Source organism: Mytilus galloprovincialis, chromosome 4, assembly GCF_965363235.1.
Source record: "Mytilus galloprovincialis chromosome 4, xbMytGall1.hap1.1, whole genome shotgun sequence".
Taxonomy (NCBI): Eukaryota; Metazoa; Mollusca; class Bivalvia; order Mytilida; family Mytilidae; genus Mytilus; species Mytilus galloprovincialis.
Genome location: NC_134841.1, coordinates 34,193,831 through 34,478,972, shown reverse-complemented (window position 1 = coordinate 34,478,972; position 285,142 = coordinate 34,193,831). Strand labels below are relative to the sequence as shown.

The window sequence follows — 285,142 nt, the reverse complement described above, 5'->3', positions numbered from 1 at the left end:
ATCAACCTCCCTGTCGATTTGTTTCCAACTAGTTCAAACCAGTTTAATTTCGCAAAGTTGTTTTTTCTAAAATTCAAAATTGAAACAGAAATTAACAAATTTATTAACTAAAACGATATTTGTGTCACAATATAACAGAAAAGTTATAATTCAACCGTCTTTTCGTATGAAGTCAATTTCTGACACGCACATTTTCAAGTCAGTTGTCAATAGCGGTGGACGCACAAGGAGAATCGGTAGGTCTATAGTTACTAAATTAATCGTAAATGTTCCGCCGGTTATGGTAGCATTGGTAAATATGTTCATATCTGATAGAGGATTCCTTGATAAAGTTGTGCTGACATTCGAGACTTGGCAGGAGGGGCCCTTTGACAGAGATTCATTTATACTTGCGGTAGTCCAAATAATTACGACGTCTGGCAAGGCTATCTTAATTTTTTTTCTGGGACGCCTTCCTAAGACGGCGTCCCAGAAAAAAAATTAAAATAGCATTGTTGAGTTCAAGAAAAAAATTAAAATAGCCTTGTGGCGTCCCCGAAAAAAAATTAAAATAGCCTTGCCAGACGTCATAATTATTTGGACTATACTTGCGATAGCTACACCCTGTACAGTTGATGAAAGTGCATGCCTTTGTGCATCTGACGATTTAAAATGCTGTATTACATGATGATTAAAATTAAAACTGAGTGACAATCTTGTTGTATTTGTAAAATGCATTGGAAACTTCGGTGGTATATTGGTAATTTCGCCTATTTTTTTAAATAGGAGAACGGGGTTCGATTCCCTGCTAGGGTCAATCCATTTTATCATAAATATGAAACAATTTTGTCATTTCTGTACAACAGTTATAATAACCTATACTTTATTTTATATTTAGTGTCAGATCATATGTTTCAATGAAATTATTATATACATGCCTTTTTAACAGGATAGATGAAACGTGTTTTTCAGAGGGAGGGGATTTGAAGTTAGAACAGCCAACATGAACGTTGCGGTATCTAGGTCAAATATATCAATTTCGAATTGTAACACATTGTTGTCATTGTAAAAATATTAGTAACAAAATGTGTATCATTTTAGTGTTTGAAAGTGTTTTAAGTTAATGAAATACATTAAATGCATACCAATTTGATAAAATTCATTTTTCTGCCGTAGTCAATATACGCATGTGAAAACTAATTTTATTGGATAATAGAGCATGGTTTTTTTTTACCAAGCTAAAAAATACTTATTTGTACATGTTGTCTTGCTTATTATTTTTTCAGTGGGTAATCTAGTGACAAAAACATTACCTCCCTTGAAAACTGAAAACTGGATCTCGTCAATGAGAAAAGCAGGCTATAGAACTTTTATGTAAATTTGATTTTAATATTGATATGCGAATAAATTGCTCGCGTATCAACCTAGATTTATTTTTTTACTGGCTGAATGCTATATATGTTTTGAGCACGAACGACGCACAATTTCCTTGTAGTTTACTTGCAATTCAGTGTTTTATATTTTCCGTCGTTTTTTTTTTCGAGAGCAACATTTAACATGTTTATAATATCCGGGTTTTTCAACCAAATGCTCCGGTTTCTTTTTTTTTTTATGAAAATGTGATAAGAAAGAAGACATTCTTGGGCTTAAAAACCTACTTATTCTAGAGTTTGTAAATGTATATAAAATTCCAAAGGACAACGTTATATATTCTTAATAAGTTACAAAAGCATATTACTATGTTGATCAAATTTAACTCATTTCAATTTAATGATAATCCCTATTCTGAACTATTCTGAAAACATTTTGCCATAACCTTGCAGTATTAAGATATATAAGAAATCACTGTGTCCTTTTTAACACGGTCTATAGAACCGAGTACAGGGACTCATAATCTTTTCCACTTCATTTCATGCTATCTTTGTTTTTACAGTCAAGAATATTTTATGAATGATATATATTACCGTGACATAGGAGCAAGAAAACTAAGAAAAAACAGTAAAAAATTTTAAAAACTAAATGTTAACCCAAATATTCTATTAAAAGAGCACCCCCCTCCCCAAACAAAATAATAAATTGAAAAATAAAAGAACATTATTTGAATTGAATGGAATATTTAATGAAAAATGAAAACAACACTTCATTCGTCCGAAGCGCTTTTCTGGATTACCTTCACCCGTAACGCTCAAAGTCAAATATTTGAAAACCAAGGATGTGTAAGAACCGAAATATTTGCAGACATATGACCAAAAGCACCTAATAAATAGCCAAATTAATCTAAGTTCAACTTTGCTTGATAGAGTTGAAACCTTAGGCTCTTTATAATTTTTAAATTTGTAAACCGACAATGTTGAATTATTGATTGTTGGTTTCTTGAAAGTGCAGTGAAAAATATTTCATGCATTTTCAAGACGAGAACAAATCAACAATAAATCCAATGGGTAGGTCCCGTAACAGAGGACGTTCGGGATGAAGGTTGGGAAATTTAGACTGTCACTGAAAACGAGGGTATATGGGATATTGACAGAAATGTTGCCTTGCAACAGGCCCCCTTACGGAACCCTCAAAGTACTGTTGCAAGGGTTCTTAACGTGTAGTGGTGTAGTGAGCGTGACATTCTATCTACACGCCCCATTCTGATCAGAGGTGGCTGCGTACTTGAAGCAAGAGTTTTACTACCGGTCGGAAGAGGACCTAAATGACCATATTTCTATTCCCCAGTCCCCATTGGAGGTAAACAATTTTGAAAAGGTTTTTAATAAATCATGCCAGCACTAAATTACTGACTACTGAGCTGATGTTAAACGCGGGGACTTATCCAATGTATTTAAAAAAACAACGAAATATACAATCTGTAAGCTTTAAAACGATCTTTTAGAAATGATAAAAAAAAAAAATGTGTATATAATATGAGTACACCTATTAAATACATGAAATATACATTGTAAATTTTTATTCTTTGTGTTTATGATGAAAATGAAGTACGGTGGTGCTTTATTTCTGTGTAACCTCTTCGCGTAGGAGCATTTGAACATTATTCTAGATTTCAATTTCTAGAACGATTAAACATGTTACCATCAAGATAAATAGTAAATGAAACACTTATGATGTACTTTCTGTTAAAAAAACACATATTTACCCGCGTTACACACTATGTGTACGTACGTCTCAATCCAACATGTCTTAACTCACACAAAGTTTAAAATTGAGAATTGAAGTGTTTGTTTTACATCACGAAATATTTACTGTATGAATCCATATCTGTACGCTAACATGAAGATCTCTGACTACAAATAAACGATGCCTTTTAACGAAATGAACGTGTTAATATAGCATTATCAAACTGATTTAATGCATTTTTTGTGCTTTGCAAAGAACTTTATTTTAACCTTTTTCATTGTTTTTTAAACGTGAATGCAGTGATATATTAAAGTTTTAGCCATAGGAGTTTTGTTTTTCACTCGATAAAACACGGACGCACTAGAAAAAACACGGACATATAAAAATAAATTTACTATGCAAAATGTCTTTTTCTATGAAAAAACAAGATATTTTTGTAAAGTGTCTGTAATCTTAGTATGTAAAGATTCAGTGTAAGCATTTCCGTTGACATTTGCATTGGTATGTGAGTAAAAATGGCTGTAATCTATATTTTGGAATAAAGCATACTAGACTAAATTAAACGTTTATAAAATAAAATAATTGAGGGTTGATAATATATTTTTATCACAAATACTATGTTATCTTCTATGCTCATGTATATAAGGTTCTAATTTTGTGTCGTTGTTCTCCTCTTATATTTAATGCGTTTCCATCAGTTTTTAGTTTGTTACCCCGATTTTGTTTTTTGTCCATGGATTTATGAGTTTTGAACAGCGGTATACTATTGTTGCCTTTATTTCTAACATCTTTTTTAACGTTTTACTAGAAAGGAAGTCTGTTTGTTTACATTTTTGATCATACTCACTCGAAAAAAATAGAAAATGACTGAAAATAAAAACCACCCCAACCGGAGACTAAACCTACTGTGAAATACATGTACAAAAAACGAGATCACTTATTCTCAATATTGTCAAATGAAGTAAAATTACACAGATAACCTATTTTGTAAAGATATTTTCTTTTTTTATCTTAATCTGCACAGACACATCTTTAAATCTTGTATTTACGAAAAGACAATATTACTATATTGAAAGTTCACGCGGCAACAATGAGCGGATTGGCGTATTCTAAAACTTAGATGTGTAAAATGGGTATATTTTGGGAAATTGTTACATGCTAAAGATTATGTGGAGCACTCCGAAAATTGTTGACTTGAAAGAACTTTAGATTTTGTAAGTACATGATTTTTTCCATTTTTTTTTTTTTTATTAATATGCTGCAAAGGTTAACAGTTAAAAAAACAAGCTTCTAATGCATATATCAAGATAAATAATGAAATTAAAACATTGTGCATTTGTATGTCTATTTCAAATATCACAGTTTAACAAATACTTTCTTTAAAATGTATACGTACGATTGTTGTTTAGAAATAACTTTTAAGCAGTATGGTCATCGGCATTGATGTGCTATTGCTTTTGTCAACTTGTTTTTATACGAGACTATAGAACACACCCACGGGTCCCTGACTGAATTAAAGTACCCATGCCTTATTTTTGGCCTTGATTTTTAGTATTGTCATCTGATAAAGGTGGAAGAAAACAGACTTGTTAAATAGTGTCCTAGAGTTTAATATAAATTCAAACAACTGCTAGAAGAATTCCAGGTTCTCCTGATAGAAAGGGTTTACAGAAGACAACAGGTAACGGAAACTACATGCGACATATACTAATGGTATCGGTATCAGATTCGACCCGGAACTTGTTAATTATTGGTATTATTGATTATGTAGAAAACAAAAAGGCCTGGAATGGTGTAATTTTTAACAACACCATTGTCCTATATAAGTTATATATAAAGTTGAATTATTTGATTCGTCGTTTTAACGTTATACCGGCTAACAAATTGGGCCTCGTTATTTTAGAAGTGTAGATACTTTTCAATTGCTCTTGCGTCATCAGTTTTCCCACAGTAAACGCCTAAATAGAGCTCTATTTTGGCCAGGTTTGGGAAATCTATTTATATCTCACCCAAAATGTATGAGAAGGACATCGTTTACCGAACCAAAATTCTTTTGGAAAGTTAGAAACGTCCATTGATGTAAAATTTGACAAAACATGTGTGATTTACAAATGTGTATCCATATGCCTTCCACATTAATATGTAGCACTGGATACGTGTAAATTTTTCAAACCATATTTTAATCGTATGATATATACTTTTCAATACTCATTTTCAAACAGGATTTGACAACTTTATAATTCTGATTATTTGTTCAAAACAAATACAGACAAAATTGTCCCTACCTCTTTGATCTATTTATTTTTGCGTAAATAACTATTTCTTACATTTTCAGAAAACATTTCGTTGTAATGCAACCACCTTTCACACAGCTGACTATTTTACAAGCGATAGTTGAATATCTGAACCTCATTTTTTGCCCGGTCGTAAAAATATCGTGCGGGGCAATTTTTGTAAAAATTATATCAGAGTTAAGAAATATTTTCAAACTGAAAATTTACAACATGTGTTTCAACATATATTATTAGCAGGTAGCTTCCGTTTCTTTTGATACAATGGATTGATTATGTGCGTATTACATATTGAAGTACAACCAAATAATTCTGACGAGTAATATTGTGTGTTTTTTTTTTTTTTTTTAGAGAAAACAACATTTTTGTAACAGTTTTATCCTTACTTCAAAACATGACTCATTTTTTTGCAACATCTTTTAGATGTTTTTGAGTATCTGATTTGATGTTTTTTTTCAAATGAACATCATATCTAGTACTTTTTCCAAGTTCATAACGCATTCAAAACATATTGTTATTACTGAATTATTCTGGATTTTTTGCATTTTTACGCACTCATGAATATTCCAACGCAATTACGGAATTCATTTTCGCTGTAATCACTTCTTTACCTGTTTATGATAATGTCAATTTATCATAAATATGCATGATTCACGTGCACAGTTGAACTATACTTTCGCTAAAATTGTTTCGAAGATTGATATTGCCTTACTGTTTGCATTCAATAAAAAATATAGCATTTTATAATGATATTTTAAGAAGTATTTTTTTGAAAAATAAATGGGATCCATAGATAGAAAACTCTTTACGGGAATGACTCAAGGATTTTTCCGGACAAAGTCTAACTGGATATATTGTTCTGTCAAACTACCCTCTCCCACCCCTGCCACTTAAAAGGATAGAAACTCTAACGTTATATCGTTATTCAAGTATTTATAGAAGATCGGTTAAGTTTTAAAGCTGTAAAGGGAAAAGCAACTTCTCTTTGAACTTTGACTCAGCGAAAGAATGAAGTTTATATAAGGCGTATTCATGAATATATAAAAAGATCGAGGAAGCATCAATTGATAGGATCCAATTGACGAAACAAGTCAGAACTGATGATCTGAGCACTGTGTCAACACCTGATTGTGATGAAGATCTCGTACTACATAAATCTGTCGGTATTTTACATAATTAAACTAGCGATCTCGTCATACTATTAGTTACATAGTGTGCTTGTGATTTAATACGATATATATGGGGTCAGTTAATTCAATATGGAGTGATAACGAAGCTAGAATCCCCATATGGAATTGAATGACCCCATGTAGATTGTATTAGGTCAGTAGCACACTATGTAACGAATTTATATTTCCGACTATCTTAACATGTGGTAATAAGACTAGTGGCCTTTCAAAGATTCCAAGTCTTTAATACTTAGTATTTAGAACCTACATGCATTGGTCTACACATAAACAAATGCCAACAATAACAATTTGTTAGCTTTACATGTGTTTTGAGAATTTATTTCAATCTTTCATCATCAATTATTCGTTTGTTGAAACCTTTCAGATGTTTCCTCAACACCGTGTTGTTTGAACAAAGGCGCGTACCGCCACTACTACCGTGTATTGAAATAAACCACGGCTACGACCCCCTTATGACATATACATGGTCTCCACGTGGTTGGTTTTAACCAATCATATTCCTAGAAATGTATAGGAGGTAAGATAAAATGTGATACATACGTCACCTGTAGATGCTTCATTTAGTCTCTGAAACTTACGGCCCCTATTTTGGAAACATTCTGATGCTGGCTTCTAAGTGGTGAAACAAACTGTAAATAAAGACAATGAACTATCCACGGAAAATGACGAAAATACCTGGCCTTTGCGGAAACAATAGTGTCAATAAATAGAAATTCGTTTATGCCTTTTAATCTTTGTTTGGTCTTGCAACTGCATCATATATGTTATTATATTATCATATATGAGATTTGGTTGAAAGTTTTCATTGTCATGAGCTCTATGCTACTAACAACGAGCTGAGATGATTTCTTACTAGCGTAACAGCTCATGATATTGACAAGATGGAACATATGCTCCTCAATGTATTATCTCGTGTCCTGGGGAAGTTAGCCTCATTCAAGGCAGAGCAGGCAATGTTTAAATTCATACGGAAACAACAGGAGTCGATTTCACAAAAAAACTTACGATTAAGATTGATCGTAAGTATACTGAATTGTTCATGACTTACGATCAATCTTAGTCTTAAGTATTTTTGTGAAACTGTCTCCAGATGGTAAAGATACGTTCCATGTAATGGCTATGGCGGTGTTTCAGGTTCAGTCTTTGTATCCTACCAATTACAATGAAGGATATTGAATAATATGAAGATCATACGTAGCCAAGTACGTTCCCTTCCAGTGACAGAGGGCGCGTCTGCTCTGGTCAGTTGTCTAATTAACGCCAAAAATCAGACACACAGTAGGCCAGTTCAGTGCAGCAATGCAAATGAGATGAAGCTTGGTTACTGTTGATAAAAACACACACGATGAAAGTAGACCTGCAACTATCAATCGGGATGAACATCATGTCAACAACTTAATCAGTCATTTGCAAGAGTCAATCCAACTTAGATCGTGTTTTATTTTAGTGAATCGGTCAACTTTTTCCGAGTTAAGATAAGACTACAGTAGTATACCGCTGTTCGAAAGTCATTAATCAATTGAGAGAAAACAAATCCGGGTAACAAACTAAAACTCAGGTGAACACATCAACTATTAGAGGAATACAACGAAACAACAGGAACACTGAAGTGCAACGAATAACCAAAACGACAATCACAATGCAACACACACAGAAACGAACTATAAGATAACAACTGCCATTTTCCTGACTTGGTACAGGACATTTTAAGAAACCACGGTGGGTTGAACCTGGTTTTGCGGCTAGCAAAACCACGCCTGTATGGCAATGTTTCCAAAATGATATCATATGCGATCAGATCGATTTACGTCTATTTCGACAATACAATACTAGTAGGAGCATTAGAACGATGTTTTGTTTTGATTTCCATTTCTAGAACGATAATATATGTTTTCATTACAACAAACCGTAAACGAAACATTTAGAGTGTATTTTCTGTAAAAAAAACCACACACACCTTTATCCGTTTTAATGTCTATGTGTACGTACGTCTCAATCAAAATGTCTGACCTCACATAAAGATTGTTTACACCACGAAATATTTACTGCATGCAGTCCATATCGGTACATTAACATATATATTATTTGAATAGCCTTTGTATGAAATCTACGTTTTAATACAGCATCATCAAACTGGTCTATTGCATTGTTTCGTGTATGAAAAGTATTTTTGATTTATTTAAAAGTTAGTTAAAGCATTGTTTCATGCACTGACATAATACATTTTCATCAATAGGGATTTATTTTCTCATTCGGAAACAAGGGTGCACTCCAAAAAAAACCAGGACTGCTCTCGAAAAAACACGGACATATAAATTGGATTAAAAACGTTTATATTGCGTCTGTATATCTAATTGAATTGGGAATGGAAATGGGGAATGAGCCAAAGAGACAAAAACCCTACCTAAGTGAAGAAAACAGCCGATGGCAACCAATGTGTCTTCAACACAACGAGAATATATAAGTATGCATATTCCATGTTAGCATTTCCGTTGACATTTGCATTGTTATGATTATGAAAATGGCTTTAATCTATATTCTGGAATAAAGCATTTTAAGATTAGATTATACGCTTCTAAAACAAATTCATGCTGGATGGATAATTCATTTTATCATAAATACTAATTTAACTCCTATGATATTGAGTATTAGGTTCTGGCATCATGTATGTGTCTTACCAGAAAAGAAGTGGGGAACGTGGCTTCACGATTAAATAAAGAGGAATTTTCATTGAACATTGTATTTCAAAAGACAATATATAGGCAATTTTACACTATTTTGCATCTGTACCTGTTTATACATGTATAAAGGTGATCAGCATACAATATAATGTAAAATAATTTTACACTTGTTACTAAAATAACTAATAAACCGTGACAGATAGTGGATGGACATGAAGTGAAACACTTTGCGCTTCGGTCACTATATTAAAGGTTGATTTAGTATGAATGTAGTAGTATAAAAAGGAAAAAAAGTGTTAGAAAACAGAATCACTATTTGTGTACCTACTGTTTTGTTAGCTTGTCATTAAATTACGTGTGCCGAATTTGTTATTAAACAAACACAGGGGCAAATAGAACAAGGTAACAAATGTAGGTAATGCATATATTCAAAGCGTAGTCAATTATTAAGGGGGTCTATGCAAAATAATAAGAAGTGATTTGAGGAGCTAACATATAAACATGTACATTCGAGAGAAATGTCACCCGATTCCAATATATTTCGAACTACGAAGGTATCCTGTTTTGCTTAACAAATATATGCTAGATAGCAAGCTTTTGCTTCGAATCGATCTAGAACTGCATTCGGTCATCTTGGTCCAAATGGAAAAGGGGGCAGTGAAAATAATCGACATAGACTTTCAAGTTACATTTGTTACATTTGGTTTTAAAAAAAAACATGTAGGTTATTTGTCGTATATCAATAAACAAGTGTCCTTTCCATCGTTACGACTGATAATTTAACTTTACCTGCTGTATTGAATTAACGAAACCTACACCTTTTGTTAATAAATATTTACTTTCAGACGCAGTATGTATATTAGAGATGTATTGATTACAGCAGAAATAGTTTTAACCGATTAAAGAAAATGAAGCTGTAAAAAAAATAATAAAATAAACCGAGAAACGTTTTTATTAATATGTTTACAATGAAATAATACCAGTACGAAAAATAAGCTCGAATTCGTTTATAAGCTGTAATAAAACGTGACCCGCTGAGAGAAAAACGCCTTATTTATACTTAACAATTAAGAGTAAACATGCATGGTACGACACGTTTTGATATCAGTTGACTAGTGTAAGAGTATTATAAAACCGTTTCACAATGTGTGATGAAATTCCTATTATTCATGTCGTTTGGTAAATCTGAATGTAAATATGTTTTTTGCAACTCATTTAAAAAGTAAAAATCACAAAAATACTGAGCGCCGAGGAAAATTCAAAACTGAAAGCCCCTAAACAAATGGAAAAATCGAATCATAAAATGATATCAAACGAATGGATAACTGTCATATTCCTGACTTTGGACAGACATTTTCAAGTGTAGAAAATGGTGGATTGAACCTGGTTCTTCTATAATGAGAAGGTAAATATGCTAGATATACTTATTGGAGGTATGATGAGATATTTGAAGCTGTTAATTTTCTCCTTGATACTATATACGTATTTATGCACGTTTCGGCAACAAAGTTTATCTAAAGGTTGTAGGTATTCCTATCAATTGCAGACTTGTTCTTGCACTGTTATGAATCACAGTTTTTGACCAAACTCAGTAAAGACCCGTCTGAATTGCATTTAATTGACAAATTCAACAACACTTCCCGTTATCTTGATGATATTTTTCATTAATTAATCAAGAATAAAATATAGACAGTAATAACTGTCTTTTCAATGATATCGGTATTTCAGTTTTACAACTATAACTGTAAAATAAATTTTACGACAAAAGGGACGATTGTTTGTTCCCTATTGTTTATTTCCATTTTTTTGGATAGTGATGTTCCTTTGGCACCATTTTACGGGGTTTCGAAATCACAACTCATTCGATATGCCCGTGTATGTTGTGACATTTTGGATTTTGATGAACGTAATCTATGTATTAAAGTTAAATTATTAAGTCAGGCATTTTTTCACCACAAATTACTCAAAACCTTTCGTAGATTATTCCAATGATATAAAGATTTGGTTTTGAGGTTTGGTTTCACCTGTAAAATAATCAAGTTAGGGAAAACACATCTTCATTTTTACGGAAATGTTGTTTAACGAGCCTGGAAATATCAAAACGATCCAAGTAAACTTATTGATCCTTAAAATAAACTTATTCTAAAAGGTAACCAACTCAACGCTGTAATTAGATCTTTTTGGTTTTATTGGTATTAATATTGTTTTTCTATCAGTAAATTAATAAAGCAAAGTAATTATTAATACAAATGCACATTCAGGGCTCTACAATTTGTCGATACCTGTATCTTAGCATTGCACAAGGTCATGTTTTTCTCTTGACTGTTTATGACGTCTTTATCCTATGAGTTGAGCCCTTTTCAACTGATTTGTATGCTTTGTTCTTATTTTGTATTGTTACACCACTTTCCTTATGTTAGGGGAGGGATCGACGCCCGCTGATATGTGTAACACCACAACACCCTATATGTGCCTGTGCGAAGTCAACAGCCTGTAATTGAGTGTTTGTTGTTTGCTTCTGTTCTTCATATGCGATGTTAATTGATTAATGTGAATAGTTCTTGTATTGTTCTCTTGGACCACTGTCCCAGGACTAATAGAAAGACTGGGAAATATATTTAACCCCGCCACATTATGTATGTACCTGTCCCAAGTCAAGGCTTGGCTTGTAATTGAGCGGTTGTCGTTGATTGCTGTGTTACTTATTTGCTTTTTGTTAATAAGTTTGTAAATAAATGTCTCGGTGACATATAGTTGTAAATTTCTGTGTCATTTTGGTCTCTTGTGGAGATTTGCCTTATTGGCAATATTTCAACATATTTTTGTTTATATGCATTATGTTCTTGTCACTGTTGTTTCGTTGTTTTCTTCTTATAGTATATGTGTTTCCCGCGGTTTTATTTGTAGCACGGATATGTTTTTTCTTTCTCAATCGATTTATGACTTTCGAACAGCGATATACTACTGTTGTCTTTATTTATCGAGCGGTATTACATTCGATCAGATCGATTTACTGTTATTTCGCGATTTTATTTTAGTTGTATTAGTTTCTATTCGTTTTATTCTGATTGGTATACATGTTTTGAACAAAAAAGACGCACGAGTTCCGTTATTGACGTTGACAGGAAGATTATCAAAGTTTAAGTCTTGTCTTGTTAAAAAAAAACATAATAAAAACTACATGTTTAATGTTACATCTTTTTGTTTATATGCATTATCTTCATGTTACTAGATAAAATTAATAATCTGAATGGCTGCATAAAGTAAACTGCATACACTCAATTAAATTATATTTGTTGGTTATAAAATGAAGTCTGGAGTTGGAGAAGACGGAAAAATTAAATACAAGTTTTAGAGAAATTGAAATTATTTTCTATTTCTGCCAATATAATAGAACAACTATTTTATTCCAGTTAAAAATTTAATAAACGGTCCAACATAATTATATATGACATGCAATACTATTTTTTAAAGTGCAACATAATAATCATGTTAATAGAAATTAGTGATGTTCCATTGTTAAGATGAATTTGCTAAAACTTTCACATTTAGATACAAAAGAAACCATTATTTAAATAAATAAATACATGCATTAAAAAAAGATAATACCATCGAAAATTTGAGATAAATATGAGACGCCATTTTTAAAAATATCAATAAAGTCCGAAAGATAATAATCAAACTGATTTTCGTCTCGTCATACTGTATACAAACACAAGTCGGTTTTCAAATAAGAAAGGAGCAAACAGTGAAAAATTTATTCAACAGTTACCACATCATCTTGCTGATTGCGTATTGTTTTCTTATCAGGGGATATAATTTAGGTAAAATGAATAGTAATGATTTGTTAGTCAGGTAAATTAGATGATAGATATTTGAACGATGCGTGAGTATACGATTTTTTTCATACCAAAACAAAAATATTATATAACTTTATTTTCCTTGACATGATTTAAACACTGACAAACATAATTATATTATATAACAAACTTTGTATAAGTATACGGAGGCCTGTTCTATACTGTGCTAAGAAACTGCTTGAGTAAAAACGAATAATTTGTTTGGACAAACTGACGATAGTTGTAGCGTCCGGCGGAGATTCACTTTTTTCGAGTGAATCGGTCACCTTTTTTCGAATGAAGATCAGATGATATAGTTACGAACCTGATCTTGAACAGTATCAAAAAGTTGTAGAAAGTTTACTGTGATGTCACTTTTGTGGCGTTGACCCAGTCGTGTGAAAGACAGTTCGTGGTTCTTTTGTGCTGTTTTGTGTGCGGTCCTATGTTGTTTTACGTGTTCGTTGTTATTAAGTATTTAGCATGTCGAAATGGGCTATTGTATTGTTTATTTGTGTTTTACTCTGTCCTTAATGTTCTGCATTTGTTTGTTCTGTATTCCTGTCATGTAATGGTAACATTTTAGTGTTATTTAACATTGCCATAAAAGGTTTGGCTAGCCACAAAACCAGGTCAACCCACAAGATTTTCATTAAATGTACCAAGTCAGGAAAATGGCAATTGTTATCTTATAGTGCGTTTATGTGTGTGTTGCATTGTCGTTGTTTTTAGTTTACTTCAGTGTTTCTGTTGTTTCGTTGTTTTCTTCTTATAGGTGATGTGTTTCCAGCAGTTTTATTTGTAGCACTGATATGATTTTTCGCAATCGATTTATGACTTTCGAACAGCGATATACTACTGTTGTCTTTATTTATCGAGCGGTATTACATCCGATCATATGGATTTACTGCTAATTCGCGATTTTATTTTAGTTGTATTAGTTTCTACTCGTCTTATTCTGATTGGTATACAAGTTTTGAACAAAAAAGACGCACGAGTTCCGTTATTGACGTTGACAGGAAGATTATCAAATTTTAAGTCTTAGCCTTGTTAAAAAAAACATAATGTAAATTACAGGTTTAAGGTTACATACAATAGTTCTATAATTATTTATTTAATGTTCACTGCATTATAAACAGAACTTATCTGACATCATTAATTTATACCAGGCTGAAGTTAGTTGTGAACATTGACAAGTTTCCTTACAATATATCTGAAAAATTCAAAACAATTGAACAACATATAAGATAATTGAATAATGGTAGAAAGTTCCAGTATTTTTTATGTACATATAGCGGTGTTGTTAACTGGAATTAAGTTATATTGTTATTGGACTTCTGTGTCTGTCATATCAGATTTTTAAATGTATTACAATACGAAGTGGAGAAACAAAACTTAAGTCGAAGACAAATAAAATCATTTTTTTTTTTATATTTGAGCATATGGATTCCTTTTTTTCTCTTTACTTTTTTCAGTTTTTACGTAAAAGGTGCTTGACAGTGTGGAAAGGTTGATAAAATTAATGAGGATCTTGTTTGCAGAATAGAGAAAAAGGCAAGAGAATAATGAAACATAGGAAAAAGATAAAGAATGGATAATAATCGGGTGTAAAAGTATAAAGAATTGTAACTGTTGAAAAATTAAGTAAAACAAAACTGATTATTAAAATTTGTGGTGTACAGAATAAGGAAATAATTGTCTTACAGAAAATGTTGATAGTATTGTAATAAAACATTTACAGAACAAGCAGTAAAAATGTCCTTTAATTGAAAATATGCAGATATTGAGAAACCCACATCTAGACCCTACCTATTGTCATGTAAACGACCGAACGGACACAAACTACTCTTGATCGCTTTCTTCACTTTTGAAATTGTTGTATTGAGTTGCAAATGAGTAAAAAAGTGCACAATCTTAAGGTGGTACCTAATACTACAGGGAGATAACTCTGTAAAATCAGCAGAACGTTTTAATGACGTTGTGTTCATAAGGGAATATTAAGCTTCTCAATGATCAAAATAAGTGTTTGTCAAACTGCTATATAACCGGTGTAATTTTTCTGATTAAACGGTTGGTTCAAATTTTTGAAATTCATATATTTTTGTCAAATTTACTTTGACAAAATTTTAAGAAAATTAAACGAGCCAAATTAATTTTAGTTAGAGTGTTAGGTACCACCTTAAATAACATAACAAAATTTCAATGGGAATTTTTAATATGATTTATGAGTTGAGTGGTATTTCTCTTATCTGCTATATTGGAGGGTAGTCTAGGATTATATTTTCTAAAGACAAACAAAATGTAGTCATGTTTTACAGTAAGTCTGATTATTAAAGATATTTATAAGATTGTGGCTTAAAGAAATAAATATTTTCTAGAAAACCAAGTGGTCAGTATAACATCATGAGCATATGAAATCTGGTTGATCTATGAAAATATTTTTTTTTCCATTGTTTATAACATGATCAAAACGGAAAATAACTCTAGCTCAGACTACACCAATGGAAATTAATCTTAAAACCATAAAAACAGCAAAAACAAAAACTAACAACATTTATAATTTTCATTCAGCGAACAATATAAATATTCAATCGGATATATACAAAGATATTTATGTGAACAATTTACAAATAAAAATATGTATTGTATGTCTCATTTAATGGTTTATATCTTATCACTAACCACCTCTTTCATCTATGGGATATAAAATAGCCAAAGAGAAGAAAAAAAACTTGTGATGAATAATTTACATCGGATGAAATGACATACTCAACATATCAATCGTCATCTGTGAAACAGATTTTCAATAACGGTCAGCAAACTCATGATGGTGTCAGTAATATTTTCAATGGGATGACTTCAAAATCGTGAAATTAAAACCCTAAAACGATGTGAGAATAACTGAATTAGTAGATACGCTTAGAGCAACATATAGCTAAAAAGAATATAAAGGAATAGCCAAATTATCATTAGGTCAACTCTGAGGGAGAAGAATCATCATATTTTCTAAACGATGTCTTTCTTTATCAACCGGAAATATGAAAATTTATATTTTAAATCATGACATTATCGAATCATGAAGAATTGGGTTAATGATTCCCTCGGGGAGGACTAATATTCCAACAGAAGCGGTATCGATATAGTGGTATAGAACGTTAACAAGAAGTATCGAAGAAATAAATTCATCATAGATACCAGGATTTAAATTTCAAATTTTCAACAGACGCACGTGTCGTCTACAAAAGACGCATCAGTGACGGTCGAATCCAAAAAAGTTAAAAAGGCCAAATAAAGTACGAGGTTGAACAGCATAGAAGACCAAAATTCCTTAAAGTGCTAGTTAACACTAAATAAATTTAGTGAATCTAAAGCGATTTTACGGATTCATCTTCAGAATGTAAATGATAAAGAATACTAAGATATTTGATGTTCTGTTGTGATCTAATGAGCTTTCTGTATTGAAACTGGTCATTTATAATCAGAGATTAACCTCAGATCTTTGCATAATAAAAACATATTAGTCTAAAGGGGGTTTAGCCCTCCGAATTTATTCAAACTATTCCATTTGATTTAATAAAAATTAAAATCGTATATTAGAATTACAGAACTTCTACAGAAATCAACACACAATGTCGTGGTATTAACTATTTCGTGTATTCTTGGCCATTTAGTATATATATTTTGAATTGTCCTTGCAGTCCGGTATTTTTCTATTTTACTTTGTGTTAAAATATCAACTGCAAAAGCTCTCCTGGTTGACTTTTCGTGCCTTTCCGACTACGGGTACCACTTTTTAGCTCACTTGGCGTCCGTCGTCTGTCGTCCGTCGTCCGTCGTCCGTCGTCGTCGTCGTTAACTTTTTACATTTTGAACTTCTTCTAGAGAACCACTGAATGGAATGAAACCAAAAAGGGCATGCATGTTCCTTATGAGGTGCTGACCAAGTGTTGTTACTTTGTAGCCGATCCATCATCCAAGATGGCCGCCAGCGGGGGACTTAGTTTAACATAGGACCCTATTGGAAATGCATACAAATGACTTATTTTAGAGAACCACTGAATTGAATGAAATCAAACATGGCATGAATGTTCCTTATGAGGTGCTGACCAAGTGTTGTTACTTTGTAGCCGATCCATCATCCAAGATTTCCGCCAGTGGGGGACTTAGTTTACCATAGGACCCTATGGGAAATATATACAAATGTGTTCTTTTGGAGAACCACTGAATGGAATGAAACCAAACATGGCATGAATGTTTTTTATGAAGTGCTGACCACGTGTTGTTACTTTGTAGCCAATCCAACATCAAAGATGGCCGCCAGCAGGGGGACTTAGTTTAACATAGGACCCTATTGGAAATACATACACATGTCTTCTTTTAGTGAACCACTGAATGGAATGAAACCAAACATAGCATGAATCTTCCGAATGAGATGCTGACCATTTGTTGTTACTTTGTTGTCATTGCAACATCCAAGATGGCCGCCAGTAGGGGACTTAGTTGAACATAGGACCCTATGGGCAATGCATATAACAGTCTTCTGAAGAACCACTGAATTGAATGAAATCAAACATAGCATGAATGTTCCTTTCCTTATGAGGTGCTGGCCAAGTGTTGTTACTTTTAGCCAAATTTTTTAATTTTTTTTATATGATTTCAAAAACCAAAGTAGAATCAGGTGAGCGATACAGGTTGAAAGCCTCTAGTATACTCTTAAGAAGGCTCGCGGGTATAAATCATTTTTTTTTAAATATAGGATTTCCCTTCTTTTTTCTATAGATAAACTTTTTCCTATACTTAATAAAAAAAAATGGGGTCACCGTTCATTTAAGCTCGCAATCTGCCTTCGAAAGAAGTATGCATTTTTGTTAAGGTACTTTTTTCTGTTGAACTTATAGGAGAAAAAAATGTAATATCGAAATAAAAAAAGAAAGATATTACAGAAATTGTTTAAATTTTACAATAGTTTAGTTAAAGTACACCTTAGGTGAAAAAAATAATAAAAATATAGGTCACCGATGGGTTAAAAAAGATAATTCAACTTTTTTGCAAAAAATTGTAATTGTTTCATCAAAGTGAAATAATTTAGAGCTTTTTCAATGATATAAACATTTTTAAAAGTCATCTTGGGCCATAACGAATTGATTTTTTGGTTGCTTTTGTTCCATATCATAAAGTAGCATTTAATAGTGTAATAAATAAAATTTGTACTGAAAAAAAAAAATGTCGTAACTACAATCCCGTTTCCTTTTCACGAATGTGATTTACTGTATTAGACTAGTAATCCGGTTTGCGATAACATGAGCAACACGACGGCTGTAACATGTGGAGCAGGATCTGTTTACCCTTCTGGAGCACTTCAGATCACCCCCAGTTTTTGTTGGGTTCGTATTGCTTAGTACTTTGTTTTGTTTTGTGTACTATTATTTGTCCGTTTGTATTTTTTCTTTTTTAACAATTGCGTTGTCAGTTTATTTTCGATCTATGAGTTTGACTGTCTCTCTGGTATCTGTCGCATCTCATTTATAGGAACGATTTTGTCGGGTGAAATCACTCAACGAAATCAGCTGCCTGTAACTGACTATCCTAGTTTCATTTTTTTTCCGCTGACATTCGTAGTACAAATGTAATCCTTGAACATGTTGAGCGTATGCGCAATCCATTTGCAACAAAGGTAAGATTGTATGTCACATTAATACGGATTTAAGTGAGATTGAATTATTGACTTGGGGTAAATTATGCAACAGCGATGTCCTTGAGTTTAGTTTGAAAGCATTGAACCAAAGTAAGTGGTAAAAGAGAAATATCATTCTATTTTTATGTTGGAAACAAATAGAAAACACAGGTGCATGCTTGTCTAAATTGCAGCTAACAACATTCAAGTTAAATGCTTTCATTACCATTTTTAACCATGTATAAATGTTTCATGCCGTATTCTTTAAGAATTGTCTTCCATCGTTCATGCAGTTCAGCTTTTGATGTGTTCCAGTATTTCCAAAGAAGAGGTTTATACCTTTCGATGAAAGATAATATGTATTTGTTACCAGGGTCCATTGTGAGAGTATACTCTGACACAACTACAACATGTGATATTCTACAACAGATTAATATCCTCAGAATATCGATTTCTGAAGCTGTAAGTTTTCTTTCTGTAAGATATCCTGCTATGATGTGCCCTCCTGAATCTAGTGGGTCCATACATTTACACTCCGTAGACATGTGTGCTATCAAAATTGCTAAGTCAGTTATTGTGTAACTGTTATGCATGTCCAAGAAGTCAATTATACCTATAACATCGCAATGTCGTGTTTCCTGTGGAACGCTGGATTGACCCTCCTTGAGCAGAATGTTACTTTCATTAAGGTCACCGTGAATAAGTACTGAAAAACGACAAAATATATTTTAATTCAATGCAAAAAGTCAGTCCTTTGAGTTTTATTTATTCGTTCTTTCATTAATGTAACCTATAATGTCCATTTGTTTTGCTCACACATTGCTATCAGTATAATGGACTTTATGCGATTGACATACAAGTGAGAGTTTAGCTACCTTTAAAAACCAGGTTTAATCCATCATTGTTTTACATATAGAAAAGCCTGTGCCATATGTCAAGATTATAACAGTTCTCTATTCTTTAAATGTGTTTGAACTTTTGATATTATCTTTTTTACGATAATTTCCGTTTCGAATTTTCCTTGGAGATCAGTATTTTTTGTTATTTTTCTTTTTTCTAAATCTATAGACTTCTACATGATCAGACAATTTCGACGTCAGGTGGCATATATCACTACAAACCATTAAAAGTCTGAAATGGCCTATATCTGTACTCGACTGTACTGATTTTTACTCGACCAGTCTGAATTCGTCTGAGATTTACTTGATAATACTCGACTGTAGTCTGAACCATACTTAACAGTCTGAATGTGTACTTGACCAGTACTTAACCATTTTATACTAGTCTGAACCGTACTTGACCTAGTCTGAACCGTACTCGACCTAGTCTGAACCGTACTGGACCTAGTCTGAACCATACTCGACCTAGTCTGAACCATACTCGACCAAGTCTTAACCATACTCGACCTAGTCTGAACCATACTCGACCAAGTCTTAACCAATCTAGACCTATTCTTTGTATCTATCAACTGAATTTTATCAATTTAGGATTTTTTTTAAATAAAAATGAAATTTGAACAACAAATTGAAATTAAAAATGTATTCAATATAGTATTGAAATTAAAATTTCACAATAATCAATCATAATATAACGTCAACACAATATTAATCAACACTTACGTAAAAATATATATCAACTTTTAAAATATACATAAAACAAGCTGATCACATAATCTAAAAAAATGAATTGTGACTAACAAATGACTAATATTTTCAATATTTATTCAAAATTTTATGAATACTTCGGAAGTATTTTATGGTAACTGGACTATTTTCACCATTAACTTAAACCTAGTAAAGATTTAGTTGAGTTGAATTAATAATGCAGTGAATGTTTTTTTTTTTATTAATATATATATAAAATAGTATATAAAACAACTTAATAAATTTAAAAAAATGAGAGCTTAATTGTTTTGTTTTATTAAACCAAGAATTTAATGTAATCATGATAATAGAATTTCCATAGCAATCATTGATAACCTTTTTAAAAAAAGAAATGTATTCCAAAGTAACAGTAAAAATTTATTTCAAATAATTTAGTAATTTTTTTTGTCAAATTAACATGGCATACAGAAAGCACTTTAATATGTTCTAATTACCTCAATACATGTGTGTTTTACAGGTAAAAAGAAAGCCCTATTTTCTTAAATTCGTGTATTACTTATCTAGTACATACATGTATATTTGAAAGGCCTTGTTATTTAACTTAAACGGGATGTTGCAATTTTGAATCAATGTTATTTAGAATTTAATACCTCTGACCAGGTGTGATCTTATTTATGAGTTTGCCACAAGTAGAGGTTATTCTTTATATTTCACCACTAATCAGAAAAACAATTTTATTTATTTATTTAATATTATCCCTTTTTGATATAAGTTTTATATAATATATTTTTTTTCATCCTAAATATAATCATAGATATATTTCTAATATAAGGTTAAATTTTTTAATAAATTTTGTTGGCTGTTGTTATATATGTCATTAAATAGAAATTTATTTTAACAGTTAAAAAAGTAGAGTTTTTTGGTCTAGTATGGTTCAGACTGGTCGAGTACTGTTCAGACCTTTGGTTAAGTATGGTTCAGACTGAAAAAATAGGTCGAGTACAAGTCGAGAATGGGTTAAGACTGTTTCAGACTGGTCGAGTAATAGTTCAGACTATTTTCAACGGCAAAGATAAGAGTCAAGTACGATTCAGTACAGTCAAGTATGGTTCAGACTGGGGTCGAGTAATGTCAAGTAAAAGTCAGACCAATTCAGACTGGTCGAGTAAAAATCAGTACAGTCGAGTACAGATATAGGCCATTTCAGACTTTAATGGTTTGTAGTGTATGGTTAACTGACACATATGAATAGTTAAAACAGGAACTCCTTGTTAATTTTTGGCTTCCGCATAATTTTGTGAGCACGTTTTTATAGTAATTATACGCGATTATTTCGTGCAGACCTGTTTTTATAAATGTAAGATAAAAACCCATTTCGTTGTATTCTATAATGGTCATAAATAAACTGTTCACAAAACTTGAATATAAAAAATACTTTTTTCTGTCTCAGATATAGATGTATTTGGAAAAACCTTTCAAAATGTTGAATCATCAATGTTGCTCAACTTCAAATTTTATTAAGCTTTTTTATCGTGTGTGATTCAACTGCATTTTTTTGTAGACGAAACGAGGGTCAAAATGGTAAGTCTGGTATTTATAATGAGTTCATCTAATATTAAGAGCTTTTGTAGGAAAAATGATATTTTACTGAAGTATATACGATATACGCCAAATAATTAGAAATAATACAGTTGATTAAGTATATTGTAACGTTTAGAGATAACCATGAAAACATTGGAATGCTATGCAATGGGCGTTAAGAAGATAAATTGATTTAAATATTTTTAAAGTTAACTGATTCTGGTCTATTTTTTTGATTTTCGATTGTTTTTTATCAGAATGGAGAAGTAATAAAGTCTAGGGACGTTACAATGCATTAAAAAGGTTCTTTTCCTTTTTGGGTACATTAATATCATAATCGTAAATGTTACGTGTCAATGTATGAAAGAAAAAACTCTGATGGAGTTAATAAATGTTGTTTTTGAATTTTTGCCAGATATTCGGAATCCTCTGTTTTTATCTATGCTGTGCCTTAAAAACAACCTGGTAACCACTACTATCTTTCCATAATTTCATATTTTTAAACATAGTAGCGAATACTTAAAATCATTTTACCTTTCCTTAACTGACACAACACTGGTTTCACTTCTTCGATAAATTCTTTTATGATAACATTTACAATTTGTGCATCTTCCTTGCTTTTCATAGCAAACACGAAATCTAAAATTCGGGGACATTCTGCTAAATTCCATCGGAAATTCCTTTCTGTTAGAAAAGCATCATCAAAATCCTGAAAAATAAATAATTAAATTTACTTAAATAGCTTTAAATATGTTCATACATTATTTTTCTGTTATATGTCCATCCATTTCCCATTCTTTCCTGAAGTGCACTTTTCAGTTTAATGAAGCATAAAAATAGATGCCATCTTCTTAACAAAGTAATATATATCAAATGAGGAGTTTTGTTTTTGTTAAATCACATTGACGAAATCATCAACAGCAATTGTAAAAGCAAAATTGTTAAGCAACAGAAGATCTACAAATAAGCCATCATGGTAAAATAATCAGTTTAACTCGTAAAAAAATTATTTCTCTTGACAATGTTTTACAATTTTTACAAAAACATAATAGATAGAAACAGAAATAACTAGTTCAGTGATAATGAACGCCATACTAATTTCCAAATTGTACACAAGAAACTAAAATCAAAATAATACAAGACTAACAAAGGCCAGAGGCTCCTGACTTGGGACAAGCGCAAAAATGCGGCGGGGTTAAACATGTTTGTGAGATCTCAACCCTCCCCCTATACCTCTAGCCAATGTAGAAAAGTAAACGCATAACAATACGCACATTAAAATTCAGTCCAAGAGAAGTCCGAGTCTGATGTCAGAAGATGTAACCAAAGAAAATAAACAAAATGACAATAATACATAAATAACAACAGACTACTAGCAGTTAACTGACATGCCAGCTCCAGACTTCAATTAAACTGACTGAAAGATTATGATTTCATCATATGAACATCAGGCACATCCTTCCCGTTAGGGGTTTAGTATCATACCATCATAACATATATGAGAAGAACATAACCCGTGTTATGCCAACAACTGGTTTTTGAATAAATGTGTTTAGTTCCGATGCAAAGACCCTATAAGTGAATCAATATTAACGCCAAAATATGCAATCTTTAATGACCTGACAACAGTATCGTAACTATATCCCTTCTTAATAAGTCTATTCAAAGGTTTTGTTAGTTTTTGAGGTGAATACTGACACCTTTGTGCTTTATAAAGAATATTTCCATAAAAAATACCTGAAATAACTGAACGTATAAGAAGTCTGCATGTTGAGCTATATTTACGAATGATGTTTTTCAGTAATACATAAATTTCTCTCGTTAAAATCTAAAACATTGTTACATACACGAGCGAATCGTACAAGTTGAGATATATAAACACCGTAAGATGGTGACAAGGGAACGTCACCATCTAAAAATGGATAATTAACGATAGGAAATGAAAAATCATCTCTTTTATCATAAATTTTAGTATTCAGCTTTCTGTTAGTGATATAGATATCAAGATCATGTTTGATTGCTTTTTGGCCTTGAATGTGTGTCCCTAATATTTTATTAACTGTGCATTTGCAGACAGATATCGCAGATCAAATTTATTCGTTTATAGTGTATTAATGTACGTTTTTTGATTGAGTTAAGCCTGCTAATTGATATTTTACCGTGCGTTTTTCTATGTTGTTATGTTATGCTATTGTTTCGGAAATAGGGAGAAGGTTTTGATCCATTAAAACGTTTAATCCCGCTGCAAAGGTTTGCACCTGTCCTAAGTCAGGAATCTCATGTACAGTAGTTTATGTAATTTATACGTGTTTCTCGTTTCTCGCTTTTTTTTAATTTTATATAGATTAGACCGTTGGTTTTCCCGTTTGAATGGTTTTACACTAGTAATTTTGGGGCCCTTTATAGCTTGTTGTTCGAGTGAGCCAAGGCTCCGTGTTGAAGGCCGTACATTGACTTGTAATGGTTTACTTTTTTTTAAATTGTTATTTGGATGGAGAGTTGTCTCATTGGCACTCACACCACATCTTCCTTTATCTATGTAGTTATATTTAGTATCGTATTTGTAGTTATATTTAGTATCGGACATGTAGTTATATTTAGTATCGTACACGTAGTTATATTTAGTATCATTCATACCTCTAGAGCAACTTGTAATCTACCAACAAACTTCCCTATGTTGAATAATGTTGCTGGAACATAGGGCTTAGAAATAGCTATATCTCCTTCCATGTACTTCAACATATAGAAAATGTATGGGCCGTCAACTTCTATAAAACAATGTGGTTGTGAGAAATAAAAATATTTGTTGGTCCTTTTTGTAAGTCAATTCATAATGTATATATTTGGTTTTGAAAACATGGGGTTTTGCTTTTCGGATGAAGGTAGATCCGGAAAAGCGCATCGGATGCACCAACATTATTTAGTGTTCTATACATTTTAACGCGATACTAATACAAGAAAACGGATGTTTGAATAAAAATAATAAACGGGTCTTGTAGTAGTTCTTTGTTCTTTAAGGGGACGTTTGAGCGCTCACAAACATGTTTAACATTGCAAAAAAGGGTGTGTAGATATCACATATTTCATATGTATCAACGTTCGGCCTTCAACAATAAGCAAAGCCCATATCATATAGTCAACTGTAAAAGCCCCCGAAATGACAATGTCAAACAATTCAGACGAGAAAACAAACGGCCTAATTTATGTACAAAAAAATTAACGAAAAACAAGTACATAACACATAAACAAACGACAACCACTGAATTGCAGACTCCTGACTTGGGACAGACACACACGTTCAGAATGTGTTAGCGGGAAACGGACCCTCCCCTAACCTGGGACAGTGGTATAACATTACAACATCAGAACGAACTATAAAAATCAGTTGATAAAGGCTTAACTCAGTGGATGGATAAAAATACAAATACTGTCAACATTTGAAGTAAAACAAGAGTAAACCATTTGATCGACTGGTTCGATTTACACAAACTCAATCTTATAAGGTAAAAACGATTATAAACATATTTTCAAATATTTTTGTAAACCATATAATATCAAACAGACATAGAAAAATTAAATTGCACGAGTTCGCTTTTTATTTACATTTTTATGTATGTTTATGTCGGGATATATGACCGTCGGTAGTCTTCGGAGGTCTCCTCGATAATTAATAAGATGACATCTCGACCTAAGTAAATACACACGAAATGGTGATACATGTTCATGAAATTTGAAAATTAATTGTTTTAGGTTCTTTATAGATAAGTTTTATGTTTTAGTATGCTTTAAATCAAATATGAGAATTTAAGTCAAATCAATGAACAAGACAGTTATTGCTCCTTTTAAATAAAATAAAACATTGTGTTACAATTTTTTATTACTTACTGTCTTTTATAAGATTATATCTAAGGTTACCTTTAGAATCCTGAGTTACTCCTTGTAGTGACCACATTTTTCCTTCAACATTCTGTACAAATTCCTGCCCAGGGAATTTCTTCATCCGCAGATGTTTTAAGACTGCATGCTGTGCTTCTGTAATAATGAGAATTATTATACATCATATTTCGTATTGTTCAACTTTTATATCGTGTTTATTTGTCCCATGCAAAATATAATGACGTGGGGGTGGGGTGGGGGTGGGGGGGGTTTATGACCTTTATTTCCCATGAAGGTCTTGCACTGTCGGTGAATTGTGTTGTTCTATTTTCTCTGTTTTTTTTTTTTTTTTTTGTTAAGGACGTCTTGTTCATCTACAATGATCGAGGCTATTATCAACACTGAGATTGTGGTAGGAAAACAAAATACGAATAACTATAATGATCATACAGATATATGGGAATAAATAATTTGATAAACTAAAAAACGATTACAAAATTAATATGAAATCCTCTTATTTAGGAATGATAATTCCCGAAAAGATACATTAACGAGTGTACAAAACGCTCAAATTTATTTAAATATACAGACATGAATCGTTTTTCATTTGTCATTTCGGTGTCTTTATAGCTGACTATGCGGTATGGGTTTTGCTCATCGTTGAAGGCCAGTTAGTGTCTGTGTCGTGTTAGTCTCTTGTGGAGAGTTGTCTCATTAGCAATCATACCAAATCTTTTTAATATGTGTACTGAAAAGTAAAAGATTTATCAATTACCATTTAAAAATGTACAGTCCAATTAAAATAATTGACTTGCATCATATCTTGACTTACATCCAGGAATTGATGTTTGAAGGTGGTTGGTACAAAATTAAGACTATGTCAGCTTCCAAATTGTGAACTTTCCCTTTTTATGTAACAACATTCAAGCAGCATCTCGTATGGAATATTTAGCTCACAGTTGAAACTTTATGCCAGACCTTGCATTTCCTTTAATGACTTCTTGACAGATGGTTGTTTCTTAAAAGTGAGCTATTCAAACAAATGGTTTGAATGCAAGTGGTATAATTGAAGTCATCCTTTCCTTAAAGACACCATTACGATTTTTTTCCGTTGTAGAATTTTTGTTTCAATTGTGACGACGGGTAAGTCACAATTGTCGTAACCACAACCCCCTCCTCTTTTCCTCACTTAAGAAGACTAAAACGAGTTTTTTACTTAATACTAGCAACACGATGGGTGCCACATGTGGAACAGGATCTGTATACACTTCAGGAGCACCTGTGATCATCTTCAATTTTGGTGTAGTTCGTGTTGCACAGTTTTCAGTTTTCTTTGCTGTGTAGTGTAAATAGTTATTTGTCTTTTTGTTGTTTTTTTCTTTTTTTTACCATGGCATTGTAAGTTGTTCTTATTAGTTCGAATATCTTGTTGGTACCTTTTGCCTCATTTGGCAAAAAAATACTGAATATCTGCAATTAGTCATACATTATATCTTTTTAATGTATGGATCTTCTTCTTTTTCTAGTACTTAAATGTTATATATTGTACAGTGTAGACCAGCAAGATGATAAAATATTAATGTACACACCTTTAATGTAAATGTTAATATTTTTATTACCTATCAAACCTGGTATCTTGGAATCTTCCAAGTTCAGAACCTTCAGAACATAGCCTGTTTTGTTGAAATGTTTGATATAGGCATTTTTTATAACAGGGTCTACGGTGATGTGATAGTTCCTGTCATCGAAACTATTTAATTCCTCAAATTTCAAAACATTCATACCATAAAACTTCAACGCAAAATCACTGATAAAATTGTTTGGAATTAATGGCTTATTTTGTTGGTTTGGTTTAAACAGTGGTTTGGATTTATCAGCGTCTAATTCATTAAGTTGGTCTTCAATGCTACTTTTGTTTTGACTTTGGCTTGGTGCTCCGTCCAACATTTTTGACTGAGAGTCTGCAAATCAATTGTAAGTATATGGCAATGAATTATAAATAAATTCACAATACAAAAGGAAAATAGATGTGGAATATTTCTGTGTATGTAAAAATGAATTATATAAAAATAGTAGAACTGTGAGATTTTGCTAACTTAAATGATACACCCACATTTAGTTTTAGTTATCAGAAAATTGAAGAGATATAAATTTAAAAACCCATTACTCGGAAAAGGATGTTCACGTAGAACTAGATAAAAAAAAATCAGGAAGCTAATGTTTGTAGTTTTTATGAAAAGCGTGTCAAAAATTTCATAAATGGATTGTATGAGTTGGAATAATATTTAAGTATTTGATTAACGGGAAGTAAATCAGTAATGAATCTGAACCTACATCACATGGTATTGTATAATGCTATGAAGCCCGATGACAACTTTCAGAACTGTTCTATTCGTATTTTCTTGGAAAAACTAGGATGAAAAAATTCATACGAGTCAATAATATTTAGAAAATTCAAGTATCCGGTAAAGATGGGATTCACTAGATTTAAAAAAAAAATACATTTTGCTATTTGCCAGTGTTTCAAGATTTTGCTCGTAACATATAAACAAAGTTAAGGTGCAAGTGCGGATAACTTATTCTAACCGTAGCTGTAGTTAGGAAAACCTGTCCAATTTTTGGGTTCTTTGATGCTCTTTATCTTCGTACTTTACAAGGCGATTTTACTTTTTTATTTGAGCGTCATTTATCATAAATGATGAGTCTGTTGTAGATAAAACACGGGACTGACGTGTAAAATTTTAAGCCGGGTTTCTTTTATGAATTTATCTTATTAGATATTTTTTTGTGTTTGTTTTTGTGTTTGTTTTTATTATTTCTAACTTCGGTGTTCACATTAAAAAAGGCTTTACATTTTTTGATAATTTCTTAGAAATGAACAATACTTTGTTTTTATTAGATCCTGCATGTTATTGTAAAAAAATGTGTTTTTATTTATTTCATCAAAACACATGTTCGTCCCGATAATAATAAACAATCTCACACAAATGTTGGATGGTCGTAAGAAAGGAAAAATAGAAAAAGATTGAAAGAAACTAAATGTATTTTTGAAACACAACAAAAGTTAACGAAAACATTTGAAACGTGTCAGTCCATTCATCCCTATAAAGTACGTTTGCTTTTCTCAATACACTATTATATCGTGTGTGAATTCAGCCTTTATATCACCTTTGCAAGACGCTTACATGCAATCATACATGTTTTTCTTATCATTGCTGAAAGTTCACATTATAATCATGTGGATAGATAAATACGAAACGTGTAGACACATAAAATGTATAATCTGATATATAAGTAACCTGTGAAAATGTTCTACAAAATACCAATTGCTTTTGAGCATTTCCATATGCTCAAGTCAATGGGTGTTTCGGATAAGCGAGATTTCTGAAATAAGAATGTTGGAAGGCAGCATTTATTAAAATGAACTGAATGCAATAATGTATTTAGACATATTTCTTTTTTTTTAGAATTACAATAGTTATTTAATCATCTTGGTTTGGACAAGAAGAATAAATAATTGAGTTATCATCGTGTAACATAAGGAGAGAAACTAAATTATGTTATCCGAATTTGGATAGAATACATAATACACATTACCAAGGAATAATTACTGTTCTTATCCAAATTCGCATAAGAAGAATACATGACCTACCGCACAGAGTTAAGTATGCAATGGGACGATCCTTATCCAGATTAGGATAAGAAGAACACATGAACTACCACAGAGTTAAGTATGCAGTGTGACTAGTACTAGTATATCTATATTCAATATAAAGTCGTCTTGATCGTTATCCGAATTCGGATAAGAAAAAATACAAATTGTACATAGGAGAAGTTTTTATGATTTTCTTTTCCGATTTAAAGGTACCAAAAAAAATGTGTATATCAAGCAGCCTTATTATGAAAGACTTAGAGTATACATTGATTTTCTTATCCTAATTCGTAAATAATGTGCTTGATGATTTATTGTTGTTCAAGTTGTTTTACGTCCAGTGGGAAATATTTCATGTACATGCAAATTTGAAAGCAAATTATTAACGGCCCATTGTGTTCTACAAGTATTTCATTTGTCATTGGTAAAGGCGAGTATGTTAGACTGCAGTAGAAAAAATACCCTCTATAAACATGCCATCAAAAGGAACAAAAAGGACCTCTACACTGATTGTTGCGTTTTTTAATAAAAGTTTTGGCAGTGCTATTATTCTCATTATACATCAGAATTTATTGTTACACCAAATCGATGCGACTAGTTCGTATATGGTTAGCCACGTATGATTCTTTAGCCATGAATCTGCTTCATTTGGCAGTTAGTGTTTTGTCAGTAAACAAATTAGATATTTTTGAAAGTTTTAATATGTTACCAAATAGATAATTAAAGCCGTAACGTAAAGTAAGAGATGCAGATCCAGGATTTGAAAAGGAGGGGGGTTGTCGTTTCCCCTACCTAGAAAAAGTTTGGAGTTGAATAGGTAAAAAATGTAGATGATGCAACAGTATATGAAGTATCTTAATAAGGTGGAGGTGATGCCCCCTCCCTGAAATCCCCCTCGAAGTGAAAAGAGTTCTTAAAGTAGATATGAGCACACTTTTTTTTTTTTATTGAGTTTTGAATTTGCTTGTCTTAATTTCTGCGTGTTTTCAAACATCACGATTCGACCGAATCTAGTATTGTTAAGATGATCAGTACATTCTTTATTTCTATGATTATATGTAAAAGCTGAAAAAAAAATCTGTAAAAAATGAAAATATTTGTGACCAAATCAAAACCTGAAAAATTTGTTTATAAAAGATAATTCTGTAACCTGACTGTTAACTCGTTGTTATATACATTTAGCATCTGATTACTTAATGACGTTGTATGTTGCTATTTAAATCTTGTTTACATATTTTATTTACGCTTTACTTGTGTATAAAAATTATACATGTTATATATATAAACATATTCTTTACCTTTTGTAAACGAAAACACAATATGTTTAATTAATTTCCAAGTTAGACAAGAACAAGACTCGATCACAAACTTTTTCCTGATTCATATACACATGTACAGATAAAGTACTCTGACGTAACTTTCCTTGTATTTTGGTGACCTAAGGTTGAATGACTTCTTATATTTTTGTTTTCGTAACAGCCTCATCTGTTTAGTATTAATGACAATCATTACGCTCTTGATTACGCTGCACCTTTAGTGAAAAGCGGGAAAGAGTATAACAGGCATGTACTAAAAGGTGGAGTGGAATGGAGTGGTGGAGCGGAGTGCTGGAGTGGAGTGCTGGAGTGTTGGAGTGCTGCCTGGAGTGTTGGGAGTGCTGGAGTTTTCGACAAGTCACGGAGTAAAAACATGGATTTAGGAAATTAAATCAAATTATAAGATATTTTACCTATAAATATCATAGAATAAATGTTTCAACAGCATACAAAAAAAAAATAAGATTAATGTCATATGATAGATTTCTATAATTTAGGGGTAAGTTTCAGCAATTTTACCTTAGTTAACAACATTCTGATGAAATTATTTTAAAGACAAGACACTGAAGTTCAAAAACATGATTTAACTAAACAACCATTCCATCTTACTTTCATAGCTGGAATAATAAGAAAATGATTCGGCTGTTGACAATCATTTTCAGATTAACAATGAAATGTTCCAAATGATCTTGTGTTAAAAAGATATGATCACAGAATGTATTTAAGTCCAAGATCTAAAATCTTGAAACAATCTTTCTTCGCAAAACACATATTTTCATTTAAATGTTGACCGTGCAATAAAAAGGGATCCTCAGTTTGAATTCAAAGATGTTTGAATCCATAATGAAATAAAGCAAGGATGTCAGATGAGCATTTGCTTTTACTAGAATCGCTTTGAATGCAACATTAAATGTTCAGGACACTAGATAAAGTCTTCGTTTTACAATCAAATGTGTTGAAAATGTTTTTTTCATTGTATACTTCTATCTGTCTTGTTTTCATAATATGCAGAACATATAATGTGTGGTTTTTACTGATTTAATATCTGTTTATTTTATCAAATTGCTAAAAAAAACATTTCTCATTTATTAAAGCTATTTGGTTTCAGAGGATATAGTAATGACAGTTTTATGGGTTCTCTGGACAGGCGATGGTGGCTAGATCTAATTTTAATTGGAAGAAACACACTATTTTAAATAGTACATTCATTAAATTAACATGCAAGATAAAATCAAAGTGAAAATGTTGATTGACAATTTTATTTTATTATATCATAGTCAATTGATAACAAAAAATATTAATAATTTTAAATTTTAGAACTAACAAACTAGCCCAAAAGTTCCAACGGAACTTATCAACCAGTCACAAAGTTCCATTTGGAGATTTAATAAAAAGTAAAAGCGTAACATATTATCTTTGAAAGTTTTCAAAGGGGAAAAAAGATACTAGCCACAAAAGTCAAACGGAACTTATCAACTAGTCACAAAGTTCCTCTTTGTCAAATAAGTTTATAAAGGAACTAACAAACTAGTCAAAATTACCAACAGAACTTATTAAAGAGTCAGACAGCTACATTCAGAGAGTTGGCTAAAAAAATGGAAGAACATATCAACAATGAATTTTTAAAAAACGCAGCGCAGAGACTAAAAGACCCTAGCCACAAATGCCTAACGGGACCTATCAAATAGCTACAAAGTTCCTCCTTCATCGGCGAATTAGCCCAAATTGGAAATAGCAAACTAGCTTAAAATGTTCATGAAACTTAAACGCAATGTTTATTTCCACCAATCAATAATCAAGTGTGAATTTGGATGGCGTCACTTTTACCGCTCTATAGAGTTATGCATAAACAGCACAAATCAAACAGCGATTTCGGGTTTAAATTAGTTGTGTTGCATCATTTCAATGCTTCAAATGTCTAAACACAAGGTTGTGTCTTTTTTGTGTTAGACATGTAGAGAAATTTTGTTAGGTTTGAGCTGACAAAAGTGCTAACAGTTCGAAGTATCACTATATCCGGATGTTGACTTGGAGTTTGATTATAATATACTCGAGAAAAGGAGGGGCACTTCCTATGTAATGAGTGGTAGGGATGAGCCGCTGGAATAGGTCACTATTTCATGCTCCATGATGTATGAAAAGGGTGATAAATTCAGATTAAATTTATCACTAGGTTGATGATATCACTTGCTTGATTAAATCATAAGTATCTGAAACTATGATCGTAAATGTATCAGCTATTTGTCAAACCAATTAATCTCTGTGTATTCCAATGTAGTATTTTTACTGATGCTAGTTATAGATGCTATAAATATTGTTTGTTGAAATTTCTTCACAATGTAAGATATATAAAAGGGGCAAATAGAGGAAAGTGTTTAAGAATTTATTGAAAAAAGCAATGCATTGCAAGCCCCTACCAAAGACAATTTATCTCAATACTAATGTACCAGAGGTCTGTTTTTGTTACTTGATATATGACAAGGTACATTTTTGAACATATGTGACTAGCCACGACATATCCAGGCTTATGGAGGTAGAACGTCATTGTGAGAAAAACGCCGGTAACTATATGTGACTAGCCACTTCCAGGCTTAGGAGGGTACATTGTCTAAAATTTGCTTTTTTTTTTATATTTATATAATCTAGAATATTCCGAAACAAAACTCTCTGTCATGTTATTATGACATATTTGTTTTAATAGCAATGAAACGAGTCATTTCGGATACCGGTATGAAAATGAGACTGTTCTATGACGACTTTTATTTATTGAAGGCACGAATTTATAAAATACAAAATTATTGTATTTATTGGCTCTTAGTAATGTTCAATAACGTATTTGAATAAAACTTCAAAGACTTTTTACTACAATACAAACAATTCTTAGCTCTATTTTAGAACATGTAATTTAAACTTGTTGAAATGAAGTTAGTTTAAAATTTGTCTATGTAAGCTTTAATTTTAAATAGCATGTTTCTCTATTTTCATACAAATTCATAATATCTAATAAAATTAATAGATTTAGCTAACAAAGACCTTATATTTCAATAAGGTAACTTTATTTGTTACTGGAAAATTGTTTTAATGTTAATTAGGCTTAAATTAAAAATTGTTTGCTTTCCCCTCTCTGTGATTAAAGTAAGATAACTCTGGTCAATTTTCCTAACATTCAATCATTATGGGAAGATGATATAGTACATATTTGTTTTAATAGCAATGAAACGAGTCATTTCGGATACCGGTATGAAAATGAGACTGTTCTATGACGACTTTTATTTATTGAAGGCACGAATTTATAAAATACAAAATTATTGTATTTATTGGCTCCTAGTAATGTTCAATAACGTATTTGAATAAAACTTCAAAGACTTTTTACTACAATACAAACAATTCTTAGCTCTATTTTAGAACATGTAATTTAAACTTTTTGAAATGAAGTTAGTTTAAAATTTGTCTATGTAAGCTTTAATTTTAGTTTAAATTTAAATTCATCATGCATGACTTGTCTCTAAACATAGTATGCGACGCGTAACCGTTTATAAGTAGGTGTTCTCATATATGCATTTGATACGTTGCATTTATTATGAATATATTTCTCACTCCATTTATGAAAGAAAATTTATAAAGCAGAGCATTGTTTTTTTTTGTCGCTCAATTTTAGAACATGTAATTAGACAATATACGTATAGTGTCTTGAAATATGAAATTTATTTGTATGAGGCTTAGAAACGGGAAAATGCGAGGTTCTACCGAGCATTTTCCCGTTTCGTGCCGAATACAAATAAATTTCATATTTCAAGACACTATACGTATATTGTTTTTATACTGAAATCGATAGAAAAATAAAAAAATAATAAAAATATGAAACAAATATTATTAAAAAAAAAGTGTTTGGAATTTCCCCCCTGGGGTACCATTTTGGGGTATTTCCCTATGAGCGTAGTCTAGGCGGTAAGCATTGACAATTTAAGGAATTAGAAATGGAAAATGAATTTAATTAATAACATTTGATAAACATGGTATATAAATTACCAATTTGAAGACATAACAGGTTTAAATTCATAAAAGTTTGACCATTGTTACTACACGTTGTCATGGTTGTGACGTGACGTTGTAAGTAGGCGGGGCTTATAGGTGAGTTGAGGTCATTGACGTATAAAGCTAACGTTTATACGTATAGCTTTATCTGTATAGTAAAATAGCTGATTGCAGTATAATTTAAACTTGTTGAAATGAAGTAAGGTTTAAAATTTGTCAAAGTAAGCTTTAAGAATTCCTTTTTTTAATTTAGATTTATTATGCATGTCTCTATACTTAGTATGCGACGCGTAACAGTTTATAAGTAGCTGTGTTCTCTTATATGCATTTTATACGGTGCATTTGTTATGGATATATTTAAGATTTCATTTATGAAAGGAAAATTATAGAGCAGAAATTTGATTATTTTTTTTGTATCAATTTAAAATGTAGATTCAAATATTTTTCACTTCAAACGATAGAGTAAAACATCTTCAAAACTTATATAGATGATGTATAGTTCGGCGTCCGCAAAAAAGAAGCCAAGGAAAGTGTTTATCTCTTCTTCACAAATACGTATTTCATTGAATCTCGATATTTATCATGTTTATAATTTTTCTAACAATGACGTTCTACCTCCATAATCCTGAAAATGTCATGGCGGGTCACATATATGAAAAGGGGGAATCTGATGTCTCAGCTGCTCACCCCTACAGATAAGGTTAAGTCTGCATTATATTTTGACTTACATCTAGAGATAAAAAAAGAAAAAAAAAGAGGGACGAAAGATACCAAAGGGACAGTCAAAATCAGAAATCAAAAACAAACTGACAACGCCATGGCTAAAAATGAAAAAGACAAACAGACAAACGATAGTACACATTAGTAAAATTGCGGGTGGGTTTGCAACAATACTTTACAACAAAAGAAATGGTTTCAGGCTCCCAATGTGGACTTTCCATTTCTTTGTATCAAATTCCATCAGCGGATATATTTCTAGTCGTCGTAACCACAGGCCCGTTCTCCTGTTCCCCGAATGTGACCTACCGATCTAGATTTATCACCGGTTGTGTACTTACATGAGCAATACGACTGATGCCTTATAGTAGCATGATCTACTAACCTTTCCGGGGCACCTGAGATCACCCCTGTTTTTTTGGTAGGGTTTGTCTTGCTTAATGTTAAGTTTTCTATGTCGTGTTTTTATACGACCGCAAAAATTGAAAATGTGTTGGTCGTATATTGGTATGACGTTGGCGTCGTCCGAAGATATTTGGTTTTCGCACTATTACTTTAGTAAAAGTTAATAGAAATCTATGAAATTTAAACACAAGGTTTATGACCATAAAAGGAAGGTCGGATTGATTTTTGGGAGTTTTGGTTCCAACAGTTTAGGAATAAGGGGCAAAAAAGGTCCCAAATAAGCATTTTTCTTGGTTTTTGCCCAATAACTTTATTATAAGTAAACAGAAATTTATGAAATTTTAACATAAGGTTTATGCTCACAAAAGAAAGGTTGGGATTGATTTTGGGCAACAGTTTAGGAATTAGGTGCAAAAAAAGGTCCCAAATAAGCATTTTTCTTGGTTTTTGCACAATAACTTTAGTAAAAGTGAATAGAACTCTATGAAATTTTTACACAAGGTTTATGACCACAAAAAGAGGGTTGGGGTTGAATTTTGGAGTATTGAACCCAACAGTTTAGGAATTAGGGGCCGAAAGTGTCCAAAATTAAACTTTGTTTGATTTCATCAAAAAATGAATTATTGGGTTTTTTTTTGATATGCCAAATCTAACCGTGTATTAAGCATCCTAATGTTTGGTCCGTACCTATTATCAGGTTATCTGCATGTTGATATCGTAAAATATCAGCTGAGAGACATAATATGAAGCTTTTTGTCGAGTGAGCGTAGCGAACGAGATCAAAAAGCCTTCATATAATGTCAAGCAGCTGATATTTTACAATATCAATATGCAGATAATCTGATAATCGATTTATCGGGCTATATTTGCGTGTTTCAGAAGTGTTTTCTTTGTTTCACCAGCACACAAAAGATGACTTGATCGGGTCAAAGTTATTAACGTCGGTTCAAACATTATGACGTCGCTGATATGTCCGGGTCAAAGTTATTAATTGTCAACGTATTTGATGTCACAAAGACATGATACGGAATAATATTAAGAGCTGAACAGAGTGATATAGACAGTGGGACGACCGATAATGTTTTCAAATTGGTCTACATTAAGGTCCAAAGGGTCCAAAATTAAACTTAGTTTGATTTTAACAAAAATTGAATTTTTGGGGTTCTTTGATATGCTAAATCAAAACATGTACTTAGATTTTTTGATTATGGTCCCAGTTTTCAAGTTGGTCTAAATCGGGGTCCAAAATTAAACTTTGTTTGATTTCAACAACAATTGAATATATTGGGTTCTTCAATATGCTGAATTTAACCATGTGTTTAGATTTTTAATAATTAGGCCATGTTATCAAATTGGTCGACATTGAGGTTTAAAGGGTCTAAAATTGAACATTACTTGATTTCATCAAAAATTGAATTTTTGGGGTTCTATGATATGCTGAATCTAACCATGTATTTAGATTTTGGATATTGGACCATAATAGGTAAATGTCCAATTTAAAATTTTTAAGTTTTTAAGTTTAAGTTCTTAGACCACATGCATTCTTTGTCAGAAACCTATGTTGTGTCAACTATTTAATCACAATCCAAATTCAGAGCTGTATCAAGCTTAAATGTTGCGTCCATACTTGCGGAGCATCTGGATTTTTTATATTATAACTGTTGTTTGTCTTTGTCTTTTTTTGCCATGGCTTTGTTGACACTTATGAGTTTCTATGTCTCTTTGGTATTCTCTGCTTCTCCTTTACAAGGCATGCGTGTTTAAGGCTATGATTTAGAGCTTATAAAGATATAAAGATTTTTAGAAGTCATCTTGGGCCATAACGAATTGATTTTTTTGTTGCTTTTGTTCCATATCATAAAGTAGCATCTAATAGTGTAATAAATAAAATTTGTAACGGAAAAAAAATGTCGTAACTACAATCCCGTTTCCTTTTCACGAATGTGATTAACTGTACTAGACTATTATTAAATCGGGATTGCGATCACATGAGCAACACGACGGCTGTAACATATGGAGCAGGATTTGTTTACCCTTCCGGAGCACTTGAGATCACCCCAGTTTTTTGTTGGGTTCGTATTGCTTAGTCCTTTGTTTTCTATGTTGTATTTTGTGTACTATTATTTGTCCGTTTGTATTTTTTCTTTTTTAACCATTGCGTTGTCAGTTTATTTTCGATCTATGAGTTTGGCTGTCTCTTTGGTATCTGTCGCATCTCATTTATAGGAACGATTTTATCGGGTAAAATCGCTCAACGAAATCAGCTGCCTGTAACTGACTATCCTAGTTTCACTTTTTTCCGCTGACATTCGTAGTACAAATGTAATCCTTGAACATGTTGAGCGCATGCGCAATCCATTTGCAACAAAGGTAAGATTGTAGGTCACATTAATACGGATTCAAGTGAGATTGAATTATTGACTTGGGGCAAATTATGCAACAGCGATGTCCTTGAGTTTAGTTTGATAGCATTGAACCAAAGTAAGTGGTAAAAGAGAAATATCATTCTATTTTTATGTTGGAAACAAATAGAAAACACAGGTTCATGCTTGTCTAAATTGCAGCTAACAACATTCAAGTTAAATGCTTTCATTATCATTTTTAACCATGTATAAATGTTTCATGCCGTATTCTTTAAGAATTGTCTTCCATCGTTCATGCAGTTCAGCTTTTGATGTGTTCCAGTATTTCCAAAGAAGAGGTTTATACCTTTCGATGAAAGATAATATGTATTTGTTACCAGGGTCCATTGTGAGAGTATACTCTGACACAACTACAACATGTGATATTCTACAACAGATTAATATCCTCAGAATATCGATTTCTGAAGCTGTAAGTTTTCTTTCTGTAAGATATCCTGCTATGATGTGCCCTCCTGAATCTAGTGGGTCCATACATTTACACTCCGTAGACATGTGTGCTATCAAAATTGCTAAGTCAGTTATTGTGTAACTGTTATGCATGTCCAAGAAGTCAATTATACCTATAACATCGCAATGTCGTGTTTCCTGTGGAACGCTGGATTGACCCTCCTTGAGCAGAATGTTACTTTCATTAAGGTCACCGTGAATAAGTACTGAAAAACGACAAAATATATTTTAATTCAATGCAAAAAGTCAGTCCTTTGAGTTTTATTTATTCGTTCTTTCATTAATGTAACGTATGATGTCCGTTTGTTTTGCTCACACATTGCTATCAGTATAATGGACTTTAATACGATTGACATACAAGTGAGAGTTTAGCTACTTTTAAAAACCAGGTTTAATCCATCATTGTTTTACATATAGAAAAGCCTGTGCCATATGTCAAGATTATAACAGTTCTCTATTCATTAAATGTGTTTGAACTTTTGATATTATCTTTTTTACGATAATTTCCGTTTCGAATTTTCCTTGGAGATCAGTATTTTTTGTTATTTTTCTTTTTTCTAAATCTATAGACTTCTACATGATCAGACAATTTCGACGTCAGGTGGCATATATGGTTAACTGACACATTTGAATAGTTAAAACAGGAACTCCTTGTTAATTTTTGGCTTCCGCATAATTTTGTGAGCACGTTTTTATAGTAATTATACGCGATTATTTCGTGCAGACCTGTTTTTATAAATGTAAGATAAAAACCCATTTCGTTGTATTCTATAATGGTCATAAATAAACTGTTCACAAAACTTGAATATCAAAAATACTTTTTTCTGTCTCAGATATAGATGTATTTGGAAAAACCTTTCAAAATGTTGAATCATCAATGTTGCTCAACTTCAAATTTTATTAAGCTTTTTTATCGTGTTTGATTCAACTGCATTTTTTTGTAGACGAAACGAGGGTCAAAATGGTTAGTCTGGTATTTATAATGAGTTCATCTAATATTTAGAGCTTTTGTAGGAAAAATGATATTTTACTGAAGTATATATGATATACGCCAAATAATTAGAAATAATACAGTTGATTAAGTATATTGTAACGTTTAGAGATAACCATGAAAACATTGGAATGCTATGCAATGGGCGTTAAGAAGATAAATTGATTTAAATATTTTTAAAGTTAACTGATTCTGGTCTATTTTTTTTTATTTTCGATTGTTTTTTATCAGAATGGAGAAGTAATAAAGTCTAGGGACGTTACAATGCATTAAAAAGGTTCTTTTCCTTTTTTGGGTACATTAATATCATAATCGTAAATGTTACGTGTCAATGTATGAAAGAAAAAACTCTGATGGAGTTAATAAATGTTGTTTTTGAATTTTTGCCAGATATTCGGAATCCTCTGTTTTTATCTATGCTGTGCCTTAAAAACAACCTGGTAACCACTACTATCTTTCCATAATTTCATATTTTGAAACAGAGTAGCGAATACTTAAAATCATTTTACCTTTCCTTAACTGACACAACACTGGTTTCACTTCTTCGATAAATTCTTTTATGATAACATTTACAATTTGTGCATCTTCCTTGCTTTTCATAGCAAACACGAAATCTAAAATTCGGGGACATTCTGCTAAATTCCATCGGAAATTCCTTTCTGTTAGAAAAGCATCATCAAAATCCTGAAAAATAAATAATTAAATTTACTTAAATAGCTTTAAATATGTTCATACATTATTTTTCTGTTATATGTCCATCCATTTCCCATTCTTTCCTGAAGTGCACTTTTCAGTTTAATGAAGCATAAAAATAGATGCCATCTTCTTAACAAAGTAATATATATCAAATGAGGAGTTTTGTTTTTGTTAAATCACATTGACGAAATCATCAACAGCAATTGTAAAAGCAAAATTGTTAAGCAACAGAAGACCTACAAATAAGCCATCATGGTAAAATAATCAGTTTAACTCGTAAAAAAATTATTTCTCTTGACAATGTTTTACAATTTTTACAAAAACATAATAGATAGAAACAGAAATAACAAAAATGTTAAGCAAAGAAGATTTACAAGTAAACATCATGACCTAAATTGTAAATTGACATCATAATTACAGGAGCTATTGTCTTTGAACGATGTTTTTTTTTCCATTTTATTTTGCAGAAACCATAAAAGATAGCGAAATTGTAAATGTGGATGATGTCCATAAATAAGATTTACCAACAAATCAGCATACCCCAAATTGTCAACCGACTCATACATTAAGTTTATGTTTAAAGCTGTGTTTTACTATGATATATTTCTGCTTTCTTTCTGGTAACACATCGTACATGTAGTTATATTTAGTATCGTACTTGTAGTTATATTTAGTATCGTACATGTAGTTATATTTAGTATCGTACATGCAGTTATATTTTGTTTCTTCTTACTACATTTGTATAAACTTCAAGATTTACCTGTATTTTTTTTAAATCGTTTTTTTTTCTAAGTGAATATTTTCGAAGGGTTGAATATTTTGCAGTGGTGACTTGCCATGGCATTGTTTGAACTTAAAATTGAGAATGGAAATGGGGAATGTGCCAAAGAGACAACAACCCGACCATAGAAAAAAAACAACAGCAGAAGGTCACCAACAGGTCTTCAATGTAGCGAGAAATTCCCGTTCCCGGAGGCGTCCTTCAGCTGGCCCCTAAACAAATATATACTAGTTCAGTGATAATGAACGCCATACTAATTTCCAAATTGTACACAAGAAACTAAAATTAAAATAATACAAGACTAACAAAGGCCAGAGGCTCCTGACTTGGGACAGGCGCAAAAATGCGGTGGGGTTAAACATGTTTGTGAGATCTCAACCCTCCCCCTATACCTCTAGCCAATGTAGAAAAGTAAACGCATAACAATACGCACATTAAAATTCAGTCCAAGAGAAGTCCGAGTCTGATGTCAGAAGATGTAACCAAAGAAAATAAACAAAATGACAATAATACATAAATAACAACAGACTACTAGCAGTTAACTGACATGCCAGCTCCAGACTTCAATTAAACTGACTGAAAGATTATGATTTCATTATATGAACATCAGGCACATCCTTCCCGTTAGGGGTTTAGTATCATACCATCATAACATATATGAGAAGAACATAACCCGTGTCATGCCAACAACTGGTTTTTGAATAAATGTGTTTAGTTCCGATGCAAAGACCCTATAAGTGAATCAATATTAACGCCAAAATATGCAATCTTTAATGACCTGACAACAGTATCGTAACTATATCCCTTCTTAATAAGTCTATTCAAAGGTTTTGTTAGTTTTTGAGGTGAATACTGACACCTTTGTGCTTTATAAAGAATATTTCCATAAAAAATTGGATGTGAAATACCTGAACGTATAAGAAGTCTGCATGTTGAGCTATATTTACGAATGATGTTCTTATACCAATGATAAAATTTAGTAAATGTTTTGACTAGTTTGTGATATCGAAAACCCTGGTGTAATAATTTTTCAGTAATACATAAATTTCTCTCGTTAAAATCTACAACATTGTTACATACACGAGCGAATCGTACAAGTTGAGATATATAAACACCGTAAGATGGTGACAAGGGAACGTCACCATTTAAAAATGGATAATTAACGATAGGAAATGAAAAATCAACTCTTTTATCATAAATTTTAGTATTCAGCTTTCTGTTAGTGATATAGATATCAAGATCATTTTTGTTTGCTTTTTGGCCTTGAATGTGTGTCCCTAATATTTTATTAACTGTGCATTTGCAGACAGATATCGCAGATCAAATTTATTCGTTTATAGTGTATTAATGTACGTTTTTTGATTGAGTTAAGCCTGCTAATTGATATTTTACCGTGCGTTTTTCTATGTTGTTATGTTATGCTATTGTTTCGGAAATAGGGAGAAGGTTTTGATCCATTAAAACGTTTAATCCCGCTGCAAAGGTTTGCACCTGTCCTAAGTCAGGAATCTCATGTACAGTAGTTTATGTAATTTATACGTGTTTCTCGTTTCTCGCTTTTTTCTAATTTTATATAGATTAGACCGTTGGTTTTCCCGTTTGAATGGTTTTACACTAGTAATTTTGGGGCCCTTTAGGTAGCAATAAACAGTTAGGAAAAAATATTAAAATTTGCCCTCATAAATTTTACCATCCCCTTTTCATTGCTTTTTTGCAATACTAAGCTTACTGTTTGTGTCATATATGTGCATATGTATGTAATCAGAATCTTCCATAGATTTTATATCCAGTATATAAAATGGTAAAATATAATTTCTTTGGGGTGTATCCATGGCAACAATCTGCACTTATTTGCTGTAAAATATTGCAAAAAGGGGGGAAAAGATGTCACATATTTCCCCAAAATTTGGCTAAAAGTAGAATTTCAATCGCTTGCAGTAATACCTTTTCTGAAACTGTGTACATATAGCATTCAGTAGATCCAATGAAAATCATATGTCTTTCGTCTCATTTTTTTGTAAAATTGTGTCAAAAACTTCGTGTAGAAAAAAAGTGTTTGTAAACATTACATTAATTTCTGGACCGATGGCCGGTCAAGCTATGAAAATACGGATTGTCAAACAGAAAATAGCCCATAAAACATGTTAAAAACAATCTTGATGCTCTTATAAACCATCTTTGAAGGCTAAATTAGTACTCAGCTGTCTAAAAATGAATTTTATTACACACTAACTTTCCTGTTTGAAAAATCCACAGGGGCCATAATGCGAAACTAAACTCCTAACTGTGTATTGCTACCTTAATAGTAAATATTTTTTTCGAATTATCCCTTTTTACTAATTTTCTGTGTTCTGCTAGCTTAAACGAGTAAAATGGCCTTTTATTTTTGAAAATTGGTTGAGTAATGAATATTTTATGAAGGTTAGCAGTTGACACTGAAACGCGACAAAAATTGATTTAAAGAAAAATGCCAAGTCAAAGTGTAAAATCTTGTTTCTACCTTAATTTTTGGCCAAATCTTTAAAACTATACCTTTTTTGTCAGTTTTTTTAGTTGAAAATCTTAATAAGATATCTGATGATGCAAAATTGTACAAAATTTAGCAATTTCAAGCATGAAAATGTTAATCTTTATGTTTATTGCATACCTAAGCCTTGATTAAAAAACTTGGTAGTAGGGAATTAATTTCCTACATCTGATTCAACTATACATTTAATATATGCCAAAATGTAACATGAAATCTTGATAAAAATAATAATTTGATATATTCGCAAGAAAAAAACAAACGCGTTCAATTCTTAGGCTACTACATGCACCCCAATCCTTCAGAAGCAACGGTTAAGCCATTAGAGTACATATATAAGCCTTGTGTCAAAATGTCTAATTTTGGTTGCTAAGGACTGTAAACAATAAAATTGACATGTATTGTCATTCTTAAAGACTTAATTCCCTCAGAAGTTGATTTAGAATCTAAATATCAATAGATTTGTGGTATGAAAAGTCTTAAATTATACAATTCTGAGCTTGGTAAGTATGCCATAAGGTAGCAATAAACAGTTAGGAAAAAATATTAAAATTTGCCCTCATAAATTTTACCATCCCCTTTTCATTGCTTTTTTTGCAATACTAAGCTTACTGTTTGTGTCATATATGTGCATATGTATGTAATCAGAATCTTCCATAGATTTTATATCCAGTATATAAAATGGTAAAATATAATTTCTTTGGGGTGTATCCATGGCAACAATCTGCACTTATTTGCTGTAAAATATTGCAAAAAGGGGGGAAAAGATGTCACATATTTCCCCAAAATTTGGCTAAAAGTAGAATTTCAATCGCTTGCAGTAATACCTTTTCTGAAACTGTGTACATATAGCATTCAGTAGATCCAATGAAAATCATATGTCTTTCGTCTCATTTTTTTGTAAAATTGTGTCAAAAACTTCGTGTAGAAAAAAAGTGTTCGTAAACATTACATTAATTTCTGGACCGATGGCCGGTCAAGCTATGAAAATACGGATTGTCAAACAGAAAATAGCCCATAAAACATGTTAAAAACAATCTTGATGCTCTTATAAACCATCTTTGAAGGCTAAATTAGTACTCAGCTGTCTAAAAATGAATTTTATTACACACTAACTTTCCTGTTTGAAAAATCCACAGGGGCCATAATGCGAAACTAAACTCCTAACTGTGTATTGCTACCTTATAGCTTGTTGTTCGAGTGAGCCAAGGCTCCGTGTTGAAGGCCGTACATTGACTTATAATGGTTTACTTTTTTTTTAAATTGTTATTTGGATGGAGAGTTGTCTCATTGGCACTCACACCACATCTTCCTTTATCTATGTAGTTATATTTAGTATCGTATTTGTAGTTATATTTAGTATCGGACATGTAGTTATATTTAGTATCGTACATGTAGTTATATTTAGTATCATTCATACCTCTAGAGCAACTTGTAATCTACCAACAAACTTCCCTATGTTGAATAATGTTGCTGGAACATAGGGCTTAGAAATAGCTATATCTCCTTCCATGTACTTCAACATATAGAAAATGTATGGGCCGTCAACTTCTATAAAACAATGTGGTTGTGAGAAATAGAAATATTTGTTGATCCTTTTTGTAAGTCAATTCATAATGTATATATTTGGTTTTGAAAACATGGGGTTTTGCTTTTCGGATGAAGGTAGATCCGGAAAAGCGCATCGGATGCACCAATATTATTTAGTGTTCTATACATTTTAACGCGATACTAATACAAGAAAACGGATGTTTGAATAAAAATAATAAACGGGTCTTGTAGTAGTTCTTTGTTCTTTAAGGGGACGTTTGAGCGCTCACAAACATGTTTAACATTGCAAAAAAGGGTGTGTAGATATCACATATTTCATATGTATCAACGTTCGGCCTTCAACAATAAGCAAAGCCCATATCATATAGTCAACTGTAAAAGGCCCCGAAATGACAATGTCAAATAATTCAGACGAGAAAACAAACGGCCTAATTTATGTACAAATAAATTAACGAAAAACAAGTACATAACACATAAACAAACGACAACCACTGAATTGCAGGCTCCTGACTTGGGACAGACACACACGTTCAGAATGTGTTAGCGGGAAACAGACCCTCCCCTAACCTGGGACAGTGGTATAACATTACAACATCAGAACGAACTATAAAAATCAGTTGATAAAGGCTTAACTCAGTGGATGGATAAAAATACAAATACTGTCAACATTTGAAGTAAAACAAGAGTAAACCATTTGATTGACTGGTTCGATTTACACAAACTCAATCTTATAAGGTAAAAACGATTATAAACATATTTTCAAATATTTTTGTAAACAATATAATATCAAACAGACATAGAAAAATTAAATTGCACGAGTTCGCTTTTTATTTACATTTTTATGTATGTTTATGTCGGGATATATGACCGTCGGTAGTCTTCGGAGGTCTCCTCGATAATTAATAAGATGACATCTCGACCTAAGTAAATACACACGAAATGGTGATACATGTTCATGAAATTTGAAAATTAATTGTTTTAGGTTCTTTATAGATAAGTTTTATGTTTTAGTATGCTTTAAATCAAATATGAGAATTTTAGTCAAATCAATGAACAAGACAGTTATTGCTCCTTTTAAATAAAATAAAACATTGTGTTACAATTTTTTATTACTTACTGTCTTTTATAAGATTATATCTAAGGTTACCTTTAGAATCCTTAGTTACTCCTTGTAGTGACCACATTTTTCCTTCAACATTCTGTACAAATTCCTGCCCAGGGAATTTCTTCATCCGCAGATGTTTTAAGACTGCATGCTGTGCTTCTGTAATAATGAGAATTATTATACATCATATTTCGTATTGTTCAACTTTTATATCGTGTTTATTTGTCCCATGCAAAATATAATGACGTGGGGGTGGGGTGGGGGTGGGGGGTTTATGACCTTTATTTCCCATGAAGGTCTTGCACTGTCGGTGAATTGTGTTGTTCTATTTTCTCTGTTTTTTTTTTTTTTTTGTTGTTGTTAAGGACGTCTTGTTCATCTACAATGATCGAGGCTATTATCAACACTGAGATTGTGGTAGGAAAACAAAATACGAATAACTATAATGATCATACAGATATATGGGAATAAATAATTTGATAAACTAAGAAACGATTACAAAATTAATATGAAATCCTCTTATTTAGGAATGATAATTCCCGAAAAGATACATTAACGAGTGTACAAAACGCTCATATTTATTTAAATATACAGACATGAATCGTTTTTCATTTGTCATTTCGGTGTCTTTATAGCTGACTATGCGGTATGGGTTTTGCTCATCGTTGAAGGCCAGTTAGTGTCTGTGTCGTGTTAGTCTCTTGTGGAGAGTTGTCTCATTAGCAATCATACCAAATCTTTTTAATATGTGTACTGAAAAGTAAAAGATTTATCAATTACCATTTAAAAATGTACAGTCCAATTAAAATAATTGACTTGCATCATATCTTGACTTACATCCAGGAATTGATGTTTGAAGGTGGTTGGTACAAAATTAAGACTATGTCAGCTTCCAAATTGTGAACTTTCCCTTTTTATGTAACAACATTCAAGCAGCATCTCGTATGGAATATTTAGCTCACAGTTGAAACTTTATGCCAGACCTTGCATTTCCTTTAATGACTTCTTGACAGATGGTTGTTTCTTAAAAGTGAGCTATTCAAACAAATGGTTTGAATGCAAGTGGTATAATTGAAGTCATCCTTTCCTTAAAGACACCATTACGATTTTTTTTCCGTTGTAGAATTTTTGTTTCAATTGTGACGACGGGTAAGTCACAATTGTCGTAACCACAACCCCCTCCTCTTTTCCTCACTTAATAAGACTTAAACGAGTTTTTTACTTAATACTAGCAACACGATGGGTGCCACATGTGGAACAGGATCTGTATACACTTCAGGAGCACCTGTGATCATCTTCAATTTTGGTGTAGTTCGTGTTGCACAGTTTTCAGTTTTCTTTGCTGTGTAGTGTAAATTGTTATTTGTCTTTTTGTTGTTTTTTTCTTTTTTTTACCATGGCATTGTAAGTTGTTCTTATTAGTTCGAATATCTTGTTGGTACCTTTTGCCTCATTTGGCAAAAAAATACTGAATATCTGCAATTAGTCATACATTATATCTTTTTAATCTATTGATCTTCTTCTTTTTCTAGTACTTAAATGTTATATATTGTACAGTGTAGACCAGCAAGATGATAAAATATTAATGTACACACCTTAAATGTAAATGTTAATATTTTTATTACCTATCAAACCTGGTATCTTGGAATCTTCCAAGTTCAGAACCTTCAGAACATAGCCTGTTTTGTTGAAATCTTTAATATAGGCATTTTTTATAACAGAGTCTACGGTGATGTGATAGTTCCTGTCATCAAAACTATTTAATTCCTCAAATTTCAAAACATTCATACCATAAAACTTCAACGCAAAATCACTGATAAAATTGTTTGGAATTAATGGCTTATTTTCTTGGTTTGGTTTAAACAGTGATTTGGATTTATCAGCGTCTAATTCATTAAGTTGGTCTTCAATGCTACTTTTGTTTTGACTTTGGCTTGGTGCTCCGTCCAACATTTTTGACTGAGAGTCTGCAAATCAATTGTAAGTATATGGCAATGAATTCTAAATAAATTCACAATACAAAAGGAAAATAGATGTGGAATATTTCTGTGTATGTAAAAATGAATTATATAAAAATAGTAGAACTGTGAGATTTTGCTAACTTAAATGATACACCCACATTTAGTTTTAGTTATCAGAAAATTGAAGAGATATAAATTTAAAAACCCATTACTCGGAAAAGGATGTTCACGTAGAACTAGATAAAAAAAATCAGGAAGCTAATGTTTGTAGTTTTTATGAAAAGCGTGTCAAAAATTTCATAAATGGATTGTATGAGTTGGAATAATATTTAAGTATTTGATTAACGGGAAGTAAATCAGTAATGAATCTGAACCTACATCACATGGTATTGTATAATGCTATGAAGCCCGATGACAACTTTCAGAACTGTTCTATTCGTATTTTCTTGGAAAAAATAGGATGAAAAAATTCATACGAGTCAATAATATTTAGAAAATTCAAGTATCCGGTAAAGATGGGATTCACTAGATTTAAAAAAAAAATACATTTTGCTATTTGCCAGTGTTTCAAGATTTTGCTCGTAACATATAAACAAAGTTAAGGTGCAAGTGCGGATAACTTATTCTAACCGTAGCTGTAGTTAGGAAAACCTGTCCAATTTTTGGGTTCTTTGATGCTCTTTATCTTCGTACTTTACAAGGCGATTTTACTTTTTTATTTGAGCGTCATTTATCATAAATGATGAGTCTGTTGTAGATAAAACACGGGACTGACGTGTAAAATTTTAAGCCGGTTTACATTTTTTGATAATTTCTTAGAAATGAACAATACTTTTTTATTAGATCCTGCATGTTATTGTAAAAAAATGTGTTTTTATTTATTTCATCAAAACACATGTTCGTCCCGATAATAATAAACAATCTCACACAAATGTTGGATGGTCGTAAGAAAGGAAAAAGAGAAAAAGATTGAAAGAAACTAAATGTATTTTTGAAGCACAACAAAAGTTAACGAAAACATTTGAAACGTGTCAGTCCATTCATCCCTATAAAGTACGTTTGCTTTTCTCAATACACTATTATATCGTGTGTGAATTCAGCCTTTATATCACCTCTGCAAGACGCTTACATGCAATCATACATTTTTTTCTTATCATTGCTGAAAGTTCACATTATAATCATGTGGATAGATAAATGCGAAACGTGTAGACACATAAAATGTATAATCTGATATATAAGTAACCTGTGAAAATGTTCTACAAAATACCAATTGCTTTTGAGCATTTCCATATGCTCAAGTCAATGGGTGTTTCGGATAAGCGAGATTTCTGAAATAAGAATGTTGGAAGGCAGCATTTATTAAAATGAACTGAATGCAATAATGTATTTAGACATATTTCTTTTTTTTAGAATTACAATAGTTATTTAATCATCTTGGTTTGGACAAGAAGAATAAATAATTGAGTTATCATCGTGTAACATAAGGAGAGAAACTAAATTATGTTATCCGAATTTGGATAGAATACATAATACACATTACCAAGGAATAATTACTGTTCTTATCCAAATTCGCATAAGAAGAATACATGACCTACCGCACAGAGTTAAGTATGCAATGGGACGATCCTTATCCAGATTAGGATAAGAAGAACACATGAACTACCACAGAGTTAAGTATGCAATGTGACTAGTACTAGTATATCTATATTCAATATAAAGTCGTCTTGATCGTTATCCGAATTCGGATAAGAAAAAATACAAATTGTACATAGAAGTTTTTATGATTTTCTTTTCCGATTTAAAGGTACCAAAAAAAATGTGTATATCAAGCAGCCTTATTATGAAAGACTTAGAGTATACATTGATTTTCTTATCCTAATTCGTAAATAATGTGCTTGATGATTTATTGTTGTTCAAGTTGTTTTACGTCCAGTGGGAAATATTTCATGTACATGCAAATTTGAAAGCAAATTATTAACGGCCCATTGTGTTCTACAAGTATTTCATTTGTCTTTGGTAAAGGCGAGTATGTTAGACTGCAGTAGAAAAAATACCCTCTATAAACATGCCATCAAAAGGAACAAAAAGGACCTCTACACTGATTGTTGCGTTTTTTAATAAAAGTTTTGGCAGTGCTATTATTCTCATTATACATCAGAATTTATTGTTACACCAAATCGATGCGACTAGTTCGTATATGGTTAGCCACGTATGATTCTTTAGCCATGAATCTGCTTCATTTGGAAGTTAGTGTTTTGCCAGTAAACAAATTAGATATTTTTGAAAGTTTTAATATGTCACCAAATAGATAATTAAAGCCGTAACGTAAAGTAAGAGATGCAGATCCAGGATTTGAAAAGGAGGGGGGTTGTCGTTTCCCCTACCTAGAAAAAGTTTGGAGTTGAATAGGTAAAAAAAATGTAGATGATGCAACAGTATATGAAGTATCTTAATAAGGTGGAGGTGATGCCCCTCCCTGAAATCCCCCTCGAAGTGAAAAGAGTTCTTAAAGTAGATATGAGCACACTTTTTTTTTTTATTGAGTTTTGAATTTGCTTGTCTTTCTGCGTGTTTTCAAACATCACGATTCGACCGAATCTAGTATTGTTAAGATGATCAGTACATTCTTTATTTCTATGATTATATGTAAAAGCTGAAAAAAAAATCTGTAAAAAATGAAAATATTTGTGACCAAATCAAAACCTGAAAAATTTGTTTATAAAAGATAATTCTGTAACCTGACTGTCAACTCGTTGTTATATACATTTAGCATCTGATTACTTAATGACGTTGTATGTTGCTATTTAAATCTTGTTTACATATTTTATTTACGCTTTACTTGTGTATAAAAATTATACATGTTATATATATAAACATATTCTTTACCTTTTGTAAACGAAAACACAATATGTTTAATTAATTTCCAAGTTAGACAAGAACAAGACTCGATCACAAACTTTTTCCTGATTCATATACACATGTACAGATAAAGTACTCTGACGTAACTTTCCTTGTATTTTGGTGACCTAAGGTTGAATGACTTCTTATATTTTTGTTTTCGTAACAGCCTCATCTGTTTAGTATTAATGACAATCATTACGCTCTTGATTACGCTGCACCTTTAGTGAAAAGCGGGAAAGAGTATAACAGGCATGTACTAAAAGGTGGAGTGGAATGGAGTGGTGGAGCGGAGTGCTGGAGTGGAGTGCTGGAGTGGAGTGCTGGAGTGTTGGAGTGCTGCCTGGAGTGTTGGGAGTGCTGGAGTTTTTGACAAGTCACGGAGTAAAAACATGGATTTAGGAAATTAAATCAAATTATAAGATATTTTACCTATAAATATCATAGAATAAATGTTTCAACAGCATACAAAAAAAAAATAAGATTAATGTCACATGATAGATTTCTATAATTTAGGGGTAAGTTTCAGCAATTTTACCTTAGTTAACAACATTCTGATGAAATTATTTTAAAGACAAGACACTGAAGTTCAAAAACATGATTTAACTAAACAACCATTCCATCTTACTTTCATAGCTGGAATAATAAGAAAATGATTCGGCTGTTGACAATCATTTTCAGATTAACAATGAAATGTTTCAAATGATCTTGTGTTAAAAAGATATGATCACAGAATGTATTTAAGTCCAAGATCTAAAATCTTGAAACAATCTTTCTTCGCAAAACACATATTTTCATTTAAATGTTGACCGTGCAAGAAAAAAGGATCCTCAGTTTGAATTCAAAGATGTTTGAATCCATAATGAAATAAAGCAAGGTTTGTCAGATGAGCATTTGCTTTTACTAGAATCGCTTTGAATGCAACATTAAATGTTCAGGACACTAGATAAAGTCTTCATTTTACAATCAAATGTGTTGAAAATGTTTTTTTCATTGTATACTTCTATCTGTCTTGTTTTCATAATATGCAGAACATATAATGTGTGGTTTTTACTGATTTAATATCTGTTTATTTTATCAAATTGCTAAAAAAACATTTCTCATTTATTAAAGCTATTTGGTTTCAGAGGATATAGTAATGACAGTTTTATGGGTTCTCTGGACAGGCGATGGTGGCTAGATCTAATTTTAATTGGAAGAAACACACTATTTTAAATAGTACATTCATTAAATTAACATGCAAGATAAAATCAAAGTGAAAATGTTGATTGACAATTTTATTTTATTATATCATAGTCAATTGATAACAAAAAATATCATTAATTTTAAATTTTAGAACTAACAAACTAGCCCAAAAGTTCCAACGGAACTTATCAACCAGTCACAAAGTTCCATTTGGAGATTTGATAAAAAGTAAAAGCGTAACATATTATCTTTGAAAGTTTTCAAAGGGGAAAAAAGATACTAGCCACAAAAGTCAAACGGAACTTATCAACTAGTCACAAAGTTCCTCTTTGTCAAATAAGTTTATAAAGGAACTAACAAACTAGTCAAAATTACCAACAGAACTTATTAAAGAGTCAGACAGCTACATTCAGAGAGTTGGCTAAAAAAATGGAAGAACATATCAACAATGAATTTTTAAAAAAACGGAGCGCAGAGACTAAAAGACCCTAGCCACAAATGCCTAACGGGACCTATCAAATAGCTACAAAGTTCCTCCGTCATCGGCGAATTAGCCCAAATTGGAAATAGCAAACTAGCTTAAAATGTTCAAACGGAACTTATAAACTAGTCACAAAGTTCCTCTTTGTCAAACAAGTCTATAAAAGAACTAACATATTTCCATTGTATTTATTCAATATCTTTTTAAATACAATGAGTTATTATTAAAGCATGGTCGGCACACGTTCACTTTTCAGTAACACATTTTAATTTTCATTTGATATACACAACTATGATGTACATATTGTCCAACTAGTTGTTTGTTACGGTGGAACTTTCCAACTAGTTGGTTTTATACCAAGTGTAATAAATAGTTATTATGATATGCTGGAATAAATTGACTATCTGATTTGTTCCGGAACGATGTAACTAGTTGTTTTGTTCCGGCCAGAATTTTTCAATTAGCTACATTGTTCCGGGAATTTTCAACTAGCTACTTTTTTCCGGAACTTTTCAACTGCACTCGGAATAAAACAACTAGTTGGAAAGTTCCATCGGAACGAAATAACTAGTTGAAAAGTTCCGCCGGAACAAAGTAACTGGCTGTTACACGTACGCGTGCCCTAGAATTAGTTACCATTCTCTAACTGAAATTAAGTTTGCCTCATCCAAATGTTATGAAACTTAAACGCAATGTTTATTTCCACCAATCAATAATCAAGTGTGAATTTGGATGGCGTCACTTTTACCGCTCTATAGAGTTATGCATAAACAGCACAAATCAAACAGCGATTTCTGGTTTAAATTAGTTGTGTTGCATCATTTCAATGCTTCAAATGTCTTAACTCAAGGCTGTGTCTTTTTTGTGTTAGACATGTAGAGAAATTTTGTTAGGTTTGAGCTGACAAAAGTGCTAACAGTTCGAAGTATCACTATATCCGGATGTTGACTTGGAGTTTGATTATAATATACTCGAGAAAAGGAGGGGCACTTCCTATGTAATGAGTGGTAGGGATGAGCCGCTGGAATAGGTCACTATTTCAATCTCCATGATGTATGAAAAGGGTGATAAATTCAGATTAAATTTATCACTAGGTTGATGATATCACTTGCTTGATTAAATCATAAGTATCTGAAATTATGATCGTAAATGTATCAGCTATTTGTCAAACCAATTAATCTCTGTGTATTCCAATGTAGTATTTTTACTGATGCTAGTTATAGATGCTATAAATATTGTTTGTTGAAATTTCTTCACAATGTAAGATATATAAAAGGGGCAAATAGAGGAAAGTGTTTAAGAATTCATTGAAAAAAGCAATGCATTGCAAGCCCCTACCAAAGACAATTTATCTCAATACTAATGTACCAGAGGTCTGTTTTTGTTACTTGATATATGACAAGGTACATTTTTGAACATATGTGACCAGCCACGACATATCCAGGCTTATGGAGGTAGAACGTCATTGTGAGAAAAACGCCGGTAACTATATGTGACTAGCCACTTCCAGGCTTAGGAGGGTACATTGTCTAAAATTTGCTTTTTTTTTATATTTATATAATCTAGAATATTCCGAAACAAAACTCTCTGTCATGTTATTATGACATATTTGTTTTAATAGCAATGAAACGAGTCATTTCGGATACCGGTATGAAAATGAGACTGTTCTATGACGACTTTTATTTATTGAAGGCACGAATTTATAAAATACAAAATTATTGTATTTATTGGCTCTTAGTAATGTTCAATAACGTATTTGAATAAAACTTCAAAGACTTAAATTTACTACAATACAAACAATTCTTAGCTCTATTTTAGAACATGTAATTTAAACTTGTTGAAATGAAGTTAGTTTAAAATTTGTCTATGTAAGCTTTAATTTTAAATAGCATGTTTCTCTATTTTCATACAAATTCATAATATCTAATAAAATTAATAGATTTAGCTAACAAAGACCTTATATTTCAATAAGGTAACTTTATTTGTTACTGGAAAATTGTTTTAATGTTAATTAGGCTTAAATTAAAAATTGTTTGCTTTCCCCTCTCTGTGATTAAAGTAAGATAACTCTGGTCAATTTTCCTAACATTCAATCATTATGGGAAGATGATATAGTTCTGTTTTCATTTATAGTCTTTTTCAGAAAAGTTCTAATTGTTTTGGGTAGGTCTCAATTACAATTTTACATTCTAGCATTCGGCATCAGTTAGAAGCTTCTGGAATAAAGTGGTGGCTATGGTGTACTGTTTTGTATTTGTTCGTATGTGTGTTTGTGTTAGGCGTTATTACACTTCTTTCATGTATTTGTCTTAAGGGATCGAGTAAAGCAGATAAGTTACATCAGCTTTCTGCTTCATTCTAGTTCTGGCATAATGGTATACACCATATCGATCTTAGAAACAAATGCCTTTACCAGTAGAAGGCAAATGCTGTTGGGTCTTTTTTTATGCATACCAAAACTCAAAACAGTGTATTCTTGACAGCACAATTAATGTTTTTCACCGGCATATTGTACCTCAAATTTAAAGTAGGAAAAAGGTGGGTTTTTTTTATAATTTCCAGGATATGGCTTTAATAGAGAGCAATTTCATGAATACTTGGCAGATGCTTTTTCTGTGACATAGTCACTTGTTTCAGAATATTTCCACTATTTACCTTAATGGTATATTAAGGTATAATAATTACATTAGATGTATGTTTCATTATAATACTTTATTCTGATTGGCTAACTGCACATCACGTGTTATTCCTTAAGCAATTGCATTACTCAATAAAACTTACCATTCATGATAACACGTGATCCCACAATAAAGTGCACAGTTGAATTAAACAAAAATAATATAAAATTCGTGTTTTCATGATCATAGCTAAAAAAGTATAAGTAATTACACGTATCGAATGCTTAATTGTTTAAATTCATAGGGTTATAAAAGCGTTGACCGTGCGCACATTATTAGAATGAAGCGCTTCCGCGCTTTAAACAAAATATACTTTGGTCAACGCTCTCAGAGAGTTAGTGATGATGAAGGCAAATTTGACCTTGCTTAATTTGACGTATACAATCGGTCTAAATGCATTCAGATAACAAAAATATATTTATAAGATAACAAAATAATTCTTTATATTGGTATATATTAATTTTAAACATTTCAAAACAAATTAAAGAAATTATAGATATACATAAATGTCTTTGACAAACTTATGAAAAATGCGAGTATCTAGTACATTACAGATTTTGTAATGATTTTAAATTCAATAAAAAAAAAACTATATGTATAAGCAAGGATTTGTATAGTAAGACTTACTATACAAATCCTTGGTATAAGATAAATTTATAACCCTGTTCAAGGTAGACAATCAACATACTGACTTTATGAAATTGAACATAGACTCATAGTTCAAAGGAATATAACTCTTGTATACAAATGACACATCAATCGAATTATTTAGCTGCGAATTTGTCCGCTACCTTCAAGGACGATTCTAGATTATCAATATAACCACAAGTTGTTCATCTATAGATACTGACGACTATTGAATGCTAACCACAGTAAAGAATATTTGTTTGAAATTTTTTAACACTTACTCAGAAAAATGCTCGAACTGCTTGATTTTCAAAGCTCATAATTAACGTGTTTACATACTGATATAATATGGTTGTTAAACATTACAAACCTGTAATCGTATAAGACGCTATACACCTCGTGTGCTTGCATTAACTTATCCAAAAATATATTTATTTCATGCCTAAATATTTCGACATGTTGTTTACGTTTTATAAATTTTAGAATTCTAATTGTGTCACAAATTCCGGTTAAGATTTGACTAAATACCAATATCCTGATATCGTCAGGTAAATATACTACTTTAAATTTAGATTCATCATGCATGACTTGTCTCTAAACATAGTATGCGACGCGTAACCGTTTATAAGTAGGTGTTCTCATATATGCATTTGATACGTTGCATTTATTATGAATATATTTCTCACTCCATTTATGAAAGAAAATTTATAAAGCAGAGCATTGTTTTTTTTTTTTTTTTTTTTTGTCGCTCAATTTTAGAACATGTAATTTAAACTTGTTGAAATGAAGTAAGGTTTAAAATTTGTCAAAGTAAGCTTTAAGAATTCCTTTTTTTAATTTAGATTTATTATGCATGTCTCTATACTTAGTATGCGACGCGTAACAGTTTATAAGTAGCTGTGTTCTCTTATATGCATTTTATACGGTGCATTTGTTATGGATATATTTAAGATTTCATTTATGAAAGGAAAATTATAGAGCAGAAATTTGATTATTTTTTTTGTATCAATTTAAAATGTAGATTCAAATATTTTTCACTTCAAACGATAGAGTAAAACATCTTCAAAACTTATATAGATGATGTATAGTTCGGCGTCCGCAAAAAAGAAGCCAAGGAAAGTGTTTATCTCTTCTTCACAAATACGTATTTCATTGAATCTCGATATTTATCATGTTTATAATTTTTCTAACAATGACGTTCTACCTCCATAATCCTGAAAATGTCATGGCGGGTCACATATATGAAAAGGGGGAATCTGATGTCTCAGCTGCTCACCCCTACAGATAAGGTTAAGTCTGCATTATATTTTGACTTACATCTAGAGATAAAAAAAAAAAAAAAAGAGGGACGAAAGATACCAAAGGGACAGTCAAAATCAGAAATCTAAAACAAACTGACAACGCCATGGCTAAAAATGAAAAAGACAAACAGACAAACGATAGTACACATTAGTAAAATTGCGGTTGGGTTTGCAACAATACTTTACAACAAAAGAAATGGTTTCAGGCTCCCAATGTGGACTTTCCATTTCTTTGTATCAAATTCCATCAGCGGATATATTTCTAGTCGTCGTAACCACAGGCCCGTTCTCCTGTTCCCCGAATGTGACCTACCGATCTAGATTTATCACCGGTTGTGTACTTACATGAGCAATACGACTGATGCCTTATAGTAGCATGATCTACTAACCTTTCCGGGGCACCTGAGATCACCCCTGTTTTTTTGGTAGGGTTTGTCTTGCTTAATGTTAAGTTTTCTATGTCGTGTTTTTATACGACCGCAAAAATTGAAAATGTGTTGGTCGTATATTGGTATGACGTTGGCGTCGTCCGAAGACATTTGGTTTTCGCACTATTACTTTAGTAAAAGTTAATAGAAATCTATGAAATTTAAACACAAGGTTTATGACCATAAAAGGAAGGTCGGATTGATTTTTGGGAGTTTTGGTTCTAACAGTTTAGGAATAAGGGGCAAAAAAGGTCCCAAATAAGCATTTTTCTTGGTTTTTGCCCAATAACTTTATTATAAGTAAACAGAAATTTATGAAATTTTAACATAAGGTTTATGCTCACAAAAGAAAGGTTGGGATTGATTTTGGGAGTTTTGGTCCCAACAGTTTAGGAATTAGGTGCAAAAAAAGGTCCCAAATAAGCATTTTTCTTGGTTTTTGCACAATAACTTTAGTAAAAGTGAATAGAACTCTATGAAATTTTTACACAAGGTTTATGACCACAAAAAAGAGGGTTGGGGTTGAATTTGGGAATATTGAACCCAACAGTTTAGGAATTAGGGGCCAAAAGTGTCCAAAATTAAACTTTGTTTGATTTCATCAAAAAATGAATTATTGGGGTTTTTTTTTTATATGCCAAATCTAACCGTGTATTAAGCATCCTAATGTTTGGTTCGTACCTATTATCAGGTTATCTGCATGTTGATATCGTAAAATATCAGCTGAGAGACATAATATGAAGCTTTTTGTCGAGTGAGCGTAGCGAACGAGATCAAAAAGCCTTCATATAATGTGAAGCAGCTGATATTTTACAATATCAATATGCAGATAATCTGATAATCGATTTATCGGGCTATATTTGCGTGTTTCAGAAGTGTTTTCTTTGTTTCACCAGCACACAAAAGATGACTTGATAAGTTCGGGTCAAAGTTATTAACGTCGGTTCAAACATTATGACGTCGCTGATATGTCCGGGTCAAAGTTATTAATTGTCAACGTATTTGACGTCACAAAGACATGATACGGAATAATATTAAGAGCTGAACAGAGTGATATAGACAGTGGGACGACCGATAATGTTTTCAAATTGGTCTACATTAAGGTCCAAAGGGTCCAAAATTAAACTTAGTTTGATTTTAACAAAAATTGAATTTTTGGGGTTCTTTGATATGCTAAATCAAAACATGTACTTAGATTTTTGATTATGGTCCCAGTTTTCAAGTTGGTCCAAATCGGGGTCCAAAATTAAACTTTGTTTGATTTCAACAACAATTGAATATATTGGGTTCTTCAATATGCTGAATTTAACCATGTATTTAGATTTTTAATAATTAGGCCATGTTATCAAATTGGTCGACATTGAGGTTTAAAGGGTCTAAAATTGAACATTACTTGATTTCATCAAAAATTGAAATTTTGGGGTTCTATGATATGCTGAATCTAACCATGTATTTAGATTTTGGATATTGGACCATAATAGGTAAATGTCCAATTTAAAAATTTTAAGTTTTTAAGTTTAAGTTCTTAGACCACATGCATTGTTTGTCAGAAACCTATGTTGTGTCAACTATTTAATCACAATCCAAATTCAGAGCTGTATCAAGCTTAAATGTTGCGTCCATACTTGCGGAGCATCTGGATTTTTTATATTATAACTGTTGTTTGTCTTTGTCTTTTTTTGCCATGGCTTTGTTGACACTTATGAGTTTTTATGTCTCTTTGGTATTCTCTGCTTCTCCTTTACAAGGCATGCGTGTTTAAGGCTATGATTTAGAGCTTTTTCAATGATATAAAGATTTTTAAAAGTCATCTTGGGCCATAACGAATTGATTTTTTTTGTTGCTTTTGTTCCATATCATAAAGTAGCATCTAATAGTGTAATAAATAAAATTTGTAACGGAAAAAAAATGTCGTAACTACAATCCCGTTTCCTTTTCACGAATGTGACCAACTGTACTAGACTATTATTAAATCGGGATTGCGATCACATGAGCAACACGACGGCTGTAACATATGGAGCAGGATTTGTTTACCCTTCCGGAGCACTTGAGATCACCCCAGTTTTTTGTTGGGTTCGTATTGCTTAGTCCTTTGTTTTCTATGTTGTATTTTGTGAACTATTATTTGTCCGTTTGTATTTTTTCTTTTTTAACCATTGCGTTGTCAGTTTATTTTCGATCTATGTGTTTGGCTGTCTCTTTGGTATCTGTCGCATCTCATTTATAAGAACGATTTTATCGGGTAAAATCGCTCAACGAAATCAGCTGCCTGTAACTGACTATCCTAGTTTCACTTTTTTCCGCTGACATTCGTAGTACAAATGTAATCCTTGAACATGTTGAGCGCATGCGCAATCCATTTGCAACAAAGGTAAAATTGTAGGTCACATTAATACGGATTCAAGTGAGATTGAATTAATGACTTGAAGCAAATTATGCAACAGCGATGTCATTGAGTTTAGTTTGATACCATTGAACCAAAGTAAGTGGTAAAAGAGAAATATCATTCTATTTTTATGTTGGAAACAAATAGAAAACACAGGTTCATGCTTGTCTAAATCGCAGCTAACCAAATTCAAGTTGAATGCTTTCATTACTATTTTTTAACCTTGTATAAATGATTCATGCCGTATTCTTTAAGAATTGTCTTCCATCGTTCATGCAGTTCAGCTTTTGATGTGTTCCAGTATTTCCAAAGAAGAGGTTTATACCTTTCCATGTAAGATAATATGTATTTGTTACCAGGGTCCATTGTGAGAGTATACCCTGACATAACTACAACATTTGATATTCTACAACAGATTAATGTCCTCAGGATATCTATTTCTGAAGCTGTAAGTTTTCTTTCTGTTAGATATCCTGCTATGATGTGCCCTCCTGAATCTAGTGGGTCCATACATTTACACTCCGTAGACATGTGTGCTATCAAAATTGCTAAGTCAGCTATTGTGTAACTGTTATTCATGTCCAAGAAGTCAATTATACCAATAACATCGCAATGTCGTGTTTCCTGTGGAACGCTGGATTGATCACAGCCCTCTTTGAGCAGAATGTTATTTTCATTAAGGTCACCGTGAATAAGTACTAAAAAACGACAAAATATATTTTAATTCAATGCAAAAAGTAAGTCCTTTGAGTTTTATTTATTCGTTCTTTCATTAATGTAACCTATATTGTCCGTTCTTTTTGCTCGCACATTGCTATCAGTATAATGGACTTTTAATGCGATTGGCATACAAGTGAGAGTTAAGCTACCTTTAAAAACCAGGTTTAATACATATAGAAATGCCTGTGCCATATGTCAAGATTATAACAGTTCTCTATGCTTTTAATGTGTTTGAACTTTTGATATTATCTTTTTTACGATAATTTCCGTTTCGAATTTTCCTTGGCTATCAGTATTTTTTGTTATTTTTCTTTTTTCTAAATCTATACACTTCTGCAAGATCTGACAATTTCGACGTCAGGTGACATAGATGGTTAAATGACACATTTGGATAGTTAAAACAGGAAATCCCTGTTCATTTTTGGCTTCCGCATAACTTTGTGCGAACGTCTTTATAGTAATTATACGCGATTATTTCGTGCATGTACCTGTTTTTATAAATGTAAGATAAAAACCCATTTCGTTGTATTCTATAATGGTCATAAATAAACTGTTCACAAAACTTGAATATAAAAAAATACTTTTTTCTGTATCAGATATAGATAATTATAGATGTATTTGGCAAAACCTTTCAAAATGTTGAATAATCAATGTTGCTCAACTTCAAATTGTATTAAGCTTTTTTATCGTGTTTGATTCAACTGCATTTTTTTGTAGACGAAATGAGGGTCAAAATGGTAAGTCTGGTATTTATAATGAATGTGAGTTCATCTAACATTTAGAGCTTTTATAGGAAAAATGATATTTTACTGAAGTATATATGATATACGCCAAATAATTAGAAATAATACAGTTGATTAAGTATATTGTAACGTTTAGAGATAACCATAAAAACATGGAAATGCTATGCAATGGGCGGTAAGAAGATAAATTGATTTAAATATTTTTAAAGTTAACTGATTCTGGTCTATTTCTTTGATTTTCGATTGGTTTTTTTTTTTTTTTTTTTTTTTTTTTTCAGAATGGAGAAGCAATAAAGTCTAGGGACGTTACACTACATTAAAAAGGTTCTTTTCCCTTTTTTTGGGGTACATTAATATCATCATCGTTACTGTTACGTGTCAATGTATGAAAGAAAAACTCTGATGGAGTTAATAGATGTTGGTTTTGAATTTTTGCCAGATATTCGGAATCCTCTGTTTTTATCTATGTTGTGCCTTAAAAAAAACCCTGGTAACCACTACTATCTTTCCATAATTTCATATTTTGAAACAGAGTAGCGAATACTTAAAATCATTTTCGATTGTTTCTTTATCAGAACGGAGAAGTTATAAAGTCTAGGGACGTTACAGTTCTTTTCCTATTTTTCGGGTACATTAATATCATCATCGTAACTGTTACGTGTCAATGTATGAAAGAAAAACTCTGATGGAGTTAATAGATGTTGGTTTTGAATTTTTGCCAGATATTCGGAATCCTCTGTTTTTATCTATGTTGTGCCTTAAAAAAAACCCTGGTAACCACTACTATCTTTCCATAATTTCATATTTTGAAACAGAGTAGCGAATACTTAAAATCATTTTCGATTGTTTCTTTATCAGAACGGAGAAGTTATAAAGTCTAGGGACGTTACAGTTCTTTTCCTATTTTTCGGGTACATTAATATCATCATCGTAACTGTTACGTGTCAATGTATGAAAGAAAAACTCTGATGGAGTTAATAGATGTTGGTTTTGAATTTTTGCCAGATATTCGGAATCCTCTGTTTTTATCTATGTTGTGCCTTAAAAAACCTGGTAACCACTACTATCTTTCCATAATTTCATATTTTGAAACAGAGTAGCGAATACTTAAAATCATTTTACCTTTCCTTAACTGACACAACACTGGTTTCACTTGTTCGATAAATTCTTTTATGATAACATTTACAAGTTGTGCATCTTCCTTGCTTTTCAAAGCAAACACGAAATCTAAAATTCGGGGACATTCTGCTAAATTCCATTGGAAATTTCTTTCTCTTAGAAAAGCATCATCAAAATCCTGAAAAATAAATAATTAAATTTACTTAAATAGCTTTAAATATGTTCATACATTATTTTTCTGTTATATATCCATCCATTTCCCATTCTTTCCTGAAGTGCACTTTTCAGTTTAATGAAGCATATAAATAGATGCCATCTTCTTAACAAAGTAATATATATCAAATGAGGAGTTTTGTTTTTGTTAAATCACATTGACGAAATCATCAACAGCAATTGTAAAAGCAAAATTGTTAAGCAACAGAAGATCTACAAATAAGCCAACATGGTAAAATAATCAGTTTAACCCGTAAAAAACTTATTACTCTTGGCAATGTTTTACAATTTTTACAAAAACACATAATAGATAGAAACAGAAATAACAAAAATGTTAAGCAAAGAAGATTTACAAGTAAACATCATGACCTAACTTGTAAATTGACATCATAATTACAGGAGCTATTGTCTTTGAAAGATGCTTTTTCCATTTTATTTTGCAGAAACCATAAAAGATAGCGAAATTGTAAATGTGGATGATGTCCATAAATCAGATTTACCAGCAAATCAGCATACCCCAAATTGTCAACCGACTCATACATTAAGTTTATGTTTAGAGCTGTGTTTGACTATGCTATATTTCTGCTTTTTTTCTGGAAACACATCGTACATGTAGTTATATCTAGTATCGTACTTGTAGTTATATTTAGTATCGTACATGTACCGATAGTTATATTTAGTATCGTACATGTAGTCATATTTAGTATCGTACATGTAGTTATATTTAGTATCGTACATGTAGTTATATTTGGTATCGTACTTGTAGTTATATTTAGTATCGTACATGTAGTTATATTTAGTATCGTTCATACCTCTAGAGCAACTTGTAATCTACCAACAAACTTCCCTATGTTGAATAATGTTGCTGGAACATATGGCTTAGAAATAGCTATATCTCCTTCCATGTACTTCAACATATAGAAAATGTATGGGCCGTCAACTTCTATAAAACAATGTGGTTGTGAGAAATAAAAATATTTGTTGATCCTTTTTGTAATTTAATTCATAATGTATATCTTTGGTTTTGAAAACTTGGGGTTTTGCTTTTCGGATGAAGGTAGATCCGGAAAAGCGCATCGGATGCACCAACATTATTAAGTGTTCTATACCTTTTAACACGATACTAATATAAGAAAACGAATGTTTGAATACAAATAATGAACGGGTCTTGTAGCAGTACTTTGTTCTTATGTTGTGCTGAATCATCACTATCCTAGATAAGGGGACGTTTGAGCGCTCACAGACATGTTTAATATTGCACAAAAGGGTGTGTAGATAACACATATTCCCCCCCCCCCCCCCAAAAAAAAATAAAAAGGGCATTAGCTGCGAGATTAAAAATATTATTTGTTTTTGTTCAATCATTGATGAAAAGAAAGTAGTGATTTAATAAGTCGCTTTTAGCAGTCAGTTTGGTTCAGTTTTATTAGAATGAAAAGATACATCGCTGATAAATTATTCACTTACAAGTGAATAATTCGACCTCATTAAATCGGTATTTTTGTGAGCTTAAATTAAATCCCTAGGCAAGAGATGGGTTACGTATGAAAAAGACGTTTTCATCTATTATTGAGAAAAGAATATTAAAAAGGAAGATGCGGTTTGATTGCCAATGAGACAACTCTCCACAAGAGACCACATGACACAGAAATGAACAGCTATAGATCAACGTACGGCTTTCAACAATAAGCAAAGCCCATACCACATAGTAAGCTATAAAAGGCCCCGAAATGACAATGTAAAACAATTCAGACAAGAAAACTAACGGCCTAATTTATGTACAAAAAAAATTAACGAAAAACAAATACATAACACATAAACAAACGACAACCACTGAATTACAGGCTCCTGACTTCGGACAGACACATACATTCAGAATGTCACAGTGTTAGCGGAATACGAACCCTCCCCTAACCTGGGACAGTGGTATAACAGTACAACATCAGAACGAACTATAAAAATTAGTTGATAAAGGCTTAACTCATCAGATGGATAAAAATACAAATACTGTCAACATTTGAGGTAAAACAAGAGTAAACCATTTGATATGACTGGTTCGATTTACACAAACTCAATCTTATACAGGTAAAAACGATTATAAACATATTTTCAAATATTTTTGTTAACAATATAATATCAAACAGACATAGAAAAATTAAATTGCACGAGTTCGCTTTTTATTTACATTTTTATGTATGTTTATGTCGGGACATATGACCGTCGGTAGTCTTCGGAGGTCTCCTCGATAATTGATAAGATGACATCTCAACCTAAGTAAATACACACGAAATGGTGATACATGTTCATGTAAATTGAATATTAATTGTGTTATGTTCTTTATAGATTAGATTTATGTTTTAGTATGCTTTAAATCAATTATGAGAATTTAAGTCAAATCGGTGAACAAGCTAAGACAGTTATTGCTCCTTTTAAACAAATACAATATTCTGTTACGATTTTTTATTACTTATTGCCTTTTATAAGGTTATATCTAAGGTTACCTTTAGATTCCTTAGTTACTCCTTGTAGTGACCACATTTTCCCTTCAACATTCTGTACAAATTCCTGCCCAGGAAATTTCTTCATCCGCAGATGTTTTAAGATTGCATGCTGTGCTTCTGTAATAATGAGAATTATTATACATCATATTTCGTATTGTTCAACTTTTATATCGTGTTTATTTGTCCCATGCAAAATATAATGACGTGGGGTGGGTTGGGTGGTTATGACCTTTATTTCCCATGAAGGTCTTGCACAGTCGGTGAATTGTGTTGTTCCTTTTTCTCTGTATTTTTGATAAGGACGTCTTGTTCATCTACAATGATCGAGGCTATTATCAACACTGAGGTTGTGGTAATAAAACAAAATACGCATAACTATAATGATCATACAGATATATTGGAATAAATAATTTAATAAAGTAGAAAACGATTACAAAATCAATATGAAACCCTGTTATTTTGGAATGATAATTCCCGAAATGATACATTAACGAGTGTACAAAACGCTCATATTTATTTTAATACACAGACATGAATCGTTTTACATTTGTCATTTCGGTGTCTTTATAGCTGAAAGTAAAAGATTTATCAATTACCATTTAAAAATGTACAGTCCAATTAAAATAATGTTCTTGCATCATATCTTGACTTACATCCAGGAATTGATGTTTGAAGGCGGTTGGTACAAAATTAAGATTATGTATTGTACAGCGTAGACCAGCAAGATGATAAAATATTAATGTATACACCTTAAATGTAAATGTTAATATTTTTATTACCTATCAAACCTGGTGTCTTGGAATCTTCCAAGTTCAGAACCTTCAGAACATAGCCTGTTTTGTTGAAATCTTTAATATAGGCATTTGTTATAACAGGGTCTACGGTGATATGATAGTTCCTGTCATTGAAACTATTTAATTCCTCAAATTTCAAAACATTCATACCATAAAACTTCAACGCAAAATCACTGATAAAATTGTTTGGAATTAATGGCCTATTTTGTTGGTTTGGTTTTAACAGTGTTTTGGATTTATCAGCGTCTAATTCATTAAGTTGGTCTTCAATGCTACTTTTGTTTTGACTTTGGCTTGGTGCTCCGTCCAACATTTTTGACTGAGAGTCTGCAAATCAATTGTAAGTATATGGCAATGAATTCTAAATAAATTCACAAGACAAAAGGAAAAATAGATGTGGAATATTTCTGTGTATGTAAAAATGAATTATATAAAAAATAGTAGAACTGTGAGATTTTGCCAACTAATGATACACCCACATTTAGTTTTAGTTATCAGAAAATTGAAGAGATATAAATCTAAAAACCCATTACTCGGAAAAGGATGTTCACGTAGAGCTAGATACAAAAAAATCAGGAAGCTAATGTTTGTATTTTATATGAAAAGCGTGTCAAAAATTTCATAAATGGGTTGTATGAGTTGGAATAATATTTAAGTATTCGATTAACGGGAAGTAAATCAGTTATGAATCTGAACCTACATCACATGGTATTGTATAATGCTATTAAGTCCGATGACAACTTTCAGAACTGTTCTATTTGTATTTTCTTGGAAAAAAATAGGATGAAAAAATTCATACGAGACCATAATATTTAGAAAATTCAAGTATCCGGTAAAGATGTTAAATGCTATTTGCCAGTGTTTCAAGATAATGCTCGTAACATATAAACAAAAATAAGGTAAAAGTGCGGATAACTTATTCTTACCGTAGATTTATAGTTAGCAAAACCTGTCCAATTTTTTGGGTCTTTGATGCTCTTTATCTTCGTACTTTATAAGGCGATTTTACCTTTTTATTCGAGCGTCATTTAACATAAATGATGAGTCTGTTGTAGACAAAACACGGGACTGACGTTTAAGTTTTTAAGCCGGGTTTCTATTATGAATTTATCTTATTAGATATGTGTTTGTGTTTGTTTTTATTTTGTTTTTATTATTTCTAACTTCGGTGTTCACATTAAAAAAGGCTTTACCTTTTTTAATAATTTCTTAGAAGTGAACAATACTTTGTTTTTATAAGCTCCTGCATGTTATTTAAAAAAAAATGTTTTTTTATTTGTTTCATCAAAACACATGTTTGGCCCGATAATAATTATAAACAATATCACAAATGTTGGATGGTCGTAGAAACGAAAAAGTAGAAGAAAGAAGAAGATAGAATGAAATTAAATGTATTTTTAAAAACACAACAAAAGTTAACGAAAACTTGTCAGTCCATTCATCCCTATAAAGTATGTTTACTTTTCTCAATATACCGTATATCGTGTGTGAATTCAGCCTTTATATGATATATTATTATTATATTCAATCAATTAAATTCATTTCAATAAAAGTAATCATGTAAAGTTGTGTATCTTTGCTAAAAAATCACTTTATTCGTGTTGATGAAAAAATTTGGAAAGTTTAGAAATATAATATATATTGTAAATTTAAAGTGATATGAAATTCTAAAAAATACACACTCTTACCTGTACTATTAAGATACTATTAAGATACTATTAAGATACTATTTTATTTTTTTCCACTGTCAGACCTGTTCTTTGTTGATTAGTAGGACGGAACCGTTTTACGTCATAATTTTATGACTTGTAGTAAATGACTTTTAAAATGGAATATCGTTTCACTTTAAAACCAAATAAACTAACGACCAGCATGCATACATACACCGAAATGAGGAAAAAAACATTAAAAATATTGACCTGTAGTTGTTTATTCTTCGTAATTGAGGCTCTGGTGGCGAGTTGTTACACAAGCAACCATACCACATCTTCTTATCTTTATATAAAAGGATATCATTGAAAATCTAATTATGCTCAAGTCACACAGTATCTCTTAACAGCAAGGTATTATGATATCTCAAAATGAAATATCCAACCTTGTTATAAGTGTGTGTTGGTAGAAACTAATAGACATTTGTAGTTCACTATAATGATACATAGTGGTTTAAGTATGAATTTATTTCCCTATTTCATTTACGTTAAAACATAACATTTTATTTTAACTTTCTATAAAATTGAAGCATACAATTGTGTAATGGGTGCGAAAAATCATTATATTTCCATCCCACTGAGAGTAGGCTTTAGGGCTATGTACAGTGTCCCCGTCTCAGCGCGCATTATCCGTTGCCTAGTATTAATTCAAAACATTGCCGGTCTTTGTGAACTTTTAACATAAATATCGTATGGATTCAATATCATCGGACACCTTTGACAAAAACAAAAACAAAAAACTGTTTCTAGTTTTATTAACTATCATGGTTATTTCTTGGGGAACTTTGTCAGTTAATTATTCAAAATCGTGCATTTTTCTCTGTCCCTTTTCCAATAAAATAAATTAGATTACAATATATAAATAAAAACACATCAACAATAAAGCCTTCTCGAATGGACTGATTATGCTTTGTGCTTTTTTTATTCCATGTTTTATTAACAAATTCAGCAGTTTACTAATTTCGCGAACTTTTTATGACCGAACATTAACCGAAGCATTAAAACTTTTGATCTTGATAGTGCCAAATCAAAATTTATATTTTAAAACATTTTTTTACTCTGTATATGGGTCATTTTCAAAAAATGTCGAATTTTGAAATTGAAAATTTATTAAAAGTTACTTATTCAAACAACCCTCTACATAAGCAAATCAAAACAAACAGTACTTTAAGAACAACATATTAAAAGATGCAATCTTAATGATGTCATACAAGAATATCTTGAAACATTTTTTGATCGGTGGTACAATATTTTGTCTATCCTGTTACCATTTTCAAAAGAAATTTTGGGTTATTAAGAAAAGGTTTAGATAAAATGTTAAGCTTGTTTTACGTTACCAATTAGATGGTTTTCAAGAGAATAAACTTCTATATATATTCATTCTGTAAAATAATAGATTATATGCCAATTTTCTAGGTTGTACTGAAAAATGGCTCTAAAAATTGGTTTTCAAAGGTTGTAAAAATTACCACCAGTAATGCAAGTCTAAGATAGCAATTTATATTGTTCGGCCTTTTTTCACCCTTTCAAATAAACCCAACATCAAGTAAATCCCTCATAAGTTAATTTACTTTTCTCTTTATTTCGTTGGTAACAGGAACGTACGTTTCTGATATATCACTATATAAAAGTCTATCCTGTTACCTTTTTGTCTATCCTGTTACCGATATCAGTATTGCACCTGCATATGCTTAATTGGGAAGATTAAGACGTTATAACCTTAAGATGAGTTCAAACAATGAAATATTTCATTCGTTTTCCACCTACATGTTAAGATGAAAAATTTAACGACGTTTTTGTCTATAATTGTCTATCTTGTTACTGTAACCATAGCAACCATAGTAACAGGATAGACATAACAGGATAGACAAATTTCTTCGTTTTTGATTGCTGTTGTGAAATAACTACTCCCTTTGGTGAAGTGATTATGGTTTTCTATTGTGAATTTGGTTTCCAACACGTTATTGCTCTTTTTACAACCATACTGTTAGTGTAATTAATCAAAATGGTTGGTAACAGCATAGACATGAAAAAAAGTACGCTCTATTTTTTTCACTAAATGTCTTGAAATTTCTTTTCTCTACACTGTCGTTCAAGAGGCGTTTTAAATGTAAAGATTACTTTGCATTTTTGAAATCAACGCAGACTGATTCAATATTCATAGGGAGAATAATTTAACGACTGATTTAAGTAGCGGTAACAGGATAGACATGAACCTCCTGTACGCTGATTGAATTTAGTTTGTAGATAATCTGTTATATACAATGATAAAGAAGCTACGATTTTTCGTTAGAATTATAATTAACGTTCTTAAAAAGTCCCTTTTGCAGATATCAAGGCGATCAGAAAATCGGAAAAAAATCATTTGAAATGTGTTTTTCTGACAATGTACGCACACAAATACCCCCAAAATCGGACTTAAATACAGTTTCATCTTATCAAAATAGATGTAAGATGTGTTTATTATTAATGTTCTGAATCACAAATCCGACAAGCTTTCATTTAAACCATTACAACTGAAATTTTCATTAGAAATAAAAATTTTAGCATGGGTGTACTGAAAATTCGACATTTTTTGAAAATGACCCATCTAACAAAAAAAAAAAAAATCCGAAAGAGATAAGAAAAAAAAGAGACACAAGTTAAGGTAAACAAATGGAGTTATTCCTCTTTGTACTGTTTCTCTTCCCTGATGTTTTAAAGTTTTCTTCTTTTTTTTTAATTATTAACAGGTACGTAAATAAACAACACCAATACCAGTATTCAATCAATTCTGTGTAATTGTGTGTGTTATTCAAGAAATAGAGTTAATTAATCGTCTATACAGGTTTCTAGACTTTTCTCACGAAGATATATCAGAGAAAATGTATCTGGATACTATACACCGGCCAGCCTTTTCATTAGATCATTTTTAATATCAAGAAATGCATACCTTATTACCACAAGCACTTCTAGTGCTTCTGTTTATATGGATAGTCGACCTTTCCGTAGATAGAAACAAGTGCCTACAGGTGCTAATCATCCATCATTTGACATTAAAAAAAAAAGGCCTCGCTTAAAATATGCCGCTACTTATGATAGAGAACAAACACTTTATAATGTAATTTGGCCTTTTATAGATATTAAACGTTTGTTTCCGGATAATTTTGATATAATCAACAACCTTTTCAGATCGTATAATACATTTAATATAAAATTAGCATAGAATATGAAATAATGATCATGTTCTATGATTTTAAATTACGGTCTGTAACGGTTCATAGTCTTTTCGGTATATTAGTGTAATCTCCAGTACAGGGGCGGATTTAGGCGGGGGCTTGGCGGGCGTGCGCCCCCCCCCCCCTCCCCCTAAAATTGCAAAGCATGGGTTGTCTTCAACTTATTTAAGTATCAGAAGAGACCATTCCATCTTTTTTAACATTCAAAGTATATAAAACAGTCAGTTTAACAGAATAAACGTGATTACTTATCAACTGACTACGATTCATTAAAGTTCTATACATTATTTCAAAGGAAGGTGTCAAACGCGGAGCTGCGTTTGATGACAAATATAATAGGTTTTTAGCAATTCTATATAGATTTTTTTTGCAACAGGTGCTGGTGTCTTGATTGTAGATTGGTTTGCAGAGAAACACAGAATCAATATAAATGTTCGCATGACTACGGCTGCAGCTTTATAACTGTAGCTTTATAAACTCACTCATATATGCAATATAAATCCCTTAGTGCGTAAGTTAGGAGATTGTTGTATATTTTTTTGGGAGATCTTGCCATCATAGCACGGTGGTTATCCGAAGAATAGGGACATATTATTTTACCTCTGTCCGTCCATCCGTCAGTCAGTCACTTGATATTTGGTCCGGAGGATCCACTAGGAAGCATACAAATCTATTACTAGTATGTTATTATTGCATTTCCCCCCTGAAGATATTCGATTGACTAATATGAATGTAACACCAGTTTTCCAAGCAACCATTGACATAACATTCGCTAGATTTTTTTATATGAAGGGTCAGCTTGTGTACTCCTCATTGAGGTCTGCCTCTATCCTTATTGTCTTCTGTCCCGTTTTCTGGGAAATATATAGGGGTAGTCTCAATGAATAGAAGCTCACATATTTCTTGTTAATTGCGGTGATTGTAGATTCTTGTCAAGTGTGAATTAAGGCGGTTTCAGCTTGAAACTTTAATTTCTCGCTAATTTTACCACACAATAGTTCGAGATATCTACATATAACCCCTATAGAAGAAAATTTCAATAATTTTACCTCAAAAATTATTTTCGCCTCGCTCCGCTCGGCGAAAATAAATCTTTGCGCCAGCCCTAACCGGCAATCCTGGATCCGCCCCTGCAGTATACTCACATATTTATTTATTGTCATATAAACTCTGAACAATAAGTTTGTGACAAATAATATAAACATACACAAAATACATTTAACAAACAAAACTATAAAAACAAAAAAAGCAAAAAAAGCAAAACAATCTATATCTATATGATATATAAATATATTTTATAAATAAATCAGGCAAGAGTCCCCTGTCCTCAGTTCTAATGCCTGTTTAAAATATGACCCTAAGCTTTATACTTCTTTTGCGGTTGATGGGCAAAGAAGATATTTATTTTTTTCATTTCCTTGCTAGGACATAAAATCTGGCATATGTTTTACATTACATTTCCTATAAACTTATCTCTTAGTTTAGGCAGAAAGTAAATTTTCGGAACCATTTTTAATATGACAATGCTTAGCAAAATATGTTAGAAGCTAAAAATCACCCAAACGTTACATAAAAACAATCACTTTTCTAAATATAGGATATATCAGGAGAATTTTTGTTCTGTTTATCTCTGTTATACATTTTCTGAAATTTGAGTATTCTAGCTGTGCAATTATTTGTTATAGCTGTCTTTACTCGATGATCAGTTGTAGTTATGGAGGTTGTTGTTTGTTGTTTTTGAAAGTTAGAAAAGTACATACTGATATCATAGATGTTTCGTTAAGGAAGTTTTCTCACGAAGACATTTAAGGCAGCTTTTCTTGTTAATATCAGAGACATATATATAATACTCTTGTATTATATGTCTCTGTTAATATAAATAATCTCAAGAAATTCATACCTAACATTGGGTGCAAAATATCTCTTAAGTTAAGGTATTTAATCGCAATACTGATGTATCGTAGGATCTTAATACACGGTGGCGGATCCAGAACTTTTCCAAAGGGGGGGCCGCTGACTGACCTAAGGGGGGCCCACTCCAGTCATGCATCAGTGATTCCCTATATAATCAACCAAATTTTTCCCACGAAAGGGGGGGTGGGCCCCCCAGGGCCCCCTGGATCCGCCTATGTAATATCTGAAGTAGCTAAGCCTTTATGAATTTTGATCGCACATCGGAAATTAAACATAGTCACACCGATCATGAGTAAACTGTTTTGCGTTTAAATGTATTTCCGGTAGAATTTTTGTTGAACTTGAAAATATAAAAAATGTCTAAAAAGTCTATGCCAAGCACGTTTGTGAAAAATGTAGTGCAGAATGGAATAGGTCGATATGTTTGTCAGCTTCAACGAGTGAAACTAACATTTTGCAAAACAGCTGGCACCAGTAGGGGCGTCAGGTATATATAAAATTATATCCTACATCAGAGACATATAATACAATTGTATTATATGTCTCTGCCTACATCAACATAACAGTTAATGATCATGATAAAATGGATGAAACCAAGCTTTTTTCAATATTTGAGAATTCTACAGTCTACAATTTCTCTACAGTCACTTCGGCACCTGGTTAAATCGTCCAGTTATTTGACAACAAAAAAATTATGAATTGCATGCACAGGCACTTCTTTCATTTTAAATTAATATGAGGCAGGCATTACCTGTAAATGGGGACGAAGTCTGTATGAATTATTTTTTTGTAACTTAAATATTTGTTAAAAAAAAGAAACGGAAATACTGTAACGTTTCCGATTTTGGTTTTGTTGTTAGGGATTTTAGTTGTGACGTTATTTAAGTTATGACGTCATATGCAATGTAAACAAAGAAACGCTATCATCAGGTAGCGTTTTTTCATATCAGGGAATTATTAAAAATGAAATTGGTATTGCGTTCCTTCCTGTTTTATACTAGACTGATAAATATATATAATTTACTCAAAGTTTCATACAAACTAGACCGGAAAAAGGAAGTACATTGTAGATTTCTGCGCAGATGCGGGAATTCAAAACATGACATCCAAAAAAATTTCCAGATTTTGAGTTCATTAGTACAATGAAAATTTCGGGAAAATTTTCCTGATTTTTTTTTTTTTTTTTTATTGATTTTTCTACTGTTATTGGGGACTTCGTCCCCATATTATTGAGGTATGTACATGGGTGACAGGAGCGCTTCCCTTGGAGAAATGTAGTAGATACTTAGTCAGCCATAAGCGGTTGAGCTACATGTAAGGAAGTACTTCTTTAGCTCAGTCGGTTAATGTGCTGCACTGTAACACAGAGGTCCTGGTCATGCTGGCGGAGACAAGCAATTTTGTAATAAATTCATGCTCTCTGGTTAGATTGGCACCCAATTTTCATGACAGCTGTACTGTACATGTAAATTTACAAGTTAGTCATTTAGTAAACCTGGGTAACAATATTCATGATGTTATTAATTTCATACAAGTATAATACATGTATACACATGTACATGTATATATGATAACAGAGATGCAGATAAAAAACCTACTGAGTTGAAGAAAATGATGTATTCAGTTTGTCAAAGTGTCATCCAGTAATGTGGACAGTCCTGCCTAATAAAGAAACAAAATGTATTAACAATGTTATCAGAAATCCCTAGAGTACAAGCATAAAAAATATTTATCATGTATTTAAGAATATGTGTGATATCTCAGTAAAAATGGTAAAAAACGTAAGGGAACGGTCAACCATGTTATGGTTCCTTGAGTTATTATGTAAATCATGTGACGATGTACATTCATACTGTCACTGTCAATGACCATGATGACTGTATTTTATTCATGACTCATTGACTGTATACTTTGAATGCTCTTGTCCAAAAAAAACCAAATACATGTATGATAGACAACAAACTTATCATTGTATCTCAGGATTGGATCACATGTAAAAACTCAGGTAATCACCAGATAATTTTTGTTTACATAATTTTGACATGACATATTGCTGCGCAGACATATAATGTCATACTAAAAAAATCACACAAATGTAAGTCAATTGGACTTGTTTGTGTTATTAAACTGAACATGCTTAATTATAATTCAAATTCAAACCATTGCATTGATATTGATCATGTTGATATTTTCATATCTTTATCATCTTTATAGGGACTTTGTTGAAAACCATCTGCTAGATTTCACCAACAATAATCCTGGAGTTGTTGTATACCTTCAACCTAAGAGACGGCAACCTGCCTACATGTATGCAGAATACTGTAAGTTTGTTTAACATGTACATGGTGTAGGTTAAGGTACCTGTAAAGTGGGAAACAAAATTGATTTATGCATATCTTTTTATGTAAATTTCTGTACTATTAAACATAAAATGTGACTGATACATATCGTAAATGTATTTCTCAATGAACTTCCAATAAACCACAAAGTGGAATGATGAAAGGATATTTAAATGACACCTTACATTTTACCTATTAAACCTAAATATTAATTATCTGTTCATCAGTCTAATGCACAAGTTGTATTTTGTATTAGTCATTAATAACTGCAGTAAACTTTAAAAATGAAATAGCAGTTTAACAAAATGTTTAATGCCTGAATACTAGCATGACTAGTAAAATCAGCAGAATACATGTTACCTTGTCATAATCTTAAATAAAATATGTCTTCAAGTTCTCAACATGAATAAATTTGCTGATGCAATTACAATAATATTCAACAAAAACAGCTTAACATAGACAAAAATTCACTTACCTTAATTTTGTTGGGTGAAACATCAACCAAACATTTTGATAAGAAATTTCTTGTTTGTCTTTTTTAACTTGTGCTGGTCGTATTGTAAATTTCATTGAATACCCCGGCGTATATCTTGTTTACAACAAGAAATCTGTGAAGTTATGATAACTTAACTTACAACAAAACAGCGAGAATTTTCCATGTCTATTTTCTATTGACAAGTCCTACATCAAATTTATCAGTTCATAGTTTTGGATCCATACTATCATTTTATGATAGGCAATTAATAGAGAGAAAACAGCATCGAAAATATCCAACCCTTACACTTTACAGCAACTACAAAATATATGCCCCACGCCAGTAACCGTTTGAAAAGTGCATATTATAATTATTTTATGTTTTTAGCCACAAAAAGGTCCGAAAATTTTTTTGCATCGCTCCGCTCGGCTATCTTTCAAAACTTCGCCCCCCTTTCCAAAATCCTGGATCCGCTCCTGAAAAATGTCTAATGTAAAGCAATTCAAACAGTAAACCAATGGTTTAATCTATATAAAAAAATAGAAACACTTATGAACCACATCACCAAATGACCAATTATTCAGCAGATCCTTAAACATGTTAAACAGATTATTTGTTTTTAATTAAGATTTTTATACGACCGCAAAATTTGAAAAATTTTTCGTCGTATATTGCTATCACGTTGGCGTCGTCGTCTGCGTCGTCGTCGTCGTCGTCCGAATACTTTTAGTTTTCGCACTCTAACTTTAGTAAAAGTGAATGGAAATCTATGAAATTTTAACACAAGGTTTATGACCACAAAAGGAAGGTTGGTATTGATTTTGGGAGTTTTGGTCCCAACATTTTAGGAATTAAGGGCCAAAAAGGGCCCAAATAAGCATTTTCTTGGTTTTCGCACTATAACTTTAGTTTAAGTTAATAGAAATCTATGAAATTTTGACACAAGGTTTATGACCACAAAAGAACGGTTGGGATTGATTTTGGGAGTTTTGGTTTCAACAGTTTAGGAATTAGGGGCCAAAAAAGGGCCCAAATAAGCATTATTCTTGGTTTTCGCACAATAACTTTAGTTTAAGTAAATAGAAATCAATGAAATTTAAACACAATGTTAATGACTACAAAAGGAAGGTTGGTATTGATTTTGGGAGTTTAGGTCCCAACAGTTTAGGAATTAGGGGCCAAAAAGGGACCCAAATAAGCATTTTTCTTGGTTTTCGCACCATAACGTTAGTATAAGTAAATAGAAATCTATGAAATTTAAACACAAGGTTTATGACCATAAAAGGAAGGTTGGTATTGATTTTGGGAGTTTTGGTCCCAACAGAATAAGGGGCCCAAAGGGTCCAAAATTAAACTTTGTTTGATTTCATCAAAATTGAATAATTGGGGTTCTTTGATATGCCGAATCTAACTGTCATGACTGTGTATGTAGATTCTTAACTTTTGGTCCCGTTTTCAAATTGGTCTACATTAAGGTCCAAAGGGTCCAAAATTAAACTTAGTTTGATTTTGACAAAAAATGAATCAGTTAGGTTCTTTGATATGCTGAATCTAAAAATGTACTTAGATTCTTGATTATTGGCCCAGTTTTCAAGTTGGTCCAAATCCGGGTCCAAAATTAAACTTTGTTTGATTTCATCAAAAATTGAATAAATGGGGTTCTTTGATATACCAAATCTAACTGTGTATGTAGATTCTTCATTTTTGGTCCTGTTTTCAAATTGGTCTACACTAAAGTCCAAAGGGTCCAAAATTAAACTTAGTCTGATTTTAACAAAAATTGAAATCTTGGGGTTCTTTGATATGCTGAATCCAAAAATGTACTTAGATTTTTTATTATGGGCCCAGTTTTCAAGTTGGTCCAAATCAGGATCTAAAATTATTATATTAAGTATTGTGCAATAGCAAGTCTTTTCAATTGCACAGTATTGCGCAATGGCAAGAAATATCTAATTGCACAATATTGTGAAATAGCAAATTTTTTTTTAATTAGAGTTATCTTTCTTTGTCCAGAATAGTAAGCAAGAAATATCTAATTGCAAAATATTGTGCAATAGCAAGATTTTTTTTTAATTGGAGTTATCTTTCTTTGTCCAGAATCAACTTAAATCTTTGTTATATACAATATACAATGTATATTCACTTTTTACTACCAACTGATAAATTAAAATAATCTTTACCATTCAGTGATAACAAGCAGTTTTTTTACATCTTAATATTTTATGATGTATTTAAATGAGTAGTTATTGTTGCAAACTCCATTAGAAATTTTAATTGAGATTAGTTTTGGAATAAGGGAAAGGGGGATGTGATTAAAAAAATTGGGTTCAATTTTTCTCATTTGAAATTTCATAAATAAAAAAGAAAATTTCTTCAAACATTTTTTTGAGAGGATTAATATTCAACAGCATAGTGAATTGCTCTAAGAGAAAACAAACATTTTAAGTTCATTAGAACACATTCATTCTGTGTCAGAAACCTATGCTGTGTCAACTATTTAATCACAATCCAAATTTAGAGCTGAATCCAGCTTGAATGTTGTGTCCATACTTGCCCCAACCGTTCAGGGTTCAACCTCTGCGGTCGTATAAAGCTACGCCCTGCGGAGCATCTGGTTCATCTTGATATAAAAACATTTTATGTTTAGTTTTTTTCTTCTTTTTTTCAAAAAACATTTTGCACTCTACAGTTGCCCTATAGACATGATAGATAAAGCTCTGTCATATCTCTATCATAATCATGATAATCAATAAATCATTTTTTAAAAAGATAAAATTGTTTGTTGTTAAAATGCAGCTTTTTAATATTAATGAATATATATGACATGTAACATGCAGTCTGCACAGTTTGCCACTAGTCTGATGCCCCAGACTATTAAAATTTCATTCGAACTAGTAAGTTCAAAACTTTGTATGAACCAATAAGAAAAATGTCAGAATATTGGTCTTCAGACTTGTAGTTGAAAAAGTTTTTGGTGCAGACTGTCATGTATGAACACACCCGCGAAATTGCGGGAATTTAGAGCTTGGTTGAACATGTTGAACATGTTGAAAGTATGTAAACTGTTGTAAAAAAAAATTTTTAAAAGATTTTATGCCTGGAGTATTTCAGAAAAGGTATCAAAAGTCATAGGTAATTGTAGACAGGACAATTATTTTGAGCTATCTCCCTTTTTTCCGTTATTTTTTTGTTTTCTGTTAAATTTCATGATTTCTGCTAACAGTTTCTGTATACTATGAGCATACCTATATTATAAATAAAGTGTATTTGCTATAAACTATCAATTCTAAGTTCTTCTTCACGGTGATCACTGCTATATTACAATGTATTATCCAGAGAGGCTCTATATATTATAGGAGTATAATCATAGCTACATGTATATAGATAGTATACTTGCAGAATAACGTGAAAAATAATTGTTCTGTCCCTGAGTAATGAAATATATGTTTAAAAGTTAAAAAACAAGAAGTCTTGTCTATGACTTAAAAGTCGGTCTAATGACGCAAACAATATTGGGACGCCTTTTTTTCCGTTTTTTCTCCCCAAATAACCCAAACTGAATAATCATAAGAATTGATGACTAATGCGACTATAAATGGTACCTATAGGACACAGAGGCATGATGATAAATTTATTGCGGAAGGAAGAGAAGCGACACACAAAATGAGGTCTTCCCATTAAATAGAATAGATATATGACATGTATGATGACAAATAGAAAAAAGTTCTGTATTATAAGTACTACTATAAGGAACAACATAAGTGAACTCAGATAATATAAGAATAAGAAGATGTGGTATGATTGCTAATTAGACAACTCTCCACCAGAGACTAAGTGATGTAGAAGTTTACAAATACATTGTATATATCACAGTACAGTCTTCAACAATGAGCAAAGTAAACTATAAAAGGCCCCCTAATGACAGATGTAAAACAATTATATTAATTCAACTGAGAAAACACGCTGCCTGATATGCACAAAACAATAAACTAAAAACAAATTTAAGTTCTAATAAGAAAATATCGTTTTTTCTTCTTCTAGTAAATGGGTACAAAGAGAAATTCTGTATTGACAATATGAACAAAGATCAGATATGTAAATGGATAGAAACCTATAGATCAAGATCAGGAGTACCAATTATGAGGATGCGTAAACAGTGGCACACGGACACACCTAGCGTTCAAGGTGTATGGCATCCATTTATGTTCAAAGATCCACAGATTAATAGAAAGACATTCCCTAATGAAGAACTATCTAGATTCTTACCAGCAGAACCTTCAGCTACAGAACAAGTGTTAAAAATGTTTGAAGAGCAGAAAAAAGAAATTCCATCTCAGGGACCTACTAAAAAACTGCATTCAAAAGATGATGTACTTCAATCAAAATAAAAACTCGTTATCAGTTATACTTTGCATATACTTATCTTAAAACATTTGTACTAATAATAAGTTGAAACAAGAAATAGGATATACAAGTAAAAGGTTTTTTTTCTAAACCATTAAGGATCGTGCATTACCTATTTTCATCTATGAATTTCCCTTTTAAGCTTACTTGCCAAAAGGACAATTGTATGATCTAGTGCCATCACTTGGACTTCTCTCTATACTATTTACAAAAGAATTCTCTACTGAAACTACTTGGCCAATTTCCACAGAAATTAGCCACCATATTTCTTCGAGTATCTAGTTTTAAAAAGTGTTAAATGATCCTGTCTGTCAACAAACCTGGGTGCTATATGGCGTAAAAAAAAAGAACATTATATTGGTGCAAATGAAAGAAATTGTCTTATATAATTGAAGAATGTTCTAAGTAAAGAAAGAATGATCAGACAAAAACATTGAGAATGTTGAAATCTATCTACCATATATGATCTCCATTTTGACCAAATATGTTGGAATACTTTTAAAGTAAAGAGGTCAATGCCCTTAAATAACAGTTTCCACCCAACTTTCACTTTTTATTTGCCATTCATCTTTAAAAACATACACAGAAAAAAAATTACCTCTAGAGACAGAAAAGAAAAAACATGTAAGTTTCATGGCAGAAAGATGTAATTGCCTAACAATTTTTACCATTTTTAGCTCACCTGGCCTGAAAGAGCTTTTCTCATCACTTGGAAACCATTGTCATTCTTAACACTTACAAAAATCTTCTGTTGTCCAACTACTGGCCCAAATTTAACCCAACTTGGCCACAATCATCATTTGGGGTATCTAGTTTTAAAAATGTGTCCAATGACCCTACGAAGCAAGATTGCCGACAAGGCTTAAAATAGAACATGGGGGGAAATGCAAGTTTTCTCTATAATGATTTTTGATAACGTTATAAATAGAGGAAATCTGACGGTCAAAAATGTTCAGAATGATAAACTCTACCTATTGTTTTTATTCGTCAAAACTATTAGAAAACTTCTTGTAGGAGTTATTTTGCCTTAAATGACAAATTTTACCATGTTTGCCTGTTATCTAGAAAACTATAAAAGATAGAGAAAATCTTTATTTTGCAAAAATGATCAGCATGAAAAGTTATGCAAATAAGGAATTGTCACAGTCAGTCAACTTCTCATTAGAGTAATTACCCTTTGGTGACAATTTTTATCAAATTATTGTGTTTTTATACTACCGCAAAAAGTTTTGCAATGCATAATGGTATCACGTCGTTGTCAGCTTCGTCCAAAGATGTATGGTTTCCAGATAATAACTTTAGTATAAGTTAATAGAAATGAATTAAATTTTAAAACAATGTTTATAACCAAAAAATGAAGCTTGGGATTGATTTTGGGGGTTATTGACCCTAAGATTTAGAAATATGGGGCCCAAAGGGGCCCAAAATAAGCATTTATGTTTTTCTTTGTTGTGATGTTATGCTATTGTTTCAGAAAAAGGGAGAAGGTTTGGATCCATTAAAACGTTTAATCCCGCTGCAAATGTTTGCACCTGTCCTAAGTCAGGAATCTGATGTACAGTAGTTGTCGTTTGTTTATGTAATATATACGTGTTTCTCGTTTCTCGTTTTGTTTATATAGATTAGACCGTTGGTTTTCCCGTTTGAATGGTTTTACACTAGTAATTTTGGGGCCCTTTATAGCTTGTTGTTCGGTGTGAGCTAAGGCTCCGTGTTGAAGGCCGTACTTTAACCTATAATGGTTTACTTTTTAAATTGTTATTTGTATGGAGAGTTGTCTCATTGGCACTCACACCACATCTTCCTATATCTATTTATCTAGTTTCAGGACAATAAGTTGTTTATAAGTATTTCAATTGCTCTGAAATTGTACAACAATGTTTGATATTATAAGTGGAAGGTTGGGATTTATTTTAAGGCTTATGGGGCAAACAGTCAAGGAATAAAGGGCCAAAAAGGGGCCAAAAACAAGCATTTTTGTAGTTTGAAGACAATAACGTGTAAAAGTAAATGAATCTTTCTGAAATTATACAAGATTCAATACTACTAAGGGATGGTTAGGATTGACTTTTGGGGTTATGGCTCAAACCATTTATAAATTTGGGGCTAAATAGGGGAAACACAAGGGTTTTTTTTTTTTTTGGTCAAAGGACAGTTAAGAGAATTTGAAAGCAGTGTAAGGGAGTAATCCAAAAGTAATATGTGAACTACTTCACACTACTTTTAAATATGTGTATTTGAAATTTGCCAATATGTATAACTACAGTATTAATAAACTCCATTGGAAATTTGCCAATAACTTCAGCGATATTAACTTCATCTGAAATTTGCCAATAACTTAAGTATAATTGGAAATTTGCCAATAACTTAAGTATAATTGGAAATTTGCCAGTAACTTTTAAGTATAAGTTTATATAAATCTTTGAAATTTAAACACAATGTTTGAGACCACAAAAGGAAGTTTTTGATTGATTTTGGGGTTATGGTCCCTTTTGATTAGGAATAAGGGGGTATAAAAGGGTCCAAATAAGCATTTTTCTAGTGTTCAGACAATTACTTGTGGAACAGTGTATAGAAGTGCCTGAAATTGTTTCCACACCACAAAAGGATTGTTAGGATTGGAGTTGTGAAGTTACAATGTATGACTCAAATCTGTTTAGGAATTAAGGGCAAAAAGGGGGAAAACAAGGGTTTCCTGGTTAATGGACAATTACTTTAGCTTTGTTACTTTATGTTGGTACTCTTTGCTATTTGTTTTCTAGTTCTAGTATGAAATTTTCTAATCTGTTTCTAGAAGCATCAAATATTATTATTAAGAAATTATTATTGTCTTGAGATCATTAGCTTTAAATTTATTTTTTAGAAGTTACAATTAATTGATATCAATTTTAACCATGACTGTACAATGTAAGTCGATCATTTTATATTTTAATATCTTATGATGAATTTGAATAAATAGTTATTGTTGCAAACTCCATTAGAATTTTAAATTAAGATTATTTTTGAAATAAGAGAAAAGGGTAGATGAAAAAAAATTGGGGGTGAGGGTACAATTTTTCTCATTTCAGATTTCAGAAATTAAAAAGAAAATTTCTTTAACTATTTGTTTTGAGGCGATTAATATTCAACAGCATAATGCATAGCTCAAAAGCAAAAAAAAACATGTTAAGTTTATTAGACCACATTCATTCTGTGTCAGAAACCTATGATTTGTTAACTATTTACACAATTCATTACTAGTGTAGATCTATGTATATTTTTTTGTGTTTTGCCTTATATGTTAAAAAGTATTACAGATACAAACAAAAATCACAAAAATGATCAACTAGGCATGTTCTACTCAAAACAAGTAAAATTTTGTCTATATAGTTAGTAGACTGTCACACTTTGTAGGAATTATTGCTCTTAAATTAAATTGAGCACAAACTAATTTTAAGAAGAAAAGTGACACTTCTAGTAAATAGACCAAACGATCAGCATTACAAGATCAACAAAACAGAGGTTTTTGTCATGAATTCTGTTTTCGAATACAGTTGGAGTCTCTTTTGTTAAATATGCACACATATCAACGTGAGCGTAGAGCCTTTAGTTTTTATGCATCCGTTTTAAGGGAGTATAATGGTATGCCGTTGTCTGTCCGTCGTCTACATGTCGGACATTGACTCAAAAACGCTTAAACCAGTGTGCATGAAACTTTGGTTAATGTTTATATCTATTGACGTGAGCTCCCTTTCATTTAAAAAAAATATAGATTTGACGTTTCCGAGTTTTGGTGTTATATTCATTTAAAAAACGGTGATTTTCAAGTTTTCGGACAATTACAACTCAAAATCACTTTCACCGATTTGCAAGAAACTGTGGTGAATTGTTTATATATATTGACATGAGCTCCCTTAGGGACGACATCAAAAGTTCAATGAAGGATAAAAAAAACTTAATTCACATAGTTTTTTCAATGATCCGTCTCAGATCAGATCACCCCTGTTGGAACAATGGAGCTGGGATGTAATAATACTTTCAGCAGTTTTACTTAAATTTTGGTGAATTGTTTCTATCTATTGACTGTTCTCGTCCTGAAAATGCACCAAAATAATTGCGACCGGACGGTTATAGAGCAACAATCAATAAATTAAAGATTGTCAGTGATAATCACTAATGCAGGAGTATTTCGTAAACATTGTAAATGAATATCCTGGGCTGGAAAGAGCCGAATAAGATAACTATAATGCATATGACATGATGAAAATTATTATTCTGCAACACAAAATGTCGAAACAAAATTTCTGCCCATATCACACATGCCATGCTTTGCCGGTGTCAATCCACCCAAATTTCCAGCCCATCAAACCAGTCGCATGACTGAAGAACATTCCAATTGGAATTATTGTCAGGTTGATCTCGTCCAAAATATGCACAAAATAGTTTGACCTCAAACAGATGACCAAGGATATGCTACGCTAGTCACAGTCACTATGTCGTCTTCTTTTCTTCGTTTCTTATATTACAGGAAGCCACATATCACATATTGCCACAAGCACTACGCCAGATGATACTGAAGCAGAAACTACTAACCCTTCTGGAATACCCATGTTCGCCCTGGTTTTCGGCGTCATTGGCATTGTCAGATTCTGTTTACAGAGTGACAGAAGTGTGTTTTTCTACGTCTTTTCTTTTTATAAAAGTATTATATCTGTTTTTCCTCCTTTCCCCGACTTATGGCTTTTGTATTCTCTTTGTATAATTTACCCTTTGTGCAATAAGACATAGCGATCGCAGATTTTGTCGACATCATTTAGATTCATTCTGTGCATCAATTTTCTAGATCTCAATAAATTTGTGAAATATCCATCGATAGAGTTTCACGAAACTTGATCAGAAGATTCTATATGAACCAATAAAAAATAAGTAATAATAGGTATAGTATATTATATATATATAAACGAAGATGTGGTATGATTGACAATGAGACAACCCTTCATGAGAGACAAAATGACACAGAAATTAACAACTGTAGGTCCCTATACGGCCTTCAACAACGAGCAAAGCCCATACCGCATTCATATACAGTCGGCTATAAGATGCCCCGAAATGAGAAATGTAAAACAATTCAAACGAAAGAACTAACGGCCTAATTTTTATATAAAAAAAATGAAAGAAAAATAATATGCAACAACAAACAACAATTAACCACTGAATTACAGGTTCCTGACTTTTATCGAAAAAAAATCTTGTTCATATAGCTTACATATATAATAATTAGTTTCACTTTTGAGTCCTATTTATCTCATGTTTTCCTATTTATACATTATTATACACGTTTCTATAAATAGTTACTAGTATATTTTTTTTTCTCACAAACGGAACTTTAATCTGAGTAAACAATAATGGAGTTAGCCTTTAAAACAGAAAGTAAGTCCTTTTGGTATGGTTTGAAATGCATCCATAGTGATTTATGTAATCAATTATTGTAAAATGCCTTATTAAACGATTTGTTTTATCCATTTTCAAATAGATCATAAATTGAATAACCATTACTCCACTTTTAAACATCATTGTTCTTATGATGTTATGTTGAGTGTCAAAAGTACACCTGAAATCTCGCCGTTTCTATTTGAAGTAGTAATGATGTTTTTTTTTTAAATAGAAAAGTTTGAGAACTATATACTTTGGAAGAGGTTACATTGTAAATGTAAATATTTTCATAGACATTACATCAAATGTTGAGAGATTCGGAATTTCCTATAGCGTACTACATCATGTACATGTAGTTAATAATTTTGTTTTTTTATTTCCTTTTTTTGTAGCGGACATATAAATAGCGATATTGCTTTTTGCGTTCAGAGTTACTGATCATGGCGTTAACTATATCCGATATGGTAAGTATAAATCTTATCTAAAATTGAGAATAGTAATTGGGAAGGAGGTAAAGAGATAACAACCCGACTAGAGAGCAGAAAAAGACCAAAACTACCAATAGATCTTTAACACAGCGAGAAAATCCCCTACACGGAGGCAGGTTTCAGCCCAAAACTAATTTTTTACTAGTTTAGTAAAATTGGACGTCACCGACTGCCTGGTTTAGAAAAAAAGCTAGGCAGCTTATGTAATTTTGCTCATATACAAACCGCCCTTTCTATTTAATTAAATTGCAAATTTTATTTAGTGGATATTACACTAATGGGAAAGTGAGAAAATATTCCAAAATGATATATTACAGTTACAAAAAGGTGAACATTTTTTGACGTGTCGATGTTTAACTTGTCAGTTTCTACCGAAGACAATATACCAGACAAAAAACAAAAACAAAATTAATAACCATTACCATATACTAGTAAACTACAATTGAAAAAATAAGAAAAAACAAGAATGTGTCCCCAGTACACGAATGCCCCACTCGCACTATCATTTTCTATGTTCAGTGGACCGTGAAATTGGGGTAAACCCTCTAATTTGGCATTAAAATTAAAAAGATCATATTATAGGGAACATGTATACTAAGTTTGAAGTCGATTGGACTTCAACTTCATCAAAAACTACCTTGACCAAAAACTTTAACCTGAAGCGGGACAGACGGACGAACGAACGGACGCACAGACCAGAAAACATAATGCCCCTCTACTATCGTAGGTGGGGCATAAAAAAACAATTACAGTACAGAATTAAGGAAGTACATATTGTAATACTAATTTGGCATACAACATAAATGCATGTTATTTTTTTTTAATTTCCCAGTTGTAGATTTAGTAATATAGATATGTAGATAATTCTAAAAATAGATAATGAAAGGTAGAACCATCATTCATAAATAATTTTTTTAAACGTGCCTATTTTCGTTTGTCTTTCTGCACGTTCTAAAAGTGTGCGCACGCTGTAATAACTTATATGGCGTTTCAGCATAAAATATGAACACTATCAACATTTTGAAATCCCCATGATAAATGATTTCATTAACCAGTTAAATTTCACATTTCTAATGATTGTTATAATAATTTCTACGCATTGCTGTAGGTTGAATACACAAAACGTAAAGTCATTGGTGTTGGTTTTTTTTTTTTTTTTTTTTGCATTTGGACAAACTCATACTTTTAAACAACGCCTTGCAGTCAGGATCCTACTTCGTCAAAATTATCTCCCCATTACGCCAGTTCATTTTCACAATCGTAAAAATGGAAGCCATTGTAGCGATGACGCGCTACCAATTTTGCTCTTGGAAACCGATAAATTTATCCACATTGCACCAATACGATCCTTATATGTCAGTTATATTTTAAAAGACAAATGTATCAACTAGCTAATGAGCATCAGTTAATGATCTTGTCTGCATTGATTCAACTTAAAACTATTGTCTGATCGGTTGTTAGGTGGAATTTTCGAAAAATCATAAACATTTAAAAAAAAAATCTAATTAAATATTTCGTGGAAGGGCAGACTAGATTTTTTTAGTGGTTGAAGACTATAAACCCTAGTTATCACACACAAAAAATTAGAATTTTTCGAAGATATGCATTTTCATCATCCAACTTGTAAGACTGTCGTCAAGTACTTTCAGTAAAAAAATAGCTATTTGAACACACCTTCCCTGTTTGTGTGACTCATTAGATAGGTATTTCACTTGACCCATATATTTCATCTTTTAGTACTGTTATTTTTTTGTGTTATAAAGTCAACCTGTACCTTTAATTTATAAAAATGATAGAATCTGAAGCGAGACGATGTATGAAATATTCTTTCTTTGAACGATATCAAGACAAAATACTCAACTCAAACACGCCCTAACATAAAAAGGTGCACTCGATTTTCTCTTTTCGATACAATTGTTACCTATTTTTTGGAATTTTTTCTTCAGTCACATAATGGAAGGGCAGACACGAAAATTACTGAACTAATAGATTGATATCTTTTCCGTCCGTGGTAATTTTTTCAAAAAAATCGGAGGTTATGCATTTTTGTCATCCAACTTGAAAGATACACATGTCGTCGACTTGATATCTAATTGTTCTGCTTAACTATGTACTAGATAAATTGAAAACTTATGCAAATGGTGTTTTTGAAATAAAACACCTCGTAATTGAGAAGAAAATTGCAGTTTTGTTTGTTTCTATTAACTTTTTAAAAATTTGTCACTATAGTAAACAATACAGTAAACATTTATCGCCTTCTCTAATAGAGAGCTTCGATTCTTTTGTTCTATTTCAACCTGGTTTCCGACTGCTTGTTGTTGTGAACAAAAGGAAATGACTATACGTAGAAAATGAAGGCTAAGGGGAAACCCAACGACATGAATATCAAAAATACAACAAAAGAGGTTTCATCAACAGAAGATTTGCAACAGGCACATCCAAGGGTTGTGAGATTAGCCTAGTTTTGTAGATCTCAAAAAAGATTGTACTAAGTAATGTTCTAGTGTTTTGTGTTACTGGAGTGCGTTACTTGGATATAAAACATCACACTTCATGATTGCTATTTGTCAATCAATTTGATTGAACCCTTTTAAAACTTAAAGGTATAGGCACATACAGTTTTTATACATCTGATTCAAATGAAATCAAACTTTTCGGTTGTGTTTTTTTCGTATGTTTTGTGATTTTTCCTTTTAATATATTTTTTCTACACAATATTCAGTTTCACTTTTCCTAGATAACACTGCCATGGCAGTCATTGTTGTTTCGTTATATTGGAACAAATGTACATTTGAATGTTGTCTTCTATCTATATTACTGAATCCTGTGTGGCTCATTAACAACCTATGCTTTGTAAAATGCAGTAAACTCTTTTGCTTTATACATGCTTCGTTCTTTAACTAAAAATGTTCTTCTCAATTTAACTACCGACCAATCGACGTGGATGTAAACGTCATCTTCAAAGTATGCATGCTATTTTGTTGTGCACTATTGACATATTTCTATCAATGCTACTGGTTGAACATGAGTATCTTTTTAGTTGGAGACTATACAGAATGATATGCAAGATCTAAAACAGACTCAGAACCGTGTCAAAGACAGAACAAAAGTCAGACACATGTAAGTTTATAGAAATTTGTAACTTCGCAAATGTTAAAAACATATTAGGCTGATAATGTTGCACGTCAGAAGTACGTTTCTGATTGTCGGGCACATACGTGGTGCTTCTCAAACTGACATTTAACAAGCAACATCAACGACCATTATAGCGCGTGATTAAACTAATACATATTTATGCGCGCGTTTATTTCTCATTGTATAAAATTAAAGCAAATTCATAATTAATTTTGTTATTTTACAGAAAAGGTGAACTGAGTAATGAGATAAAACGACTTGCAGGTAGATCATCTCTATTAGATTGTTTTTCTATAACATATGTGGAAATAATGCAGTATGAAATTTGTTAAAAATAATGAGTTAATATGTAATTTTCTTGTAGACTGTCATGTACACTAAATGTTGAAATATTTTACACAAAAAGATAAATGCTGCCACATCGACATGCTTGACGATACAAAAAACGTTTAATTTTATGAACCATTTGACAGCGAAAATTTGAGGTCCAATTATGATCGTTTTTAACGTAGTATTCTTTCACCGTTGTTTTTGATTTTTATCTGACTCATTGAAATATTCAGTTCAAACCAAACAGTTTTGTTTTTGACATAACAATGACTATTTTTATTTAAGGCATCGAGAATCGTTTAGTCAAAGTTGAAAACAACTCATGCCGAAATTCTTCTCAGCTGAAAGCAATACTTGGAACAGTTGAAAAGTTATCAGAGAAATTAGATATATTTTCTATCGCCTCTAAGAACCGAACAAAAGCTATAAAGCCTACAGAATTAAATGGACATACATTGAAATCAGAAACACATTCAGATCAGACGGGACGAAATCAAGCAAAAGAGGATAATATCATATCACGCAAAACAAGTGCTATAAAAGAATCATACGAAGAAGGACAGGGAAGTTGTTCAAAAATCAAGAAAGATAACGTAGTACCAGTCAAAGATCCAAATGATCACCGATTAAACAGTGGACATCCCAATAGTTCGGGAACTAAACCTTCGGAAAATTCCAATCCACGGATAACAGCAATAAATCGCGGACGTCAGATAGAAAATGATACAAGGAAAGTAGATCCAGCCATTTCGAAACAAGAAATAAAAGAGAAACCAAAGATAATAAAATGTAAAAGTGGTTTCAAACAATGCAGAACCAATGTCGACTTTGACAACAGAATGTGTCGTAATAGAAAGAAAAGATGTTTTCAAGGAGAACTGTTACACCCACTGATGACAACAGAGGAACACCAGGATCATAAAGAACCTACTCCTAATATAATTATCAATACTTTGAAAGAAAGGTATAAAATTATTTAATGATATATGTTTCGTAAAAACAAACATGTAATCAAAAATATTTCGTTGTTTGACACAAATTTTTAAAGAAAAAAGAAAAAATGGAGAACATCAAGATATATATTCAGTAATTCTTAAAGTATCATAAACCCTTAAAAATTATACCATTGAATATCAATGCATATCAAAACTTTCTTCGTGGCTTTGCTGAAATAATATAATACCGCTATATGATCATAAGTGGTATAAAAGTATCTAGCTAAAAATTCTGAGGTCAGATTTATATTATCTGAGGGAGTTCGAACCGTAGTTTCTTATATTTCACAGTATGCAATGAATGTTAGTGCTTAAGTCTGTGTATCTATTTGTCAGGAATGAACAAAAGGAAACAAACGTTGGAGCATCTGGAAAACAGATGAGAATGATGACAATGGCTCAGATGGCCGAAAGAGGTAACTGTTTAGTATGATAAGCAAACCATAGGTTTTATGACCAAGAAAACTAAACCTTGTAAGAAGGGAAGTTATTACTAATGAGCTGATAAAATGCTTGGGGGTTAGCAATCAGCATTAGGTGATATTGACACAGTGTTGGTGAAAGGGAATAACCGTTAAGGAATGTCGTATTTCTGGAACTCTTTTGTGGATGAACAGACTTCAGGAACGGTCAAATCACAAACAGTTAAAACCAGGGAGGATAAATACTCAACAAATATATTTTTTTAATATCTTTAAAGAGACAGAAAAGAAATATTGTTTGATGGAGTTGAGAAATAATTTGTTTTATTTGTTTTAAGGAAGTATGAATCATAGAAAAATATTTTATGGTCTTAAAAATACGTTAGAGGTTTTCAATGGCGAATAAAAATTGGAACATTACATAGTTGAGAATAATTTGAGTTCAAAGTGTCAGTTATTTTACATTTCAAAGGTGTTAACAAATAAGAGAATATATTTAGCGAACTCAGTCATTCTGCTATCAATAGTCGAAAGCTGATTACAAAACAGAAATAAGGCAATTAAAAACAACAAGTAGCAGACTAGGAAAGGTAGACACATACATATAGATACAAATTGAATCTTAAGTGCGAGGATGTTATCATGTTCTCCTGAAAGAAAAGTAATGTATAAATGTTTAACACAACTAGTACTATCTAATATATGTAAGTGTGATTCGTATGCTTCTATTGTTTTACCAATTACATATCTTTATCTTCTAGATTTTGACAGTGTACAGAAAGTTCATTCATACGAAGAATGGTTGCAAATTGCAACACAGTCGCAAATGGAAGGTAAAATAAAAGAATAGAATATGTTTATTATTGAACATATTGCTTGAAGGTATTAAATCAAATTAAAATCAACCTTAATACCAATGGCCAATATTCTATACCTGCTTTTATATATTCATATTGTCAGAATAGAACTTTATGAAGGGTGAAAAGCATTAAATAGTTATCAAAGGTACCAGGATTATAATTTAGTAAACGACACTCCCTAAAAGTTGTGCCAAATACAACCAATACATTATATGCATCAGGTTTCGAAAAATGAAACATTTCATAAAAAGAATACTTTGAAGAAAACATAGAATTTATAACGTCTACCAGCAAATGCAACGACTCGGTTGTTGTAAACTCTCCAGAACACCGGGCGTCTAATCGGGTAGGCTACTTGCACGTTTAGATACTATAATTATAACTAAATAGCTAAACATAGTAGTGCTCAAATAAAAACAGTTGGAAGGACAAATCCGTGAAAGAAGTTGAAGATCATTCAAAACCCATTAAAATTCCGAAAGTTCTGCAAAATACAACATTGGTTATCTATTCCTGGGTAAGAAATACCACTGCAATTATAAACCTGTATTGTAAGTAAGTATATCGTTTATTTTAATGACATGTGTAGCATATAGATCACTGGTATTAAAGAGATAATCGTAACTGGAATTACGATTATCCCAATATTGCGACGGCAGATATAGGTAAAATCTTTACAGTCATTTTTCTCAAATGCAGCATGTTTTTGTCAATAGTTACTCAGCTGTAAGGCTTTTCTATACCATTACATCATATTTGAATCGTAACGATGACTGGAATTGTCTAAGCGCTTTGAAAATTGCCGTTGAAAAATTCGGGATGATAATCGTAACTCGGAAAAAAGATAATCGTAATTATAGTATTAAAAAATGAGAAGATAATCGTAACTGGATAGTGTTTTATTGATATTGACACTAAAAAAGTATATATGATAGCACATGATGAAATTATGGTGATGAATTAATCACGTTTCAACATCTTATGATATTTCTTTTTGTGCATATATTATTGATAGTTCTAATGAAAACACTAAATACTATCATATCATAAAATTGGAAGGTTGAACAAGCTTCGAGAAATTTGGAAATGGGAAACACACGAACTATGTTAGAAACAGAAAACTCCAAGAACTAGGAATGTCACGCGCGACGATGGTACAGCGACCTTTGCGATCTTACCACGACCTTACAGCGCTCTCACTACGCTTCTACTACCACCTGATTTCGCCACGACCGCATCAGGATTGTTTTGAACATGTTCAAAGTTGGCCACGCTCATCACGATTTGAAGTCCTTGTCGAGGCTAACTTCTAATATCGTATACAGAAAACAATACAACCATACAGTTTGACGTTTACTTCATTATAACAGAACTGCTAAGGCGACGTCGCACACTGACGTCAACCCTAGATACATAACGGTAAAACGCGACGTCTTGACTCCCGCGGTATTCTCGACAGTCCTCACCATGACTGTGATACGACCTGACTGCGATCTACACGATCGCACTAATCAAAATTTGCATTTTTGCACAGATCGCAGTGCGATCGTGGCCTAGTGGGACTGCGGTATGATGTGGCTGGTGATTTATATGGATGAAATACAATTCTTATATTTAAGTGGAACGGGATCTGCTTACCCTTCAGGAACACATGAAATCCCACCAGCTGTTTATGTCGCTCTGTTTGCTCCGTCGTTAGTTTTCTCTGTATTATTTTACTTGGCGTTATCAGTTTGACATCTTCTTATGGATTTTTCATGTATCCTGGTATCTTCCGCTTTTATTTTTTTTGTTTATCTACTATGCAAACAAAATGTATAAGGTAATTGTTGCAAACCTTTCAAATGGTGTACTTTTCATCTTGCAGTTGCCATGAAATTGGTTTTAAGTCATGGAAAAATAAGTTCCCGTGGTCATAAGTATATGTTACTGTTGGACACATCAGAGAGTATGAAAGGAGAAAAATTTGACACAATGATAAAAGCTGCTACCAGCTTCGTCGATGGTAAAATTAAATCATTATGCCTATACAGTGTATCATAATTATTATAATGCATGTTTCAAATCTCATTTTACATCTTTATACAGACACGAACAACAATAAAGATCAGCATGACATAACAAGACAATGTTCTTTACATAAAAAAACCAAAAGGTTTATCTTTAAGTGACAAACAGGTAAATCAGGAATCACCATTTTCTTATTTCATACGTTTAAAAGGAGCATAGGCTTATACAAATAACCAAAAAATATATGATACAAACTTCCATTTTTAAACATATAGCAGTTGAATAAGTTTAAGCAGAAATGGTCTGGACCCTGGACAGTTTGAAAAAAAGCAAACTTATATAACATAAAGGACCACACAAAACTAAAGAAACAGCTCAGCAAAAACTAATTTTAACTTTTGATTAGGCAGTTTCAATCATAGTATTAGGTGTATTTAAAAATAATAACATTTTGAATAATTTGATATTCAACTCGGCATTGTATTTATTATTAACAGTTCCTTTAGATATTTTCACATTGACTATTGTTGACATTACGATTTGCACAGGTCTACATACGATCAGTTTAAGATATGGAATACGAGATAATGTTGGACTAGCTCATTTTGGAAAAGAAACTGAATTGATCATGCATCCTCTGGCTGATTACGATGGTATCAAGACTGAAATAGGTAAGAAAGATACAACATACACTGTTAAGACTGTCACATATATGGACATGCACCTAGAAATTTAAAATGAAGGTCGATTGAAATTAAAAGATATGATTTTTGCCTCCGAATTCTGATTTTTCCATTTCTATGTAGCGACATTCCATGGCCAACATCATCTGCATATGGAGTGTATATCTTACAATTTATACGATGTTACTGAGCATGCATTTTCTATCATGATTCCTTTGATAGAGTGTTATTGCTTACAAAGAAGTTGTTTAACAAAAAGTGGTGAAAATAATCCCTTCGCAAATCTACTGACGCCATCGCGATTTGGTTGACTGTTATGGAATGCCTGTTTTAGAATTGACGACGGATGTTTATAGGATATCGTTACCACAGTCCCGTCTTCTTTTCCCCGAATGACACTTATCGAATGGGTCTGATAACCGGATTTGTACTTTCATGAGAAATACGACGAGTGTCCCATCTAAACCAGGATCTGCTTACCCTTTCGGAGCACCTGAGATAAGCCCAGGTTTTTAGTGGAGTTCGTGTTGCTCTGTCTTAAGTTTTATTTGATGTGTTTTGTGTACTGTTTGTCTTTCCGTCGATTTTTCCCATGGCATTGTCATTTTTTTAAATTCTGGGTTTGAATATACTTTTGATATCATTCGCCTCTCTTATGCATATACTATAATATTTATATACGTTATAAAGGAAAACAATACATATATGTATCAAGTTCTAAAGCATTCAATATGTTTAAGTGCTCAATATTATAAAAAAAAATATTGTAGACATAACATAAGTTTTATAATAATGGTAAATCAAATTCCAACACGATGTCATTCAAAATTAATCGTATGGATACATCAATATGGCTTAAACATTTATATCTATTTTCTAGTTTGGGTCCTATAATACATGATTTTTTTTCATTACAAAATGTGAAATACATTTCAGCCAATTTGAGACCTGGTGGTCCGTCACCGCTAGCAGCTGGTCTGTTGATGGCATTGTCTGGAATTACTCACTGTAAGTTTATTTGAAGACATTTATATACGCATTATCCTTAAACTTACTATTTTCTATATATAAAAAGTAGAGTTGCAGTGTTGTCCTCTTTTTGTTTTGGGTCTAACTAATATGATATTGACAGTACAAATTGAATTTTAACGAATGCATGTTAATGTTTAGGTTTTTTTTTTATGAATTTCTGTAAAGAAAGTGAGTTATAAAACAAAGCTATACTCGGGTTCAGAAGAAACTGTATTTATATCTATACATTTATCATGTTATTCTTAAATGGATTCAATGATGAATTTTCTTCAGTGGGTCCCACCACCATCGAACACCATGATTTCCTTCCGTATATTATTGTGATAACGGATGGAATGCCAACTCGAGTAGATGCCCCTGGTGAGGAAGACAGGGACGGTATTGGTGCGCTATCAGTATCGTCTTTACTGGTAAGTATTGGTTTTAAAGCAGGTAGACAACTCATTTAGACAATAAATTACTGGTATTACATCAATATGTTGATGTTTGTAATGATCATACGCCAAACTATACTTTCGTAAAGAGTACTTACAGTCAAAAATGAATTAAATGAATTACATAACAATGATACAGCCCAATACAGGATACACATGAATATGCTGTTCCCAATCTAATGCAAAAAATATGTTTGTACACAATTTAAATCAAATAAGTTTAAGGAGTTTCGGAAACATTTGAAATGTTCCGCCCGAAAAATGTTTCCTGCAGACAGTTAATAACATTAACCGTACCAGTTTTAATGTTACAGTACCAGATGTGCATTTGAACAATAAATGCCATTTCAATATTATAATGGTCAAGGCCAAATTTTGTGTCTAAAAGCCCTAATACACACGTTGAAGAAGCTTTTATTACAGCAATTGTGTCCAATCATGCTTCTTGAAAACGTAATGAATGATTGAATGAAAATGACATTTCATGCATGTCAGGCGTCCGAAGCTCTTTTCTTGATTAACTTCATCAAAATGGCCATAACAGGGTTATTCCTGAAACTCGATTCGTGATCATTGCAATTGTTGCTAGGTATATATCTTTCCTAAAGTGGTAGAATATTAAAATAAAAGATTTACTTTAAAAAAAATTAATGATTAGAAACCCAAAAAATAGTTTTGATATACATTTTGAAACGTTTATTAGGCCAAAATTAATTTCAAACTATCTGCAAGTTCTTCTAAGAGTAAACTGATAACAGAAAAGTAGGATATCTTAAAGAGTCATGTTTTTGTAGGTCACCCTTTCCATGTTTTAATTCTACTAAAAATCGTAGGCATTGTACTGCCGGTATTAGACTTTCACATTACTTTTTAGGAGTATAAATGGTTATGGGGTTGTTCCTTATAATTAACACAACCAAAGTCATCTAAATGTATCTTGTTATAAAACATCCAGATGTAACTGATAGACATGATAAGTTACGAACCAATCATATCTTGATCGGTATACCAGCTTTGATTGGTATACAGAAAACCCTTGGCATTATTATTTTTTTTTTTGTGGCTTAAAAACTATGGTTGTATGGTATTCCTTATTCGATGATGTTATTGACCAAGAGTGTTCTTATGATACCAAAAATGTAAAATAAAAAAATATCAAATTCCGTGGAAAATTCAATACGGAAAGTCCCTTAGCAAATGGCAAAATCGAAAGCTCAAACAAATCAAACGAAGGGATAACAACTGTCATATAACTGATCTGGTACAGCCATTTTCTTATGATTAAAATATTTTTTATAGATCAAAAAGTCACGAAGTAACCGATATGATAATGTTATTTGAAAAGTGTTTTATTGATACTGACACTAAAAACGTATATCTGATAACGTGAGGAAATTATGGCGATGAATTAATCACGAAACGTTCCAACATCTTATGATGTATAGACAATTCACTTGGAAACTCAACTTATACCCTCACGACACTTACCAAAGAGGAAATCCTGGATAATCATAGGTCTGTTCTTTGTTCCTTTGGTATTTCAACCAAAGATGAAGAACTGGATCTTCCATCACTGTATTGGATACCTAAACTACATAAGTGTCCTTACAAACAACGGTATATTGCTGGGTCTTCCATGTGCTCCACGAAACCTCTTTCTAAATTATTAACATCTATTTTATCAGCAATCAAACACGGGCTTCAAAGTTATTGTGAAACTGCCTATTCTAGAGGTGGCGTGAATCAGATGTGGATACTTAAAAATTCCAAAGATCTTTTAGAGTACATACAATCTAACTCTCTTTCATCTTGTAACAGTATTAAAATATTTGACTTTTCTACTCTTTACACAAGTATTCCACATTCCAAACTAAAAGACAAATTGAAAGAGTTGGTATTACTTTGCTTCATAAAAAAGAATGGCCAACGTAGATACAAGTATCTTGTCTTAGGGAGGGATAAATCATACTTTGTTAAGAATCACTCTGATTCAAACAAAAAATTCTCTGAAACCGATATTATCAAGATGCTTGATTTCTTGATTGACAACATATTTGTAACGTTCGGAGGACGTGTTTTTCAACAGACTGTCGGCATCCCAATGGGAACAAATTGTGCCCCTCTACTTGCCGACTTGTTTCTTTATTATTATGACGCTGACTTCATGCAGGAACTTCTTAGGAAGAAAGATAAGAAGTTAGCAATATCCTTTAACTCTAAATTTGGTGACTATGTGTATCCTTTAACTCTAAATTTGGTGACTATGTGGAACGCATCTATCCCATCGAATTGGAGATAAAGGATAGTACAGATACAGTTAAGTCGGCTTCATATCTTGACTTACATCTAGAAATTGACAATGAGGGTCGGTTGAAAACAAAACTTTACGACAAAAGAGATGATTTCAGCTTTCCAATTGTGAACTTTCCATTTCTAAGTAGCAACATTCCAGCAGTACCTGCATACGGGGTTTATATCTCATAATTGATACGATATTCCCGTGCTTGCATTTCCTATCATGATTTTCTTGATAGAGGATTACTGCTCACAAGGAAGCTATTAAACCAAGAGTTCCAAATGGTGAAGTTGAAATCATCTCTTCGTAAATTTTACGGACGCCATCACGAGTTGGTTGACCGTTATGGAATAACCGTTTCACAAATGATATCGGATATGTTCCTTACGTCGTAACTACAATCCCCTTCCCTTTCATGAATGTGACCTACCGAATTAGACTATTTACCGGATTTGTAATCACATAAGCAACACGACGGGTGCCACATGTGGAGCAGGATTTGCTTACCCCTTCCGGAGCACCTGAGATCACCCCTAGTTTTTGGTGGGGTTCGTGTTGTTTATTCTTTAGTTTTCTATGTTGTGTCATGTGTACTATTGTTTTTCTGTTTGTCTTTTTCATGTTTAGCCATGGCGTTGTCAGTTTGTTTTAGATTTATGAGTTTGACTGTCCCTTTGGTATCTTTCGTCCCTCTTTTATGACAAAATTTCTTTTTATGCATACATTATTAATATTTCTAATGAAAACAGCTACATACTAGTATATCATAAAATTGGAAGGATGAGTAAGCTTCAAGAAATTGAGAAACGGGGAAAACACAAACTATGTTAATATACAGAAATTTCCAAGAACTAGGAATGTCACAAAATATGGGAATGAGCGAAGAGACACTTTTAAAGGAAGTTATGATATATGTCAATAATTGTCAGGCAAAACGCATGTGCCGTCCCACATCAGATTTCTGATGAAGACGGTAAAAAAACATTAATTTATCCTGAATAAAAACATGGCAATATAGTAAATATTGTTTTAATTCATGTATTGCAGGTGGCTATATGTGCTATTTCTGCCCCCGGGAAGCACATTCTAACGTGGAGTTCATTGACAAACATGGATTTGTGTTCTTTTATAGTTTGGCCAAAAGCCCGAAAATCAAGAAATAAAATTGATGTGGCTTTAATATTAATTACAAGAAACTACTTATTCAAATAATGCAACGTTGAGAAAAAATAACGCATATTCCGCCATATTAGAAACAAACTAATTAAAAAATTCATAAATACTTGGTATATGAAAAGTATGCTGCATACAAATGCATGGAAGATATTGTAGAGAAAAATATTTAAGGTACTAAACAAGAAACATTTTTGTACTTGCACACTTGCCATATAGTTAGTACCTTTCTATTAAATGAAAACACAAATTATCCTTACCTAATAATAATAAACAATAGTAACAATAAATTGGTAACTATTATAGATCCCCATCCACACTGTTTAAAGAAACATCATAAAGTACATGTGTATTTGATCAAAACATTTGAATTTAATTTTTAAAATCAAATATTATATCAGTATAAAAAAGAAAAAAGTGAATCCAAGGGAAAAAATTGGACGGCTATATTTATTGAAATATAAGAGAAAAAAACATGAACACTCATATCTACCGATAAAAGTAACAACTGTTAAATCCGATAATGCATTTAAAAAGTTATTGATGGAAACTTAAAATGGTTCATTTCACGCAGAATTTTAGTACAACGTGATATTGGAGGCAAAACATATGACGTATGAAAATGTAATATACGCGACTTTCATTTTGAAAAATGAATTGAAAGGATTGCACTTTTGGGATATGGAATATAGCTAATCAATCCTTTTTCCTCCCTTAAATTAGCACACAACATTGAAACTGTGAAGAAAATAAAAATATATCTACTTACCCCAACAACTTACTCGACAGCTGCTTCATTTTACATATCTTTAACAGGTACATGTATATATTAAAAGGTTATGCATATAGTTGTCAGTTATAAATAGAAATATATAAGTAAATTTGTTCTAGATATTAACCTGTTAGTTTCTTCATTTATTTTTATATGCGTTAATGTCGTCGTTAAACTAGACATTTGCATTTTTTACACAAAAAACCATTGAAATGCCGAAAGACACATTTGTTATGTTTCAGTTACTATTATCCGATAAAGGAATTACGATTATCAAAGAAGAAAAATGCCATAGAGTTACGATTATCATCCCGAATTTTTCAACGTCAATTTTCAAAGCGCTTAGACAATTCCATTGCACTGTTACGATTCAAATATGATGTAATGGTATATAAAAACCTTGCAGCTGAGTAACTATTGACAAAAAACATGCTTCATTTGAGAAAAATGACTGAAAAGATTTTACCTATATCTACCGTCGCCATATTGGGATAGTCGTAATTCCAGTTACGATTATCCCTTTAATATCAGTGTTTATGGCCATGTTGGAATTTTATTCACATTTTTTTCTTCTTCTCAGAGACGACAAATAAGAGCTTTCAGAATTACAAAAAAGTATACAGATTAGCATGTTGTACGGGTATATCGTTTTTGATTCCGTTGTACATCAATTTCATGTTTACCTACTACTTATAGCGGTGCTCGTAAAAGTCCCCCAAAGTCAATATATTGTTTTTAACGTTTTATTTTACTTCCAGACTATGCTAAATTTAGTGAGGGATAGTGAAATAGATAAAACTGTAACAAATATTGCTCTTAGAGGAATAAAAGTATGTTGTGTTCCAGTAGGTGGCGCAAACACTGATGTAAGTTCTCTTATGTTATTGTTATAACGATTTGTTTTCATTAGATGTTTGAAAAGTTTTAAAAAAGTATGAATATTTCAGACTTATTATTTGTTAAGCAAGAGGATATTCGTGTACATGATACTGATCAGATTCAAATCATAAGCCTGCTTCCTTTATTAAAGTTTTACAAACGCGGGTAAAATAATCTGTTATACTAAATTTACAATTTTCAAATGTAAACTAGCAACATTGATTTCTTTCTCTCAAATATTTGAATCATGCTGTATAATTCAGAGAAATGTATGTACTAAACAAAAGATGTCATTTATGTTTGATTTTTAGATTATGAGTAAGGTTGTGAAAAAAACTTTTGGCAAGTTGATTCCACCAGATCAGATTCATCGACTCGCACAAAATACACAGATTTTGGTAAATATATGAAATTCATTTTTCCAAGGTTTCGAAAATTAATACCGCTTTTATTGAATATTATTTTCATCTTAAAAATAACGAACTTTATCTTTTTTCTATCTATGATTCGTCACAAGATCACAGTTTAAAAATATAATGGATGTTAAAAAGTGTGTGTTAATAACACAGCAATCAAACACCTTTAAAATAATCTGGATGTGTAATATAAATCGAGTTATGACAGAGAATGAATAATGTTCAAATATGCTGACTAACCTTAAAAAACCTTCACATCGCCGCAATTTTGTTTGGACAATTGAGCTTGCGTATCAATTATTTTAAATGAATTTCAGATCCATGCATCAAAAATAGCACACAAATTAGAGAAAAACACTGAGTTTACTAGAACCTCAGTGAAAACAGCTGTTCATTCTGTCAGTCTGCAGGAACTAGATGCATATGTAAGTTGAGTTTTTTTCTAACGTGAATTAAACCTTTTTTTACTGATCATACTCTTCATTAAGAGATAAATTTCATATCAGTCTTACATATTATTTGAATCCATTAAATATTACAAGTCTGAATAGACAAATAGTATCTTATTTGGGTTGAATGTTAAAACGAAAAAATGATTCAAAATGATTCAAAATAAACAAAAATGTCATTTTGTTTTTGGGTTTTAATTTTCACTATATTTTTAATGTATGTATGTAAACGTAAAATGACATCAAATACACCTTGCAATGCTCTCCATAATTGGGTATAACAAGTATAACAATTCCTTACTAACCACACAATTTTGGTGTCAGAAATGCAACCCTATTTTCTTTAAATAAAGGCAACAGTTGTTTACCGCTGTTCGAAACTCATAAATTGATAGAAAAAAACAAATCCGGTTTACAAACTAAAACTGAGGAAAACGCATTAAATATAAGAGGAGAACAACGACACATCAGAAACACAACGTTAAAATGTAACACACACAGAAACGAACCATAATATAACAATGGCTTCTTTAAAATTTTAATAAAATAGAAGAAGAAATCAATAAAAAAAGAAGAAGCTCCTTTTATCTTAATTGTTGGTTCCAATGCACATTCTTTATCTAAAATTACGCACAGCATAGAATTAAAATTGATCTTAAATTTCTGAATTCGCTTACTGCTTACTGAATATTAAACACCATTAAGGAGGCAAAACATTTATTATAATTTATTATCTAATATTTGTTTACTACAAATTCAGGATGATATAACGGACAATGTTATGCTGTTATTGGATCCCGTAACCCAATATCACGGTCGGTTCAAACAACCGAGATGTAAAGCTGTCCAGCTAGGAACGCGTGTTCGACGAGGACCAAATTGGCAATGGAAAAATCAAGATTCAAACATGGCTGGTACCGTTATTGGTGAAGATAAAGATGGTATTTGATTAATGGCTCTTCATCAAATGCAAACACATTTAATCAATATCATGTATTAAGTTAACACAACAGAACAATAAAAACATCTGTGAGAAATACTCGTGATATAGTAATTTGTTCATGCAGGACTTTGTCAGAAGAAAAAAAATATTTTCGCTAAATGCTTAAAGTTGTACATTTAAAAAAGATATAAAAACTGAAATAACCAAAAAATACTGTACGAGGATAATTCAAAACGAAAAATTCCTTATCAAATTGCAAAATCAAACGTTCAAATGCATCGAACGTCTGGAAAACAATGTCATATTTTTGACATGTTTCATGCATTTCCTTGTACAGCACACGACGTACTGAAAATACAAAGCTTGTTTTATACCCGGGCTTCTAAAATAAATGAAATATTTCTGATATATTAACATGATTAATTGTTAATTACTTTGTAAGAACAACGAAACGTTAAAGAAAATTTCAACACTATTAAAAAAAAAGTATACAGAATGCAAATACATCTATACCACTTCAAAAACTTGAAATTGAAATATGCGTACAAAAGTAAAGTCACGAAACATTCGTTTCAGGAATGATATGGGTTGAATGGGACAGTGGTGTCAAGAATTGTTATCATTATGATGAAAGCCAAAGACTTTATGATATAAAACCTGTTAATGAACCTAGACGATTAGTAGATGAAATGATTGCTGTAGGATGCAAAGTTAAAAGAGGTATTGTATAAAATTAATGATAAAAGGAAAATAGTTAAAATTAAAAACAAATTATTTAAAGAACAATTGAAGGTCTTTCCATCCATATTATTTTCATACAGAACTATGAAAATTCAGTTTGAAATATCATATCCAGCGTCAAATGATAGCTTATTGTACACTGATTCCAAAAATATATGGTTTCTATACATTTTTTTCTAAATAAGGGAGATAAATTGTTATTTCCGGTTTGAAATATGTGTTTTTCCAGTTTTATTTGATAGTTTACTTGATACTGATTCAAAAAATATATTGTTCAATATACTTTTACATTAGATAAATACAAAAACAAAGCTACTTCCGGTTTACACAAGGTCACTTCCGGTTGGACTTTCCATGGTCAAGTGGCTTTCAACGTAATGCAAAAAGTCCCATGGCTTCATCATGTATACATATGAGGTAAAAGCAAAGGTCAAAATCTAGAACGCAAATGTTACCTATTACCTTGAGTTCAATTTCAAGGTCATAAACCACAGGCTTCAAATCAAAAGACCATAGGTCTTAATTATATATGGTTAATGTGTTACGACATGTCGCAACTTACATTTTAGTAAAAACATGTTGTCAAAATCTCATACATTTTTTGAAAAGAATTGAAAATAAGCCCAAATCAAAATTTGAAATATGACCTTGACCTCTGACCTTGACCTAATTTTCTTGTTTTTGGATCAAATAAAAAGGTCTAAGGTCTCTATCAATAACTGTTTACAAGACATAAATGCATATCCCTTATATCAAATGCATAAGGGGAAATAACTATCATATGGAGTGTTCATATCGCTTCAGTCAAAATAGGACAAATCATGTGAAGGATATAATGAGCAATTTTATAAAATAAATTTGTCACTTTCTTTTACAGTTAGGGAGGAGTTGTAGTCACAAGGAAAAAAGTGTTCAGGGAGATAACCCCTACAAAGAAAAGTATTTGGTTTAGAATTAGTGAAAATAAAAAGCGCATAAACTGTACAGTACTATATAGGAAATATCTTAGCGACATATTGCGAAACAAATATTTTACGCGAGAACAAAATTTGGAGGAAGAAAAATATGATAATAATAAAATAACAATTGAGAATAATTGAATGTCTTTCCACCAAAAACAAGGAATTTTAAAATGAAAGTAGTAAAATAAGGTTAAAAATGTCATTTCAATGGTCAAATAATTGTACGCTGATTTCAAAAATATATGGTTTTGATACAAAATGTTTTAAAAAAAGGAGATAATTTGTTACTTTCAGGTTTTAAAAATGTTTCTTTCTTGACACTTATTCCAAAAATATCTGGTTCTATATACTTTTATATTGATACAGTACAAAAAATAGCTACTTCCGGTTCACACAAGGTCATTTCTGGTTGTTTTTTACAAAGTTAAATGGTGTGAAACCTATTGCAAAAGGTCTTATGGCTTTATCATGTAAACATTTGAGGTAAAAGCAAAAGTCAATATCTAGAACGGCAAATTAAGCTTTGACCTTGGGATCAATTTCAAGGTCATAAACCAAGTACCTCAAATTAAAAGGCCATAGGTCAAATTATATTTGATTAATGAGTTATATCACCATGCGCGTATTTTCATATACAAGAGGAGAGAAAACTCCCTTTTACATTCAACTTACCCTTGCAATCAAAATTTACTTGTTACCACATGTCGCAACTAACAATTTAGGAAAAATAATTTGTCGATATCCTAAACACACCAGAGAATGTCGCATTTTTATATACTGGTTATAGTTGTTATGTACCACAAATTGTATTTTGAAAAACTGTTACTGTTTTTTATATGACGATTTACAAAAATGTCCAAATAATAAGACAAATTGGTTGTATTTTTTATTAAAAATGAGTTGCTCAGTATAGGTTTAGGTGATATTTGGATAATCAAGGTTTATTTTTAGATAGTAAGCTTTCCAGTAGTTTTTACTTGGTAATTAAACAACGCCTGTTTGATTGTCTGAAGAAAGATTTTGACAGCCAAATGAATAATTTAGTTAGATGTACGAGTTATAGATATATGGTTCAAAACTTTTGTTTACAAAATTATTCATGTAAACCAATACCAGTTATTTTTATGACATGTATTATCAAGATAAGACTTAGTAGTCATGGTTTAGCTATAGAATGTGGTCGCTATTCTGCAATTCCAAGAAGTAATAGACTATGTAGTTTTTGTAAAATTGACATTGAAAATGAGATGCATTTTATTTTAAAATGTCCTACTTACCAAGGTCTTAGATCTCATTTTATAAAACCCTATTATTGGAGAACACCTTCTATATATAAATATATACAATCAATGAGTTCTAATAATCTTAGAGAATTATGTAATTTGGGTAAATTTATATTTCGTGCACAAAAATTAAGATCTAACATGATGTAATATGTTTCACACATTACCTTCTGCTATCTATGTATACTTTGTGTAGTTTATATGTTGTATGCCTATAGTTGTTATGACTTTGGTAAATAAAGATATAATATGTATACGGTTTCTAGAAATTAGTGAAAATAAGCCAAATTCAAAATTTAGAATATGACTTTGACCTTTGACTTTGACCTAATTTTAATTTGTTTTTTACCAAGGACCTCAAATCAAAAGATCCTAGGTCTCTATCACTTATGGTTTACAAGATAGAAATGCATATCACTTATATCAAATGCATAAGGGGAAATAACTCTCATATGGATGCAAAGGATACAACGAACAATTTTATGAAATAAATTTGTTGCTTTCTTTTACGGTTACAGAGGAGATGCAGTCACAAGGAAAACAGTTTTCGGGGAGATAACTCTTACACAGAAAATTGTTTGGCTTAGAATGGATGAAAATAGAAATCGCATAAACTGTATGATAATATATAAGAAATATCTTATCGACATGTTGTGAAAAAAAAATGGTACGCGAGAACAAAATTTTGCGAAGAAAATAATAATTATCAGAACAAATACAATAGGTCTTTCTGCAGAATATTGGAAAGACCTAATAATAAACAGAACAAATACAATAGACCTAATAAATGATAAAAAAGGAAAAAAGCAATTTAACATACAGTTTATATGATTGAACAGCCAGTATTCGATGAATTTTGAAAACGATATGAGAGTTTACAGTATCTGTTCTAGGAATGAAATAATAGTTTTGAGAATGTTAAACAGTATGCTAGAAAGTTTAAAGCACTTGCAAGAGTTCACTTTGTATCAATATCTTTACTAGTATGTATTTGTAGCATGAAACTGTGATATTTCCATAACATATAGCTGATGATGTCATACAATTAGGTTTTTTTATCTTCCATCATAAATCACCATTAGTAAACAATCTGTATTTAAGATGAAGTGAATATTTGTAGAAAACGATTCTGACACAGTAAGTGCATTCCATCCATACAAGCGATCAATCAAGCAAAAGCATTTATAGATCTAGATATTTATAGATATTCATTATCACTGAACTAGTATATATTTGTTTAGGGGCCAGTTGAAGGACGCCTCCGGGTGCGGGAATTTCTCGCTACATTGAAGACCTGTTGGTGACCTTCTGCTGTTGTTTCTTTCTATGGTCGGGTTGTTGTCTCTTTGACACATTCCCCATTTCCATTCTCAATTTTATTTACTTTGATAACGATAGTATGGTGTCATTGACCTATATATTTTAATCGTTTAACGTCCAGGTATAAGTTTGAATGGACACAGCACTCCATTCCAAAGGGTTTCCGATTATCTCATGTTAATGTTCTGAGCACGCATACATATTATGAAATATGAACATTTATCTTCTGTGTAAACGATTGAACGATCGAATTTTTTTTTATATATTTAAAGGTAAAGATTGGAAGTATGATGAACAGGATGGAGGCAGAGGTAGCAGAGGAACTATACTGCGTGTTGAATCAAACGGAAAAGTTGTGGTATGTAATACTCAATGCTGTACCTGTACTAAATGACAAAATATTGCACAGATTCACTACTGTCATTTAGAAAAGTCGTAATAATTAAGCTGTTGATTAAATAGGAAGTGGTTGCCTTAATACATACAATTTTAATTTTTACGGAACTTTATGTTTGTCGAGAAGGACACCTGAATCATTTTCTGGTTTTAAAATTTAAGAAAAATATAATTCATATATAAACATGCATTACATTGTTTGTAAAGGTAAATATAATTTGTGTCAGTACTTCACATATAGATAAACTCATCATAGATACAAGGATTAACATTTTGTATGCCCCCCCCCTGCTGATAAGTCCGTTTTCTTGTTTACTTTTGTTTCCTTGGTCTATTATAATGCTGATAAATGTTTAGTGAATCAATGCCTAAACAATGTTATTTTTATGCACATAAAGAAATTGTCTTTACTAGAAATCGCTAAGTTGAACATCATAATGGTTTTCCTGGGGTTTTTTAAAGCTCTTTTGCGTTTGTAACGAAAACATTCTTGTTCACCTTTTTTATATATATTTTTTGTTATCTATAAGGGGTAATCCATGGGTAGTTTGACCTCAAATAATGTCGTATTTATGTGAAAGAAGGAGGAGCACATACGGTTTATTTTAAAATTCTAATATGACGTTCTTATTACGCTTTGTAAACAAAGCCGTATTCTAATTAGCACAATCTATGTTTGACAAATGCACACAAAATTACTGCTAACTATGTCAATAGTATCAATAAAAGAGTATATATTGAACCAAAGCTGCAATGTTATATCTAAGTACATAAATTAAATTTTAGATTATGCAAATCGTAGACAGTTACGTATAATTTAATGTAAGTGACAATTTTGACCAAAATCGAACTTTATAAAACTTATGTTTACAAAACTTTGAATTTTACAAAAAAACTAAGGATTTTCTTTTCCCAGGAATAGATAACCTTAGCCGTATTTGACACACCTTTTTGGAACTTTGGGTCCTCAATGCTCTTCAACTTTTCACTTGCTTGGCTTTATAACTATTTTGATATGAGCGTCACTGATGAGTCTTATGTAGACGAAACGCGCGTCTGGCGTACTAAATTATAATCCTGGTACCTTTGATAACTTTTTACACCACTGGGTCGATGCCACTGCTGGTGGACGTTTCGTCCCCGAGGGTATCACCAGCCCAGTAGTCAGCACTTCGGTGTTGACATGAATATCAATTATATGGTCATTTTTATAAATTTTCTGTTTACAAAACTGAGGATTTTCTTATCCCAGGCAGTGGCGGATCCAGAACTTTTCATAAAAAGCGGTCCGCTAACTGACCTCCATGATGCTTCAGTGATTCCCTATATAATGAACCAAATTTTTCCCACGAAAGGGTGGGGGGCGGGCCCCTCAAAGACCCCCTGGATCCGCCTATGCCAGGTCAGATAACCTAAGCCGTATTTGGCACAACTTTTGGGAATTTTGGATCCTCAATGCTCTTCAAATTTGTACTTGTTTGGGTTTATAACTATTTTGATATGAGCGTCACTGATGAGTCGTATGTAGACGAACCGCGCGTCTGGCGTACTAAATTATAATCCTGGTACCTTTGATAACTTTTCATAACAGCAATTTAAATTTAAATTCTGACATTGTTTCACTTTATTATTTATTTGAGATATGCAATCTCAATGTTCGTCTGTAAAACTATCGGATTTCTTGAATTAAAAAAATCATAGCTAAAATACCGCAAAAATAAATTTCAGGTTCATTGGGATCGAGGAAGACTTGGAACATACAAGTTTGCCTGTGATGATTTGTTTGAAGTTGCAGTCTGGTGTGTATTTTCATTGTATTTAAATTATCATATATTAATCAATACGTAGAACCATTATTGTACGCCAATGAGAAAGGAACCATCCGATCACTTGTTTGAAAACTCTTTTCACCACATCAAATTGTATTCCAGTTAAACTCTCGCATTGTATTTGTTTGTCCATTATCAATTTATTACTGGTAGTTGATGTATATTGAATGACAATAAGAATTATAAAGACTGATACATATATTGTTGACAAGATCAAACTATTGAAAACCCATGTTGTCAAATAAACCCACCTCCTAAAATCGTACGACTAGAAGAATCATCGTCTTAAATTTGCCATTTGTTTCAGCGAGGATGGTCGAACTATAAGTTCACCTGACTTAATAGAGGATGAACAGAATAGCCGACAGGAAATGATGTCTGATTTACCACTTATTCTGCCTTCCCATACCAACAAAAGTAAGTATACTACTTACAAATAGTGAAGAAAAAAAAACTTACAAAATTTATGAGTCCGAATTACAATATGACAATTTATAACAAAAACATTAAACTCTAAGGCAAATTCAAAATTGGGAGATTATGAAAACTAACAAAATAAAACATTATCAATCAACGTTACATGCAAATCACAACTGTAAAATTCCTGATGGTGGGTTTTAAATGGTTTTATAACTTGAAATGTAGAATCTTTTTATCCTCCTATCAACAAGTGCAATACTTTTTCACAACGGATGCTATATGGAGTTCATAATGTGCTTACCTCTTCAATTGAGCTTATATCAATCTAAGTTTTGGTCGAAGTCTCTCAGATTTAAGATTTATATGTTTCTTTATTTGGACTTTTGTTTCTCTGTCATTTGTTTATTTTATTTGCCATGGCATTTTGCCTATGAGTTTTAATATCCCTATGGTTTCTTATGGCTTTGATATTGGTTAACTTTCTTCTCACGTGTTAGTGTTGGTGTCGTTTGTAAATTTGATAAGACGTAGATAGTGTTTTATTCATTTAAGACTTTGAACAACCGTATACTACTGTTGCATTTATTTAGATATATTTCATTGTTGGTTCTTTTATGAAACTTTTTCTTGATTTTTTTTTAAATGACAAAAAAGTGACATTGAGTTGATCAAAGGCTTCATAGGTGAACCCCATACGGTAATAATGATACTCGTGGTCGTAATTTCCCACTTATATTTATATTTCATTGTCACTTTTTTGGGGAGACGATTGCTTTCAAGCAATCTGTAAACATATATTATTGGCTCAGGGCCATACCCTCACGTCAACCGTTTTGTTCTAAACATTAAGGAACATCTCAGATTCTTATGATTGTCTTGCTTTAAAAGGTAAACACAAACAAAGGGATTGAACTTAAACAACTTTCCTGTATTGTTCTTTTCATAATCTTCATGTTTGATATTTCCCTGGACTTATATGCGTGTTTTCAACAACACGGACATTCAGAATTAAGCAGTATTTATCTTTAGTGGTTTTTAAAATTTAGAAACACGTCAGAGGGAATTCTCCAGTTTTGATAAAAATGCGAGAGTTCTCTGAATTCCGATCAAACTGTTTCTGTCATATAAGAACTAAAGTGGAGTTTTTCTTATATGTAACCGTTATGAAACTGATATTTGATATAGTACTTCCATAAAGAAATAGAGAATTATCTAGGTCGTTTAATTAACATTTATTATAATTCTTGCTCCAGGGTTTGTTTAGGTAGTTATGCGCATGCGTATAGTTTTCTTGACTTCAAGGGGTATAAGTTAAATGGTTGCTCTGGATTCCCCACTCAATTGATTAATTTAAAACTCATGGGATCCTTTTTTTGTACATGTTGTATGTTTGCTATTGAGGATTATGTTGTTGCATAATTTTAAATCATATGCATCATTTAAATTAAAAGAAATGTAGTCCACATCGTAAAGGTGTAACTACAACACCCCTTCAGGCGAAATGGAGTCTTCCATATTATCGTTTCTTGTTGTTTCCCTTCCGAAAGTAACTTCCGTCAATTCTGAATCAAAATACTTAAACACAAATCGAGAAAAAATAACTCGTTCTGTCGATAAACGTTATAGTATATTAAAAACAATCGCAATTTAAACCGGGGAATGTGTACGGAAAGGATTCATGACCACTGACCAAAAGGAAATTAAGTATTTAAAGAGTTAGGAATGGGGTTCCTCTCAAAAGTAACGTAGGAAAATAGGTGATAAGATACGAAGTGAAATACCTTCTCTCACTCTGAGTCTCGTTGACTGCTGTGGAAAGTAAACTTCGAATTGATAGCACAAAAATAAAACACAATAAGTAAAATTGAGAAAGGAAATGGGGAATGTGTCAAAGCGACAACAACCCGACCATAGAGCAGACAACAGCCGAATGCCATCAATGGGTCTTCAATGTAACGAGGAACTCCCGCAATCGTAGGCGTCCTTCAGCTGGCCCCATTGTTCCTACTATTGTATCCGGGATTGGCTATTTTGTAACTATTCAGATTACGTAAATCACATTTTACATGTGTAGTTTGTATTAGTTTTGAAAATAATATTATCCAGCTACATGTATACATGTGTCAAAGAAAACAATGGCAATCGTATCCCTCAGAGCAATATGCTCTTTGATTAAACAATTTATTCTTTATGGGAGATTTCGGGTACTGTCTTTCAAACTTTTTATGCATCCACAGTAGCGGAGGGGCATAAAAATTTACTCTTGTCCGTCTGCACATCCGTACTTTTACTAGTTTTGTTCCAGTTTTCTTATTTTCGATTACCTCAACTAACTGTTATGCAACTTATACACAATGCTTATTATCACAAAATAAAGATCAAGAATGAATTGTGGGGGTGTCAGTTTTATTGTTCTAGAGTTATGCTACTTTATAAATGGATAAATTTCTAAATTTTTCGTTTCCGTTCTCTAATATGAGTTTCCCTCAACCAAATTTTTGAAGACTATATATTTCCCTCTACAATAAAGCCTATTCTGTTTTTGGTGTGTTTTATGATATGCAGTCACATTTGTCGTGTCATATCTTTTTTTTTAAGCTGCAAATTACTGTTCATTTGACAGTGTAATAAATGATTATTTTAAAAATTAGACCCAAGTGGGTCATTTGAAGAAAAACAATGGAACAAAAATCTTTGTTTTAGTTGTGTGTTTGTACAATGCATATTTTATCCACAATGATTTGAATATACATTGCTTCAAGATAGCCGCTGAACTATTCAAGTTATCAATTAATATTTAACAGTGAAGCCAGTTCAATCAACCTGGCAGTATCAAAATCCTAGTGGTAGCTGGCAGTCTTATGATGAAGAAACAAATGTTAAGTTAGACCGTGCTTACAGCAGAAACCCAAACGGTAAATGTATTGTGGAAATAAACAAAACAGTGTAAGTAATTCTATATATAATGACACCATTGTCCTTCCGTGCGAACGTTGCGAAATTAAATACTGTTCTCTTACTTAATGTTGTCTCAATCAAATGTTATGACACTTATACACAATGCTTATTACCACAAAAATCAGAGCAGTTTCAAATTGAGTGGCGTCACTTTTCTGTTCTGGAGTTATGCCAATTCATAACGTTATATGAAAATACAATTGTTTATACTTTCTTTATAACGTACTTTTCAAATATATTATATTAAGGCCCATTATTATAAAAACCTGTTGACTCCTATTGACTAGTACGACAAACGAAATGCTTCTGTCACCTCTTTATTTCTAAAGTCACAGGCCTATTTTAGAATACTTATTGTATGTTTGAATGAAAATTAAGTTGTCGAGTTCCAAATTGGTATCTGCAACATTCCTACAGTCAAAATCTGATCACGGGAACACAATGGGTCGAACATCTACTTTACTGTATAAACACCAGCTGTTCTTAAGATCAGTGAATGTATTTATTTCCCAGAGATAATTGTTTTAACTAGATAGATCACCTTAATTTTGTATATTATTTTTTGTCGTCATGTTAAACATTTCAATACGTATAGTATGATTTTAGGCATGTAGTACTGTTTTCAAAGATGATCCAAGAAAACCAAACAGACCATAGCTCAGTTCCCGTACAGCGTTTAGGTAAAGTTATTGCATAAATATATTTTCAATAATATTTTCAAAGATAATTATTTGATCATACATGATTTGAAATAATATCTGATATTGACAATACCCTAAGGCTTGATATTATTTCGATGTTCAATTTACATGAAAATAAGATCTACTTCGTTTCATTCAAAACATTCAAAAAAGTATTGTACCTAAATCCCATTGACAACAGTTAATTTTTGCTTCCATTGTTAATTCAAAATATTCTGTTGAAAATAAAACAAAAGACATCAAAGTTTATGTAGGGATGTTTCTTATCTTGACCTAAATAAAGAACGTGTTGAAAACTGACTAAAACATGGTTTCAATGTTCATTGGTTGAAATGAATTACATTGATTTCCCAGTTATTGAAAACGTGGTTATTTCACTTTCTGACGTCATACAAGAATAAGCGTTGTCAAGACGTCGATAACGGCTGATCAAAACAAATTGTGAATTCGTAGAAAAAAGATATAGTTCCTTACATGTTTTACATTAATTTCTTTAAAAAAAGCCATTTGCCAATGTAATAAAAAGAATAACCAATTAAAGAATTCAAATATCGAAAAATATTCAACTCGTGACCGAACAACACTGACAATTAACTCTTGCGCTACGCGCAGTCGTGAATTAATGTGTTGTTCGGTCACTCGTTGAATATTTTTCTCTATTTGAATTTCGATTAGTTACTGTTAATTCAGAAACTATTACATGCATTTAATATTGCGATTTTGACAATTAAGACTTAAATGCTATTTTAATTTTTTATGATTTTGAGAAAAATCTTGTTCAATTCATATAAAATATTTCAAAATGTGAGTTTTAATTATTGCGTTTACAACTCTGTCGCATATTTCGCAATAATAAAAACCTCGCAATAATTTCTGAATTTACAGTATTCTATAAAGATTTTTTTAAAGTATATTACAAAAGTAAATCTTTATCCTTGGTCAACAAATTTTTGAAGGTAGACTGAAATAGCAAAATGACTACTATGAAACTTAATTTCTTCGTGTTTTTATTAAAGTTAAGCTTTTTAAAACGCACTTGCGAGCTTTCTTAACCAAATATATTCACCTTCTCTTCCCCTAGTCTTCAGATGGATATCTTCTTACTTGTTTTTTGTTTCTTTTACAGATAATACAACTGATCTTACAGAGATGAAACAATGAAATGACATCCAATTGTGACAATATGAAGGCAAAGGCCTAGGATTAGCCTTACATACTTTAAAAATTATTAATTTGTAATAAATATACTTCTGTTAGTTACCTAAGCTTCAATGTTCAATCTAACAGTACTATTTAGAGAGAAAACTCGCCTAGTAGCTAGACATTAAGTATTTGTTTAGAATAACCCTTTGGTGTATTTCTAAGCAATACTTTTCAATTTGTAAATATTATGAAATAGTGAAATCTTCAAAACACTAATTTTTGACATCTATTTTAAAAAGTGTAAATCGTACTGTCAAGATCAAGTTTTTGTGACCGCTTTTTGGTGAACAACCTTAGACCAAAACGTTAACGTGATACGTGACGGACGAGTAGACTAAGTTATATCTATATCTATGTTTAAAATATTAATATGGCACTCGGTACACTGTGTGGTTTGGTTAATCCAGTTTTACGTACGAATTAGTCTATCACTTAGCCTATCAAAACCGTATTTACAAACAAAAAAACTCTCCATAGAAACTAGACTCACTTCAACTATATATTAATTTTACTGAGTTTAATGATTAATTTGCATTAGGAAAATCTATATTAGGACATATGTGATAATGATTATTGTTGTTATAAGTACTATTATTTATTACACTTTTAAGTGTCATAAAACTGCGATATAAAAAAAGGGTACATGATGAGTGAAAATTATGACAATGGTGGCATTGTGTAAAATAATTGCAATTGTATATTTTCAAATATCTGTGATATATAAAGAATTTTGTGATAGAAATGTATGTTTCAATTAATATGTTTAACGTGTAAATATAAGGTGATTTATGTTTTAAAAGGATAAAAAAAATAGACGGAAAAGGTTATAGATCATATCAGACCATTGAATAATATTTAAAAATGGGAGACTGTAACCATCCCCCTAACCATATCTCCCTTTATATAAATAAATACAAGGGTAAGAAAAAGAATAACGATAACACATAAAAGGATGATATGAAACTATTCTGTCTTATTCAGTGTGTGATTTGTTACTCAAACATTTACGTATCCTTTTGTTACATTTAATATGCATATTGTATAATCTTAGCGTTATTTTGAACGAGAATCTTGAATGAAAATTCATGGAGCTGTTTATTAAGCTCTTGTTTACTCAGTTAACGCAAATAAAATGGACATTAAAATGTTGAAACAAGGTTGTCAATATTATGAATTATGAATGCTTAATTTATATTTGATTATGTATGCAGATGATATACGTTTGATCAGTAAAACTATTGCGAAAAGAAAATAGAAATAGAGGGCTGACTAAAGCCAGTAATAGTTCTTAACTAATAGACGTATGAGATCAATTTGTATATCTTCCTGAATTGTTCAGATATGCCGGTTCTGTAGTTTAAATTTTAAAAAGGTGTCATTTATTCTATTTAGTAAAACATATGATGATTGGTTTAATCACGAAACATTTGATTTATGATTAGATATTTATCTTGTATATTTAAGTATTGTAAGTTATGAAGTTTATGGACACTACAAATTATAGAAGATAAGTTAAATATGTGATTTAAGCTTTCTGAAACGTATTCCGCAAGTTACGAATTCATCTGTTAACATTCAAGTATTTTGTGAACTAGTAAGATTTTACAATGCTGAAATAATGGTTCAAACTATTCTGCACTGATAACTGTATTTTAACGTGTTGTAGTGAGAACTGTTATAAAGGTCTATTGTTTAATATAATGACAAGTGCAACATTGACAAATAGAATTAGAGATATTTTAGTATGGCTATTATGATGAATGATATAACTAAGGTGATAAAAACTTTTTTACAAATTTAAAGAAAGAGTGAAGATTAATTTTGCCACTGAAATGAATGGGGGTTTTAAAACAAAAATCATCAAAATGTAATTTTTATAGTTTTATTTACGATCGATACTTATGGGTGACAATTTAATTGAGGTCCGTAATGTGAATTATATTTGCATATGGCTCATTTGTTAATACTGTTTCTGAAGATAATGATTGTACCAATATGGGAGATGTTTTTCAGTTGTTCTGTTGATTCTTAAATTTTGATAATGTAAATTTTTATGGACTTCCACTTTTTTTAATTTGGCTTGGTATTCGATATTTTTGTTGTACGTTCAATGTATATGTGTACTAGTATGTAGTTTAAAACTAGTTATTGAAAAACACCATCAAGTTACAAACTTGTACAACTATTGTTTATCCAATAAGTGTCATAATGAATAAATTTGAGATAAGTTATATCTTGCTTAAAAGATCCGTTGTTGACTGCATTGTATATTCTTTGTTGTGATTTCAAATTGTTAGTAAAATAAATTTGTATTAGCTTTTACGAATATAGTTGTTATTATTATTTAGAAAATAAAGAGGTCTAAGTTCCATTTGCAAATTATGCTTCACTCCTCTCTAAGCAAGTGCATTCAATAATAAAGTCAGTTATTAATAGAGGAATTTGGTGCGACTGTCATACGAGTGAGAGGTGAAGCTAGCTGTAAAACCCGGTTTAATCAACCATTTTCTACAGGGAAAAAACCTGTACCTGAATATTTCAGTTGTTTTCTATTCGTTTAATGTGTTTGAGCTTTTGATTTTGACATTTGATTAGGGATTTTCCTTTTAAATTTTCCTCGGTGTTAAGCATTTTTATGATTTTACTTTTTTTTCATATTTCCACACAGTTTCTAAATTCTAATAAATTTGTTGCCATTTTTTTATACTCCGTATTACAAAAAATTAACGGCTATGTACACTTTTTACTTGGAGAATATAAATATAGTGTTTTCATTTGTTAACCGGATCAATAACCTATAAACTTAATTGATGAGTTTATACCAAAACATTTTTGACTGGACAATAATAAGTAGAACCATATTTCAGCACCGCCCAGTCACTTGAAATAAATCAAGTAACAAAAAACTGCATAAGCTTGAATACTAATGCTCAAGAAGAAGAAAATTGGAAACAGTGCGTCTAACTGAGGTTTTTTTTATGAAGTTTCACCATAAAAACATCGTAATCGGCTTCTATTTGAATAAGGTAAGTCTAAAAGGGCCACAATTCAATAAAACAATCTTTGTTTTTTTAATGTAAAAAATTCTTTAGGTATTTGAGATAAATTATGTGAACGTACGAGATGCAAAACATGATAGAGATTTCAATGTGCCTTATGCATGTTATGGAAAGTTGACATCATTTTGTGTTGCAGTCGAACAAAAGAGTAAATGTTCACGTTTTGTCATTTGACAATTTGTAAACGAGGTCATAATCATAATAAATTGCCGTCAGTCTAATTTAAGATTTTATTTTCCCACTGGAGTTATTTATAACAATAATTTCCGGGGCAGCTTAGTACACCATGTACATCCAGTCTAGTATATGTAAGCTGAATGATGCTGATGGATTTACTTGAAAACCGAAAGTAAAATTGTTTTTCATTTATCAGTAGAGTTTTATGCAATTGTATATTAGTATTTTGCTATAAAAGATTTCTTATTATTATTTTAAACGAGATCATAAAGTTAACGTGTTAATCCTCATACACTCCATTTAAATAAACCTGGAGATACAGTCAGACCACTATTTCCGTTTTAAATGGAAAAGAATGTATGCAAATAAAATGAGGATTTTTAGAAAGGAGGGAACTTAATTGTGTTCTATTTACATTTTAATATGTTTACAGGAATAACATGAAATGATGAGATATTCTTATAATGACTAAACATTGTTGTTGTTTTCTTTTTCTATTTTTTTTAAATTTATTTCCCTTTATTTGTAGCGGGCAACGATAAAGGTCTTATAACTAACGTTCAAACAACCTGATAATGGCGGCTATATCAGATATGGTAGGTTCATGATTTAATAACAGTCGGCTTACTTCATGTTCTTTTTTTTATTATTATTATTCACTTCAATTCTTCATCTCTTTCTACCCCTAAAGAGACTTATTAATGATGAAAATGTGAGAAAATATTCCAGATTACTGTAAATTCAAAAATTATTGAAGACAAAAATGCGATTTTAATATTTGCGATATTGAGACAAATACTGTTTAAATCAAATAAATTATTACGATTAAAATGGTTACCCTGTTGAATTTTTTGCAATAATAAAAACACTGCAATAATTTCTGAATTTCTTAATTGACAGCAATAATTCTCATTTCAGACTGGTTTCCCTTTTTATATTCTATTCTTTTTACTGTGTTTACTGTCCGTTTATTCAGTTTCAATTGTCAATTTTTTTCGGATTTTACCCAGCAATATCTTCCAAAGATGTTTAATGCCTTGCAATAAATCTTATAACTTTTCCGTCTGGTTTTAATATAATCTGCGTATCTATGTTAATCAATCAAGTCCCCTGAAAATTAAAAAAAAATATATTGCATTGATGTTGTTTTCTTGTCAAAACGACTTAATCCGCATAAAAATTCTATGTTTGAAGTAAAAGAGCTAAGGTGAACCCATAATCTTGTATGCATGCTTCTTTCCATATTTGAAAATGATTTTTTTTCAATTGTACGACCGTGTTTTAGGAATGAATGGTAAATGTAAGGAAAGTTTTATACCATTCGTGTCGATATTATTGACTTTGAACAGAACAAATGGTGGATTAAACCTGGTTTCACGGCTAGCCGAACCCTCCCGCCTAATGACAAAGCATTATGTATGATTGTATCTTTTGTGTTGCATAATCTAATACTCATTTCCAAATAATCTGAAATATATTTTTTTCAATATATTGTAGTTAAAAATTTTGCACTATTGGCATATTTTCCTTTATAATACTGGTTTGATATATATTTTTAGGTAGAAACTATTAAGAATGCCATGCAAGACCTTCAACTGACACAGAACCGTGTGAAAGAGAAAACAAATGCTAAACAGTTGTAAGTTTGTAAAAATTCATATCTTCAAACCAATCAAGAAAGAGATAAGATTGATAGTGTAGTACACCAAACTCGCATTTCTAATTTTCGGGCGCATCAAAGGTGCTTCTGTAAGATAGATCAATTTGTGAGTGACAGTTAACAAGCAACGGCAACGATCATTGTACGTTATGAAAACTTATACATTATTCTTTGTGCATGTATTTCTCATTTTTTGTTAGCAAGAATTCATAATTATTTGTTATCTTACAGCAACACTGGATTTAGTAGTGAGATAAAACGACTTGAAGGTAGATCTTTTCCCTATTTGCATGTTTTAAATAAAATGTGTGAATAATACAATATACTATACATTTGATAAAAGAAAAGTGTTTTATTATCTTAAGGAATTCTATGAACATAAAATGGTAAACAATCGTTAGAAGAAAATATATTGATGCCACAGTTAAATTTAGTAGCATAGAAAAGGTTTGATTTATGAGTCATTTGACAAATCGACAAACTCAGTAATTCTTTAAAATTGATTATCGTTGGTTTATAAAGGGTAACTGGTTAATGTGTATAATGTTTGATAAAAATAAATACACTGACGACAGCGATATTTTCAGCTGAAATATTTGTTTAAAATCCTCTTCTTATATTACAATCCTATCAATTTAAACTAAAACGGCCACTTTATTTGAACTTTGATGGATAGATGTCTCATTGGCATTCATACCACATATCCTTATTTTTTATAGAAGGATATACAAGAAAGATCTAAATGTAACTCTCAGTATTATATTATGTTATTTATTAAAATCAAGTCTTTAGATTACACAAGATCTTTTTTTTTTAAATAGTCACTTATATAACAAAAAAATGTTTGCAACTATGAATTCATAACAACATGTAATTCGTTCATACTTGTTGATTTTGTGATTTTCAGATGCTGAAACTCATTTTGTTACATAATAAATGTCAGTGAATTTCATGTCAAGAGTCAAGTATGACCCTTCTTGAAGCTACTCTTTAAATTTATTGTAATGTTAAGTTCAATGAAGAGAATGTTGGTGTTTCCCAAGCTTTTTTTTTTTTTTTTTTTTATATATTACTGAAATATCAACGTAACAATGATTATGCTTTATCTAAGGAATCGAGGAGCATTTAGCAAATTGTGAAAACATAACGTGTAGAGATTCTTCTCAGCTGCAAGCAATACTAGGAACAACAGAAAAGTTATCCAAGAAATTGGATATACTTTCTTCTGCCTTAAAGAATAGAACAAGAACTGAAAAATCAACCGAATTGAATAAACAAATATTGCAAACTGATACATATTTAACCCAGAAAGAACCAAATCAAACAGAACAGGAAACTGCGACATCATCCCGTGGGCAAAATGTTAAAGAAATGTATGAAAAAGGACAGGAGAGTTGTTCAAAATACCAGAAAGATGTAGAACAAGAAACAGTAGCAGACAAGTATTGCCGAAGTCAGATAGAAGATAAAGTCAGTAACGTAGACATTTTAAAAGAAGAAAAGCGGCAGAAACCAAAAATCAGACAATTAGTAAACGGTTTGAAACATTGCAGAACCAATGAAAACCATGACAATAGAATGTGTTATAAGAGAAAGAAACTCTGCTTTCAAGGTGAAATGTTAAATCCACCGATTGCAACAACCGCAATCCAGAGTAAAAAAGAACCTTCACCCAACATAAAGATAAATTATGTGAATGAAAGGTACGAAATTATTAACGAATAAATTTCATATAATAACATACAGGACGTCCTAACACTAATACTAGTGTGCAATGATAAAGTCAAAAATGTATGATATAAGTTACATAATTGCAAGACGTGTTAACGTTAATTTAGAAACAAAGAAACATTTTGAAATACAATAGAAAATAGAAACGGCGAATGTGTCAAACAGACAACAACCCGAACAAAGAACAGAAAACAGTCAGAGACCAACTATGGGTTTCGATGTAGCGAGGAAGTCTCGTACCCGATGTCGGACTTCAGCTGGTCCTAAACAATGATGTATACTAGTTCAGAAAGATGGACGCCACACTTTACTCCGAAACATACAAATGATAAAAAATTAAAACGACACTTAAGACAAACAAATGCTATATGTTCCTGACTTTAAACAAGCGAAAGTTTTAAGAGTATGTAACAAAAGAAACTAAGAAAAATGGTAACCATAAACATAAATTAACAACTGTTTACAGACATTTAGAGGTGCACATAGGAATTATGTCTTCTTCGTATATGTCAAGTTCTTAATCGCCTATACTATCATTTTTTGTACAAAAATGTAATCGCCTAACTATCTTGTTTTCCGTCGCCCATACTGCTGGTATCTTTGACTTTAGAGTTTATAACTTAGAATTGGAAAAAAGTAAATTCATTAATTTTAGCGTTATCATGAAAGCATGTAAAAATGTTGCCATTGAAATAAACTTTTCTCAGAAAATTGTTTTACGGCTTTGTTGGAAGATGATAATACATTTGATCATCATATACACTTTTGTTTCCTTGCTTTGTTCAATACGGAATGACTAAAAACAATAGAGGAAAATAACACTGAAAATTGGTACGTCAGGAGCGTTTTTCGGGGATTGCATTTAGTCCTCAGGAACATTTCAAACAGAAAGGGAAAGATGTTAAAGGGGCACTAGTTGTCAAATTCATGGTCACTGATTTGACTCAAATTTTCATATTTGATTTACAACAATGTAAAACATTTATTCAAACTATCAAAAGCCTAAAATAAACAGTTTACAGAGCATGGGGTAGATAATATATAGGTTCGTTTCGTTTGTATTTTAGTCCAGACGCCACCTAATTAACTATCGATTTGACCTCAGATGACCATTAAGCGATGTAAACATAAATAAAGATATGAATAGATTAAACCAACGCTGCAATTGGATTTTTATAGGTCTGTTTGATTTTAATTTATAGATCAAAAATAGATGTTTCTCATTGCTTTTGTTCGTGTAAGAATAATTTTATGTGCATCGAATTAGTAATCAAATGATTTACTCTAGTTTCACTTTCATTGTTGATATTCGTTTTCTTTGAATAACCAGTACACGTACAATCAGTGGCGTAGCTGGGTCATTTTTACGTGTACGCCCGAACCTTGGCGAGGGTTATGAGGGGTGCCAACCGCCCAATGTCAAAGCACCTGTTGGTAGTGGGTTCGAAAGGGACGAAGCCCCTGAAAGCTATCGAGAATGAGATACCATAATGATTCCTGTCAGTAAAAAATCATTGATAACAACATATATATACTTTTGAATCTAAATGGTTTATTTTTTTGGTTAAATCTTGTAATATGTCAACTTATTCATCGTGTTAAACTTGAAGCTAGCCTAATGGTCATTGGTTTTAGAGAAAACGTCCAAACCAATATTACTTTTAAATAAGTTTAAAGGGTGCCGTGAGTGAGCATACAATCAACAAAAGCACCCCTTAATGAACATGAAAAAATAAATATTTCTAAGAGGTGCAGTATAAAAAAAAATCTGGAACACCTAGGACTTCTTTCCACATAAAGTGAAACAATTTATCATTCCTTTAAATGGCTTTTAAAAAAAAATCTAAAATTTTCTTTTGATAATTTTTTCTTGATCTGGAATATTTCACGACAATCTATGAAGGTTTGTAAATTGAGCATGTAAAACAATTAATTGCGTAAAGAAGAGCCCGGCTATCTGTCTATCAGAAAAGAACCGAAAAATGAATGAAAACAAATGCTTTCAAAATTTTAGCTTTAGACACTAGTCAAAGAAAAAGTTTCTTCGGCATATTTCATAAATTTCGATGAAGGTTCGACAAGTAGTTAATGTAATTGAGAAATAACAAAATGTAAGCCCAAACCCAAACTGCGACTACTTATTAATTGCAGAAAGAAATACATTTTGTCCTTAAAATGCGGGCAAATAAAAGATATAATTGCATTAGTATATTGCTCTGAATACTCTTTTGATCGTAAACAGTTTCTGTATAACTTTCGTAAAATTTCACAGAGAGTCATTCAAAAGACTTTATCCACATTCGGAACCTAAATATTTACGCCGCTTTGTCTCGCTTTTGGGACATAAATCACAGGCTCGACAAAAATACAAACAGCATATCGAATCTGAGCAGATAGTGAATTGCTTTTAATATAAGAAAAGTACGTAGAATTCATAGTGGATTCAGACTTTTACAAAAGATTCGAACAATTATATTAAATGATCTATTTGAGTAAATTTAGTCCCTTTTCATTCAAAATTACAATTCATTAAGAAAAGAAGCACAAGACTGATGTGCTTTTGACCAGTTTTTCTTATATTCTATGTCGATTATTTGTTTTATTTTCAAAATTCAAGTGTACGCCCGGGCGTTTTGACGAAAACGTAGCTACGCGCATGACAATGCATGCGTTGTCAATCTCTAGCTAGGGGTTAAATTCGAGTTCACATGAATACGGATTTAAAGAGGTCGACTCATTCACTTGCAAGTGAATACCTTATTAGCAATGTTTCTTTGCGTAATTTGACAAAATTGACCCTTTTTGGCTGCAAAAAGCAGTGGCGGATCCAGAGGGGGGGGTTCCGGGGGTGCGCACCCCCCCTTTATTTTTGCCGATCAATGCATTTGTATCGGGACATATGTTTTGCACCCCCCTGCACCCCCCCTTTGCCCTGGGTTAGCACCCCCCCTTTCGAAAATTCCTGCATCCGCCCCTGAAAAGCGAATTGTTATTTCACTATTTCACTTTCATTATTGGTTGAACAAAAAAATCAAACTTTAGATTTTTTATATATCTTTAAAGATATGAGGAGCTGAATCACCAAAGACGACCTGAAAAAAATAGCCAAAAATAAGCTAAGAACAACTTTGCCGAAAGGATTTTGGACCATCAATTCTTAGGAATTTTATAGTTTTAATAAATTGTATTAAATCAATCATGTCAGTGCTTAATGATATTTTGTTTGCCAGGAGTCCTAATCAGACACACGTTAGATCATATGAAAGACAGAGGGAAAGTATAGCATTGTCTCAGAATGCTAACAGAGGTAATTACTACAATAGTATCATAAGTTTCATGACAAATGACAATAATTCATGTTAGAACCGAAGCACTGATTACTGAAATGATAAAAACATCATGGATTAGCACTAAGTGTAGTGATATCGACTTATAACTAGTAAATGAAAAAAAGGTGAATGAAGACCACTCAATAAATTTCGTACATATTTAGCGCTTTTATGAATGGACTATCATTGGGAATGCTGGAACCCAACATTTTTAAAACCAGGAAGTATAGATACATACATACTTCATGATCAATAGTTTTGAAAAAGACAGAAAAAGAATATTGATTAATTCTGTTAATAGTTAACAAAGGTACCAGGCTTATAATAGTCCTAGTATATTTTGGATGGCCTTTACTGAACAGAACAAACAACTAAAACATAAACATAAATGACAATCATAAGGTATTGCGTTGGTGTAAAACAGTCTGAACTAGGTCAACAAATAATGAACAAATTGAGACAATAACAAAGTTTGAACTCAAGGTATTGACTGTAACAGTAATCTTAAATTACAAAGTTAGTTTAAAATGGCAAGTAATGTAAATACCAGAATGTATTTAGTGACCACAATCAAAAGACAATCAAATAGTGTTTTCAGATTATAAGACAGGAATAAGGCAATTTAAAACAACAAGTAATATATATTAGACACTATCAAAGAAACACATCAACAAATATAGTTTGTTATATAACACTACTGTTCCAGGTTAGGGCAGTTTTGAGCACTCACAAACATGTTTAGCCCCGCTAAGTTGTTTTAAGTGCCTGCCCCACATCAGGAGCATGTAGTTCAGTGGTTGTCGTTGGTTCATGTCTGTCATATATATATATATATCGTAATTGTTTTGTCATAAATTAACCCATTGCTTTTTCAATTGAATTGTGTCATAATCTTCATATGTCGGGGCCTGTTATGGCCGCCTAAACGAAATCGGCTTTTATGTCCCATTTATGGGCATTGTGTTTTCTGGTCTATGGCTCCGTTCGGACGTTCGTTCGTTTTGTCCGCCTGTCTCGCTTCAGGTTAAAGTTTTTGGTCGAGGTAGTTTTTGATGAAGTTGAAGTCCAATCAACTTGAAACCTAGTAAACATGTTCCTTATGATATGATCTTTCTAATTTGAATGCCAAATTAGAGATTTTATCCCATTTACACGGTACACTGAACAAAGAAAATGATAGTGTACATGGGACACATTATTGTTGATTGTTGAATCCGGACGATTATCTATAATAAGTAATATCAACCCTATTTACACTTTGGTGCATAGTCGTCTCATACCAGATCTCTTTGTTTGAATATATAAAAATTTAAAGTAATTGGGAATGTCATACTACAATCATAGATAGAAAATGTTAACAGGCTTTCCAAAAAGGACAGCAATATGAATTGTCTATCTATTTGTATGTTTGTTTAATTACAATGTCTGACTCCATTTCTTTAACTTTTAGATTTTGACAGAGGACAGAAAGTTCATTCGTACGCTGACTGGATCGCAATCGCTGGACAGGCACGAAGTAAAGGTAAACTATTATTTGGCTTCAATTTTAATTATTTAAATTAGAAAATCTTTTAACTATAAGCATATTCCTTATATAATAACATCTTTGTATATGTCGTGAACTTATCTTTAACGTAAAGCTGTAATTTATATATACATGTATATATATATCTTAGCTAAGCAATAATTCAATATTTCATAAGACATAAAGCCCTCTAATATTTTTTCGTTGAAATTTAATTCAGATGTTAACTATATTCTTTGATTTACATGGACAGCTAGTTGCTCTTACTAATCTTCATCTTCTGTCGGTTACTTACTAAACACATAGTCCGTATTCAAAAGGCAAAATCAAGAGCTGACTTGGTACAGGTTGATACTTGGTACTTGGTCCAAATTTCAATTGTACAACATACAATGTGAAATATCTTTGGAGTTTTGGGATGACGAAATAAGTTGACAATTTAAATATTCAGTGATAACGATTCATGTTGATTACAAAAAAGGCAATAAAACACAATACTGTGGATTCATTTATTTTCGTGGGTGCCAATTTTCGTGGATTGAGGAAAACTTAATGTTTGTGGATATTAAATTTCGTGGTTTCGCCCATGTCTGAATACACACCTATAGTAATTTGTTATTCGTTTATCATTTAATTTCGTGGTTCGCCTGTACCCACGAAATCCACAAAAATTGGTATCCCACGAATAAAAATAAATCCACAATATTTATCTATCCTGAGAAGAAATATATATCAGCTTTTCTGTAAGCATTTACTTCTTACTTTACAGTCCGTATGGAATTGGCGTTTAGTAATAACAATAGGAGTGCCAGCGGACATAACTATATGTTACTCTTGGACACATCAGAGAGTATGCAAGGAGAAAAATTTGAGACAATGATAAGAACTGCAACTAAATTCATCGATGGTAAAAAATATCAATCATTATAATTAAATGTTATACAAATAATTTTCAATAAAATGCATGTTATGAATTATCTTATTTTTATACAGAATAGTTATGAAGATCAACGAGAAATGAGCTGTTCTTTATTTATTGAATGCGAAACAGACTTGTCTTTGAATTAACTATAAGGTAAATCAAAACTCAACATACTTGTATTTGCTTCGTTCAAAATTAGAACAGGCTTATAATAATAACAGTAAATGTAGGATAAAAATTTGCATTTGGCACGGCAGCTGCTGTAAGATAAATAATTTTTCTGTAGATACACTCAGGACCCTGGAAAGATTATAAAGGGGGAAAAAAGCAGAACTTAAAACTAAAGAAGCAGGTCATCCAACACCGTTTTCGACTTTTATTGGTGTCTTAAGACATTGTTAATTGTAGACATTACTTTTGAACAGGTCTGCATCAGGTCAGTTTAAGATACGGTATACGAGATAACGTTGGACTCGCTCATTTTGGAAGAGACACTGAATTAATCACGCATCCTATACCAGAGTATGATTATATCAAAAGAGAAATAGGTACATTAGATATCATATAGACTCATATTTCACAATAACGGAAAACAGTACAAATCAAATTCCAAAGTTATAAATATGTATATTAATTTGATATTGGAAACTTAGTTTAATATTTTATTTAAACATTAAGATGTGTTACATGGTCATGTTAAATTAAATTCCACTAACTATATTGAGACAATCAGAACCAATCAAAAGCTTTAAAAAAACGGAGCTTATAATTTATTTATTCTACACTTTTAAATTTATAAATCATGATTGTTTTTTCTATTCCATCTTTATTTAAACATCAGTATTATATTTCAGCCAAGTTGAGACCTTGTGGTCCATCTCCTTTAGCAGCTGGTCTGTTGATGGCATTGTCCGGAATTCACAACTGTATGTTTATTTTACATTGTATAGCCATATAGCTGCTCTTCTTAATCTTAACAATGGAAACATGTTCTTTTTCTTTCTTTTTTTCAATAATTATGAAAGGAAAGCAATGCCCTTATTTCAGACAAGATTGTATGTAAATCTATATGTAGATTATATAATTTTCCTTACAAATCAATTGAAATGAGAATTTTCTATAAGGTGGTTCCACTACCCTCGAGAACAATGATTTCCTACCTAACATTATTGTGATAACGGATGGAATGCCAACTCGCGTAGAAGCTCTTAGTGAAGAAGACAGAGAAAGTATTGGAATAATGGAAGAGTCTTTTGTATCAGATTTATTGGTAAGAATAAATCTAAGAACAGATAGAGTACTTATTCAACATTGATCATAATGGTAATATCAAACCTTTCGATTGTTGCATTGTGTATAAATATCATTTCTTAATGTTATAACGTTTTGAAGAGTACATACAGTCACAAATAGTGCGTTCAATTTTGACAAAAAAACTTGCATTTAAAACACCACGTGAAAGTTGTAAACAAATTGAAATGACGTAATGTACTTTTTAACATCTTAAACTTCTTTTGTATAACAAAAAAATGCAAATTTATCGACTGCACATAACGTTGGCAATATTAAATGAGGAATTTTAATTGTAAATTCAAAACATAAAATTGTCGAAAATTAATTGGAGAGTTTAACTGAATGATATTGAAGAGGTTGATTACATTTAGGTTAAGATACCGATCATTGGAGTTTCGTTGAGATGTGGCGGTATCTTGGAATGAACAAACTTAAGTTGACAAACATGAAATTTTGCCTAAGATAGTTAGAAAATTAGTATTTGGCACCTAATTTAACGTGTGCAAAATTGAAAAAAGAACCGACTAAGGAACTGATTAAGATTTACAGTTACATTGAATTGTTTTAGTATTATTATATAAACACATTATTGTTATGTAGACTAGCTTTGAAAACTAAATTATATGTTGGATTCTCAACTTTAATTTTGAAGGATATTGTCCTTATCCTTGTTAAACATATTTATTTAATAAGTCATGATAATTTTACTTTTGAAGTGCAATCCGTCAAGCTACTATACAATATACTGTTAAATACCTATTCTTCATATTATATTCGAAACTCCATTATTAGATACATAGTGTGATTTCAAATACGAAGAATTCGATTATAAAACACTGTTTGTTCCATGATAAAATATTCGTTGCATTTTTCACAAGAACTAAAATTAGAACTTTCTGATATTTGATACCAAGCTTTATATTAGAATACTATATTGTATGAATCGGTTCCATCGTCCATCAATTCATTTACTGTTTATAGAATACTGATATGGTTGCATCATTTGTAAATGATATCTAACAACAATAGCGTGTATTAAACATATTACTTTACTTCCAGACTTCGTTAAATGCAGCGCGTGAAATGAAATATAGTGTCCAACTTTGTGAACATGGTGGAACGAAAATATTTTGTGTACCAATAGGAGGTGCTAACACTGATGTAAGTTTTCTTACTATTATATTATCATAAATATTATCATCATATTATGTTACGCCTTGTAAGAAACTTAGGCATTTGATTAGATCCTCCAAATGCACGTGTTGTCCGTAGCATATTAATAGTTATTTGGTTAGATAAAGCTTTTTGTTAATAAGATTTCTCTCTTCTTTCTTTATATCTTGGAAAGGCATTTTATTATTTAAGAAGGATAGTTGTATATTTTTTTGTATTTGATATAACATGACGTTTCAATTCGGAAATGAATATTGAAGGTTTCTTAAAGGTATGACAATAACCTGCTATTTTGATTTTAAAATTATTGAATCTAAACCTAGAACGTCCTTGCCCTATCTGATATTAATCTCTTAAAGATTTAAATCATGATTAATTTTCCAGAGAAAAGTTTGTAATAATTTGTCATGGCTTATGTTTGGAAAAAATTATATAAAATATAATTCCATTTAAGATTTTGAGAACGATGGTTAAAAAGACTTTTGGCAAGTTAATACCACCAGAACAGATACAACGTCTTGCACAAAATACACAAGTTCTGGTAAATATTTTATATTAATTTATGCTCCCTTTTGGAAGGTAGGGGTGGTTTTTTTCTGGGCGGATATAGATTTCTTTGATATTTATTATCTTGCTTTTTGAAGACATATTTTTAAATACACTTATGTGCAGCACAGGTGACTTTATGGTACAATGAAAGATTGTAATTTTTAATTGTATTCTGTCTTGTGATATCATGTTGATAATTGATAAGGAGGCGCTACTTCGAGCACATGTTTTAATATCCAGCCTCTTTTCCAAATACCTGCCGAGGGAAGAACACATACAGAAATTTGGTGACATTCAATTCCATAAAATATTTTAATCCTCTTCCCCTTCCCCATCTTCCACCTTGAAAAGAGGTTCTTTAATTGTTGAATTAAAGGTGACAAAAAAAGCGGTATCTGCTCCCAAAAGTTGAGATGTAACACTATTATTAACAAATGTATAGTCAAGGGGAGATAACTCTTAATTGATTGACTTTTGAAAACATTCAATTTTAATAATTGATGACATTTGTCTTTTCATTTAATACACAATATGCTCATTGGTTCAGATTGTAATGAAAGTATTGTATATTTGAATTCACAATTGGTACTTATAATTGAAGTGTATGCAAATTTTTATACATGTATCTTTTGATATGATTGATTTTGAAACATAAACTGTCACATCTGTGGCCTTCATCCTCATAACATGTGTTAATTTTTATTTTGACTTTAGCGGACCATAAAACTATAATTTATTGCCATGAACTATTTAATTAATCTTAAGTTTAATGTTTACTTTGAAATAGTTGTATCAAGTAAGACATCAACGTACAGCGTTTGTAGTCGTTGACTTCTTCTTTTTGCAAAGTTGCATTTTATGTTCTGTCCAATTTGATGTGGATTCTAGCATTTTCTGTATAATGGTGAGGTTTCAGCTTAAAAACTAGAAATATGTCAATTTAACAGCACTCAAAATAAGAGATTCGGCAGCTTCATTGATAATTTTACCACATACATACGACATTAGAATGAAGGTATGATTCCTTTTCTATTAGGTAAGAAAAGGGGTGTTATTTAACAAGAATGTGTCTTTTTGGTGATTTTTTCCGACAGTTCAATTGATGCATTAAATCTATGAAGAAAACAAAAAATTAAATAAGATACCAAAGAGAAAATCAAAACGACAGAAGCATAACTAAAAACGACACAAATACAAACAATAATCTTCAAAGACTGCCTAAAAAAACTAAAAACAATCAGAATAGTGGTATTTAGCAGCGTAAACGTGCATTTATTTCAGATTTTTTCAAATCTGAAATTGTTTTTATTTATACATAAAATTGATTCAAGTTATGAATGTACTTGACATGAACTTTTCTTATAAAAACATATCAGTTTGGGGACTATTACAAAATAGTCTTACTTCGTCTATTTTTGTCATGCTTACATCAACTACATGTACTTCTATCTAATCTAAAGGAAAATAAGTAGCAGAAGCATGGAAACCATGATGCTTATATGGATAATAAGTTTTATTTTATTTTAAATTGTTTTAGTATAACATGCCTTGAATCCGATTTTATTTATTGTATATTTTCGTCTGATGTGATGTACTATAATTAAAACTTCTTGCTTAATCTTTCCTTTGAGGTGACCTGTCTTCTTAGCAATGACGAAATGCTTTACACAGAATGATGTAGGCCATAAAGGAGACATCACCATTGTAATATTGCCTATTTATTGTCACCAGCTTGGTGTCACCATTCATCAAGCTGAACACCCATTGTTCTACCAAATACATCAAGAAGGTTTCGCTACTGATATAGAACCAAATTGTCAACGAGAAGATTTGAGATTGAAGAATAGATTTTAAAAATCCCATTATACGATCGAAAATTTTAAAAAATCAGTAGTGTGCACCAATTGTATGACTATGTGCAGCACTGTCCCTTCGCTGAAACATTCTTCATGATTAATGTGCATCATGAATGAAATTATACTGACATATTTTCTTGTGATTTACTTGATAACTGTATTCAGTAAAGATGAAAAGATTTATGTTAATTTATGTTTCATGACATATTCGATGTGATATTTTACCCAAAAAATAAATGAATACTAGTATACGGATTGAGTTCATTACAGCTAATACAAAACACAGATATTTGCACATAAATGCTTCTCCAACTTTCTTTTGATTCGGTATCAGTCTTGGTTTTGGTTTCATCTTTGGCTTATGTTGAAGATGTCCTTTGTGAGATTTTTTTCAGAGTTAATATTCCATTGACATTGAAATTCAACAAGGTTGTTATTATAACTTGTACATTTTAGCTCCAATCATCAATTATAGCAAACCAATTAGAGGCAACTTCTGAGATTAATAGATCCACCGTAAGAAAAGCTGTTCGTTCAGCTAGTTCGCCTAGTCTGCAGGAATTAGACGCATATGTAAGTTGTTCAAATATTTATTACATGAAAACAAAACTGTTAATAAAAATACGCTTGATGTAGAAATACAGTTATTTCATTTGTACACACTATATATGGTTAAAAAAGTATTTAAAAAAGGTTTGAACTGAATTTTTGATATTTAAAAGAACAAGAACTGAACACACAATTCTACACAGAAAAAAACATTATAAAATTAACAGATAATCACAATTTATCATATATCAAGTGTTATTACCGATACAGGATGATATCACGGACAATGTAATGTTGTTATTGGATCCTGGAACGCAATATCATGGTCGATTCAAACAACCAAACTGTCAAGCTGTACAGTTAGGAACACGTGTTCGACGAGGACCACATTGGCAATGGCAAAATCAAGATTCGGAAATGGCTGGTACTGTTATTGGTGAAGATAAACGTGGTATGTAATGGTTTTCCCACAATTAACAGCTCTTATGAACAAATTGGGGGGGGGGGGTTAATTTATATCATGTATGCCGTGTGTGAAGTAGTTCGAAAAGAATCCTGCATTTGACTAGAGTACTGGTAAAATGCTAGTTAATATAGGATAGAATATTACATCGCGTGAATGTTTCATCAGAATCCATAATTTTGATTGGCTGGAAATAATAATCGTTAGTCACTCTAATGCAATAGTTTTTCCGTATGAAATACAACCGCTATGATTTTCCATGCTATCCGTGACTATGTAAGAATAATGCATTGGGGGGAAAAAGCTTGATATAGTTGTTTATTTCATGGTTTGTTTATTTGCGTTTTTGATCGAGTTAAGCCTTTTAATTATAATTGATATTCTATAGTGTGTTTTTCTATGTTTTGATGTTTTGTTTCAGAAAAAGGTAGAAGTTTTGGTACCATTAAAACTGTTAACCCCGCTGCAAATGTTTGCACCTATCCTAAGTCAGGAATCTGATGTACAGTAGTTGTCGTCTGTTTATGCAGTTCATACGTGTTTCTCGTTTGTCGTTTTTAATATAGATGAGACCGTTGGTAATCCCGTTTGAATGGTTTTACACTAATGCTTTTAGGGGCCCTTTTATAGCTTGTTGTTCGGTGTGAGCCTATGCTCCGTGTTGAAGGCCGTACCTTGACCTATAATGGTTTACTTTTATAAATTGTTATTTGGCTGGAGAGTTGTCTCATTGGAACTCATACCACATCTTCCGAAATCTATTTGTAGCATTAAAAGTGTTATTATAAGAAATTTGCAGGAAAATAATATATATTTGCAAATTGCTCTCAATTCCATGGCTGTATCATAAAAAATGTAATTAAAAAATCTTTGCCGAAATACAATATTTATTTGAAATAAATGCTATCCATTGAGAGAAGATACTTCAAAACAGCACAGTCGGGTTAGAGTAATACACATTGTGATTTGTATAATTTACATCCAAATGTAAATCTTTTTTCAGGGAAGATACGTGTCGAATGGGACAGTGGAAACGAGAATGTGTATAGATATGATGAAACTAATGAGTGTTACGACATTGAACCAGTAAATGAACCTAGGCAAATAGAAAATGAGTTGATTGTTGTTGGATGCAGAGTTAAAAGAGGTACTGTATCAAATGAAGGAATAAAACAAGGTAGTCATATGTTGATGATAAAACAGTAAAATCATTGAGATCCTTGATATATTTTTGTTAAAGGGGTAATAGCTACGATATATATATAAAATCTAAAGTATGATTTTTTTGTTTGTTCAATCACTAATGAAAGTGAAATAGTGAAATAATAATCTTCTGTTATCAGCTAAAATGGTTCAATGTTGTCAAATTAAGCTAATAAACATTTCACTTGCAAGTGAATAATTCGACCTCATTGAAACCGTATTCATGTGAACTCCAATTTAACCCCGGAGAAAGAGATAGAATAACGCATACATTGTCTGTGTACGGTTATTTAAAGGAAAAGAATGTTAACATTGAAAGTGAAACAAAGGTAAATAATTTGATCGACTGATTCGATCCACCAAAAATCATTCTTAAAAAGGTAAAAACGACGATCAGCATAAAGCCATAATACAAAATTTAACAGACCTATATCTAATTGCACGAGTTGCTTAATCTATTTATATCTCTGTTTATGTTTACATCGCTTATATGGTCATAGAAGGTCATAGAAGGTCAACTCGATAATACATTAGATGGCGTCTTGGCTAAAATTCACACGAAATGAAGCTACATCTTATTGAGACCATGTCCTGTAAATTGTTTTTTTTATACTTTTGATAGTTTGGAAAAATGTTTTACATTGTTATAAATAAAATATGAGAATTTGAGTCAAATCGGTGATTATGAATTTGGCAACTAGTGGCCCTTTAACAGTATGTAATCAAAATTCCGACAAAAAAGATTCTGAATAAAGAACGTAGGGCGAGGTGAAATGGAAATAAAGAAAGCAGGGAAAACAAAAGTCCTGCCAACAAAACCGAATTTTGAACACATAAAATGCCTTATGAAATAGCAACAACCAATAATGAACTGTTTGATTGGACCATTAAACATGTTGAAAGACTACCTTGGTATAAAGAGTATCTAATGTTCACCCTTAAATACATCGTATTTTGTTATCAAGTTCTTCGACTTTGTGTACTTTGTTTATGTTTACAGGTAAAGATTGGAAGTACGGTGAACAGGACGGTGGAAGAGGTTGTCGAGGTACTGTCCTATGTGTTGAACCCAACGGGAAAGTTGTGGTATGTTTTTTCTTAATGTATTTGTATTGAAGGAATAAATATTAAACACGCACACATCAGTTCAAAGCAGTCCTAGCCATCAATCTCTCATCAAAAATACTGTACACTATATTAGTATAATTTTCTTTTTAAAATGTTCATTTGATTCGATTTTTTATATCATTAATATATGGTGTATCCCCTCTCCTGATTTTGCATTTTAAGCTATGTTTCTGCTTTCGGTCGTTTAATATATTCAAATTATCAAATATGAATTATTTAGTATTTCTATAGAATTAAAGGATTATTGTATAAATATTGATGAGCATGTCTCTTGATTTTCTCCCCGTAACAGTAGCTGGCAGGGTGTGTGAGGTAATTTGGAGTGTTGTTCTTGTTATAGAAAATCACAAGTTTTGAGAAACCTCTGTTCGTCCTTGGATTTTAGCAGAATTTTCTGAAATCGAAATTGGTTCCAGGTTTCAGAACTAGCCAAGATGTTGAGTTTCAAACTCTGTTTCGTTATATGAAAATATAAATTTTTTTAAATATTTCTTCAAGTAAGGATTCCAAGGAATAGTTATCCAAGGTAAAATGTTATATTCAAAATTGATTTCGTTTGTCAAAATTATAGTAAATAAGAAAATCACTCACTTTGAAAATATCAAAACTGGTATGGTATGAGAAAACGGATTCTCAAACAGAAGATAGCCCATAATACATACATAACACAATATTGATGTTTACATGTAAACCATCTTTGAAGGCAACATTAATTTTCAGCTTCCACAACATGAATTTTATTACACAATAGCTTTCATATTTAAAAACTTCGTCTGGGCCAAAATGCGAAACTATACATCTGACTGTGGTGTGCTATCTGTATAACTTTGTACTTATAGGAGATAGACTATATATATTTGATTTAAGTGCCAGTTTGATACCATATTTACTTCTCTTTAGTACTTAATAGTATCAATCTAAACTTAATGCATCATTTTCTTCATAAGGTAATTCCTGCACCAAGTCAGGAATATGACAGTTGTTTTCCACTCGTTCAATGTATTTTGAGCTTTTGATTTTCCCATTTGATAAGGGACTTTGCAATATTAATTTTCCTTGGAGTTCGGTATTTTTATCAGTTTACTTTTAATCTTAGATTCGGTCATTGCAACATATTAGTACTATCGATTATCAGGGATAATCTAACTCAATTTTTTTTGTAAAAATAAAACTGCATTCGGGTTTCAAACAAAACAAATAATATCCCCTAGATATAATATTTATCATATAAAACAACAATTTCAGGTTCACTGGGATCGAAGAAGACTTGGAACATACAAATTTGCATGTGATGGTCTGTTTGAAGTGGCAATCTGGTGTGTAACTCCATTGTATTCAACTATTATATTTTAATCATAGTAAAAAATGCAAACGCAAATCGAAAGCAGCATTATAGCAAAGTATTTGCAATAGCGGTAACGCGTATCCGGAATACAATTTTTTTCTTTTATTGACATAAGAAAATTAATATACTTTATTCAATATAATAAGTCAAGATAAATGTGGGGTTTACGTCGGAGAGACAGCTATTCATACACACAAATAAACAACATTCATTGTTTGTTCAAATACGCAAACGGACAAAATAAAACAAGACGTGTTTACGAAATCTGTCAAGCTCTAGATCTAGAGCCAATACACGTCGTGGATAATTTAAACCAAACCCTGTCAAAGGTTTATCATTATTGATATATCTACTAACAACACCAACTCTTCAAAATACCCAAACCATTAACATACCAAAACATTAAATCAATGACAATGTTCTTGACTTGAGATAGTCATATAAATATGCAATACTTAACTACATTTTTTATAAATAACAACAATCAATCTCGATCAGTGATTTGACAAAAGAAATACTAAAAAAGATATAGAATACTAAAATACTAAGCAGGGCAGAAAACACATTCAACTAAATAATGACGGTGAAACAGATAAAAAAAAATACACTAATACAAACAAACGATAAATAATATAATATACTCTTTCAAAGAATTAGTGAATTTACTGAACCCAAGCTCAAAGAACTCAATCTGCTAATTATAAGATAATGCCGTTCTACACTGATAGTAGTTGCTGTACTTCATATAATATTTCATAAAACAGGAAGAGAGATCTTTTGCAATGCCCACAACAAACAGTATGGCAAACAACAAAATAATTATCTTATAGCTTGGTTTTAAATTGATGTGCTTATCACTAAAATACCAGACGCAATAATCAATCAATAGCATTTGATATATAACCTTTAAGATATAAAACCACTAATTCATAGCCCCATTGCTTACTATGTTAAATTCAGCAATTTTGAGCAATAATGGCTACGTTGTCTTAAGTTCAAATAAAGTGGCAGTTTTTTTAGTCTGATAAACAGGACAAATGTGCCGTCTTACTTTAATTTTATATGCTTCTTTTTCATTCAAAAGAAACTTCAACAAGGTTTCTGTAGTGATCCCAATCCCCAAGCTATCATTAGATACCAAAACTACCCAAATAGTTCACCTATTGACAAAGATACAGCTATGCGTACTGTAGGAACTATTGTGTTTAAAATGTGTACTACTTTCTTGTATGTTCCATCCCACCGGCCATACACTTGTGGTTCTATACCTTAAGAGTAAGTTTATTACGTTATAATATAAATTTTAAGGACAATTCCTCAACTAGATATCTTTATAAGTTACATGACAATTAGAAGTTTGATACGTAATATCTTATTTTGTCTTTTTTATACATATAATCATGCTGTGTTTGTTATAAAAAAATAATATGGTCATTGAAATATGCGACGTTAGTTCAAGCGCACGCTTATACTTCGTACTTTATTTGGCCTTTTAACATTTTTTTATTTGAGCGTCACTGATGAGTCTTTTGTAGACGAAACGCGCGTCTGGTGTATATATAAAATGTTAATCCTGGTATCTATGATGAGTTTATTATCAAATTATCTGAGACATGTGCTCTATCGGAAGGAGCCAGCTTGAAAGGACAATCACTATCAAGAACACGACAAGTCCCTCTGTTTATCCTTAGTTTTGCTGTGACGATTATCATGAGAAATTCTAATATCAAGGGGGTGTTTAGCGGTCGGAATATTTATTAACCACTATACTTGCTTCTCCACTTATAATTTGGTACACAATTATATTCTGCACATTAGCAAAATTTGGGGTAATTTACAAATTTGCAAAGCGGCCATTTTGCCTTATCATGACGGCAGCCATAACAATAGGATTATAAAAGGCCCTTTAATAAAAATGTCAATATGCCAATACCTATATGTCGAATGAACAATTTGTTCGCATACGGGTGAGTTGTACATATTTTTAGGCTTCTGTCCTTGAACAAATGGACATTGTCTACTCTGAAATCTTTCGGTCTTTTTAGTTTAAACATCGGAAGCGTAGCCATAGTATAATTGCTATATAAGATCATAAAAAATAACGGAAAATCGTAAAATAGCAAGATCCAAAACAGAAATACATATGCAAAAAGATATTGTTTATGGTTTGTTCGCATACAGGGAAACACCTTATAGGTTAAATTTTAAAGACAAATAACTTTTAACTTACCTGCTTTCTAAAGTTTTCGGCCAAATTCTTTTAAAAACATGATGATTTCAACCTTCCCATTTCGTAAAAAGTCAAATTTTAAGCATTTTCCCTCATAATTACACAGCATTTTTGTATTTATCCGGCGAAGGAAGTTTTTAAAGATACAAAAGTTTTAGATACATGACGGAAAAGGACTAGATTATCCGCAAATCTAAGATAAATTATATTTTCAATCTTGAGCAAAGGGAAGTAATTTGATCAAAAGGGACAAAGTCACGTGGTGCAAATCATTTAAATAAAGTATCTTTGATTTTGGCATATGATTGTTTGCTGTCCCCTATTTTGGCAATTTTACATATTATGTCCATTTTGTTCACACATCGTTGTAAATATAATGGAATTTGATGCGACTGCCATACAAGTGAGAGGTTCAGCGCTATAAAACCAGGTTTGATCTACCATTTTCAACATTTGAAAATGCCTTTAACAAGTCAGAAAAGTAACAGTTGTTGTCCAGTTGTCTTCAAGTGTTTTATCATTTGATTTTGCCATTTGATTAGGGACTTTACGTTTTGCATTTTCCTCGGAGTTCAGATTTTTGTGATTTTACTTATTGCTTGTCCGGGATGTGGTTTACTGCTATAAATTTAAGGAGCCTGTCCGTTGTTATTCTGTTGTAATGTAATATTATATTATGTATCCGTTCATGGCTCTGTCCTGAGTTATCTTGCGTTTATTTGTAAAGTTTTCCTGTCACGTAATGTTGTATTTTAAGAGATACTTTTAACATTGCCATTTAAACGGTAGGTTTGGTAAGCCATGAAACCAGGTTTCTTCTTCTTAATATGTCATGTACTTAGTCAGTGATATGGCAGTTGTTATCAAATAGTCCGTTTCCATGTATTTTGCCGTTTGTTTTTGTTGCAGTTCAGTGTTTCTGTTCTGTTTTATTCTTATTGTTTTGTGTGTTTCCCTTAGCTTTAATTTGTAACCCGGATTTGTTTTCGCTTAATCGATGTATGACTATTGAACAGCGGTATACTAATGTTGCCTTGATTTAGGCAACATATTTTATGTTCAAATCCTACAAAAACCTTTAATTCATTTCCAATGTCATCATTTACCTCAAATAAATTAGATAGTTGTACTCTAAGGATGAGTTAGACTAATTGTGTTTGAATAATTACAAGAAAACGAGATTCTTTACAAAGATTATACAGTTTATACATAATATATCTGCAGATAGAGTGACACATTTATTTTCCGTCAGACTACTGATTCCATTGTGGTATACATTATCCCCCAATCGAACATAAGTTTAAAGATTGATAAAACTAGTAGCTATATTTCTTTGAATATCCAATGTAACAGTGTTAGTTGAACTGCCATGGGAGTTGTTACAAATTTATTGTTATATCCAGATCAAGCTATCGAGAAACAGTTCTAACTAAGTGTCTAAAAAAGTCATCGTTTTGTTTATCTGCAATAGTTTAATTTTGATTCATGCAGCGATGATGATCGAATAATTGGTTCACCTGATTTGATAGACGACGAGGATAAGAGACGACAGGAAATGGTATCCGATTTACCCCTTATTTTACCTACCCATACCAATAAAAGTAAGTTTATAACTAACAAAATGCAGGATTTTCATACAAACAAATTTATTCGCACTACTAAATCTTGCTATCAGTAAGTGCAATCATCACTATATATTGATTTTATTGTAAATGTTTTACTTTTATCTGTGTATTTATCTTTTGTAATACCGATAGGATATACTTGTGTGTTTTTGAAGTAAGTTAGTGCCTCTATATATTATATTAGTAGATTATTGGTGGAGATATAAAAACAAAGTGAGGGTTGTTTTCATCACGTTTATTTTTAATGTTACAGTACTGTTACTCATACGTTTCTATGCAAATACAGTGAAAAAGGAACATGTCAGTAATTATTAGGTCTTTCCACCTTTCCGTGGAAAGACCTATTGAATTTGTTCTGATTATTATTTTTTTTTTTTTTTTTTTTTTCTTCCGCCTAAATGTTTTCTTGCGTAGTATTGATGTTTCAAAAGATGTCGCTTAAATATTTGGAATATGTTGTCGTATAGTTTATACGCTTTAAAAATTTACAACGGCATAACAAAAAACTTTACGTTGTAAGAGTTATCTCCCCAAACACTGTTTTTCTTGTGGCCACTACTCCTTCGCAACCGTAAAAGATTACGACAAAATTATTTTACCAAATTGCTCGTTACATCTTCAGGATTAGGATTTTAATTTTGACCGAAGCTATCCAGAGACTCCATATGAGAGTTATTCCCCCTTATGTATTTGATATAGGTGATATGCGTTTATAACTGGTAAACCATAAGTGATAGAGACCTAGGGTCTCTTGATTTAAGATCCTTGGTCCAAAAAAATGAAAATAAGGTCAAGGTCAAAGGTCAAGGTCATATTCTAAAATTTGATTTTGGCTTGTTTTCACTTATTTTCAAATACTGTATGACATATCGACAAATATTTTTTCCTAAATTGTTAGTTGGGACATGTCCTTATTCTTATATTTTGGTTGAAAGGGTGCGAATACAATAAATTGGAGTTTTTATCCATCTTACATTTAGAATTACGCGTAAAGTGGTATTACTCATTAACCAAACATATTAAAGACCTAGGGTCTTATGATTTAAGGTCCTTGGTTTGTGACCTTGAAATTTAGGTCAAGGTCATATATTAAAAGGACGTTCTAGATTTTGACCTTTGATTTAAATTCATATAAATACATCATAAAGCCATAGGAACTAACATTTAAAACTGATTTTTCATATTTCAATATCAAAATAGACCTTTACTAGTGGAAAGACCTTCAATTATTCTCTGAACAATTGGTTTTTAATTGTTTTTGTTTATATTTGAATAGCATTCTTTTTATAGAATGTGTTGTCAACGGCAAATCTCTGTTAGCTTGCACAATCACGTCTTCTCCTGTTTTGCTTTATAAACAATAGACAATAGACAATAAACAATATTTTATTGGCACAAACGCTTTTACAATAAATGGTAATGACCGAATGGATAAACAATTTGCAATACATGGTAGTAAAATACAAACAATTATATATATATGTGAATAAAAGATTAAAGGTATAATGTAAATATATTGCAATAGATTACTTCTTGCATTTAAACAATTTGTTACGAAAGAGGAAGATAATTTTACAGCCGTATAAGATGTATTATTAAGTATAAGATTTATTTTATTTTTATCGCACAATGTGGTTATATTTTTCCTGTAATTTTGAACATTTTTAATACAAAAGTCTCTCTAATACTGGAGTAACCTCTGCAGTGTAGCAGCATGTGCTGTTCATTTTCAATTTCGCCACTTTTACAGATTTCACAAATTCTTTGATCTTTGGGCACTTTAAAATATCTTCCTCTTTTAATGGCAAGGTCATGAGCACTAACTCTTAATTTACACAATGATGATCGATCTTATTTATTTCTTAAAGCATCAACATAGCCTGCCCGTTCACTCATTTTGTAAACACTGGAAAAATGTCAATTTTGGAGATGCTGAAATATTTGCATGTTGTTCCTGAAAACCCTGGTCGATTAGTCTTTGTTTTATAAAACCAAACAGGGGTTTAATAGTAAGGTTATCATTTGACAAATATGATAAACCTAAGTTTTGAATAATAATATTTAACCTTTGGACCCATGGGTTGCTTTTTTTGTAGCATTATATATTTTGTGAACTAAACTTCCTTCTGAAGTGATTAAATGGTACCAGAATTTAATACTACATAATATTATCCTATTTTTCAATGGTTGTCTTGTAAGTTCGGAACGACATGCATCATTCGAGGCCTTACAGTATATTCCCAAGGTTTTTTAATAAATTTTATATGCAACTTTTCATAGGCATCACTGTCTTTATATATTTCATTATATGATTGGCTGTGACATCAATGCAGACCCACATCACTGTTTATTCAAAGCTGCATTATAAGTACTTTCAAGAAGACAGTATGTCATAACAACTTATTTGTATCAACATAAGTTGTCAAAGGTTTATTTGAAATCTTAAAGGAGAAAACATTGTTAACGTTGCGTTTTTATTCTTCTATTTCATCCAGACTAATTTGAATATGTAACATATTGTTTCAAGGCATAACTTTCCAATTGATATTTAACAGTGAAGCCAGTCCAATCTACTTGGCAGTATCAAGATGCTAGTGGTAACTGGGAGTCTTATGATGAAGAAACTAATGTTAAGATAGAACGTGCTTACATCAGAAAACCAAATGGCAAATTTGTTGTGGAAATAAACAAATCAGTGTAAGTTATTGTATATTTAAACATGCCAGAATTCCTCTTTTCATAACTTTCATAAACATACTTAGGTCAAAACATTTACTAAGCTCATTTTTCTACAAAAACAGAGACTTATTTTTCAGCAAACTTTCTCTGCTTGGAAAATGAAAATGAATTCCTTTGCCTGGTATGAGAATATTGTTCATTATTTCTCTTTCAGATCGTTGTATTTAGTCTAAAGTACTAGTCTTTTGAAAAGTTAAAAGATGTGATGTAAAACATATTTCGAAACATATTTTGCCATTTGATTAGGGACTATCCGTTTTGAATTTTCATCGGAATTCAGTATTTGTGTGATTTAACTTTTTACTATATGTTTTACGTAATTTGTATCAATAATTAGGGTTCACCATTATCGTAGAGATACCATATTGACTAGTCTCTTACTTTTCATTAGTAAAATGTTGTCTGGATGTAGTGGTGGATCCAAAACTTTTTTTAAGAGGGAAGGGGGGCGCTCCAGTCATGCTTAAGTGATTCTCTAAATAATCAGTTTTTTCCCACAAAAGTCCCCCCCTAGATCCGCTTATACTGGAGTTACAGAACTGTTTGAAAATATTTATAGTTTATATATGCCAGACTCGTCTACAAACGACCCATCAGTGCCGCTCGAAACCAAATAAGTTCAAAAAGGCCAAGTAAATATCGAAGTTAATGTTTGAATGACATATAAATGTTCAACTCTCTTATAAGCATATTCATCATTAATAAGCTCAAAATCTCCACAGGAAAGAAATGTTATTTATTGACCGGTAAAACGCAGTCTATTGACACTAGATGTACTGACTATAATTTAAGGTAATGACGTGCATTCTTCGACGAAAATCTATTTTAACTGTATGTAACAAGAAAGATTTCTAACAATTATATCAAAAGATTTTGGTAGAAAATTTCATACTCGTTGTGAGATTTAGGTGGATACATCACTATAGTATAATTTATCTTTCACTTCTAAAGTTTTCATAGATAATCATAAAAATTACTTATTAACAGTCTACTTATATTATAGTTTGCCATGTTCAACATTTCTGACGTGTTGTATGATTTTAGGCATGTCGTATTTTTTTCAAAGATGATTCAAGAAAACCAAACAGACCATAGCTCAGTTCCTGTTCAGCGTTTAGGTAAAACTATTACAGAAATATATTTCAATAATATGTGGTTAGAGTAAACTGCGTGATGGTAAATAATGTAAATTACGTATGATTTGATCAAAAACATTAGTATGGAATCAACATATCATTCTCGTTTTATTTATCAAGACAAATGCTATATGTGCAATTAGATTTTTATTTTTTTTTTTCCATAAAGCTTTTGAAGAGTATTTGCTAAAAATAACAAAATGCTTATGCTTTCTGGCTATGTTTAAAGGACGTTTCTATTTGACATAAAATAAAGAACACCACAATGCCTGTGTAATATCTTTACTTACAACTTCAAACGTTTACGAAAAAAAAAGGTGATTTCGATATTCACATTGTGATTTTTTTTATTTGTATGTGGCAATTTCACAGCATATTTAAATAAAACAAAATTATATTTAAATATCAAAGTTGATATGATAGCCAAATGCTTGCAATTTCCTTTTTTTGTTTGCTTTCAATGAGTTATTGTGACAATGGTTCTAGATGATGACCGGATGTTATTTCTTCGAAAGTTTTACGGACGCCATCATGATTTGGTTGACACTATTATAGAAAGCAGAATATCTCTGGAACCTATGATCATAGATATGAAGTTACGCTTGTCGAAGCAAACATTACGTCGTCTTCCTCTCGTTTATAACATCACCACAATCGCCATATCGCATTGATATATATTTTGAAAGGTTATCATATTACTTTTGCTTTACTATGTTTTCGCTGTTGTATCAGTGATTTTTTTCCAATGTGTCTGTGGTTTCTATCGTTAACAACCTTAATGCGTAATTGTCAATCCTATTTCCATTACAGTCGTTCTCATACATATTTGGAAATGTTATAATGTTAGCAAATTCACATGAACCGGTGGTTTATATTTCAAGTTGGTAATGTCCTAGAGTTAGATGGTAGACACTTCAAAGACGAAAGTATGTTTGTCTCGTCAATGAATAATAACTATAGAGTAATGCAATAGGTGTATTGCAACTGCTGATCTCTGAGTCACTTTTTCGACTATTGTTAGTATTTTCTTCTTTATCTTCTATTTGTTATTATATTCAGTGTGACTGATGTCTCCTACTTGTGCTTTTTGGTTTGCTTGTTATTGAGGTAAAAATCAGCGGGTTTTTTTCGTTCATATAGATTGTACGGGATAAATCAATGTTAATCTGTAATGAATATACCCGGTATGTTAGAAATACAAATTTTTCGATATTTAGTTCTAGTTCAATTTCGGCAAAGTAAGCACAGCAACATCCCTGATATCCTATTGACTTGCAGGACAATAGTTCACTCTCATTTACTCTAAATGTACTCTTTGATTTTGACTCAATTGAAGAGTATTGATCGTGTGCTCAACAGGTTATATTTTGGAAAATTATGTCAACAGAAACTGTAAGGTCCAATAATCCTTGACAATAACTCATCATAGATACTAGGATTAAATTTTGTATTTACGCCAGACGCGCGTTTCGTCTACAAAAGACTCATCAGTGACGTTCGAATCCAAAAAAGTTAAAAAGTTAAAAAGGAAAATCGATTTCGGTGACTGATTCGGCCTGCATTTTTTTATACATCACGTTTACAGGTAATGTACATTATGTGTATTTCTTTCTTATTAGAAATAGTCATAACAGTTATGTGCACATGGTAGAGACTGTTGTATATATAATAATTTCTTCTTTTACTTTTATATCGAACGTATCCTTCTAAATACCTTTCATATAGCAACATCAGATATTTTAAAATAGTTTAGGACAAACACAATTACTATAACATTAACAGCAAACCTAAATTTGTACTAGAAGTACATAAGTACATTTTAAAGTGTTCGTTCGAGAACAAAACTAATCGTAATTATAATTTGATATAGTTTTACAAAGATGTCAATGTAACTATCGATCGTCAAAAAGTTGTTTTATGTCAGACACTCAGAATGATACAAATGACTGTACTCTCAAACTTAAAACTTAAAGTTTGTAAACGTGTACTCTCAAACTTAAATCTTCGTAAACGAACATGAAAACCCCGTTTACTTAACAAAACAATATTCGCCTCTATGTCCTTGCAATTTAGCTTCATAAGGAAATTAATCTCAGTATTCTTTGGTTTCTATTCCAGATAAAGCAACCGATCTTGTGGCTACAGAGGCGAAACAGTTCGAAGACACCCAAGTTTGACAATATAAAATAGGACTAAAAGAATTTATCATACAGCATGGGTGATCATATAAAGAACAAATTTTACAGAGAATGGGTTGCCTCAAAGACATTTTGTTGTGAAAAAAATGTTTATATATTTGTAAAATAATATCTGTTCATATGAAACGGTGTCCTGCTTCCACACTACATTTCCATATTGAGTAAACCTCAATATCTGGCTCACCAGTCCAGTAGTCAGCACTTCGGTGTTGACATGAATATCAATTATATGGTCATTTTTATAAATTTCCTGTTACAAAAACTAAGGATTTCTTATCCCAGGAATAGATTACCTTAGCCGTATTTGGCAGAACTTTTTGGAATTTTGAGTCCTAAATGCTCTTCAACTTTGTACTTGTTTGGCTTTATACCTATTTTGATCTGAGCGTCACTGATGAGTCTTATGCAGGAACTTCTTAGGAAGAACGATAAGAAGTTAGCAATATCCTTTAACTCTACTTTTCGCTATATAGATGATGTTCTTTCACTAAATAATTCAAAATTTGGTGACTATGTGGAACGCATCTATCCAATCGAGCTAGAGATAAAGGATACTACAGATACAGTTACGTCGGCCTCATATCTTGACTTACATCTAGAAATTGACAATGAGGGTCGGTTGAAAACAAAACTTTACGACAAAAGAGATGATTTCAGCTTTCCAATTGTGAACTTTCCATTTCTAAGTAACAACATTCCAGCAGCACCTGCATACGGGGTATATATCTCCCAGTTGATACGATATTCCCGTGCTTGCATTTCCTATCATGATTTTCTTGATAGAGGGTTGCTGCTCACAAGGAAGCTATTAAACCAAGAGTTCCAAATGGTGAAGCTGAAATCATCCCTTCGTAAATTTTACGGACGCCATCACGAGTTGGTTGACCGTTATGGAATAACCGTTTCACAAATGATATCGGATATGTTCCTTACGTCGTAACTACAATCCCCTTCCCTTTCATGAATGTGACTTACCTAATTATACTATTTACCGGATTTGTTATCACATAAGCAACACGACGGGTGCCGCATGTGGAGCAGGATCTGCTTACCCTTCCGGAGAACCTGAGATCACCCCTAGTTTTTTGGTGGGGTTCGTGTTGTTTATTCTTTAGTTTTCTATGTTGTGTCGTGTGTGCTGTTGTTTGTTTTTTTTTTTTTTTCATTTTTAGCCATGGCGTTGTCAGTTTGTTTTAGATTTATGAGTTTGACTGTCCCTTTGGTATCTTTCGTCCCTCTTTTATGCAAGCGAAACGCGCGTCTGGCGTATTAAATTATAATCCTGGTACCTTTGATAACTATTTACACCACTTGGTTAATGCCACTGCTGGTGGACGTTTCGTCCCCGAGGGTATCACCAGCCCAGTAGTCAGCACTTCGGTGTTGACATGAATATCAATTATATGGTCATTTTTATAAATTTCCTGTTACAAAACTTTGAATTTTTCGAAAAACTAAGGATTTTCCTATCCCAGGAATAGATTATCTTAGCCATATTTGGCACAACTTTTTGGAATTTTGGGTTCTCAATGCTTTTCAGCTTTGTACTTGTTTGGCTTTATAACTATTTTGATCTGAGCGACACTGATGAGTCTTATGTAGACTAAACACGCGTCTGGCGTATTAAATTATAATCCTGGTACCTTTGATAACTATAATCAAAACCCTAATGTTCGTACATATTGAAAGTTCAATTCTAAATGATCTTTGATACAAAGATGTAATCATAACTTCTTGGAAGAAGAACTTTCACCTAAACTTTATCTGTTATTGGACGGATGTTGAATGGAATAACGACTGGACGTACTATACCATCTAGAAAACAATATGAATATAAACAATAAAAACATCACTCTTGACCTGACTTAATAATGTATGAAAATACTCTAAAGATTTAATTTCTTTGTATTTTTGTTAAAACTGTTTGGTAGAAAAGATAAATACTTTGTTTTTTATTGGTTTAATTATCCTTATCATAGTATAAACAAACCGGCAGTATTTATTTTGTACATGAAGCTAGTCAAAGATATCTGGATCATGTGTAGATTGTTGAGGTTTGTCTCTGATAAAAAGAATTACCAAAAAAATGAGAGAATAAAAACATTCTATTGAAACCAAACACCAATTGCAGCATCTAACTCCTCCGAAAGACATTAAAAGAAAACTAACAACAGACAACAGATGGTCAATATTGCTCATTTAGTACTAACACAATCATTGATGTGCTTGAGTTAGACCAGTTTTACATACGCACAACCTCCCACTATGCAATTCATTATATAGCACATAAGAAAAACTTTGCATAGCCCAGCTACCAACAGGATCACTAAACCGAACAAGAAAATGAGTTGCTATATAATTGTCCAACACATTATAGTATTAACAAGAGTGCACATGCTAAAATATATCGCCTTCTTTGCTAACCATTGATATAAAGCTTTAATACATCACACAAACTTAACATGATCCAAAAAAATGAGGTCAAGGTCGGATAAACCCAATGAAACACACAAACACCTTACAATCATTCAATACACCAAATACAGTTGAATGATTGCTTACAGCTGTCTCTAAGAAACAGATTTAACCAAGAAAACTAAACATTGACCAATGAACCATGAAAATGAGGTCAAGGTCAGATGAACCATGTCAGACAGACCTGTACACCTAACAATCATGAAATATAGTTGACCTATTGCTTATAGTATCTATGAAACAGACTTAACCATAAAAAAAAACTTAACAATTACCAATCAACCATGAAAATGAGGTCAAGAACAGATGATACCAGCCAAACATATACACCTTACTATCCTTTCATGCGACAATATAGTTGGCATATTGCTTATAGTATTAGAAAAAGGAAAAAAACCTCAAAAACCTACTTTCACCACTGAACCATGAAAATGAGGTCAAGGTCAAATGACACCTTCCAGTTGAACATGTACACCTTACAATCATTTCATACACCAAATATAGCAGGCCTATTACTTATAGTATCTGATATATGGACTTGACCACAAAAACATAACCTTGTTCACTTATCCATGAAATGAGGTCAAGGTCAAATGAAAATTGTCTGACAGGCATGAGGACCTTGCAAAGTAAGCACATAAACATTATCCTTTTACTCATAGTAAGAAAGAAATAAACATTACAAAAAAACTTAAATTTTTTTCAAGTATTTACTGAAACATAAAAATGAGGTCAAGGACAATGGACACATGACAGACAGATACTTCGCAACATAAGGCATCTACAAACAAAGTATGAAGCATTTAAGTCTTCCAACTTCTAAAATATAAAGTTTTTAAGAAGTTAGCTAAAGTCGCCGCCTCTGGATCATTATCCCAATGCAGAGCTTTTTGCAATAGAAGTCACAGGCTCGACAAAAACAAACTCTTGTTGAGAGTTGTCTTATTGGCAACCATATCACATCTTTTTTTTAATAATTATTCACAATTTTTTATGCCCCACCTACGATAGTAGAGGGGTGTTATGTTTTCTGGTCTGTGCATCCGTTCGTCCGTCCGTCCCGCTTCAAGTTAAAGCTTTTGGTCATGGTAGTTTTTGATGAAGTTGAAATCCAATCAACTTGAAACTTAGTACACATGTTCCCTATGAGATGATCTTTCTAATTTTAATGTCAAATTAGAGTTTTTACCCCAAATGCACGGTCCACTGAACATAGAAAATGATAGTGCAAGTGGGGCATCCGTGTACTGGGGACACTTTATTGTTTAAATAAATATTAACCCTGAGCATGAGGTCAAGGTCAGGTGATCCCTACAATATGAACATGTACATCTTATGATCATTCGATTAACCAAATATAGCTGACCTATTGCTTATAGTATAAAAGAACAGACTTTAACTAGAAATACATTGACCAATGATCCATGAAAATGATATCAATGTCAACTGTACAGAGATTTATACACCTTACAATAATCCCATAAATCAATTATAGTTAACCTATTGCTCATAGTATCTGAGAAAAAGACTTAACATAGACCAATGAACCATAAAGTCAGATAAATCAGCCACACACACATAAACATCTTATAATAATTCCATATACCAAATAAAGCATCTACCATTATTTCCCCTCCTCTACACCCTTGGCGGATTGAGATAAAATTTTGGAGACACAAGGTATTGATTTCTGTTGTATGCAGTTGTCAAGATAATAAAACATATTAGTGTAATAACATATTGGGGACATATGCAATACCTTCTGGCTTCATCAGAATGTTTGTTAAACTTTGGTATACATGTTAATAAATCAATACACTGGTTGTTCATTTCATTTTTATTTTACATCTACATGTATTTACTTTTGGTTTCTAGCTTTAATTTTTTTCTGGTTTCATACAAAATGAATATTTAATATTTTGAATTTATATATATTCTTGCAAACTACAAGAAATTCATTCATTTCAAGGGAGTAAAACAAAGAATTCCTCTATTTTTCAAGGGTGTATAAAAATTTGAAATTACAAAAAAAAGACAAAACTGACATCAGTTTCTTGTAATTTTTCATGTTTTGAAATCATTTTTTTTTTTCAATCGGATTCCCATATGTACCATGTTAATAAATCATTGTTTATATTTGCATGTCATATACAAATGGTTATATTTCAGTAGTTCTTGGTAACAATTATATAAAAAAAATTATCTTTCAACATTATTAGAAAAATGTATAAACGAATCAAATGATTACTTTATTAGAATTTTGCTGAAAAAGGTATAAATATACTGTATTCTACATGTATGGTTTAGGTAAGATCACTATTTAAATTTATTTTTCAGTTAATACCTAAATACACAATGTATATCAAAGAGGACATTTTATGTATATATTTCTAAAACCAAAATATAATAAATTGTGTGTCATTTAATATTTCAATTCAATGTTTCCTATAAATAGAAGTATGCATACATGTACATCAACTATTTTCCCTATTCAAATCTTCCAAAACTTCAGCATAAAAATGTAGCAACAGACAATATCAACCGTCAAGACACACAATATATATCTGAACTGAATGCTACTAGCTAGGAACATCAAATAGTGTCATCAAGAGTAAACTCCCTTTGTTATACTGTCTTTCATTTTCTTTAACATATTTGGTAACATCTTTATATGGTTCTCAGCACAGTCCACCACACATTTCTCCATGAAAGCTTTAGCTTTAGATATTTCAGCATCTGTAGAATTTGGTCCCATTTGATCTTTAGCTTTATCTTGACAATCTAATGCACCCCTCTGTAATCTGTCCTGTAATATGAATATATAACATGTATAAGACAATCTTTTAGGCTGCACTTTCTGTAATCATCTCCCTCGCTTACAAAATACATTTTTATTCATATAAATTTGGAACAAAAAATCCCTGACTTTCATTATACATGTTAAAACACATTTTATTTTAAATACATCAAAATCAAGAAAATGACAATATGTGGAGAGACTTATAGACAATCTAGATAGTGCTAGACAAAACATGACAAAGATTTAAACCTGTTTAAAGACAATTAAAAATATTAAATCAACATCTGAAATGACTGCAATGTCAACAGTGAAAACAATAAGATTTTAACCATGCTTAAGACATGTTTAAAATGATTAAGAAAATGGAATATTCATATTATTTTCCAGCATATATGTTGTGAAACCCATAGGAACAATAACATGATTAATGTGAACACAATACTGTCATGTACATTAAAATTCAGTCTGCGCCGAAATCTTTTGCAACTACTAGTCTGAAGACCAATATCATTTTCTTATGTGTCTAAACAAAATTTAGCAAAAACTTACTAGACCTAAACAAAATTTAAATAGTCTGGAGCATTTGAATAGTAGCTAATAGCTGGTAGACTGATTTATATTAAAATTATCACATTTCATCCAGTTTTGAAATAATATGAACATGATGGAACTTGGAAGGCTAAAATGACTGAAGTATAATACCTGAAACTGTTGCATTTCATTTTGTATGTGTGTCTGACATTTGGTCAATGGTTCAGCACATCTTTCTATACATCTCTGTACTTCTTCAACAGATCCTGATGTATTCTCACAACATTTGGCTCCACATTTAAACATGTCACCCTGCAAAAAATATCATCAAATAATTTTGCAAAATAATTTTTCAGTCATGGTTTCAATCATATTATTTTCTTATATATTAGTATATTTCATTTACAAAGTTGAAAAAACTTTCTTTTTGTTATCAGAAATATTAAAAATACCAATCAATCATAATAATTAAAACATATTTTGGATGAAGCCCCTATTGTTGTGAAGGCAAGTCATTTAAACAAATCAGGTGTGCTCTAACAAAGTGGTTGTCATCTGTTTATATGGTTCATAAATGTTTCTCTTTTTTTATATACATGTAGATTATACTGTTGGTTTTCCCGTTTGAATGGTTTTACACTAATAATTGTTGGGGCTCTTTATAGCTTGCTGTTTGGTGTGAGTCTAGGCTCCATGTTGAAGACCGTTCCTTGACCTATAATGGTTTACTTTTATAAATTGTGACTTGGATGGAGAGTTGTCTTATTGGCACTCCTACCACATCTTCCTATATATCTATGTTAAAGCAGGAGTTAAAAGGTGTGAGTCTGCTCCTGATGACCTTAATTGCACATACATTTTTGTACATGTATGTACTAGTGACTAGTCATTGTTTGTGCTGCTATCATTTCAATTAACAATTTTTGTAACCTACTTCTATATTCTGGGTTGTTTTTTTCAGATAACTTAAAACTGCAAAAAAAAAAGGGTGAAAATTTCACATTTCAGGGGGAAATCTACACCAGGTTATCGAAAGTTGCAAAGTTTTTAGAGCAGATATTTCTTTTTATGGTATTTTTTGTCAATTTTTCCTTTTAACCTAACTCCTTTTGTTTTTAAAGATATACATTACATGTAAACAGCAAAAACTGCAAAATTTTATAAATGAAAGTTTGACATGTTTGAGGTAATAACATGTTTGAGGTAATAAAACTAACTTTCAACAGAATTAAGTGTTTTATATACCATATTATATTGTAGACAATAATTTAATGGAGATTTAGGTGACAAGTTTCAGTATGATATACAACAGTAGAATCATCATATGGAAGTTTATATTGACCAAGTGTCATTTCTCATAAATAAGGGTTGGGTACCATACATGTAGTTACCTAGTTTATGTTGAAGGAAAAAGTGTTTGGTTTATTTTGGAAACAAATGCCTGCGTTACATGTATAAGTAAAATGCAGTTTACTCATAATTCTGACCAAATTGCTATTTGTTTCATCAATAAACTAGACAATTTAGGCCAACTGCTGAAAAGAAAGTGTCAATTCTCAATGATTCTTCTTCATGCAAAATGGGTCAAAGAAAGCAGTAACTTGTTATTCTTGAGACTCAACCTGAAGTTTATTAATAATTATCAATATCAATTATCATGGATATAGGACATATTCTGGACATAATAAATGTATTTACATTTTTCGGTATTCTATTTTAGCTGTATTTTGCCTCCGAAAGACCTTAGAACTTCTACAAATCACCTTTTGACGTCAAGCAACAATCACTTTTTAATTGTGACATCAAACATTTTTAAATTATGACATGTACAAAATGTATGATGTCGAAGTTTACAGGAACCTGTGTGATTTTACGTAATGGCACACAAATTTGAATACAAGTGTAAACCAGGTGCTCCGCAGGGCGCAGCTTTATACGACCGCAGAGGTCGAACCCTGAACAGTTGGGGCAAGTATGGACAAAACATTCAAGCGTGATACAGCTCTGAATTTGGATTGTGATCAAATTTTTGACATTACATGGGTTTTTTTTACACAAAACAAATGTCAAGATTTTACAAATCAATTAAAGATTTCTTCTTCAAACTTTTTAAATCTAAAATTAAATAGTTGATCATGACACAACATAGGTTTCTGACACAGAACGAATGTGGTCTAATGAACTTCAAAGTTTTTTTTTGCCTTTGAGCAATTCACTATGCTGTTGAATATTAATCCTCTTAAAAAAATGTTTGAAGAAATTTTCTTTTTATTTATGAAATCTGAAATGAGAAAAATTTCAACCCCCCCCCCTTTTTTTCACATCCCTGTTTCCCTTTTTCCAAAACTGATATCAATTCAAATTTCTAATGGAGTTTGCAACAATAACTACTCTTTTAAATACATCATAAAATATTAAAATGTAAAATAAAGTGCTTGTTATCACTGAATGGTAAAGATTGGTTGGTAGTAAAAGTGAATATACATTGTTTATTGTATAAAACAATAAAAAAAAACTTCATCAGCAACATTTTATATTGGCAAATTTCCAATGAAGTTATTTACATAAAGTTATTGGCAAATAAAAATAGAAAATGACATCATAGTCATGTCTGGCAAATTTCCAACATATATTATCAACTACTATTCTATACAAAGAAAGATAACTCCAATTGAAAATTAATTGCTATTGCACAATATTGTGCAATTAGATATTTCTTGCTATTGTGCAATACTGTGCAATTGAAAATTTCTTGATGGAATCCTGATTTGGACCAACTTGAAAACTGGGCCCATAATCAAAAATCAAAGTACATATTTAGATAAAGCATATTAAATAAGCCCAAGAATTTAATTTTTGTTAAAATCAAACTTAGTTTAATTTTGGACCCTTTGGACCTTAATGTAGACCAATTTGAAAACTGGACCAAAAATTAAGAATCTACATACACAGTTAGATTTGGCATATCAAAGAACCCATTTATTCAATTTTTTATGAAATCAAACAAAGTTTAATTTTGGACCCCCATTTGGACCAACTTGAAAACTAGGCCAATAATTAAAAATCTAAGTACATTTTTAAATTCAGCATATCAAAGAACCCCAAGGATTCAATTTTTGTTAAAATCAAACTAAGTTTAATTTTGGACCCTTTGGACCTTAATGTAGACCAATTTGAAAACGGAACCAAAAGTTAAGAATCTACATACATGGTTAGATTCGGCATATCAAAGAACCCCAATTATTCAATTTTTGATGAAATCACACAAAGTTCAATTTTGGACCCTTTGGGCCCCTTATTCCTAAACTGTTAGGACCAAAACTCCCAAAATCAAACCCAACCTTCCTTTTATGGTCATAAACCTTGTGTTTAAATTTCATAGATTTCTATTTACTTGTACTAAAGTTATGGTGCAAAAAACAAAAATAATGCTTATTTGGGCACCTTTTTGGCCCTTATTTCCTAAACTGTTGGAACCAAAACTCCCAAAATCAATCCCAACCTTCCTTTTGTGGTCATAAACCTTGTGTCAAAATTTCATAGATTTCTATTCACTTAAACTAAAGTTATAGTGCGAAAACCAAGAAAATGCTTATTTGGGCCCTTTTTGGCCCCTAATTCCTAAAATGTTGGGACCAAAACTCCCAAAATCAATCCCAACCTTCTTTATGTGGTCATAAACCTTGTGTTAAAATTTCATTGATTTCTATTCACTTTTACTAAAGTTAGAGTGCGAAAACTAAAAGTATTCGGACGACGACGACGACGACGCCAACGTGATAGCAATATACGACCAAAAAATTAAAATTTTTGCGGTCGTATAATTACTAAATACGTCTATAATGATATAAACATTTGATGGTATCAGGTCCATTCACACCCAATACACTTTCGCACCCTACACTTTACGCACCTCGCATGTTCACCTCTGAAGTCCGTTTGCACCCTACATGTTCGCGCCCAATTTTTATTTGAATTTCAGTTGAATTATTAGATATATTTTATATGTAAATACCAAATAATTCTTTTTAAATGTCAGAATCCAAATATCAATGAATATATTTAGAAACAATGAAAAAATATATTTAATGCAATAGCTATTACACTTTGTCATTTAAGGCCAAAATTAAAAATATGTTTGTTTCCCCACCCCCAACCAGGGTCAAAAATAAGCCCACTGGTCAAAAAATTATTTTCCACAAAAAAATCGAAAATAATTTGTTTCCATTTTTGGAAAGTGCTTTAAAGCAGAAGGATTGATAATCTAAATAAATACACTCAAATTGAGCACAAACAACTGATAAGTGGCCTGGAGTGGACAAGTCAAACCATTCATGTGACCATGCTATGACAATCACATCCAGTTAAAAAAAAAGAAAAAAAAAAAGAACCTGCCTTCCTGGTCGGTCTACAAAGGGTAGACCCGGGGGAGGAGAAACATACATTCTTTTAAATGTGGCCTAACATGCTTACGATTTATTCAACACCAAAAAAAAGTTGTCAGAATCTCACTTTATTTAGAAACTATGAAAATATATTTATACAATGTAGCAATACACCTTAAAATACCAAAACTCGATTACAAATTATTAAACACAAAACCAATAACAATTAGGCGCGAACGGATTTTGGGAGCAATTGTGTAGGGTGCGCAAGTGAAAGGGGCAAACGTGAATGGGCGAGAACATGAATGGGTGCGAACTAGTCCAAATAATTATGACGTCTTAAAAGGCTATCATAATTTTTTTCTTTGACGGTCAAAGAACACAATTATCATAGCCTTTCAAGTCATCATAATTATTTGGACTAGGCGCGAACGGACCCAGATTCACATTTGATTACATTGTAGCTCTCAACATCGTCAAATTATTGTTGCGCTTTCTCTCGTCCAGTAAAAACCAGAATTGGTATCTTCGACCTACGCATTAAGATTCATACAGATAGCCAGTGTGTACGCGTTTGATTTTTCGGACTGCATGGGTACATGTATGAACATGATGACACTAATTAATGAAGTGTATAGCATAAATTTTATGTCTATAGGTTGTCGGGACTATAAGGACAAGGCATGAAACAGCAGAGTCGAAAAAAACAACTTGTGACAGTTGGAAAATGTTCATTGTTTTGCGCACCTGCATTTTTCGCAAGACTGTCCTGTCAAGCTCTTCGTACATCGAAGTAGCGGCATTTTGAACACGTGCTTGTGCGGATTCCATTTCTCGACCTTCAAAACACTCAAAAGCAATTTTCAACTTGTTTCATCATTCAAATATTATATATGTAAAAACACTTGACAGATTACAAAATATAAAAATGTACCGAACCAGGAAAACACATGAAATAATTCCGTATTGATAATGAATACTTGAAAAAAAATCATTTCAAATCATTAGTGAAAAGTGTTTTCATTATAGGAATTCGTACATGCGCGTAGCTACGTTTACGTCAAAACGCCCGGGCGTACACTTGAATTTTGAAAATAAAACAAATAATCGACATAGAATATAAGAAAAACTGGTCAAAAGCACATCAGCCTTGTGCTTCTTTTTTAAATGAATTGTAATTTTGAATGAAAAGGGACTAAATTTACTCAAATAGATCATTTAATATATTTGTTCGAATTTTTTGTAAAAGTCTGAATCCACTATGAATTCTACGTACTTTTCTTATATTAAAAGCAATTCACTATCTGCTCAGATTCGATATGCTGTTTGTATTTTTGTCGAGCCTGTGATTTATGTCCCATAAGCGAGACAAAGCGGCGTAAATATTTAGGTTCCGAATGTGGATAAAGTCTTTTGAATGACTCTCTGTGAAATTTTACGAAAGTTGTACAGAAACTGTTTACGATCAAAAGAGTATTCAGAGCAATATACTAATGCAATTATATCTTTTATTTGCCCGCATTTTAAGGACAAAATGTATTTCTTTCTGCAATTAATAAGTGGTCGCAGTTTGGGTTTGGGCTTACATTTTGTTATTTCTCAATTACATTAACTACTTGTCGAACCTTCATCGAAATTTATGACATATGCCGAAGAAACTTTTTCTTTGACTAGTGTCTAAAGTTAAAATTTTGAAAGCATTTGTTTTCATTCATTTTTCGGTTCTTTTCTGATAGACAGATAGCCGGGCTCTTCTTTACGCAATTAATTGTTTTACATGCTCAATTTACAAACCTTCATAGATTGTCGTGAAATATTCCATATCAAGAAAAAATTATCAAAAGAAAATTTTAGATTTTTTTTTAAAAGCCATTTAAAGGAATGATAAATTGTTTCACTTTTTGTGGAAAGAAACCCTAGGTGTTCCAGATTTTTTTTTATACTGCACCTCTTAGAAATATTTATTTTTTCATGTTCATTAAGAGGTGCTTTTGTTGATTGTATGCTCACTCACGGCACCCTTTAAACTTATTTAAAAGTAATATTGGTTTGGACGTTTTCTCTAAAACCAATGACCATTAGGCTAGCTTCAAGTTTAACACGATGAATAAGTTAACATATTACAAGATTTAACCAAAAAAATAAACCATTTAGATTCAAAAGTATATATATGTTGTTATCAATGATTTCTAACTGACAGGAATCATTATGGTATCTTATTCTCGATAGCTTTCAGGGGCTTCGTCCCTTTCGAACCCACTACCAACAGGTGCTTTGACATTGAGGGGTTGGCACCCCTCATATCCCTCGCCAAGGTTCGGGCGTACACGTAAAAATGACCCAGCTACGCCACTGTCGTATATAATACACCTGGAAAAGTGTATTCATATATGTATGTTACAGTGTATTAGTATAATCAGGGATCTTATTGAATCCATGATTTTTTAGGGTTTATGTAGAATCACTTGAATCATTAATTATTTAAGTAGTTGATACTGTAGAATCCTTGAATGGCTTGTGATTTTACATAGCACTAGCTGAACTTCATTAGTTCACAAACAAATAACACAGGCACTTGTTTCTAAAAGTTACTACAAATTGCAGCGGGAAAAACAGCCGGAATGCAAGATATGGACAAGAACTACAATCATCATGATGATATGTTTTATACTCTGATGACAAAAGAAGAGTTAAAGAGACAAAAATCCTACTTATTTAATATCTGTTAACAAAGTAAGAATTTAGATTGTTTAAAGGGGCTCACTCCATTTCTTATATTTCAGCCATACAGATTACACTCTTTACCTCCGATTATAGACCCCCCCCCCCCCCAATTATACACTATGGTTTGGGTGGTGCATGGGCATGGATCTTTGTGAATAGCAAAAGATGTGAAAGCTTAATATAAAAGAGACAAGAGAAACATATTTCGCTTCATTATTTCAAAAACAAACAAGTATGGCACAGACAAAGATGTTGCTTGGGTTGGGGAAAACTACTTAAATTACTGCATATTTCAGAGGAAAACTCAAAATGCAAGATAAGGGGGAGATATGCATGATATGGTCAAGGAAAAAATTGTGAACATGGATTTATATCAAAAGTAGTGAAAATTAGATCAAGAAATGTACCATTCATAAAAAGATTCACAATATAGTTTACCGGACCACAACACATATGGTATCTTACACAGATCCTTTACAAGGAATAAGTTCGTGGTTGCTGATTCCCTTTTAGCTCACCTGGCCCGAAGGGCCAAGTGAGCTTTTCTCATCACTTGGTGTCCGTCGTCTGCGTAAACTTTTTTCCATTTTCAACTTCTTCTAGAGAACCACTGAATGGAATGAAACCAAACATAGCATGAATGTTCCTTATGAGGTGTTGACCAAGTGTTGATACTTTAATTGTAGCCCTTCCATTATCCAAGATGGCCGCCAGCGGGGGGACTTAGTTTAACATAGGATTCTCAGGATGGGAAATACATACAAATGTCTTCTTTTGAAGAACCACTGAATTGAATGAAACCAAGCATGGCATGAATGTTCCTTATGAGGTGCTGACCAAGTGTTGTTACTTTGTAGCCCTTCCATTATCCAAGATGGCCGCCAGCGGGGGACTTAGTTTAACATAGAATCCTATGGGAAATACATACAAATGTCTTCTTTTGAAGAACCACTGAATTGAATGAAACCAAGCATGGCATGAATGTTCCTTATGAGGTGCTGACCAAGTGTTGTTACTTTGTAGCCCTTCCATTATCCAAGATGGCCGCCAGCGGGGGACTTAGTTTAACATAGAATCCTATGGGAAATACATACAAATGTCTTCTTTTGAAGAACCATTGAATGGAAAGAAACCAAATGTATCATGAATGTTCCTGATGAGAAACCGACCAAGTGTTGTTACTTTGTTGCCCTTCCATTATCCAAGATGGTCGCCAGCGGGGGACTTAGTTTAACATAGGATTCTCAGTATGGGAAATACATACAAATGTCTTCTTTTGAAGAACCACGGAATTGAATGAAACCAAGCATGGCATGAATGTTCCTTATGAGGTGCTGACCAAGTGTTGTTACTTTGTAGCCCTTCCATTATCCAAGATGGCCGCCAGACGGGGATTTAGTTTAACATGGGACCCTATGGGAAATACATACAAATGTCTTCTTTTGAAGAACTACTGAATGAAATCAAACCTAACATAACAATATTAAACCAAATTTGGCCTAAAACATCATTATAAGTATCTGTTACAATTTTTTACATTTTTTAATATTATTTCAAAATCCAAAGTAGAATCACACAGGCTCTTGCGAGCCTCTAGGTTTGTTTTTGTACCTTCAAATGTATGTATTGCATGGAAACTGTATTGCTCTTAGACGTACCGTTAAATCTGATTCGATATATGGGAAGACATATGTGGATGTTCATGTGTCAAAAACAGACGTGAATCAAATAGATATGCCTGTAGTAAAAGCAGGGCAAAATATGCAATAGTCGATGCCATCCGTATTTAGAGTGTTAAAATGTATGCTTGTTTTGTATGTAATGTGCCTAAGAATTTTCAAATATCTTAGACAAGACCCTGTTCACTCTGGGATATGTTCAATGAAGGACTGTGAGCAGTACACAACTTCATGATACCTTGGCTTCACAAATTTGCAAGACAAAATTAAAACAACTTCAAGTTGGATAACACAGGAAATAAATCAAAACTTATAAGGCAAGAATTAACCGAATACCAACACAAGCTTAAAATTATTGCAAATATATTGAGGTTACCGCAACTCTAGAAGATTAAACGAATATGAACTGCACATCAATAAATTTATAAAAGTGCTTAAAAAAGGAGCAGCACAACATCGGAACAGCATATCTAACGTTTCTGGCACAATTAACTTACGAGAAATGGCAACTACAAAATGTATACTAAATGAAAATTCCAATCCGGTCTTTCTCAACTCACGGTATGTCTGGTCAGTAAAAGCGAATTCCAACCTAAAAACACACATGACAGATCCTGCAGGACAATATCCAAACATCGAAAGTTGTATCATCATTGTTGAGCAGTTGAAAACAAACAAAAAATTGTAACCCACACAAGGCGCCTCGATCAGACATAAATCCAATGAAACTGATAGAACTAGAAAAAGTAGTGGTTCCCTACCTATAGCTATTTTAACCATCGTTAGTAATGGTTCAATGGGAAAACATTGGAAAGTAAATATTTCCAATGCATGATTGCATGGCCGCGCGCGAACCGCAAATTGCGCCTGTTACGAAAGACCGGTCTCAGTGAAATGCATACAGGGCATATCTAGGTCAATATCCCTAACATGCGTCTGTTGTATGATGATAGAACAGTCATATATATAGCCATCAGTACTGTTACATCATGAAGTATGCAATGGCAAATGACATAATCATTTTATGCATCACCTGATACATATATGTATTATCCCGGTTTTTGGTGGGGCTCGTGTTGCTCAGTTTTTATGCTTGAGTTTTCTATGCATTTTAAGTTAAGTATACTAAGTCCTTTGAACTCATTTTTTTTTCCAATGACGGTCAGTTTATTTTCGTCTTAATGTATGAGTTTCGCCTATCTTTTCTATACTCTCCCAAAATTGTTTCAAAAGTGAAAGATCATGTTAAACAAACGATATTCAATGAACAAAAAAGGGATGATCACGCAGCCTCAAATGCTAACCCGTATCATAAACCCGTGTACCGTGCTGCAGCAAAACATTGCCGGGAACACATCATTTAAGAATTGAATGCTGCTTTTTGTAAATTTATTGGGGTGTAAAAGCGTTGACCGAAGTTCATTTTCTATGAAGCGCGGAAGCGCTTCATACTAAAAATGTGCGCACGGTCAACGCTTTTACAACCCTATAAAGTTACAAAAAGAAGCATTCAATACTTATAATTACATTGTTTTTAGCTAGAATCATGAAAACACAATTTTTATCAAGTTTTCATTTTATTCACCTGTGCACTTTATTGTGGGACCTCGTGTCGTCATGAATGATAAATTTTATTGTCAAATGCAATTGTTTCAGGAATAGCACGTGATGTGCAGCTAGCCAATCAGAATAACGTATTATAATAATGAAACATACATCTAATGTAATTATTTTCTAATACATGCTAACACATCTGGAAATATATGAAATACATTGTACTAACTGACATTAACCACGGCTTCCGATCTGGATACTCTGAGTAACGCAAGATAAAAATAAATGTATTATAAAAGGGACAATGAACCATCTGCTGGCCAGTTTTAGTAATCTATTGATCATCATCTTTTTTTTGGAAGTTGTTTTTCATGATCTGTTCCAGTTTTCGATACATATAATGATTAAGGGAAAAGGCGTTATTTAAGAACAATCACTCAGGTGGTGATTTTTGTGATAATTTTGATGCAAACGGGTAGTATAAAGATATTGACTTTCTCAGCATTTTTCGTCCATTCAGATGTGTTCTATCTATATTCGTTTACGAGATATAAGACAGTTAATGCTTTGACCCTTGTAAAAATCAAAAATCGTCCTTTTTGCTATAATTTTTAAGTAAAGGGGTTATCCGATTGTTTCGGTTGTATTGAAATTCGTGTAGAGATACTAGTATTTCTGATTAGTTTGCTATTTGGACTGTTTTTACCTGCAGGTATCTTCTTTTGAGATACTATGTAATAGGCAAAAGTAGCACTTAATTAGTCAAAATCGTTATTTTACTGGCAAACACTCTTAAAAGGTCATCCTCTAGTTTTGCTTTAATTGGCATTTTTGTAAATCTTGTACTACAGCTCACCATCTTTGCCTTACCAGTATCTACCCTTCTGATATAATATATATTTAATAGGTTTTGAGTTAAATGGTAAAAAGATAATCAGAGTGCCAGTATACATGACACACAATCAGTAAAAGTTGCAACTGCATACCAAGTTTGATTAACTTAAGTCTTGTGGTACAGAAGTTGTGCACCTGACACTAATTGCACAAAGTTTTACTATTATAGGTGCCAAAGGTCGAAGTCCAGGTCAGATTCAGATTGACATGACTTTGGTATATGACACTACCCCAGCTCATTTTGCAACTGTTTACCAAGTTGGTTAACTTCAGTGTAATGGTACAAAAGTTATGCACCGAAAAAAGAACCATGACAAACAGACAAAGTGATTCCTATATACTCCTCCCCCTTTTCTTTGTGGGTGGTATAAAAAATAATAATAATAATTATCAACTGAGATGAGACACAAGAGCCATTCTTCCCACCAACTAATACTGATAACAGAAACAAAATCTCAACACAGAAAATGATTGAAGAAGGTTAACCATATATAAACCTGTGACTAAAAGTTGGTAAACCACATTGAAAGTTGTATATATATATATATATATATATATATGTGCTAATTTACTACTCAATACACAATCAAATTCAAAACTAAGCTTGATTTTAGCTTTTGATTTTTTAGGAAAGCTGGCAACAGAGAAAAGAGTATAGTATAAAGATATTATTTAATCTGAAACTTTTATCAAATGCATAACACATTGTGGAACATAGAAATACTGGGGTTCTGTCTGTCTGTCTTGTTAAAGCTCTCACGTGTATAATTCTTGCTATATTTTTATAAAACTTATTTTTTAAAGAGTAATGCCCCTTGGAAACATTCATCTTGTGGAAAATTGCATTAATAGTACTCTCATTTGTACAACAGACTTTTATGACAATCATACTATAGGTTTGATATAAGCAATGTCTCGAACAAGTTCAGAAATTAGTGCTAATTTAGTATATTTTTAAAAGAGTTATTGCCCCTTGGAAACAGTCACTATATGGAAAATTGCATTGTTAGAGCTCTCATGTGTACAATTCGTGCTAGATGTTTATGAAACTTATATCTTATGTTTTAATCAGCAATGTCTTTGATGAATTCGATAAACAATGCTGATCAAATGTTTTAGACAAGTTATGCCCCTTGGAAATATTAATTCTATGTGGTTTTTAAGTTTGATAGATGTTTTTTGTGATTTTTTGTTGGATAGTTTTTGTTTTGAGATTGTGACAGTGATGACTGCTATATCCATATTTTGACTATTTAACCTATTATCTCTGTTTTGTTTGCGCATCGTTGTAAATATGGTGGAATTTGATCCGACTGTCATACAAGTGAGAGGATTAGCGATATAAAACCAGGTTCAATCCACCATTTTTTACATTTGAAAATGCCTGTACCGAGTCAGGAATATGACAGTTGTTGTCCATTCATTTGATTTTGACATTTGATTAGGGACTTTCTGTTTTGAATTTTCCTCGGAGTTCTGTATTTTTTATGATTTTACTTTTTATATGCAATTTGAAATGTATCTGCTATGAAGTCATCATTTCTTTAAAGATAAAATAAAGTGCTTTTTTGGGGTTATTTGCTCTTTAACTTGGATAGAAAATAAATGTGCAACACAGGGGATATTGGAACTCTGTTCTTTCATTTATCTTTAAACTGCCATTTTCTTTGTGAAATTTAGGAACTTAAATCGGAATAGGTGAACTTACTAATCATGAATAAAAGAGACTTCTGCTTGTAACATTCAACAGAGCAAAATGTCAGGAAAAAAAAATACACAGATAGTTTCTGTTATGTTTTATTCAAATATATAAGCTGTAGATAAATAACAAAATGATTTGTATAACAAATACAGGAATGAGACAAGTGACAATCATAATGATAAACCATATATAATAAGTTACTACTATAAAATCTACATATTAAATATACACTTGAGACATGAATTAATGAGTATTGTTCAATGGCATTTTAGCTTCATGGTTTTTCCACCATAAACAACCTTGCATTTTTGCTTTTTTTGGTTTGTTTTTTTAAATATGTGTCATAAATTATAATGATCAAAATTGTCTTCAATACATAAATAAGCAGTTTTAAGCTTAAAATACATAAATATCAGAACCAGACAATTAAAAAAAAAGTAAAACTAATTGTTTTAACTATTGTGGTACCATGGTACATTGAAACAACCTAATTCAATCATATTTTATACTCCAAAAAAAAAGGATTTGACATTATTTGTACCTTGCATGGTCAAGAAAAATATGTAAAATGAATTGTGATGACAAAATTTGACAAATGAAACTTGAATAAACTTATTCTGATTTTACATGTTATTACAGACAGATCAATATTCTCTTACAACCAAATTTATTTAGTCATCATTAGTAAATTAAATCATATACACAAATTCTTATAAATTTTATAAAATCCAATGTTTAATGACTGTTAAATTATGCTGTACAACCTATTTACAAAGTGGACTTACAAAAATTTAATTGAGCTTTTTGGTAAGTATATTTATTGTCCTATTTTATCACCCAATATTGATATTATAAACAATACCACATCTTGCCAAATATCTTTGCTATTTTGATATGTTTATCTGTTGAGTGAAATATGAATTAGTAAAAGCTTCTCAGGGTAATATTGCTGTGACTAGATTTCATAGTATCTACAATGTATCAGGAGACTAGATTATCAGTAAATCTTGTTATAAGAAAACAATAAATAATTAACAAGGGGTAGATTCAAGAGAAGGGGAGGAGGGGACAGTTTGTGTCCCCTTAATTCAGCTAACATGAAAAGAAAACAATTTCAGCTGCATTGTTTCCAAGAAATATATACTGTGTATATATGTCTCTGATTATTCCCTTGCCTATGTTGTGCCCACTAACCTAATGTGCCAGCACACTATATATGAAAAGTTGATTATTACCAGTACAAATATATAACAATAATTAATTCTAAAAAAAATACATTTCGAGAATTGAAGAATGTACCGTAAGTCTGACTGTTGGAGGGAGAACAAATTCAGTGGACGACATAGATCCAGTGATATCAAATTTAAATGTCTACTTTAATTATTTTTAAGTTGGGCACCCTACTACACATCAACAGGATCATAATATTGCACATGTTGTCTTATATAAAAAAAAGTCTGTATCACATGCTTATTCTAAATCATTTTGCTCATAATAATTGCATACAAAATGTATTGCAACAATTTCCTTTTATCCTTTAAAGAAATAGTTTTTAGAGAATGGTCGATTGGAATAATCTTCTTAAAAAATTCATCATTCTCTTTCAAAATTTCATTTTATTTACCTTAGAACAATTTCCCCCAATAACATCTGCAAAAAATTATTCAAAACGTCATAGTTCTTATAATGAGTTTCATCTGTATTCTTTGGTATAAAAATACCAAATATCATTGGTTTGACCCAGAAAGCATTAGAACCTACAACCTCCCGTACTTCAGGTGGACATGCTACGTACACAAGACTATTGAGGGGGTGAAAAAAAAGAAAATCTAAATATAAGTGTCTATTTACCTTAAATTTTTCATAAACACACTATACTATGAAAACTTAACAACTTTTTGAACAATGTAAAAATACTAAATTCACTCAATATGATAAAGTTGATGATTCTTATTAACTGCATTTGTCTAAAAGAGCACTAACTTCACATTTCATCATCAATTATTCTAATTAAAACTTTTACATAATGAAAGTTGTTGACTATGGCAGGACAAGAAATCAGGGTAGTCTCCTATTAAGTGAGACGAAAATGAGTATGCAGTTACTTAGACAATGTAAAAAGCCTAAAATAACTGTTAAAGCATGGTCTAGGGGAGGTAAGCATACACAGCTTGCAACTAAATACTATTTAGGTACCTTTTTTTTCAAAGCCATCCAAATATTCACCATAAATGATATGGCTACATTTTACACTTTGACAACAAAAATAGTACACTCATGAATTTTGTCTACTTTTAACTTCTTTCTCTTAGGAAATTTCAATTATATATAATGAAGTATGATGCATATTTTATAGTGCCAATTCTTGTAAAGTCTGTAGTCAAGTTTAATTGGAAAGAACTAACTATAAAAATAATGCTTTAATATATAAGTAATAATAAAAAAAAGGTTAATAAAAATGTACAACATTTTTTATCACATCAGCAATAATACAAAAATTCAATAATGATCCGATACTATCAAGTATCTTACATGGCAGTTTATACACAACTTCCCGATTTGTACCGAAGAACTTTCTAAGGAAAAAATATAAACATTTGAATCTGCATATTATTTCCTAAAAAGAGACACTGACAAAATATCTTTATCATAGAAAAAGCTGGTAATTTACTTTTTCAAAATAAAAAAAGCAGCCAGCTGCTCATTCATTCATTAGGAAAACATTTAACACAGTGTAAAATTGAATCATACAGTTGCCCTTTACACACTAATCATACAGTTGCCCTTTACACACTCAAATCTGAATTTTAATCAAATTTTATCATTAATACATTCTAAAAAACACTGAAAAAAACCATTAGCAATCATCTCTAAGGAAATGAGAAAGATGGCTTATTTCTATTTCCACAAATCTCTAAAACTCTTCAGGAAAATAATACTGATCTTTTATTTGAAACAGTTTTGATGTTTAAAAATATATCTGTTTAACACATTACCTCTATTTACTTGATGTTCAGGAAATCTAAAGTTTTTGAGTTTTGAAACACTCATTGAATAATTCCCTGTTATTATTGCCATTTTTTAGTCCTTAACATGATGGTACATAGGCTTGGAATGTTTGATATGTGGAAGTTAACACTTTCAAATACACAGATTCAACTCATGATAAAATCATCAAATGTAGTCAACAAAATGTATTTCAGCTCCAATGATAAGCATGTTAACACTTCATGTATACATTTCTAATATTTTTTATCAGCTATTATTTATACTAGGAGTTTTCTTTCTAAGTAATGGCTGTTTAACATCATCTTCAGTGTCATAGTAGATGTTTGAATTATTTTCCTGAGATTTCACTGCACCATTAACAATCGGCTCCAAGCGTCTTACTACAAAATGAAAAAAAAAAATGAATTAAATATAAAACATAATAATCATAGACAAAACTACATAATATAAGTATACATAATATAATGAGGAAAATGTTTATTACAGATGGCTAAAAAAAAAAGTAATCACTTGGACCAACTATGACCAATATCTAAAATTAGTATGAAAATTTGCTTATATATTTTTTGCTTTGTACAATGTGTTCTTGTAATATGCTGTTTCACCACTGCTGTCCATTTTCAGAAGGGGTAATAAGTGCCCTTTAAAATGTTTAACCCTGCAACAATTTGTACGTGCGTGTTCCAAATCAGAAGCTTTTAATCTAGTGGTTGTCATTTGTTGCTGACTATCATTTTTTGTTTTTGCTTTGAACATTAACTGTTATCTTTCTAGATTGATTTGTTTTACATTTGTCTTTTCTGGGGCCCTTTAAAGCTTGCCATTGAGTACAGATTTTGCTCATTGTTGAAGCCTGTATTTTCACTTTTAGTTGATTACTTCTATGTCATTTTGCAATCATACCATCACTTCTTATTCTAAATCATCTATGAAACATAAGTCATGGTGACCAAATTGCAATGGGATTATTAGTACTATTAAAGAAAAGTATCAAAATAACATTAATAAATCAATATGAGTTACTACTATCTTAGGCCTAAGAGCCAAATTTTATTGAAATTAATTAAAAAATAAAATTATAATATTGTCCTTTAAAAGAAAAAAAAATGTAAATGAAATAAATCTAATACAGCTGATTTGTGTTGCAGCATATGAAACTTATATGTTTCTAGGGTGACGTATCATTGAACCATTCTACAAAATTTCTGAATAAAATGAATACAAAATTTTTATTGTGATATGATTATTTTCAAATCTTTTGTTAAATAAGATTTGTTAGAAAGTGAATTGAATATTTATTGCGTTTGATCAGTTTCAAAGTTTTTGTAAAATAAGCTTTTGTTAGTATGTCACATAAAAAATGTTAAATATTCATCAGCAATATTTTTATACCAGTGTTACTGTTAGTCAATGCAAGCATTTATGCTGAAAAAACAAGCTATTTATTAAAACTAAATTATCATGATTATTCATGTTTTCAAAGAGAAGTTGAAATTTACATGATTTAAAATAGTTAATAGTATTAAAATAAAAATCAACAAGGACAGTATGCATCCATAATGATATTATGATTAGTTTGTTAGAAATACTAAACATGATCAACTTAATAAGTAGTCTAATTCAACTTTTGAAGAAGAAAAAACAGAAGTCATATAAATGAGTCATTTGGATTTTTATTCTTGAATTTACTATCTATGCTAACTAACTTATGTTAACTATCCACTAGAAACCATGAAATAAGTGTCAACTTGATTCTTACTTCATTAAGAAATAACTAAAAATTGAGATTAATTATTGTGACTTTAGGAAAATCTATATACATATTTCAGAATGAAAGATCTTATCATTGCGAAAATCACAGTCAAATTATTTGCAATAATAAAACCTGTCAATAATTTCTGAATGTACAGGGGTTTTTTTTCTGTCGAAAAAAGTATAAGACTATTTGGCAACTATATGAATAAGCATAAATTCAGAAACAGAGCAAATCTAAATGGATAAAATAATCATGACAATCAACCATGGAATTTATCCAACTAACACTTATTAGAAAAACATGCATATCAATTGACTGCTAGATTTAATTTTTAATACTGAAGTAAAAACAATAAAACTTAAATTGTTTGATGTTGGTCTAACTGAATAATTTTATAATGCATATAGGATAAAACATAGTTTTGACTATTTTTTCCTGCTCTTACATCTTTTATATTGCCTAAAGCATGCAACTCATGTTGTTGGCAACAGCAACAAAAATCTTCTTACCTAACCAACAAGACATGCGTAGGCAACATCAAATAGTTTTTTTTTAAGTGGCATAATAGGATTGATAGAAAATCAACCAAAAAGTCCCACAAACTAATCCAAAGTCATGAAAGATAACCAACAAATAGAAATACATCACAGTTTTTTTTTTGTATAGTAAAGATGTTTTTAGACATAAACAAGACAAGCTCCATGACCATGGGATTTCCCTAACCACTCCAGCTTGGATAAAACATGCATAATAACTGACTATGGGATTCCCCTGAACTATCTTGACTGAAATAAAACTATTGACTATGGGATTCTTCTGACCTCACCTAACTGAATATAACAGGCATGACAAGCAACTATGGGCTTCCTAAACAGATCCTGATTAAACAAAGCTGTTAGCATGCAATATACACGTAATCAATAATCTTAAATTAAAATCATGCATTGACATCTACTTAATCCAGCTGTAAAAATATTTACCTGTCAACTACTGTTAAAAAACATTTCAAACTTTTAGTATTAGGATTATGACTTTTAAAAAAAGATAATCCTTTCAACATGATTGAAAAGAAACAATATGCATTTAGCTTGAAAATAAAATATTTTTATTCTATTTAAGTTTCAAATTAATTTTCCAATAGGTTGAGTTAATACATTCACTAAGCTAATTCGAGCCTAGTAGTTTTTCTTAGCAAATAACTATTTTAAGGAGGAAATACTATTGTTTTCCCCATTTTTTAAGTCTTTCTTAAATTGGCATTTTTGTTGTGTTTTTTTTTTTCATGTTTCTGACTAAATTTTTTTTTCTTTCTGCAATTAAATGCAGAGCTAGATTCTTACACATGTCAAATCCAAGGATATTTTTGCCATCCTATTTTGAAATGAAACTGAATGTTAGGAGAGATAAGTCTTTAAACCAAAAATACTTAACTTTGTATTAATTAGAAGTTTTATTGATGCTTTGTAATCTTTCATATGCAACTGAATTAAAATAATCTGAGTTAAACATTTTTTTCAAATTTTTCATCTTATTGATTTTTCTTCTGAATTGGGGCTTTGTCCCAAAGTAAAAATCATAACAGGTATAAAACTTACAATGTTTTTTGCGTGTTCCTATCTGTGTAGGTATCAATGTTAATAGACCTATAAACGCCACCACTGCTACACCAGCAGGTACAAAGGCTAAAATAGTTCTGTAATAGGCATTACAGTGCGGACAACAGGCTCTGTAATGAATTATTTCATTTGTTATAAAATAAATTAAATAATGATATATATTATAACATTAAATTAAATTATGACATTTAATATAAAATAAAATAGATTATGACATTTATTATAAATAAAATATCATAAATATAATCAAAATGAAAAAAAACAATGTGGTTTACAACTTGATTGGACAAGATCATGTGAATGTTGAGAACAAAAGAGGCCATTAGCAAGATGCTGACGGCTTACACTTAAAACTCATTTCAGAACATTTTTTTATCAATCACAAGTGTAATCCTAAAGTCTCTTTGGGTTGAATGAAACAGATTTCTCAAAAGCAAAGTATGTCTTGCCTTGTGTTTGTGAACTTTAGTTAGTGGCTTTGAACTAGCTGTCAGATAACTGCGAGTACTCTCAGAAATGTTCCTAGTATCTTTTTGTTGTCGGGATGTACAAGTACCCGGCCACGTCCACTTGTATTTTTGTCCATCTGATGAGTTAAGCCTTTTTCAACTGATTTTTATAGTTCGTTCTTATGTTGTACTGTTATACCACTGTCCCAGGTTAAGGGGGAGGGTTGGGATCCTGCTAACATGTTTAACCCCACCACATTATGTATGTATGTGCCTATCCCAAGTCAGGAGCCTGTCATTAAGTGATTGTCGTTTGTTTATGTATTACATATATTTGTTTTTCGTTCATTTTTTTTATATAAATAAGGCCGTTAGTTTTCTCGTTTGAATTGTTTTACATTGTCATTTCGGAGCCTTTTATAGCTGACTATGCAGTATGGGGTTTGCTTATTGTTGAAGGCCATACAGTAACCTATAGTTGTTAATTTTTGTGTCATTTTGGTCTCTTGTGGACAGTTGTCTCATTGGCAATCATACCACATCTCCTTTTTTATATTGTATAAAAAAAAACTCAATTTGATCTTGCAGAGATGCACAAGACGTAATATTTGCAGTGTATGCTTTAATGCAGAACTTACGTGCAAGGATGCAAAAACTGGATTAATGTAACAGCAAGGCCATTTGATAATTTATCTGTGAAACTCATGGATCCATATACAAAGCCACCACTTTCCTGGTAGAGAAAGTTACATACTTCTATTATTAAGCAAAAATACCTTCACAAAAACTTTAATTTGCATTAAAAAAATATCTCATTACTCTTTAAAATAAATGATACCCATAAATACACATATCAGTGGTTGTCATTTGTTGCTGTATATCAAATATTTGCTTTTCATTTATTGTTTTTTACATAAATACGGCTTTTAGTTTTCTCATTTGAATTGTTTAACATTTGTCATTTCAGAGCTTTTATAGCTTACTATGAGGTATGCAGGGATCTAGGCTATAGTTGGTCTGTGTTGGAGATGTGTCATTTTGAATCATATATTTGTATAACAGTAATAATACAATAATTATATTTCCATCATTTTTGGATTTTTGAAGACAACAATGGTGCAGGTCTACAAACTTTTAAATATTTGCTCATGAATCAAAAGATACGAAATTTTAGGATGTGAAGAGAATTTTCTCTTTTTGTTTAAAAAGTGTTTTATGATGAAGTGCTACTTTATTTTAATATCAGACCGTGAAGTAGAAATAAGGCACTATTGAGAATGTTTTCCTAAATTGATGCAAGATATTCAAAATTTGAAAACAAAATATTTTTTCTTTCTGAAATGTAATCTCTGGCATGTCTTGACAGCTAGAATTTGTTATTGTAAATTGTCTTTTAAGTAATGCTGTTTTAGTATGTCTTCATATACAATTTATGCTGTTTTAGTACGTCTTCATATACAATTTATGCTGTTTTAGTATGTCTTCATATACAATTTATGCTGTTTTAGTACGTCTTCATATACAATTTATGCTGTTTTAGTATGTCTTCATATACAATTTATTGTAATTCAATTTTATGTCACAATGTCATAAATTTTGTGAAAATTATCTTGAGAACATAATTTAAGCAATCCCTTACAGTGTTTTCTCCAATCATATCAGCAGTCATGGAAAGGGAGGTAACCAACATTGTAGATCCTCCTATTCCTAGTAAAACAGCAGCACCATATGTTTGTTTGGATGTTGATTCTGTTAAGAAATACATCCATACACAGGCTGACACACCAAACACAATCCCAACAAGATATGTTGCCTGTAAATATATCATGTGGTTATTTTCTTTTTAGTGATTTCTTACTTTTATAAATTGTTGTACTGACATACTGATAATTTAAAAGTTTTTGTATTTTCTAGTTCATTATGTTATCTGTCCCCATTTGAGCACCCTGTCAATCAACATTTACTGGTAATAATATTCTGATCCAGGGGCAGATCCAGCCACTTTTAAAGGGGAAAGGGAGGGTTCCAACCATATGTCCCCATTCAAATGCATTGATCTCCCCCACAAATAATTGGGATGATACAACTATTTTTTCTAGAGGTTATTGGTGTGTTTAATAGGCTGTTAATGAATTACATACTAACTGCATGTAAGAGTCCTTAAGACTGTTATTCAGTTTTGTGAAACATACATGGATTTGTACAATCTTTGTATATTCTCATTACATTTTTAGATTTCCAAGATTAAAAGTATAATATCTCCTGATTGCAATTCTTAAAGTTTAGAAAGGTTGGGCCAGCAAAAGTCTACATTCTGTCTGTACTATAGGTGTCAGACCACCAATTACTCCCTCCAATTTAGAACGTATGTAAAAGTAGCCCTACTCTGACACAAAATTGTGCTTTTGATGTCCTTGTTTACTTAAACTAACCAACAAATTTGCAGAAATGAAACTTTTGGTGAAAGAGAAATATATCTAGATCATTTTGAGTCAAAATTTACTTGTCTATGAGTTTGCATTAAAAATTGAGGATTAATGCGCTCCATAGTATACTAATTTTAGATTTCCAGAAAACCAGGTTTTTTTTTTTTGGAGTACCTCTGTTTGAAGGTCAGTTATTTTGTTAGAAGGCTTTAAAGGTATGGTGAAAATTGGCATGTAGAAAGCTGATACATGTAAAATTAAGGATATACCTGGTTTCTATGAAGTTAAACTTAGGTAAAATATTTAGAAAGCTGTGAAAATTGCAAAATTTGGTTGAACAGATAGGGATTTTTAATTGGTGGTCTGACACCTATATCTGAGAAAAACATTGGAAGTTTTGCAACTTTGTTCATACAAGTTATTTCCTATATATATTTGAAATTAAGGGAAAAGTTTCTTATTTTCTTAAATTTAGTTACCTTTCTTCCTATTTTTTTATTAATTGGTCTCATAACAAGTGATGTAAAAAATCCACTGACATACACCACTAAAGGCATTACAGCTACATTGTCCTATAGATACAAAAGAAAGTTCAATTGTTATTTATAAATATTGAGTCACAGTTTTCTAATATATAACATTGTAATACTGACAAATAACTGCTTAGATTTTATTTTGCAGTATTAATATTTAACTGATGCTATCAAATCAGTAACTATTTTGTTGTTCATAATATGGTTGCTTGAATAACAGGATGAGTATTGCATTATATTACATGTATTATATATTGTAATTACTTATTGTCATCTATATTATTCAAGCAACCATATACACCTTATCGTTTATCCCGGCTGACCCGGCCGCTCGAACTTTCGACGCATACAACAATCGCTTTTTTATTGTGGCGTCAGACATTTTGTTTTATGACGTCAAAATTTTACGGGAACCTGTGTGATATCCAGCAATGGCGGACAAATAGCGATAAGGTGTATTATTTGATGATCTACAAAGTTTTGCAATGTTGAATAAAGCATAAATTCTGAATTTAACATAAGACCTAAATATATAGTTTTTTATGGCAAATCTTTGACATTAATTTGAAATTATTTGATATGATTCCTGCACATTGTACATGTTGAAGAAAATTTTAAACGTATTCCAAAAAGGGCTATATTTTGTATTTTGCATAAATAATACATTAAATGCATTTCACAAGCTTAAGCCTTTCATATACAACTTTACTACACATATGTTTATCTACAGCATGAACTGCATTGTAACAGCCAAGATTTTCCAATCTAACTAAATCCTACTTAACATGCTTTTTTCATTTTTAATAGATATAGGAAGATATGGTATGAGTGCCAATGAGACAACTCTCCATCCAAGTAACAATTTATAAAAAGTAAACCATTATAGGTAAAGGTACGGCTTCCAACATGGAGCCTTGGCTCACTCACACTGAACAGCAAGCTATAAAGGGACCCAAAATATTACTAGTGTAAAACCATTCAAACGGGAAAACCAACGGTCTAATCTATATAAAAACGTGAAACATGTATGAACTACATAAACAGAGGACAAACACTGTACATCAGATTCCTGACTTAAGACAGGTGCAAACATTTGCAGATAATACAGTGATCTTTCTTTATAAAAATTCACTACTGTGAATTCATTATTATTTGTTGGTTACCAATTTTCGTGGCTTTCGTGGGTACAGATGAACCACAAAATCAATGTTCAACGAATAATAAATTATCTATAGGCTAATATGCAACCTCGGCTAAAACCTCGAAATTAAATATCCACAAATATGCAAGTTTTCTGTAATTCTTGAAAATTGGTACCCAGGAAAATAAATAAATCCAAAGTATGTGAGGACTATGAATCAATGGGACAGTATTAACCAATCAATGGGACAGTATTAACCAATCAATGGGACAGTATTAACCAATCGATGGGACAGTATTAACCAATCAAAGGGACAGTATTAACCAATCAATGTCCATTTTTTTCAAGTTCAACCAAGATTTTGTAATGGATTAATCATTTGAAAATTAAACTGGAATCCGGTTGTACTACGCTACATTTGAACAACTCTATGAACAAAGTGTAGTAATCAGCTGAGAACCAGTTAACTTGAAAATCCCCTTTACTGTTTTTAGTATTAATACCTAGCACACAGAAATCTTTCTTTTATCATGTTCATTTTTTTTTAAAAGGGTAATAACTATCTATATATATATTACCTTTTCCATCTGCAATGTTTCTGTGATGTAAAGAGGCAGGTAAATTTGTGATACATTTACAAACAGTCTTGTGCACATATATATAACAGCAATCTGACAAAAGAAAACAAAAGTATTAAATACAAAAATTAAATTACAGGCTGATCTACAATTACAAAGTTAACATTGTAATCAGCTGTCAATAAATAGTGATCACCGTTTTCAAAAGAGTTCTTTAAGTATGATTTTGTGAAAATTGAACTTGAATATAAAAATGATTTTAAGTATTTCAATGAAGCTTAAAATACCCTATACAAATGGTGAGAAGCTTTCAAGGAGCAGAATATGCTTACCCTTCCTGAGCACCTGAGATCACCCCCAGTTTTTGGTTGGGTTCATGTTGCTTAGTCTTGAGTTTTCTGTGTTGTGTTTAGTGTGATATTGTCTGTCTGTCTGTTTGTTTTTATCTTTATAGCCATGTCAGTTTTTTTTTTTTTAGGTTTGAATGTCCCTCTGGCATCTTTCACTCCTCCTTATCAAACTCTTGTGCGTGCACCTCACTGCAATTTCATATAAAAAGAGATGAAACTTAATGCAAATAAACATATTTTCACCTGAGTTATAAACCCAATTTTGTGAATATTGCTGATGCTAAAAACAGCATGTTTGTAATTCTTTCTTCCGTGTCTTCCGCCTCAAGCAACACAAAACTAGTACCTTTTAAATACTTAACATTACCAAATATCATGAATGTGTAGGTTATATATCAAACCTTTTACCTGATAAAATTGAAATTCTTTTAACCAGCATTTCCACGTCATTAATGTTTTCTGAAGCATAGAAGCTTCGATGGTAGAAACTAGATTTTCTGATGACCCTGGTTCTTCTCCTACCATCTCCTGATTACATTTCACTTTCTCCCTAACAACCAAGTGAAATATAAAACTAAAAACTATTCCTATGGCTACTGCTATAAATACAAGATTCTACAAAAACAAATTGTGTTTTGTTATGAATACTGATAAATATAAGCATACTGTTTTCTTGAACGTATAAAATACATTTCTGACATATGGTTGCAGAGAAAAATGTGGTGGAAAGTTCATGTGAATGCCATTTTAAAGATATGAAACAGGAAGAAGACCATTGGGGGAACTGAAAACATGTCACACAGTGAGGCATTACCAAATGAATCTTCAGGTACCATAAATTAAGGACTTATGACTTGTAATTGTAGTTATTAATAAAATTGTAACAGAAATGTTGAAAGACAAAATGGTTAAACCAGCATAGCCCACTAATGTATAGCAGGGGCATAATTATAACTTACACCATCATGATTCATGTATTGTTTAGTACATGTATTACAAGCATAATTTTAAGTTTAGCCTCAAATCTCGAAGCTGTTCTAAAAACCTACCCTAAATCTATCACTATCTGTGTGACTTAACATTGTAGCATCTTTGCTCCCATCATTCAGATCAAACCTACCCTAAATCTATCACTATCTGTGTGACTTAACATTGTAGCATCTTTGCTCCCATCATTCAGATCAAACCTACCCTAAATCTATCACTATCTGTGTGACTTAACATTGTAGCATCTTTGCTCCCATCATTCAGATCAAACCTACCCTAAATCTATCACTATCTGTGTGACTTAACATTGTAGCATCTTTGCTCCCATCATTCAGATCAAACCTACCCTAAATCTATCACTATCTGTGTGACTTAACATTGTAGCATCTTTGCTACCATCATTCAGATCAAACCTACCCTAAATCTATCACTATCTGTGTGACTTAACATTGTAGCATCTTTGCTCCCATCATTCAGATCAAACCTAACCTAAATCTATCACTATCTGTGTGACTTAACATTGTAGCATCTTTGCTCCCATCATTCAGATCAAACCTACCCTAAATCTATCACTATCTGTGTGACTTAACATTGTAGCATCTTTGCTCCCATCATTCAGATCAAATAACAACCAAAACACACCAAATACTATTAAATTGGATATAACTGTAAATGCATATCTGAAAAAAGTCATAAAAACATTCAACATGTTTTACAGCCAATGACAAGCAGGCAATACAGAGGTTTGAACAAATATTTTCACAACTTTTGTATACACCATACATCAAATGACATATATATATATGTAATTTAAATAATAACAGTTTTCTTAACAAGTACAAATATAGTTATTCAAATAAATCACATTTTGTAAGATTGAATATGTGAGTATTACCTATTATTAATTCATCGCCTAAAATTGCCTGGATACAATCAAAAGAATGTTCACTTAACTGCACTATGTTGTTTTAACTATCACAAGGGTGAAAGTGTGATAAATACTGCTGACTATGCAGTATGGACTATGTAGTATGGACTCTGCTCATCGTTGAAGGCTTAACAGAGACTAGTTGTTAATTTCTGTGTCACTTGGTCTCTTGTGAAGAGTTGACTCATTGGCAAACATACCAAATCTTTTTTATAAACCCTGAAATAAATGGATATCAAGCTTAAGCCTGCAATTTCTACCACAAAAAGCCAAAACACACAATATTTATCTAGACTATTAGCAATAATGTAAGTCATGATACAATAGTCTTACCTCATTCCATTGAGTTCTACTCTCTCTCCCTCGTCTGGAGTCAGATCTGGTATGAGTGATAAATGATTAATCTGTACAGACGCCCAGCCAAACTGGAAAATGACAACAAATGGTGCATAGTAGATAAATTGTGCCCAGTCTGGAGAATTCTCACACTCTATACACTTGTTAAAGACAAAAGGAAAACTCCCTATTACACATAAAGTACCTGAAAAATATAAAACAATACATATATAAATGAAAAGTAACATGATATAAGATTTCAAATGCTCAAAATTTTTAAATTTAAAAAAAAATAAAAAATTTGTTGATGTTTTCAGATTTTTTTCTTGAATTTGTATATGATAATGAGAATATCAGTGGTATGTATGACAAAACATCTTACAAAAAGTTAATCCAAAGTCCTTAAGTCAGGAACAGTTCAGTATACTTACAATCAACTTTAGACATAAGATTTTTTGTGAAACTGATCACATATGATATGACTATAATATAAAACAAACAAACATTAATTTTGTAGGAATTTCATTCACTGGTGAAATTAATTTAGTCTAACTTTGTTTTAGAGTTCATGTAATTTCCTGGTTTTTAATTTGGTTTTTCTTTAGACATGTTATATTGGCATATTTTTAGAAGTTTGATAATAATAAATCTTAAAACAAGAATGTGTCCATAGTACACAAATGCTCCACTTGCACTTTCATTTTTAATGTTCTGTGGACCGTGCAATTGGGGTCAAAACTCTTATTTGGCATTTAAAATAAAAAAATCATATCAAAGGGAACATGTTTACTAAGTTTTACATTGATTGGAATTAAATTCAACTTCATCAAAAACTAACATGACCAAAAACTTAAACCTAAAGTAGGACAGATGGAGGAACAGATGAGTTCTTGGAAGCAGATACCGAAAAATATAATACGTACCCCTAGGTCATGTAGGTATGGCATAAAAATACATTCAATTTATATTTTCAATTCTATTACATTTTGTATTCAACCGATATATCATTACAATAAGAACAGGAGAGTCCCCTGCTCCATGTTATCATCTTCCTTGATAAAAATCTATTCTTCAACAATACATTTTTGCAAGATACATGCAATTATGGCAGTTATGGTCAAGGCAACAAACAAAAACATCCAGCAATCTCCCATAAAAAGCGAATTCCCAAGAAAATAACCATTAGTATGTGACTAAAGTCCGCCATTGCACGTACTACAATGTACTATGTACCAAACAGGACATAATTTAGTTTCAATGGTTGTTTTCTGTTAAACTAGAGGCTCTAAAGAGCCTGTGTCGCTCACCTTGGTATATGTGAATATTAAACAAAAGAAACAGATGGATTCATGACAAAATTGTGCTTTGGTGATGGTGATGTGTTTATACATCTTACTTTACTGAACATTCTTGCTGCTTACAATTATCTCTCTTTACTGAACATTCTTGCTGCTTACAATTATCTCTATCTATAATGAACTTGGCCCAATGAAAATTGTTAAAAATTGACTATAAAGGACATTAACTCCTTAGGGGGTCAATTGACCATTTCAGTCATGTGACTTATTTGAACATCTTACTTTGCTGAACATTATTGCTTTTTACAGGTTATCTCTATCTATAATAGTATTCAAGATAATAACCAAAAACAGCAAAATTTCCTTAAAATTACCAATTTAGGGGCAGCAACCCAACAACAGGTTGTCTGATTCATCTGAAAATTTAAGGCCAGATAGATCTTGACCTAATAAACAATTTTACCCCCATCAGATTTGCTCTAAATGCTTTGGTTTTTGAGTTATAAGGCAAAAACTGCATTTTACCCCTATGTTCTATTTTTAGCCATGGCGGCCATCTTAGTTCGTTGACCGGGTCACCGGACACAATTTTTAAACTAACTACCCAAATGATGATTGAGACCAAGTTTGGTTAAATTTTGCCCAGTAGTTTCAGAGGAGAAGATTTTTGTAAAAGATTACTAAGATTTACGAAAAATGGTTAAAAATTGACTATAAAGGGCAATAACTCCTAAAGGGGTCAACTGACCATTTCGGTCGTGTTGACTTACTTGTAAATCTCACTTTGCTGAACATTATTGCTATTCACAGTTTATCTCTATCTATAATATTATTCAAGATAATAAACAAAAACAGCAAAATTTCCTTAATATTACCAATTCAGGGGCAGCAACCCAACAACAGGTTGTTCAATTCATCTGAAATTTTCAGGGCAGATAGATCTTGACCTGATAAACAATTTAACCCCATGTCAGATTTGCTCTAAATGCTTTGGTTTTTGAGTTATAAGCCAAAAACTGCATTTTACCCCTATGTTCTATTTTTAGCCATGGCAGCCATCTTGGTTGGTTGACCGGGTCACCGGACACAATTTTTAAACTAGATACCCCAATGATGGTTGTGGCCAAGTTTGATTAAATTTGGGCCAGTAGTTTCAGAGGAGAAGATTTTTGTAAAAGCTAACGACGGACGACGACGACGACGACGACGGACGACGGACGACGGACGCCAAGTGATGAGAAAAGCTCACTTGGCCCTTTGGGCCAGGTGAGCTAAAAAAAGGTGATCATTTTGTAACAACATGCATATGTCATGGCCCTAATGGCTGCCATGCAGATATTCAGTTTGTTGTTTCATAATAAAGGTGTATAATGCTTGCAGTGATGCACTTATTACTTATATAGTGATAGTAGCATGATATCCATGTGTCTTTATTATGTTTTATATATATATGATCATGATGATATACTTTGATACTTTGTTTTTTTTCGTTGATATCATCTAAATGTTAAAAAATTATCAATTGACCTAAATTTTTTATAAACAAAGATAAATGCCATGTGTTATACCTTAATGTTAACATGGTAAATCATTGAACTTGTTTTTATTAATCTATAGAGACATGTATCCAAATTGTGATTAAGATAAACAATGATAAACATATTTATGTTTCATTGTGATTTTACCCCTAACATGAATTACATCACGTAAGAAACATTAATTGAGATCTATTATGATTATCGAATTTGTCCTACATGTATATATATCAAAGTCCTCTGATCATAACGTATGTCTTTGAGTTCATACATGATTGTTATACAGTTTCATAGAGCAATGTACATGTATAATACTAGAGCTATATATATATAGTTCAAATAATTATGTCTTGAAAGGCTATTTCAGTTTTTTGCAGCGACACCTTTTGAAGACATCATAACTGTTTAGACTTAAGTGGAGCTAAGATTTTTATAACCCCTTTACATTATTGCAACCGACCTAATCATGCTAATACAATGATAGACACTAGTCTTACTCTGATTTTGACAAGGTTACAAGCTCAATCAATGATAAAACTTACCAACAAAATGCCAGGATTTTCTTTTCCCTAAATTGCATATCCCCACTGTACTGTCTGATTCAAAACCAATGAACGGAGTGAACATAGCATCACTAACTTGTCCTATTAACATTAATAATCCAGCTAAAATATTATTGAATCTTTTCACTTGGTGAAAGTATATTATCAAATAACTAAACCACATGGAAGCTGTCAGATCGTTTAACACATGTCCAATACTGAAACCAAGTCTCTGAGACATCGAAAGTTTATGGACCATTGAAGACATTGTGAGATGAAATGTTTGAGACTTTGAGTCAAAGATGAGTATTGCAGATTACTGGAATTCTAGCTGTTCTTAAAGATCTTCAGTGTACATGTATATAAAATTGTCCTGTAGTACTTATATGCTGATAATTACTGTCTGGCCTTTCATATTTCATGTATTTGCTGTTTATACAATCACTACATTCTAACAGAATATTTTCACCTGTAAATATATAAAAACATACAAGTTGATGAACCTACTTATCATATAAGGTAAGAAATGAAATAACTTTCTCTTTCATAAACTTCATTATCAAAATGTATATAAAAGTTGTATCCTGTTTAAAACCCTAATGTCAAAGTACAATTTGTATACATTATTTAATGCAGAGATGGAAGTGATTAAAAATCTATACCCTCATCTTAAATACAGTTATCTTGACAATAAACTTTTTCATATAACTGTCTTTTGACTTCGAAATACAATTAGTTTTCATGACAGGTTTCCTTAACATGCCTTAGTTGTTGGCATGACACGGGTTATGTTCTTCTCATATATTTTATGATAGTATGATACTAAACCCCTAACGGGAGGGATTGTACCTGATATTCATATGATGAAGACATAATCTTTCAATCAGTTTAATTGAGGTCTGGAGCTGGCATGTCAGTTAACTGCTAGTAGTCTGTTGTTATTTATGTATTATTGTCATTTTATTTATTTTCTTTTGTTACATCTTTTGACATCAGACTCGGACTTCTCTTGAACTGAATTTTAATGTGCGTATTGTTATTCTTTTACTTTTCTACATTGGCTAGAGGTATAGGGGGAGGGTTGAGATCTCATAAACATGTTTAACCCCGCCGCAATTTTGCGCCTGTCCCAAGTCAGGAGCCTCTGGCCTTTGTTAGTCTTGTATGATTTTAAATTTTAGTTTCTTGTGTATAATTCGGAGTTTAGTATGACGTCCATTATCACTGTACTATTATGCATATTTTAGGGGCCAGCTGAAGGACACCTACGGGTGCGGGAATTCTCGCTACATTGAAGACCCATTGGTTGCCTTCGGCTGTTGTTTACTCTATGGTCGGGTGGTTGTCGCTTTGACATATTCACCATTTCCTTTCTCAATTTTATCTTATCTATCATGTCTATGTTAGAGCATTCTGGTACTCTATTAACATGATAAAGTTAAAGCAACTAAAGGGAGTAACATCAATTAAGCTAACAATTCATTATCAAGAAGAAGAAAAAAGAAATAGATATATATAGGCAAAACAGAAAATTACAATTTACAATTACATGATCGATATATGAACACCTTACATCACCTTGAAATTATTCATGAACATTATTGCATCATTGGATTTTAATACATGTATTTCAAAATCCAATTATATCTCATTGGGATCAAATGGAAATTTTGACCTCCACAAAAGACATTTTTTTCAATTTTAAGTTGACGTCCACCAAAGTAACAAATCTTGTTAAGAATATAATTCTATAAGATCAAAATTAAAGCACCTATAAAGATTTGATTCAACTGAGATAGGACTTTTTAGATTGATTTTTTCCTGTTTTAGTTCTAAACATGTACATTTTGCAGATGATCAGCAGAATGCTTGCAAATTAAGTTTGCATCAACACAGTTAATATAGCTGATTTCAAATACTCAAATGAATTGGCATATATTCCCCAATTTCAATACGAGTTATCTCCCAGGGACCGCAAACCTTACCTTAAACCATATTGGACTTTTCATTAGGACATAAGAAAAAACTGTTTAAGTTCTGAAGATCATTCCAACATTGTTTGATTTGATTTCATCCTCTTTTTTTTAAACATGCAGATAAAAAGCCATTCCCACCAAGAGTTTAAATTGCATTTGGAAAGGAGATTTTTTTATTGTGTCAGGATTTCCAACTTAAAATATAAATGCAAACATTCATACTTTTATCATGATCATAATCATATACAAAATCAAATGATCGAAGATCCTGAAGGTCGAGTGATTCATAAACGCATGATACCTAAAGATTTTACATGTACATTTTTTTGTACCTTGTTAACCTGACACAAATCCCCTAAACAACAACCTGAAATAACGGATTCATCAATTACATTATAATATATACATGGTATACATGATATCTCCATTGTTTGCTTTGATAAAAACAATTTCAATACAATGTACATGTAACACTGACATATTTACCTGTACTATTTCAAATTCCAGATAAATGACAGTCTGCATATAAAATATATGCAAACATTTGTTGTAAAGTCAATTTTGATATCTTCAACTTTTAAGATTAAACAACAAACACAAGAATGAATCCCTCTATTTATGCCCCATCTACGATAGTTTTCTGATCTGACCATTCGTCCATCCATCCATCCATCCATCCCGCTTCTCACTAAAGTTTTTGGTCAGGGAAGTTTTTGATGAAGTTGAAGTGCAATCAACTTGAAACTCAGTACACATGTTCCCTATAATATGATCTTTCTAATTTTAATGCCAAATTAAGAGTTTTTACCCAAGTTTCATGGTCCACTGAACATAGAAAATAATAGTGGGAGTGGGGCATCCGTGTACTGGGGACACATTCTATTTTCAACACAATTTCTTTATAGTTTCACCTAACGTTTACCTTATTGGTAGTTTATATGTGCTGCCACTCTTCTCATACTTTATTGAAGTCATAAAACTTAGATTTCCTACTGTTTTAAAATGGCAATGTTTAACTCATCAACATTGTACATGTTGTATTCAACCTCACATTGTCAGGATAGAGGTTTCATCTTCAATATACAAATAAATTACATACCAGTAACTGTCATGATGTTTCAAATTAAGCATAATCTGAATTGATGACTTATGATCCAGGCTTCAAGGTAGTCATAATCATAAGTAGAATAAATTACATGTAATTCCCTTGCAAAAATCTATTGGGATATCCTGAGTTATCCCAAGACCTTCCTTGGACTTCCTGAGATATTTTGTCGGGTTATCCCAGGACTTTCTGAAACAAATTTCAAGACTTTTCAGGATTTCTTTTTAGGGTCATATGGAGATTATGAGAACAGAATTTCCTGGGATATCCCATTTTCTGTGAAAGAATTCGGTGAAAGAAGTCTCATATAATGGTTCTTCCATCTTGTTTACTTTTTCAGGTTTCTCTGAATATTTCCCTGATCGCCAACATTAGGAGTTCACCTAGAACTTATAACATTACAATTTTGATAGAAAATCAATAATAGGCAGACTGTTATTACAGCTATTGACAACAATGGACTAATTAATAAAGGTGTTGATAGTATTTTTTAACATATTTAATGAAATGGTGTGGTTATATCTTGTAGATGGCTCAAATGTTACCCCCAGGATAAATTTATAACTATGATAGAAATAAATATTTTGAAATGGGTACTTCTCAAGACTATAGTCTTTTTACGTTCAACTAGAGGAGACGAAACTCTTAAACTTATTATTGCTTATAATTGAAGATGAATCCTGTGTTCCAATGAAGTCAAGATAATGATTTCATGATTTATATTGCAATTTTACAGTATCTTTTAACAAGTAAGTGTGAGTTATTATTTTACAATTAAATGTAGATTAAAAAATACAGATATGTAGATCGAATTATAACAGACATTTTTTTTTATTGTTAGAATTTTTAACCAAAAATATGTTTTCTATAGTTAGTTGTCAAAAAGAAATGCATTTTCATATATTCATCTTTTATCAATTAACTTCCTGTTTACCAAGTACTCAATTATAATTAAGTTAAAATTCTGACTAAGCATTTGGTAAAAGGGAAGTTGATTCATAATAGATAAAATTGAAAATGCACTTATCATACAGTAAAGCATGTCCTCATAAAATGGTTATCCTTTTGACTTAATAATCTACAGATTAATGTTTTTAAGAAGCTAATTGGCAACAATGCCAGGAATAATTTAAAATAAAGGTGTTGATAGTATTTTTAATAAAAGGATGATGTTAAAGTTGATGGCTCATTGATTTAACGATTTGAGAAAGCTCCCTTTTGTATTTATATGAAAAATTGACAGATACAGGCAGGGGTCACGAAACATGCAGTATATCCCTCCTTTGGAAAAGGCCTGATTGGTGTAAGAAATAATAATGCTACATGTACATGTATGATTCACACAAAAATAGTAAAACATCATACATTATGTGCGCATTCATCATGCTCATGGTAAAAATTTTTTTTAGATAAACATTAAACCATGTTGAGAAAAAAGTATCAATTATACATAAGATTTTGTCCAAAAAATTACCAATACAACATGATACAAATCTGTTATAACATGTATAATATTGTTTTCGAAGTTAAACAATAATAAACATAAGACACAGTGGCGGATCCAGAACTTTTCCTAAGGGGGGGTCCGCTCCAGTCATGCTTCAGTGATTCCCTATATAATCCCTATATAAATTTTTCCCACGAAAAGGGGGGCCCGGGCCCACCTCTAAATCTGCCTATAAGACAACAGCACTCAAATGTTTTTACCGCATTGCAAAAGTTTTATTGGTTTTGACATTTCCACAGCAAGCATGGTGTTTTCAGGACAAGTTTATCCATGAAATAAAACAGTGAAGTACACATTTTGCGGTTGACAGGGATTAAGTTATTTTATAATAATGGTTGTTATGTATGACAACATTATCTTTAAACATGTTAAATAATAGAAAGTAAAAGTGAAAATGAAAGTGAAAAATAAATAGATGAAATAGATAAGTTGAATAAAATGAAAGTAGGTTAATAAAGTTATAAAATGTGGTTGGCTGCTTATTCACACATGTCTGTATACGTTCTTATTGGAGGTTCCTAGGGGTATTGTTACAGAGATGATGATAGTTTAGTTTTATACATATAAATAATGATATTTATTTATAGTTGATTGGGAAATAAGTTATTGCAACTTATATCAATCCCTTTCCACTTTGCAGGTGCGAGTGCTGCCTTGTAGCGGAATAAGCCTGCTCCTTTTTCGAAATCTACAAGGGTGTCTTTCACGTGTAAGGGCATACAATACAGTTTTGATCCTGTATTTACAGTTTGATAAAAATTTCCAATAGACTATTTTTTACCTGATTAAATCAAATATGTAATAAAAAATATACCTTCATGTGCTACTTTTTTAGTAAAATGAGGTCGAAATTTTGTATATTTGCTCAAAGTTTGGAATTGTGACCTTATTTTCCCTTTCAAAAGAAAGAGTTTTTAGACATAACTTTTTTGTTTTAAAAGATAAACACAAATTGTTTATTGTTAAAGAATTTGTAATTTCTGTATTTTATAAAAAATTCATACATTTTTTATTTAGAAATAACTCATATTTATCAAATGTTCATGAATGTAGAAAAAAACATAATTTTTTGCTGTATATTTATCAAATTTAAAAAAAAATTGTACTATTTACCTTTTCATGAAAATTGGCACACATAATCTTCTTGCATAATCAAACCAAATGGCATTTTAAAAAAGAGGGGTCCATGAACTCGTTTTCAAGTTAAATCAGTTTGAATGATAAAAATCAGTTGAAAACTGCATCTTTTCCCAATAAGTCATAGTTTGACATCCCGAAAATAACAATTTATGTTAGCAATGTCATTACCTCCCCCGTAACTGTATCGTATGCCCTTAAAACCAACACGGGTCAGCCATTTATTATCCCCCTTCCAGTGGACTATCATTGTTTCCTCAAGACCATACTTGCAAACCATGTCAAGGGAGAGCTGAAAATTCGTTAGATGATGATAGCTGGATAGTGGATGATTAAATGGTCAGTTTAATTTCCCAAATGGACGACAATTAGTTAACTTAATTACTGGTAATTCCATACTGTTTCTAGAAGGTACTGCTGCAAGTGGCATTCAGGATATATGAGATGTATGACAGTCACTGGGATTAGGAATTACAAAAATCTGGGGTACAGATCTGTTTAAATCTAAATTGTTTGTAAAATATCTATGGATCAAGTTTGGTCCATCCAGGCCTTATAAAACCATCACATGCACTTGTTTGTCTGCACTCAGAACAGATTTTGAGGATGATAGTAAGATTATACAAATCAATGTGTAAACACAGCCATAAAATGTCTTCTGGCAACTTTATTGGTATAATTTGTGTTTTAGAACTCATTTCCCGGAGTCGTTTAATACCATACTGAAAAACATATATGACCTGGCACCTGAATAAAAATATTATGATTATTAAAAAGTGGAAAATGACAGCTGATAAATCAAATTGAATGTTGGTGTATATTATTATTGGAAAAAAAAATAGGCTATAATTTTAAAAATAGACTACAGTAACTTACCACAAACATGTCTGTAAAGCTTAACTACTGTATACTATATTATTATTATAGTAGTCACAAATATACCAATGTAACGAAAGCGAAACACATGATCTGCACGTTGTTTTCTTCAACTTATATCAATTTATCACATGTTAAACAAGTTAGTTTACATTTCACTCCCATCTGTCATTTTTACATCATGTGATTTATCATATGTCACGTGCATGTTGTGAAATATTCCCGCCAAAATAAGTTTATTCAAATCCGACTAGCTCCCGTTCTGAAATGGTGCGGCGAAATATTACGGAACGGGATCAATTAAAGATCATTAAAGGATTTATTTTCAATCAAAGATTTGTATAGTAAGATAACTATACAAATCCTTGTTTAAATCAGAGACGTCTCTTTTTAAATAGACACTTATATAGATCGCACTTTATTCAAGTTGAATAAACTTTTTTTTGGCGGGAATATAAACGAGAAACGAGGGTGGGGTTGTCAAAGTATATTTGCTCCGGCTAGGATGAAACATTTTGTCCTGCCTTTTTTTGTAATTGTATTAAATTTCCGACCTGTCTTTTTATTTTTCACCGTTTATTCGCCGGTCCTGCCTTTTTTTAGCCCGGTTTATCCTGATTTTTTTTTGTACATATGTCACATATGTATAAAATGTCTCATCCTCCCCCCCCCCTTTTTTTAAACTCAAAACTCCTGTCCTGCCTATTTTTTAGCCCAGTAAAGGGAATCAGAAAAAAAAACTTCAGAGAAGGCTTGTCCTACCATACACAAGAATTGCGGACAGCTCAGCTGGATGGCCTTATCAACTATCCCACAGAGAGCAGTTATCATTGAATTTTTTTTAACGTTATTGTCTACGGGGAATTATGACCACTAGTTAGATAAACGAATACTTTGCCTATACTATATATATCATATAAAATTAACAAATTATAAAGATTGCACCATTTTTCTAGCTTTAAAATGGTGTAATAAAATTCTCTTTATCTTGAAATTTACGGGTGTCCTCATCGTGTTGAACGTTGGGTCATCTTCTGGTTGATTATATAGCAAATACGAGGTATACATATCTACTAAAAAAATCATATTTAATTCATTTTTTATTGTAAATTAAATTAATACGTTATACAATATCGGCAAAAAGTTTTCCTATCAAATGGTATAAAAATCATCATTTTAAAATAATGTTTACTGGTGTCCCTATGCTTTTAAAAGTGGAAATTCGTATATTTTTTTGTTATACAACGTATATTCAGACAACTAGGATTGACCGTATTCAAAGACGAATTGTGGTTGGTGTTATAAGTTGAACTCTCCATTTCTGATGTGAATTTCCCTTTTTTTTTTACATCCATTATTTAAAATATCTAGTTATGTTGATATTTACTGGTGTCCCTATCATGTTGAACGTTGAGTTCTCTTCTGGTTGTTTTATGTTAAATTATGAGGTATACATGTCTTATAAAAAAATCATATTAAATTCTTTTTTTATTGTTAATCAAATTAACAAGTTATAAAGTATTGGCAATTAATTTTCCTATCAAATGGTGTAAGAATCGTTATTTTAAAATAATGTTAACTGGTGTCCCTTAGCATTTGAAAGTGAAATTTTATTATTTATGACTACAACGTATATTCATGCAACTGACATTTGCCGTCTTCAAAGACAAATTGTTGCTGGTGTTATCATTGAAGTAAATCACTGCCATGGTGCTATTTATTTGAATTATCATTTTCCATCATTATACATATATATAGTTAGGATTTAACTAATACATTAATTTCTGTTATACAAGAAAGGTTTTTAAACATCAAAATTGCGTAGTGTACGTGTTTCTGTTGGCATCTTAAAGAGAGACAATTTTAAAGAAGCTCTGTCTAATTTATCTTGAATGGTTTCCTTCCTTCCTTCATTTATTTAATTGTTTAGTATAAGTAGTATTCATGAAAATCGTTGAATGACGAAAAACATCGAAGTTCCTTTTAAAGAAAGCTATACATAATTATCGATCTCAACTAACAAATAAATACGAAGGTGACAATATTTACATAGTATATAATCGTCCCATGGGGCCACGACAAATCCTTTCCGGTGCTATATCATCATTCAATACCATATGTTTCTATTTTATCTTATCATGGAAGTATTGTATTTAAAATAGAGTATTTCACGCACAGGCGTTTGTTGGGTGCCCCCTTTTTTGTGGTTAATTTATTATTGAAACTAAATTGGGATACGTTGAAAAATGAACAAATATTTCAAATTAGATTTAAAAAAAGGGTTGTCTACTTAACAAACACCTGACTTCTATGTATCGCTTTTCGTTTATGTATTTTGTTTCTGTTTTGAATACTTTTTGTGTTTTTGTTTACAGACAGAGGTTGTTTCAGTACTCCATTAATCTGTAGGTTTTTTGTTTGCTTGGTTGTTGTCAATCTTCCTAAATCACAACATGTTTTTGTCGGGATTTACACATTTAATTAGCATGCACTCATAAATACTGGTTGTTTTTTTTCCTAAACAATATTGAATTTTCTGTTCCGAGTATAGTTTGTAAAATTATACATTCGATTCTCTTTATTTAACCACTGCATAAAGAGGAAATCCTTTTTTGAGGTAACATACTTTGATTATATCACTGTAGGGTTAGTTTCGTCCAGTTACATATTTGTTTTTCGTTCATTTTTTGTGTACATAAATTAGGCTGTTAGATTTCTCGTTAAACATTTGTCATTTTGGGACCTCTTATAGCTGACTATATGCGGTATGAGCTTTGTTCATTGTTGAAGGCCGTAATGTGACCTATAGTTGTAAACTTATGTGTCATTTGGTCTCTTGTGGAGACTTGTCTCAAAGGCAATCATACCACATCTCCTTTTTTATATCTAAAGTTCTGTCATATTTTTTTTTTTTTTTTTGTAAACTGTTTTGTTATAAATCAGGTCGTTAGTTTTCTCATTTGAATTAATGATTGATTCAAATTTTTCATGTCGGGACCTTTTATTGCCGATCCGAAGATACGCTATTAATTTTTCTCATGGTTGAAGGCCGAACCTTTGCCTATGATTGCTTAGATCCGTTGAACTGGAGGATGATTAATTGTCTCATTGGCAATCTTACCACATTTTTTTATATATATACAGCAGCAATATGTTGAAGCTTTCAAATTAACTAAAAAATCATTTCCTGTACCAAACACAGTCTATATTCTGTCGTCATTGACATATCCAATGTACGTTCATATTAAAAAAAACTTAAAGCACTTGGTAACACATTCAATTAAAAACAAACAAGAAATGAGTCTGGATTATTAATTTTACTTCTCTTTACTGAATTTAAAAGGTATAGAACTGCACATTCATACTAATATAGAAAATGCACAATTCAAACCTGTTTATACATTTGTTATAAATAAAGTATACAGAAATAACAATGGATACATAGCTATAAATCAAATCATTTACACATTCAATGACAAAATTAGACTTAACAGCTTTTCCCTTTTCCTCAACTTTGTATTTACACCGTTACTTTTCAAATACAATTTAAGTTCATGGTCTGTCATATTTGTAAAATCAACAGATGATTTATTATAGATATCTGCTTCTGAAATTTCTTCTAATATTAACCTTCGTTTCACTGACCTAGAGTTTTTAAGGTCATTAGTCCACCAATTGGAACTTTTTTCATAAGCCCTTTTTTCCCTTTCTAAATTATTGGTATGTCCAAATTCAAGACGTTTTCTTGTAACTAGAGCGCTAACAGCTGAGTCCCATTTGTTACTTTTTTTCTGGTGAATTTGCTTAACTATATCGTTATTTTTTTCTAATCCTTGTCCAGAAAACATCTTTAATGGTCCAAAATGTGAAGCAAAGAAAGGGACGTGATACACGAGACAATGCATATAAGGAGTGACATTATGCAAATTATACCCTTTTCTACAAAGTTTACCAATGTTCAAAAAATTTTCTAACCATAATTTTGCTTTTTCAAATATAACTTCTCCGCTGTCTGTGGTATCATTAACATACTTATAAAGAACATAAAAATCTTCCCAAAGTTTGATAACTGAGTGTTTTGAGTTTTCAAAAATAACACCATCTTCAGAAGCTAATTTTGATGGAAGGTGATTCAAAAGCTTGACTTTTTCTGTCCCGGACAAACTCGTCCATTCTATTTCCCCTGCCTTGTTATGCCACATATGAAATGAAACCCCACAACTCTGTAACAATTCAGTCAATTTTTTCAAATTTATTGGGATTATGCGTCTCATTTTTGAATCATCATCCATTTCAAGTGCGTCGTCAATCAAGTTCCTCAATAAAACATCAGTTATTCTGAGCATCAAGTGAAGCTCATCCGGAACATAATGATTGACAGGCAAAGATATTAAAGGCATATGTTTACAACCATAGCTTTTTTTAAAATTACTGTCTAACATGTCTTCAATGTTTCTACCTATGCTAGGATTATGATAATAATCCCAGGGACGAGTTAAATCTGATCGTCCTTCTTTGTTAACTTTGCACCATGGGCAAGCATATTCACCCGTTGCACCACATAATCCTAATAACAGCTGAATAAATTTCATATCGGCGCTGACAAAATATTCAACATTTAGTGTTTTTTCTCCAATATGCCATTTTCTCTTAGACAAAACACTATTAAATTGATCAAAAATAGGTTTACAACATTTTTTTAAGTTATCATAAGTCTCAGAGCATTCTACAATAGCAAATGTGTGTTGCTCTTGAAAAGACAAAGATCTATTTATTGACATATTAGAAATGGAAAAAATTACAAAATTTGAAATTCTACTAACTTTGGTGCCATCGCCCGAAAATTTGATTTTTATATCATTTACATCACTATGTTTAACAGTATGTCTTTCCAACAATTTTTCAATCTCTGAATTCAAATTTATCATGGCACCTGGAACATTTCCCGGTAACCTTTCAATTTCGACCATTTTATTTAGTTCATTTTTACATTGAATTAGTAAATAGGAACGTGGCAAATCATCATGAATCATTGTGAACTCATGATAGGCTGCATCACTTATGCAAAACCTATCCAGCAAAAACACTAGTTTTTTAATTTTTTCTTTATCCTCTTCTGACATTGATGTAAAATGTGACACGTCGCTTTTCTCCTTTTCTTGAAGACGGATAGAAATATTTTCGCCCTTTTTGCTGGTCATTGTTAATGACTTTGGTGTAAGACCAAACGTTTCGGCAAACCACAAGGCTCTCTGTGCCTCAGTTTCAAGCTTTTTTAATGTTCTCTGTCGTGTTTTTGGCTTTAAAGTATCTATATCTATATCCTTCTCAGTCTGTACGTTTGGCAACTGAGATTCAAGCTTTTGAATATAATTAGCTAGGTAGGAATTCTTTTCCTGAAGAGCATATATGTCCAAGTTTTGTTCGCTAATGATATTTGCCATCTCATTCTCTTTGCTTAGTTTTTCGCTTAGGACTCTGCACTTCTTTTCAAGCTCAATTTTCTTCTCGTCTAATTTACAAAGTTTTATTTCATAACACCTAACATCTAGCAGTTCTGACTTAAAAATCGAAACAACTGTACACTTTGATAATAAATTAATTCTTTGTCTTCCTTTAACTGAACCTATTTCTGCTAAAATTTTGTAACTTAAAAATCTTAATCTTTTGTTCAATCTTTCACTTTCAATAAACTGAACAAAATCGATTTGACTATTTAGTATTTCCACATAGGAAAAAGAGTATTTGTCAGCAGTTTCATTTAGCTGTTTCAAAAATCTATAAGTGAATTGTATACTAATAGCTACTTCTGTTTCATTTACTGCTGATTTGTTTGTAAATGCTGGATTTTCAGCTACTTTGATATTATCTTTGAACTTAAGATCATTCAATGGTGAAAAATAATCAGACATAATGACATAAAAATTGAAAAAATATGAAAAAAAATTATGTACAAATAATATATATATCAAATGTTTTAAATACTACGCATGCCTTTAATATTATATACCACGCACTATTTACGTATATATGTATTTACCAAAATGAGTGTCAAATAATAAAACTGATAAAAATGCATTAAGACTTTTGAGTTTTTTTCGAATGGAAAGCACCTATTTAGTTTAAGCTACAGAAAACAACACCCGTCGATGACGTTATTCTTAGTCTTTCTACTAAATTTCTCTGTTTCTTAAGAACACCATTTACGGGCACAAAATCATCTTTGTTTCGTATTGCATGTGATATTCTTACGGGGAACTTAAGTCCAATGCCAACGCCGTTATTTCTAAAAATTTGATCCCAATGCTCTCTCAAGTTGAGTTTTCCAAAATCATCTTTCATTGCCAATATTTCACCCGTTGTCCCAAATACAAATCTATACAATTCTGAAGGGAATGTAACTGAAAACACACCATTACGGGAATTTAGTCTCTTTCTGATCCCTTCTTCCAGCAATTTCGAGTAAAAGTCTATCGATTCCTCTGTAACTGTTGGTTTGTTAAATTCCTCAATCACTTCTTTTGGTAGATGTTGAATTGGTTCCCAGGTACACTCATCAAAACCATATCCCTGCCATTTAACAAGATAGAGTGGTCCCTACAACATAATGACTTCAATAATGAATCAAATCAAAATCTTGCGGTATTTGCGGTTTACCCCCTCCCCCCCCCAAAAAAAAAACCAACCCCACGCTACCTTTATACCCTTTTTATACATCTACGTTCAACATTATTACCTACATTAAAATGTCAAAAAGTTTGATAAATGCAATGAAAAACCACAGGACCGTTTGAATGACAATATTTAACCCCCTTTCCATCCCGATAACTGAAGTTAAACAAAAAATCCTTAGATTTCTTTGAAAATGTAACAAGCAAACGATTAAGATACATAGCACACACATCATCGTCTCACGTTTTGACTTTTTAACCGAAAAAAGTGGACCCGTCGTTTTATGTAGTAACTGTCTCATCATAGTAAACTTTTAAGAAATAGTAATTTATAAAAGCATTATCAATCTTAATATCAAAGCAATTTCATCTTATTTTGCATCTTACAGTAATTCTACCGGGGACAAACAGAATAAAAAGGAGTATTTGACAAAGGGGTTATTCAAAGTTGTTTTAACCAGATCATCAAACTCGAGGACTTTCGTTTAACTTATAAATATGCTTTTTTTGCATTGTACTACATTTTTTAACGTGACATGAAAGTTATTTGTTTATCCTTTATAAGAAATAACGAATTTTTCGACACGCAGTATAAGTTAAAAAGTAAAACAACTTTAATATAGAGTCAGGGATTTGTATAGTAAGTTTAAAATTAAAGAAATCTGAAAGTTCATCAACAAATAAAAAAAAGACTCACCGTGGTAAAAATAGAAATATTCAATTTCTGGAAATGAAGGAATAGTCTCGCCAAAAGAGGTTACTTAGCTGCCACAAATATGCATGAGAGCCTGAGGTTTTATTTACTGATATCTATGTCTTATTTAAGGTAGTAAATTATGTAAATTTTATGTTCCTAGAGGACAGGAAATATTAAATTTAATCCACAGGTATTTATGATTTTACGTTTTACCTACATCCAATAAAAAGCATGGAGTATACATCTGGCATTATACAATGTCATTTTCGAATACATGTGAACTACCCCTATTAAAAAAAAAATCTAAATTGACAGCAATGTACGTACATCTTGTCATTTTTATGATACACCTTTTTGTAGCTTAATTCTTTTTTTCTTTTTTAAACGACCTTTAACCAGATAATTTGACAATACTTAGAAACATTTGCAATTTAATTTGCATTTTTAAAGTTTAAACATTAGGGAATAATTTAACAAAAAAGACACAATAAAAATTGAGGCCCTCAACATTTAATTGGCAGTACACTATTTTTCATATGAAAACCAGGATTTACATTATAATTCATTCATTGTCTAAACTTTTCCGAAATAATATTTTTTTTTATATACATTACATTATCTAATTAATACTCCTGCTTTATGTTGAAAGGATAATGTATATTGGTTGAATTTTCCATATAACTTAATTAGAAAGAAATATACAGGGATAGATCAGTTTGCCTCCAGTTTTCAAAGGTTTCTTATTTTGAACTTGTTTAAATGAAAAACACCGAAAAAAATTTGTTTGGACTATTTTAAAATCAACTTCTGTAGATGCGGTTTCAGTGAGATTTCTTACAAAAAGAAAATGTATACTTAATCAAGGGGGGAATCGATCAACAGATTTACATACATTATAAATATAGGGTATATATAATAACATAAACGTACCTCTTTTGAACCATTTTTAACAGAAATTATTCTTTCTACATCGTAAAGGGCTGGCAAAACTTTTCTTTTTTTAATTATTTCTTTTCTGTCGGCAATTTCTCCATCATTCATCTGTTTATAGTCTAAGCGGGGTTTCTTCCTTAAATCCATTGCGTCCGAAATTATCGTATAACTGCTAATATTATTATTTACGATAAAGGCATAACGGCAAAGTGACATCTATTGGCGGGGTGTTCGTTGATGGGAGTTATCTTTTCTTATCTACTGATCACCAGACGATAAGAACAAGATGGGAACCAGTATAGAAAAGTTTCACGAGTTATCTCGCCTTGAAATGTCCGTTATTCTTGTACATGTTTATACTAAGGGGACGGACCATTTGATATTCTGGGGGAGGGGGCAGGAGGATTTGTTTTTGATCGGTTATTTATTTTTGTAAACAAATAGGATAGATTATTCATTTTCTGCACTATTGAAGCAAGATTTTTCATTTTCATTAAAGCAAGGGACTGATTATTCATTTTCACAACTATATTTTTGATATTCGAAAACATACAATTTTTAAATGATTTGTTTATCATAAATAATACCTATAGTATAGTCAAGTCATTATGTACCATTTAATTAGATTAACCACCCCCCTCTGAAGAAATTAATCTTTTAAATTCCCAACTGCATATACATGTATTGCATACATACATATTATTAAAGTTTTGTTATAACTAGGCACTTTTAAATGTATTGGCAAACATACTACGTCGAGCGGAGCGAGGTCAAATTTTTTTTGAAGGGTTTTGGAGCCACTGAAGGCCCAAGAAGCTATAGAACAAATGATGCAATATCATGCTTTCTGGGTGTTCCGAAGACCCTTTCATAATATGAAAATGAAGTTTTGTTTTAATAATTTTTTGACAATATTTATTTTGGTCTCAAAGCAAAATGTATAAATTCAGTGTAAGACTGAAGTTTCTAGAGACAACATCAAAAGACAAATGTGCATGATAAAGCAAAAATGGAATTCACATAATTTTAAAAGTCTGTGGCTGCTGTTTTTTAAACTCATGATCAAGTTCATAACAAAATTACTAGATTACAAAAGGAATGCAACACTAACAGAATACAGAACGGCAATCAATGAACAAAAGACAAATAAATAAGAAACATTGATCCCGAAAAATCAGGGCTATAAATCTGAGGGAAAACAGAACTTTCTTCTTGCAAGGCCGTGAACACAATTTGATATGGAGACAAGCGTTTGGTTTTTAAATTTCCTACATGTAGTTACGGCCCTGTTAAAATAAATGTGAGGTAATGTTTCCTGAGAAAATATACTTCAAGTTAAATTAAACCAATTTTCAGACATTTCAAGTATATTTAAATAATATTTATACTTTTGTTATTAAAAATTTTGAGAAGTGATTCCCGATTTTTTGGGGAAAAAAAGATGAACTTATGAAGAATCTGGTGCCATCTCATACTTTAGATTAGACGTGCTGAGTTATTTATTTTCAATACATTGCAAGTCAGGTAATTTATTTTCAAACTACAACAGAACAAACCTTTTATTTTTGTGATTATCAAGGCTGAGTTATTTATTTTCAAAATCCTCCTCCCCCCAGAATATCAAATGGTCGTCCCCTAATATTCATGGAAGAGCCTTAATTTTCCCTTCAAATATGTTTTTGGTCGACTCAATCCACTTTGAATATTTCATAAGTCGGTCCTGTCTTTTTTTTTTTTAAATTTATCCTGACTTTTTTTTACATAAATGTCTCATCCTACCTTTTTCTACCCAAAACTCCTGTCCTGGCTATTTTTTTTAGCCCAATAAAGGGAATTAGAAAAAAAAATAAGAAAAGGCTTCCCAAAGCACTGGCTTGCTCTACCTTCTTATATTGATGGAAGAGCCTTAATTTTCCCTCCAAATATAGTTTTTGGCCGACTCAATCCACTTTGAATATTTCATAAGTCGGTTCTGTCTTTTTTATTTTTATTTATCCCGACTTTTTTACATAAATGTCTCATCCTGCCTTTTTTTTAACTCAAAACTCCTGCCTGTCCTGCCTATATTTTACATTTTCATCCTAGCCCCCATTAAAATCAAATGGCAGCTCCCTTATGAATCACATCAACAAACGACTTATACTGAATTAACATCAGATTCCTGACTTAGGACAGGTGCAAACAAATGTAGCCTCCATTACGTGAGGGTACCCAACTCATTTACACCTATTTTTTCTGACAGGTTTTTTTCCACATACGTTCAATCTATAATATGGCCAAGACAAAATAAATTCCATTCTGTCATGTTTTTTTTTTTTTTTTTTTTTTTTTTTTTTGTTGTGTGGATGCATGTATCCTTATTTACTATATATATAGTTGCACCAATTTCAGTTTTAATCAATTATGAATCATGGAAAAATGGGTTTGAAGCGACCTCTAAACGATCCATAATTTTGTACGAATGACCAAGGAATTATTGTATATTTAAATATAATACAATTCCTTGGAATGACAGATATTTTGTTTTATTTTTTTCAAATGACATTAGTCCATGCTTGCTATTTCTATTTTAAGAAATGGATGCTTGTTACAGCTGCTAAAATAGCATATTCTATTAATACTCATTATTAGACTGACTTTTTGTGGACGACGTTTCCGTAGATTATACTTTTTTCAGTGAATACTTCTTTTGTTAAAATATACTGTGAACGTTTTGTGTATATTTTATTAGATATATTCAAGCATGCTGAAAGAGACAAGTGTGTATAATGTCAAATCATAGTGAAAATTACAAATTGTTAAGTCTCAAAGAAATTTGTATACGTTTACGAATGACGGCAAGCATTTTAGATGACAATCAACACAGACACTTAGTACATAATGTCCGGACTGGACAAAATTTCAATTAGTTAGGAATAAGTGTAATAAGCTAGTTTTAAACTCTAAAACTGATTATTTTTCAAAATTGTCAACCAAAGTTATATCTGAAACTCATGGTGGCAAACAATATTGGAGTCTTATTAAATCTTTGATGAAATGTGACTCCAGCGACAGTCGCAACATTCCTCCTTTACAGATAGACGATGATCTGATCCGTGAAGGATTCAAAAAAGGTAAAAATATTTAATGATTATTTTTGTGGTCAATCAAATCTTGATGACTCTAATACACACCTTTCAGACTTACCTGACATACGAACAGACGGACTCGGTGATATGATAATATCTGAGAACGAGGTAGCAGACATTTTGAAGATTTTGGATGTATCAAAAGCATCGGGACCAGATCGTATAAACCCACGACTTTTAAAGGAAGCATATGGAATTATGAAATACCCTTTGCGCAGGTTATTTAACCTGTCTTTATCAGTTGGCATATTTCCTTTAGACAGGAAATGTGCTAATGTTACCCCTGTATTTAAGAAGGACTCTCCAAGTGACTATAGAAACTATAGACCGATCTCATTGATATATCAGCGTTATCGAAAAAGTCATGGAAAGATGTGTTTTTAAGCATATTCATAATTATCTACTAGCTAACCAGATAATCACACCCAACAAATCAGGATTCACACAAGGGGACTCGGCCATTAATCAATTGCTGAATATTACAAATGAGTTCGGGAAGGCATTATAGATGATGGGAAAGAAATTAGAGTAATTTTTTGTGATATAAGTAAGGCATTTAACAGAGTTTGGCATAAGGGGTTGTTACGAAAATTAAAAGCTATTGGCATTAAAGGTTAATTTACTTCTGTTTTGGCATGGGTAAAAAATATCTATCTGATAGAAAGCAAAGGGTTGTAATTTATAGTGTATCATCCGAGTGGGGCAATATAAAGGCTGTAGTACCACAGGGGTCGATCTTGGGTCTCTTTTATTTTTGATATTTATCAACGATATCATATCTGATATACAGTCTACTATTAAGTTGTTTGCTGATGATACAAGTTTATATTTGATATTAGATGACCCCGAGAATCAGCAAACAACTTGAATAGTGATCTCGCAAAAATCCATAGATGGTCTTCAGATTGGCTAGTGACCTTTAACCCTCAGAAAACCGAGACCATGACAATTTCACGGAAACTTCACAAACCTGATCATCCAAAACTTTTAACATTGACAACGTAACTGTAACTCAGGTATCAACCATTCTAATGCAACAACGTTTGTAACGTTCATTTTGATTGGATAACGTCCCTTTCTTACATGACATCAATTGACAATTGATTCTATGGGACGTACGCGCAAGCGCAGACGGCATATGACAGATTTTAAATACATGTTTTAAAGTTGTTTTCTGTCAGTTTCATTAGAAAGGAGATAACAATATTGTATTTTAAGCTCCGACGGCATCAATTGGGGATTTGATGGTCGCAAATACCCGTTTACTGTCTCTGCTAACGCGTGGCCAGTAAACTTAATTTGCGACCATCAAATCCCCAATTGATGCCGTCGGAGCTTAAAATACAATACAGTTATCTCCTAAATAAACACCTTGGATTACATATTTCAAACGATGGCACTTGGCATAAACATATGGATGTAATAACCGAAAAGGCATATGAAACGACTGAATGTTCTACGGAAATTTAAATTCATCCTTGACAGACGAACACTCGAGACAATATACCTTAGACCATTATTAGAATATGCTGATATCATCTGAGACAACAACACACATCTTTTGATTGATAAGATTGAAAAAGTTTAAACAGAGGCTGCCAGGATCGTAACTGGTGGAACTAGGTTGGTGTCCCTAGAGAGATTATATCTCGAAACGGGTTGGGAAAGGCTTAAAGATCGAAGGGAGGCCCACAGATTAATTTATTTCTACAAGATGAAAAATAATATTACTCCGGAATATTTATCAACCTTTGTTCCAGAGTCCCATTCAACCATACATAATCATAATACAAGAAACTCGTCCCTAATTCCCCCTGTTCGAACAAGAACAGCCCTGGATTCAAATTATTTTTTACCGGCAACTGTACGTTCATGGAATCTCCTCTCTTAGAATGCTAAGACCAATACTTCGGTTGGAGCATTCAGGAATTGTGTCCAGTCTCGGGTGATTAAACATCCAAATTATTTTTACATTAATAAGCGATTAGGTCAAATTTATCACTCAAGACTTCGTATGCAATGCAGTTCTCTAAATCATCATCTTTTTGTTAAAAATATAGTGGCTTCGCCACTTTGTTTATGTGGTGCTATAGAAACGACAGCGCACTACTTGTTGCACTGCCCCCATTTTCACATTATGCGTGAACAGCATTTTTATAATATCAATAAAATACATCAAGTTATTGTCGGAAGAAATCTTGCGGCACGGTTCAACGGATTTCAGCTACGAACAAAACATTGAAATATTCTTGGCAGTTCAAACATTTATACTCAGTAGCAAAAGATTTGTCATATGATAGCACACATCTTGTTCAACAAGTAATACTTATATCTTAAATAATTGTGTCCGTTCAGAAACATACACTTTATTATTGAATTTCCGATGTATATTTTTTTTTTCTTTCTTGTGTGTCACAACCTTATTATATGTTGTTTTTTTCCATCTAGTGTAACATTGTTATTTTTTTTTTAACATTCTATTCCTGGAGTATTACAATATGAAATGTTCTTATTAGGAAACGGATTAATATAAGCTAACAGCTTGTTTCTGGATCCTATTAATTATTTCACTTGCATTATTATGTAAATGACTATTTGTGTACATTACTTTACCTGAATTTAATTAATAAAATATGTTTACACTAATGGCAACACTTATGAAATTGTCCGTCAGTCAACATCTGTGTGGATTTGAACCAAACTTTGGTATGCACTCTGCACTATCATGTGCTTCCGATATAATGTAGTATATCTAAATAACGAATATCATTATATGGAACGCCATGTCTGCCTTATGTTAATGATCAGCATTATATGCAGTGCTCACAACATCATACGCAGTGGTCCAAACATTATATGCAGTGGTCACAACATTATACGCAGTGGTCCAAACATTATATGCAGTGCTCACAACATTATATGCAGTGCTCACACCATTATATGCAGTGCTCACACTATTATATATGCAGTGCTCACACCATTGTATGCAGTGCTCACACCATTATATGAAGTGCTCACAACATCATACGCAGTGGTCCAAACATTATATGAAGTGGTCACAACATTATATGCAGTGGTCACAACATTATACGCAGTGGTCCAAGCATTATATGCAGTGGTCACACCATTATATGCAGTGCTCACACCATCATATGCAGTGCTCACACCATTATATGAAGTGCTCACAACATTATACTCAGTGGTCCAAACATTATATGCAGTGGTCACAACATTATATGAAGTGGTCACAACATTTTATACAGTGGTCACAATATTATATGCATTCTTTGTACCAAAGTGTATACAGTGGTTTTAAAGAATACAATTGTCTTGTCTTGTCTTGTGGTCACAACATTATACGTTTTTTGTTGATGAAGGTGATGATCGGTGATGGTGATGATGATGTTTGATGTATAATGAGATTGATGTATGATGAGATAATTCGGAAAACTTCGTTATTTTAGCGGAAATTACCGAATCCATTATTGGTAATGCCCAGCAAAAAAAATTAAACAGTTATTATAGTCATGTTATCATTAAGGCAGAATACAATATTTATAACTGATTGAAATAAGGAAATTAAGAAGTATGATCAATTTACCACAAATTTATTCCACACCAGGGCATTTTAAACTTATTTTGATGATCAGTTTCACCATATTCACAACTTAATATGTACATGTATAATACTTGAAGTGTTTAAATAAATTGATTCGCCGAACGCAGCTGGATACGACCGCAGAGGTCCAACCCTGAACGTACGGACAAAAATGGACACACTATAATTCACGCTTGATACAGGTCTGAATTTGGAATGTAATTAAATATTTGACAAATAACAGAATAACTGTAGTCAAAGAACTTAAAATTGGTTATATAATTTGAATTTTTCTTCTAAATTTTTGCTTTTGTACTACGCTGTTGCGAATTGCCCCCACCCCCTCCAAAAATTTAAAAATACCCCCTTTTTTTGTTGATTTTGTGCAATACACTATGCTGTTGCATATATTGATCCCAACCCGAAAAAGAAAAGAAAAATGTATCCCCCACTTTTTTCTTTTTAATTTATGAAATCTAATATAAGAAAAAAATCATTACACATAATTTTAAAGCAGTGTAAGGGAGGTAATCAGACATTGTTGGATTAACTCAATATATTTGGATTACCTTCCTTACACTGGTTTCAACTTGTCTTAATTGGCCGTTAACAAAGAAACCCTTGTTTTTCCCTCTAATTTCTAAACGGTTTGAGCCACAACACCACCCACCCCTCCAAGCAAATCATTACCATCCCTTTGTGGTATGGAAACTTGTGGTATAATTTCAGAGAGATTCATACACTTTATGACTGGAAACTACAAAAATGTTTATTTGGCCCCCCTTGTTGGCCCCTTATTCCTAAACAGTTGAGACCATAACCCCCAAAAATTAATCCCAACCTTTCTGTAGTGGTTAAAAACCTTGTGTTAAAATTTAATTGATTTCTATTTACTTATACAAAAGTTATTATTCGGAAACCATCTGTCTTCGGCGACGCTGACGACAACGACGTGATAGCAATATACCACCATTTTTTTTTAATTTTTTTTTTTGCAGTCGTATTAAAACATATAGATTTATACACATATATAATTGTGCATTTCTGATCATTTAACTCTTTAGACTAAATAAATATCTTAAGATTACTCGGGACTGCGATTAAGATATGTTATAACCCAGTATTTTTCAAGGAGAATCAAATATCTGTCAGAAGTTCATTGCATTTTTTTTTTGGTTTTTTTTGTTTGTTTTTTTTTATTAAAGTTGTTCAGCGATGTTATTCGAAATAGAATTTTACTTACACATTTACGATTTTCAATCATATTTTAAAAAGGCATGGCACAGCAATGTTTGGTGCAAAATAACTAGTTTGTTTTAATTTAAATCCTTTTAAGTATATAATTCGGACTATGCTATACATAAAAGTCAAATTAGTTTCGACAATTTTCCAATTTTTACCCCGTGAGTGATCCATATACACGAGAAAGAAGCCCCACAGAAACAATCAAGATCCATCGTCAAAAATGACTTTCCAGATAACGAAAAAAATATTCAGATATGAAATTTTTAACCTCTTACATTGATCCTAACATGGGATATGGAAAAAAAAATTGGTAGCAAAAATAACAGAAATCCCGACTATAGACAAGCTTGTATGTGTAAAGAATTAGAACGCCAATAACAACAACGAGAAGAATTCTCAGTAAAACAATACTAGTACACAGCTACTTTTGCAAAGGTACTATTTATGTACTACAAAAATGCAGTACTGGAAATTTACTTTTAATATTTAGTACCATTTCTTTACTTTAAAACTATTGTAATATTTAGGTACTTGTATTTTACAGTACTTGATTTGTACTAAATATTTTGGTACAGAAATAATATAATATTCCTTATTTGAAAATCGTAACTTTAAGAGATTTGGAATAGAAAAACTTTCAAAATGCTGAAAATGTAACGGTAGTAACCAAAAATCTATAGTACCTAAATTTCAAGTACAAATAAAGTACTGTAAAATACAGGTACCTAAATATTACAATAATTTTAGAGTAACAAAATAGTACTGAATATTAAACTTAGATTTCCAGTACTACAAATTTTTAGTACAGAAATAGTACCTATGCAAAAGTAGCTGTGTAGTTCTCCATTAATATAATTATATTACAATTATATATTGACATAAAAACGAGTATCGTTTTTTTTTGTGCTTCTGTTACAAAACTTTTCTGTGGACTTTCAATAAAATCAAAGAAGTGCTCAGTAACAAATAGCGTTCCTCTTTTATGTGTTGTTGCTATCATCTGGGCCTAAACACAAATTTGAATCTTTTTGCAAGGTCCATTGTTTTCAAAGAAGTGCGATCTAAAAGATATCATTCTTCTATGACTTGTAGTTGATTAAATTTTGTATCTTAACCAGAATTAATTTAGGTCAAGATGACTGTTTTTTCATGGACAATCGTTACTATCCAATAATAGTAAATCATTCTTTTTTACTCACAGTTTATTTCAATCTTTACCTAAATGCAAAACCTAGATGCATGTTTTTTTATTAGTTGTTAGTGGCTTTGAACTAGCTGTCAGTAACTGCGAGTACTCTCAGATCAGTAGTTAGTATCTTTTTGTTAATTGTTGGGATATACAAGTTCCCGCCCACGTCCACTCTATTTTTTGTTAGATGTATTTACATTTGTATCCATCTGATGAGTTTAGCCTTTAACAACTGATTTTCATAGTTCGTTCTTATGTTGTTCTGTTACACCACTGTCCCAGGTTAGAGGGAGGGTTGGGATCCCGCTAACATTTTAAAACCCGCCACATTCTGTATATATGTGTCTGTCCCAAGTCAGGAGGAGCCTTTATTTCAGTGGTTGTCGTTTGTTTATGTGTTACATGTTCGTTTTTCGTTCGTTTGTTTGTACATAAATTAGGCCGTTAGTTTTCTAGTTTGGAATGTTTTACATTTCGGGGCCTTCTATAGCTGACTATGCGGTATGGGCTTTGCCCATTGTTGAAGGCCGTACTGTGGCCTATAGTTGAAAATTTCTGTGTCATTTGGTCTCTTGTGGAAAGTTGTTTCATTGGCAAGCATACCAAATTTTTCATATATTAACCCTGCAGACTTACGAACAAACGTAGTAAACGTTTTTCACCACCACAAACTCAGTTTTCATAAGAAATGGTAACTTTAAATGAAAATGTTAAACTGGGTCTTGAAAGGGTAAATTTTTCTTATGAAAGTTTATATCTCTATATATTAAAGACTGCTGGTCATATTTAGAAGACAAACTGCTCGGCGTGCTAAAAGCTTGTAAAAAATTGGAATAATTGATGTAATTAAAAGTTATGTTAAACACATACATTGAAATGCTTTAATCTGCATTTTCCATATCTGCTAGAAACTTATTCATGTAAAAATGTTTGATCACCTCCCTTACACTGCTTTAAAATTATGTGTACAGATTTTTTTCTCATATATCTGATTTCAGAAATCATAAAGAAAATTTCTTCATATATATATTTTTTTTTTTTGCAAAAAAGTGGAGGATACATTTTACTTTTATTTTTCGGGTTGGGGTCAATACTGTAAACCAACTTATTTTCGCAGATACTTTATTTCACGTTTAGCTCTTTCGAGACCACTTCGCGGCAATCTAATTTCGCGATTTTCTTGTTAATTTGATGTAGGTAAATCAGGAAAGATCCACGTTATACATATTTGCCACGATTTAAATTCGCGTTATTTTCTACTCGCGAATGTCGCGAAAATAAATCGCTCGCGAAAATTAGTTGGTTTACAGTATGCAACAGCATAGTGTATTACAAAAAATAAACAAAAAAAAGTTTGTTTTTTTATTTTTTGGAAAGGGGTGGGGGAGGGGGCGGGCGTGCAATTCGCAACAGCGTAGTACAAAAGCAAAGAATAAGTATAAAATCAAATTATATAACCAATTTTAAGTTCTTTGAATACAGTTATTCTGTGTCAGAAACCTATTATGTGTCAAATATTTTGGAGGGGGTGGGGGCAATTCGTAACAGCGTAGTACAAAAGCAAAAATTTAGAAGAATTCAAATTATATAACCAATTTTAAGTTCTTTGACTACAGTTATTCTGTTATTTGTCAAATATGTAATTACATTCCAAATTCAGACCTGTATCAAGCGTGAATAGTGTGTCCATTTTTGTCCCAACGGTTCAGGGTTGGACCTCTGCGGTCGTATCCAGCTGCGTTCGGCGAAGCAATTTATTAAACACTTCAAGTATATAAATATTAAGTTGTGAATATGATGAAACTGATCATCAAAATAAGTTTAAAATGCCCTGGTGTGGAATAAATTTGTGGTAAATTGATCATACTTCTTAATTTCCTTATTTCAATCAGTTATAAATATTGTATTCTGCCTTAATGATAACATGACTATAATAACTGTTTAATTTTTTTTGCTGGGCATTACCAATAATGGATTCGGTAATTTCGGTGTTATATTAAGGTATATAGGAATTTTTTTTCTGAGACAAGTGCCTGTGGTTGTGACCACTGCATATAATGTTGTGACCACTGCATATAATGTTTGGACCACTGCGTTTAATGTTGTGAGCACTTCATAATGTTGTGAGTACTGCATATAATGTTTGGACCACTGCGTATAATGTTGTGAGCACTTCATATAATGTTTTGAGCACTGCATATAATGGTGTGAGCACTGCATATAATGTTTGGACCACTACGTATAATGTTGTGAGCACTTCATATAATGTTTTGAGCACTGCATATAATGGTGTGAGCACTGCATATAATGTTTGGACCACTACGTATAATGTTGTGAACACTTCATATAATGTTGTGAGCACTGCATATAATGGTGTGAGCACTGCATATAATGGTGTGAGCACTGCATATAATGTTGTGAGCACTGTATATAATGCTGATCATCTATACTATTAAACGAGAAGACCTCATTTTGGGTGTCGCTTCTCCTCTTTCCACAATAAATTAATCAACACGCCTCTGTGTCCTATAGGTATAGTACATAGTCGCATTTGTCATCTATTCATATGATTATTCAGATTGAGTTATTTTGGGAGAAAAACGAGAAAAAAGGCATCCGGATATTGTCCCGCCATTGGACGAAATTTTAAGTCAGATTATACTTCCGGTTTGCGTTTTTCTGTATACTTTGAACATACATATACAAAGAATAAAGTGTATTTTCAGAATTCTATCTGCTATCATTTTCAAGTTTACTATCAACGGCGGTCACAGAGTTTATTAAATAGAGAGGGTCTGTATACTATATCAATGACCACCATGGACCGATTAGTGAGGCCCCTCATGGGGGGGTCCTAGTAATCACATAATCACCATTTTTTTGCCAATATAATCATATAATCATTAAATATTTGCTTATCTTTAGTAATCAAATAATCATAAACTAAAAATACAGTCCTAGGTAATCAAATAATCATGAAATATTTGGCTTAATAATCAAATAATCATTAAAAAAACGGCCAAGTAATCACATAATCAAAAACCCCATGAGGGCCCTCATTAGTAAACTTAGAATTGAAAGTAAATACACTATATTTATAAGTAATGAATTTTCATAATAAACAGATAAGCGCTAAAAATATTCATGTGAACTTTTGATACCTTTTCTGAAATTCTCCAGTCATTAAATCTTTTACAAAAAAAAAGAAGATGTGGTATGATTGCCATGTTGAGACAATTCTCCACAAGAGACCAATATGACACAGAAATTAACAACTATAGGTCACCGTACGATCTTCAACAACGAGCAAAGCCCATACCGCATACTCAGCTTTAAAAGGCCCCGAACTGACAATGTAAAACAATTCAAACCAGAAAACTAGCGGCCTTATTTATGTACAAAAAATGAACGAAAAACAAATATTTAACACATAAACAAACGACAACCACTGAATTACAGGCTCCTTACTTAAATGTCCATAACATACTAAATGTATGTTCATATTGAAATTGATAGAAAACCAAAAATTGGGAATTTGGAAATAAAGGAGGAGGGATGAAAAAAAGCATTTTCCTGTCCCCAATAAGCTATGACTTATGATACTTTTGCTGAAATTCTCCAGTCATTCAATATTTTACAAAATTCTTCCAACAACACTTTACATAAACTACGCTCTGAATGCCCGCGATTTCGCGGGTGTGTTCTGACTAGTTAACATAAGGCAGTCATGGCGTTCCATATAATTATAACATATAATTTCGCTCAACATCAATTGAGCTCGTATAGAAATCGAACTTTTTGCAAGTGCACGTATACATATCTCATACATGTACATATATACGATTTTGGTTGATTTTGGAACATTTAAATACGAAACAGAATGTTGGTCTGTATTGTAGGGTTCTTGTAACAACACAGTTTTCAAACAGTTATATATTTTGAATAGAGATAATTTCACCCTCAACAGATGTATTGATATTCATTTGCACATTAATATAAAGGTCGATTTCTCTCTGACACAGCTCAAATAATAAACTAGGCTGGTCCTCTCCCTTGCAACATACGGGTATCACAGATACCTTTGTTATATCTGTCAAAGCCAAACAGATTAAGGACATAGAACCAGTCTAATAATAAACAAACTATTCTAAAAACTATATTCAACAAGTGTTATGTGCTGTTCGTGTCGGCAGGGGAAGCATCTTTCTTGTACAAGACTCAATAAAACATCAAAATTAAAGCATTCATCACTGTTTTTTTTTAACATTGACTTGTAAAAGAATTATGAAATTATTGAATTTTACTTTAATTTGAAAACTTGGGGGATATATATTTATTACAATTTTTAATGAGAATACTTTCTTTGCCAAAAGAAATAATTTTTGTGTGTATGTAAAGTGACTTTTAAACTTATCAGATGATATAATTTTTTTATTAGAATACCAATTTTGAAATCGGCATGCTTTGCTTATGAATACATTTTTTTTTTTGTAGTGAAGAAGACATATTTTGTTCTGATATTTCTTATGTTGCTACATTTCTTTTTATTCATAATTATTATATTGAAAAATTTGAATTTAGACCGGCAAAATACAAAATCTTTATATATCTATGTATTGCCAAAGCCGGTAATAACTAATCAAAAAGAGTTTTTTTTTTTGCCGTATCCGGTAAAATAGAGCCCAAGTGGTTATCTTGCCTTAGCCGTCAAAATAGCCACTACCATTATATATTGCATTTTTTTGTTAATTCTTCTTCGTATATCATCTTATACGGTGTTTCTGGTTGTCTTTTAATCCACAAATTCTCCTCTTTTGACACGGTCTAGCAAATGGGAAAGGGTTCCTTTTTTTCTGTGACCCACACAATATATTAAAGGTATATTTTTTTGATCGTATAAATTATATGAAAAGGGTGGGGTAACCGACCTCTAGTGACACTAAGCCCGTTCAATTAAGTATGTATTGCACCCTACCCTCCCCTGAATCAAGGACTTTCGAAGTCCCAGCCTGAATATACTGCTTAAACATCTTCTTTTGAAAATAAAACAATGTCATGGACTATACAGACCACGCTAGATTTTTATGTTTTTCATATGTAACATCCAAGAGTTAAGCCCCTAAAAGTTGACTCAAGTCGGTATTATGAATAATTGGATAACTGTATGTAGTAGATGGGTTCCTTGTAACTTTCACATGTCCATCGGTAAAGTGTTCACCTGACCTTGGCCTTATTTCATGGATCACTGATCAAGATTAAAGTTAAAGGACAAGGGGTGGTTCTCAGATAATATATAAGCTGTATGTCAACTATATGTGGTATATGAAATAATTGTAAGGGGTACATGTACATATCAGTCTGGCAGGTTTCATCTGACCTTGCCCCCATTTTCATGGTTCGTTGGTCAGTGCTAAGTTTTGTGTTTTTTTTTTCAAATTGTAAAAGCAGTTACATATATAGTTCAATCTGGAATTGGTCTATGGAATGATTGTATGGTGTACATGTCTGGCAGGTATCATAATCATCTTATCTTGATCACTAATACTCTATATAATATAAATGTTTTGCTAGAAACTGTTTGAAAATGCCCCCATCCTGACAGTCTGTCTCAGAGACCTACAAATCTATACTAAATATTCTTGTTTGGTATATATCAAATCCAGGACAAATGAAGGGGTTTATTTGAGGAGGGAGCACAAAACTAAATACCACAAGTCACACCACATTTATTTTCTTTGTTACAGAATTATATTTGCCGTCAACCCTATTGCTAAAAGAAAAAGATCATATAGTGTCAAAACCTAGCATATTTTTTCCTGGAATAGCACTTGTATACATTATACATATACATGTATATACATGTATATTCAGATAACAGTTTTTTTTCAATTTTTCAATCGTGTGTATCTCTAGTATTTTAAATGCTACATACATGTAAATCAAAATTAGGATATAAGATGAACATGATGTATCTATACCAATACAACTACATACCAAATATCATTGAATTATCATCATGATCATATTCATGAGTGCCAGAGTGGTTCCCTTAAAATTTGCCTAATCATAAACTTTTAACCTTGAAAACAAGCAAAATCTTTAAGGTCAATCGTCTGACTGAGGGGGCAGGGCCAAATAATCTCTATGGAAATAAAATATGCCAATGCTCATACAATAACATGTACAACTGCATACCAAATATCATTGAACTACATGTGTTTCCCAGAAACTGACCTACATGAATACTAATACAATGTTGACATTACTAAATAAACGCTGGGAACAGTATGCCTAATCTAGCTTTTTTGTCATTCTGAATGACTTTAGCAATGTTTAGAGTACACACTTGGTAAACAAAACATTTAATTCTATGTCCATGTGTTTTCAAATCCTTAATTTCTGTGTGGAAGACAAATCAACTGAATAACAAATATCTTTGACTTGCCAATAGAGATTCTGCTTAAACTCTTCTATTTTCAAACTTTAACAAATAGTTGATACTACTATGTATCTACGCAAGCAAGGTCTCACCTTAGCAACTTTCTGAACATGCTCAGGCAGTGGCGGATCCAGAGGGGGGGTTCCGGGGGTCCGCACCCCCCCTTTATTTTGGCCGATCAATGCATTTGAATCGGGACATATGTTTGCACCCCCCTGCACCCCCCCTTTGCCCTGGGCTAGCACCCCCCCCCCTTTCGAAAATTCCTGCATCCGCCACTGCTCAGGGGAAGACAATTGCCCAAGGGAAGACAAAAACTACATAAATAAACCTCTGAATTGTTTTATTTTCCAGAAACAAGATGCATAAGGCCAATCTAATTCACATAAATACAGCACCACTATCAATGTCAAAAAGTCACCTATGTTATATTATACATGTATTATAGTCCTCAAATAGGATTCTCAAAGAAAAAAATGATTGAAATGAAATGCAATCTGTGAAATAAAATTTAACTAACTGTGCTTTTTTTTATAAGATTGCATATAAAATTAATTTTACATGTACACATGTACTGTCTTTCATAAATAATTATTGCAATATTGCAATATACAATGTAGTATAATACTTTTATTCTGTTTTAATTTAGGTTGGATGATTTTTGAAAAGTGTCTCCATATAACCCTGTACTGTATAAGTATTAATGTATGCATATATTTTAATTGTATGTCAATGTGTATTCACAACCTTAAAATAGACCCTTTTCATAATCTAAATCTGCAGAATTTCTGTTAAGATAAATGAATACTGTGGATTAGTTATAATTTGTCATGTTTGTGGGGTGATTATTTACCAAAAATGTATTAGTATTTGTAAATCATAAATTTTAAACAAAATTCAATACAAAAATAAAATATTTCCTCACACATTTATATAAATAATAGATACCCTGAAAATATACAAGTTCACATTATCCATTATAACATCCTGCTTGTTTGTATAAGAATTTTCACAACCTTATAGTCCCTTCTTTTGATCTAAATCTGGAAATTCATTATTCACAACATTGTCCACTTCATCCTCATTTTGAGCAATAATAGGTTTTGTTTCATCTTCTTTCACTTTTGGTTTCACTTTCTTTTCTGCATTTCCTGCTAACCACATTAAAAGTCTCTTTACCCAGTTTATCAAAGTTAATACAAAAAGAAAGGCAATTACCAACAACACAACAATAGAAAACAAACTCAACTGATATGTATAGGCTACCATTGTTCCCCTATCTTAAAACTGGATTACAAAATTATACTGTGCACTTAGAAAGTTAGACTAGGATGCCAAATTCTCTACACCAAATAAGTTCAGTGGCTGTCAATCTAGCTAACAGAATACGGATCTTCCTTGTTCATGAAGTAAACTTTGACAATTCCTTTTGGAGTTTTAACATCTTCTTCAAATCTTCTAAACATCCATGATGCAAAGCCATATGTCAGTGTGGGTACACCTTAAATAAAAGCATTGAAAATGTATATTTAACTTGAGTCACTTAACAGTTGGGCCAAATAAAAATATATGTGTTATTCAAGTTACTCTACCTACACTACTTTTTAGTCTTAATAATAGCCTATCTTTGATATTTTTTTTGTCATTTTTCATTCAGCACTGTTAAAAGTCAGAATGTTACTCTCATAGACTTGATGTAAAAAAAAACCAACCATAACTCTGTTTTAGATGTAACTGGAACCATGCATACTACTTTATTTGGCCTTAATTGGAAATGTATACAAAATGATCACATAATAAGAAGAAACCAGGTGCTCTGCAGGGTGCAGCTTTATACGACCGCAGTGGTCAAACCCTGAACGGTTGGGGCAAATTTGGTCCCAGTATTCAAGCTTGATACTGTCTGAATTTGGATTGTGATCAAATTTTTGACATAAAGGTTTTTGTCACAAAATAAATGTGGTCGAAGATCTAACAAATCTATTGCACAATACTGTGCAATTGAAGATTTCTTCTTGAAACTTTTCAAAATTGGAAATTTGAAAAAATTTTGAAAAAAAAGGAATCCCTTAAAAAAATTGTAAACAAAAATTCCCCCCCCCCCCCCCCCCAACTTAATGAAACCCCCCTTTAAGCAATAACCCTTAAACTCAATCCCATCCTTTCCTTTGTAGTATGGAACCTTGTAGTACAATTTCACAGAGATCCATACACTTAAATCAAGTTATTGTTTGGAAACTAGAAACATGGTTCTTTTTGGCCTTTTTGGCCTAAAATTCCTACATATTTTGGGCAATTAATCCAAAACTTAATCCCAGCCCCCCTTTGTTATATGGAACATTGAGGTACAATTTTAGAGAGGTCCATACAATAACACACAAGTTATTGTCTTGAAACTAGAAAAATGCTTGTTTTTTTGGCCCCTTTTTAGCCCTTAATTCATAATATTTGGACCCATAACCCCATAAATGATTTCAAACCTTCTACTTGTGGTTTTAAACATTTGTGTTACATTTTCAGAGCAATTGAAATACTTATACACAAGTTATTATCCTTAAAACTTGAAAAATGCTTGTTTTTGGCCCCTTTTGGGCCCCTTATTCCTAAACGGTTGGGACCATCATCCATCAAAATCGATCCCAACCTTTCTTTTATGATATTGAACCTTCTGAAAAAAATTCATAGAGATCTATTCACTTAAACTAAAGCTATTGTCCAGAAATCAATGTGTCTTCGGACAACGACGACCGAACGACGACATCATACCATACGATCCCAAAAACTTTTTTTGCAGTCGTATAATAACACTACTGCAATATTTGATGATGTTTGTTTTGTGTGTCTTTAGGAATGATGGGTTGTGGTGGTTGCTGCTGATTGAGGTGGTCTTTTGTTGTCTCAAATATATTTCTTAATTCCTGTTATTCTCTTTATGTATCTAGGTACTATCATTCAGTATTTTAATTAAAGGGAAACTTCGCAAAAAAATCAAAAATTGATATTATGTCCATTCTGTATAAAAATTCTCAAATTTATAGATATTAAGGTTTTATTCCGCTAGATAAGAGATCCCCATCGATTTTAAATTTTGAGTATCAATTCTCTGCGTTCCGCCATTTTGTCATCTTCTTCGATTGATAATCACGATATGTCTATAAACCACAAAGGACCAAAACTACATTAACCGATGTAGTCGTAATTGCGTGTCGATATCTTGTCAATCGTACGGTTGTTTTATCTGACTAACTAACTTGATACGGAAAATGTTCTTATTTTTTTTAAAATAACCATAGTCTGTTATTTTTAAACTGTTAATATTGAAATTAGTTAAAAAGTCAAAGTTAAAATCTTAAATAAGTGTTCCGTGAAAATTGTTTTCGAAAATCTAATTCGTTCATAATTCTTTAAAGTAATAAACTTTATTCAAATAAATTCGGATCTTCCCTCATCTGATCAGCAGCATGGCTAAAGGTATTACTCCCAAAGGTATTGTGAGGGGTGTGAGGTGACACGTCCAGGTATTCAAGCGATTTCCTGTCGGGCTTGCAAGTTCATGCATCGTTTCACTTCTGTAGGTATTGGTCAGTGTACACGGCCGATAACTTATAACTTTCTATTTTGAACTATCAGGTGTATAATATACATCTCTGTCTTTCGTGTCCGAAAGTGATATAATATACTAGTCATTACTTAACTCATACGCTTGTTTATAAATAACATTTCTGGTGTAAAGAATATTATTTATAAAAATATAAATAATACCCCCCAAAAAAAAGATTTGAAGAAATAAAAATCTATTTACATATTTTTTCCAAGGGTGAATTTGGGAAAATGTAATATATACTCTATTGATTTAAAAAAAATGTACGCACTTGTCGACGATTCGTTTATACGCCTGGATAGAAAGTTGCGGAACTATAGCGCAATTTAAAATATATACATGTATACATTGAACATAAGAAAGAAACATACATTTTGTGTAAATTGGGGTAAAAGTTTTGTAAATAGACTAGTCCACGTATGCCAACAGTATGTAATCAACGAATTCGATAGACTATTGTATACCAAAAGAAGAAGAAGAGAACAAATTTGATTTAAATACAGGTCGATATATAACTTGCTTTGGTTCATCGAAGTTATGAACATAGTAAAATCACAGATTTATATATCAATTAGATTGTTCTCGAATAAAGGAAGAAATTCGTCATTATCACAATTGTTCAGACATTCATGTAATATATATGCAACTGGACGTACACTAATAATCCCCAAGGGATGTGAATATTTTCTAGGAAGACTATTAAGTATTAAAGTTTCAAATCAATTTCAGGATTTATTTTCTTTCTTGATATTCAATGACAGCAATTTAAAGAATAAACTGCTTTTCCGCTTTAGGGGTATTCTTGCCAGTTGAACAGACTTATCATTACATTCAAAAAAAGGGAAAGATGACATTTAATTCGTTGTCTTTTGTTTTTAAACATCGTTGGTCAAATAGCTAAAGTATTATACATTGTGAGACGAAGACTATTTTAATAAGGACGTTCCCGATTATGAATAAATTTGGTTGACGTTTTTCACACTTGAAAGAATATCTATTCGTAATTTTTCGATTTCATTCCAAGAAGATCCTTAAATTTCCTGTCAATTTTTTTTAAAATATTTTTTTTTTCAAATAGCTGAAGTATTCATGCGTTGTGAGATTTAAAATATTTTGATGAGAACATTAAGTCCTAAATAGTTAAATAAAGGTCGCTTTGGATGGACTAAATTATATAATTGCACCGTACGACCATCCAATACAAGCAAAGCCCCTACCGCAAAGTCAGCTAATTGACAATGTAAAACAATTCAAACGAAAAAATTAAAAAAACAGCCTAATTTATTTAAGAGAAAATGAACAAAAAACAAATAGTTAACACATTAACAAACGACAACCACTGAATTACAGACCACTGACTTGGAACAGGCACATACATAGATAATGTGGCGTGTTAAACGTGTTAGTGGGATCCCAACCGCCTCCCATAACCTTGGACAGTGTTGTCACAGTACAACATATGAACGAACTATACAAATCAGTTGAAAAAGGCTTAACTCATCAGATGGATAAAAATACAAATACTATAAATACAAGTGGAAGTTTTCGTTTTTGCAATTTGAGATTAAATGATGTATCAAACATTCAAGAATACGCACGTAATGTGTGTCACTGGATATAAAAAAAAATCATTCTCAACACCTACTTCCGTATGGGACTTCCCCTTTCAGTGACCTGCAAATTTAACAGATGATACACTTTCTAAGATTTATATGTCCAACAACGACCCACTGCTCTACATGTGTTACTAACAGCCTAAGATAGCAATTCTTTTGTTAGGTCAATTCTCTTTCGTACAATACCAGAAAACATGGAAAATAAGTTCTTTAAATTTTGACTCTGGAATTAATACCATTTTTTCGTGCGAGAAACTTTATTTCCGGCGATGAGCATACATGGGCGGAAAACAATAAAAAGATAGGTTTATTATTTGTTCATTCATTTAACATGTATAATATGAATATCATTTAGTACACTTCGGTCTATACAAAAGCAGAATATACCATGATGGTTTGATTTCGTCAAAAGATATAAGAGATCTGACAAAAAGATTATCACTTCGATATTGCAAGACACCCATTTATAACTTTGTACTTTTGCATACCAAACTTTCGCAAAAAGATGAGTCATTTGATTAACTTGAATAAGAAGTTGTGGTTTGTTTTCTTGGGAGACACGTACCCAAATGAAGTGGACTTAAGCAGCTATATAAGTCACGGTATGGCCTTCAACAGTGAACAATAGTAAAAGTATATTGTATAATTCAACTAAATGTGAACATGAAAGAATTAAAGCAGACATATATATTTTATCTATACATAAACAAAAGAATATTTTGAGCCTCAAATCTAGCATATGTCTATTTTACAACTATTCCGAGTTTGACGTGTCACTTTCACATTCTTTGAAGCCTTCATAAACACCATCTTGTGACGGAAATGCTTCCCTAATAATGTTAACAACACAAGCTGGAATAGTCACTCTGTTTCTCTTGCCAAGTGGTTGCCCTTTTCTGACCCAACAAACAAACTGACGATAAGCCATTAGTCGGCTTTGGCTGTGAGTTAGTACGTCTGGAGCTCTCCCTCTATGACGCTTGTACCTCAAAAAACTTTGTCCAATCCCTTTGTTTAAATGTACATTTGATACTTGAACAATAAAATATTTTGAATTGAATATAGCTGGTTTCAAGAACAACCGGGTTCAGACAAACAGTTCTGAAATCGATATTGTCACTAATGCATTCACCCAATTCAATATTACCATCAAAGAGAGTAAATTCGTGGCAACAAAGACATTCCGTCAATAACGGCATAACTATGCATTTAGTACACGAACACCAATCTGTGTTTAACTGGCGAGGGTTGCTAAGGATATCTTGATTTCGGGAACTTTCTGCAGCTTCCATTTCATGGAGCTCTTCTTCGGTATACTCTGGCTCTAGTGCGTACCCAAATTGACCATACTCGTCAAAAGCTGCCTCTCTTGACGGACTGGAACCACTGTTAGTACTATCATTCTCCGAACAAGACATTTTTAGTTATGATTTTATTTTTTGGACCATATATACATGTACACTGTCCTATAGAAACAAGCACGCACAAATCATAAGAGAAAAATATGTGAATAAGATAATTGAATTATCAAAGTTAGTATCCTTTGGTCTCGAATATATGTTAACTAATTAATGTGTTTTTTATAGGCTAGCTCAAATCCTCATCCAAATAATATTATCTACTGTGGTTTCATTATTATTCGTTGGATACCAATTTTCATGGATTTCGTTGATTTAGGTGAACCACGAAATTAAATGTTCAACGAATGACAAATGTCCTAAAGGCTTGTATAAAGACTTCGGCAAAACCACGAAATTAAATGTCCACGAATATCCAAGTTTTCCTTCATCCACGAAAATTGGTGCCCACGAAAATAAATGAATCCACAGTATATGTAATAATCGTTTCCTACCACACCGAGATTTAATGCCAAGCGGTAGACATATTTTAAGTACTAATTAAGTAATTAAATGAACAATAGATAACAATAATTTATCATTAATGTGCAAAGATTTAATCAAAGAGCAGAATGCTCTGAGGGATACCATTGCCATAGTTTTCATTGACACATGTATAGCAGTTCTGCCAACTTTTCATTAAGCAAATGCATGAGACTTGGCCAAAATTGAAAAGATCAAAGAGGAAAAAAATAGATCCAAGGATACTGCCACAAAAAAGCATGAACATGCGTGAGTCTCAAGCATTTTTGGCAGCCCTGGTACAGCTGGATAGTATTATTTTCAAAACTAATTCAACTGCACATGCAAAATGTAATAATCTGAATAGTTACTCAACTTTAAAAATAGCCAATCCCGGATACAAGTGTATGAGCAATGTACTTATTGTGTTTTATTTTTGTACTATCAATTCCAAGTTTACTTTCCACAGCAGTCACTGGAATTATAGTTATCCCGTACCATTGTAAACTCGTACCAACGTCAAATGGTACCAACTTATTTAAATGCATTTAAATGGTGTTAAATGATGAATATATACTTTACTTTCACTCAATACCTCTTAAATCTGTAAAATATATATAATTTGAAAGTACAATGACCAATTTGTAGCTAATGTTCCTTGTCTACTGGTCCTGGATAGAAAATACTTCAGACTGGTTTATTTATATTTGTAAAATTATTAAAGTATTAAAAGTTTCACCCCAAGAAAATATTTATTTTTCATGAATAAATCTTAGCAGTTAACACGGTTAATCAAAATAATTTCCAAAATGGAATTCTTACTGTCTATAAATAACAATGAAATGTAACTGTTTTCTGTTAAGGGGTTTCCCGAATTTTCCCGCCAAAAAGCACATGGCTTTCAACAATTGTAAACATAGCATTCTATTTGTGATCATGGATTACAGCTTTAATTAATTTAATTTGGATATAGATATTCAACTTAAGGTACAGTTAAAGCAATGTTTTTTTACTTTCTTCTGGATTAAAACTAGTTTTAAAGATCAGTTTAAAAAATAAAGCTTTAAAAAACATTCATATTTTTGTCTAAGCTTTCCTTAAAATCCAGTATAAAATTCAAGTAATTCAACTTTATTTTTATTAGGTTTACAAAAAAAAAACAACATAAAACATTCATATTTTTTTAATATATTTTTAATGGTACGACTTCCCAGTGGTACAAGTTTACGTTGGTACGAGTTAACTTTTTTGGTACGAGTTAACGTGGTACGAGTTAACTTGCTTCCAGTCACTGAGAGTGAGAGAAGGTATTTAACTTCGTATCTTATCACCGTTAATTTTAGGAGGAACCCCATTTCTAACGCTTTAAATATTAATTGTTTGGGTCAGTGGGCATGACTCCTTTCCGTACACACTCCTCTGTTTAAATTGAGATCGTTCTTAGATCTTCTTAATATAATACGACGTTTATTGACGTCTAACAAGTTAATTTTACTTGACGAGTCGTATCGTATTTCGTTGACGGAAAATACTTCCGGAAGGGAGACAACTCGAAACGATAATATGGAAAACTCCATTTCGGCTGAAGGGGTGTTATAGGTAAACATATATTTTAAATGTAAATATTTTAATTTAAATGATGCACATGATTTAAAATTATGGAACAACAATAACCCTCAATAGCAGACAGACATAGAAAGAATCCCATGAGTTTCAAATTAATCAATGGAGTGGGGAATCCAGAGCAACCACTCAATCTGATACCCCTTGAAATCAAGAAATCTATACGCATGCGCATTAATACATAAACAAACCCGTGACTTGCGATTTGGATTAAATGATATGATGAATGTTTTCATTTCTTTATGAGAGTACAGTATCAAATATCAGTTTCATAACGGTAAAATATAGAAAAACTCCACTTCAGTTCTTATATGACAGAAATAGAATTATCGGAATTCAGAGAACTCTCGCATTTATCAAAACTGGGGAATTCCCTCTGACGTGTTTCTAAATTTATAAAAACACTAAATATAAATACTGCATAATTCTGATTTTCCGTGTTGTTAAAAACATGCATATAAGTCAAGGGAAATATCAAACATGAAGATTATGAGAAGAACATTACAGGAAAGTTGTTTATGTTCAATTTTTTTGTTTGTTTTTACCTTTTAAAGCAAGACAATCATAAGAATCTGAGATGTTGCTAAATGTTTAGAATAAAACGGTTGACGTGAGGGAATGCAGCCCTGAGTCAACGGTAAAAGTCTACAGATTGCTTGAAAGCAATCGTATCCCAAAAACAAAAGTATTTTTTCTTTATTCGTACATATTATATTCCGCTTCGGTAGAGTTATCTTCAGATAGTTTCAGATATTAATTAATACATGGGTTTCAAAAGTCTAAATGTAAGTGTTCTCGTACATTTTGTTGCCTGATAAAGACAATCAAAATGCTTTGGTAAAGCTATTTCTAATTTCTAAGTTCCCCTTTTTTGATGAGACATAAATTAAGGACAAGAAGTGTATATCATTTCATTCTGACACATGAATTAAGTTTCCCGTCTTAAACCGAAAATTGTTTATTTCTTAGTAAATTAATTTATTTGAATTCAAATACATAATAGCACCAAATATAATTAAATAATTCCACGGCGATCTATTTTCATTTGTCACCAACTTGAATATTTATTTTAAATGTGTGTATTAAATGCTCCCTTGTTTTATAACCCACTGATCCAAATAGACAGTCACACCTGGCAAGGTGTGCCCTAGAGGCGTGGTTAAATACCGAAGTGCAAATAACAATTTACCTGTCAACAAGCCACAGAACCGTGAATACACACATCGTATAAACATAATCATAGCAGAGACAGTAAGGTCAATAAGAGTACACCAACATATTGTCTTTACAGATTATTGTATTTTAATTTGTTCACCTTATCAGTCCGAAAATGCATTAATTAAAAATAAATTTATAACTTTTTGTGTTGTCTAAAAAATTAATTCGGATATATACGTTTAACATAGAAAATTTATCTCATGCATATGTACAATTGCACGTCTGTGCGTTTTATCTTCTTATTATCGGCTGGTTATTAGATGAAGCATAAGTCATCGGCGCGCTTACGATTACGTTAAAATATCATTAAAAACCAAGACTTTTAATGATTGTATTTTAAATCCCGGCATGCAAAAACCAGGAGAAAACGTCACGACCTACAGGAAGTTGTTAATATTTTTTCATTAATTATTGAATTTCTCCTTTATTGCTGCACATATAGCGATAAAACTTTGTGAATATATATATTATGTCATAATGAACATATTTAAACCATAAGTAAAAAATCGCGAATTTTCCCTTTAAATCTATTGTGATATTTTCACTATAAAAACGCAATTTAAAGCACTTGCCACCAAGGAAGATGGGGTAAGGGTTTGGATGTGGGTTGATAGAACTTAGCTTACTGATAGGAATGATCACAGAAAAGATTAAAAAAAAAACTTCAAAAACAAACATTTTCATTCTAATTTTAACAAAATATCATAGTGACTTTGAGATGAAGTACAGCGATAAATGTAGTTATTCTTTTGCATTTGGTTTGGTCAAGAGCATGATTAGATTTTGTGATGTAGATTTTTCCATTATGTTAAAAAAACTAAATATTCAGCAAAGGGAAATAACTTATGCATGATTTGCATAATAACATAATCTTTGCTATTTTCTCTGACAACTTGTTTAATATATTTTCAGCCTGTTAAGATTATTTTTTTAATTTGGGCAAATTGTGCAAAATTCTCAAATATCAAAATGCTTTTTGATGCTCATCTCATATGATCATAAATACATATAGAACTTTACAGTAAAAAACATGCTTTTTTTTTCCTACTCCTAGTAATTCTTTACCTTATAAATATGAAAAAATATTTTAATTTCAATTATTGCTCTCAAAACTTGACACATTTTCAATAATACTACCTTAAATCTTTTTTGCGTCCTAATTTGATCTAAAATCCTACATTGAAACTTATGTCAGATTTCTGTGTTCTGAAACAGTCAAGTTGTGTTTTTTTTCCCTAGTAATTCTTTACCTTATAAATATGAAAAAATATTTTAATTTCATTTATTGCTCTCAAAACTTGACACATTTTCAATAATACTACCTTAAATCTTTTTTGTGTCCTAATTTGATCTAAAAATTCTACATTGAAACTTATGATTTCTATGTTCTGAAACAGTCAATACTTTGTTTTTGATACAAATTGAGATACCTGGACAATAACGTATTAAGATGATTGGAACTTATTAAATTCTAAATTATAAAGAAACTAAGGCTTCAAGCCAGGATAATAAAACTGAGAATGGAAATGGGGAATGTGTCAAAGAGACAACAACCCAACCAAAGAGCAGAAAACAAGTTGAACTTAGAGATAATTGGCTATTTATTTTTAGTTTTTTTTTTGGTTTTATAGCTCTTCAACCATTTTTGTATTTCTGTTTCTGTTCTTACACATCTTGGGCTGGATTTCAAATATTTGGCATTAAGCGTTCCAGATGAAGGTAAATTCAGAACAGCCCTTAGGCTGAGTAAAAATTTATAACAAGTTGTTTTCATTCTTTATGATGGACTATCAATCCCAAAAGGTATCATCAGATCAGTAGTCAGTACTTTGAATTGGTACTACCATGATTTATAACAATTCTTTCTAAAATTATCTGTTTATAAATTTTAGATAATTAAGAAACTAAGGTTTCAACTCCTTCAATCAAAGTCCTAAGATAGATGTGGTTATTTTTAGGGTTCTTTTTGGTCTTTAAGATAATGCATTGTTTTAGTTCTTATAAATCTTTGGATTTCAAATATTTTCTTTGAGTGTTCCTGATGAATGTTAATTTATAAAGCGATTCTGACCCCTATAATTTATGGCAAGTTGTTTGGATTTTTTTTGTGGATAGATTTGTCTCAGAAAAATTACAAGCAGCTATCATATCTTGTTCAATAATTAAAATCTGACCATCTAAGTGGTGGATTGTTCCCTTCAAAGTTCAGAAACATTTTTAGTGAATTAAGGGATAGAGCACTTACCTAGATTTATGATTTTCAAGACTGTGAAAAACTGATCTTCTGAGTACAGATCTTGATTAGGTCTTTTGGTACAATGGAACTACAGTGAATAAAGGGAGAGAACACTTACCTAGATTTATGATTTTCAAGACTGTGAAAAACTGATCTTCTGAGTACAGATCCTGATAAGGTCTTTTGGTACAATGGAACTTGATGAATGGGTAACAGCCAGTTCTCAATACATGGTAGTTAGCTCCATCTACACACCAGTTAAAGTGAGACTTTCCAAACTTGTCATTTATAACATCTCTAAAATCAAACAAATTCTTTTATATAATCATGATAGTTGTATTTATAAAATAAACATACATGTATACTTGCAGATTCAAACAGACTGACCTATACTAACTGTGGTAGCAACAGCATATTTTACCATCATGAATTTATTTGAACTTCATACAAGTACCATAATTTTACACTACTGTTATACAAGTGAGAGCTTTAGCTAGCTACAAAACCTGGTTTAATCAAACATTTTCTAATTCTACATAAAAAAATGTCTGTACCAAGTCAGGAATATCATATATGACAGTTGTTGTCCATTCGTTTGATGTGTTTTAGCTTTTGATTTTGCAATTTTATTACAGACTTTATGCTTTTAATTTTCCTCTGAGCTCAGTATTTTTGTGATTTTTCTTTTTAATATATAAACTCAACTTCAGGGTTTTATTTCAATTTAAGAAAAATACATTTTGGAATAAAAGTATATTAAAAACTTTTATGTACAGTAATTGGTTACATATTTCCTCATCCATACATACATGGTCCATGCATCATGTACAACTGATATACTGTAATTTCAGAAATAATTGCTTGGTTTTATTATTGCAAATTTTGAAGAATTTACAAAAATGTGAGTTTAATTATTGGAATTTTGAGAATAGCTGCATACTGATATATGTATCACTTATCAGAATGAGATTTCTAATTATTGCCATTGTCACCAAGTCACATTAATAAAAATCTTGCAATAATTTCTATAGTTACATGTACCATGGTTACAGTTCCTGATTTTATACTACCTTTTGTAAATAACAAAGGATGTCCAGTAAGGGGTATTTCTTTGTCTGAGGTGACAGGTCAAAACATCAGAACTTTTTGGTTTTGTGGAACGTTTGTTGATAACCAAAATTAAGTTTCTTATCCCTGCATTAATTCCATTTAGCATTAAAATCTGAAAAAAATCAAAGAGGAAAATTAAAGTTTTGTTTTATTCTTAATATCTATGAATTTAATTTTTTTTATGGGCAACAACATGGGCATAACTCTAAAACGGTAAAAGTACAGCTGAAGTTACAACACCAAAATTCCAACTTGATCTGTGTCATGTGAAAATTAGCATTGTAAATTTTTGTGTACAAGTTTCATTTAAGGAATGACTGTAGTGTACGGGATCATTGAGGTCTATTGAGGTGAAATCGCGGTAATCAGGAGTCAGTGTTGGAAACCAGGAGTTAATACGGAGTGATGAGAGGAAATACTAAGAAAAACATACATGATAGACTTGTATTTAACATATTATTATGCAAGTGTCCGAACAATAGTTTAGGATAGTTTGCGGTGTCCGAACCTTAGTCGTAGTTGTCCGAACGACGGTTGATCTACAATATCAACTTTATACTGGTTTCAGGTGTCGAATATCGAAACGTACCGGAAAATGTATTAGATTCTTAGAGGGAACCAGTTGAAAACATTCAACCAACGGTATAGCCAAAGAGATCCACATGCAAGTTCAACGGCAAGGCCGTAATGAAAAGTGATACTGTCCGAACCTTGGTCAGCTTGCCCTAATATTTTTTCTGTCTATGAAGAAGTAACATAAAAAATGTGGTGCAAACTGAATAACTATTACAGTGCACGTGTGCACCACATTTTTTATATTATTTCGAATAGACAGAAAAAATATTACAGTCATTTCTTATTTAAATTTAATTCGAAATTCCATTATAAACCGTGGTAAACCATGTCAAAAAACTTTGATGACGTCACGGTCACATGACAAAATTGTCTATGGGATGATAAACAAATCGACGTCAGCCAATCAGAAGACGCCTTACATCCCAAATTAAATTATAACAATTTGGTAGAGGTACAGTCACTTTAATTTCAAAGATAAAAATACCACTATGTTTTTTCATCTTATTTTCATATTTTTATCACTAAAAATAAAATTCAAGCATCATAGTCATAGAGAACAGAAACCAATCTTAGGATGTACGGACAATAGTAAAACTTAATGGCAAAAAGCAAAATACCTTTTCAAGACTTCATCATCATGATCATTATTTGGAATAGTAACATATGGGATACATTGCCATAAGGTTACAAGAGCGCAATTATTTGTTTACATTTTACCCCAAGATGGTACTCAGAATAGAATCCTATACGGCTTCTGAATGGATGATACAGGATTGGAAGTACATTTAATCGAAAGCTTATCCAATTAGGTGTAAAAATTGCTGAAAAACATATTCACATTTTACGAAGTATAGAAAATATCTTCCATTTCTGCACGTCAGAGCCATTAAAAATATGCCTTTTTCATTATGCGAAAAAAATAAACGATCTTTTTCAACTGCATTTTAAGTCAATGACCCTATATATTTTTTTGGTTGTAATGCAGAGGGGGGATAGGACCTTTATCGGGACTCCGGGATCGGGTCTTTTTAAGATCGGGATTTCGGGATTGACCCTTTCGTGATCCAAGAATCCTTTTTTTTGGATTTTGGGACGTCGGGATTTACTTTATTTAAATTCGGGACCTCGGGATTTCGTTTTTTTAAGTCCGGGATTTCGGGATCAGGACCCCTCCTATCCCCCCTCAATGCAACTCTGGCATTTCTAGTCACAAGAACTGCTACCCTTTTTCCCCTAGTTTGAGTAGTCTACGGAACACCAGTGGTACCCTATGGAAAATGCATTACGAATAATTGCGCTCTTGTAACCATAAATAATGTTGATAACATCAGATTAGGTGCAATAACTTTTTTTACTATCCATACGAGCTTCTTTTTTCACTTGGGCTCGTATGGATAGTAAAAAAAGTTATTGTAATCGACTAGCAATGGACTGTTGAGACTTGATATGTGTTTATACATTGTAGAATATTGTAAATAAATAAAAAAAACACTAAACAATATTTTTTTTAGTGAGGTCCAAAAAAGGGGGGTCCATGCCCCAAATACCTGTGTTTTTATCACAGGGACTTATGATGTTAAGCGGAATATATGACAGTCGACTGGTATGTGTTACATGTAAATTTGAGAGAATATCTATCGATAATTTAGAGAAAAGTAATATAGGTAAAGTTTTATACATCGAACTTTGTTTTCTGGGAACAAAAATATCGTCTGCAAAGGGAGCTAACCAATTTGGAAGACTCTAAAACCCGAACGCGGACCTGAAAAGACCCGAGTAGACCAGCAATTTTTATTAAAATAAAACCTAACCTGTTTTTAAATACATTTCCTTCAAGTCATGACTGTATGGAGCCCTGCTATGTACCTTTGCATAATATATTGTTTTGTTTGTACAAGATCATTTTAATGTGCGCTCAATATCGCTGGAGAAAATAATACTCAAAAATGAATCCACTCCTCAGTTGACGGGAAGATAGATAGATAGATAATATAAAAGTATATGAAGAATTATAATGTTTCCAAATCTTATATGTGTATTTTATGTTGAAGCATTACATTTAGATATCTTCGATATATGGTTTGTCATGCATGAATGGTTGAAAATGACGATTTGACATAAAAATTAAAGACCATCAGAGACATATGGAATACAATAATTATTATAATATTATATGTCTCTGTTTTAACATACACAGAAACAAAAATTTAACAAAAGTTCTACGGGTTTGAAGATTCAACTGTACGTCCCATTGTATACATTCATATTGTGTTTCTGTTTCTGTCGGATAATAGCCTCCTTCAACAAACTGAAGATTCTGCTATATATGGGTCATTTTCAAAAAATGTCGAATTTTCAGTACACCCATGCTAAAATTTGTATTTCTAATGGAAATTTCAGTTGTAATGGTTTAAATGAAAGCTTGTCGGATTTGTGATTCAGAACATTAATAATAAACCCACCTAACATCTATTTTGATAAGATTAAACTGCATTTAAGGCCGATTTTGGGGGTATTTGTGTGCGTACATTGTCAGAAAAACACATTTCAAATGATTTTTTTCCAATTTTCTGATCGCCTTGATATCTGCTAAAGGGACTTTCTAAGAACGTTAATTATAATTCTAACGAAAAATCGTAGCTTCTTTATCATTGTATGTAACAGATTATCTACAAACTAAATTCAATCAGCGTACAGGAGGTTCATGTCTATCCTGTTACCGCTACTTAAATCAGTCGTCAAATTATTCTCCCTATGAATATTGAATCAGTCAGTGTTGATTTCAAAAATGCAAAGTAATCTTTACATTTAAAACGCCTCGTTTCTTGAACGACAGTGTAGAGAAAAGAAATTTCAAGACATTTAGTGAAAAAAATAGAGCGTACTTTTTTTCATGTCTATGCTGTTACCAACCATTTTGATTAATTACACTAACAGAATGGTTGTAAAAAGTGCAATAACGTGTTGGAAACCAAATTCACAATAGAAAACCATAATCACTTCACCAAAGGGAGTCGTTATTTCACATCAGCAATCAAAAACGAAGAAATTTGTCTATCCTGTTATGTCTATCCTGTTACTATGGTTGCTATGGTTACAGTAACAGGATAGACAATTATAGACAAAAACGTCGTTATTTTTTTTATCTTAACATGTAGGTGGAAAACGAATGAAATATTTCATTGTTTGAACTCATCTTAAGGTTATAACGTCTTAATCTTCCCAATTAAGCATTTGCAGGAGCAATACTGATATCGGTAACAGGATAGACAAAAAGGTAACAGGATAGACTTGTATATAGTGATATATCAGAAACGTACGTTCCTGTTACCAACGAAATAAAGAGAAAAGTAAATTAACTTATAAGAGATTTACTTGATGTTGGGTTTATTTGAAAGGGTGGAAAAGGCCGAACAATATAAATTGCTATCTTAGACTTGCATTACTGGTGGTAATTTTTACAACCTTTGAAAACCAATTTTTAGAGCCATTTTTCAGTACAACCTAGAAAATTGGCAAATAATCTATTATTTTACAGAATGAATATATATAGAAGTTTATTCTCTTGAAAACCATCTAATTGGTAACGTAAAACAAGCTTAACATTTTATCTAAACCTTTTCTTAATAACCCAAAATTTCTTTTGAAAATGGTAACAGGATAGACAAAATATTGTACCACCGATCAAAAAATGTTTCAAGATATTCTTGTATGACATCATTAAGTTTGCATCTTTTAATATGTTGTTCTTAAAATACTGTTTGTTTTGATTTGCTTATGTAAAGGGTTGTTTGAATAAGTAACTTTTAATAAATTTTTCAATTTCAAAATTCGACATTTTTTGAAAATGACCCATATATGTTTTTTTTCACAAGTTCCGTTTGCAGGAGAAAAATCCATGTAAATAATCGTTGGAACTTGCTGTAAAAACTTGCGTTACCTAATTTGAAAATTAGGTGACAAAAGTCAATTTTGTATGCAAATTATTTAAGTTTGGATTCTGTGAACTTAAATTTAATACAAAAAAAAACTGAGATTTCGCACAAAATTCAATTTTGTGTTTATTTTTGTGTAGACAAAATTGAGTTTTGTTTATAAACAGAAGTGAAAATTTAACACAAAAGTCAATTTTGTGCCACAAGAGTAAATTTTGAGCCACAAAAGTCAATTTTGTGTCATAAAGTCTTTTTTGTCACAAAAGTCATTTTTGTGTCCCAAATGTCAATTTTGCGGTCTACACAAAAATAAACCCTAAATTGAATTTTGTAATGACAAAATTCATTTTTGTACACAAAATTCATTTTTGTACACAAAATTCATTTTTGTACACAAAATTTATTTTTGTACATAAAAATTCATTTTTGTCATGACAAAATCCAATTTTGTGTTTATTTTTGTGTTGACAAAATTGACTTTTGAGACACAAAATTCACTTTCTTGACACATAATTCATTTTTGTACATAAAAATTCATTTTTGTCATGACAAAATCCAATTTTGTGTTTATTTTTGTGTTGACAAAATTGACTTTTGAGACACAAAATTAATTTTTTTGACACATAATTCATTTTTGTCATGACAAAGTTCAATTTTGTGTTTATTTTTGTGTAGACATAATTGAGTTTTGTTGAACAGAAGTGAAAATTTAACACAAAAGTGAATTTTGTGTCACAAAAGTCAATTTTGTATCACTAGAGTCAATTTTGTATGCAAATAAGTTTATATTTGCATGAAAAAAAGGAATTTTGTCTACAAAAAGGAATTTTGTCTACAAAAATGAATTTTGTCTTGACAAAAATGAATTTTGTCTACAAAAATGAATTTTGTCTACAAAAATGAATTTTGTCATCACAAAATTGAAGTTCTCATAAAACAAGTCTGTATCACATAGTTTTGTAAGACAAAAATGATTTTGTTGTGACAGAATTGAATTTTGTACAAAACCACAAGAGTCCCATTCGGTGCCGTACCTAGTGTATCTGCCTGTTGGATGTCTGGTGATAAGGCGTTCCAGTCACTTATAGTCTGTGGTAATTATGATGTCTTTTGTGCATCAATACGTGAGTGCGGTACTTGTTATGCCTTAGGGTGTATATTTCCTGGTGGTGTGAGCCGTCCTTCTTTCTCTATTGCTACGATATTGTTCTCTATTTTATAGAATATCACAAGTCTGGATTTCCTTTCTTTGTTGTTGTAGTGATTTCCATTTAAGGTGGTCTATCATTTCTGTGACACTAGCAGTTGATTTATACTTATTTGTCACGTAAATCTGGCAGCTCTTATTTGTATCTGTTCTATTTTGTAGATCGATTCTTTTGTTGCTGAATCCCAAACAGTTGCGGCATATTCTAATTGTGGTCTTACTAGTCCAATATAAGCTTGGCTCTTTACTTTTGTTGATGAGATTCTGATGTTTCTCCTAAAAAATCCGAGAGTTTTATTTGCTTTGTCAGTTATCTGTTATATATATATGTTGATCCCATTTCAGGTTGTTTTGAATGGTGAGACTTAAATATTTGGCTGCCTGCACTTCTTCCAAATTGTGACAATGAAGATGATATGATGTTTGAATTCGTGTTTTCTTGTTTGTTACCCTCAAAATGTTGCATTTGTCAGGGTGGAATTTCATGCATCATAGTTGTTCCCATTTAGCTAGTTTATTAAGGTCTTCTTGTAATAATTTTCCACTGGTTTTTATGTTACTGTCAGAAAGGCGATGGTGTCATCTGCAAACAAGCGAACTGTAGCATTTAAATCTTCTAGCAAGTCGTTGATGTAGTATAAAAAGAGGCTTGGCCCAAGGACTAAACCCTGCGTTACTCCTAAGTCTACAGGGACTGATGTTGAATTGCATCCTTCTAATACAACAGTTAGTGTTCTTCCACTCAGCTAAATCTTTATCCACCTATTTGTGTTGCCTTTTATACCATAAGTATGTTGTTTATTAACTAGTAAGCTGTGGTTGACCTTATCAAAGGCCTTAGCAACTAGACCGTTGGTTTTCCCGTTTGAATGGTTTTACACCAGTAATTTTTGGACCCTTTATAGCTTGTTGTTCGGTGTGAGCCAAGGCTCCGTGTTGAAGGCCGTACATTTACCTATAATGGTTTACTTTTATAAATTGTTATTTGGGTGGAGAGTTGTCTCATTGGCACTCACACCACATCTTCCTATATCTACTTAGCAAAGTCCATTATCAGTACATCTGTTTGTTGTCCCATATTCATATTTTTAGCTAGGTCGTCCATAAATTCTACGAGCTGAGTTTTACAGGACCTGCCTTTCCTGAAGCCATGTTGTAACTTGTAAAGAATTGTGTTGTTTTCACCATGGGTCATAATTGATGATACAATTATATGTTCCATTACTTTGTACAGAAAATTGACGTCAGTGAGATTGAATTGGTCTGTAGTTTGAAACAGTATACTTTTGGTCCATCTTGTAGACCGGAGATACGTTAGCTGAACGCCAGTCATTTGGAACCACTCAAGTATCTATGGTTTTTGCAAACAGTAACTGTAGAAGAGGTGCTGTCTCACTGTGTAATTCTTTGTGGATTCTAGGGGATATTCCATCCGGACCTGGTGATTTGTTTGGGTTCAGGGTTTTTAGTAGTTTGTCTATGCCCTCTGTTGTTATGGTTATGTTTTTCATAGTTGGTGATGTATTCTTAGATTTCATTCGCTTAGATGATAAAAATTTATCTTTTGTGAATGTACTTTTTTCAGAGAATGCGGATTTAAGTTGTGCATTAAGGATGTCGCCTTAATTATCCGCTGGTTCAGTGAACAGTTTTCTTTCTTTTATAAGTGATGTTATGCCAATCTTTTCTTTTCTTTTATGTTTGACAAAAGACCAGAATTTCTTCGATCCCTCACATTTTGTATCTTTTAGTCTAACTGTCTGCTTCTTTAAATAAAATGAGAGTGTGGTCCTACGACAATGGAAAATTGGAAAAAACACTATTTCCGGTACTTTTTGTACTCAGCTCAGATATCATTCAAACGTGGTTAGAAAGTTACAAAATGATGAAGTTTGAATTCTAATCTAAATGAAAGAATTTGGCTGAAGAGTTGGATTATGGAAACAACCATTGAATCTTGACCTTCTATAATCAAAACATCTATCATAATTTGAAGGTACAACATGCATATATATTATTTGAGAGAGGAAAATAAAAGTATGGAAGTATTACGTACAAGGAGAAGTAAAATGGTGTCCGGCTCACATACCTCTACAGCATCAAGTGAACTTTTCAAATCAGTGTTTAAAACCTCTGCAGCACCAAGTGAGCTTTAAGTATCCTCTTGTGAGTGACTCCTATTGGATCCACGTTTCTTTCTAATATATAACACCAATTGTCACGCTTAACAGTGGCCTAGGCTACACATTTCTACTTTCGACACTATGTTTACTTAGTTGGATCTAACCATGTCTATATATACAGATATATAAGAAGATGTGGTGTGAGTGCCAATGAGATGCAAACCGTGCAAGGGTATAGCCATTCAAGATCGTGAAAAACTTCCATCATCATGCCAATGAGACAACTCTCCATCCAAGTTACAATTTGTAAAATGAAACCAGTATAGGTCAAAGTGCGGCCTTCAAAGGGAGTTTTGGCTCACACCGAACAACACGCTAAAAAGGCTCCAAAATGACAAGTGTAAAAAACATTCAAACAGGAAAACCAACGGTGTAGTATATGTATGATCAGTGGCCAAAAATAACTAGAGCAGCAATAATAAAGCAGAATAGACATTTCAGCGTGTTAAATCTTGTTACAGTATGAACAGATTACTGGACAATACGCAACTATTGCGAACCCAATCAAAGTTTACCACAGAGTCGTCTGCTCTTGACCAAGGTATTTAAACTTTTGTACGTTTACCTCTCCCATTGAATCAATACAATATCTATTGTTCTCTGTGTAGTTTATTCACTTGGGACCTTTAAATTTCTTCAAGGAGAAATCTATCACTCATTGATTAATTTGCCTGATCAAAAAAAAATTTTGTTTGTTGATTGAAATACATATATAAACTCATTTAAACTGCATGTGATACAGTATTTTATCAATATATTTCAATCTGTTCAATATAAAAACCGATTCAATTATAAAGTGTAATCCAGTGGTTGTCGTTTTCTCATGCGTTACACATATGTTTTTCGTTCATTTTTTGTACATATATTATGTCATTAGTTTTTTCGTTTAATTTGTTTTTCATTTTTCATTTCGGGGCTTTTTATAGCTGACTATGCGGTATGGGATTAACTTTTTGTTGAAGGCCGTACGGTGACCTATAGATGTTAATTTCTGTGTCATTTGATCTCTTGTGGAGAATTGTCTCATTGACAATCATATTACATCTTCTTTTTTATATGTGACAAACATGAATATTTACTCTGGAATTCATATGGTTAAGATATCAATTTTTACAAATCCATACCAGTCAAACACCATAACCTGCAAGACTTGAAATTGTTTAGAACATATATAAAACAAACTTTTGAAGCCTTTCTAAAATGTCTAATTATCCTTTTGGGAAAAATATTGGTGACATTTCCTGAGTAGCGAAACTAACCATTTAAATTAAGCTCTTTCATAAATCTCATTTTTTGCGTTTAATTTAGAAATGATTTGACAATACTAGATGTCTGAATCGATATAATTTTTAAATTATTTAGTATAAATAATATTTTGCCTTAAAAGTCCTTTACAAAAAATCATAAATCAAACTGGAATAATACAAACAAATTTCATATTGGTTTATAAACAATTTTTGTATACGGTAATTTATGAGTAACACGCACTATATTGTCCGTGTATCGCAAAAATGTTTTTTCATATAATTTCATTTAACAACCCGACAATAAGCTTGCATTTGGTAAAGTTTATGGCTTATAAACCAGTTTTCTTAACGAAAAATGAATGAGTAACATGAACTAATGTTTCTCCACCTAACGGCCAATAAGGGGACTGAAAAAAATGATACCCAGTCTATTTCAAACCGTTTACATTTTTAAACTTAAACTTTGGCATGATGTCACACATAAAATCGGTCATCTGTTTCATTTCTTAAAATAGATTAATTATTCACAAACAAAGCTTGGATTTAATATCAGCCAGTCCGGCCTTTTCATTTGAATGAATGCATTGATCAAATTTTATTGTTTGTTATTTTCTGAATCAATATAATACAACAAGGAAATAACACAGCCCAGGTATAAATGATGTGAATCTGAAAACTACTATGTAATAGTATATAACCTATAGTTATTAAAGCGTGTGCTATTTTTCAATATTTTCTGAAAACCTTATATTGATTGCGAACAATTTTTAAGAAAGAGATTTCATGTATTTTCTAAAAATTTGTAAAAGCTAGGCTTTCAATGATATTTTATATTTAGTCTCATTTGCACTCATACCACATCTTGTAATATCTATTTCTATGATATTTTAAGGATTGATTTCATGCTGACATACATTTATATTGATAATAAAAATGTACACAAAGAACACAATCAATGACCTTTAACGGTTTAAAAGAAAATTCAGAAAACTATTTTTTGTTTGTTAATACGGTGTAAAACACAAATTTTGATTTTCGGACAATTTCTTGATTCTGGTAGGATTTTAACTAAACGAAATTTGAAATATAAGTAAACCTATTTCAAATGGTATCCCAGTAAAAAACATTTTTTTGATACAAAAAAAATTAATATAATGTGACACTAGACATTGACAGAAAACTGCCAGCTTTGACACACTTATAAAATATTCATTGTTGAAACATATACATAGTGGTGATAGATACACAGATAGATGGTAGATATACATAGTGGTGGTAGATATACAGAGTGGTGGTAGATATACAGAGAATTGGTAAATATACAGAGTAGTGATAGATATACAGAGTGGTGATAGATATACAGAGTATTGATAGCTAAACAGAGTGCTGATAGATATACAGAGAAGTGATAGATACATGTATACACTACGTTTTTATATATATCACCGCTCTGTATATCTACCACAACTTGGTATACATACCACCATTTTGTTTATCTACCACCAATCTGTATATCTATCACCACTCTGTATATCTATCAACACTCTGTATATCTACCACCACTCTGTATATCTATCACCACTCTAGATGTCTATCACCACTCTAGATGTCTATCACCACTCTGGATGTCTACCACCACTCTGTATATCTACCACCACTCTGTATATCTATCACCACTCTGGATGTCTATCACCACTCTGGATGTCTACCACCACTCTGTATATCTACCACCACTCAAATCTATCACCACTCTGTGTATCTATCACCACTCTGTATATCTATCACCACTCTGTATATCTACCACCACTCTGTATATCTATCACCACTCTGTGTATAGATTTTGTGATTTTGGATATTGGACCATAATAGGTAAATTCATTTTTTTTAAATTTCATTAGACCACATTCATTCTTTGTCGGAAACCTATGCCGTGTCAAATATTAAATCACAATCCAAATTCAGAGCGGTATCAAGCTTGAATGTTGTGTCCATACTGGCCCCATTGTTCAGAGTGCGACCTCTGCGGTCGTATCAATCTGCGCTCTGCGAAGCATTTTAATATATCTATTTCAACTCTGTTTATCTACCACTATAAAACAGATCTTAACTCTATTCAGTATATAGTAATGTATTCTGATGGTTCTATGTTGATGATTTGGGAATGCTACGAGTTCTAAGTTACAACATGTCAAATTTAGGGAGAATAGAATTAAAGTGCCAACAAGTTTATACACTGAGCTATATGGAATTGCAAAAGATAATTCAAATAACTTTCTTGTTGCAACTAATAGCACTAAACTCAAATTAATAAACACTTTCACGGGACAGATAACAGATTCAAGGTATGATGTGAAACCATTTACACCAACCAGTGTCCATGTTTCCAATGATTACAGAGTCATGGTAGGAGCTGGAATATATATCATCATTCTGTATATCTATCACCAATATGTATATCAATTACCACTCTGAATGTCAATAACCACTATGTACATCTATCACAAGTTAAGAACATTCCACTCCAGTCTCAATAGAAAGATTTTATACTTTCCAAAAATATATGGTTTCGAAGTACAGTTATTGTATAAAAGGGAGATAATTGACCATTTGAGTGACAAAGAAAATCCTACTATCTTTGTGTCTTCAGATCTTCAGATATCTAACGTTAAAAAGAATTCCAAAATATATTTTTTCTAGGTATTGTAAGTGCAATATAATTGACTACTATTGGTTGTACTAGATGGCTGCCTATTTACACTTATCAAGATTATATGATATTCGACTTGCAAAAAGATTCAATGGCTAAATCATATTCCAGTATGAAGTAATATCAAAGTTTCAAATCTGGATTTTTAACTTGACCTTTAATCTAGACTTAAATTCCAAGGTCATATATGATTAATCTCAAACCATATGACCCTTGACCTGTACTATATCCAATTTGAACAGATTTATCATGAATGGACTTAATTTAAGTATAATCAGTTGTGGTATTCATTGTTAAACGATGACAGAAAATTACGTCATTTGGAAATAAACTAAGAATTAATGTATAGACTTTTTAGGAAAAAGTTTAGTTTTAACCCCTATATGACTATAGGCAATAGAAATCAGAGAATTCAAATGACAGAATTCGGAACAAGTAACCATAATCTTGAAATAAAGAGAGGTAGATACCGGGGGCTACAGGCAACAGATAGAATTTGTGTTCTTTGAAAAAAGTGGAAGACGTACTCCACTATCTACTAAGTTTTCATCTTTTAGTGGGATAGTTTCCATCATTTCAAATATAGCTAAAAGTTACCCCAAACAAATCACAATTAAGATTATTAATCAAAATTTATTTGCCTGATGTTCAATAAAAAAGTCACATATTTAATGCAATTTAATGAAATTTTAAATATTGTTGAAAACAACTACCAGACACTTAATAAATTTATAAAGTTTACTAGCTTTGAACATGGTTAATCTAGGTTATAAACTGCTAGTACTATCCGACCGTTCTTTTTGTCATATTTATTGGTATTTTTTTTATCTATACTGTGTTGAAATCATCCTTTTTCGTTCAAAAACAAAGTGATTAACAATATAATAGAGTTGTAAGGTAATAAATATTTCAGGTATTGGGTATTTGTCGTCATCATGATTAGATTATCTAACTGACAATAAAACTGTATAATTCAACTTACTAAATAAGTTCTAAAATGTTACACTTAGCAATAAACTGGATGATTATTAAACATTTGCGGAAACTAGGTCTATACCTATGATAACACTTAGACTTAGTATACGATTACAGTTGACGAAAAACAAGGAGTCCTCTCAAAATTAAAAAAAAATCCTAATTGAGATACATAGTAAAATAAAAAAATAATATTTTTAGCATGTAGATAAGTCTTTTCGACGACACACAAATGCAGAAACGTATAGTCATAACAAATGTGAATCCCGGGAAAAGCTTATGATCCCGACCGGTTCTCTGTCTTTAAGCTGGGGTCACACATTCACGATTTTTACTTCCGTCCTTGACAGGACCGTTCCCGATTAAAAGGAGTAGGTCCGGTAAGGACCGATTTTGGCCTCAAATTTCAGGTTCATCTGACGAAAGATTTTGACCACTTTTTAAATACTAATGTGTCTATTTTATTTGAATTAATTAGTTTATGGGAAAGATTTTAACTGATTTAGTCATTAAAAACGATCCGATTCAAGCTCAAATATGAAAAATCTACCAAATATGCCGAAAAATGTCACTTTTCAGATGGTTTTTGGAAAAAATGGAAGTGGCCGCATCCGTGTTCATCCTCAACCTTTATATATGTTATGTATTATCATCAAATACAACTTACATATCAATATTAAGGATGAACACGAATGCGGCCACTTTCGTTTTACACGAAAACCGTCTAAAATTTAACTAAAATGCTAGAATTGTGAAGATTTCAGTAATTTAGCATGACTTAATGGTGTTAGCACCGGATATATATGCATTGTATTGTTAAAAAACAGCCCATATTTATGTAGCAGAAGCATTCTACTGTCCAATAAATAACTAAAAGTTTACATTTTAACAATTTTGTAAAACTGTTATATTTTGGGGCCAAATAGGGGTCTTACTGAACCTACTCCTTTGTCAAAAGTCTGATCAAGATCCTGTGAATCGTGGATGGAAATTCAAACTTTAATTAAAATTTGTATAAAAAAAATATTTAATCACGACAACAATCAGATATTGTTCAGGAAGCGTCGATATTCAACCGTTTTCAAGCGAAATTATCCCGATAACCCCGTTCTCAATCCGATTCTAACCCGATTTGTACCTTTCGCATGGTAACATTCGACCGAGTCAGTCACGACTGCGTCCCGATTCTACCGAATGTAATCCGACAGAGATCAGACAGTGACCAGGCAGTGAACCGACGATGACGGAAGTTATCCGTTTGAAAACTGTCGGCATATTTGGGATGATCAGGTACTGTCGGAACGGTCCGCTCTATCGCCTTGAAAACGGCTTTGTCTGGTGTCATATTGCATTCTGTAATTGTCGGGACTCTGACGTGGGTATCATTGACGATTCTCGTATTAATAACGGGACTGTTCCGGAACGGTTTCGGCAAAAACGGTTTGCAATCGACAAGATCTGAATGCAATCTAGACTCAATCGGCAGAAAAACAGCAATGAAAAATTTCTCCAGATCATTCCCGTTCCACAGGACTCCGTGCAGAATATACAGAACATTGTTAGGATAGTAGTCACGCTTGTAATCCGACTAGACAAAATCGGATGAGTTTCCCCGAATGTTACGGGACGCACCTAGCTGTCGGGGTGCTTCGCCGAACTATCCGGACCATTCCCGACCTGTAGGAATATGTTAAGAACTTCAGACAATGATAGGACATTCCAGATAATTGAGGATAGTAATCCGACTTTTTCACCTTTCGTGTCTTATCGCTGTCTGATCTCAAACGGGAGCAATAATCGGCAATGTGTGAACCCTGGATAAGAGACCATTAACATCCGCTTCAATTTGAAGTAACATTTTAAGAGTTTCACTTATAAAAGGAATATCGGTTGCTTGCAAAACAAGTGAACACATCTCTCCCATTCCAAAAGTGTACATCATTGCCTAAAATATTTCCCTGATTGTAAAAGATTAGTCGTTGGTCAAGCCAGGACTACCAGGGTTAGAATCAGACGACGAATGAAATGTGTATAACATCTGGTGGAGTCTGCATCGGGGCAGGTAAAGCTGCCATGATGGTTAACCTGTGTTCTTCATAAGGGGGAAAATAAAATAAATGCGTGAAGTACACTAATAATTTATTCATGTTCCAATCGCTTTAAGAAAGCGAGCGGTATATTGTAAAAAGGAGTCGTTCGTCTTTTATACGATAAAACTTTTGTTTCCACAAACATCTGCTTCCTAAATGACTTAAATAGTGAATGTCTGTTTTAACAATAACGTTTAAATCTTGCCAAATAATATAAACGGTATTTTTCTACTGTTTTTCACGTGTTTTTGACGTAGTAAATATCAGCTTATAATTTATTCCTAATGAAATATGAAAATATCTCGTTATAAATGATGTGTTATGTGTTTGATTAAGATTCGGATCCACTTAATATTCATGTGCATTCAAATATCTATACAAGCAAAGAGCATTTAAGTCAAGAATGAAGTAATATAATTTCATGTGATAACATATTACTAATTTATCATGTTTATATTTAAAGAAATATAAAAAAAAAAATCATCGTTTAAAAAAATTGTTTGACTTGCAATAAATCTTGAATTGCATGGGTTCACATACATCCGTGTACTTTAAAACTTAGCTTGGGTGCTTTGATTTGCAATAAATCTAAAATTGGGTTCACAGCTAGACATCCGTGTACTTTAAAAGACAACTTTATTGCTTTGACTTGCAATCAATCTAAAATAGGGTTCACAGACAACCGCGTACTTTAAAAGACAACTTGGGTGCTACAAAATTCTTGGGGATCTATACTTTGAATGCTTGATTTTATTTAAAATGTATATGTTTAACGCAACTCAAGTTACTTTTATTTTTTTTAAAGAAAACGATGAAAAGGGGCATTTAGAACCCATAAGTCAAGAAAAAAGACCCCATCGTGGTAAAAATTAAAACGACGAAAATAGAAATAAAAGTCCACAAAAACTCCACAAAGAAACATATTGTTCATTTCTTGATGACGATATAAAAAAATCAACTGATATTGACGAATCATGATATATATGTTTTCCAATTATTATAACGGTAACGTTTAAATAATTGACACCTCTGACAAATAAGGATAATTTGACAAACCACAATATAAATTGAATCAAGTTGACGCTAAGGGGGCTACCATTTGATTTTTATGGGGGGTGGGGGGCTAGGATGAAAATTTTGTCCTGCATTTTTTTTAGCTGTAATCTCTGTCCTGCCTTTTTTTTATTACTCAAAACTCCTGTCCTGCCTATTTTTTTCAAATTTCATCCTAGCCCCCCCCCCCCCCCCCCCCCCCGCCCCCCCATAAAAATCAAATGGTAGCTCCCTAACGATAGTTGAAAATTACCATTTGGCGCATGACGGTAAAAGACATTTCAACCATCTTGAAAGATTTCTAGGATCATTTATTACAACACGGGCCCGTAAATGTAAAGACGAATATATATATATGCTTTATATTTTCATTCCATTGGAAGATATTTGTTGTTTTATATTTCTAATTGATCTCGCTAGGCCGTCATAAAACAATTTATAGTAACAGAACTTAATGAAATAAATCAAACTGATAGTGAACGGTCGTTTGCTCCTTTTTTTTCTTCCGCTGACGACCTGCGGCCTGAAAATGATATTGTTGACTTCGGCACTACATTTATCAGTAAAATAGTATACAAGACTTCGACACAATACTTCCGAGTTTTTACAACAAAAGAGTAAATATTTTAGTATATTGTTTCCAAAATAAAACCTTCTTTTAATTGATCATATTTCAGGAAATATCAATATATTTCAAAAAATGAAACTCTGATAGGATGGAACAAGAACTTTTGCAATCAATAACACTTTTCACTATGCAAATAGATAAAAAGGAGAGGGGGTCGGAGGGTCCTGATCCCGAAATCCCGTGCTTAAAAACATGAAATCCCGAGGTCCCGAATTTAAAGAAATTTAAATCCCGACATCCCGAAATTCGAAAAAAGAATTCCCAGATCCCAACGTCCCGAAAAAAAGTACTGCCCCCTCCCCCCTCATAAAACTATAACCGTTACTTTACAACACTGACAAAGGGTATTCAAGTACCTGTAAGCAACTTCACGTCTTACACATAAACGTCACGAATAACACTCTTTTTTATGACGTCATACATGTATAATGTTTGTTCAGTACATTTTGAAAATAAAATAAAAACAATATTTTTATAATGTCAACTATGTAAACTTAATGATTACATAGTCAAGTACATCAATAAAGACATACTAGGTCAGGAATGTGTATTTTTAATATATAATATGCGGAAAATATGCATTTTACCTCGAAATAATAGGTTTTTCTATGTATGAAAGTGATAATTATTTGGACTGAATTGTGACAGACAAACATAGAATGAAAAAAGACATGTTTGTGTGTGCACTCCCCCTCCCCACATAGGACAGTGGTGAACCGGCACACAAATTATAAAAAAATTATCTTATTATTGAAAATTATAACAATGCAGTATTACAATTTAACAGGAAATTCAATATGGTATTCGGAAACAAGTTTGGGAAATTTTTTATAAATCTGGGTCCCTTATCACTCGTTATATTGAAACCAAAACAATTAACAATCAACAAAAACAAATAATTAAGAAACAGTGTAGATCTGACAGTATTCGCACACTGAAAGCTAGTTCAAAACCACACAACATAAACTGTTCATGTCATATCCGAAATCCCCAATAAATTTAAATGTTTTTATGATAGATATAGCATGCATGTTCAAAATCAGTTTCTACAACTGTTCATTATATACATGTACATTTTAAAATAGTTTAGATTTCAATAACATATACTTGATATCAAAAATAGGCCTAAATGTTTGATTTTTGATATTCAGGTTTAACTGATTTTTTTATTAGGTTAAATTTGAAATAAAAATGCATCGCTTAAATAACTACGGAACCCCTCAAATACTTAGAACCCGTGTCTAATTCTTCTGCTGCACCTCGGATCAAAACGCTTTAAAAAATCCAAGATAGTTGTTGTTCGCACGGTACATGCTTGTATACCTCTAGATGTGTCCCTCTCCGTGACGCTCTCTCATTGTGGACGTCCTAAGAGGTACAGTTGTTTTGTGAATACCCAAAGTTTGTCCTGGCAAAGTATGGAATTGCCGTGGCAGCGTAAGGGTTAATGTCATCTACGGTGACAGTGCCGGTATCAACTTATGTCTTTTATGAACTCTAGCTATACTCTTCAGACAGATAAATGTTTTGCAGGTTTGACAGAAAAGGCAGCATGGTTGTCCTTTATGGTTTTCACACTTAGTTTCCCTGACAGGAACACGTTTTCCTATATCCTTTATATCGGTTATCTGATGATCTTTATCAATCCTGAAATGAACTTTATCACAACACTCACTGCACATTAAGAGGTTGCAATTCAGACATTTGAATTTTATCTTTTTTAGACTTTCGCAAATTTCACATCCTACTGGAATTTGTCCGCTTTGTACAGACATCGCAGATGCCATGTTTACACATTTAAGATGTTTGATGTTTTTACTTCATTCCTTGCACTTTGTATATATCTCTGCATGCACCCACTGCCTACAAATGAATCCTTTTTTTTTCTGTACTATTGCATCGGTGTAATGAATGTCTTCCTAAAGTCACTTAATGATTGAATAATTTCATAAGAATAGTAACCTGTGAAAACATCCGTTTAAATATCAACAGGCGGCAAAAAAATCGGTAAAAGAAGTATGTCCGTCTTAAATGGTTCAAAATAATAAAGAAAGATTTCACAAGGAAATGTCCAAACTGATGGAGAGGTAATCCGTCCAAATCATTCTTCCGCAAGAATTTTATTTCTTTATTTTAGTTGTCCTAAGTAGCAATTTAAAATGTAATTATCAGGTTTATATACAAATGTAAACATGTATGAATCGCTTATGTTTCCTTGATATTAGTTTTTGGTCTATTAGTAAGAAGGTACATATTTTGATCGTCCAAGTTGTGATAACGATAATGTGATATGTTCCATACGGTAGTATTTAAAATACTTTTGAAAAATAGGCAGAATATTTTTCATATTTACTACGTATTCCTAAAAGTCATGCAACTGGTCGTCGTCGTGTAAAACCGTTCGAAATGAAGGACTCAATAGAATAATTTTTTTTTTTGAAGATTATTTGAAAATTTTTAAATATGCATTTTACCTTCAAGCTGGCTATATGTAATTGTATTGCATAATGAAGGTATACTAAGAGATTCATAATTACCATACAATTATACCATTACACAAAAACAAATACACACTTTCATTCTCACAAATCCTTCTTTTTATATCATTAATGTGGTACATAACACTACAAGGAGATAACTCTGAAAAAAATCAGTTGAAAGTTTTAATCACGTTTTATTGTTAAGGAAATATTAAGCTTCTCAATGAAAAGAAATAATATAAAACTTCTTTATATCCACTGAATGTTTTCCAATAAAGTGTGTGGTTCAAGTTTTTTTTAGTTTTTTTTATATTTTTGTCAAAGAATCAAAGTAAAGATTTTGTAAAAAATTTAAGAAAATTAAAAGAGGAGGAATTAGTTTTAGTCACGGTGTTTGGTACCACCTTAACCAAAGTACAATTGTTGTCAAAATCTTTTTATTGTTTAAACTTCAAAAGGGTAAAAACGTTGAATGAATTCACTGTACGATGCAATCGATAACCTTTTAAGGGCATACGATACAGTTACAGGGAATGTAATGACGTTGCTAACGTAAAATGTTATTTTCGCGACGTCAAACTCTGACATATAGGGAAAAGATGCATTTTTCGACTGATTTTTAGCATTCAAACTGATTTAATTTGAAAACGAGTGCATGGACCCCTATTTTTTAAAACAGCAATTTGTTTCATTTTGCAAGGAGATTATGTGACCAAAATTTTATAAAACTGTAAATAGCGCAATTTTTTTAATCTTGATAAACATGCAGCAAAAATGACGTTTTTTCCTCTATTCATGAACATTTGATAAATATAGAGTTATTTCGGAATAAAAATTGCATAATTTTTAATGATACTTATAAAATACAGAAATTACCGATTATTTAACAAAAACCATTTTGTGTTTATCTTTTAAAACAAAAAAGTTATGTCTTTCTTTCGAAAAAGAAAATACGGACACAAATCTGAATTTTGAGCAAATATACAAAATTTCGAACTCATTTTACTCAAAAAGTAGCACATGAAGGTATATTTTTTATTACATATTTGATTCAATGAGGTAAAAAATAGCCTATATGCAAATTTTCATCAACTTGTAAATACAGGTTCAATACTGTATCGTATGCCCTTAATAGAACCTTTTTTACTAGTACATTGACCAAACATCAAAAATACTTTTTTCTCACACGTTCTGTCAATACTATGCTTGTCTGAATGTAAAAGTAGTGTAAATTGTGTAACACAGCATTTTCTAGTCTTGTCCTCCTTTGTTCTTTGTCTAGTTGACACATAAAAGGAAAAGACTGCAACATAATTTTGACAAAAAGATATCAATAAAAAATTGTTATTGTATTTGTTTATCACTTAATTTAATGGTTATTTTAAGTAATATGGTTAATTTTGATGGGAAACATGAGTTAATTATGACCACGCTTCCTCAGATTAAAAGTATAAAATGAAATAGAGTCCATCTTGTAATCACACATCTACAGACGTTTACAGAACTGTTGGGTAAGTAAATCTTTTAAAATACTAAATATCGTAATACAAAACATGCGCATTTCAAACTTATCGACACAAAAGAAACAACTTTCGTCTTTCAATAACATTGATCGTTTAACTTCAGTTCCCATTAAATTGAACGTTTAACTCCAGTTCCCAGTTAATTGAACGTTTATCTCCAGTTCCCATTAAATTGAACGTTTAACTGTAGTTCCCATTAAATTGAACGTTTAACTCCAGTTCCCATTAAATTGAACGTTTAACTCCAGTTCCTCGTCTTTGTTATGAAGTTGAACGAGGTTTGGTTTATGGTTATACTTTTACAACATTGATAAAATACATTAACGCTAATCTATGCTTTATTGTGTGATTGTCTTTACAACTCGTCTAGGCTTACAAAATATTTCAAAAAATGATAAAAATGACGATCCAACGTGGAACTAAATAAACTGCTTTTAATGTTATGGCATGATAATTAAAGTCTCTGTATAATAAGTTCTTATAAGGTTCTGTGCAACATTTCACTCGTTTTACCGATACATGATTTTGGTTATACTTGTAGGATGAAATACCTCTTTGTCCTCGTGTGTGTGTTTTGTGCTGCTGCTGCTAAAAATTATGGAGGAGGCGGCGGAGGTATGTTTTTTAAATGCCAAAAGAGTTCAGTTTATCTTTTATATACACTTTGAGAAGTATCATTACATAAGGGGCGCTCACTTCCCTCGCTCTAACCTCATATGGAATCTACTGAACCAAATATATGTCGTATGGTGTTACTAGTACACTGTGTAATAAATAATATTCCAGGCAAACCTTACGACTATTCGTAAACGTTAAATATTATCCCTTTCCAAGTATAGACTAAGTTTTAAAACAACAGTTTTGAGTTAAGTCTGACAAATTTAACTTAAACATTTGGATAAGGCTGCAAATTAATGCTTAGAATATCAACATTGGGTTTCAATGTACCATAAGCTAGTATTGTTTACTGTCAAGTTTTGTCCTGTAAATATTTTTTTTTAATTTCGAGAGAGTTTTTAAAGTGAGAGGTTTAGCTAGCTTAAAAACTAGGTTTAATCCACCATTTTTTACATGAGAAAATGCTGGTACCAGGTCAGGAATATGACAGTTGTTATCCATTCGTTTGATGTGTTTCATTTGAATAGGGACTTTCCTTTTTGAATTTTCCTCGGAGTTCAGTATTTTTGTAATTTTTCTTTTTTCCACAGATTATTATAAAGTATAAGTTGCAGAATTTTAAAACAAATATAGAACATGAAATTGATTTACTGTGCCATAAAAGAATCACAATTGTTTTTGATTATAAATTTGGAAAATATTTATAATTTTGTTAATCATATACACGTATTGAATTTTTGAAAGTGTCTCGGTTGAAAACTTTTAAAGAATATTTTGAATCCCTGAATAGTAAAAGGTTTGTATCTATGTAAATATATAAAAGATATTTGTTCCTTATGATTTCCCCGAAAAAATACATACCTAACCAAAAACATATTGAACCAACAAACCATATAGCTGGCAAAATAAAATAGGGAATCGGTTAATTAGATAACACGTTTTTGGTTATAAATAGGACTACTATTTTAATTTGATTAGGTAGTTATATCTTACTAAGTAATTTATTTGCTTAGGTATAGTATGGGGAGGAAGATCCATTGGAGGAATTGCAGGAGCAGGTGGTGGACCTGGTGGAGTGGGAGGCGGATGGATCGGAGGTGGCCGACGAGGTGGGGGAGCAATAATAGGCGGAGGTGGTGGTTGGCCGGGTAGTGGAGGCAACGGAGGTATAGGTGGTATAGGTGGTTGGCCAAGTGGAGGCAACGGAGGTATTGGTGGTGGTCCAATCGGAGGTGGTGGTGGATGGCCAAGCGGAGGAGGTGGATCACTTGGTCCTAGTGTAGGAGGAGGAGGTTGGCCAAGTGGAGGTGGTGGTATTGGTGGTGGTCCAATCGGAGGTGGTGGCGGATGGCCAAGCGGTGGCGGTGGATCACTCGGACCTAGTGTAGGAGGAGGTGGATGGCCAAGTGGTGGCGGCGGTATCATTGGAGGAGGAGTCATCGGTGGAGGTGCTATCGGCGGAGGTGGATGGCCAAGTGGTGGTGGCGGTGGCATTATTGGTGGTGGAGGCATCATCGGAGGTGGCATAATTGGAGGAGGAGGTGGAAGAAAAAGTGAGTTTCAAGTATTACTCTCATATCTAAGAAAATAGAATATAATACAATTCTTCCTAAGCAAAGGGACCAAGCAGACACAACACAATATCATCAATAAAATTAAACAAACAAGAATATCAAATTCGGAGATAAAAGAATTGCCTGTTTGATATGACAAATATGCACACTAATTATCACGTACGATAGACATGCTTAATGAAGTGATATAACAATAAGTAGATGTGGTATGACTGTTCACAAGAAACCAAATGAAGTTGAAGCCAGCAACTATAGGTATCGGTTAATTTACGGTCAACAACAATATAAAAAACAAAACAATACGGAACACTGAGAAATAAAAAGCTCAGGTGTAACAAAGTGTAATACAATTCAAACAAGAAAAACCTGTTTTGATTTTTTTTCCCATCTTGAATTGTGTAATTGATTCTAAGAATTAATGTCAGATGACGTTTTATAATTCCACGTCATAATTATTAATTGTTGAGTAAAATTATGATTTTTTTTCTTATATCTTCAGGAGGCGGTTACTAATAGCGACGAAAAGCTGACCCAGTGAGGAATCCCTAACGATCTGTACAACTTTGAATTTTATGAAATCTCATTATGTTTTTATCAGTGAAATATATTCTTTTGCATTCATTGTTTACTGCATTTTCTTATTGATACAAGTTCAATTCGAGTACTAGTACTAGAAATCTCATTCCAACAAGTAATATGGGAGGATATTACAGCCCACACAATTGTAGAATTTTTAAAAATATACATCAAAGTCAGAAGAGTCTAATGAAGAGTTTGTGCAAAATGGAATTCAACATATAGGTAAATTACAGGTACCTGAACTCCTGACAGTATGCACATGTTGACATAATGATGCAACACATTTCAAAGTTTCATTTTAAGAGAATCCATATTTTATATATGGTAACAGTAACAGCAAAAAATGATTTTTAACAACTTGAAAAAATTAACTAGATTTAGCTACCTGTAATTTACCATTTGTTTAATGAATATAATTGTTTTGGTCAGCATCAGCATGCACTTTTGTGAGCTTTTGTTATGATAAACCTAGTGAGGATACTATTTCCACCTGCGTCGCCAACGGTGAAAGATGGTGTGTAGCAACCGCTCCATTCCGTCCGTTGGTCTGATAAATAAATTAATCAAAGATACCAGAATTGAAATTTTTTATTTGCGTCAGACGCACGTTTCGACTACAAAATGTTCATCAGTGACGCTCGAATAAAACAATATTAAAAAAGCCAAATAAAAATCGAAGTTGAAAAGCATTAAGGACCATAAATTCATCAAAGTTTGGCCAAATACAGCTAGAAGAGACATTGTTTTTCAAAATACTCAAAGTTTTGTAAACGGTTTATTTATAATTAGACCTTATCAATGATAAGTCATGTCAAAGCAGAAGTGCTTACTACGGGGGCAGGTGATGCCCTCAAGGAAATACAGACTTCACCAGAAGTAGTATCGACCCAGTGGTTGTAAGCTTATCATATATACAAATGTACCAGGATTGACACTTCAAATTAGTTTTAAATTTCATAGTACATATTATAAAACCAAAACTGTCAAACTTTTATTGACTCCTATAGAAGGGAATTATTCTGCATTTGGTCTGCAGCTTCATGTCGAGTTGTAGCAAGTAAGCAAATTTTACATCGTCCGTGTAGTAGTCTTCTTGTTCATCGGTAGTTTGAAATTTTACAACACTCATTGTACAAGAAAATTTTTCGTCAGATTGTTCTTGGCTTTTAATTAAGGTAAAGGCTTTATACATTTTACATGTGCCATGCAGTCATGTCTTGTTTGATAATCGCTTGAAGTTAAACAACAAAATTGATCAAGAATGTCCTTTGTGTGAAAGTCTTCTTGGCTTACAAAGAAAATTAATGATCACTTTTGGTCCATTATACATCTTACCACAAGTAATTGTATGAAGTAAATAAGGTTTTTCTATTATTCAATTTAACTACAAATATATGATTTTATTTTTTGTGACACAGTTTTTAATTTATATTTTCAATTTAGTGGTTCCTACACATATGCATCGTTTTAGCAACAATAACCGCTTATGTTCTTGTTACTTTCTTATCCAGCGTGCACTGAGTTCCTGCATATCATTTACCTGTTTTCTGTGGATTATCTTGTATTCTTAAAAGTAAAACCACAAAAATACTGAACTCAGAGGAAACTCAAATCGGAAAGTTCCTAATAACATGGCAAAATCAAATGACAAAACACATAAAAAACGAATGGACTTGGTACAGGCTTGAAAATGGAATCTTCCACATTATCGCTTCGAGTTGTCTCCCTTCCGTAAGTAACTTCCGTCAAACGACAATACGTCGAGAAAAATTAACTCGTTCTGTTGATAGACGTCGTATTATATTAAAACCGATCGCAATTTAAACAGAGGAATGTGTACGGAAAGGAGTCATGCCCACTGACCAAACGGAAACTAAATATTCAATGAATTAGGAAAGAGGTTCATCCTAGAATTCACGTAGGAAAATAGGTTAGAAGGTACGAAGTGAAATACCTTCTCTCACTCTCAGTGACTGCTGTGGAAAGTAAAGTTGGAATTACTAGTACAAAAATAAAACACAATAAGTACATTGTTCATACACTTATATGGAGGATTGGCTATTTTTAAAGTTGAATTATTATTCAGATTACGTAAACTACATTGTACGAACATTTTACATGTGCAGTTGAATTATTTTTGAAAATAATACTAATACATGTATAAATGAAAACAATGGCAATCGTATTCCTCAGAGCAATCTGCTCTTTGATTATGAAGGAGCTACCCGACGTCATAGAACTATGACGTCAGAATATAAGTATTTTACTGGAAAATACACGCTTGTGAAACCGAAAATCATCACAAACAAGGAAACAAGATTCATCCAAATCATTTAAATATTTTATTGTAAATAGTTTAAGCATGTCACTAATTTAGTTTGCTCCGTTCTTTTACGTCAATTTAATAGTGCGTTTATTCATAAGAAGGCAAATAATGCCTTCACCTAGAGCCCTTTGATCCAAATCAATTCCCGTACATGTCCTTTAAGAATCGGAATAATTCATGGGGGCTTGAATATATCGTGATTTTACCACGGGTTGTCCCTTTATGCCGATATCTTACCCCTCACTATCGCTCAGTGTAAAATACTTGTCATAAAGGACCAACCCGTGGCAAAATCACGACATATTTAATCCCCCATGAATAACTTCTTAATTACCTATTATGTATCCGCGTTGATATTACATCATTGCATAATTGTTGCGAAATATTTGTCTGAATATGTACAAAAGGATTGACGTACATGATACAACGATACCAACACAGCGGTATAAGTAACCTTTATTATCGCAGAACGGCAATAACAGCTTGAACAATTCTTTTCAATGATCCTTTCATAATATTATTTTTTTGAATATGGCCTTTTTTAATCATTACGAATAAGAATCTTGAAAATATTTTTCATTTGCCAAAGCGAATTTCAAATCAGGAACCCATCTTCCTTTTATAACAAATTTAGACAAGCCCGTCACGGGAGGACATTCATTTTGTAATACTGATCACACAAATCTTTCACACGACCATAAAACTTCATTTGCTCTGAAATCGTTATCCATTCGTTTAAGGTCCTTGAGCTTTAGATTTTGCCATTTGATTACAGAATTGTCGTTCTGAATTTTCTAGGGAGTTCAGTTTTTTTGTTTATTTACTTTTTCTGAAGAATACTCTAGGAAAAGGGTCTTTTATACACAGAAGAACCTTTCCAGGTACAAGAAACATTGTGATCGAATATATAGCATGCAATTTATATTAGTCATTGATTTTTTTTTTATTTGTAAACATTTAGCCTTGAGCATCACTGAAGAGACTTTTATTGTCGAAATGTGTATATGGTTTAGAAAAAATTGGTACCGTAAATATTATTGCAACCGAAGATCTTTCGAAATGCAGTTATATTGATTACTACAGTACTGTTTTCTTAATCAAATACAAATATATTTGAACATAATTTCCCTTTACCTAGCCATATCTAAGGGACATTTAATTAATCCCTCGATTTTAGTATGTAACCCGGATTTGTTTTCTCTCAATCGATTTATGACTTTCGAACAGCGGTATACTACTATTGCCTTTATTGACATACCCCTAATAGGTCCCATTAAACTGACCTAATCCATAACTAATACATTTATATTAAGCAAAAGTTTCAAAACCAATAGACTTTGTTTGAAGAGGAAGGATACATGGTACTGCATCCCAAAAATTAATGACTTAACACTAGGGGTTCTCAATGAACTTGACTTAAACAAAAATTATACATTGTAAGCGTCGCCGTCGGGAAAAAGAACGCCTAAGTCTCGCTTTTTCGACTTTGTCTACTCGAGACAAAGATAACAGTAGTATACCGGTGTTCAAAAGCCATCAATCGATTGAAAGAAAGCAAATCCGGGTTACAAACTAAAACCGAGGGAAACATATCATCTATAAGAGACAAAGGAACAATATAAACACTGAAATGCAACAAATACACTTGCCGATTCACATGAAAACGAAGTATTTGATAATAAATGCCATATTCCTGACTTGGTATAGGACATTTCAAGAAAAAATGATTGGTTGAACCAGATTTGATAGCTAGCCCAAATCCCCGTCTTATGACAATGTTAAACAATACAGCTAAAATAACAATACTACGTGACAAAAATACAGCACACACACGCAAGAACATTTATCACAGAAAAATATAAAATTCGATAATATAATACAAGTAGTCGACACAATATGCAGACCACAGAATAATAACTGATGATATATTGATAGACAAGCCATGTTAGATACGAGATCAAAAGATCAATGTAGGATAAAAAAAAAACTTAAATCAAATAGTTCGGAGTGTGGGTCAATATTGCTGCGAGTTTTGATTATCCAAAATGGATTTTACATATATCCATATTTGTCAAAATTTTTTCCAAAATAAAGTTAAGAAAGGGGGGGGGACACAAAACTATGTGAATTTTTTTGTTTTATCCTACATTGAACTTTTGATGTCGTTCCTTATTGTCCAGACTTAGTCAAAAACGAATGTTCACTTAATATCTTAGCGAATGTCAGAAATGCTCTAATCGATCATCTATTTGGTTCTCGACTCCTAGGAGTCAAGATTAAGAATTGAACGATGGACAGTGAGTGCGTGAATTTTTCTTGCTACCTGATTGGAAGATATTACGAGACGTGAATAATCAAAGTTTATTGATTGGTTAGGACAATCCAAACCAAGTAAATGTCCTTCAATCCCGTAGAGTATCGGATTTGTCCTCTCTATTTTAGCAATTAGATTTTACACAGGTAACCTTTATCTATAAATAGTCGAATCTTCTGGAGTAAACAACAACGTTAAACGATACTACTTCATAGCGTGTTTCCTCACGTGTGTGGTAAAATTTGTTGATTGATGCACGTGGCTATTCTAGTAAATGAATTATTCTACAAAGCGAGAGCACTTTCCATTTTCATTAGCTAAGAGTCGAATAGCCCTTTTTGAAAGGCTAACGCTTGTCTTATTTATGCTGTTAAAGTTAATGTTTGTAGTATACGTTTATCAATATCAATTAACAACATGAGAAGAGACAATTCTGTATGATCAATGTTTTGCTGTATTGTGTGTGTGTGCCCAAACGAAGAATAATTCTAAAAAAGGGCGAAAATATCAACTGGACATTCGATCTGGAAGTCGAAAACAAACTGACAACACTATGGCAAAAAAATTAAATGACGAAAAGACAAACATCAGTAGACAAATATATCATCAAAAACTATTTACCGAGCAATTTAAACATAAAGGGTGATCCTGCTATACTAGATGCACCCGGTATGTTGCTTTAAGTTGTTCATGCTTCAAAACTTGGTCCTAGTCGGATAACAATCACATTTGTCATCCAGTCTTTACATTTATCTTTCGTCATGAATTCTGAAACCATTGTCGGCTTTACATATGGTAAAGGGAAACTGTATTGCACCTGGAACTTTTACAACATGGTGTTTCTTAAAGTTAGCTTTAACTCAACAGTCTGCAGCCTCAAAAGTACAGCGGACTAAATGTTGCCATCCGTACTTCACCATACATGCCGTAAATCAAGATAACAAATATATCGACATATTCGTGAATTAAATACGTTAACTACAAGACGTGCTGACTATATGATAGGAAAACGGTACAACTTAGTTCTATAAATATTTTTCTGAATCCGATTTATTCAAAACGAAACCACGTTATATGACTGAGTCTCTTCAAAACACACTTCAAAAGACCAAAGAGCAGAAAACATCCGAAGGCCACCAATGGGTCTTCAACACAGCGAGAAAATATCACACCAAGAGGTCGGCTTCAGCTGGCCCCTAAACAAAAAAAATGTACAAGTTCAGTGGTAATGGAGGCATACTAAACTCCTAAATATATATATGAACTAAAATTAAAAATCATACATGACTTACAAAGACAAGAGGCTCCTGACTTGGGACAGGCGCAAAAATGCGACGGGGTAAAACATATTTTGTGAAATCTAAACCCTCCCCCTTTACCTCTAGCCAAACGTAGAAAAAATCACAAATATACATATATGCAATCATTTCCAGTTGTTGGTATAGAATAAACTGCCGTCCGTTATTGTTTGTCTGTGAGTAAATTGGGTAGAAATAAAATAAAAATGATTCTAAAACAGGTTGGAATGAGGAAAAATACTTTGTTTCAGAAAAAAAGTAAAAAAAATAATTGGTGTTTACATTCAAAATAAGGAACGAATAAATTACATTTTTTTTTAATCTATGGATAGTATATTTGGAGAACCGTTTTGTTCCCATTTATAAATCTTCTTTTTTTTTATGCTCAGAAACACAGTAGGACGTTTAAGAACAAATACATAAAGCATTGTTATCTTCCTATGTTGTCAATTTTCAATACTTTTGAAATACCGAAGATTTTTTTTTATCTGCAATTCAAATAGAACATACAATAATTTAATCCCAAAACGTGAAAGTTTTGTCTGATCTTATTTAGATTATTTTCACTACACAGAATCAGTTCAGGATGATTTTACTTCCGATTTACACAAAATCCTGAAACCGTATGATTTTTTTTGTAAAAGGCAAAAGCATCTAAAATTATATTCGCTTCAATCAAGTTTAAGAAACATGCCATCTTCAAACTGACTAATGAGTGCATCATTCCAATTTAAACTCACCCGTTTTTTTTTATTCCTTTTTATTTGTATAGCAAGTAGTACCACCCTTTTGCGACAATCTTTAAAATGTTAAAAGCCATAATTAATAATATAAACTTAAGCATCTACATGAAAAACACCCAAAATCTACTTGCAATACTAACCCTTCTTTATAATGTTTCCCTAGATTAAATCGTATAAATGTCTAGTACTTCCTACTATGAACCCCTCTTCCGTTTAGCCCGGATCACTATTAAAGGCACACAGTACCTTTAAAGCTCTACTAGCAAGAACTGCATATACCATTGTCCTATATTTATTGATTAAGCTGATTGGTCGCCAACTACCCATCTAGTGCCTTTCTTTTCCTTCCTTGCGAATACAGGTAATAAAACTTTGGTACATAAAATTCTTAGAAATGGCCAAACTCATATTAATATTGCAAAGCTGAAAACAAAAGGACCAATATATTTCTAGAAAAAATCCACTGTAAATCCGTTAGATTCATGACACTTTCCATATTGCAGTGTGTGAGAGCTTACCCACGTTCCATAAAAGACAAGTCTAAGTCACAAAGCATTTCTTGTTTCTCACTGAGTTTTATGTCATGATTGAAAAACTGATTGTCATTAATATTGTTACGGTCAGAAATCACCTTTAAATTGTAGCCAACAAAAGACACAAATCAATAATAAAATTTAACAATATTTATTATACAAAAGTTTACAAGAAGTATTACACAAATATTACTGCCAACTTAACTGTCGAAATATGAGTCCAATCTTTTATCTTTATCTGTATCTAGAAATCCTCTCGGAATCCAATCTGAATATTACGTCCACTACTAAGGTCACAATCTAGTATGATGTTGTTTGTAGAATAAAAGTGTCAAACAAAATGCTGTGAATACTATAATGTCTATCGATGTCTAAGTTTGAGAGTTGAACTTAAGTGTCTGTATATATATAAAGTTGTCACGGAAAATTCTAGAACACTCTACAAATGGAACGTCCTAGAAAGTAACAACGGAAGTTTCTAGTAAAATGTAGAATTTAAATAATGCATTTTTTATTTAGATCATTCTGGAATCATTATGTAAGTCAAATGGAAAGTTCCAATCATTCTGTGATTGTTCCAGTGATTTCTAAACGGCACAGTCATAAGATTATTTTATAAACAACTATCAGACCACACAACACTAATTAGGCCAACATAAATAAATATAATAATTACAATATCATAACAATATTAAATGACTTTTATGTATACAGTGAACTATACGAATTTTCTGTTAAAACCGATAGATTGAAATTTGGTTTCCTTAGTCATCAATGAGTTCAGTCCTGGTTTTCTTTAGGAGGGTTTTCTTTGCTTACTCATAAAAGTAGTTGGTGGATCTTTCTCAATTCTCATGCCAATTTGACCGAGAACGGATAATATGATTTCCCTATGACAAACTAAGGTCGAGTTACTCTTCTCAAAGGTCACACTTCCTTTTGATTGAGTGACGTAACATTAATTTTGCAAAGGTTTATATATTGTTCAATGGGAGATACTTAACGTAATGTATACTTTAAGAAGTAATTAGTCTTTCAGTCAGCATCTTCGAAACTGATGGTACTGTTGCAGACTAATAGATTTTTGCAGAATTGTAACTGATGTAGAAAATAAATTTTAAAATCGAATGATTTTCAAATTTAATAAAAAAAATAAATACAAATGTGTTTTAAACTTTAATAGCATAAAAAGAAGACTTACAGGGGGTCACAACGTTGAATGAATTCCCTGTACGACGCAATCAAGACGTTACGCTTTCAATAACCTTAACGGACTTCCGATGATCTCATCCTTAATGCTTGAAACAGTTTCATAAGTGCATTATCTAGATATAAAAAAAACACCTCCTCACACGAACTGTCAATGATATATGCTTGTACAGATGTATGTAGGTGTAGTGTACATTGTGTAAAAGAGCACTTTTGGTCTTGTCCTCCTTTGTTCTTCGTCTTGTTGACATATAAAAGGAAAAGACTGCAACATGACATTGACTAAAACCTATTGGTTTTTGTTTATTACTTAATTTAGAATGGTTATGTTGAGTAATGTGTTAATTCTTATATAACATGATTTTTTTTACGACCACGCTTCCTCAGACTAAAAGTATAAAATGAAAGAGGACCCTTCTTGCAATCACAAATAAACAGACGTTTACAGAACTACAAGGTAAGCAATTATTTTATTGAAATATAACATTTGATGATGCATATTTCAAAATTGTATCGGTCATCCAATATTTAACATTAAAGGGAATTAACCGAAAATATTAATTTAATGTACTGATTTAGATATATGCTATATTGTGGTTTTAAAATATTTTTCCAAGGAAATAAGAATAATATCAAGCATTTAAAGGTTATTTTACCTTCAGATAATTAGCAAACATATAAAATGATTATGATAAGGTGCACTGAAAGCATAACAAAGAGATGTGTCCCTCTATTTTGGGCTATAGATCTAAGACATTACATCCCATCCCAACCAATACGCATTTCGAGACGCATGCTTTTAAAATATAAATTTATTTGTTTAGAACTAGAAGAATACAAGATGTAATGTGTTTGCCCATGAGCTAATTATTAAATACATTCAAAGAATTTTTTTATTTTTTTTTTTTTTTTTTTTTATTAAATATCTGTTTACTTTATAAACCTACTTACTTGATTGTTAAACTTTAAGTCTTAGTTTGAAAGTGTCTTCCTTCAGAACGAGGTTTAGGCTATGGTTATATTGGGACAACATTCGTAACATGGAAAAAATTTCACAACACATACATTTAAACGGACTGATTTTTAAAAATTTTCTTGTCAATGATTGCTTAATTAAGTTTCTGTATCATATGATTAAGAACAAGATTCACTTACTTTTCCGATGCATGATTTTTTATCATATTTGTAGGATGAAGTACCTTTTTGTCCTCGTGTGTGTGTTCTGTGCTGCTGCTGCTAAAAATTATGGAGGAGGCGGCGGAAGTATGTTTTTTAAACATTATTTATCATATTCCAAGCAAACATAATTGACTAAATAAATCTTAACCCTTTCCCGTTTCTATAGGCCAATTGAACGTCGATTTGACGAGTTTGAAAACCAATAGTTGGCGAAAGATCTGGTTAAAAAGTATAACAAAAGTACTGGATTCCAGGTAGATTCCAATAAAGCAATCAATAAAAAACTAATTCATTCAAACGTTATCATAATAAGCGAAATGGTGGATTAAACATAGTTTTACAGCTATGTAATCCTATAATTATGTATAACAAAATTTAACCAACAAACAAATTAGAGAAAACCGAAAAAAAAGTTCACGTTTTTTTAAATTTGTCATTATATCTACAAATGTATAAGTGTTTTCAAATATTCACCTGTTAATCTAAATTGTTGACCAGATTATTCTTTCTGACTAATTATTTGCTTATGTATAGTCTGGGGAGGAAGATTAAGTATTGGAGGCAACGGTGGATGGGCTGGTAGTGGAGGCAACGGTGGTTGGCCAAGTGGAGGGGGAGGTATAGGTGGTGGTCCTATCGGAGGCGGTGGAGGTGGATGGCCAAGCGGTGGTGGTATAGGAGGTGGTCCAATCGGAGGCGGTGTCGGTGGATGGCCAAGTGGAGGAGGTGGTATTGGTGGTGGTCCTATCGGAGGTGGTGGTGGATGGCCAAGCGGTGGAGGTGGATCCCTTGGACCTGGTGTAGGAGGAGGTGGATGGCCTAGTGGTGGAGGCGGTATTATTGGAGGTGGAGGTGCCATCGGTGGAGGTGCAATCGGCGGTGGTGGATGGCCAAGTGGTGGTGGTGGCGGTATTATTGGAGGCGGAGGAATCATCGGCGGAGGTGGCATAATTGGAGGAGGAGGTGGTAGAAAAAGTAAGTTTCGTGTATACTTCTCATATCAAAGGGAATATAATAAAATTATTCTAAGTTAGTTGGTCCACAAAGGACAAGCTGAAATTAGCAATGAACATTAAAAGAAAAGTGCAAAATATAGGGAAAAATTGAATGATCTATATAACTATACACATGTTTGAATTTATAACGATGAATTACTTTTAAAATGTAGATATTGTATGATTGCCAATAAAACGACTGTCCATCAGATAGCAAATACAGTGGAAGTCAGTAATAATTAGTTACTACTCGACCTTTAACAATAAACAAAATGAATACAGGTACTATACAGTAAGCTATAAAACGCCCAGACATGACAAGTTCAATCTAAAAATCAAAGGCCTGATCTGATATTAATTGTATGAGTAAAACTAATTTTTTTTTTCGTTCTTTCAGATGGCCGTTACTAAATGTGATGAATTTGTGACAACCCAATGAGGATTCCTAACGATCTGTACAACTTTATCTTTTTTGAAATCTCGTTATGTTTTTATTAGTGAAATATATATATTCTTTTGCATTTAATTTATTTTAAATATTCATTTGCATTTGCAAGGTACATTTGAGTAAGATTACATGAAATCACAATTCAGAAACTATACTCTATCCCCCTGCGTCGCCAAAGGCGAAAGTAAGGATAATGACCGCCCCACTTCTTCAATATGTCCACCAAATATTCCTTGGGTAGGACTTTGTCGTCAAAACTTTCTTGACTTTTATGAAAGTAAATGTTTTTTCTGTGTTCTACAGCTTGATCATGTCAAGTTGTAGATATCATGCTAATTATACAACCCCGAGCAATCTCTTCCCCGTTTGACGATAGAAGCACTGCTTTTATCTTTACTTTCAATTCAATGGTCCCTAAATATATGCACCACGAGTACATCTATAAGACTGACGCTTGAAACAAAACAAAAAATGTTTGTGTTCTTGTTACCTTCTTTACCAGAGCAAACTTCTTGTCTCGTTATCAAATATCTATGTTGTCGATGGATTATCTTATTTCATCTTTGTATCTTCATTGATTTTCTACCTCAAGAGTAGAATGCATTAGCTTTAATTACCTATCGAAATTTCGGGTTCTCAATACTCTTAAACTTCTTACTTTATTTGACCGTTTTATTATTTTTATTCGATCGTCAGTGGTTAGTCTTTTGTAGACATGACGCGCTTTTGGCATACACCATTTTAATCCTGGTATCATTGATGAGTTTACTGATATAACAACATTGTGTGGGTTGTATCAAAACAAAAATGATTATCGGAATATTTACCCAAGGTTTAAGAAAAAAAACCCCAGAAAACACTTTTATAAATTTCCTGTTTCCCAAACTATAAATTTTTGAAAAAACTAAGGATTTTCTTATTCCAGGCATAGATTACCTTAGCCGTATTTGGCACAACTTTTTGGAATTTTGGATCCTCAATGCTCTTCTTGTTTGGCTTTATAAATATTTTGATATGAGCGTCACTGATGAGCCTTATGTAGACGAAACGCGCGTCTGGCGTACAAAATTATAATCCTGGTACCTTTGATAACTATTATATATTTTTCGGCATTAAAAAAATATTGTGAACATGAAATGGAATAAAAATGATGTATGACTGTTCAACGTCCTGTAAAACATTCAATACATATTCAGGTCTCGAACATAATTATGTGATATGAATATGAAACCTGCTGGTACAACGTTGTATCATCATGCTTTTTCGTATACTTGTTTCACAGAAAGATTTATCACCCTAGATGGACACAATATTCTGACTTCGAGCCGACCAGTCTTTGCCCGTCCTAATAAATATCGCGTACTTTTCAGATAAACAGCAAATACTAATTTTCAAGTTTTTTATTTGACCTGGTCGAAGATAGAATCCACGACTGCTATTCGCGGATGAGCATGCTACCACGTGCACTACAGCACCGATTTGGTGTTCTAAAACCCCTAAATTTTATTTTGGCAGAACGAAAGTGACAGCTTGGACAATTTTTCCATGGTTTTGTCAGACTCGTATTCTTTTCTCATTATGCTTTTTTAAGATTTTGACTCTTAAATTAAACTCATCATATATACCCGATTATTATACATGTAAGTACATCTAAACAAGTAAACATTCTATGACAGATCCATCCATTGGATCATCAGTGAAGGTGATACACGGCTGAAAACATACATGATATTCAAAACTACTCTAACAATAAACACAACATTATTAAATCTGCAAAATATATTGAAGCACATTTTTGCTGTTACCTCGTCGGAATTTGAACACTTGTTATTGGAATATCGTGACAACACCACCTGCATTGTGTCGTTCCTCGTCATAAGAATCAACAGGTTGTAACTCTGTAATGATATATTAGACATGAAGATTGAATTGATAACAGATTAGGTAAAATATCTATAAATAACCGGCATCAAATGTTGAACACCAAACGCGCTTTATATCTGCTTAAGATTTATCAGTGACGCTAGAATCAAAACAGCAAAAAACAAAATGAGGTACAACGTTTTAGATCATCGAAGACTCAAATTTCGAATAAACTCATCATAGATACCAGGATTAAATTTGTTTAAACGCCAGACGCGCGTTTCGTCTACAAAAGACTCACCACTTACGCTCGAATCCAAAACAGTTTCAAAGGCCAAATATAGTACGACTTTGAAGATCATTGAGGAACAAAATTCATAAAAGTTTTGCCAAATACAGCTAAGGTCATATATTCCTAAGGTAGAAAAACCTTAGTATTTCAAAAATTCAAAAGTTTTGTAAACAGTTAATTTTTGAATATGACCCGTGATATCAAAGATAATTCATGTCAGCATAGAAGTGCTGACTACTGGGCTAATGATACCCTCGGGGAATTAAAACTCCATCAGCAGTGGCATCTACCCAAGTTTAGTTAAATACATCATAGTTAATCAATACATTAGGAAGGTATTTCTAAGCATTTTGAAAAATCTCACAGATGTTTTTCATTTGCGAAATCAAATTTTTGATTCCACGAGGATTCAATCTCTAATTTGATAACACATTTGGACAGGATGGTCGCGTTGTAAAATAACTCTATACGACTGCTAATAGAGGTCGGTCATTTAAAGACGTATCAAACGTATCATATACGTTGACGTATCCGCATCTGCAGATATACCAAAAAAACAGTATATGATCCCGAGCTTTAATTTTATGTACTTTCAATAATGCAAATGGGCAACTGATTAATTTCTAATGCAGAAATTTACAAAACAATAAGGAAATATCGAGTTTTTGTGGAATACTTTTAAAGATATTCCGGATAGTTGGAACAGTTTACAGGCTGATAGGAGTGAATACGGTAAAATCGTTTGTTTGTGTATGAACTTGTGCTCAAGTAGAACCAAATGGTTAATTAACAAATAATTTGTGATACTCAGTACTTTCTATTACCTTTTATGATAAAATCGCAAATGAACAATATTCAAAGTTCCTTACATATATATAAGTAGTACATTTGATTTTTTTTTGTGTTTATTCATATAAGATCTTGAAATATTTTTTAACTAGATTATTAAAGGATTGTGTACGATATTCGTGTACCTGCCCTACATTGGCTCCTTTTTAGGGGCATGTAAAAGTAGTTGATATAACCCCTTATTTTTGTTTTACAAAACACCACTATCACAAATATTGAAAGTGTATGTTTGATTGTTTCGAAGAGATTCCAATTAGTTTTTTTTTAAATGAAGTATGGTCTTATTAATAAGCTCGGGATCACATAATAGTTTTTGATATATCTGCAGAGGCGGATACGTCAACGTATACGATACGGTTGATACGTTTGTAAATGACCGACCTCTATTACAAATCTTTTACACATAACTAAGTTGATATAAAAAAAATGTGGTATGATTGCCAATGAGACAACTCTTGAAAAGAGACCAAATGACACAGAAATTAACAACTTTAAGCCACCGTACGGCTTATTTGTCCTGAAACTCTTATTTACAGTGAGTTGACTATGGGTGTTATCGTTTACCTGTAGCTATTGTTCGACCTGATTGAAACATTGACAATACAATAGGGACATTTAAATTGACCAGTTGGTTTGGTAGATTTAAATCTACCTTGATGTTACCTGTACAGTTTTTTATTCACCTAACCAAAACTTTCAGCATGCTTTTTTCCTGAAGTATTTTTTATCCTATTACTTCACCTGTTTAATTGTTACTGTTGTAGTATAACTGAGATAGTTTTTTTTTAAAACTTATAATTTTTTTATATGGCATCAAGGCTTCAATTTTTATCTTTGTTGAATAACATAATATGCATTCAATCTAAATTAGTTTATATGGTATGAATAATGCTAGAATAGTATGAAATTCAAAACAGTGTAGCTGTGGCCTTTGATTGACACATTAAAATCATCCATTGACTGGGACAATTTACGTGAACGTTTGTCTGTAACGACCACTGTTCACGACGTACCTACGATAGACATTTAAACTGTGGGGTCTCCAAAGGTTTCTTAACGCCTTTAATTATAAAACAATTCGAAACATTAATCAGGAATAACCTTTGAGTTTTGATTTATATAATTGATATAAATCAAAATATCGTGTTATTTCTGATTAATTTTTCGAATTACTTTATTTAGGTGTTGAGAACCTTTGGTGACCCCATAGTTTAAGTATCTTTAAAAAGTACATAGTGAGCATTGGTCGTTACATACAAACGTTCACCTAAATTGTCCCAGTCAATGGATGATTTTAATGTGTCAATCAATGGCCACAGCTACACTGTTTTGAATTTCATACTATGACCACTTATATTTGATAACTAGGCACAAACTTATTTCATGTTCTTACATTAACTAAACACTGTGAATTTGATAAAAAAAAATCCTTTTCTCATGTTTTTTTTATTAGAGAATCCTAAAACAGGTAAAGACATTAACATTGTTATTTAGCCTTTTTGTTATGGAAATGGATGTTTTCCCTGAAATAATTAATCATTCAAATGCCAAAAAACACAACATTTAGACAGAAAAAGAGATTTTTTTTACTGTCATTCAAAATTTTAGAAGAAGGCAAGCCAGATCAAGACTATATATGTTTTCATAAAGGAATTTAATTGCATGTCATATAATTCACTACATTTCCTCCTTAATGTTTTCATAGTCAAATACTATGAGTGCTTAGATTTCTTGTATATTGTTGAAAAAAAACTTTTTAATATCTCTTTTTAATGGGAAATAACTCAAAATAATTTGTTTTTGACATGTTCCTTGTACAAATTGTTAATGTATATTCATATTGAAATATCAAAATCATATTTGAATGAACAATTTTATTTACTCTACATATTTTATATCTCATTCAGTATTCCATTTTCTTTATCTGAAATAATTCATAACATTTTTCTAATTTTATAAACATGATGAAAGTTTTCGAATATTTGTTCATGCTTTTGACTATATATGTATAACTAAATTTTCTCTCTATATCAATATTCTGTTAAATTTCCCATGATATATGTATCCTTAAAAACAGGTACAGAATTTTGCAATATTTGATTATTTCCATTATCACATTTAAAATCAGTATCCTCACTTTACAAATATTTTGGATAAGTTTATTCATATATTTTCACTATATCACTTGATTTTATTATATCCACAGTATTGAGTGTTTATTTCATTTACATGTATATATTCCAATTATTAAACAATATTAGATGCAGAACTTTATAACGATTATTTCCAATTTCACATTCACATTTTCCCAACATTAGGGATATTTTGGAATAATTTACTTTTTCATTTCACTTTATCACTACATTAGACTATATCCACTTAATGAATTTAATATTTTGTTTCATTTCCATGATAATTCTCATGATATATATTCCATTTAAACAGGTGAATCACTTTTATAATATATCCCAAAATTTATAATGAATGTGTTGAAATTATTTCTCCTTCTTGCATTCAAATTTGATTTTTTATAACCTTTTAGATAACTTATTCCATATTTTGCAAATTGAATTTCCTTCAGTAAACACAGTATTTTTTTCTGAAAAATCCTCTTATAATAAATTACAAAGAAAAACACTGCAAATATCCTAATCCAAAATTAAATCTTGAAGGGACATTATAAAGAAATGCACAACACATAATCCATCTGAAAATTGAAACTGAAATCACCTGGATAGCTCTTTCATGTGTCACTGACAAATGGACAATACTATCCAGACTTAACTAATGGATCTGATCGGTAATCGAGCACTAATCAATCATATTCGATCAGTACTCAATTGATGACTTCTTAGTGATCGATTAGATTACTGATCGATTTAAGACCGATTACTGATGGATTAGTGATTGATTAATGACAGATTAGTGATTGTATTGTTATTGAGAAAACAATGCTATTCCAGAAATAAGCCTTATGAGAGACATCATTTGTGAAATAAAAGTTCCATGGAAATATTTTCACCATTGCCAAAATTTTCTGGAATTCTAGAATTTAAAATCATTTTGCTGCTCAGAAGATACTATCGTATTTTTTTTAACGATGTCAATATGTCTGAAAATTTGAGTGTAAAAGTTAGAACTAATACCTATGGAAGACATCAGTGTTTATTTTTTTTAGTCTTGAATGTTTCTGTCTAAATATGCAAAAAAATCCAGTATTTACTCAGCAATACATGTTTATACAATATGCAGTCGTAACCAAGAGAAGCGTATCTAAAAGCTTAGTCTTAACATATTCCTGATTAAAGACTACATTTTTGTAGGTTTACCTGTGTATATTAGTACTATAACTATGACGTCTTGAAAGGCTATTGTATTTTTTTCTTTTACGCCTTTCATTGACATCCAAGATGTCATAATTATTCATATAAAAATTCTAATTTTTATATGTGTGCAAGTAACACATTTGGTTGTAGAGGGGTCTAAATACAGCACAAACTACATTTTCCAAAAGACCAAAAGAGTGAAAAAATAGATTTTAACAACAACATTTTTGACTTGAATATAGTAGTATATATATATACTTCCATGGTTTGATAAATATTTGATGCCTTTTAAGTTAATGACCTTTGTTAACACATCAAAATTAATTTTGACATATAATATTAGCTTCAGACACTTGTGATGTTATTAAGAAGATGAAAATTTCAACCAAGTTAATATATATTAAAATCTGTATTTTTCATATATAAGTTTTAATCAACACAAATGAATTGTGCAACTTGATATATCCTTAACTTTATGATGAAATTTAGGGTTTGTCCTATAACATTATTAACTAATGCCAGATTTTAGGTCACAACTAAATAGCCAGAAAATTTATCAATTAACACATAATTGATACATCATTTATTCAAACACACTTGTTTGTCTTCACAGCAGGATATTGTCTTATGACCCCAATATTGTAAAAGACTGACCGGAAATGACCAGCTGTGGACTATGACTCTTCTATGGATTGCAAAATACTGATAAAAATAAATAGATTGTTATCAGTCAGTGGAAAACTGTCTATTGACTTTTGAATTTACATACAGAAGATCCCCCCTTTTTTCTAAAATTTTTATATAGTCCTAATACAAGGCAATAGTAGAGTATTTGGGGTTAGTGTTTTATTTTCACATGAAAGCATATATTACTAAAGATAAGTAAAATGAACATGAATAAGAAATTAAAGATGCTTTTAAAAAGAATTGAGTATGTGCCTGCTGAGTGTGCCTGTCACAAGTCAGGTGCCTGTAATTCAGTGATTGTCTTTTTTTTTATTATGTGTTACATATTTGTTTTTAAATAAATAAGGCCGTTATATCCACCTATGATTTGTAGTTGCATAGTGCAACTACAAATCATTGTTCTGGCCTTTCATTAATACTGTGTAGCAATGTTTAGAGTTTTTCTGGAAATATGTTGATTAAAGAGAAACTTTCAGCAGAGACCACTCCTTCTGTTTGTCATTTTTTTTTTACTGTTTTAATTTGATTTTTTCATAATTTTGTAAAATTTGTTAATTTGAATTTAGATTTTTGGTTTTTTTTTCTAACTATTTTAACCTATTTCAATAAATGTTGAATTCAGTGTTTCCTGGTAAAAATTTTTCTTATAAGAATATCAGTTTGTATAAACATGTGAGGTTTACATGATGATGGTCATTAATTAGTTCTGCTCAGTGAAATATTTTGAAGGAATTGTGACCTTCATACAAACTATTTTATAGGTCATTTCATTAATTCACCAATGTTCTATTTCTTTTGAATTCTATGGATAGGTTTTAATGGGATATGATACACAATGTAGCACCTATTGAAGAATCTGTTTTAATAAGATGCCAGTTTTTCCTGAATAATTTTTGAAGTTCTTCTGCTTGAGGATGATAGCATGTAATGAATGATACATAACATCTATTTTAAACTTTTTCCTTTTTCTTAATCATGTTTATCTTTTCTGTCATGGAATTTGATAAAATTTGTTTTACCAATTTCAGTTAATAAAATAGTCTTTCAATAAAGAGTTTTCTTTCTGGTTTGTGTTTCTATGTTAATGAATACCTTTGCCTTTAATATAGGATTTAAAGTTCCAAATGGGTTGGTTTGGGTTTTTATGAAGATGTTGGAATTTTTCTGTATTTTTTTTTATAGCATTTCATATCTTAAACACCAGTATTTTCATGGATTCGTCTTTGATGATTTCAAGGTCTAGAAATTTTATGGAATGATTATTGCATTCCTGAGTAAACTTTAGCAGGTAGTGTTGTTGAATAAATTGAGTGGTAGGGATGAGCTGGTCACCGTGGTCACTATTTCAAGCTCTATAATAATTACATATTTCATGATAAAATCTTGAAATTTAGATGGAGGTGAAGTTTTCAACTTGCCTGTTTATTTCACAAGTGTCTGAAACTAATTAGATGTCAGAATCTTTTGATGTTTGTTAATGTTTCCAATAGTGTGGTCAAATCAATTATCTCTAAATCAATTTTTCCATGCAATCTTACCAGCTATTTATTTGCTGTTTGTGCTTTTGATCCTATTATTTTGACATTTTCACCTAATTAACATTAACAATATATAATAATGAAACATTACATTACTACAAATAAATCCTGAAGAGAAATTCTGATGTGCTTAGAAGAAATGGCAATGTATCTTTCACCTGTTAAATACATGTATACTTTAGGTTTATCTTATTTTCATACAAAAACATTTATATGCTTTTATGACAGATATACATTTTTGAGTAAAAAGTAAAAATATGATATGGGAAGGGTTGGGTACGTGCTGGATCCAAAATCTCATGGAAATAATGTTGTACGTCATATATAATTATATAAACAGTAGTCCAAATAATTATAATAATTGGAAGGCTATTTTAAATTTTGCTTTGACGCCTTCCGTAAATGAAAGGCGTAAAAGAAAAAAGTACAATAGCCTTTCAAGACGTCATAGCTATTAGGACTAATATACACGGGTAAACCTACAAAAATGTAGTTTTTAATCTGTAATATGTTAAGACTATATATGAGGGTTACAAATTTAAAGAATCATTTATTATTTAAAAACAGTTTTAATTTTCATACATATTAATATGCAGTTAACAAAATATTTTACTGATTCAGATTTTATGGTAAATTTTAGAAATATTATCAATACTGGGGATTTAAAACAATGAAAACCACAAATAGTTCTACCCTTTCAAATTTTTGATAGAATAATCCTAGGTCAAGAAAAATTTCAGGAAAAAAGCATGCTGAAATTTTGGGTTAGGTGAATAAACATTTTACAGGTAGCATCAAGGTAGATTTAAATCTTACAAAACCAACTGGTCAATTTAAATGTCCCTATTGTATTGTCAATGTTTAAATCTGGTTGAACAATAGCTACAGGTAAACGGTAACACTCATACTCAACTCACTGTAATAACTTTTAAGAAAAAACCTTTAGGCAAAGGTTTCTTATATAACCATGTATCTTAATCAGCTAATTAGAAATGAAAAGGTTCCGTTAAGCAAAATTGACTGACTAAGTAGCAACACATAAAATTAAAATGTTTACTATATTTGTTTCAAATGTCGTGCAGGAAAGATGTGATTTAAACTTAAATAAGTTTTGTAGTATAAAGACCAAATAAAATAACAACACGAGAACACAGTACGATTACGCGATCATTTTTCGCAACATGACGCCAGTGTACCAAAACGAAAAACAATTTAAAGGTATTGATGTTTAAAGCCTAGCCTGTTTACAATCACGTGTACCACTATACTCTTTATATAAGGAAACCGTTCTGATTTGTGTGTACACCAATGTGAGAGGTCCACTACACATACCCCAAATCAAAGTGAAAAAAAAATCTGAATAGTTTTGTATGTGGATTGCTGTGTCAATATACGTATAGGCACATTTTCGTAAAAATATTTGATCCAGTCAATGTCAATCATAGAAAAGTGCTTGCTCTGACAACAAATATGTATTTCTAATTTCTTAATGGCAATTTTGTTCATCGCTCTGTAAACATAACTTATCTGTTAACTTAAAATGATTATCGAATCCTTTAATGGCTTCGAGTTATTATCAAGCACGTGAAGATTAACTTTCTGTTAAAAAATCTTTATTTTACCTTAATTGCTATTGAAAGGTGATAGTGCAATAGGAAACCCGTGATTGAAGAAAGAGAAAACAAGCGTAGAAAAAAGATACAATTAACCGATTCCGAATTGATAAAATCAAATAATAATACACCAAATCATTTAATAACCTTTATTTGAAAGTTTATTAAAGAATTACAAAGCTAGTAAATTTAAAAAGAAGAATCATGGCACTATGTTTCGGAGTTTTTGGTTTTCAATGCTCTCCAATTTCAATGAGAATTTGACCTTTCAAATATTCATTGTTACTGACAAGCCTTATGTTATACACGAAACGCTCATCAGGGTATCTATTTATAAGCCTGTTATTCTTTATGAGCTTTTTACAATCAATGGGTTCGATGCGATTGCTCGACAACGATTCGACCTGTAGAGGATCACAAGCACCACTTTGACAAAAAAATATCCTTGATATGTTAATCTACCTTAATTAGAAATAAGATGTGATATAAGTGCCAATGAGACAACTCCCATTCCAAGTCACAATGTGTAAAAAGTAATCAATTATAGGTCAAAGTACGGCCTTGAACAAGGAGCTCACACCGAACATTAAGCTAAAAAGGAATTCTAAATGATTAGTGGAAAATCATTCAAACGGGAAAACTAACGGTCTCATCTATATAAAAACGACAAACAAGAAACACATAAGAACCACATCAACAAACATCAACCATTGGATATACTATTCCAACCTATTCGGTATTCAATAGCTTGCAGCTCCTACTCAGACTATGTAAAACGTAACCAGTATCTGCACAGACAGTTGATGAACCAGGGGAATGTCAAAGAAAGATTCGTCCTATGTTTAAAAAAGTTCATCGGAATGTACCCAGACCTTGTTGATAAATATTCCATATCAACTTCATAAATAATACAAGATGGTCTTGAAGCACAGATTCCTGGTACTAACGATTTTTTGTCTGTATGCCTTCTGTGGTTCTTTAAATTTGTTACATAATTTCTTTGTTTTCATAGGGATTAAAATATAACACAATGTTGACTGCTGTGCCCCTATGTTTGCCATTTTCACCTATTATTTCTGTTTGTTTTGTTCATACATCGTTTCATTATAATGGAATTTAATGCGACTGTAACACAAGTGAGAGGTGAGCTAGCTTTAAAACCAGGTTTAATCCACTACTTAATAAAATGTCTAGGAAAATATAATAAAATCAGGAATATGACAGCTGTTATCCATTGGTTTCATGTGTTTGAGCTTTTGAATTTTGCCATTTGACTAGGGACTTTTCGTTTTGAGTTTTCCGCGGAGTTCAGTACTTTTCGATAGGCTTCTGACTTTTAACGGGTGCAAAAAAGGTGCAGCGGGTTTAAACGTTTCAGAGCCGTGGATCTTGAGCCTACTAGGACACAGAAGTGTAACATTACAACATTGAAAGACACACTATAAAATATCAATTGCAATGGTTTAACTCAATCAAAAAGACATATTTCTATGTTGTTGTGTTACACTACTACTTCAGGTTAAGTTGGAAGTTTATTTGTCTACAATACTTTACAAAATATTAGAAATAAAACATGCACAGATAACGTAGTTTATTATATATGCATCCATTAGTTCCATAATTTCCATAACATTGTAAATACAAGAAACTCGTTGCATATGACTTAATGTAGAAGGTATAATAAGGCACCGTTTTGACACTTTGAATTCGAAACTTGCGAATATCAGTACTCATATGTTTAAATTTGTAGAAAAAGGATATTGGGTATCCATCCATGACCAACAATCAATACATTCACAGAAAAAGGATATTGGGTATCCATCCATGACCAACAATCAGTACATTCACAGAAAAAGGATATTGGGTATCCATCCATGACCAACAATCAATACATTCACAGAAAAAGGATATTGGGTATCCATCCATGACCATCAATCAGTACATTCACAGAAAAAGGATATTGGGTATCCATCCATGACCATCAATCAGTAAATTCACAGAAAAAGGATATTGGGTATCCATCCATGACCAACAATCAGTACATTCACAGAAAAAGGATATTGGGTACTTAGTATCCATCCATGACCAATGATCAGTACATTCACAGAAAAAAAAACACAAAAAAGAAAAAGAAAAAGAACAGGGCTTTTTCTTACTGATTGGCATTAGAGCTTTTCAATTCCTACATTTATGTTATGAAAACACTTTTAAAATAGCTTGATTTTTATATCTCGTCATTATTATCTTCAAAATTCATATAACAGGTTTGACGTTGCGTACGTCATAATACGTTATTATTGTTGGTGATAATACGACGTTTAGCTTTCCAGTTCGCTTCTATTTCATTTGTTAAAAGTTTCGGAATTGATAACTATATACATGGATACATCAAAATGTGCGTTATTAAGAGTAGAATTGGAATATGCCTTAAAACCAATACATTACTTTCATTTTGTAACTCGAATGATCCCTAATAACTGATTTTGCGCGTGTGGACAAGTAACACCATAAAATATGATCCCCGTTGCTTTGGAACTAGTGTCATTGTTTAAATTTATTTTAAAAAAAGTTTTATCCATAATAAAAGCAGTCTTTGATGTTAATGGCGTATGTTTTATTTATGACGTAACCGTTAACTGGACAGGTGTGACGAGGACGAAGAGTTCACTTTGTTTTGTGGCCAAGTCGAAAATAGTAAAAAAAAAATATGGATACGGGAGAAGTTAAGAGTGATAATTTAAATAGATTATTCCGAAAATAGTATATCATTTTATTCCGTATATAAGAAGGTAAAAAAATTAAAAGTTTTGTTAGAATATTTCAAAGTATCGTTGCAGAATTTATAATTATTGGAAATTTTTATTTCTGTCACAAAACCCAAAATCTCTCATTATATAAAGAGCTCTTCAAAATTCGAACGAATGCCTGCTGACCCAAATTACAATTTACATATCCACCCTTCCTCTGTTAAAATTATATAATACATATAAAATATTCTATGTCTTCTTTTAGCATGTTTAGTAAATATTGTTTGAACTATGTCATAAATTGATAATTTTATTAAGTCCGTTTAAATGTCACACTTGCCGTTTTTTGACGTTTCGGCGTATTTCTTAAGTGTCTTATAAACAATAGGCATTTGCGGTCTGTTCTACGATCTGAAATTTTATTTAAACGTGTAAAGATGTCTTTTAAGTGAATGAAAATAAAATATGTAGAAATTTCAAGGGAAAATATTAAAAAAAAAAATAAATGTGATCTTTTTATTTGTGTCTAGTCAAAATGTCACAAAACGTGTTTTTTTACATTTTTGTTACAAATATGGATAGTCATATACTACAGTTTTGGTGGGGGAAATTTTTGAAATTATAGTAGCACAAAAAGTACTATATAACTTTAAAATATACATTTCAGGGATTTATTTGAACCCATTTTCTACTATATGTCGAAAGTATACACGACACAGTCAGCGGCTACTTTTGTCTAGGCATAATGTCACACCATGCTTTTTCACTCGTTTTGACGTGACGTTCTCTATAATTTGACATGTAGAGTGCCCTACGTGGCAAATATCTCATGCAAAACCATATTTTTTTTTTATGAATCTTTTTTATACAATTTCTCAACATATTTTCATCGAAACTAATTAAGATTAATAACTGTATCGGTTTACTTGTTCATTGTTGAGATTAGATTTCCTTTTGTATATGCAGTTGGCAAATTATATTAAATTATTTTTTGTTGTTGTAAATTTTAATTTGCTTTCAAAAATTGATACTCAACCAACACAGGTATTGCAATAAATGCTTCAACTTTTAACAATATTATCCAGAAACTATAAAGAGTGGCTTAAAGAAAGCAGCAGAAAAGACAGTAGTTAAAAAAAAGAATGACAATTTCCTGTTACAATCAAAAGAAAGTGCAAATATCTTTGCTCCAAGGGAATACTATATCAATAAATATTAATTATCTGAAATATTTATTATCTGTTTTGATTTAACTGCTCTTTACGAAATATGTGCTGCTTTTGCTTTTCGGTTCTATACGTTACAAGTCAAGCAAACCGCTCATATAAATTATGCTGTGAGCTGCACGAAATGAAATAAGTACGACGTTATTTATACAATGCATAGAAAATAACGTCAAATTAATTGTTACCAAAACTAACACCAACACCGTACGCGACTTCTTTACAATGTTTTGTAATTCCAGGAACCAAGTCATGGCTTTCATCATACATAGCTCTTTACCATTTGTGCCTTATTCTGTATCACGACATTTTAAAAGAGTTTGATTGACATACACGACTGTTGCTGCATACATAGCAAGAGATGGCCATCATGTCGACTCAATCGGTTCTGTTCCGTATAAAATTTAAGCGAATGAATGAAAGTTTTGATATTTAGTAATGATTTACCAGTTTTGAACATTGGAATAACATTGTTGTCATTTACTATTTGTTGGTATTGTAGCTTAGAATATGACGCTTGTTGGCTCTTTTGAATTGGCAAAAGCCGTACGTTGACCTAAGTTGGTTACACCAATATTCTTAATTATTTTGTAGAAAGTGGTCTCATTCGCAATTATTCTATATTTGGAATTTGGAAAACTGTCTGCGTGTGTATGCTTTAGCATGCCCTTATTTCTATTACTCTGCTATTGTTAGGTCTCACATATGTTCCAGTTAAATTTGTAATTCAAATATGTTACAGGGTGATATGATTGAAAAATCAGTGCCGAAGTTGACATTGCCTAATGGAAATAATAACAAACATCCCGCCAATGTGTTGTTGTATTATCTTTCAGTTTTGCTTGTGTGTTTTGTACCTGTGAATTTATGTGTTTCTTTGGTACATATGACGTGGCTGTGTACTTTTAAATATCCCGTTGTTATGTTATTTCTATTATTATGCCATAATGTTATTGTTATTTTATAATTTTGAAAATACTTTGAACGACAGAATTATTTTACTCGCGTAGTGGTATTAACCATATTTTGATTCTTAAAAATTCTAAAGAACTTCTGGATAATTTGAAATCTCGGTCTTTTCTTAAATCAGTTTTAAAAAAAATCTTGATTTGTCAATCCTGTATACCACCATTCCTTATGTGAAATTATAACTTTAAAAATACTTTAAACGATAAAATTATTTTATATTGACGATTACATTCTGACGCCAAACACGCGTCTCTTAGCAATGAATGTGGTTGTTAAATTTGATAGATGCTTTTTGTGTTTCTTTGTTAAAGATTTGTATGTTTTTGTTCTAATTCAGATTATGACACAGTGATGACTGCTGTATCACTATTTATTCACTTTTACCAATTTTGTTTGTTTTGTTCATGCATCGTTGTAAATATAATGGAATGTGATGCGACCATACTTGTTAGAGGTTTGTCGCTATGAAATTAGGTTCAATCAACCAGTTTCTACATTTGAAAATCCCTGTACCAAGTCAGAAATATGACAGTGTTTGTCCATTCGTTTGATGAGTTTTATCATTTGATTTTGCCATTTAATTAGGGACTATCCGGTTTGGATTATTGTCTCTCATAATAGTAAAAGGTATATATTTTGGAACTAACAGAGTTAATAGACTGTTACACTTTGAGACTGCATATTATGCTAGTCATCGATCTTATACATCCACATGAAGGAATTTTTTTTATTACATTTCAGATTTTAAATTGAATACATATTAATATCAATTGATATCAGCATGCATTGTTATAATTTTATTTGTTATTCTAGTATCAACGATACCATTTATTAATTGTTGTAGTAACATTTGAATTTTACTCTTACATATTTCACATTTTGGTTTTTATTAATTTACTTCAGTTGGAATATCAGGAAAAGAAAATCATAAATAACCTGTGCATTAAACCCGTATACGTAGTTATCGATGTTTCCATTTGATAAAAAGGAGTAGTCGAAAAAGAAATAAGTTGTTTGTGTTCCTAGTTATGTTATTGTGTACAGTCTGTGAAAAAGCGTTTTTTATGAAGTTTAACATGACAGAAACATATGATGTCACCTTTTTCACAAATAAATAATTTCTCTCAAGATACACAAAATTGACAATGTAATGTTCGACGATCATGTAACACATAAATTTAACATAAGTCAATTGTTATATTTTTCGCAACCAATATAGTTTTAATGGCCATTTCTAATTATAACATGTAATAAATGGCGGAAAACACCGAGAAAAATATGTTACATTTCCTCAGTAAACATGTATATATGGTTTCGAGTCTTAAGTCTACGGTCACTGACATGTCCAATCATATATAAGGTAAGATGTTTGCTTTTCAAATTTATTTCTGATTTTTTTATATAAAAAAATTATTAACAAAAAAACTTAAAATGATTTGAAGTGTCATTTTTAAACAGAAAATAACATTAAGGAGATAATAGAAATAATAACAACAATAACAAACACGTTTCTCTTATGGAATTTCTGCTTCTGTTATAAAGAAAAATGTTTTGTATAATAAAACTCTAATGCAAAAATTAAGGATGTTCGCTACTCAGATTCAAAATAGCAAACTTTTTAAAAGACTGGTGATAAAAGAACTAAAAACGCATTGTTGCAGTAACCTTCGAAAATTCAATGAAACACATAATCCATGTCCTCAACAAAAAGTTAAATAACAGAACTCCAAGGGAAATTCAAAACGGGAAATCCATAATCAAATGACATAAGAAGCTCACACAAATCAAACGTATGAATAACAACTGTCATATTACTGACTTGGCCGCGAATTTTTTTTATGTAAAAGGTATCCGATTCTTTTAAACATTATGTTATCTTTTTATAAATGCATATGTGTATATGATTTGGACACTTTTAAGTGCAATATTCAAATTGGATGCCAATGTAATGTCATGAACATGATGAAATATATATTTAACCTTATTTAAAAGATCAGGTTATCTGCAGTTTTGGGGCAAATTTAATATGAGCCAAGGCATTACAGAAATGATGATTACCATCATAAACATCTTTGTTTTGGTCACTTATTGCAAACTATCTTCAGTGGTAAGTTGTTGGCTCGTGCATTCAATAAATGACAAAATCGCAAAGTGAGACTATTTTGTGATTTATAGTGCATGCAGTAAAATAAAGATTGTTTAATGCAGAAGCAAATACTTTGACCCAATTAAGAGGAATAAAGAGGAATAAATGAAAATGATTTTTTACTCCTTGCAAAATTTGAAGGAACATTTTGATAGATACATAATCCTTTTAGCTTTTCGAATTCAAGTGTACAAAATATTATGATGTTTTTTTTGTCGAATCATTTCATTCTAACTTGCAATTGTTCGAGACAACCAGAACGTACATATGTATAAATAAGAAAAAAAACCAAATGATTTGAACAATACGAATTTAAGATGTAAGAACTCAATAAATGTTCCCATAATGTAACGATATTTTCAAGAAATTGATAAATGAAGACAAATAGAATTATACAAATTTTACCTCTTAAATTTGTTCAAAATACCCTAACAAAATCTAAGTATAAAATACAGGTTATATTTATCAACAAACATTACTAATACATAAAAAAATTCATGTAAGCAAATAATAAATCTTCAAAACAATTTCAAAAACTGAGTATTGAGTAAAAATTATTTCAATATTTTCTGTATACGTTCATATTTATTTTTCATATGAAGGATCATTGCAAATACATAACATTCTTTTATATGTAATATACATGGGATTATTGGTATTACATCCTAAGTCTTGAATATGAAGATAACTACATATAAATGCATAGTGTTATTTGTTTGTTAATTTTCTCAAATGACAAATTCTTTTCATTCATTCTGAATAAAAAAAACATTTGCATTACAATATCTGTTTGATTCCCGGTTGATTCAATTACAAAGAGAAAATTTCCAACCTAAATATTTTCGTAACTATTGTTCACAAGAAGGTGCATTTTACAATTATGATTATTCTTATTTAATTTCCAAACCTCTATCAAATATTACAATATTGAAATAATTTGAGAATCAAAATAAATTTAGTTGAAGTTCAGGAGGTATATATTTTTTGATCGAGTTGCTGTAAAAAGTAAAATCACAAAAATATTGAACTCCGAGGAAAATTCAAAAAGGAAAGTCCCCAATCAAATGGCAAAATCAAAAGTTCAAACACATCGAACGAATGGATAATTTGTTATTTGCAATATAGAGTTAAAATTTAACGTTATCCCATGATAAGGGTATAAATTGTGTACTTTAAATTTATAAAAATATTAAATTTCTGATTACCTTTTCCTCTGTAAAGTATAACATTATTTTGATTTAAACTTTTTACTATCAAGCACATTATTGGGTCTTTGATTGGGCTTTAATGGCTCGTACTATATATTTAAGGAGGAACATTCCATGTTGTTGGAGTAAAAAAAAACAATACTTAGCGATCATCTGTTCTTAGATACAAATCAACTGACGTGTTTGATAAAAAAATCCTTAGAATATCTTTGTATCTGTCTTAACAATTATTCCTTGTTAATATTAATATGCACGATAGTTCCATAGCCTCTATTACGATGTAAACAATTTAGATTTGCATTGTGTCTGTACCAGGCATTGTTATTACATTTAATTGTATTTCAGAATGAGGTGCATCATAGTTTTAGTATTTGTTGTAAGTCTAACATCCGGGCATAAAAGGAAGTCAGGGAACAGTATGTATAATTCAGACAGGTTTATTTGTTACATTTTTGAATTATCATTCAGAAATTACAAGGTTTCTTAGATCAATACTTTGAAACTTTTAGTTTTTTGTTAGTTGTTGTATAGAGCTGATTTAATGAGTCAAACATATTCAAACTATGTAAAAATCGGGAATAGGCCATAATGTGTTATTATACAGATCAGACGACGACTATGCTGGTACCTAAAGATCTTAAAAACATCTTTAAAAAAATGGAACACCCGGATTGTGACCAATGAGTTTTTCCCTGGCTTTATTGGGATTGCAAATGAAGTTTGAAGTTACACAATTCATCAACAGAAATGTATTAACAATGTGTAATGAAATATTGTCGCAGTACACTTGCAGTAGACACTAATGACAAATTGTCATCACGCAGTAAAACTCCATTGATTTTCAAATAACTTTCCTTATTTTGTTTTTATTTATTAGAAGATGCATTATATTTACTGTTTTATGACGTTGACTTATCTTTTTATTCACTTTGTCCAAACTTTGGTATCTTTTTTTCTAATTGTTACTGAATATTTTTAGGCTTTACCTGGAATGCTATTTTTAAAGGATTTGAAAGCTTTGTTCACAATGGTGTGCTACCGTTAGAACTACCCTTAGGAAATGGAAATTACTTCCGTGTCGAATTACCTTTGCATCCAGGAATTCGAGGAAACTTTCCAGATAATAGACAGATGCCCAATCAAATGAGCCCTGTCGATCGAAGAGCGTTTCCTCTTACAGATCATGAAGTGGGACCTGTGGAAACTCCTATGAGAGCAAATGGACAATCTCCAATGGGTACCCATGCTGGTAATAATGTTATAAATCAAGCTAATAGAAGAGTGTTGCCACAAGGTGTACACCCATTAGGAGTAAACCAACGTCCAGGGGGAGCTCTACCAGGAAACAGTCAATTTGATATCGGACATGGGCAGATCCCTGTCGGAATGGCAATGAATATTCCACAACATGGACAGTTTCCTTTAGGAAGAGTTGCAAACAACTTGTATCCAGTAAAGGAAAGAGAATGGACGGGACAAATGCCGGATTTAGGTGGAGTTAATCCAATAAATAACCCAATGCCTGAACAATTCCCAATGGGAACACCTGCCGGTATTGCACCGAATGAACAGTTTCCTGCAAGACCAAATGTAGATATGAACATCAGAAATCCTATAGCCAGAGGAGATTTTCCTGGAGAATTAGGAAACGGACAGATTCCAGGTATAATCAATCCGGGGAATATTCACATGAATCAACTAGCTAATCAATTCCCTTCGGGAATGCCTATCAACATGATTCCAAATGGACAAACTGCTCCAGGAACAGATATAGGTAACAATATGATAAATCCGATAGACAGAGCAAATTCCCCTGGGAGCTTTATTCCTTCAGGAAGACGACCACGTCCAGTAAAATTCAATCAAATAAAACATGAAATGACAAATGCAATAACGCCGCCAGTAAAACAGTTGTCATTTCCAGAAAATAGTTTCCCAGTAAATTCGGTACCAACATCTAACATGATAAATCCACAATTTCCTGTATTCCAACCTGAAAGAATTCAACCAGCAGGAATACATCTGCCAAATAATGAAATATTACCCAATATTCATAAACTGGAACACAAACACAAAATGAGAGTACTTCCTATGTGGAATAAACCTATAGATAGAAGTCATATGCCATCAGCAATGAATCCAAACACTAACAACCTTTTTCCCGCGCATACACCAGGTTCAAACCCAATAATAAAACAAAACCAGAACCAACCTTTACCAAGGAGAAGAGGGGTAAGTCCTGGAGAATGGCTTCGACCAGACGGGAACAATTTGATTCCGGATGTTCCACAGCCTGATCGAGGAATCATTAGACCAAGTGAACAACTTTCATCTGGGTGGCCAACAAATGGAGGCAATTTAGGGGTACCTTTCCATCCAGATTATCTAAACCCAATAAGCCATACAAATGGACATTGGAAACGCATGTGGAAGAAAAGTAAGTTACATTGAATAATTACAGCCGATTCCATTGAGTGTATAGATAATGGTAATATCTTTGGTTAGCTAACTTGCTAGCTGAACCATGAAGTCATTATCAGGTTAGGTAAACTACCATTCTTTAAGAGTAGACTAGTTCGACCGATAACTAATCTATCTGTCTGTGGGACTTGGCTTATTCGAAAGGAGGATAGTATACCTTACCTAATAATGACTTCACCGCTCACCTAGCAAGCAAGCTAATCAAAGATATTACCCTTATCTACACACTCAATGGAATCGGCTGTTCTTTAACAATATGTATTACTATTGTATTGAATTTCAATTGACGTGTCGGTTATAACTATAAATACCATGTAAACGCAAACAGTTCCTTGAAAAACAGAAAACTAAACTAATGTCTTATCTCAATTGAAAACCAGAACAATTTGAATATGAATACTAATATATATTGAAATATCCTGGATATGTTTGAAATTTTAAAGATATATAACCCGGTTTCTAACATCAAAATAAAATAATGCACAACCAATGTTGCAAACATCAACTGAAATACTAAACCTTGAACATTTAAAAAATAAAAAATAAAAGACATTCGAAACTCATTTGTCCAAGCAAACCTACAACACCAGTGAAAAAAAAGAAAATTGACAAATGACAAACATAAAAAAGTCCCAAGTGTCTTATAGTAATTGATATTTAAAAATATATTGCAAAACATTTTCATATAAGGAAATATTTTTACTTGGTGGTTATATGATGGGGGTAACTCATTAGACAAAAAGTTTACTGGGTCTGTTGCATGTATGCTTTTATTCTAACCAATTGTCAATTTGTGTATTTTATACAACTATTACTCGAACGATTTCACTGGTGGTATGTAATGAGTCTTTGTGGGTTCCATTCACCTCGCAGTCAGTTTTATTAGATCTTGCAAATTTTACCGTATACAATTATAGGTTTTCTGCTTAGGTTCTTTTGTTCATATTAAATGAATTACTTTCCATACTTTTTAACAGTAGCAAACAATTAAGAAATTGCATATTTTTCATATTGGGGCATTATCTAGCCGACAATATGGTATGGGTTTTTCTCATTGTTGAAGGCTGTATGACTACTTACAATTGCTTCTATCCACTTCATTTTAACTTTGATGGATAATTGTCTCATTTGCAATCATTCCACAGCTCCTTATTTTCATACCAATGATGATTATTCCAGAAACTAGTACCCCAAGCACTGAAATCCATACTATTTGCCTGCATTATACAGTTTCAGAATATATTAAACTTGCATTCTATGAATAACACCTAACTCTTATTTTTTTTTCTTTCCAGAGGGTGGTTACTAATCAAATTATTCGGAAATTGGTGTGTGATACAGACAGCCCAAATGTAGAATATTCGGTTATATTCGTTTTTAAGGATTTAAAATCGTAAAAGTTCACGACATTCTTATTATGTTTTGCCCATAGATTTATTATTTATTCTTTTTAAAGTATATTCATTGTTTTATTTCGTTTGTTATAAAAATCATGACATTCTGTGAAGTACACGAAATGGAACAGGTAAAGCCAACACTTTCGTCGCACAGAGCGTGTACCAAGTCATGGAATATGGCTGGTATTTTATTTTTGGTTGATGCAGTCGATTATTTTCAATTTCTATCGACTTCCCATTTTGTTTTAATTTACCTTGGAATTCGGTAAATTTTTTTAAAGCTTTTCGGTTTTAAAGTATTTCATTCGTAATTTTAAACTATCATATAAATTTGAACACATTTTTGAATCATGGCATTGACAAATCTATTTTCATAAGTTGTTTTGTATTGGCTGTTGTAAGATAATGTAATGAATGTCGAAACTGTACTGAATATTTCCACACGTCTAGAATTTCAATTTGGACACAGAATCTTCAAATCTGACGGCGAATAGGCTAGCAACTATTATGTTCTACTCTGAATATACAGTGAGAGTAAAACCTAAAATCTAAGTACAAAAAAATGAGTATTTTGATTTGATTTTTTTTTATTTCGAAAGTCAGACTCATGAAAAGTAAATTCACCAAAATAATTACCTCCGAGGACAATTCAAAACGAAAAGTCCCTAATGAAATGGCAAAATCAAAAGCTCAAACACATCAAACGAATGGATAATAACTGTCTTGTGCCTGACTTGGTACAGGCATTTTCTTATGTAGAAAATGGTGGATTGAAATCTGGTTTTATAGATAGCTTAACTTCTCACTTGTATGACAGTCGCATCAAATTTCATTAAATTTACAACGATGTGTGAACAAAACAAACAGAAATAATAGGTAAAAATGTCAACAACAAAAAAGCAGTCAACATTATTTTATAGTCTTTATCACTAAAAAGAATCCAGTAACACTGTAGCAAGATGCTTAAGTACAGAGCCACGTCATATGTATCAAAGAAACACAAAAAGTCACACGAAAAAAGCAAATATTAGAGATAATGCAAACAACTAATAATGTATTAGTACAGAGCCATGTCAATTAAGTATAATACACTGGGAGTAGCATATCCAAACGTGGCCAGAGGAATATCTATAAACTTTCAAAGGTCAACCTTACGTGGGAAATTGTATCCACAGCTTTTAGTTGAAAAATAGTTTTTAATTGAAAATTTATCAAAATGTCCATATTAAAGGGGCACTAGCTGTCAAATTCATTGTAACCGATTTGACTCAAATTCTAATATTTGGTTTATAACAATGTAAAACATGTATCCAAACTATCAAAAGTCTAAAATAAACAGTTTACAGAGCATGGGGTAGATAATATATAGGTTCGTTTCGTGTGTATT

The 285,142-nt window shown here is 31.8% G+C and overlaps 11 protein-coding genes across 24 annotated transcripts; 4 read left to right on the top strand and 7 right to left on the bottom strand.

Annotated features, from left to right (window-relative positions):
* Window positions 1-18,898: 18,898 nt before the first annotated feature.
* LOC143071967 (hydroxylysine kinase-like) lies at window positions 18,899-30,945 on the bottom strand. Of its 4 annotated transcripts, none has more exons than XM_076246690.1 (6): window positions 30,786-30,945; window positions 27,455-27,796; window positions 25,875-25,991; window positions 24,597-24,727; window positions 22,494-22,668; window positions 18,899-19,480 (listed from the first exon to the last, which is right to left on the bottom strand). In XM_076246690.1, exons 2-6 carry the CDS (start codon window positions 27,780-27,782, stop codon window positions 18,984-18,986), a joined length of 1,248 nt encoding a protein of 415 aa, XP_076102805.1. In that variant the 5' UTR covers window positions 27,783-27,796; window positions 30,786-30,945; the 3' UTR covers window positions 18,899-18,983. The 4 variants fall into 4 exon arrangements, with proteins under 4 accessions (XP_076102805.1, XP_076102804.1, XP_076102807.1 ...); XM_076246689.1 differs by lacking the exon at window positions 30,786-30,945 and adding an exon at window positions 29,488-29,568; XM_076246692.1 differs by lacking the exon at window positions 30,786-30,945 and adding an exon at window positions 29,433-29,456.
* A 7,515-nt stretch (window positions 30,946-38,460) lies between these two features.
* Window positions 38,461-56,832, bottom strand: LOC143071964 (hydroxylysine kinase-like). Of its 4 annotated transcripts, none has more exons than XM_076246684.1 (6): window positions 56,679-56,832; window positions 48,104-48,445; window positions 46,521-46,637; window positions 45,243-45,373; window positions 40,331-40,505; window positions 38,461-39,036 (listed from the first exon to the last, which is right to left on the bottom strand). In XM_076246684.1, the coding sequence occupies exons 2-6, from the start codon at window positions 48,429-48,431 to the stop codon at window positions 38,540-38,542; spliced, it is 1,248 nt and encodes a 415-aa protein (XP_076102799.1). In that variant the 5' UTR covers window positions 48,432-48,445; window positions 56,679-56,832; the 3' UTR covers window positions 38,461-38,539. The 4 variants fall into 4 exon arrangements, with proteins under 4 accessions (XP_076102799.1, XP_076102800.1, XP_076102798.1 ...); XM_076246685.1 differs by lacking the exon at window positions 56,679-56,832 and adding an exon at window positions 51,326-51,485; XM_076246683.1 differs by lacking the exon at window positions 56,679-56,832 and adding an exon at window positions 50,035-50,107.
* Window positions 56,833-60,527: 3,695 nt separating this feature from the next.
* On the bottom strand, window positions 60,528-71,243 carry LOC143071965 (hydroxylysine kinase-like). Its single transcript, XM_076246687.1, has 6 exons — window positions 71,155-71,243; window positions 66,499-66,840; window positions 65,720-65,836; window positions 64,031-64,161; window positions 63,009-63,183; window positions 60,528-61,121 (listed from the first exon to the last, which is right to left on the bottom strand). Exons 2-6 carry the CDS (start codon window positions 66,824-66,826, stop codon window positions 60,634-60,636), a joined length of 1,239 nt encoding a protein of 412 aa, XP_076102802.1. The 5' UTR covers window positions 66,827-66,840; window positions 71,155-71,243; the 3' UTR covers window positions 60,528-60,633.
* A 2,411-nt stretch (window positions 71,244-73,654) lies between these two features.
* On the top strand, window positions 73,655-80,575 carry LOC143071966 (large ribosomal subunit protein mL43-like). Its single transcript, XM_076246688.1, has 3 exons — window positions 73,655-73,841; window positions 75,569-75,675; window positions 80,210-80,575. The coding sequence occupies exons 1-3, from the start codon at window positions 73,711-73,713 to the stop codon at window positions 80,554-80,556; spliced, it is 585 nt and encodes a 194-aa protein (XP_076102803.1). The 5' UTR covers window positions 73,655-73,710; the 3' UTR covers window positions 80,557-80,575.
* Window positions 80,576-85,935: 5,360 nt separating this feature from the next.
* On the top strand, window positions 85,936-117,436 carry LOC143071961 (uncharacterized). The gene is made up of 22 exons (XM_076246681.1): window positions 85,936-85,981; window positions 86,377-86,448; window positions 89,513-89,592; window positions 89,834-89,871; window positions 90,223-90,901; window positions 91,269-91,348; window positions 92,116-92,187; window positions 94,082-94,219; window positions 94,773-94,895; window positions 95,844-95,915; window positions 96,213-96,349; window positions 101,373-101,480; window positions 101,805-101,891; window positions 102,227-102,334; window positions 103,119-103,299; window positions 103,878-104,021; window positions 107,880-107,965; window positions 109,732-109,802; window positions 110,140-110,249; window positions 113,057-113,198; window positions 113,817-113,890; window positions 115,038-117,436. Exons 2-22 carry the CDS (start codon window positions 86,425-86,427, stop codon window positions 115,070-115,072), a joined length of 2,589 nt encoding a protein of 862 aa, XP_076102796.1. The 5' UTR covers window positions 85,936-85,981; window positions 86,377-86,424; the 3' UTR covers window positions 115,073-117,436.
* Window positions 117,437-118,423: 987 nt separating this feature from the next.
* LOC143071960 (uncharacterized) lies at window positions 118,424-147,130 on the top strand. 4 transcript variants are annotated; one of them, XM_076246678.1, is made up of 22 exons: window positions 118,426-118,522; window positions 118,880-118,950; window positions 119,914-119,989; window positions 120,242-120,279; window positions 121,122-121,713; window positions 124,972-125,048; window positions 126,521-126,592; window positions 127,365-127,502; window positions 127,943-128,065; window positions 128,372-128,443; window positions 128,642-128,787; window positions 129,870-129,971; window positions 130,438-130,524; window positions 132,845-132,961; window positions 133,208-133,388; window positions 134,404-134,547; window positions 135,604-135,689; window positions 136,977-137,047; window positions 140,798-140,907; window positions 143,487-143,628; window positions 144,715-144,788; window positions 146,925-147,130. In XM_076246678.1, exons 2-22 carry the CDS (start codon window positions 118,926-118,928, stop codon window positions 146,981-146,983), a joined length of 2,532 nt encoding a protein of 843 aa, XP_076102793.1. In that variant the 5' UTR covers window positions 118,426-118,522; window positions 118,880-118,925; the 3' UTR covers window positions 146,984-147,130. The 4 variants fall into 4 exon arrangements, 3 of the variants coding, with proteins under 3 accessions (XP_076102795.1, XP_076102793.1, XP_076102794.1); XM_076246679.1 differs by lacking the exon at window positions 130,438-130,524; XR_012977003.1 differs by lacking the exons at window positions 140,798-140,907; window positions 146,925-147,130 and having other exon boundaries at window positions 118,424-118,522.
* A 4,171-nt stretch (window positions 147,131-151,301) lies between these two features.
* On the bottom strand, window positions 151,302-158,099 carry LOC143071962 (protein FAM136A-like). The gene is made up of 3 exons (XM_076246682.1): window positions 157,943-158,099; window positions 152,982-153,122; window positions 151,302-152,285 (listed from the first exon to the last, which is right to left on the bottom strand). Exons 1-3 carry the CDS (start codon window positions 158,024-158,026, stop codon window positions 152,085-152,087), a joined length of 426 nt encoding a protein of 141 aa, XP_076102797.1. The 5' UTR covers window positions 158,027-158,099; the 3' UTR covers window positions 151,302-152,084.
* A 7,728-nt stretch (window positions 158,100-165,827) lies between these two features.
* LOC143071959 (major facilitator superfamily domain-containing protein 12-like) lies at window positions 165,828-190,012 on the bottom strand. 3 transcript variants are annotated; one of them, XM_076246675.1, is made up of 11 exons: window positions 189,834-190,012; window positions 183,233-183,701; window positions 179,855-180,062; window positions 179,153-179,273; window positions 178,015-178,221; window positions 177,257-177,349; window positions 175,484-175,576; window positions 174,218-174,391; window positions 173,217-173,311; window positions 172,109-172,239; window positions 165,828-169,137 (listed from the first exon to the last, which is right to left on the bottom strand). In XM_076246675.1, the coding sequence occupies exons 2-11, from the start codon at window positions 183,498-183,500 to the stop codon at window positions 169,004-169,006; spliced, it is 1,524 nt and encodes a 507-aa protein (XP_076102790.1). In that variant the 5' UTR covers window positions 183,501-183,701; window positions 189,834-190,012; the 3' UTR covers window positions 165,828-169,003. The 3 variants fall into 3 exon arrangements, with proteins under 3 accessions (XP_076102790.1, XP_076102791.1, XP_076102792.1); XM_076246676.1 differs by lacking the exon at window positions 189,834-190,012 and adding an exon at window positions 186,131-186,282; XM_076246677.1 differs by lacking the exon at window positions 165,828-169,137 and adding an exon at window positions 169,843-171,503.
* A 3,128-nt stretch (window positions 190,013-193,140) lies between these two features.
* On the bottom strand, window positions 193,141-198,452 carry LOC143071958 (uncharacterized). Of its 2 annotated transcripts, none has more exons than XM_076246672.1 (2): window positions 198,132-198,452; window positions 193,141-196,430 (listed from the first exon to the last, which is right to left on the bottom strand). In XM_076246672.1, the coding sequence occupies exon 2, from the start codon at window positions 195,743-195,745 to the stop codon at window positions 193,295-193,297; it is 2,451 nt and encodes an 816-aa protein (XP_076102787.1). In that variant the 5' UTR covers window positions 195,746-196,430; window positions 198,132-198,452; the 3' UTR covers window positions 193,141-193,294. The 2 variants fall into 2 exon arrangements, with proteins under 2 accessions (XP_076102787.1, XP_076102788.1); XM_076246673.1 differs by lacking the exon at window positions 198,132-198,452 and adding an exon at window positions 197,202-197,452.
* Window positions 198,453-214,059: 15,607 nt separating this feature from the next.
* LOC143071957 (uncharacterized protein C15orf61 homolog) lies at window positions 214,060-234,824 on the bottom strand. Its single transcript, XM_076246671.1, has 4 exons — window positions 234,804-234,824; window positions 226,957-227,108; window positions 226,005-226,183; window positions 214,060-215,234 (listed from the first exon to the last, which is right to left on the bottom strand). The coding sequence occupies exons 2-4, from the start codon at window positions 227,100-227,102 to the stop codon at window positions 215,107-215,109; spliced, it is 453 nt and encodes a 150-aa protein (XP_076102786.1). The 5' UTR covers window positions 227,103-227,108; window positions 234,804-234,824; the 3' UTR covers window positions 214,060-215,106.
* Window positions 232,557-250,413, top strand: LOC143071955 (uncharacterized). 2 transcript variants are annotated; one of them, XM_076246670.1, is made up of 4 exons: window positions 232,557-232,601; window positions 248,142-248,215; window positions 249,232-249,771; window positions 250,292-250,413. In XM_076246670.1, the coding sequence occupies exons 2-4, from the start codon at window positions 248,143-248,145 to the stop codon at window positions 250,303-250,305; spliced, it is 627 nt and encodes a 208-aa protein (XP_076102785.1). In that variant the 5' UTR covers window positions 232,557-232,601; window position 248,142; the 3' UTR covers window positions 250,306-250,413. The 2 variants fall into 2 exon arrangements, with proteins under 2 accessions (XP_076102785.1, XP_076102784.1); XM_076246669.1 differs by lacking the exon at window positions 232,557-232,601 and adding an exon at window positions 247,466-247,588.
* The last annotated feature ends 34,729 nt before the right edge of the window (window positions 250,414-285,142 follow it).

Bases quoted from the DNA above. Each gene is read 5' to 3' on its own strand.
- LOC143071967 (XM_076246689.1), bottom strand. From the start codon at position 29,548: ATGTGTTCTTCTTATCCTAATCTGGATAAGGATCGTCCCATTGCATAC. The intron at 22,669-24,596 runs GTATGAATGATA...TTTATTTTTCAG, and splicing joins GATTACAAGTTGCTCTAGAG to GATTTTGATGATGCTTTTCT. The intron at 19,481-22,493 runs GTAAAATGATTT...GTCGTTTTTCAG, and splicing joins GTTGTGTCAGTTAAGGAAAG to TACTTATTCACGGTGACCTT.
- LOC143071964 (XM_076246683.1), bottom strand. From the start codon at position 50,095: ATGTGTTCTTCTTATCCTAATCTGGATAAGGATCGTCCCATTGCATAC. The intron at 45,374-46,520 runs GTAACCTTAGAT...ATTGTTTTATAG, and splicing joins AGTAACTAAGGATTCTAAAG to AAGTTGACGGCCCATACATT. The intron at 39,037-40,330 runs GTAAAATGATTT...GTCGTTTTTCAG, and splicing joins GTTGTGTCAGTTAAGGAAAG to TACTTATTCACGGTGACCTT.
- LOC143071965 (XM_076246687.1), bottom strand. From the start codon at position 66,826: ATGTTGGACGGAGCACCAAGCCAAAGTCAAAACAAAAGTAGCATTGAA. The intron at 63,184-64,030 runs GTATGAACGATA...TTTATTTTTCAG, and splicing joins GATTACAAGTTGCTCTAGAG to GATTTTGATGATGCTTTTCT. The intron at 61,122-63,008 runs GTAAAATGATTT...GTCGTTTTTTAG, and splicing joins GTTGTGTCAGTTAAGGAAAG to TACTTATTCACGGTGACCTT.
- LOC143071966 (XM_076246688.1), top strand. From the start codon at position 73,711: ATGTCTAAAAAGTCTATGCCAAGCACGTTTGTGAAAAATGTAGTGCAG. The intron at 73,842-75,568 runs GTATATATAAAA...TCATCTTTATAG, and splicing joins GGCACCAGTAGGGGCGTCAG to GGACTTTGTTGAAAACCATC. The intron at 75,676-80,209 runs GTAAGTTTGTTT...TTCTTCTTCTAG, and splicing joins CTACATGTATGCAGAATACT to TAAATGGGTACAAAGAGAAA.
- LOC143071961 (XM_076246681.1), top strand. From the start codon at position 86,425: ATGGCGTTAACTATATCCGATATG. The intron at 89,593-89,833 runs GTAAGTTTATAG...GTTATTTTACAG, and splicing joins AGAACAAAAGTCAGACACAT to AAAAGGTGAACTGAGTAATG. The intron at 104,022-107,879 runs GTATTGTATAAA...ATATATTTAAAG, and splicing joins AGGATGCAAAGTTAAAAGAG to GTAAAGATTGGAAGTATGAT.
- LOC143071960 (XM_076246678.1), top strand. From the start codon at position 118,926: ATGGCGGCTATATCAGATATGGTAG. The intron at 128,066-128,371 runs GTACATTAGATA...ATTATATTTCAG, and splicing joins TTATATCAAAAGAGAAATAG to CCAAGTTGAGACCTTGTGGT. The intron at 128,788-129,869 runs GTAAGAATAAAT...CTTTACTTCCAG, and splicing joins CTTTTGTATCAGATTTATTG to ACTTCGTTAAATGCAGCGCG.
- LOC143071962 (XM_076246682.1), bottom strand. From the start codon at position 158,026: ATGGAATCCGCACAAGCACGTGTTCAAAATGCCGCTACTTCGATGTAC. The intron at 153,123-157,942 runs GTGCGCAAAACA...TATTTTTTGCAG, and splicing joins CAGTCTTGCGAAAAATGCAG to GGTGACATGTTTAAATGTGG. The intron at 152,286-152,981 runs GTATTATACTTC...TTCATATTACAG, and splicing joins ATGAAATGCAACAGTTTCAG to GACAGATTACAGAGGGGTGC.
- LOC143071959 (XM_076246675.1), bottom strand. From the start codon at position 183,500: ATGTCTTCAATGGTCCATAAACTTTCGATGTCTCAGAGACTTGGTTTC. The intron at 180,063-183,232 runs GTAAGTTTTATC...TATATTTTTCAG, and splicing joins AAAATCCTGGCATTTTGTTG to GTACTTTATGTGTAATAGGG. The intron at 174,392-175,483 runs GTAACTAAATTT...ATATATTTACAG, and splicing joins ATAAAAAAATAGGAAGAAAG to GCAACATATCTTGTTGGGAT.
- LOC143071958 (XM_076246672.1), bottom strand. From the start codon at position 195,745: ATGTCTGATTATTTTTCACCATTGAATGATCTTAAGTTCAAAGATAAT.
- LOC143071957 (XM_076246671.1), bottom strand. From the start codon at position 227,102: ATGCTAAATGGAATTAATGCAGGGATAAGAAACTTAATTTTGGTTATC. The intron at 226,184-226,956 runs GTAGTATAAAAT...GTTTGATTTTAG, and splicing joins TCCTTTGTTATTTACAAAAG to AGATGTTATAAATGACAAGT. The intron at 215,235-226,004 runs GTAAGTGTTCTC...CTTTTATTTAAG, and splicing joins CTTGAAAATCATAAATCTAG to GTGTACCCACACTGACATAT.
- LOC143071955 (XM_076246670.1), top strand. From the start codon at position 248,143: ATGAAATACCTCTTTGTCCTCGTGTGTGTGTTTTGTGCTGCTGCTGCT. The intron at 248,216-249,231 runs GTATGTTTTTTA...TTATTTGCTTAG, and splicing joins TTATGGAGGAGGCGGCGGAG to GTATAGTATGGGGAGGAAGA.